Here is a 283,220-nt window from a genome sequence, read left to right on the forward strand (position 1 = left end):
AGCTGTGGTGTAGTTCGCAGATGCGGCTCAGATCTGTCGCTGCTGTGGCTGTGGCGTAGGCTGGTGGCTTTATTAGACCCCTAGCCTGGGAATCTCCATATGCCGTGAGTGCGGCCCTTAAAGAACAAAAGACAAAAAAAAAAAAGGCTTTTTTTTTAAAAGACTTTTTATAATGGCTACCTAAAAATTGTGTTAAAAAAGACAGGTGGACCTGACCCCCTTGCTGTACAGTGGGAAAATTAAAAAAAAAAAGAATGAGAAAAAAAAAAAAAAAAAAACAGGTGGGAGTTCCCATCATGGCGCAGTGGTTAACGAATCCAACTAGGAACCATGAGGTTGCCAGTTCGATCCCTGCCCTTGCTCAGTGGGCTAAGGATCTGGTGTTGCTGTGAGCTGTGGTGTAGGTCGCAGACTCGGCTCAGATCCCACATTGCTGTGGCTCTGGTGTCGGCTGGCAGCTACAGCTCCGATTAGACCCCTAGCTTGGGAACCCCCATATGCCATGGCAGCGGCCCAAGAAATGGCAAAAAGACAAAAAAAAAAAAAAAAAGACAGGTGTACTGCAGAAATTAACAGAATATTGTAAATCAATTAAAAGAATAAAATAAAATAAGAGAAATAATGAGTTCCCTGGTGGCACAGCAGGTTAAGGATCTGGTGTTGTCACTGCTGTGTCTTGGGTCACTGCTATAGCATGGATTCAATTCCTGGCCCAGGAACTTTTGCATGCCATGGGTGTTGGAAAAAAAATAGACAACAAGCCCCAAATGAAGTCACTTGTGCTAAATGCCATATCAGCAAATCAAGACTTAATACCTGGAATTCCCAGAGTAGCTCAACTAGTATCCATGAGGATGAGGGTTTGATCCCTGGCCCTGCTCAGTGGATTAAGGATCTGGCATTGCCACGAGCTGTGGTGTCTGTCAAAGATGTGGTTCAGATCTGGCATTGCTGTGATTGTGGTGTAGGCCAGGGGCTATATCTCTGATTTGACCCCTGGAAACTTCCATATGCCCTAGGCACAGCCCTTAAAAAAAAAAAAAGACTTAATATCTAACCTAACCTAATGGCACTTTCAGCCTCTCCCAGGAATGTGATCTTTAGCCAGCCAATTCGAAATTACCCAGTCAGGCTAGTGAAGCATTCTGCCTGATAGATCCCACCTTCCCCCAAAGAAAGGTGACCTTGCCTGAAACAATCCACTCTTAGCTAGAATAACTACCTTGCCCTGCCTCCTTCTTCCTATAAAGGTCTTTCCTTTTACACAGCTCTTTGTTTGCCAGATGGGTCGCTGCCCAATTCATGAATTGTTGAATAAAGCCCATTAAGTCCTTAAACTTACTCAGTTGAATTTTGCTTTTAACATAGTCATTATACACCTCTCCCTGGAGCAGGCCTCTGAAATCAGTTGGGCCTAGTTAATGTCTTGTCTTCATTTCTTTTTTTTCTTTTTTCTTTTTTGTCTTTGTGCCAGGTCTTGGGCCACTCCCATGGCATGTGGAGATTCCCCAGCTAGGGGTCAAATCAGAGCTATAGCTGCCAGTCTACACCAGAGCCACAGCAACTCAAGATCTGAGCCGAGTCTGCAACCTACACTACAGGTCAAGGCAATGCCGGATCCTTAACCCACTGAGCAAGGCCAGGGATTGAATCCGCAACCTCATGGTTCCTAGTCGGATTCATTAATCACTGAGCCATGACGGGAACTCCCTTGTCCTCATTTCTAACAAGCTGTGTAACCTTCAACAAGTTATTTAAAGACTCTGGGCTTTTGCTTTCATGGGAGTGCCCAGGTCTTGAGCTGAGTTGATTCCACAGTTGGATCTCAATTCTTAATTAATAATTGATTGATTTAGAAGCACCACATCAACTGAAACAGTGGATTGGTTAACTCTAGAACAGTCTTATTTATTCATTAAAGTCTCTGAAAAACCTGGAATAGGCTGTATTCTGTGAGTCCGCAGTTTTATTGGGTGTGACTAAGAACCATAAATCGCCATCAAATCAATGCCCTTTGGTAGTTGAATACTAAAGGCAGGGCTGGCGCCATGCAGGAGTGGCAATTGAACGACTTAATCCTATTTCTTTGTCAGATTATCAGATTATTCTTTATCTGTAGTGGTTATGAGAGGATTCCACCTTGTTTTACCTGGTTGCCTTGGAGAGAGTTGCTTGCTTTCCCTCTGGCTAGCTTTATCATCTGTAAAATGGGTAGAATTAGGTTTAATACCAGTGTCATGGTGATGTGGTGAGCGCAAGCTGAGGGAGGATGTGACAAGCGCTAAGTGATCAGTAACAAGCAGGAGGAATTCCCGTCGTGGCGCAGTGGTTAATGAATCCGACTAGGAATCATGAGGTTGCCGGTTCGATCCCTGGCCTTGCTCAGTGGGTTAAAGATCCAGCGTTGCTGTGAGCTGGGGTATAGGTCACAGACGCCGCTCGGACCCCATGTTGCTGTGTCTCTGACATAGGCCAGCGGTTATAGCTCCGATTAGACCCCTAGCCTGGGAACCTCCATATGCCACGGGAAGCGCCCTAGAAAAGGCAAAAAGACCAAAAGAGTAATGAGCACCATTATTCACACCCTTGGTGGATAGGACCCAGTGATATTTGGGCGCTCACTCCAAAAATAGACTGGGAAAACCCAAAAAGCTAGAGTGGGACTCGGGCCCTGTTTATGTGGGGCAGATAGAGAATGCCAAAACTCATGAGAAGTGGCTAAAGACAAAATTTCAGTCATCAGTTAGTTCATCCAGGGAGGTGCTGGTAAATGTTTTTTTTGTTGTTGTTGTTTTTTTTGCTATTTCTTTGGGAACTCCTAGAGCTGGTTGTTAAAAACATTTACCATGGGGTTCCCATTGTGGCACAGTGGTTAACAAATCCGACTAGGAACCATGAGGTTGCGGGTTCGGTCCCTGGCCTTGCTCAATGGGTTAAGGATCCGGCATTGCCGTGACCTGGGGTGTAGGTCGCAGACGCGGCTCAGATCTGCTGTTGCTGTGGCTCTGGCATGGCTGTGGTGTAGGCCGGCAGCTACGGCTCCAATTCGACCCCTAGCCTGGGAATTTCCATATGCCTCAGGAGCCACCCTAGATAGGACAAACAAAACAAAACAACCAGCTCTAAGAAGGATGTGTGTGTGCTGATTAGCATTTACTGATTTCTGTGGTGTACATACTTCCACCATGGCCAATTGCTTTGCTTTCTTTTTTTTTTTTTCTTTTTAGGTCTATGCCCACAGCATACAGAATTTCCCAGGCTAGAGGTCCAATCAGAGCTATAGCCGCCATCCTATACCGCAACCATAGCAACGCTGGATCCTTAATGCACTGAGTAAAGCCAGGAATCGAACTCACATCCTTATGGATACTAGTTAGGTCCATTACTGCTGAGCCACAGCAGGAACTCCAACAGTGGTCAGTTTCAGACTTCCAGTGTAATGTCATGGAACACAGAGTTGCATAGTATTTTCTTTTTATAATATTTCCACCAGATAGTTACCAAAATGTAAATATCCTTAAGAGGTGAAATCCTAGTAAAATACAGTAAAATAAATAGGAAGTAAAATAAATAGGAAGGATGAATTTTGTAATTTTTTGGGGGGGGCACATCTATGGCATGAAACAGTTCCCCAGCCAGGGCTTGGGATCAAACCTTTGCCACAGCAGCGACCCAAGCCACAGCAGTGACAAAGCCAGATCCTTAACCTGAGCCACCAGGGAACTCTGAAGTGATACATTTTGAGTCTTTTAATATGATTTAATTGTAAGTTTACATTATTTATTTATTTATTTATTTTTGTCTTTTTAGGGTCATACCTGAGGCATATAGAAGTTCGCAGGCTAGGGGTCGAATTAGAGCTGCAGCTGCCAACCTACACCACAGCCACAGCAATGCAGGATACTTAACCCAGTGAGCAAGGCCAGGGATCAAACAGGCATCCTCATGGATTACTAGCTGGGTTCTTAACACACTGAGCCATGACAGGAACTCCTAGATAACTTAATTTTTAATAGTTGCTATGTTTAATAACTGGCTTAACAAAATTCCTGAGAATTTAACAATTGGCTCTCATAAACCTGTATAAGCTGGCTGCAGCCACCACAGAATTAGCTCACGAGTCCTCATTTGGAGCCTGTGTCCTGGACAAATAGCATTTGTGTTTAAGTTCAGAACCTAGCAACCGGACAAGTGTTAAGGGCTGCTTCAATGTACTTCTTAAGAACCATTGCTCATTCCCCTGGAAACTGTATCCCTTCCCCCAGGACAGAGCCCAAAAGGTGACCTTTTCATTCCCTGGCTCTAAACTGTTTATCATTCTGATCCACAAGCACCTCCCCCAACTTCGCAGCGGGCTGTCTCAGGAATGCCCGGGACAGCACGCAAGGCGCTGTGGCCAGCCGCTTGCTGAAACCACGTCAGGTGCTCACAAGGTCATCCAGATGGCCAGAAAGAGAGCATTGGGCTTGGGAAGGAGTTGCAGGCTCCTGGGCTCGCAGCCCCAGAGCATTTGCACTGTTGGATTAGGAATGCCCTTGGCAAACAGACCTCATCAGCTCACTGCCCTCCCATGTTTCAAAACCTGGATCCAAACTACCATCTCTCAGAGTTCCAGTTGTGGCACAGTGGAAACAAATCTGACTAGTAACACTGAAGATGCAGGTTTGATCCTTGGTCTCACTCAGTAGGTTAACAATCTGGAGTTGCCATGAGCTGTGGTGTAGGTCGTAGACGCGGCTCGGATAAAGCAGCTGTAGCTCCGATTTGACCCCTAGCCTGGAAACTTCCATATGCCACAGGTTTAGCCCTAAAAAGACAAAAAAAAAAAAAAAAAAGCTAACTACCAGAGTTACTGTCATGGCTCAGCAGTTAACGAACTGGACTAAAATCCAAGAGGACCCAGGTTCGATCCCTGGCCTCGCTCAGTGGGTTAAGGATCTGGCATTGCAGATCCGGAGACTCGGATCCTGCATGGCTGTGGCTGTGGCATAGGCCAGCAGCTACAGCTCCAATTGGACCTCTAGCCTGGAAACTTCCAGATGCCGCAGGAGTGGCCCTAAAAAAAAGACCAAAAAAAAAAAAAAAAGCAGACTGCCTTCTCTCACTCAGTTTTAACCTCTTCTCTTCTCTAGCCCTTCAACAGAGACTGTCCTAATGTTGTCATAAAACCCACAGGCACTGGTGGCTTGTTCTAGAATGATCCCGCTTGAGCCTCATAACAACCCTATGAAGTAGGTGCTATTCTTATCCTAGTTCTGTGGAAGGGAAATCCAGGGCTTAGGGTGTGTGCTCATTTGCCCACAGTCATGGGGGAAGGACAAAGGGCTTTTAATTTCTTCTTCAACCCTCTTCCCTCACACAGTAGCCTCAGGGCAACTATGTGGTTGTTTTGCACACTTCAACATGTTGCTCACCACTAAATGTTCTCAGCCTAGGAGTTCCCATCGTGGCTCAGTGGCAACGAACCTAACCAGGATCCATGAGGATGCAGGTTCGACACCTGTCCTTGCTCAGTGGGTTAAGGATCCAGTGTTGCCGTGAGCTGTGGTGTAGGTCGCAGAGGCGGCTTGGATCCTGCGTTGCTGTTGCTGTGGCTATGGCTGGCAGCTGCAACTCCAATTTGACCCCTAGCCTGGGAACATCCATATGCTGCGGGTACAGCCCTAAAAAGACAAAAAAAAAAAAAAAAGATGGGAATATCTTGGAATTCCCACTGTGGCTCAGCAGAAAGGAACCTGACTAGTATCCATGAGGACGCAGGTTCGATCCCTGGCCTTGCTCAGTGGGTTAAGGATCTGGCGTTGCTGTGGCTGTGGTGTAGGCCGATAGCTGCAGCTCCAATTGGACCCCTAGCCTGGGAACTTCCATATGCTGCACCTGCAGCCCTAGGAAAAAAAAAAATGGGAATATCTTTTTACTTTTATTTTTTGGGCACGCCCTTGGCATGGGGAAGGTCCCAGGCCAGGAATCAAACCCTCACCACAGCAGTGATGACACTGGATCCTTAACTGTGAGGCCCACCAGGGAACTCCAAGCTGGGAATATCTTTAGCCTAATAAGTGCTGAAGAAGAGGGGCTGGCAGAGGTGAGGTTGAATATGCCAGTGAGAGAGGAGGGTCAAGGCCAGAGTTGGCTGAGACCACACATCCTGAGGGGTCCAAGCCCCTGACAGCAGACAGGAGAAGCTCTGCCTTCTTTCCTGGGGAGGAGGGGGCTGAAACGGTCACTGCCTGGTGGCTGCTACGTCCTTTGACAAGTGGGAGACACAGGATGAGGGGCACAAGAGTTGGGGGCACTGAGGAGGGTGGTGGAGTTTGTGAGAACCAGAGAAGGAAGTTGGCAAGAGGCGAGCTGAAGTTGTAAGTAACACACATGCGGTGGGACAGTCCTAGCAGGAATTACTGTCCAGTGGCCACCGACTTAGCCTTCTTTGTCAAGGCTGGTAGTCTGTAGCCCTTCGGTTCACTCCTTGTCATCAACTTACTTCTTTTGCCACCAGGAAGTGATACTCTCTCTCAGAATATAAGGACAGGCTCACCGTGGCTGCCCTGTACAAATGGCATGAGGCGTCTCTGGACATCCTTCCACCACGTAAGTTTCCAAGAAGAAGTCAGCTCTCTGCAACTGGGAGAAGGGCCCTCACCAGATACAGAATCAGCTAGCCCCTTGTTCTGGGACTCCCCAGTCTCCAGAATTGTTTTTTAGAGCCACACTCATGGCATATGGAAGTTCCCCGGCTAGGGGGTCCAATCAGAGCTGCAGCTGCCAGCCTACACCACAGCCACAACAAAGCAGGATACAAGCCCCATCTGCGACCTACACCACAGCTCACGGCAACAGCGAATCCTTAACCCACTGAGCGAGGTCAGGGATCAAACCATATCCTAATAGATACAAATAGGGTTCATTACCACTGAGCCATTATGGGAACTCTTTTTTTTTTTTTTTTTTAATGGCTTCACCCGTGGCATGTGGAAGTTCCTGGGCCAGGGACTGAATCCAAATTGCAGCTGCAACCTATCCAGAGCTGGGGCAATGTCGGATCCTTTAACCCACTGCGCCAGGCTGGGGAATGAACCCACACCCCTGTAGAAACCCTACCCGCCGTGGTCAGACTCTTAACCCGCTGCATCACAGTGGGAACTCCATCCTCTCATTTCATTACATAAAAATATGTCCTTGGAACCAGCCTCCTGGACTCAGTGTAGATGCAGAAATTCAAGATAAGCATTAGCCCTTTTCTTTTGAATCAGATTTACCTCTTCAGTCATTTAGACCTGAGTTTCATTAGGAGGTCATTAGGTTTCCTCTCTGATCTATTGGCAGTGGTTACACAGGTGGCTCACCTGGAAGGAGTTCTGTGCTCAATTAGTCAGGTCTGCCAAGGGCAAGGCAGCTGGAGAGTTAAGACCTAAGCTAAATATTTGCCCAAGCTGGTAAGAGGTGGAGTAGATGGTAGATGTTGGGATTAGCTTTGCAGAAAAGCTTAAAAAGGAAGGGGATTAAATATTCTACAGAAGGCTTTGCAGTCTCCATGCCGAGGATGAGTAGAGAGTGGTATGGATGCTGACTGAGAACGCCTGTGTCTATTTGGGGGCCCATCAAGGCAAGGGTATCCAGAGAAAGAAGCACCAACTGCAGCTCTTAGAGTTTGGACATCCCACGCCCTGTCCACACCCCCACCCCTACTGAACCCCAGGTACAAGGAGCAGGGCAATTACCAAGATTCTTGTGCAAGGCTTCCGTTTGGCACCCAGACCTGAAGAGATCAGGGAGGCCAAGGGTGTGTTGAAATAGCCTGGCAGGAGGAATGCTGAGCTTGTCTTCCTGCCAGAGACAGGCACAGTATGTACCAAATACAGCCTGGTCTTTTGCTCTAGGTACACATGGATCTAGATTCTGTGTGGCCTGAAGCTTACACTGTTGGGTTGGCTGGACAGGGAATCCTTTTTAAGAAAATAAGGCAAACTTGGAGTTCCTGTCGTGGTGCAGTGGTTAATGAATCCGACTAGGAACCATGAGGTTGCGGGTTCGGTTCCTGGCCTTGCTCAGGGGGTTAAAGGATCCGGCGTTGCCGTGAGCTGTGGTGTAGGTTGCAGATGCAGCTTGGATCCCAAGTTGCTGTGGCTGTGTTATAGGCTGGCGGCTACAGCTCAGATTGGACCCCTAGCCTGGGAACCTCCATATGCCACTTGAGTGGCCTCAGAAATGGCAAAAAGACAAAAAAAAAAGAAAAAAAAAGAAAAGAAAAGAAAAGAAAAGAAGGCAAACTTAGGTAGACCTTGGAAGGGAGCATGAAGTGAGTGAGGGACCCTGAAGCTGAAGCTTCAGAAAGGGGTATGTGGGGAGAAGAAAAGAAAATGGGATAAGGGAATACAGCATAAAGGAAGGAGTCTATTCTAAACTGGAGCAGGCAGGGGAAGGTTGACTTTTTTTTTCTTTTTTGTCTTTTCGTCTTTTCTAGGGACGCTTCCCGTGGCATATGGAGGTTCCCAGGCTAGGGGTCTAATTGGAGTTGTAGCCACCGGCCTACGCCAGAGCCACAGCAACGGCAGATCCGAGCCACGTCTGCAACCTACACCACAGCTCACAGCAACACTGGATCCTTAACCCACTGAGCAATGCCAGGGATCGAGCCCGCAACCTCATGGTTCCCAGTTGGATTCATTAACCACTAGGTCATGACAGGAACTTCGAGGTTGACTTTTTTCTTTTTCTTTTTTTTTTTTGTCTTTTCTAGGGCCGCACCCACAGGCTAGGGGTCTAATAGAAGCTACAGCCACCAGCCTACACCACAGTCACAGCAATGCTGGATTCTTAACCCACAGAGCAAGGCCAGGGATTGAACCTGCAACCTCATCGTTCCTAGTGGGATTCGTTAACCACTGAGCCATGATGGGAACTCCAGGGAAGCTGACTTCTGCGCTGCAAACCAGATGACAAGGATCCAGCCATGAGGCCATCTGTGTGAAGCACATTCTGCACAGAAGGAACAGCAAGTGCAAAGGTCCTGGGGCTGAAACAGCCTTGGGATGCCAGGACTGGGAGAAGATCAGTGTGCCTGGAGTATGGTGATCTGGGGGGAGGGAGGGATGGTGAGTTCAGAAGAATGGTCAGGGGATGGGCCTTGGGCCAAGGCCTGGTAGGGACACTGCTATTCCTGGCAAGGACACCATTATTCCGAGATCTGTGGGAGGCCATTGAAGGATTTTAAGTGGAGCTAAATATTAAAAGAGCATTGTGGTGGTGTGTAGAGAATGGCTTGCAGAAAATCCCAGAAAGAGGGTGGCCAGTGGAGGGTAAGGGTGTGTCAGCCACACCTGGTCCTTCTAGGTCTGACAGTCAGGGGGACAGCCACCAGACAGAGGGATGGTTCCGTCCATTTCCTCTGTGGCTCCCTCTGATGAGCCTCTCCCTGGGACTATCACTCACATTCACCCCACCAAGCACTTTGGGGACAAAAGTTGTAATCTGTACGTGTGCTGATGGACTTCATGGGTCTGGACAGCTTCTCAGGTCCTGGATCAAACCTGGGGGACATAAACCACCTCAAGCTGCCTTTTGCAAGCCCCAGGGGCCCCAGGAGCCCCAGGAGCCCCAGGAGCCCCAGGAGTGAGTGCCCCTATTTCCAGAATATCTGACAGCCACCTATGGGGTAGGAGGGAAGGATGCCCTCTGAGCGCCCTGCACCGTCTGGCTGGGACAGCAGTGGCCATGCCCTCTCCTCCACCTCCCATCTCCATGGGAACCTGGAACCCCAGAAATCCAACCCCCAAAACAAACATGCCACATACCCGAAGAGGAAGAAGGAATTGCATTGCTGCAGGTGGCTAATGAATAGGTCTGCCCCATGGTGAGGGGGGCAGGAAATGTAGGCAGGAAGAGGAGGGGCCAATGGGCCTGGAGCTCGTGGAGGCTGAGCCACGCTGTTTGGGAACCCCTGGCCTCTCTGCTAGGTTCCTCCCCTCCTCCACTGAACCAGCAAGAACCAGAGACCTCCCTGAACAAGGCCAGGACAGCATATTTGCAGGCCCTGGAATCTAAGGCCAGAAACCAATCAACATGGTACCCCAACTGTTTGGGACTTGGGAAGGGGAAAATCCAGGAGGTGAAGAGCTGGTCTCCTGGAGGTGTCTACCGGGAAGGGTTGGGTTTTAGCACTGAGCTTGAGAATTCCAAACAAAGAGCTTGGGGCCAGGGCAGACAGATTTGTAGGGGGCCAGGAGAAAAGGGTTTGCCCACAGTTCAGGTAGTGAGAGAGCGAGTTAAACTATAAAGGGGAAGGCAGAAAAATACCTCAAGGAGTTCCTGTCGTGGCTCAGCGGTAACAAATCTGACTAGTATCCATGAGGACTCAGGTTCGATCCCTGACCTTGCTCAGTGGGTTAAGGGTCCAGCTTTGCTGTGAGCTGTGTGTTAGGTTTGCTGAGGGAGGCACTTGCAAGGACAAGTTAATAAAGCAAAAGAGATTGATTACGGCATCAGAGGGGCACGGGCTGAGCTCAAGATGGCACCAGCTCTGACTGTGAGGAGGTGCTAAGCTTATAAAGGCTGTGGTGGGAATCTGTGGCTGGAGTTCATGGTGGAACATGTGGCAGGAACAACGAAGGAGGAGGAGGGGAAGGCCAGTGGAGGGGTAGGTGGGGAGGGCGGTTAATCCTTGTAGGTTGTTAATCTATGCTCCACATTCCGGGAAAGGATGTAGATCTTGTGCTGGGCTGTACCCATGTCCTCAGCAGGTCTTCAAGGTGAGCAGCCACATTTGGGTGGGGGTGGGGGTCCATCTCCATCCTCCTGGGAACCTATCACTGTGTGTACTCAGATCCTGCATGGCTGTGGCTGTGGCCGGCAGCTACCCGATTCAACTCCTAGCCTGAAAATTTCCATATGCCTTGGGCGTGGCCCTAAAAAAAGAGGAGGAGAAGGAGGAGGAGGAGGAGGAGGAGGGGGAGGAGGGGGAGGAGGAGGGGGAGGAGGGGGAGGAGGAGGGGGAGGAGGGGGAGGAGGAGGGGGAGGAGGGGGAGGAGGAGGGGGAGGAGGGGGAGGAGGAGGGGGAGGAGGGGGAGGAGGAGGGGGAGGAGGGGGAGGAGGGGGAGAAAAGAAGAAGAAGAAGAAAGAAAGAAAAACACCTTGAGAAACTTGACAAACTGGTTAACTGGTTATGGGATCCCAGCAGGCCTGCCTAAGAGGGAGCAATAGTTAGGGCGGTGCTGGGGATCCTAGTTAGAAACAAGCAGCCAACCATCAAACATGGAAACAATGAGCCTGGAAACAATGGTTGTGGCCTGAATCCTTTATACCAGTAATGACGGCAGGCCCCAGTCAGACCCTGCCCCTATTCAACAGAAAATTAAGACAGATAAAGCTATCTTTGGAGAGGTATGGCAGTGACAGTTGGGCTCAGCCATCAGTAGATGAGACCAAAAGATGGAAAAGGCTCTAATGCAGGTAAGCTGTGGGGCCCCAGGAAGATACGATTGTAAACAGGTAAAGGAAACCTCATTCCATCTCCTTTTCTTGATCAGGAGAATGCTCTTGGGATGGGGTGGGGCAGTGGATTGATGAAGAGCCAGAAGATGGCAGTGTCTACCCAGGGAGGGACAGTGGGTTGGTCCCCCTGGCTAAGGAGCTGTCCCTCACCTGACCACGGCCAGATCACCCCCAGGCATGCAGTCCCCTATGGCACCTTGCCATGATCCAAGCCTGCTAGGTCTTCCTCCTTAGCCTGGTGCCTGAGTTGGCCTGGCCCCGAGGTAGGGCCAGGCAGGTAAAAGAGCCCAGGCCAGCTGTGGACCAGTGGGGCAGCCCTGGCCTTTGAAATCTAAATGAAATCTCCTCCTGGAGTTTCCCATTGTCACTCAGTGGTGGTAAACCTGACTAGTATCCATGAAGATGCAGGTTCAATCCCTGGCCCTGCTCGGTGGGTTAAGCATCCAGCATTGTTGTGAGCTGTAGTATAGGTTGGAGATGTGGCTTGGATCTGGAGTTGCTGTGGCTGCGGTGTAGGCTGGGGTCTGCAGCTCCAATTCAACCCCTAGCCTGGGAACTTCCATATGCCGCAGGTGCAACCCTAAAAAAATGATAATAAATAAATAAAATCTCCCACTTGCATCCCACAAGAAGTGGGACCTCTAGCTTTCTCCTCACTGTTTCCAGGGTTCAAGACTCTTATCTTCCAGGCCCCCTGGCCAGAGTCCTGTACCAATGACCTCCTAAGTCCTTTCCTCTCACTTCTCTGTCTTTTGTCTTCCCTCTGCTGTGCATCCATCCAGGACTTAAGGTCAGCCTCTTGTCTGTGATTTCTCCATGGACAAGTCATAGGTTGGGGCCATAGATAAGTATACCTGGCAGGGAAACAAACAATGTAAAATGGGATATTACAGTTCTTGGGCTTAAAAGTTCTTTGGTATCAGGAGTTCCTGCTGTGGCACAGTGGGTTAATGATCAGCTTGTCTCTGTGAATGCTTTGCTTCAATCCCTGGCCCACCGAAGTGGGTTAAGGAACCAACATTGATGTATCTGTGGCATAGGTTGCAGTTCCAGCTCAGATTCGATCCCAGGCTGGGGAACTTCTGTATACTGCAGGTGTGGCTGAAAAAGAAAAAGGAAAAAAAAATTCTTCCATATCAAAATTCCAATGATTTTTTCCTGCAGAAATAGAAAAATCCATCCTAGTCCTGCAGCCATTAAACACCAGCTTTGAGAAACAATGCAAGCTTGCCTCTCCCCTGATCCTTATCTGCGGCCCTATTTTCCACTCCCAAAACTATAAAACCACCTCCTAATCTCTCCCAAGGGGAGCAGAGTCTTTAAGGAATTAGCCTGATGTGGCCTCCTTTGCCCGGCAAAGCAAAAAAGCTATCTTGTTCTCCTTTGCCCCCAAAAAGAAAGAAACAAAAGGCCATTATAAAATGTACACTGAATCTCAAAAGCCCCTGAATAGCCAACACAATCTTGAAAAATACAAAGTTGGGAGTTCCTATCTTGGCTCAGTGGTAACAAACCCAACTAGAATCCTTGAGGATGCAGGTTCGATCCCTTGCCTTGCTCAGGGGTTAAGGATCTGGCATTGCTGTGAGCTGTGGCGTAGGTCGCAGATGCAAGTTCCATATGCCATGCGAGTGGCCCTAAAAAAAAAACAAAAAAAAAAAGAAAGAAAAAGACGAAGTTGGAGGCCCCACACTCTTCCTGATTCCAAAACTTACTATAAAGCTACAGTAATCAAAACAGCGTGCTATTAGCATAATGCAGACATATAGGCCAAAGAAACAGAAAAAAGAACTCAGAAACAAACCCTCTTGTATATAGTCCAGTGATCTTCAACAGATGTGCCAAGACCAGTCGATAGGAAAAGGACGGTCTTTTCAACAGTCAGGGCTGGGAAACTAGAGGTCCACATGCCGAAGAAAGGGAAAAAAAAAGGTTGGAGGAGTTTCTGTAGTGGCTCACTGGTGAACGAATCCGACTAGGAACTATGAGGTTTTGGGTTCGATCCCTGGCCTTGCTCAGTGGGTTAAGGATACGGCGTTGCCGTGAGCTGTGGTGTAGATCAAAGACACAGTTCAGATCCCACATTGCTGTGGCTCTTTCGTAGGCTGGCAACTACAGCTCCAATTAGACCCCTAGCCTGGGAACGTCCCTATGCCGTGGGTATGGCCCTAAAAAGCCAAAAAAAAAAAAAAAAGGGTTGGACCCTTACCTAAAAATCACATACAGAAATTCACTCAAAATGGAACAAAGACCTAAACATAAGAGCTAAAACCAAAACTCTTAAAATGAAGAATTGAGGAAAGTCTCCATAACATTGGGTTTGGTAATGGTAGTCAAGAGATAACTCACATTATCCATGGTATAATTCCCTTTGGAGAACTCCTAGAGTTATTGATTAATGGGTTCTGAGTTTCAGTGTAGGAAGCTGAAAAGAATTCTGGAGATACATGCCGGTGATACTTACACAAGGCGAATGTACTTAATGCCCCTGAACTGTACACCTAGAAATGGTTAAGATAATAAGTTTTTTGTTATTTTGCTTTGTTTTTGCTTTTTCTTAGGGCCACACCAGTGGCATATGGAGGTTCCCAGGCTAAGGGTCTAATCAGAGCTACAGCCACCAGCCTCCGCCAGAGCCACAGCAATGCCAGGTCTGAGACAAATCTGTGAACTACACCACAGCTCATGGCAATGCCAGATCCTTAACTCACTGAGCAAGGCCAGGGATCGAACTCGCAATCTCATGGTTCCTAGTCGGATTCATTTCCGCTGCATCACACTAGGAACTCCGACAACACTGGATCTTTAACCAGATCCTTAACCTGCTGTGCCACAAGAGCACCTTGTATCACATCTTCTTTACCCAGTCATCTGTGCATGGACATTTAGGTTGTTTCCATGTCTTGGCTGTTGTAACTAGGGCTGCTATGAGCATAGAGGTGCATGGATCTTTCTGATTTATGATTTCCCTGGATATATGCTCAGGGGTGGGATTGCAGGATCCCATGTAGTCCTATATTTAATTTTTTAAGGAAACTCCATACTGTTCTCTATAGTGGCTGTACCAGTTTACATTCTCGCCAACAGTGTAGGAGGTTCCTTGTTTCTCCACACCTTTTCCAGCATTTATTGTTTGTATTTTTCTTTCCTTTTAGGGCCACATCTACAGCATATGGAGGTCCCCAGGCTAGGGGGCAAATAGGAGAGCTGCAGCTGCCAGCCTACGCCACAGTCATAGCAATGCCAGATCTGAGCCTCATCTGTGAACTAAGTCTCTGAGCCTCATCTGTGAACTGAGTGATGGATTCTTTACCCACTGAGGGAGGCCAGGGATCAAACTCGCATCCTCATGGATACTAGTCAGATTCTTTTTTTTTTTTTTTTTTGTAGAAAAGACAAGTTTATTGACGCAAGAGATGCTGTTAACACAGTGGGTCAACTTCCTTGATAATCAGGGAGGGCTGACTCTGGGCATGTGGTCGAGTCTGTTTTTACCCTAGTCAGATTCTTAACCCACTGAGGCACAATGGGTACTCCTAGGTTTTTTGATGGTGGCAATTCTGACTAGTGTGAAGTGATAACTCATTATAGGTTGTTTTTCTTTTTTTCTTTTGTCTTTTTAGGGCCGCACTGTGGCATATGGAACTTCCCAGGCTAGGGGTCCAATCTGAGCTGTAGCCGTCGGCCTACACCATAGCCACAGCGACGTGGGATCCAAGCCTCTTCTGCAACCTGTACCACAGCTCACAGCAACGCTGAATCCTTAACCCACTGAGCAAGAAAACCGAGATCAAAACCTCGTCCTCGTGGATACCAGTTGGGTTCCTTAACAGCTGAGCCATGATGGGAACTCCCTCATCATAGTTTTGATTTGCATTTCTCTAATAATTAGTGATATTGAGCATCTTTTCATGTGCCTGTTTCCCATAAGACAGTAATTTTTATGTTGTGTGTATTTTGCCACAATTTTAAAAAAAACTGTCCTTTGTCTCTGCCACTTTGTCCCTGCCAATGGAATTTCTCACTGGACACATACCTCCCAGCCTGAGGCTCCTGACATTTTGCTCTGGTCCCTTTTCATTTTTCTGTCCTCCTCCCCTGTCTTCTCTCCTTTTTGGGGTCCTTCTCCTGTTTCTGTTAACGACCCCTATAAAGCTGTTTAGTTCCTCATGTTTTTAACCATGTCCCTGGCACCTCCCCTTCCTCAACCAAAGTGGCTGATTGAGATATTTTCCTAAACAAAGACTGTTCTCCCCCTACTAAATGCATTGACAGCATGACATCTGGTGTATACATTGCCCTCCTGAGAACCTGAGTCATCCAAGTCCACAGCTGAGACTCCATCTTCTCTCTACCAGCTGCCAGTCTGCTGGTGGACCTCAGGGCCCCAGGAGGGCTTCTGTCAAGCGTTAAAGCCCCTCTGGGCATCCTCTTTGCAGCCTGCTGCCAGCCCCTGCAGGCAGCATTCTATCTCCTGAGCATCACATATCAAGCCTCAGCCACACAGGGCCTGCAGAGAAAGCAGAGAATGATGATAACAAAAGGGATCCCCATGCCCAGGCCAAGTGAACTCAGTTCAGGATGCAGAGACACTTGGGGGCCAGAGCTGCGGAGGAGACGGGAGGTGATGCAGTACTGGACATGGAGGAAGCTGGCACCTGCCTGATAGCCTGAGAGGTGTGTGCGCATGCGTGTGAATAGACATCCCTGGGGATATCTTGGGGATGAGAAAGATTAAAAGAAAGACAAGGAGCTCTCCAGATGGGTGAATGTGACAAGCCCCACAGGGCAACAGACAATGCAATGTGTTCCAGACATAGATTCCAAAGCAGAGGCAAGAGCTGGCCCATGAGAAATCTTTAGAACAAAAACCCATCACTTGTTAAGTGCTTCCCAAGTGCCAGGCGTTAAAAACTGCAATTACTTCTGCTACATGCCAGGCATTGTTCTAAGCCAGCTGTCTAAATAAACATACAGTGCCAGCCACCTATGGGATTTAAAATATGCTGGTAACTGCATTTTATTTTATTTACTGTTTAAGAAAGGCAAACAGAAGATTATCAACATGTATACCTAACATATGCATGGGAGATAACCAGTGGAATATTGTGCTCTGTTTTTTGTTTTTGTTTTTTTTTTTCAGGGCTGCACCCACAGCATATGGAAGTTCCCAGGCTAGGGGTCAAATTGGAGCTGCAGTTGCCAGCGTATGCAACAGCCAGAACAATGCTGGGTCCAAGCTGCATCTGCAACCTACAGCACAGCTCATGGCAATGCTGAATCCTTAACCCAATGAGCGAGGCCAGGGATCAAACCTGCATCCTCATGGATACTAGCCAGGTTTGTTACCCCAAGCCACAACAGGAACCTTTTGTGCTCTGCATTTTCAAATTTTCTTTCTTTCTTTCTTTCTTTTTTTTTTTTTTTGGCTTTTCTAGGACCACACCCACGGCATATGGAGGTTCCCAGACTAGTAGGGGTCCAATCAGAGCTGTAGCTGCCGGCCTACGCCACAGCCACGGCAACATGGGCTCCAAGCCGAGTCTGCGACCTATACCCCGGCTCATGGCAATGCCAGATCCTTAACCCACTGAGTAAGGCCAGGGATCGAACCTGCAACCTCATGGTTCCTAGTCAGATTCATTAACCACTGAGCCATGACAGGAACTCCTTTAAAGTTTCTTAAGAAGGGAAATTAATTGTAAGATATGTTCTATTTAACTTAAAAGATGCAAAATATTAATTATCAGTGAGATGTTTTACACTCTCTTATTAGGTCTCCAAAGTCTAACATGAATTTACACTTACAACATGTTTTAGTTTGAAGGAGCCACATTTCAAGTGCTCAGTGGGTACAGGTGGCTGAAGGCTACTGGGCAGAGTAGTTTAGATATATTAATTCTCAATGTAAACTCTTTGGATATATTAATGCACTTAGTCCCCTTCATCATGCTTTTGTTAGCCTCGTTTTACAGAGGGCATAGGCACTTTGCCCAAGGCCACCCAGAAGGTGCCTGAGGCAGAATCTGAGCTCAGCAAGTATGGGCTGAGGATACTTGTCTCATTTCCCTGAGGACTTATAGGAAGACCGCCTGCTCTTATTCCCTCTGCTTTACAGGGGGGGAACTGAGGATAAGAGAGACCAAAGGCTCTTGCCCTGTAGGTTGTCCAGGTGAGATCTGAGCTATGTAGGGGGAACACCTGGGAGGCATCACACTGCAGTGAGTGCCTGGGAAGGAAAGGCTGGGTGTGGCTATCTGCATCCCACACTTGAGGTTAAATCTGCATTGAGAGGGAGGAGGGAGGGAATGGGATGGGCTGGGAGTTTGGAGTTAAGAGATGGAAACTATTGCATTTAGAATGGATAGACAACAAGATCCTACTGTAGAGCACAGGGAAGTCTATCTAATCCCTTAGGATAGATCATGATGGAAAAGAATATTTAAAAAAATAATGTATATATATATATATATATGTATAACTAGTCATTTTGCTGTACAGCAGAAATTGACACAACATTGTAAATCAACTATTCTTTAGGGAGTTCCCATTGTGGCACAGTGGAAATGAACCTGACTAGTATCCATGAGGATGTGGGTTCGATCTCTGGCCTTGTTCAGTGGGTTAAGGATCTGGTGCTGCTGTAAGCTGTGGTATAGTTCGCAGACAAGGCTTGAATCCCACATTGCTCTGGTTGCGGTGCAGGCCAGCTGGCAGCTGCGGCTCCATTCAACCCCTAGCCTGGGAACTTCCATATGCCACAGGTGTGGCGCTAAAAAAGCCAAAAAAAAAATCAACTATATTTTAATTAAAAAAAATGTTTTAAAGCAGGAAAAAAAAAAGATCTGCTTTGAAAAGTTCAAAGGAGACGCTCCCTGGTGGCTCAGTGGGTTGAAGTTCCGGTGTTGTCACTACTGTGACTTGGGTCACTGCTATGACACAGGTTCAATTCCTGGCCCCCGGGAACTTCCACATACTGGAGGCCAAAAAAAAAAAAAAAGTTCAAAGGAAAAATGACCTCATGGCTTGAAGCAGGAGGGAAAAAAACTTGTTTGTACCATTTTCTTTTTTTTTTTTTTTGGTCTTTCTGCCATTTCTTGGGCTGCTCCTGCTGTATATGGAGATTCCCAAGCTAGGGGTCCAATCGGAGCTGTAGCCGCCGGCCTATGCCAGAGCCACAGCAACTCGGGATCCGAGCCGCGTCTGCAATCCACACCACAGCTCACGGCAACGCCGAATCCTTAACCCACTGAACAAGGCCAGAGATCGAACCTGCAACCCCATGGTTCCTAGTCAGATTCATTAACCACTGAGCCATGACGGGAACTCCTGTACCATTTTCTATACAATCTTTTTTTTTTTTTTGTCTTTTTGCCTTTTCTAGGGCTGCACCCATGGCATATGGAGGTTCCCAGGCCAGGAGTCTAATTGGAGCTGCAGCCACCGGCCTATGCCAGAACCACAGCAATGCCAGATCTGAGCCACGTCTCTATCCTACACCACAGCTCACAGCAACGCTGGATCCTTAACCCACTGAGCAAGGCCAGGGATCAAACCCACAACCTGGTGGTTCCTAGTCGGATTTGTTAACCACTGAGCCACAACAGGAATTCCTACACAATCATTTTCAATGGCTGCCTAACAGTCTATCAAAGAGTGCACCGTAATTTATTTCAGCAGCTGCTATTTGTGGGTGATTTTTTCGCTAATATAAATGGCCCTGCAATGAACGTTCTTATAAATTCCTTTTTGCCAATAATCCACTGTACAGGTGAAAAGTTTTGATTCTCCACTACTTCGTTGTCTGGCATTCAAGGAGGGTAGGAAGGAGCCCTGTGAACACGCAATTCTAACGTGTCTCCTTGCATAGAAGAATCCTTGAACTTGACTACTTGTAGGTTCATAATTTCACTTGCTCACCACACAGGCTGGTTTCATTTACTTTGGACATGTGGTTCCACCTACCTTCCTGCTCTTGGATGAGCTTCTGTATGAGAGGAAACATTCCTGGGCTACAGCGTGGGCCCAGGCTGCCTCACCTATGGGCACATTATGCAAAAAACGACTTTTTCAGGTCTTCTGTAAACCCTGCTTTCAAGAGGGCCATGTTAGACCCTCTTCACCTCCTGCTTCATGGAAATGTTTATACAGGTTGCTGGTTTCCTCCCAGTTCATCGACTGCCCTTTTACCCCTCAGTCTGATGTTACCTCTTATTCGGTGGGCACTTTTCATGCTGGCTGAAGCTCAATTGAAACAGTGCCGTCCATTGCTTTTCTATGTTTTTAACTAGAGTGTAGGGGTTTTTTGAGGGGAGGGGGTAAATGTTTATTTTATATTTTTTATTATTTATTTATTTTGTCTTTTTGCTTTTTAGGGCCGCACCCATGGCATATGAAGGTTCCCAGGCTAGGGGTCAAACTGGTGCTACAGCTGCCAGCCTACACCACAGCCATAGCCAGGGTGGGATCTGAGCCCCGTCTGCGACCTACACCACAGCTCCCCTGCAACAGCGGCTCCTCAACCCACTGAGCGAGGCCAGGGATCCAACCCACAGCCACTTGGTTTCTAGTCTGATTCGTTTCCTCTGTGCCAGGACAGGAGCTCCAAATGTTTATTTTATATACAAAGAACTAGCATTGTTTCTGCATAAGGTAGATGTCCTGGAGGACCCATTCAAGGAAGCTCACTTAGTCCAACCTAATGAAGCCAGGATCCTTCACATGCTGGCAGAAGCGCTGGTGGCACATATTGAGGCTGTATTTCCGGATCAGACGGTGCCAGTTTGAGCAGACGCAGCAAGAGCGAGAACCCTGGCCGAATTTTCTCGGATGACTCCAGAAGAGCTGCTAGTGACCCATCTTGCTCTCTCAGCTGCAAGGAGTAAAAGAGTAGAGTGGAAATTTTAAATTAGGGTGCTGAATTATTAGAGGGGGAAGACACAACCACCCACACACATTGAATTATGTGTATACATCTTTCTAGGCAAATCTTGCTTATTTTCATTCAATTTCCAAAAGGGTCTGAGACCCACAGGAGGGTCAGAACCAGGCTTGGAGCACGTGGGTCTGAGTGACCATCAGATTGGATTTCTCGCCCTTTGCTCTTTTGAACTTTTTCAGGCCAAGAACCACCCTTCTCCTGACTCCTCCCTTTCTCTTCTCCACCCCAGGGACAGGCTTTCTATTCCAGACCATCCATCACAAAGAGACCTGCCTTTGGGGCTCTATGAATGTGCTTTACTCTGTGTGTGTGTGTGTAGGTGGCAGCCAGTGGTACTTGTAGTAGACCTTTGCTCTAGTGGATACTCTGCTTGCTCCCTGCCCCACAGGCTGAGGTTCAAATTCTAGCCAGAAAAAAAAAAAAAAAGTTACAAATTACTTCCTGAAACTGTTGTGTTTCTCATGACCAGCAATAACCTTCAGGGTGAAAACCTGAAATGCCAAGAGCTTGTGGTATTGATTGCCTTCTCTCCCTCTTTTTTTTTTTTTTTTAAATTTTAATTTAACTTTTTTTTTGGCTACACCCATGGCATGCAGATGTTAATAGGCCAGGGATCAAATCTGTGCCACAGCAGCAACCCAAGCCACAGCAGTGACAATGCCAGGTCCTCAACCAACTGAGCAACTGGGAAACTCTGCCTTCTCTCTTTTGTTAATTACCTGGTGTGTTTGTGTGCTAGGGCTGCCATAATAAAGTACCAGATACCAGAGACTTAACAGAAATTTATTTTCTTATGGTTCTGGAGGCTAGAAATCCAAGATGAAGGAGTTGGCAGGGTTGGCTCCTTCTGAGGCTTCTTGGTTTGCAGATGGTCATTTTTTCCCTGTGTCTCTACATGGCTTTCCCTCTAAAAGCATCTGTGTCCTCATCTCCATTTCCTACAAGGACATCAGTTCTGTTGGATAAGGGCCCATCCTAATGACCTCATGTTTACTTACCTCTTTAAAGGCACTTTCTCCAAATACAGTCACCTTCTGAGGTACTGGGGGTTAGGACTTTAACATGAATTTGAAGGATACAATTCAGCCCATGATACATGTTACTTTTTTGAGGTGACAAAAGCAACATATGTTCACCATAGAAAATTTCCAGAAAAAAAGAAACTAAAGGATCTCTGAAAAAATTATTGTATTTCTTTGTTTTTTGTAAAGTATACAAAGTGAAAGCGAAAGCAGAGCTCTCTGTCTCCACTTCACGACTGTAATAACGTGGGGCATGTCTCACACCTCTTCTGAGCTTGTACAGGCTGCTTCCAGGAATGTCCTTGTCCCTGCCTCCCTACCTGGTCATGCCATGTTCTACATGTTCACATATTCCTGGAGAAAACATCTCCCATGCCAGGGTAGCTGCGGATTAACTCTGCACAAATTCACAATGACTCTAGAATTGTATTGTAGAAGGGTACGCAAGCTGTTAATAATTAGAACTCAGATTTAAAAAGAAATCATCAGAGTTCCGTCGTGGCTCAGTGGTTATCGACTCCGACTAGGAACCATGAGGTTTTGGGTTTGATCCCTGGCTTTGCTCAGTGGATTAAGGATCCGGCATTGCCGTGAGCTGTGGTGTAGGTTGCAGACGCGGCTCGGATCCCTAGTTGCTGTGGCTCTGGCGTAGGCTGGCAGCTACAGCTCCTAGCCTGGGAACCTCCATATGCCGCATGTGCAGCCCTAGAAAAGGCAAAAAGACAAAAAATAAATAAATTAATTAATTAATTAAAAAGAAATTGTAGAGGAGTTCCCACTATGGCTCAGTGGGTGACCAACCCGACTAATACCCATGAGGATGAGGGTTCAATCCCTGGCCTCGATCAGTGGGTTAAAGATCTGGCATTGCCATGAGCTTCGATGTAGGTCACAGACACAGCTCAGATCTGGTGTTGCTGTGGCTATGGCGTAGGCCGGCAGCTACAGCTCCAATTCGACCCCTAGCCTAGGAACTTCCATATGCTGCTGGTGTGGCCCTAAAAAAAAAAAAAAAGAAAGAAATTATAGAAAAAAGGCCTCTGAGTTCCCCTCATGACTCAGTGGTTAATGAACCTGACTAGCATCCATGTGGACTTGGGTTTGATCCCTGGCCTTGCTCAGTGGGTTAAGGATCTGGCGTTGCCAGTGAGCTGTGGTGTGTAGGTCGCAGACGTGGCTCAGATTACCCATTGCTGTGGCTCTGGCATAGGCCAGCAGCTACAGCTCGGATTGGACCTCTAGCCTGGGAACCTCCATATGCCTCCACTGTGGCCCTAAACAGACAAAAACAAAAAAGAAGCAAGCAAGCAAGCAAGCAGGCAGGCAGGCATAGAAGAATAAGCAAGACTTGTTGGAATAGCCTCTGTAAGGCACTGAAATGTTGACTCTGCTTGAGTTTAGGTAATGGGGGCCAGTAAATTATTTTTCCTGTATTTCCTTAAATGAGTTTATACAATGATATTAATGTATGTGTCTGTCTGTGTGTGTATTTTTGCTTTTTTTTTTTTTTTTTTTTTTTTTTTAGGGCTAAACATGAGGGATATGGAAGTTCCCAGGCTAGGGGTTGAACTGGAGCTAAAGCTGCCGGCCTACACCACAGCCACAGCGACATGGGATCTGAGCTGTGTCTGTGACCCACACCATGGCTCACGGCAACACTGGATCTTTTTTTTTTTTTTTTTTGTCTTTTTGCTATTTCTTGGGCTGCTCCCACGGCATATGGAGGTTCCCAGGCTAGGGGTCCAATCGGAGCTGTAGCCACCGGCCTAAGCCAGAGCCACAGCAACGCGGGATCCGAGCCGCGTCTGCGACCTACACCACAGCTCACGGCAACGCCAGATCGTTAACCCACTGTGCAAGGGCAGGGACCGAACCCGCAACCTCATGGTTCCCAGTCGGATTCGTTAACCACTGTGCCACGACGGGAACTCCATCACCGGATCTTTAACCCCCTGAGCGAGGCCAGAGATCAAACCTTCATCCTCATGGATACTAGTCAGGTTTGTAACCCCATGTGCCACAATGGGAACTCCTTAAAGTATAGTTGATTTACAACGTTGTGTCAATTTCTGCTGTACAGCAAAGTGACTCAGATATATATATACATATATTATTTTTTTACTATTTTTTTATGGCCACACTAATGACATATGGAAGTTCCTGGGCCAGGTATTGAATCCAAGCCCCAGTTGCAGCAGCGCCAGATCCTTTAACCCAGTGGTAAAGAGGGGCAGAGGCCGAACCCATGCCTTCCCAGAGACCTGAGCCCCTGCAGTTGGACTCTTAACTCACTGAACTACAAGGGGAACTCCCTGTATTACTTTTTATAATGGAGGAAATAAACAACTGTAATAGGATACTGCCAGAGAGGACAATCAAAAGGAACTTTTAGTTCTGTCCAGAACAAGAAGATGAAAGAGCAGGCCAGCTGAGAGTCGCTGCTGCTGAATATGCGGGAGCAAGGCTGGCAGGAGAAATTCCCATGTGAGCGGGCCTTTGCCTGTTAGGCCTGGAGGAGGAGGGCCAGCGTGCGCACGTATGTGCGTGCGTATATGTGCGTACGTACCTGTGTGCGTGCGTACGTGCGCGTGCGCATCGCCGAGGGGGAACTGGCTCTTCGCTCGTCTGCGGCAAGTTAGAGGGTTTGGTAAAGAGCTGCTGGCTCCTTGAAATAAGGTCCTTTGGCCTGGGCTAATTTTATCCCTGTCGCTGCGGAATGGGATGCTGAGTCATCGCCTGCGGCCTTTGAAAGATGACAACGGAAAATGAGCTGGAAAGTTGGAGAGGGTCAGAAGGTCGTTCCCGATTTTGAAAGGAAAGAAAGGGGAGACTTTAAACACTGAGCCAAAGGGCTGAACCCGAATAAAGAGGTAATTTGGAAAGCCCCGGAAAAGAAGCTATGATTCGTGGGAGCCAGAGTGGGTTCATCAGCCCCAGCTCCACCTCCACAGCACCCTTGGCTTGAAATGCTGGATGCAGTTATCCTGGGTTCAGCAGGTCTCCAAACAGACCTCTTGTTGTGTGTAGACTTGTAGTGGTGAGGGAGAAGTATGTGGCAGATACCAGTATAATTCGGTCAGATGGTAGCAGGTGGAATTATCATAGCCCCCAAATCAGCGAATTGATTGATGTCAAGGTTTATGTCCAAAAGTTTTGTCCTGTTCAACATTCCAGGCTAGGGGTTGAATCAGAGCAACAGCTACCAGCCTACACCACAGCCACAGCAACACCAGATCCAAGCCACAGCTCACAGCAATGCCAGCTCCCCAACCCACTGAGCATAAGACCAGGGTTCAAACTCTCATCCTCATGGATACTAGTCAGATTCGTTTCCACTGCGCCAAGACGGGAACTTCAACGCCAATATTTTTAATCTAGTGCTAGGGATTAGGGATGCAACAGAAAACAGGTAAGATATACCCGTCCTCATGGAGTTTATAAACTAGTATAATCTATTCATTTACTAAGGAAATTTGGTTTTTTGTTAAGGAAATACAACTATTCCTTTGACCTCATTGAGAGAGGTCTATATAGCTCCTGTAACTGTGCATTCATGGTTTATAGGACCTCACTGCCTGATTGGTGGGACAGGTGGCAAACCTCTGCACACAGGTGGAGCCTAGCAATGCCCTAGAGCAGCATGATTGGGCATCTGGTCCACCCAAGTGAGGCACAAGACACTCCCCAACGCATAAACTTGAGTTGATGCCACTCTCTCATTCCCTGTAGGAGACCCGGCTGACTGCCTAACCAGCAGACATTTCTCGCTTCTTCCTTTCCCAAAGGGCCACCACCCTGCCACCTCCCACCTCTTCCCTGCATCCATATGTCTCAGGGGAAGTAGACCCATACCCCTGGAGTGACCCCATTGGCCTAAGAGGGATCCTGTTCCCTTTGATTGGTTCAGGAAAGAACATGTGACCCATCTGATCAATATCCTGAGGAGAAGTCCAGGGAAAGGGTTACTTCTGGGAAGTTTTCTCCCTCCTAAAAGAAAGTCACAGTCTAGTTAGGAATGTTTTCATCACCAAGTAGCACACACACTCCTGACAAATAATAGTCTAAGAGTGAAGAGATTTAATGTGCTTCCTACAAAGTCTGGAGGTAGGTGGTTCCTGGCGTTGGTCTGGCAGCGCAAATGATGTCAGGACCCACATCTCTGTGATTGTCTTTATCTTTCATTTATGGTGTCAAGAAGACTGCCACTCCAGCCATTCTGTCCATGTTTTTTTTTTTTTTAGTCTTTCTTTTAGGAGTGCACCCGCAGCATATGGAGGTTCTCAGGCTAGGGGTCTAATCAGAGCTGTAGCTGCCAGCCCACGCCAAGAGCCACAGCAACGTGGGATCCCAGCTGCATCTGCGACCTACAGCACAACTCATGGCAATGCGGGATCCTTAACCCACTGAGCAAGGCCAGGGATTGAACCCGCAGCCTCAGGGTTCCTAGTCAGATTCATCTCCACTGCGCCATGACAGGAGCTCCTCTGTCCACGTTAAGGCAAGAATAAAGGGGCTATGCCAGAGACATCTGTCCTTTTTCTAACTTAATCCCTCCCAGAAGTTCCCTTGCACACTCCCACTCTCATCTCATTGGGCAGGGCTGTGTCACATGGCAATGCCTTGCTGCAAAGCAAACTGGGAAAGTGAGTTTTTAGCAACTCTGGTCTGAAGAGGGAAGGAGAAAGGGATAAGAGGGTTCAGAACTGGAACTGCGTTAGCTACAGACAGAAAGCGACATTCCTAATTTCCAAACACCTCAATGTCTAGAATTGCTGCTGCCATCCTGGTTCCAGCCTGAGCAGGAAGCAAGCACTGAAAGCCAGAGCAGAGTGACTGAAAAATATTTGCATCCAAGATCAACAAACCAAGTGGTAAGTGAGCAAAGTAGGTGAAGGCCAAGTTCGCAGAAAATGAAAGACAAGTAGCCCCTAATAATGCTCAGCTTCACTCATAATAAGAGCAGTTAAAATGGGAGTTCCTGTTGTGCGGTGGAAACGAATCCAACTAGGAACCATGAGGTTGCAGGTTCGATCCCTGACCTCGCTTAGTGGGTTAACGATCTGGCGTTGTCTGAGCTGTGGTATAGGTCGCAAACACGGCTTGGATCTGGTGTTGCTGTGGCTGTGGTGGTTCCCCTAGCCTGGGAACCTCCATATGCCGAGGGTGTGGCCCTATAAAGACAAAAGACAAGGAAAAAAAAACAATTAAAATGGAAATAAACTGTTATAGCACTTTTCACCTATCAGATTGGCAAGAATCCAAATGTTTGACAACTCATTTTGCGGTGAGGGTGTTGCCCTTGTGGCTTGGCAGTAATGAATCCAACTAGTATCCCAGAATGTGAGTTCGATCCCTGGCCTTGCTCAGTGGTTTAAGGATCCGGCGTTGCCATGAGCTGTGGTGTAGATCACAGGTGAGGCTCGTGTGGCTGTGTGGTTGTGGTATAGGCCAGCAGCTGCAGCTCTGATTGGACTCCTAGCCTGGGAACTTCCATATGCCACAGGTACGGCCCTAAAAAGCAAATAAATAAAGCTGTGAGGAAGCAGGCACTCTTATGCATGAGGGGCAAAATAGCACAGTCTCCTGTGGCGGGGACAGACTGAACAAAGGAATGCGTGACCTGGGGTCCTTATGTCCTCACTGAGACGCTGTATCAGCTTACCTGGGGACCATGCTCCCATGGGACTTCCTGTTAAGTCACACACACACACACACACACACACACACACACTTCCTGTTAAGTCACACACACACACTTCCTGTTAAGTCACACACACACACACACACACACACACGTACACACGTCCTCACTGATCAAGCCAGCTTGAGTAGGGTTTCTGTTACCCAGAATCCAAAATATCCCAAATGATGCCCTGCCCCCAGCCTGAGCCCAGGAGCAAAGTTATTCTGTCAAGAAGCCAGATCACAGTCTAATTGGATCATCCAGGACAGGCCAGATCCAAACATGTACAGGTCCAAAGGCTGAGATCATCGTTGACAGCACAATCCCTCACGGAGAACAGACTAGGAGCTGTTTCAAAAGCAGTGGGTGGGCAACTGCCTAGAGTAATGGCCAGTTCTTATGGTCAGAAGGGGCTGCAGCTTGAGTGGTTAAGAGGCCTGGTGGAATCTATATGTAGAGATGATCCTAAAAAGTTAGACCGTGTGCTGGTCAGGTGGTGGCTGCCTTGGTCTTTCTAAAGACCTGATGTCTTTAGCTCTTTGGTTTGTCTGATTGTCTTTAGTTGAATTTCTTATTCACTGAGCAGCTCTGTAGTTCCTAGGATTTCCAAACTGTGTGACAACCATGGTTTGCTCCCCCCACCGTAAATGAATAAATTGGCAATCTCTCTGTCTTTTGAAAAATTCTGGACTTGCTGTTGTGGCATGGTGGAAACAAATCCAACTAGTATCCATGAGGATGCGAGTTTGATCCCTGGCCTCCCTCAGTGGGTTAAGGATCCGGCATTGCCATGAGCTGTGGTGTAGGTCACAGATGCAGCTGAGATTTGGCATTGCCGTGGCTGTGGTGTAGGCTGGCAGCTGTAGCTCTGATTGGACCCCTAGCCTGCGAACTTCCATATGCCGTGAGTGTGGCCCTAAAAAAGTAAAAGAAAAATTAAGTGAGGAATGGACAGGCCCAGTAGACTCCCTCAATCCTCATGCATATCATTCCTTACTAATTACCTTCCTGGTCTGAGATATAGTTAAAACATTTGGCTCCTGCCCTCCAGCTACACCGCTTCATGTATTGCATTTCATAACCCATGACTTTTATGCTGAACCCAATGACTAGAGCAAACTTCCAGGCCATTCACAGTCAGAGTGCACAGCCACCACCTGTAGTGTCCTACAGCCCCATCCACATGTAAGACCTGCATCAGTCTTGCCCATGTGTTCTCTGCAGTGAGAGTGAGACCTGACTTCTGGGGTTGGGAGCCTTCATGGCTCTGAGGATCCATGATGGAGGCAGGACAAAGTGATAATCAGTAGAACCTCACCAAGATTTTACTGGCAAGGGGTACTGTAATGCCCTCAGGTACAGCCTTAAGTCAGGCAGTAAGAGGTGTACATGTGGGCCAGGTACCCTGGGAGTGCTTCATGTTTGATCATGTGGCAGCCCAGTGGTAGGAACAGGAGGGTGGGAAGAAGTGTGGGGTCTTTGGCAAGGGTGGAACAATGAGAGGAGGTCCCAGGTGGGCCATTGTGCCTTGGGGGCATCATGGTTGTATCTCCAAAAGTGTGTAGATGCTGCCCCCCCCCCCTTTTTGTGTGTGTGCTTTTTAGGGCTGCACCCACAGCATACAGAAGTTACCAGGCTAGGGGTCAAAGTGGAGCTACAGCTGCCAGCCTACACCACAGCCATAGCAACACCAGATCCTTGACCCACTGAGTGAGGACAGGGATCGAACCCACATCCTCATACGTATGAGTCAGGTTCATTACCATTGAGCTACAATGGGAACTCCTGGCCTCCTTCTTGACATCGCTCCAGCCCTGGAAGGCCTCAGTCCACGGGCCTGGCATTCTTCCAGACTCCTGTCAGACCGTATTTCCAGCAAGTGTTCTTCTACCCACTCTGATTACCACTCTCAACACAAGTATGTTTAGTTTATACCCTGCTGTTAATTTGTGATTGTTTGCAGGTTGTGTCATGTGTGTATATTGTGTCTAGGGTGGCTATGGGTCCCTGAGATCAAGATCAGACTTCTTTTTTTTGTTTTTTTTAATCTCCATCCTCCTCCTCCACAAACACCAACAGCAGCAATAACAATGAGCATTATGTAACATAGACAAAAATGCTTGTTAATAAGTTAACATCATCCATGCTCAGAGGTTTGCCCCCATTGCAGACAAACACCATGTAGGTGAAAAGCTGAGTTTTCAAAGCCGAGGAATGTGTAAAAAGGAGCTCTTTACTCTCACAGCTCATTTTACAGATGAGGTATCCTTTTGCCCTAACAGGGCTGTTAGAATCACAAAAGAAGTAGGAGGTGTGTTCCATCACCTCACGGAACATATTAACCTGGCAAGACTCTTATAGAGCTGGCAGATACACAAAACAACAATTTTAAGATGTCACAGCCTCCTGCCTTAGCAGATAAATGTAAAAGAAATTAGAGTCAGAAAAAAAATTGTTTTGGCTTTGGAAAATCTAAAACAGCTTTTTTCCAGAAGTCTTCACTATGAGTTCCCTTGAGATATCAACCTAATTTATGTGATCTGTGTTCTCAGCTTTTCAGAAATGTATTTCCTTTTAAAAACCCCAAAAAGTAAAGGTCCAAAATGTCCTTGTTGGGGAAGCTGGAGGTGCTTGGTGGCTCCTGGCCACAAGGGGGCGTAATCTCCCTAGTCCTGGGCTAAGGTGCTGACTCCAGCTGGGCCCAGGCTCAGCCTAGCCTGGGGTTCAGCCCCCCTCCCTGGAGCCCAGGTCAGGGGCTGGATGGACCCCAGACCTCTTCTCTTTGGGCGGCTACCGCAAGGGGTATGTCTGGAGTGCAGAATGCCACGAGCTGTCAGGATGGGAGGAGGTTACATTTAAATTACAGACTGGGCAGGAGTGCTGCGCTGGCAGCTTCACCCAGGAGCCAGCAGGGCGGTGGTGTCTGGGGCATGACCTCGGAGGGCTGGGGTGCTGGTTAGGGCGTTGGGCAGAGCCTGGCTGGTGAGGCCGGGAGATTGTGGGTGTGGCAACCACAACAGAGATGGGGGCCACCCGGGGCCTTGTGGGATCCACTTTGCTGCCCTGGCCAGCTCCTCCCAGCCCTGCTGGAATTGGGATTGTGTGGTGTGGTCCAGGAAAAGTCCATACTTTTCACCAAGGTCCTCCTTGGTCTGGCTTCAGACTCCCCTCCTCAGCATTACCTTCCGTAAAAGTAGCCCTTCTCCAGCCAGTCCGCTCTTGACCTACTCTTGCCCCAGATGACTGGCCCTTTGCTCATGTATTCATTCACTTATGTATGCCATGCAATAAACACTTATTAAGTGCCCATGGAGCGCATGTGCCGTGGAGATACAAGACAGTGTGCCTTCATGGACATGAGTCTCACGCCTCCTACACCACAGCTCATGGCAACGTCAGATCCTTAACCCACTGAGCGAGGCCAGGAATCGAACGTGCGTCCTCGCGGATACTAGTCAGGTACTTAACCCACTGAGTCACAACAGGAACTCCCTCCAAATCTTTTTTTTTTTGGTCTCCTTAGGGCCGCACTCATGGCATATGGGGTGGGGGGGTCCCAGGCTAGGGGTCAAATCTGAGCTGTAGGTGCCATCCTGCACCACAGCCACAGCACTGCACCATCCAAGCCGAGTCTGCAACCTACATTACATGAGCAATGCCGGATCCTGAACCCACTGAGTGAGGCCAGGGATCGAACCCATGTCCTCATGGATTCTAGTTGGGTTCCTTAACCACTGAGTCACAATGGGAACTCTGAGAACTTCCTCCAAATCTTTATTCATGCTTTTCTCTCCATCATTCTCTGCCTGACCAGATCTTACCACCCCTGAATGACTTCCTCAGTTGTCACCAGCTCTAGAAAGTCCTTTCTGATTACTCCAAAGTGAGGAAAAATACCTTGTCTGTCCATTCACTGTTCTGTCCTGAGTGCCTAACACTGTACCTGGCCAAGTAGGGGCTCAATAAATGTTGGTTGATTTGAAGGAATCAGGTAGTCTTATTTGTCTCTGGCTTCACAGCCCAGATTGCCTAAAACTTTCACTTGGCAGCTTGCCAGGTCCAGCCTGTGACACCTTACCTCCTGAACTGCTGTGTTTATTACCACCCATTGCTTGGAGGTTGGTGGCAGGGCAAGGGACGGGAAGGAACTTACTGGCTCCTTGAGACATACCACGAGGGGGAGGGCAGCAAGAGTTGAGCCTGCCTTAGGGACAGTCAGGGGTTATAATGTCAGGACACCTTCTGCTCATCATGGCTTCTGTCTTTGATGTCTTCATCTCCTGCTTTTGCAAACAGGCTTTCTCCACCCAGAGAATAGCTATTACCCAGTCTGGATGTGGTTTTATTTTTATTTATTTATTTATTTTATTTTTTTTGTCTTTTTGCCATTTCTAGGGCCGCTTCTGTGGCACATGGAGGTTCCCAGCTAGGAGTCTAATCGGAGCTGTAGCTGCTCGCCTACACCAGAGCCACAGCAACTCGGGATCCAGGCTGCGTCTGCAACCTACACCACAGCTCACGGCAATGCCGGATCCTTAACCCACTGAGCGAGGCCAGGGATGGAACCCACAGGCTCATGGTTCCTAGTTGGATTCGTTAACCACTGAGCCATGACAGGAACTCCTGGATGTGGTTTTATATCCTTTGAGCTCACCAATCCAAGAGGAATAGGATTTTCCTCTCTAGCTCCAATTTTGAAATCCTGGCCAAAGCTCTGAGAAGCTTGGTTTTTCTGGATGTCACACCCTTCTCTTGAACCAGTCACTGTGAGCAGAGGCTGTGATGTAGGTTGATTAGCAGCCTCTGCATGAATGTCTGAGTTGGACTAGAGAAAGAGCACTCAACCCCCAAAAATGGATGAGAGAGGAGTTCCTGTTGTGGCTCAGCGATAATGAGCCTAACTAGTATACATGAGGATGTAGGTTTGACCCCTGGCCTCAGTCAGTGGGTTAGGATCCAGCATTGCCATGAGCTGTGGTGTAGTTCCCAGATTAGGCTCAGATCCTGCGTTGCAGTGGCTGTGGTGTAGGCCAGCAGCAGCTCTGATTGGACCCCTAGCCTGGGAACCTCCATATGCCACAGGTTTGGCCCTAAAAAAAAAAGGTGGATGAGAGAAAGAGACATGGCCATTGGGAAGAGCCAGAACCACCCCCCTGAAGTGTACCTACAACAGTGGTGGTGTTTATATTTTTGTGTATATTCCGTGTTATTGGGGGCAAGAGCCGTACATGCAGTAGGGCTTTGCTGATGACAAGAACCTGATAAGGAGTTCCTGTTGTGGCTCAGCAGGTTAAGAACCTGACTAGTATCCATGAGGTTGCAGATTCGTCCCCTGGCCTCGCTCAGTGAGTGGGTTAGGGATCTGGCATTGCCGTGAGCTGTGGTGTACGTTGTAGACATGACTCAGAGTTGCTGTGTCTGTGCCATTGGCTGGCAGCTCCAGCTCCGATTCGACCCCCAGCCTGGGAACTTCCATATGCCATGGGTGTGGCCTTAGAAAAAAAAAGAACCTGATAAATATTGACTGACTTATAGGAAAGGGAGTGTAGCATTTTGTTTTGTTTTTGGCTGAAACCACTGGTGGATCTTCCCTGCATTTTGCATGAACCTACAGCTGTCCATCTTTTTTTTTTCTTTTTTTTTTTTTTGCTTTTTTGGGCAGCACCTGCGGCATATAGAAGTTCCCAGGTTAGGAGTTGAATCGGAGCCACAGCTGCCGGCTTGCACTGTAGCCACAGCAATGCAGGATCTGAGCCACGTCTGTAACCTGACCTACATCACAGTGCATGGCAACACCAGATCCTTAATCCACTGAGTGAGGCCAGGGAGCGAACCCACATCCTCATGGATCATAGTCAGATTTGTTTCGGCTGCACCACAACAGGACCTCCTCCAGGTGTCCATCTGGTCACAACTGCTGTGGGTGGGGTCATCCTTCTCTCTGGAGAAGCTAGAGAGGATCCTGGTAGCCAAGTTAGGACCTGAGCTGTCACTTCCGGTTTTCCTTCTGAGAAAATCTCAGCCCAGCAGTGTGAGTAATACTGGCTTTTTGTCTCAAGCGGAAATGGCTCTATTTGTGTTTCTCTCTTTATTTGGGTAGAAAGCAAAGATGACAGTTTTGTAAAGTGGCATCTCCCTTGGATGGGGTCTGGAGTGTGGCCATTTCAAATGATGAGGCATTACTCTCAGAATCATGTCAGGCTTTCAGCAGCCCTATTGGTTAATGTTACTGTACCTATTTTTCGTTTATTTGGTCTTTTTAGGGCCGCACCCACGGTATATGGAAGTTCCCAGGCTAGGGGTTGAACCAAAGCTACAGCTGCGGGCCTACACCACAGCCACAGCAACGCAGGATCCAAGCCACATCTTTGACCTACTCACAGCTCCTGGCAATGCGGGATCCTTAACCCATTGAGCGAGACCTCATGGATACTGGTTGGGTTCGTTAACGGCTGAGCCAGGATGGGAACCCCTCTACCCATTTCTTTGATGAGGAAACTGAGGCTCTAGGACAGTGACATGCCCAAAGGTCACAGAGCTGCATCAAGTGGTGAAGAGGACAGCCAGACCTCTCTGGATGGGGAGTCCTGTGCCAGAGGCTTTGCTTATCTCAAGTCATTGAATCCACACTGCAGTCCTCTGAGATCAGAATAAGGTGACAAGCTTGGAAAAACGTAAATGCCTGGCCAAAGGTCCTAGAGGCAAATAGGGCTGGGATTCGTTGATTCCAAAGCCCATACTGTTTTCTTTTCCTTATATCGTGTGACCTTGCCCAGGTCACTTCACCTCTGTGTGTCTCTCTTTTGTAATCCATCATGTGGGGATAATAATAGGACACGCCTCCTGAGTTTGTGGCGGGGTTAAATGAAGTGCTTCTTCCCGTAGTAAGCGCTCCATAGGTGGACACTGTTGTTATAATACCACCACAAGACCTCCCTCCAGGTCACAAGGCAGGCCACTCCCTGTTACAGAAGAACCAGATTCCGTGGGAGCCCCCTTCCTGGCCCAGGTGCTCCTGAGGCCCAGCTGCAGGTGCCTGGGAAAGTTTGCAACGGGAATAAAGGGAACAAAGGCTCCAGGTGCTCGGTTGACGCTTCTTCTGGCTGAAGGCCCATTTCCTGCTTGATCAGGTTGCTCTAGGCTGGCCGGGCTCCTGGAGCTGTCCCCTCCTCCCTGCGCCTGCCCTCCCTGAGGGCTGAGGGCTGGGCCTGGTGATGCAGGAGAAGGCCTAGTAGGGCGATGCACTTCCTTTCTGGAGCCCAGCCCTGGGATCTCACCGCTGAAGCAGGAAGCCTTGGGGCACAGGGCCCTTCTTCCAGCTCTGTGGTCTCCATGAACCGCCCCCCCTAGTCTCCACTGATGGGGTGGCCCTGGGGTGGATGATGGGACTCAAGGGCCAGAATCAGAGACCTGGGCTTGAGTGCCAGGCCGGGAAGGGAGCAGCCAGGTACCCTTAGGCAAGGGACCTTTCTCTCTGTCTCTCAGTTTTCCTAGGATATAGGTTTAGGAGATTGGGCTGGTTTCTGGAAAAGGCCTAAAAATTCCTTGGGGGATCCCAGCATGGCCTGTAGGAGATGGAACGTCCAACTCAGTGGAGGGTGATCTTAGTAGAAGACACACTAGACCTGTCTCGCTGGCCCCTCCTGAAGCCCTGCCGCCACCCGCCTGCCCTCTCCCCCTGCAACTCCAAGCCTCCAGATTCTTGACGTTCCTTGAACAGGGGCTTGTTCCCGCCTCGGGGCTTTTGCACTGGCTGTCCTTTTGCATTGGGACACTTTGTGCTCCAGGTCTTCCTTATGGCTGTCATTGCGAATGTCCTAGTTGTCACGTGTCACCTCCTCAGGGAAGCCTCCATAGTAGCCCCTGCCTTGTCCCTCCCTGTCAGCCTCACCCTGTTTTGTCTCACTCAGGGTGTCTCTCTGAAGCTGCTTTGTTTTTATGTCTTCCTTTCTATTGTCTGATTCTCCATGAAGAAAGGGCCTTGTCTCTTTCCTTCTACCGCCTCCCCAGCTCTAGGGCAGTCCTTGGCACTCAGAGGCCCTCTCTAGATTGTCCCTGTGTAAAACCCACTTCTGAACAAGGGTCTGTCTCTGTTCCCATCATGCTTCTCTGCTCTGGGCAGTAGGCTGGAGCGATGGTGAGGCAGCTTTGTGGGTGTGAAAACACTTTAGATTTCCAAAACACTTTCACATGTGGTGCCTCATTTAAACCTCATGTCACACCTGCCTGTAAGACAGGTAAGGCAAGGTCAGAAGCCCCGTTTTATAGATGAGAAAATTGAGGCACCCAGAGGCTTAAGGAACTTGCCTAAGGTCATATGCATCATAGGAGCAGAACCAGGACTAGCTCTTTCCAGGACTCCAGGCCAGACACAAGGATGCCTTAAAAGAGAAAATCCACATTCCAAACCCATTTTTCCATTGGGTCATGTTACAGAGGCACAGATATTCAGAATTTGTGCATGAGGGAGTATGCTCTGATCTCTGAGGCTCTTTTCTGTTCTGTTTTTCTAGAACTCTATATGTATTACCCTCAAGTCACAACCAGAGAACCCTCTAAAATTCTTACCCTCTGCCTTGGCTGAGAAACCCCAGTTTCTTCCCTGCTCTTCTGCCATGGAATTATAGCAATGACTCTAAATAGTATAGTATCTAGTACTTTAGTGCCTAAGTACCTAGTACTCTGCATAGTCAGATGTCACACTCAATTTCACATATGGTCAACTGCAGATGAGGCTCGGAGAGACAAAGGAACTTGCCCACCAGGAAAGTGGCAAAGGCAGGTCTAGAACTACTCATCTGTTGAACCGGCTGGTCTGACTCCGAACAGGGCATTCTTTGCACCAAGCTCATCTGCAGGTGCAGTCACTTTCAGCCACGCTGGAGACGGAGTTCTTCAAGGCGTAAATTGCTTAAATCATAATGCCATCTTTAGATGCCTTTATTAAGTTCATTAAGAACTTAGGAAGTCTTGGGAGTTCCCTTCGTGGCTCAGCAGTCAATGATCCCAACTAGGATCCCTCAGGATACATGTTCGATCCCTGGCCTCACTCAGTGGGTTAAGGATCCAGCATTGCCGTGGTTGTGGTGTAGGCCGACAGCTACAGCTCTGATTTGATCCCTGGCCTAGGAACTTCCATATGCCGAGGATGTGGCCCTAAAAAGAAAAAAAAAAGAAGAGCTCAGGAAGTCTTACCAGGACCTTCTGCTAGATCTTGCAGCAAGAGAGGGAGGAGATGAGAGGCTTTTAGCTGCACCCATACGGAAGCTCCTCCAAAGGAGGGCCGGAATCTATACTGATCGGTGGCTTGATTTTTGTGTGTCTGCATGGCCATGCAGGCGGGCATAGAGTCAATCTGGAAAGATATACTTTCAAATGTCAAGAGTGGCCTCTCTGGGGATGGCCTTCTGGGTGATTTCTGCTCTCTTTTTCCTGTCGTCTGAGCAAGCATTTATTTTTTATTTTTGCTTTTTAGGGCCTCACCTGCAGCACATGGAGGGTCCCAGACTAGGGGGTGAATAGGAACTACAGCTGCCCACCTACACCATAGCCACAGCCACTTGGGATCTGAGCCACATCTGAGACCTACATCACAGCTCACAGCAACTCTGGATCATCCCTTTAGCAAGGCCGGGGATCAAACCTGCATTTTCATGGATACTGGTTGGATTTGTTTCCACTGCACCACAACAGGAACTCCCAAGCATTTCCTTTATAATCAGAAAAAAAGCCATTTTGATCTTAAAAAGGAATTGAAAAAAGACGCCGAAGAGAAACAAAAGAATGGGAAGAAGCCTTGTTAGGCGTGTGACCAATGTTTTTGGTTGGATCTCTCTGGGATGTAATGCAGCTAAAACCTGTGTCAGCCAATAATAGACCCTCTTCTGGGGGGACACTCAAAATATGAATGTAAGGAGTTCCCATCGTGGCTCAGCAGTAAACAAATCCGACTAGTATCCATGAGGACTCGGGTTCCATCCCTGGCCTTGCTCAGTGGGTTAAGGCTCCGGCATTGCCTTGAGCTGTGGTGTAGGTCGCAGACTCAGCTCAGATCCCACGTTGGCTCTGGCGCAGGCCAGTGGCTATAGCTCTGATTTGACCCCTGCCTAGCCTGGGAACCTGTGTATGCCACAGGTGTGGCCCTAAAAAGACAAAAAAAAAAAAAAAGCTAATGTAAGAGGGAGTAATTAAACATCTTCCTATGAATGAGGCCAATAGTTATATTCCTCTTGGCACTCTATTTGAACAGCTCTCATCTTTCTAGGCTCCAAACGATTAATGTCACAGCCTTTCACAAAAATTGTGTGGTGGCCCTTGGGAGAAAACTGAGAAGTGAGATTACTGGTTTACAGGTGATCGTCAGTGAGTCAGAACTCACGCAGAGCCCTGGAGTTTCCAGGCCATTAACTTATCTGCCTGAACCTATGAGTCAGGGTCCGTCCAGCCCCTGGTTGTATGTGTACGTGCTCCCTGCCCTGCTTTTCCGGGCTGGCTCCCAGCCTTCACGCGTACACACTCACAGGGACTTGCCAGCCTCCTCATCTGTGTATCCTGGGAAGGGTGCGGGCATGCTTGGCTTATTCATCTGTAGGAGGCACCCACAGCCCTCTTGAGTGCTAAGCTCAGGCTATAAGCCAACTGCAAGATATGAACCAAAAAAAAAAGGAAAGTCAGTAGTAGTCCTTACTTTCCCATAAATGTTGTAACAGTCTAGTTGTAGCTTAGAGCATGCATTTTGTGAATAATCTGAAACATCCTATATATCTGTCAGTAGTGGTCAGTTATAAAACATTATGGTATGTTCAGAGATAGAATACTATGCAGCTGTTAAAAAGAATGAAACAGTTTGAAGAATAAGAGGGAAATTGCATAGCAGAGTATATATTATGATCCCATTTGTGCGAACGTGTATTATGACTTATTTTTTTAATTACACATGGAGGAGCTCCATGGTGGCACAACGGGATTGGCAGCATCTATGGAGCATTGGGATGCAGGTTCGATGCCCGGCCTGGCATAGTGTGTTAAGGATCTGGCATTGCTAGGGCTGGGCATAGGTCTCAACTGTGGCTCAGATCTGATCTGTGGCCTAGGAACTCCATATGCAGCCAAAAAATAAAATAAGATAAATCTTCTCAGTGTAATAGGATAAAAACTATAGGAAAATTTAATTATTTGGCCAGGCCCACAGCATGTGGAAGTTCCCAGGCTAGGGATAAAACCCTTGCCACAGCAGTGACCCAAGCCACTGCAGTGACAATACTGGGTCCTTAACCCACTGAGCCACACAGGAACTCCCAGAAAAGTTTAGACTGAGCCAGGAAACTCCCTATTGCCACTTGTAGCAGTCAGGATAGACTAGATAACAAACACCTGTAAACATCTCTGGTTTAAAATGATCAAGGTTTATTTCTTGCCCATGCTTGAATTCCCAGCATGTCTTGCATAGGCTCAGCTCTTAGTAGTCAGCACCTTAGTCATCATAGCCCCGCTGTCCTCTTTTGATTCCACCATCCCAACATGAGGCCTCAGGGTTTAGCACTGCAAGGGAAAAAAGCGTGAGAACCACACGCTCGTTCTCCAGTGCCTCCCCCAGAAGGGACATGTGCCACTTTTCCTCACATTTCACTGACCAGAGGAAGGCACATGGCTACTCCTAACTTCCAGACAGTATGGAAGTATAATCCTCCCACGGACCCAAAAGAGGAAGGGAGCTGGAAGTATTGGTGAGCCCTGGTAATGTCTGCCACCCACTCCACACCACCACATCCTGCCAGGCCTTTGTGTTTACATTGACATAGATAGTAGTTCTACAGTAATTTAAAAATAAAACACCGGTTTGGTAGTCAGCCACACCGAGGTTTGAATCCAGACTAGGTTATCTCCTTGCTGTGTTCCCTAGACAAGATCCCCAGTCTGCCCCCTCTGCCGCTTTCTCACCTGTACCTGCTTCCTGGGCCCATGGAGGGATGGAATGTGATGGTGTAAATGGAACTCTTAATAAGCAGTAGCTGGGGTTCCTGTGGTGGCTCAGCGGTAACTAACCCGACTAGTATCCACGAGGATGCAGATTTGATCCCTCGCCTCACTCAGTTCATTAAGGTTCCAGGGTTGCCACAAGCTGTGGTGTAGGTCACGGAGTTGGCTCAGATCTGTCGTTGCTATGGCTGTAGTGTAGACCAGTAGCTGCAGCTCCGATTTGACCCCAAGCCTTGGAACGTCCGTGTGCCGCACATGTGGCCTTAAAAAGCAAAAAAAAAAAAAAAAAAAACAAGGGAGTTCCCGTCGTGGTGCAGTGGTTAACGAATCCAACTAGGAACCATGAGGTTATGTGTTCGGTCCCTGCCCTTGCTCAGTGGGTTAACGATCCGGCGTTGCCGTGAGCTGTGGTGTAGGTTGCAGACGCAGCTCAGATCCCGCGTTGCTGTGGCTCTGGCGTGGGCTGGCGGTACAGCTCCGATTCGACCCCTAGCCTGGGAACCTCCATATGCCGCGGGAGCGGCCCAAGAAATAGCAAAAAGACAAAAAAAAAAAAAAAAGGTAGCAATGTGGAGTTCCCATGTGGCACAGTAAGTTAAGTATCTGGCTGGGATCGCTGCCGTGGGATGGGTTTGATCCCTGGCCCAGGAACCTCCACATGCCACAGGATCGGCCAAAAATAAATAAATAAATAAAAGTAGTGATGTCTAACTAGGAAATAAGGGGTACTTGAAGGCGGTTGTTTTGAGGGCTAGAGGTGGGATGTACAAAAAAATGGGGGAAAGAAAGCCCTTTTCCATCTCTCAGTTTTCTAGGGCAAGACCCTGACCGGTTTCTCTTGTATCCCATGGCCCCAGCTGTGCCGTGAGCTGGAAGAGAGGGGCATCTTAGTGTTTGTACAGTAGCTGCCTGGTGAGATGGAGCCGGGAGCAGGTGCAAAGCAGCTACCCTTCATCAGCGAGCCCATTCGGCCAGTCTGGGCTCTATTCCTTCCCACCCGTTCTCTTCCCAAAGCCGAGTGTGCTGTTGAAGTAAACAGCTTTCTAGTTAAAGAAGGACTATCCTGGAGTTCCCGTCGTGGCTCAGTGGTTAACGAATCCGACTAGGAACCATGAGGTTGCAGGTTCGATCCCTGGCCTTGCTCAGAGGGTTAAGGATCCACTGTTGCTGTGAGCTATGGTGTAGGTTGCAGACATGGCTCGGATCCCATGTTGCTGCGGCTGTGGTGTGGGCCGGTAGCTACAGCTCCAATCAGACCCCTAACCTGGGAATCTCCATATGCCGCAGGAGTGGCCCTAGAAAAGAAAAAAAAAAAAAAAAAAGAAGAAAGACCATCCTTCACGTCTACATATGCTGTCATATGAAATAAAAATCGTCTCAGCTTTTCTAGAGGACAGTCTGGCAGTATGTATCAGAAGCCTTAAAATACACATACCCTTTGATCCAGCGGTCCACAAAGAGGAATTTATTCTAAGAAAGATACAGAAGAAGTGAATAAGGATGGATTTTTATTGCTCATAATGAAAGCTGCAAACAACCTAAACATCTAGCTATAGGGGATTCAACAAACTGTAGAATGCTTTGTTTTTTGTTTTTTGGGTTTTTTTTTTTTTTTTGTCTTTTTGCCTTTTCTAGGGCTGCTTCCCATGGCATATGGAGATTCCCAGGCTAGGGGTTTAATCGGAGCTGTAGCCACCGGCCTACACCATAGCCACAGCAACGCGGGATCCAAGCCGAGTCTGCGACCTACACCACAGCTCATGGCAACGTCAGATCCTTAACCCACTGAGCAAGGCCAGGGATCGAACCTGCAACCTCATGGTTCCTAGTTGGATTCGTTAACCACTGCGCCATGACGGGAATTCCTAGAATGCTTTGTTTATCCAACTATATCTAGACATGAAAGGACGTCAGTTGGCCATGAAATGTTATATGGAAAAGAGCAATATGTCTGTTCAAATACATATATATAGTTGGATAATCTCGTTTTGTTGAAAAAAAATGTGTAAGTACATACCTTATAGGAGTTCCCGTCATAGCTCAGCAGAAACGACTTTGACTAGTATACACGAGGATGCAGGTTCAATCCCTGGCCTCGCTCAGTGGGTTAAGGATCCCACATTGCCAGGAGCTGTGGTGTAGGTCGCAGGCGCGGCTTGGATCTGGCTTTTCTGTGACTCTGGTGTAGGCTGGCAGTTGCAGCTCCAATTTGACCCCTAGCCTGAGAACTTACATATGCCTTGGGTGTGGCCGTAAAAAGACAAATATATATATCTCCCCCTTATATACGCTTTGACATTATTAAAGATAAATGCCAGGATATTAGCAGTCATTTACTCCAGAGCATGGGAATATGGATTTTTTTCTTGGCATTTATCAAAATTGTCTAATTTTTCTACAAAGACCATGATTAGGTAATAAAAGACAAGGTTATTTAACTGTGTCTTCAGCTACTTTTCATTATCAATCAATGCTCAAGCTAGTCTGCTTACCTCTAGAGGGGACTGGGCCCTTGGCCGGGAGTGAGGAAACTTTGGTCAGTGCTGTATGTGACCTTGAATCCTACCTGGGGTTGGAGGTATTTGTGTGAACTTTTTGCAAATAGAGGCAGACACATAGAAAGGACTCACACTGTGCCCAGGATCCCACAGCTCATGGCACCCGAGCTGGATTTTGAACTGAGATTTCCTGATCCTGGGTCAGGATTTTCGTACATTCCATCACAGCCACCCCTCTCTGAGCCTTACCTCTAAGATGACAAGGTCAGGAAGCTGCCCCCGTTCCCCACCCTGCCCTATCATTCCTGGTGCATCCCAGGCCCAGGCAGTTGGTATGCTTGCCCTATTTGTCAGATGCCAGCCTTCCCCAGGGGAAGGGACTCCAGGTTGGGGTTCGGAGAGTTCCCGCCTGTGCAGGGCCACTCAGAGCGGATGGGGGTGTGCGTGCTCTTTGGCAAGGCATCTGGCCGGGTGCCTGCAGAACCCAGCAAGAGCTGCCCATGAGGGCTGGCTGAGGGCCGGGAACTTGTTGTCTTTCCCTTTAAACAGACACAGGCTGTCTGTTGAGATTCTGGAAATATCTGACCTTTTGCAGAGCATCTCAAGAGTCAGGGAGGGCTGGAGGGAGGTTCTTTGCTTTCTGTAAATGCTTTAACCCTTTCCACACAACCCTGAACAACAATACCAACAAAAAGGAAAGGGGGGGGGGGAATCAGTCTCCAAGGAACCTGAAAGATTTGTTGGGCCTCTTTCCTTGGGGCTGTCTGGGGGAGATAAATGCTGCCTGGGGGCAAAGAGGAGACTTAGCTTAGACATCTCCTGCATCGCTTTCTCAGTTCCTGGTCCCAGGGGCCAGAGCCTGGGCTAAGGAACAGAGGGCCTAGAGGGAGGAGAGGGGCTGAAAGGAGAACAAAGCAGCCTGGGACGCTAGAGCAGAACCAGAGCTGCTCTTGGAGTGATATGCAGTGTATTCCTTCACACTTTGCACAGATGCTTGTAGGGCACCTGCAGTGTACCAAGCACCTTGTGAGGTGCCAGTGACACAATGGCAAGCAAACCCAACAGAAATGTCCCATGCCTTTATGGAAGGCTCATTTTATAGGGGAGTAGGCTGTGTTAAAATAATACAGGCACAAATATCAAGTAACAGTAGGGTTAAGTGCAGGGAAGGAGACAAGCTGTGCTGAGAGTGTCTAATGGTGAGAGTTTTTGTTTGTTTGTTTGTTTGTTTCTGCTGCACCTGCAGCATGGGGAAGTTCCCTTGCCAGGGATTGAAACTGCACCATGGGAACAACCCATGCTGCTGTAGTGACAACACTGGATCCTTAACCCACAGAGACACAAGAAAACTCTGGCAGGGATTTACTCTAGGAAGGTCAGAAAAGGCTTTCTTTTTGTCTTTTTTTTTTAGGGCCGAACTTTCGGCATGTGGAGGTTCCCAAGCTAGGGGTCTAATTGGAGCTACAGCTGCTGGCCTACAACACAGCCACATCAGTGACCCACATCACAGCTCACGGCAGCATCAGATCCTTAACCCACTGAGCGAGGCCAGGGATCAAACCCACAACCTCATGGTTCCTACTTGGATTTGTTTTTGCTGCGCCATGACAGGAACTCCAAAGAAGGCTTTCTTGAGACATTTGAGCAGGGGTCTAAAGCTTTCCTGCTTGAAGACTGAGCACATCTGCACACAGCACACAGGAGCTTATTAAAATGCAGAATAGAAAGAAGGGAGGGGGGAAGAGGGGAAGAAGGGGAGAAAGAAAGGAAGGAGGGAGTTCCCTGGTAGCTCAGCAGGCCAAGAACCTGGCATTGTCAGTGCTATAGGTAGAGCCACTGTTGTGGCGTGGGTTCCATCCCCAGCCCCTGGAACTGGAACTTCTGCATACCTCAGGTGCAGCCAAAACACACACACACACACACACACACACACACACACACACACACAGCAAATACACACACCAAAAAAACACACACAGACCTGCAGTTTTTTTTTTTTTTTTTTTTGGCAGCACCTGCAACATGTGAAAATTCCAGGGCCAGGGATAGAACCCACACCACAGCAGTGACAATGCTGATACTTAACCAGACACCAGGGAACTCCCCAGACCTGTAAAATCTAAATCTGCATTTTAACCAGATCCCCTGTGTGATCTGAGTACATATTAATGTTTGAGAAGCGGTGCTAAGGGTTGAAGTAGGAGTTAACCAGTCTAGGTATGGCTTGAAACTGGAGGAGAACCTTCCAGGTAAGAGCCCTGGGGTAGAAAGGAGAGGGCAGCATGATGTGGAAGTCAAAGACTATTTGTGTGTGTTCGCACTGCATGAATATAGAGAGGTTTGACTGTGTGTGTACAGGGGTCCTCTTACATGTGGGTTTTTTTGTCTTTTGAGGGCCACACCCATGGCATATGGAAATTCCCAGGCTAGGGGTCAAATCAGAGCTGTAGCCACTGGCTACAGCCACAGCCACAGCAATGTGAGATCCGAGCCTTGTCTTCAACCTACACCAACAGCTCAGGACAACGCTGGATCCTTAACCCACTGAGTGAGGTCAGGGATCAAACCTGTGTTCTCATGGTTACTAGTCAGATTAGTTTCCACTAAGCCACGATGGGAACTCCACATGCCGATTTTTTTCACTAAATGTGTCCTGCAAGACCTGCCGTTGGTTGAATCTGCAGGTATAGAACCATGGCTACGGAGGACCAACTCTAAAGTAATACACTGATTTTGGACTGCTAGGGTGGGCACCCTCAACCCCCATATTGTTCAATGTCAAGTGTTTCAGGAGTAAACGAGTAGAGAGTGGGAAAAAAGTACAGTGAAGGGATAGACAGGATGGGCAGAGCCTGCAGTGCAGGCTTCTCAGCCTCAGCTGCAAGCTGAAATCACCTGGGAGCTTAGAAAATACTGATGTCTGGGCCCACCCCAGAGACTCTGATTCAAATGATCTGCAGGTGGAGTTCCCATTATGGCTCAGTGGAAATGAATCTGACTAGTATCCATGAGGATGCAGGTTCAATCCCTGGCCTCCCTCAGTGGGTTAAGGATCTGGCGTTGCCATGAGCTGTGGTGTAGCTCCAGGACATGGCTTGGGTCCTGCCTTGCTGTGGCTACAGCTTCAATTCGACCCCTCTCCTGGGAACCCCCATATGCCTCAGGTATGGCCCTAAAAAAAGACAAAAAAAAAGGAAAAAGAAAAAGATCTTCAGGTGCAGCCAGCTTCCCAAAGTGACTCCAGTGTGCAGGGGCAGGGCAGAGAACCACTGCTGTGGTGGAAAAAAGGCTGAGACAGGTAGGGTGATGGGTTGGAAGTGGGTGGAGCCTATCGGAGGAGGGTCCACATTCTGGAAGGGCCTCAGCTCTAGACTTATGATGTCATTACCAAATGTACTTGGAACTACAGAGTTCCCAATGTGGTGCAGTAGGTTTAAGATTCCGCGTTGTCTCTTCAGTGGCTTGGGTCGCTGCTGAGGCTTGGGTTCAATCTGTGGCCCTGGAACTTCCACCTGTCTCGGGTGCAGCAAAAAAAAAAAAAAATTTATAGCTGTTGTATTTGTGTGGGTATATTAAAAGCACTAATTTGTTGTCTGAAAACCTTTAAAATAACTGCATTGTTTGTGACCTGGTTTGACATGATCTCTATCTAGCCTAAGACCACCCTACTTTTCATGAAAGTAGCTGGGCGGGGGTGGGGGGGGTCCTCTCTGAATGCAAATGGAAAAAACACAGGGGAGACTCATCTGATGACTTTTATTTTCCATGTGAAGTAAAGGGAGCACATTGGAAGCTTGGGGAGAGGGCAAAAGAATTGTTACAGAGAGTGGATACAGAAATGAGTGGGTCAGGGAATTCCTGTTGTGGTGCAGCAGAAACGAACCCAACTAGTATTCATGAGGATGTGGGTTCGATCCCTGGCCTCACTCAGTGGGTCAGGAATCTGGCGTTGCTGTGAGCTATGGTGTAGGTCTCAGACATAGCTCGGATGCGGTGGCTGTGGTGTATGTAGGCCAGCAGCTGTAGCTCCAATCTCACCCCTAGCCTGGGAACTTCCATATGGCCCTAAAAAGAAAAAAGAAAAAAGAAAAAAAGAAAAGAAATGAGTGGGTCAGCCAGGCAGTGTTGAGGGTCTACCAGACAACCTGGATTTGCAGTGGGACCTTCTGCCCCGAGTGACTTTCCCCAGCCACTGCTCAGGAAGAAATGCCAAGAAGGTGGATCACAGAGCTAGTCCATGGTTTCTGCCAGACAGTGAAAGTACCACAGCAACAGAATTCAGGGAATTGAGGCAGTAAGACAGTTGAAATGGTGAATCGTATACTCAAGTTGGGTAAGGAGGGGATGAAGAAAGGGGCAGGAGAGGTAGGGATGGACCAGGAGGAGGTAGAGATGCTGGTGAGATCCAAGGAAGGTCAGAGGGAGTGTGTTAAACAGAAAGCCGGAAGGAGAAGAGATTGTGCCAGAGAGAGAAAGGCCTCAACTGAGGACCTTGGCAATGAGGCTGATGACTGGTGGCGTATGGGAGTGGTGGCTGGTGGAGCGGAGAGGTCCCTGGAGACCTGAGAAACGAGATCTAGGATGTGTCTTCTGTGTGGATGCTGAAGTCATCCAAGACAGTGTCAGGGCTGTAGATGGAGAGAAAGATAGGGAACCATGTGGCAAAGTCTCCAGTGACTGTAGGTAGGTCGACAAGTTCAGGACATTTACTAGAGGATAGAAGAATGTGGTTCAGAAGAAGCATGGGATCCTAAGACCGTAAGATGTATGGATGGATCCTCATGTCCCAGGAGACCTGGGGGAGGTAGGGGAGGGGTACAGGATGGAGGAGAGCCAGGAAGTACAGGGTATTATGGGAGATGCCACTGAGGTAGAGCAAAAACTCAATGAGGTTAAAGGTTTTTAGAATATGGAAGTTGTTCTCAAAGTTTACTTTCTCCATCTGAAGAGTGGCATCACCTCATCTCTTGGAAACTTATTAGATATGTAAATTTTCAGGTCCTACTGGAATCAGCGGGGTAGGGTCCAGCAATCTCTGCTTTTAACAAGCTTTTTGGTGATTTGATCCATGTCCAAGTTTGAGATCCACAGGTATATGGTGTTGGGAAAGGAGATTCACTTTACGGAAAAAAAATGAAACTGAACCTCTGTCTTATCTTCACATGAAAAAGTGAACTCCATATGGATTAAAGACCTAAAAGTGTCCAGAAAACTATGAAGTTAGTAATGTAAAATTTTGAAGGCTATCTTTGTGACCTTGGGGCAGGAATTAAACAAAATTTCAAAAGCACAAACCATAAGGCAAAGAAGAAAATCGAGCCATTTGATTAATTATAGTGAAAGATTTCTGTCCAAGGATGGACCCGTTGCAAGGTTAACAAATGACAAGATTGAGAGGGCAAATATTTGTGATATCTAAAGCCAACAAAGGACTAATATCTAGATTCAGAATATAACCAGGAACTTTTGCAAGTCAATAAGAAAAAGATAGGACTCAAATGAGGGGGAAATGGGCAAAGATATAAATAGGTGATTTAGGGAGTTCCCGTCGTGGCTCAGCAGAAATGAATCTGACTAGTATCCATGAGGACGCAGGTTTGATCCCTGGCCTAGCTCAGTGGGTTAAGGATCCAGTGTTGCCATAAACTGTGGTGTAGGTCCCAGACACGGCTCAGATCTGGTGTTGCTGTTGCTGTGGCTGTGGTGTAGGCCAGCGGTTACAGCTCCAATTTGACCCTAGTCTGGGAATCTCCACATGCCGTGGATGAGGCTGAAAAAGACAGAAAAAAAAAAAAAAGCTGATTTACCGAAGGAGAAATTTAAAAGGTAATCAACATAGGAGATGTTAAGATATATTAGTAATCAGAGAAATATAAATTAAAACAGCAGCTGTTAGCAGCAGTTTTAGGAACAGTAGCCCCAAACTTCCCATACTGGAAACAACTCAAATGTCCATCAGCAGGTGAAACAAATAAATACTACTCAATGATCAGAAAAAAAAAATGAACTATTGCTGTATCTCACAAAAGCATTATGCTTATTGAAAGCAGCTAGATCCAACAGAGTACATACTGAACTATTCCATTTATACGGAGTTCTAGAAGAGGCAGAAAAATTTAGTGATGGAATGTGGGGGAGGGGGAGGAGAGGTTGATGGCAAAGGGCAGTGGAAACTCTTGGGGTTGATGATGGGAACATATTGTATCTTTTTTGTTTATTTGGCTGCACCGGTGGCATATGAAGTTCCCAGGCTAGGGGTTGCATGGGCGGTACGGTTGCTGGCCTACACCACAGCCACAGCATCACCAGATCCAACCCCGAGCAGTGTCTGGGACCTACACCTCAGCTCATGGCAACGCCAAATCCTTAACCCACTGAGCAAGGTGCAAGAATCAAATGCGTGTCCTCATGGATACTAGTTAGATTCTTAACCTGCTGAGAGCCACAACAAGAACACCTATATTGTATCTTGATTTGGGTTGTGTTTGCAGGTGTACATACACACTTGTCAAAATTCATTGACTTGCACATGGAAAATGTGTCAGTGCTATTGTATGTAAAGTATACCTCAGTAAACATGATTTTTTAAAAAATACAGTGTTATGACTTTATATCATTTCGACTGGAAACATTAGACAGCTGGATATTGTCAGGAGTTGACCGAGGGCAGGGGTCTACAGCTGGTGGGCATGGGGACAGGGAACCCAGTGAACCAGTGCAAGTCATATCCTTTGAATAATCTTAGAGACTCTCACAAGGCCCATAAGGTAGAGAGGCATAAAGACGTTCATAGCAGAGTTATTTATGGGGGTGGGAGGTGTAGGCAGTATGGGGGTAGATGACTAAAAGGTGGTAGAGGCACACCCTGGAGTACCCTGCAGCAGCTAGAGGTAGTAGATAAGATGTACGTATCTACCCAGCATGGATGGGTCTGTGGAATAAAAAACAAAAACCAGAATGAAGTGTATGACAAAATGCCATTTATGAACATTAAAAATACAAAGCAGTCCAACCAGGGCCAAAGACATGAACAGACATTTCACTAAAGAGGAGCTATAGTTGGCAAATAAGCACATAAAAAGATGTTCAGGAGTTCCCATAGTGGCTCAGCAGAAATGAATTCGACTAGTATCCATGAGGATGCGGGTCTGATCCCTGCCCTCGCTCGGTGGATTAAGGATCCAGTGTTGCCGTGAGCTCTGGCTTAGGTTGCAGATGCAGCTGGGATCCTGCATTGCTGTGGCTGTGGTGTAGGCCAGCAGCTGTAGCTCCAATCTGACTCCTAGCCTGGGGAACTACCATATGCAGCAGGTGCAGCCCTAAAAAGAAAAAAATTAAAATAAAAATATAAAAAGATGTTCAACATCACCAGCCATTAGGGAAATGCAAACTAAAACCACAATGAGATATCACTATACACCTATTAGAAGAACTAAAATATAAAACTGTGATAATACCAAATCCTGGCAAGGATATGGAGAAACTGATCTCTCTCTCTCTCTCTTTTTTTTTTGTCTTTTTGCCTTTTCTAGGGCCACTCCAGCAGCATATGGAGGTTCCCAGGCTAGGGGTCGAATCAGAGCTGTAGCCACCAGCCTACGCCAGAGCCACAGCAACTCGGGATGTGAGCCACGTCTGCGACCTACACCAGCTCACAGCAATGCCAGATCCTTAACCCACTGAGCAAGGCCAGGGATTGAATCCGCAACCTCATGGTTCCTAGTCTGACTTGTTAACCACTGTGCCACGACGGGAACTCGGAGAAACTGATCTCTTATACACTCCTGATGGGTATATAAAATGACATAACGAACTCTGGAGAATAGTGTGGCCATTTCTTTTCTTTTCTTTTCTATTTGTTTTTTAGGGCCACACCCGTGGCATATGGAGGTTCCCAGACTAGGGGTCAAATCAGAGCTATAGCCACTGGCCTATACCACAGCCACAGCAACACAAGGTCCGAGCTGCATCTGCGACCTACATCATAGCCCACAGCAACACCAGATCCTTAACCCACTGAGCAAGGCCAGGGATGGAACCCAAAACCTCATGGTTACTAGTTGGATTCATTTCCACTGCACCACAATGGGAACTCCATAGTGTGGCCATTTCTCATGAAACTAAGCTTACTTACCATAGGATCTAGCAATTCCAAATTTGGCTTATGTCTCAAAGAAATGAAAACTTACAGCCATGCAAAAACCTGGAGATGAATGTTTATATCAACTTTATTTGTAATAGCTCCAAACTGGAAACAACCCAAATTTCTTTTAATGGAATGTAACTCTGATACAGCCATACCATGGAATACTACTCCATAATAAAAAATAAAGAGCTACCCATACATACAACAACCCAGGTGTATCTCAAGGGCATTTTGTTAGTGAGAAGCCAGTCTCAAAAGTTTCCATTTGGAGTTCCCGTCGTGGCACAGTGGAAATGAATCTGACTGGGAACCATGAGGTTGTGGGTTCAATCCCTGGCCTCGTTCAGTGAGTCAAGGATCCAATGTTGCTGTGAGCTGTGATGTAGGTCAAAGATGCAGCATTGCTGTGGCTGTGGTGAAGGCCAGCAGCTGTGGCTCCGATTGGACCCTAGCCTGGGAACCTCCATATGCAGCGAGTGTGGCCCTAAAAAAAAAAAAAAAAAAAAAAGTTTCCATTTATGGGAGTTCCCACTGTGGCTCAGCGGTTAAGAGCCCAACTAGTATCCATGAGGATGTGAGTTCCATCCCTGGCCTCACTCAGTGGGTTAAGGATCCAGTGTTGCCGTGAGCTGTGGTGTAGGTTGCAGATACGGCTCAGATCCTGCATTGCTGTGGCTGTGGTGTGGGCCAGCAGCTGTAGCTCTGACTCAACCTCTAGCCTGGGACCTCCATATGCTGCAAGTGTGGCCCTAAAAAAAAAGTCTCCATTTATATAACAGTCTCCAAATGACAAAACCATAGAGATGGAGAAGAGCTTAGTGGTTGCCAGGGCACAAAGACCAGAGTGTTGAGAACATGACTATAAAAGGACACCACAGAGGAGATCCCCTGCGGTGATGGAACCCTTGTGTATCTGATTGTGATGGTAGTTACACTCATCTATTCATGGGGTGGAAGAGCATAGAAACACACACACACACACATACACACAGGCAAGTGAAAACTGAATAAGGTCTCTATTCTATTTAACCATATCATAACGATGTCACTTTCTTGGTTTTGCTTTTGTACTATGGTTGAGTATGTCATCCTTGGGGAAAGCTAGATAAAGTGCTCGTGGAACACTATGTCCTATTTTTTGGTAACTTTCTGTGAGTCTATAATTATTTCACACTGGAGTTTTTTATTTTTATTTTTTGTCTTTTTTTTTTAGGGCCGCACAGGCTAGGGGGTCTAATTGGCCACAGCCGCCAGCCTAAGCCACAGCCACAGCAACGCCGGATCCAAGCCACGTCTGCAACCTACACCACAGCTCACCGCAACGCCGGATCCTTAACCCATCGAGCGCAGCCAGGGATCGAGCCTGCCACTCCATGGCTCACAGTCAGATTCGTTAACCACTGAGCCACAACGGGAACTCCCACAGTAAAGTTTTTAAAAACTCCATGTATACAGTGGTACAACACATTTTGCAAGAATGCATATGAAAGTATATATTAAACACCTTAAACTGGTGGGGGGAGGGGTGGGCAGAGGAGTGGAAAGATAAAAGGAAATGAAGAGCCACATTAATCAAGTGACCCTATGCAGACTGAGGGTGATAATGTGCTGTGAACTGAGAAGGTGATTAACTCAAGCCTTTGGGCACCTGAGGTCTCACAGCCAGGAAGGGGGGCAGGGTTGGGGAGGGGGATCAATAACTTTAAAGATAAGGCCTTTTTCAGCACATTACAGATGTTTCCCTTGAAAAGGCCAGAAGAAGGTTGGAGGAGAAGCAGAAAAAGAGGGTGGGCAGAAGAGGCAGTAAAGGGGGAGGCAGAGGGCAGAAAAGAGGATGGAGAAAGAGAAGGGAGGGAGGGATGTGGACGTGGACAGCATTCTTTTTTTCCGGGGGCTCTGGGCTGGACTGGTCTGGGTCAAGGTTGCCTTAAACCCTCTGGAACTCTGAGGCCCCACAGGGAAGGCCCAGATTCCAAGAGCAGGAGCTCCTCTGAACCGTCCAGGCTCAGCAGGATACAATGTGCCCCATGTGCAGGAAACTTGGCAGTGCTGATTTTTGCATATCCTCCTGGGTCCCTTCCCCCTCCCCCCAACAGCATGTGGAAGGCAGAGCTAATGAAGCAGATGAACTATTTTTAAAGCACAAGCCAAGTGCACCATCTTCACTATAAACACAGCTACTACTAATTGGGGACTGAGTAGGAAGGAAGAATACAAGGGACAAAAGGAAATGATTGAGGAAGTATGTATCAGGAGGCTGGTCTGGACATGACTTAAGGAAATGAAGAGATAGAAACAAGTTAAAGGTCCATAGTAGAGACTGGGTTAAAAATGAATGCTACATTCATATGATAGAATACATTAAAAATGAAAATATGTGAATTTTTAATGTTACAGAAAAATGTTTGTGATATATTGCTGTCCTAGGGAAAAGTTATAAAAGGGTATGTACTGAATAATCTTTTTTTTTTTTTGTCTTTTTGCCATTTCTTGGGCCATTCCCACGGCATATGGAGATTCCCAGGCTAGGGGTCCAATTGGAGCTATAGCCGCTGGCCTACACCAGAGCCACAGCAACGTGGGATCTGAGCTGGGTCTGCGACCTACACCACAGCTCACGGCAATGCCGGATCCTTAACCCACTGAGCAAGGCCAGGGATCAAACCTGTAACCTCATGGTTCCTAGTCAGATTTGTTAACCACTGAGCCACGACAGGAACTCTAGTGAATAATCCTTTTTCTAAAAAAATGTGAATGTATTACTATGCACGGAAAAGAGACGTGAGTACATTCACCAAAATATTAGTATCTGTAGACTTAAGATTTGTGCACTTAAGTTGTGTCTTAAAGAAAAGTTTTAGAAAATATTAACGCTGATGGTCTCTGGGTAGGGTGATAGTTTCATTGTGTTTTTCTGTTTTCAAACGTTATTGTAGTAAAAACATTCACTTGTGTAGACATGACAAAATAACCACTGTGTTCTATGTGTGGGAGAGCACTCTTTGCAGCATCTGGCAGTCCCTTACCCGCCTCTGCTTAGAGAAGAGGCAGCAGAGGAACAGCTGGCACTTAAGCCTCGCCTGGCCTGGGAAGAGGCTGGCACTCTGCCTCTTGTTTCCCCAGCCCCTTGACCAGCCAGCTCTGGCCAGCTCAGCCACTTACACGCCCAGAACCGGTCCTTTTAGGAACCATCCTGAGAGCCGCTGTTGCTTTACTGGAAGATGGGAGAGACAGAAGGCAAGGGCTGAAGAGGGACAAGCCAAGGTCACTTGATAAATGCTAGATATTTATAACCATATCTCTCACCCCTCCCGGCAGATCCCATTTCCTTTCACTCCCACAAAGCAGCCCATGGCAGGTTAAGGGAAGCGGTGAGCAGCATTTACCACGGGCGGAGACGTGGGTGGTTTCCTGGCAAGTGGCTCAGCAGCTCCGCTCTCGCTTGGCTCTTGCTGTCAACAGTGCTGCCATTACTGAGAGCCGATCTTGTGCCAGGTGTGTGCCTACAAAATTGCATTTCTCACCACAACCCTGAGAGGTCCCTATTGTTCTGAGACTTCCCAGAAGAGGCTCAGAGAGGTTTAGGAACTCACCCTAAGTAACACAGCCAATTGGGCGGTAGTAGATTGGTGTCAGTAAATTGGCTTTACTTGCATGCGCAGGCAAACGGACCCATTTGTTTCAGTGAGAATCTAGGATAGCAGCCCCGGCCCGCGGGATTCCAGCTAGTGAGATTGCCCCCTGCGGGGCCCAGGGCAGGTCAGGCCGAGCCTCCGAAGGTCAGGGAGGAGACAGCGCTGTGGGCTCAACAGCCTGCTGGGGCCGCCGAGCTGTCGCCACTGGGACTGGGACTAGTAGCGAGTCTAGAGCCGCCGTCAACGCCCAGGGGCAGAGGCGGGGAACGGCTGGGCAGTGGGCGAGCCTGGGAGGGTTTCTCTGGACACTGCCCATAAACGCAGGCGGGGCGGGGCTTGGTCGCAAGCCTCGCATATCCGGGGACGACGTCCTGGACTGAGGGTGTTCGCGGGGACACCCTGGTCACCAGCGAGTGCGTCGGCCCAGCCTGGAAGCAGGAACGAGTCTAGGCACAATCTGGGAAGAAGGACTGGTCGCGCCACCGTGCATAAGTGGCCCTGTCGTGGGCAGTGGTCGCGCGCGCGCCTAAGGTAGGCGCAGGGGACAGGACGGGCGGGCGAGTGCCGCGGCCCCGCGAGGTAGAGGGGGCGGGGCTCTGAGGCAGCCGCTGTCCCCGCCCCCCACCTCCGCTGGGCCCCTCTCCCAAGAGGGCGCCACCTGCACGCTCTGATGGGCACTGGCCCCTGCCACTGGGGGAGCTTGTTGCCATGGCAGCGCAGGAGGCTGGGCCCACGTTCCCATGGCCACCCGGGGCCTCTGTGCCAAACCTGCAACTGAGAGGCAATAATCTGGGCCCCGGAGGAAGATCATTTGGAATTTGGGAAAGGCCTGGGCACCTCCGCAGAATGGTTGTGGAAATGACCTTTGAGTTAGGTTCTTTGTTATGGCTTCTACTCTCTGAGTGACAAAGTGGATGTAGGGGTAATGGGGGAAAGGAAGTTGGGGTCCTGGAAATAAAGCTTCTCTAGTGGCCTCTCTGGAGACAATCTGGTCTGGCAAAAAGATGCAGGGTAAGGTCATCAACTTCTCATATTTCTGCAATTGTTTTTGTTTATTTGGGTTTTTTTTGGGGGGGGTTTGGTTTTTCTTTTTTCTTTTTTTTTTCTTTTTAGGGCTGCACCTGCCAGATGTGGAAGTTCCTAGGCTTGGTGTGGAATGGGAGCTGCAGCTGTGGCCTAAGCCACAGCCGTAGGAACTCAGGATCCAAGACATTGGCTGTGACCTACACCATGGCTCACTGAGCAAGGCCAGGGATTGAACCCACATCCTCATGGATACTAGTCAGTATCCAGCCACAGCAGGAACTCCACATTTCCTCACTTGTAATGTGAGTACGTCATTTGGCTTATGAATCACAGGTTTCATGTAAGGGTCGAATGCCATAAGGACAGGGAAATGCACAATTAAACAAATTTTTTTTCCGTAGATACTCTAGCACTTTAGAAATCCACTGGGTCCCACTCCCTCATGTTCATAAGAGAAATGATCCAGACAAGTGAAATTACTTCCCAAGTTGACAATCAGTTGGGAAGGTCAGGATTTGAACCCAGTCTCCTGACTTCCAGGCCGTGACTTTTCCTTTGGTGATTATTCTTATGGAAGCTCACTGAAATCTGGGATATGTCTCCTTGCAACCGGGGCTCAGACTTCTGGTCCCAGGTGATCAAATGATGGAGACATTGGCAGCAGGTAAACTAAAGCTGCAGCCTTGGAGAGAACTGAAAGAGCTTCTTTTCCTCGTGCGTGGGTCCTGTGCCTTGGGGCTCTTGCTTTAATGTAGTATCTGACAGGATTGCCCTAAATAAATTCCCAGGAGCCAAGCATTCAGCAGCTCTCCAAAATACCATCTCTTCTGAAGCCAACAAGTCTGCTGAGACTGTGTGAGTGAGAAATCCTTTGACTGCCCTAAAGCAAGGAGGTGGGACTCCCCACATCAGTGAGGTGCTTTCCTTTGAAAAGGTTAAGAGGAAGGTGGTGAAGGATATCCAGGAAGGAACACTTGAATGAATCATTTGGAAATGATTTGAGACACTCAACTAGAGCAGAAAACTCATTTATTCATTTAGTAAACATTTACTGGGTGCCTATTCTTTCCAAGCTTCGCACTGAGGCTAGAGATTAAAAACCTGAGTTAGGGTGTTCCCATTATGGCGCAGCAGAAACGAATCCAACTAGTATCCATGCAGATGTGGGTTCAATCCCTGGCCTTGCTCAGTGGGTTAAGGATCCTGCCTTGTTTGAGCTGTGGTGTGGGTTGCATATACAGCTCAGATCCCAAGTTCCTGTGGTTGTGGCTTAAGCCAGCAGCTACAGCTCCATTTCAACCCCTAGCCTGGGAACTTCCATATGCTGTGGGTATGGCCCTAAAAAGAAAAAACAAACAGACAAACAAAAAAACCTGAGTTAGGCAGGCCTGGCCCCTGTACTCAGGGAGCTCTCAGAAGAAATGGAGAGAAAGGGATGTGATGTATATTTCACTGCAGCATCACAAGTGCCATAATGGAAATCTGGGCAGAGTGCACAGGGTGCTCAGAGGAGCAACCCCAGAAATCAATTGAAAACAGCACGATTCAACCTGCAAAGCCAGGAGCACTTCTGGAGCTCCGCCAGGTTGGCCCTGGCCACTACCTTTGTTGGAGACAAAGGAATAAGTGAGTGAAAGTGTCTAAAGAAATGTGGATGAGGATAGATGCTATCTGGAAAGAAGAGTGGAAGGGATCCTAATGAACTAGAAGCTCTGTGAAGACAGAACCATGTCAGTTTCCTTCGACTTCAGTAATGCTTAGAAGGCATCAGGGGAGTTCCTGTCTGGCTCAATGGAAACAAATCCGACTAGGATCCATGAGGATGCAGGTTCAATCCTTGGCCTCACTCAGTGGGTTAAGGATCTGATGTTGCTGTGAGCTGTGCTGTAGGTCGCAGATGCGGCACCAATCCTGCATTGCTGTGGCTGTGGTGTAGGCTGGCAGCTGTGGTTTCGATTCGACCCCTAGCCTGGGAACTTCCATATGCTGCAGGTGCAGCTCTAAAAAAAAAAAAAAAAAGAAAAAAGAAAAAAAGGTAGCAGGTGTTTGAAAGAAGGAAGGGAAGAAGGGAGAAAGAGAGGAAAGAACAGCTTTTTTTTTTTTTTGGTCTTTTGTCTTTTTAGGGCCGCACCCGAGGCACATGGAGGATCCTAGGCTAGGGGTTGAATTGGAGCTACAGCTGCTGGCCTACACCACAGCAACATAGGATCCGAGCTATCTCTGTGACCTACACCACAGCTCATGGCAACTTAGCCAGATACTTAACCCACTGATCGAGGCCAGGGATCGAACCTGTGTCTTCATGGATACTAGTAGGGTTCGTTAACCACTAAGCCATGCCAGGAACTCCCCTGTTGTGCGGATTAAAGAAATGACTAGGGGAGTTCCCAGCATGGCTCAGTGGTTAACGAATCTGACTAGGAACCATGAGGTTGTGGGTTTGATCCCTGGCCTTGCTCAGTGGGTTATGGATCCGGCGTTGCCGTGAGCCGTGGTGTAGGTCACATACGTGGCTCGGATCCCGTGTTGCTGTGGCTCTGGCATAGGCCAGCGGCTACAGCTCTGATTCGACCTCTAGCCTGGGAACCTCCATATGCCATGGGAGTGGCCCAAGAAATGTCAAAAAGACAAAAAAAAAAAAAGAGAGAGAGAGAGAGAAATGACTAGATGTAAAAAGTTCAGCACAGTGACTTGCTCATAGTAAATGTCTCCATCCCATCAAAGCAGTCTTTGGAGTCACAGGAAATCTGTGGAACCCATCTTTCCATCCCTCACCTCCTGGGCTCACCTGCCTGGGACCACTCTCCGCAGGCAGCACTGAAACCAAAAGCAAGGCTCTCTGTCCGAGAGAAAGAATAGTAGCCACCAGGTGACCTCAGGTGACCGAGAAACTTACAGGGGTCAGAGATCCCCTCCTGTTTGAGGTTAGTTCCTTAAGGTGGGGAAATGGCCGTAGCCCAGGTCTTCATTCCTTGCATGTAGCAATGGCTAGGGGTCCGGGGCCCAGAGTGAGATTTAAGGAGGAACAACTGGGTGGCAAATGGAGAAGTAGATTCCTGGTTTCTTGAATGGAGGGGCCTCAGGTCTGATAGGTCAAACCAGAAACCAGGTTCTCTTCTGGACCCTTAGGCCTCTTGCTCCTCACTTTTATCTTGAACGTCTGCCTTCTGTGAGTGGCTGCCGTGGTTTCAGAGGAAAGAGAGTCACTGAGCAGTAATTGTGCCCCTTGGGGGTGACAGGTGCCAAGCATCAGCCAGGCTCCCTCAGAGAGCAGGCCTGCAGGCACAGGCAGACTGCCCCTCCTGAACTTGTGTTGGGGGAAGGGCGGTGACAGTGGCAACTGCATGTTGTACCGTGTCTGGGCAGGGACAGGCTGAGCCTGGCTGGTTGCACCACAGCCCTGTGGGACAGGAGGATCCCCTCCCAGGGAGTGGCTAGCTCAGGCCCTGACAGGCCCCAGCAAGGGTGGTGCTGCGGGCGGGCGGCAGGCTCTTCACCACAGTGGGTGCACCTGGGGCCTGGGCTGGGCGGGCTGGTTCCTCCTCGCTGTGAGAGTTGCAGCCTCAGCATTGGGCTTGTAGGAGGTGGCCAAACCAGAGGGGAGGGCCCAGAAGGGGGTTCTCGGGTTGGGGATCTAAGATGGTCATGGCCACTTTCAGGTAATGATGTGACCAGATAACATAAGAAGCAAGAGGCGCTGTACAGCCACTGTCTCACCAGCTCTCCTAACAGGATGCAGTCCTGTTGGCGTCCCCATCTGACAGATGAGGAAGCTGAGGTTTGGAAGAATCATGTGGCTTGCTTTCAGTCCCCCAAATGGTGCTGAGAGTCTCCTTCTGACAGGAGAACTGGTGTGCTTCACCCCTGGATTCTAACCACTTACCAGAGCAAGAAACACAAGGGACCAGTGGAGGGGAGTGCCACTTGGGGGACAGAGATGAGGCCGTTCGCATTTATGGCCAGACCCTGGCTCCAAGCTGCCTGTGAGATGTGAAAGCACTATTGCTGCTGGTCCTGTGAATGCCCTCTGCTGCAGAAGGCACTGCCCCAGGGAGGCTCCCGGCCCCTGGGATCTGGAAGTCATTGGCCAATTTAAAAGCACACACAGGGTGTGCCAGCTGGTGTCGCTTCCTCATCAAAATGTATGGATGTTGCAGCCGAGTCGCTCCTCAGCCCCTGGGGAGGAGACACCAGCAGTGTGCCCAGCCAGGCAGGGAGGGGAGCTGCAGCTGCAAGTTGGCATGAGAGGAAGGCTCAGGGCTACGAGGGGATGGTGGCAGAGGGCCAAGGCCTGGGGAGCTGGGCTGCAGCCAGTACGTGTCTGCAAGGCCTTGCTAGGCAGCCTGCCAGTCAGAACCCAGGGACAAGAGGGGACGGGAGGAGTTTGAGTGCTACTCCAGGAGGGGGCAGGTGGGACCTTGGGTTCAAGCTCCACTACGCATGGCAGAAGGCCCCTCCTCCATGGGCTGTAAACAAAGCTATGACTCTCAGAGTACAACTGTGGTGGCTGGAGAGCCAGTTTCCCCTGGGTGGGAATGAGAGTGGGCAGGCCCAGCTGGGGGCAGCCTGGCAGGAGCCACCCGGGTCCAAAAGCTTAGGTTCACTGCCTTTTTCCTTTGTGCTGAGCAGGTTAGAGAACTAGTGGGCACATGTGTTCATTTGATTTATATATTTAGCTACACTTCCTTTTATGTTCTCTTTCTCTTATAGACTTTCTTTTTTCTTTGCTTTTTTTTTTTTTTTTTTGCTTTTAGGGCCACACCTGTGGCATGTGGAAGTTCCCAGGCAAGGGGGTTGAATCAGAGCTGCAGCTGCTGGCGTACACCACAGCCACAGCACCACCAGATTCAAGCTGCCTCTGAGACCTATACCGCTGCTTGCAGCAAGGTCAGATCCTTAACCCGCTGATTAAGGCCAGGGATTGAACCCACATCCTCATGGATCCTAGTCATATTCTTTACTGCTGAGCCATGACAAGAACTCCTTTCCGGTTTTTTTTTTTTTTTTTGTCGTTGTTGTTGTTGTTGCTATTTCTTGGGCCGCAGCCGCGGCATATGGAGGTTCCCAGGCTAGGGGTCGAATCGGAGCTGTAGCCACCGGCCTACGCCAGAGCCACAGCAACTCGGGATCCGAGCCGCGTCTGCAACCTACACCATAGCTCACGGCAACGCCGGATCGTTAACCCACTGAGCAAGGGCAGGGACCGAACCTGCAACCTCATGGTTCCAAGTCGGATTCATTAACCACTGCGCCACGACGGGAACTCCATGGTTATTTTTATCTTTTGGTGTCTTTGCTATTTTTCCCATGATACTGAGTATAAGGTATACATTTCATACAGGAAAACGCACAAATCTTATGTGCATTTAAGATTAAGATTGGCTGGCGTTGCAGTGACAGCAATGCCAGATCCTAGCTGCATCTGTGACCCACACAGAAGCTCACAGCAATGCCAGATCCTTAACCCACTGAGTGAGGCCAGGGATTGAACCTACATCCTCATGGATACTAGCTGGATTTGTTACCTCTGAGCCACACAGGAATTCCTCATTCTTGCATTTGTATCCTTCTTAGGTATGTGCTTATATGTGCAGGAAAGGGAACCTGAGAGAGAGAGAAGGAAGGTGGGTGAGGATGGGTGGGCAAGGGCTGTGTGAGGATGGAGGAGAAAGACCTGATGACTTCATCTTGCTGGCTAGGGGCGCGCAGGAAGTGTTGCTTTTCTCTTTGTCTTTTTTTATACTCTTTCCAAGCCTCCCCCTGAGCTCTTTATAAACACCGGCGTTCTGGCCAAGGAAGACTTGACTACATCCAAGAGTGGCAGAGGGGAGCAAGAGACACGGCGTTGGCTTGGGAACCACTCTTTAACCCACAGGAAGTCAGCTCAAAGGAGGTTTTTCTCTGCCAGTTGTCCTCCTGTTTTTTCCACTCTGGGGAGAACAAATTAGCACGCTAACTGGAGACAGTGGGGCCCCAAGGGCTGAGGCCGCCATGCTGGGGGCACAGGTTAGAGGGCTCATCTTCAGGCCAGCAGTTGGGTCCCTCATTTTGCCCACCCTCTGGAGTTCTGACTGAGTGCTGTGCCAGGCAGTAGGGGATCCAAAGACAGGATCTGTCACCATCCTCAAGCGGCTTGCCACCCAGTTGGCACAAGACACACTTGAAGCATTTGAGCAGCTAGGAGCAGGATATAATTAACCACCAAGTGAGCCTGCATCAGCCCCTGCCTCCTCCCCTCAGAGACAGCTCGGCAGTCGGACAGCCCATGTGTTGCCAAGCCACTAGGGCAAACCAGCCTTGATGCCGTTCGAGGAGCTACCTGATGCGGAGATTCAGGGGTTCAACAAACACTAATTAAGGCAGTGTTTTAGGTAAGAGCAGTAAGCAGGAGGTACAGGAAGTGCTGTAGCTAGTACCTTGATTCCAGTAAGATTCCTTACAATTTTTTTTGTATTACTCTTATGGATAAGATGAAGAAACATGGGCTGAATAGTGCACAGGACATCACCAGGTGTTCAACCTACAAAGGAGATTGATCAGTTTCCACCCGGATGGAGGGCTCTAGTCACAATGGACTCTGTTTTTTGGCCCTGTCTCACTCAATTTTCCCTCCCCAATTTACCAAACACTGATTAAAAGCACCCATAGCTTTACTTTTTTTTCTTTTTTTTTTTCTTTTTAGGGCTGCACCCGTGGCATATGGAAGTTCCCAGGCTAGGGGTCAAATCAGAGCTACAGCTGCCAGCCTACACCACAGCTCACGGCAACACAGGATCCAAGCCATGTCTATGACCTACACCACAGCTCATGGCAATACAAGATCCTTAACCCACTGAGCGAGGCCAGAGATTGAACCTGTGTCCTCGTGGATACTAGTCAGATTCATTTCCACTGCACCACAATGGGAACTCCTCCATAACTTCTGTATATTAACTGGTTGCGAAAACTTTGCCACGGTCTTGTTCACATCTTTCTAATAACGCACACACAGACCCCCCCCCACACTTGTTTTGGCTGAATCATTTGAAAGTTGCAGACATCATGACACTTAACATCTACAAACATCAGCAGGCATCTCCAAAGGACAATGACATTCTCCTAAGAACATAGTACCATTTTTTATACCTTAGAAAATGAACAATAATGCCATAATATCATCTGATACACAGTATATGTTACGATCTTCCTAATTGCTCTGTGGCCTTTTTTTTTTTTTTTTCCTTCAGGACTCAGTCAAGTCACATAATACATTTGATGATCCTGTCTTTTTAGCTTCTTTTTTTTTTCTTTTTTTTTGGTCTTTTGTTTTTTTGAGGGCTGTACCTGTGGCATCTGGAGATTCCCAGGCTAGGGGTCTAAATCGAGCTGTAGCTGCTGGCCTACACCACAGCCACAGCCACGCCAGGTCCAAGTTGCATCTGCGACCTACCCCACGGCTCACAGCAGCGTCGGATCCTTAACCCACTGAGCGAGGCCAGGGATCAAACCCACAACCTCATGCTTCCTAGTCAGATTCATTTCTGCTGCGCCACGACAGGAACTCCCTTTTTAGCTTCTTAACCTAAGACAGTTGCCCTGTCTGTTTTGCCTTTCATCATATTGACCTTTTTGAAGAGTCTAGGCTATTTGTCTCATGGCATGCTGGATGTATCTGACTGTGTCCTCATTATTAGAGCTGGGTAACACACTTTTGCTACAGTGGTTGATGAGTTGTGTTCTTACTGCATCCTATCAGCACGTAAATATATCAAGCAGTCCCTCTCCCAGTGATGTTACTTTCAACCACTTGATTAAGACGGTGGCCACCACGCTCTCCCTTAGAGAAATATCCTGCCATTGGTAATTAGTAAGTCATCTGTGGCTCAGACTGTGACTTTTTTTTTTTTTGTCTTTTTAGGGCCGCACCCGTGGCATATGGAGGCTCCCAGGCTAGGGGTCCAATCAGAGTCGCAGCCACCGGCCTACAGCACAGCCACAGCAACGCAGGATCCGAACCACGTCTGTGACCTACACCACAGCTCACTGCAACGCCAGATCCTTAACCCACCGAGCAAGGCCAGAGATGGAGCCCACAACCCCATGGTTCCTAGTCAGATTTGTTAACCACTGAGCCATGACAGGAACTCTGACTTTGACTTATTAATAGGCTTTTCTAACAATCTTCCACCCAATGGTTAGCATCCATTGGTTATCCTTGCTTGAATCTAGATTTTCTCATCTACCATTTCTTCAGCATTTATCAGGCAGCCCTTTTCTATGGAGAAAAGCATCCTTTCTAGCCCTTCTTTTTCTCTCTCTGCGCTTCTCTGAGTTCTACTGTGGATTAATGGATTGTTTTATTTCAATGCATTAGACTCCATTACTTCATTGTGCTTTCTGATGCTCAAATTGTCCCAGGTTTGGACATCAGGCTGGCCCTCTGTCCTTTTGACATGACCCCATTAGTCTTTAGTCACTTCCTTGCTTTCCAGCCCAACACAATGTCTCAGGCTCACTTTGTACTTTCCCTTTCATTTCTCCAAAGAGTCCTGGTACCTTTTATTGGAGAGTGGTATTTAGAAACCAAGAAGTGAGTGCTAGGTCAGCTCACCTCATATCCTTATCAGCGACTTGAATAAAGTTCAAGAATGCTTATCAAATTATAGATGACTCAAAACTAGGCGAAGCCAAATGTATAATGGAGTCAGTATTCAAAATGACATCAATGGGATGAAATCTGGGCCAGCAACAACAGATTTAAAAGAGATCTATATAGAAGTTCCTGTTGTGGCTCAGCAGAAATGAATCCTACTAGTATCCATGAGGACTCAAGTTCGATCAAGTTAAGGATCTCGCATTGCTGTGAGTTGTGATGCAGGTCACAGATGTGGCTCAGATCCCGTGTTGCTGTGGCTGTGGTGTAGGCCAGCAGCTGCAGCTCTGATTCAACCTGCAGCCTGGGAACTTCCATATGCCATGGGTGTGCAGCCCTAAAAAAAAAAAAAAAAAAAAGCAAACAAAAAACAGATCAATACAAAGTTTTGCGCTTAGGTGGAAAAAGTTAATCGCATAATTTCCAATTTGGGGGAATTCTAGACCAAAGTGGATATCAAAAAGTAGCTCTGGGGAGTTCCTGTCATGGCTCAGTGGTTAACAAACCCAACTAGTGTCCATGAGGCCTTGCTCAGTGAGTTAAGGATCTGGCGTTGCTGTGAGCTGTGGTATAGGTCGTAGACGCAGCTCAGATCCCTCGTTGCTGTGGCTGTGGTGTAGGCCAGCAACTGGAGCTCTCATTCGACCCCTAGCCTGGGAACCTCCGTATGCCCCATATGCAGCCCTGAAAAGAAGATGAAAGACAAAAAAAAAAAAGTAGCACTAGAAATTCCCATTGTGGCTCACAATGGGAGCAATGGTGCAATGGTGGTGAGGTGAGGATATCCCAGGGACTTGCAGACCATTATAAGGAGCCACTGGAGGGTTTTTTTTTTTTGGGGGGGGGGGGTTGCTTTTGTTTTTTCTTTTTATGGCCACACCTGCAGCATATAGAAGTTCCCAGGCTAGGGGTTGAATCAGAGCTGCAGCTGCCAGCCTATGCCACAGCAACAGCAACACAGGATCCAAGCCACATCTGTGACCTACACCATAGCTCAGGGCAATGCCAGATCCTGTAACCCAATGAGTAGGGCCAGGGATCGAACCCACGTCTTCATGGATATTAGATGGGTTCGTTACCGCTGAGCCACAGTGGGAACTCCCCTACTGGAGGGTTTTTGAGCAGAGGCATGCCATGACCTGACTTTGGTTTCGAAAAACTCACTCTTGCTGCTGAGTTGAGAACTGGTTGTAGGGGAGCAGGGTGGAAGCAAGGAGACCAGTTAGGAGACCCTTGCAGTATGCCGGTGAAAGAGGGTGGTTAACTGTGACCCCAGAAGGTCTGATGATGGATTTGCTAGTGGATTGGATGTGAGAAGCAAGAGAAAAGAAAGGAATCATCGTTTTTAACTTGAGCAGTTTAAAGATGGACTTGCCATTAAGTGAGATGGAGAAGTCTTACCCAGATGGAGCATTTTGAGGGGAGAGATGGGGGAGATCAGGAGTTTAGTTTGACACCATGTTGAATTTAAGATAACTGTCAGACAAGACAGCCTGGTAGGAATGTTGAGGCCATTTGGAGTTTAGGACAGAGATCCTAGCAGACAAAAGCATGGACATCATTGGCTAAAGATGGATTGACACTGTAAAGTGTCCCAGGCCTCAGCAATGCTGGAACTACAGGTAGTTGGTGGAATTCCCATGTGGAATTCTGGGAGCCCCTTTAAAAGGAGTGTTGCTAGCCTGGACTATACCTACACAAGTTAGGATGCTGGAGGTTCAGAAATCATGGAGCATGAGAGCTTGGCTTCAGGTGAGGAGACCTGGGACCATGAGAGCACTATTCCCAACCCAACAGCCACCTTTTGGGAGGCCCTGGGCATAAGGTGAGAGCAAAGGCGCTGGCTCCAAGAAGGCTAATTTTGGCTGGAAGTGATGAGGAACTTTCTAGCCATTGCAGCTAATTCCTGAAGAAACTGTCCCCACCGCCATGGAAATGATTGGCAGAGGTTTTCAAAGTCCTTTTGACTTGAACTACTGGAAGAATAACATTTTACTCTGATCCTGTGCACACTTAGGAAAAGTTGAAACAGCCTTTTTCCAACTTACTTATCCTTTCTATGATCATTGCCCTTTTGATATCTTCCATTCTGTTTTTCTTCCTTTTTTTAAAAACTGTGATAGGGATCCACTACATTGGCTTCAGGATCTTCTAAAGGGTACAGTCTGTGGTTTGAAACCCCTGGTCTCAGCAGAACTGATACCCACTCCTGGGGATTTAAGCCACAGGAGGGATTTCCCTTTGTGGCTCAGCTGTAAGGAACTGACTAGTATCCATGAGGACTTGGGTTCGATCCCTGGCCCCCCTCAGTGGGTTAAGGATCCAGCGTTGCTATGAGCTGTGGCGAAGGCCGCAGACTTGGATCGGATCCCTGCATTGCTGTGGCTGTGGTGTAGGCCAGTAGCTGCAGTAGCTGCAGCTCCAGTTGGACCCCTAGCCTGGGAACTTCCATATGCTGCAGGTGTGGCCCTAAAGAGACAAATAAATAAATAAACAAACCACAGGAGGATTGGTGGGTACCTCTGGGATTCCAGCCTTAGGGAGTGCTTTCCCCTGCCAGGCCACGTGCAGGCTGTGGAGACGGTCTCACTTCCTTGGCAGTACATTAAATCCTATTAGCCCACTTAGGCTAATCTTGCCCAGATCCCCCCACTTCACCTAGACAGAATTCCAAGCTGGGTACCTAGACTAAGTGCTGAGCTTGTAGTGAACGCCCAGCCAGGACCGAAGGTGGGCAGAAATGAGGTGCAGAAGCAACTGCTACTGCTCCGGAATTAGCAAGAGCTCGGCGGGGTGCACTTGGTTAAGGACTAGTGATCATTCGTCGGGGAGCCCAGAGGGGGTGGCGGGAGCAGGGGTAAAAGGAGAAGACACAGGCGCACAGAGGAGAGCCCCGCAGGTTTTCCCAAACGAACGCGCTCACTGAGGGTCCCAGAGGAGCCGGAAGGGGCCGCGGCGGCGGTGGGAGGGTCCGAGAGGTGGGGGCGGGGAACTAGGGGGCTGCTTCCCTCCGCGACCCTGCGCTCCCTCGGCTCAGGAGGCTATTGATCCCGGAGCTCGGCCCCCTCTGGGCACGCACCGAGCTAGGTGCACCCAGCGGGTACCCCTTAAGCCTCAGCGCCCAGGAAGGAGGAAGGGGGAAGGGGCGGGTCGGGCAAGGAGCGGAGCGGGGAGAGGCCGGACGGACCGCCCGACTTCCTCCTTGGGTCCCTCCCTCCGGCGCTCTCGGCCAAGCTCCGGCAGAGTGGGGCTGGTGTCGGACTGCAGTGTCGGGGGGCGGAGGGGCTAGCGTCCGCGGCAGCCCACGTGACCCCGTTTCCCACCCCATTCCAGCCCCCGGGTCCGAAGGCGGGGGCCCGCCGATCCACCCCGGGCGGATTAGGGGCGGGGCCGCCTCCCGCAAGTCGCGTAGAGCCACCTGAGCCGGAGCCCGGAGGACGCCGTCGCTCCCTGCTGTCCGAGTCCCGCGCGCCGCGATGGGTCGGGGGAGCCGGCCGGCCGCCCAGCTGGGTGCGCTGCTGCGCGCGTTGCTGCTGGTCGTGTTGCTGCTGCTTCTGCTACCGCCGCCTCCGACTCGGGCGCTCGCCCCTCGAATCAGCCTGCCTCTGGGTAAGTGCTGGGGCGACCCGAGGGGGGCGCGGGCTGGGGTCGGGGGGGCAGGGAGGCAGCCGAAGAGGGACCTCTCACGGAGGTTGCGGTGACAAAGGACGGAGGGAGGGAAGGGGTCTGTCGGAGGCTTGGGGTCCATTACAACCCCTCCTCCTTTACGAACGCTGCTGGGAGGGAAGGAGGGAGAGAGAACCGAGGGGAGCTGTGGGGCCGCGGTCCCCTTTCTTCTTTTCTTTTGATGGGCGGGGAGGGGGTCTCTCGCCCACTCTGCCGCTCCAGCTCGCCCCTGGGTAGGGCGTCCTTTCGGCAGTGGCGCCCCCCTTCGGTGCTGGCTGGTCCGCCGGCCCGTCTGCTAGTCTTTGATGCTGACCAGAGCTAGCCGTGGTGCCGCCCCCGCAACCCCAGGGCGGCGCGGGGTGGAGGGGGCCTTGCTCGTCGTCCCATAAACACTGGTATGGTATTATGGGGTTATGGTATTTCAGCAAGTCGCAGCAAGACTCAGGAACCACAGTGGGGCGGGTGCCCTATTCTCACTCTGCCCCTTTACTCTGATGGGTCTTCGCAGCGCCCCCCCAGACATGGTGGGGAACATTCCCCCCACCCGCCGCCCCCCGCCCCGCCACAGCCTGGGAGAGACCATTTTAAGGATGCGAGCAGCTCTGGGCTTAGAGACTTCCCTGGGAGTCACGGGGGGTACCATCCTCATGGGCCAGGTCCCTGCTGCTCTGTGCTCACATCTGCTTCTGAGGCCCCCTCCCTTCCAGCCCTTTGCTCGCCCTTCTCCTTACCCCCTTTTCATCTGGTTGCTTTTCCAAATCAGAGGAACCAATCCCATTTCGACTACTGAGCAAGTTAAGTCACCTCTCCTTGTGTCCCAGTTTGCCGATCTGTAAAATGGGCATCGTCATAGATACGTTTAAGGTTATCTTGGAATTTCATGAAACTAGGATTGTTACTAGGCAGTGTATAATTGCTCGATAGATATTATTTCTCCTGAAGCCCTTTAACTTGTTGGTTGTCACACTGAATGAGTACTCTAATGTGTACGTTAGAGGTTATAGACTAAAACTATACCAGACTTCCTTCTCTTTACAGCATTCTCACCTCTAAAAGCATTCCATTTGCAAAAGGGAAGAGTCGCAGAATAAGTACTTAAATTAAGTCAGGGCCACTAGGGAAACCCTACCTGAAACATTGCGTGATAGTACTGAGAAGATGGCCTGGGTTCAGATCCTGTCTCAGCTACTGGGTAACCATGTGACCTTGAGCAAGCTACTTTACTTCTCTGGGCCTTGATTTCCTCATCTGTAAAAATAGGGATAATAATAGCACCTACCTCAAAGTTGTGAGGATTAAATCAGTTTACGTTTGACAAGTCCTTGGGACAGGGCTTCGTGCAAAGAAACTGCTCAGTAAGTGCTAGCTCTCATTATTGCTACATGTTAAGCACAGGCTTTGTTCTGGCACATCCTGTACGGAGCTGGGGTGATGCTGCCTATCATGGGAACAGTGCTGGTGCTCTAGTTTGATCACAGCCCCTTGGGTGCTCCAGCTGGGTAAGTGAGGATAACAGGTGTTTCCAGACCCAGGCCTGCTGCCTTGCTCCTCTTTCTGTTGTGGCCACCACTCCCTTTGCCCTTAGACCCTCTCAGCTTTGCGAGCAGGTGAAGTGAGGGGTGGGGTACAGAGGCTCTGATGGATTCTGCTTCTGGCCCTGGGAAAGCTGGGCTGGCTTGTGGGGCCATGTGAAATGTAGCAAGTATTGTGTCCAACTCTAGAGCTGGTTGGAGACCACTTGGAGGGTGACTAAAAGGCAGAGGGGAGGGTTGCGAGAAGGAACCGAGACGACCTGCTTCCTGAGAGCAGCTAGAACACTTGGCTGCTACTACCCACACTGCCCCAAAGACCTGGCCCACTTCCACACATTCAGCACTGTGGCCAGGCCCTAGTCCAGGCGTCTGTCACCAGCATCCCCAGCACAGATCAGTTAGTGCTATGCTCTGGATGTCCGTGTACCCCCCACCCCAGATTTGTGTAGTTAAACCCTAACCCCCAAAAGGCCAGGACATCAAGGCTCCCTGTTAGGACTGTGCAGATGGCCCACATTTTATGCACTGATGCAAAGGTGCCCAGGTGAGGGGCTGAGAGAACCTGAAATGCAGTTCGGATTCTGCTTTCCAAGCTGTGGCTCCTATGGGGAAAGACCTTCCACTTTGTTCTTAAGGCTGGGTCTGCCCAGAGGGCACCTCTATTTCTAGTTCCTTCAGAGCCCTAGTATCACTTAGCAGCACCCCAGCACCTGGACTCTTGTGCACGTGTCCATGTGTTGCTGAGCTGAGCTGCGCTGCATCCAGAGTGCTCACTTCACTGGCCCTTGAACTTCTTCTGGGCCCTTGATCCCTGCTGTGTCCCCCTCTCACCCTCCCAGCCCCCAGTCCCCTGTACATGCAGGACCTCCCACCTGCCTGGGAGCCCCAGAGAGGATTGCCCTGGTGACTGAGTGGGTGCACCCTCCAAGTATGGCCTTAGGTGGTTTCCTGACTCCTCCCTGTGGGCTCATTAGATGTTCCTGGCAGTGCTCCCATACTGGGCAGGCCCATGGTGACCATGGGGCCGCTGGGCTTAAAGCCCCAGGGTCCCTTCCTCACAGAGCAGGGAGAGAGGCATGGAACAGAGACACCCCCCCTTCCCCCCCCCCCCGCTGCCACCACCTACCCTTCTATACTGAATTCTCATGCAAGCTCCCTATCGGCCAGATGCCTAGGGAGAATAGGCTATCTGTGGTTTAAAAGAAGACCCCTAGAAGTAGAGCATCCAGTTTGCGCCTGGGGTCCTTCCTAGGGAACCCTAATTAGTGTTGACCAGGAGCAGATTCCCAGGGCCATCAGGAGGGGGTGCCCCATTATGCTGTCACACAGTGGCCCGGTGGGCAGGGGAGGAGGGCTTGGGGCTCCAGGGTTAGCTAGGCAAGCCGAGGCCTTACGAGGAGGTTTCTTGTCTCTGTGAAAGGAACACTTCAAAGAAGTGAGTGGAAATTTGGTTGTGTTGCATTGGAGTCTGTGCAATCCGGAGTCCCAGCAGCAGGGGAGATGCAGAGTGGAAACAGTGGCCCCAGGTGTGCACCTGCACAGCTCAGTGCCTTCTAGCCTGGCCATATGGGAAGAAACAAAACCAACTTGCTCCTGTGCTGGTGAAAGGAGTAGCAGGTCCCCTTATTTGGGCAATTTAAAGGAATTGCTAATTTCTGCCTACCCCAGAAGTACCTGATGGGGGAAGCTCTGGACACACTGTTTCCAGACCAGATGGGATATAAATCTACAGGCCTGCAAATTGCAGTCAACAAAACCCCATTGAGCAGAGAGAACAGGGCACTGACCTGAATCAGCTGCTTGTCCTCTGACCCTGGAGCAGGCACCCAGGGTCATGGCTGCCCTGAGAAGGCCCATGCAAGCTGCTTTCAAAGTCTTTTCCTGGCTGTTTACTGGCCTCCCTCCGTGATGTGGCCTCTGCTTGACATGAGCACTTGTCTTTAGCTCTGTCCCATGGACTTGCATCTTCATGGCCCTTCAGCTCAGCGCTGTAGCTATGGGTGCTGACAGCAGGCTAACCGCACACCCTGGGGCAAGCACCCCCTCCTCCAAGCCTGTTTTCATGTTAGCAAGATGGGAATAACAGCAGGACCCAGCGCTTTAGGGTTCTGAGAGGATTATGTGAACTAATATATGTGAAGTGTTTGGCACAGTGCCTGGCACGTGCTACATCTCCAGTAAAAGGTAGCGACTTCTCTTCTCTGTAGTGGAAATTCCCTTGCTTGGTGAGGTTATTTGCATCAATTTGGTAAGCACTGTCTGAGCGCTGACTGTATGCAGGCCCTCTGCTAGGTGCCAAGACCTTCAGGCCAGGGAATGAAGTGGTGCAGACTCCACCCCCAACCTTGGGGTTGAAGGCCAAGCAAGTCCCCCGCTGCCCTGCCAGCAGGGCTGATTGTAGGCCATCCCCAGGGGTCTTGCTTACGTGAGTCCACTTTTCAAGTGCTCCTGATTCAGCTCTTTCAAAGTCCTGCTCTGTCCCAAGAACCTCTTCTGCCTGAGGCTGGACCACACCTCTCCCTCCTCCCTGCCCCTCGTGGTTCCACTCTGCCCTCTGCATGACCCACATTTAGCTGGGTGTTGAAATGCCTGTGTGCCGGGCCAGCAAGGCTCTTAGCTTGCACAGCTTCTGGGGCACATCTACCTACACCTGCACCTTCATCACCCAGACAAGGGAGATGGAGAGGATGGCACAGGGTCTGAAGAAGAGCCTTGGCTCAGGTCATATCCATCACTCCTTCCTGTGTCTCCTTCTTGGTGCCCTTGGCCCCACCCCCCATCTCTGGATGCTCAGGATCGGAGGAGATGCCTCTGATGTGGTCCTCCCTGGGGGCAAGAGGGAAGAAGAGCAGGGAAGCTTGAGCCCATGGTCTGGGCCTGCCCGCCCAGGTAGATGTCGTAGGACCCCACCCCATCTCCTGCCAGTGCCTGCTTCTAGCCCTGGGTGGTCTTTCTGTTCAGTCTTAGCCACTGCTGTATGACTGTCTCCACTGCAGGGCAGGAAGCAGCACTTTGCCAGCACAGCTGGCATCTTCATGTTCTGCTGTTCAGCACATAGAAGAAGGTAGAAGGTGAAGTCATAGGTCTGGGGCCACTGTAGGCACTGGGTTTTTAGTAGTCTTGTTTCTACTTACACGGTAAATGGAATTATCCTCATTTTACAGATACATTACCTGAGGTTCAGAGATGCAAAGTATTGTATCCATGTCATACAGTTCTGCCTCACAGGTCTGTGACCTGAGCTGTTCTCCATGGGACCTCCCTGGTCTGGCTGTAATCATGGGTCCATCTGAGAAGCCCATCCTGGGAATTCCTGTCGTCGCTTAGCAGTTAACAAGCCCGACTAGTATCTTTGAGGACCCGGTTCAATCCCTGGCCTCATTCAGTGGGTTCAGGATCTGTTGTTGCTGTGATCTGTGGTGTAGGTTGCAGACACGTCTCAGATCCGCATTGCTGTGGCTGTGGTGTAGGCCGGCAGCTACAGCTCTGATTAGACCCCTAGCCTGGGAACCTCCATGTGCCGCGGCTGCGGCCCTAAAAAACAAAAACAAAAACAAACAAAAAAGAAGCCTTCCTGACAGTTTAGGGGAGCTCAGAGAGGTGGGGGCCTGCGGTGAGGGGGTTTCAGTGGGGATAATAGACAGTAGACAGAAACCTTTCATTTTATCTTTAACTTGGAAGAGGAGCCAAGGGAACCAACTCGCTGCCTCTTTTTTGCTCCCCCCGCCCCTTCCCTATCCTCTGAGAGAGGTGTGACAGGAAGAGGGAAGAAAACCACCCAGGACAGAGCGCCCACTGAGTGTTGGCGCTGCTCTTGGGTATGGGTAGTATTGTTCCATCAGATGAGGGGAGCTGAGGCTCAGAGAAGCTAACTCATAGTCAGGGGTCACACACCTCGAAGGTTTGGGGCCAAGCCTTGGACCACGAGCTCTCTGCCTCAAGAATCCCATTCTTTCCATTAGAACATCTGCCTCCTGCTTCACCTGTGAAATGTACAAAAGTGGTGAAATGACCCAGCTCAGCCCCTGAATAATTGATTGGTTATGTGTTTCCATCTGGTGAAGAAGTCCACTGAGGTCACTCCTTAGAGGGGACGGGGGATCCAGCTGAGGCCCCTGATAGCACAGCCGTGGGTGGAAATAGGGCCGCCCTGGCAGGCTTGGCTGGGAATGTGATGCCCCACAGACAGGGGGCAGAGGTCCCAGATAGGTGCTTGCAAACAGGGGGCAGCAGGCCAGGGCCAGCATGGAGATATATTTTGTTCAGCATGTGTTTTAGAGAAATTTTAGTCACCAAAATTTAAAACTCAGGAAATTTTCTATAAAAATCCAGGTTTCCACCTCTTGTGAAGACTTGATGAGGCTTGGTCCTCATTCCTCTGAGTGAGTAGCAAGGGTCTGGGGCGAAGCAGCAGCTACCCCCTTCAGAGGGGCTCCCACCTGTAGGTGGCTGCACCCCCACCAGCCCTTGTCCCCCTTCTCTGCACGAGCGGGCTTCTGAGGTCGCCAGGGGGCAGGTGTTTATTCAGAGCAAGGATCGGGAGGAAAGAGGCAAGAGGAGGAGTGGGAGCATGTGGATAGGGCCGATTCTGATCGTCGGTGGCCCCTAACCTGGGAGCTTGACCCTTTCACATGCTGCATGGATTTGGTCTTCCCAGCAGCCCTGCTAGGGCTGCCTGCAGAGATGGCAGGTATCTTGTCTGACTGGTCAGGACTCACGTGCAGACCTTGTGACTTTCCGATCCCTGTAGCCTTTCCTGTCTCTGCAGCACTTTCAGATGTCACACTTCCATCTGGACCCTGGGATTCCAGGGCTGAGCTCTTGGGAGGGGACACAGCAGGGACAGTACTTCTCAGACACACTCTCGAGAGCGTGAGGCTTCAGGACCTCCAGACTGGCCCCCTTTGAGGGACTGGGATCCCTCTCTGGACTTGAGCACATTGAATTGGAACTTGGGACTCTGTCATTCGTTCCATCAACAGACATCTGTTGAACAACCCCTTGGAACACACCTGGCCAGTTGATACAAATGTGGGGCACAAATAAGACAGTTTTGTTTTGTTTTGTTTTTTTTTTGCTTTTTGGGGTCACACCCAAGGCACATGGAGGTTCCCAGGCTAGGGGTCAAATCGGAGCTGCAGCTGTCGGCCTACACCACAGCCACAGCAACACAGGATCTGAGCCGCATCTGCAGTCTATACCACGGCAATGCTGGATCCTCAACTCACTGAGTGAGGCCAGGGATCCAACCCAAATCCTCTTGGATGTGAGTTGGGTTCTTTACTGCTGAGTCATGACGGGAACTCCAAAATAAGACAGTCTTTCTTGATCCTCATCTTCCCTCTCCACTTGGTAGGGGAAGCAGGCACATCATCAGACAGCGTGGCTAGTGCACTGCGTGACGTGTGAGCAGGAAATGATGCACAGAGAATGGGCCCTCTCCCAGCTTCGGATTCAGAAAAGCCTCCTAGAGGAGGTGCAGCCCAGCCGAGTCTCAAAGGATGAGTAGGAGTTAGTCAGGAGGAACCCTTCTGGGCAGGGGGACTGCCTGGGCAAGGCCTGGGGAGGAGAAGTAGGACCTTGATTTGCAGTTCATTCCATATGGGAGGGGGTGTGGCAAGGGCTGGCGAGTTAGTGGCTTAGACAGTGAGACACAACTGAGGGTTTTCTACAGGACAGTGGCAGTTCCCAGAGAGTCCTCTGGCTGCAGCGTAGCAGCTGGGCTAGGGGCAAGGACCAGTGCTGCAGTGGCCCAGCTACGAGAGGACTGTGGCCTGGTTCGGGACTGTGGTAGCGAGGATGGTAGGGGAGTAGATTTGGACAATGTTTTTTTTTTTTCTTTCTTCTATTTATTTATTTTATTTTATTTTTTTTGCTTTTTTTAGGGCCACACCTGCGGCATATGGAGGTTCCCAGGCTAGGGGTCTAATCAGAGCTATAGCTGCTGCAACACAGGATCCGAGCTGCATCTGCAAACTACACCACAGCTCATGGCAATGCAACCTCATGGTTCCCAGTTGGATTCCTTTTCACTGCGCCACGACGGGAACTCCCTTTCTTTTTTTTAAATGATTTTTGTTTTTTCCATTATACTTGGTTTACTGATTCGGACAGTGTTGAGGAGGGAGACTTGGAAGGATTTGGTCATGGGTTGGGTATCCACGGTGAAGGAGAGGGATATAGGGAGTGTGACCTCCAAGTTTCCAGCCTGGTGAGCGGTGTCACACAGACACCACATCCCAAGCTGAGGAGTGGTCTGGAAAGGGAGGTGGAGGGGCCCATGAGGGTCTCCTGGTGGAAGGGTCTGGTGGGCACTGGATGCAGAGATTAGGGAGTTGCCAAACATTGAAGCGATAGGCATGAATGTGTGGCCCCAGGGCCGACTCCAGGGAACAAGAACATTCCAGAGCAAAGCCTGGAGAGACTGACAGTGGTTAATAACACAGACTCTGGAGCTGGTGGCCCGGCTCAGATCCCAGCTGCATCACTCTTCCCAGCTGGGTAGGCAAGAACAAGTCATTTCACTTGCACCTCGGTTCTCTTGCCTGAAAAAAAGCAGATGCTAATACGAACTTCCCAACAACCTGGCCAAGATTCCCGGCACGAACCCATTTAAAGTGCTGAGTAAGCATGGTAGCTCTTGGACGGATGGAGGCCCGGAGTGCGAGGGAGATGAGAGGTGACCCTTGAGAGCAGTGTGCAGTCCCCCAGAGGACAGGGGACCTCTGCAAGGTTGTGTGCCCATGCCTCCCTCCACCCCCCACATCAGGATTTGGCCGTGAGGGATGCCTGGGCCCCGGCTGCAGGTGAGGGGCCGGTTGAGGCCTGACTCCCAATCAGGCAGTGAGTGGGAGGGAGGTGAGGAATGGAGACTCTTCTCTTTGGGAGTTTGGCTGAGCAGGGGAGGCGGGAGGCACATTTCTAGGATAAATATTGAAGAAAATAATGCGTTCTGAGAAATAGGTTGATGGTGTGGGAACAGTTGAGGGTGTTTATGCCTGATGGCCCCAGTTGCCCCGGAAGAGAGGGGGTAGCTGTGAGAGGAGGAACGTGGACCCTTGGGTAGAGGCCTCAGGAGAGAGGGCCTGACCTTGGTCCTGGGTGGGATGGGTGGGGGGTCCAGCTCCCAAGGTGATTGCACCTCATGACAGGTGATGGATGGGTCCTGGGTTAAGACTCTGCTGGTCAGATGGACACAGGGCGGGGGGTGCCTGTGAGAGGCTGGGGGCCACCTGGCCATGGGAGCAGCCAGGTGGGAAGCAGGCTTTGCTGAGCACACCTGCCCAGGAGCCCAGAATGCTTCTAGCCTGGGTTCCCTTGACTTCCTGCCTCTTTCTTGTTTACCTTGGTCCTGGGGGAGCATTTGTGGTACCCAGCCCCTCTTTCCCCATTGAAAGTGACCCTTCCCTGGCCAGGGACCCTGCCCTGGCACTGGCCTGGTGCTGCAGAGTTTGGCCCGCTGCTTCTGACCCATCAGGCTGCCCTTCCCAGTACTTGTGAAAGGAGGACATGTGTCCAGGTCGGCAGCTGCCTTGTCCTAGTTTGCCGCTGAGTCAGCGCTTCTGCCCTAGAGGTGGCATTCCTGCTGGTATAAGTGGGTCCAAGGGTCCTGTGTGACTCCCTGTGGAAGAGATGTTCCAACAGAGCCCCTCCGGGGCTGTCAGGATCTTGTCCAGGGCCCAGCCCCCCTCTCTTGGGACTCTGTGATTCAAGCGGAGGGGGAGCCAGCTCCCTGCCCGCCCCCTGCTGGGCGCATCTTCTGGGTACTGACTCCACAGGGAAGCTGATGTTTTCTGGCCTGATCCTGCTGGGGCCTGTGGATCTGCTCTGGTGCGTGCCCGCCCGGAGCCACAGTGGAGGGAAAGGTGGGGTGGGGCTCTGAGTCACAGCCTCACTGCCACTCCTGGCTGGCCTGGGTGGGGACCGCCTGGGTGGGGACGGTGCTGAGCCCTGTTCCCGTCTCACCCCAGAGACCCCGAGCTTCCGGCTGAGTCACAGGGTCAGAGAGAAGCTCTAGAGGAGGCTGGGGGCTGAGCTGTTCTCACATCACTTCCTGCTGAGAGCTGGAGCCCTGGAGGGGTGAGGGGGTAGGGGGCTGCAGGTGACTCTGAGCAGCCCCACCCACGTGTCCTCCCCCAGGAGCCTGGGGCCCTGGACAGCCCCAGGCCAGCCCCCAGCCTGCCTTCCTGGAGCCCTGGAGAAGCCACCGGCTCAGACCTGCCCAGGCTGGACGGGAAGTTTCACCCCATCCAGGAAAACCGGCCACAGCTCCAGGCAGCCCGGCTGTCCCCGAAGCAGACCAGCCTGCTTGGTAGAGAGCGTACAGGACATCTGAGCATCACAGGCAACCCAGGAGACTGCACAAGACACTGTCATTGTCACACGGAGAACAGGGTAGAGGCTAAGACCAATCCTGCGGTGTGCCAGCACTTCCAGGGGGCTGAGTGCACAAACACCCCTCTCATGGAGTTCTTGTCATGGCTCAGTGGTTAATGAACCCAACTAGTATCCATGAGGACGTGGATTCAATCCCTGGCCACGCTCAGTGGGTTAAGGATCTGGTGTTGCTGTGAGCTGTGGTGTAGGCTAGCAGCTGCAGCTCCAATTCGACCCCTAGCCTGGGAACCTCCATATGCTGTGGGTTCAGCCCTAAAAAGACAAAAGACAAAACAAAAAAACAACAAAAAAAACACCCCTCCCAGTCACTTCTTCATAGATGGTACCTCCAAGTGAACACACAAGTGTGGACAAGCCCTGCAGTAAGTTGTACATGTACACACACACACACACACACACACACACACACACGGGCAAGCTTAGGCAGGGCTCGCACAGACGTCTAAGCAGTGACTCTGGAGGTGACCCCAAGCGGGAACCCCACTCAGAACGCCGGCGAGCAGGGGCAGGGACACAGCTCACTCTCATAAGATGTGCCCATGACCCTGGCCCGTGTCTGAGCTGATGCTCTCTGCTTGGCCACCCTTCCCTCTTGCAACCGGGTGCAGGCCTAGGTTAGAATGGCCCAGGATGAGTGTGTTAGCCGTGAGGCTCAGGGAGGCCCAGCTCTTCCAAGTGGCCCTGCTCCTCTGGCAGCGCTTGTTTGGCTGGATTTTCCTGCAGGGCTTTTGATTTTGTTTTTGATCCACTCAAGTGTTGATCGTGTGCCAGACACCATGCCAACCCTGGGTTAACGTGTGCAAAGTTGTTTTGAGTAAAGCTCTCGGTAAATGTGGGTTATTATGTATATAATTATTTACACGTATAATCTTATTTCTTCTCATAACAACCCTACGAGGTGAGGTGCTATTATCCTCATTTTATAGATAAGGAAAGTGAGGCTCCAAAATGTTAAGTGGCTTGTCCTGGTGGTAGGTAACTAGTGACAGAGGCAGGATCTGAACCCAGGTCAGTCTCTGACTCGCATCTGCACTCTCAGTCGTTCTCTCGCCAAGACTTCCACTTGGGGGGCCAGACCTTCAAGCCACTGTGGCTTTGAGCCTGAGACACTTAGGCCCAGGGACCAAGGGGGAGCCTCCCCAGTGGGAATGCATCCATTTAATCGACTGTACTCCCAGCCTGACTGGGCAAGGGGGCAGCTCTTGAGCCAGCCGCTGGCTTGTGTTTGGGGGCAGGGCTGGGCAGCTGGCGCCCTGACTGTCCCTCCAGCCTGGCTGTGTTCAATTCACATGAGTCCTGGTAGGTTCCCACTCTCTTCCAGGCCTGAGTGAGGCTGAGCTGCCACCTGGACTAATGCTTGTCTCTGACCTTTGGCACTTCCGTATCGGGCCCGATTCCAAGAGTAGCCTCCTGCTCAGACTTCCAGGACCCGCCTGGGGCAAGATGCCCCTTCTCTGTGGGCAGCAGGCGTTGGCAAGTTCCAGCCGGGCCTTGCTCTCAGGAAACTGTGGAGGGCTGCAGAAGATCAGGAGGGACCATGGTAGCTGTTTGCCCTGGTCTCAACTGACTTCTCATGAGAGAGCCGTGAGTTTTATTTGCATTGTCCCCGTGACACATATGAGAAAACTACAGCTCCATGAGATGACATCTACACAATCCTATGAAGGACCTGCCTACATGGTACTTCCTGAAGTGAGCTCCTCAGACTTTGGAATCACCTGGGAGCCCATAAAACTGCACGTCCTCAGCCTCATCCCCGGTCAGCAGTGTCAGCTGCCTCAGAATCTCCAGGGGCAGGGCCTGGATCCAGTGTTCACATCTTTTGGGTACTTCTGCTGCATCGTGCAGTTTACAGACCATGGGTACAGAGAGGAGACCCCCTGAGCCGGCCTCCCACTGCAGCTGCTTTTTTGCTGTGGGGCTTTGTGTAAGTTGCTTAACCTCTCTGAGCTTCAGTCTCTTTGTTTGTAAGTGGAGGGTGGCAGCCATTCCTACCTCACAGGGCCGTCATGGGCACCCAGGGAGTTACCATCTACAACACACTCAGATCACATCTTCCTGGGGGGCACCTGTGGTGGCCGACGGGAGAGGTCTCTTTTAGGGGCAGTTCCTCCCAGGAGCAGGATGCAAAATGGCCAAGGCTGTTTGTTCCAGAAGGCAGGCCAGCTCATCAGCACAAAGTACAAGCAGCATAATTGGGCCCCAGTGTGGGGGAGATTTTCCGGTTGGGAAAAGTAGGGAGTTAGTCCTGGAAACTTTCCTTGGGCCTCCCAGTGTGTAGAGTGCTGATAGGAAGTGGTGAGGAGCTGGGAAGTGGAAGTGAAAGACCTGGTGTTTAGTGTGATGCCAGACGTAAGAGTCCAGAGACAGGCCCTAATTCTTCTGGACCACAACTGCCCTGGGTGGTTTCAGAAGCAGAGTTCAGCCTCTGGACATTAGGCAGGACTTTGCCCTTAAGTTCCCAGTGCAGTCTCTGTTGTGACTATGATTTCAGAGCTTAAGCCTCCTAACTGCAGACTGCCACATAGATTCCTACACCGGTCACCTGTGATCCCACCCTCCCTCACCAGGCAAACTGTGAGGAACAGCCTCGGGAAAGGAATTCCATCATTCCTGCTTGCTTGTGGTATATTTGCTGGGACGTCCTACCTAAGGGCTGCCTTCATAACAAGTGGCTAGGTAAAAAGCTTAGCTTCCGGAGTTCCTGTCATGGCGTGGCGCAGTGGAAACAAGCCTGACTAGGGATTATGAGGTTGTGAGTTCGATCCCTGGCCTTGCTCAGTCGGTTAAGGATCTGGTGTTGTCATGAGCTGTGGTGTAGGTCCAGACGTGGCTTGGATCCTACGTCGCTGTGGCTGTGGTGTAGCCCGGCAGCTTAAGCTCAGTTTGACTCCTAGCCTGGGAAGGTCCATATGCCAAGTCTGCAGCCCTAAAAAGAAAAAGAAAAAAAAAATGCTTAGCTTCCCCAAAAGGGCTGGTATGTGTTCTTCTTCTTGAATAATGAAGACAAGTTAACTTGATTTTTCTCTTTGGCCACTGGGAGGCTCAGCATGTGAGGACCCTGAGGACCTGCTTTATGTGACCCTGGCCTTTGTTTCTGGTTTCAGTGTTTTCTTCAGATTTTTTTTTTTTCCCTGCACTCCTAATTTTAGTGTTTATGTTTTATTACTTCTTTTCTTGGTGTTTCCTTGCCCTTTGTGGAACCAGGCTGAGGGCGTGTAAAAACAGTCACCATGTAAACACACACGAAGCCCCTCTTCACAACTGTTTTGTTGGCATGTTGCATTTTTTGCTTCCTCTGCTTCGTGAGACTATTTGTTTGAGTGGTTGTAATTCCCTGGTCAGTTAGGAGATGACTGGGGTTGGGCAGAGTGGCTGCTCTTTGCTTGTTTTTCTTTTCTTATCAGCTGCTTAGAATTTTTTAAATAATTTCCCTCCAAATCCATTAGTCACTGAAAGCACCAGTGGCACCCTGGTGGACAGATGCATGTGTTTATCTCTTTTTTTTCTTTTTCCTCTCTTCTAATTTATTTCTTCAGCATTACACAAGTATCACCTATAGAATCAAAAAATGATTAGTGCAAAGGAAAAAAAAATCACCTGTAATCCCACCAGGGCTACCACTTGTTAGCATTTTGTGATTCATCCTTCATTCATCTTTTTTCTGTTTATATTTTTCACACACACACAAAATAGACTCTATTCATACTATTTTATGACCTTCATTTTCATTTTAATGGTAGATAATTATTACCTCTCCGTATTATTACATGTTCTACAACAAGGAAGATACTTCAAATTTATATTAAGGATAGATGCATTTTTTTTTTTTTGCATATAGAAGGACTTATTGTGAAAAGCGGTAACTACTTCCTCCTTCTCAACCCCAGTCCTGAGTAAGAGGGACAACTTCGAATCCTTTAGACTTCTTATCATACAGTGGTTTCCTCCACTTAATAAGTGAAATGCTTATTCCATTATGTATTGGCTTATCTGACTTACTGATTTGCTGGTGAGAAAAATAAAGCCTTCCACGAGTTCCCATTGTGGCTCATTGGAAATGAACCCAACTAGTATCCATGAGGATGCAGGTTTGATCCCTGGCCTCGCTGAATGGGTTAAGGATCTGGCTTTGCTGTGAGCTGTGGTGTAGGTCGCAGATGCCACTTGGATCCCCTGTTACTGTGGCTGTGGTATAGACCAGCAACTGTAGCTCCAATTCGACCCTTAGCATGGGAATTTCCATATGCCATGGTTTCGGCCCTCAAAAAAGCAAACTAGATAAATAAATAAAATACAGCTTTCCATCACCCTTCACACGTTTCCTCTAAATATTCACTGCCACTGTATTTATGATTTAAAATAATGCACCGAAGCCTCGGTTTCTTGTTCCACTAACCACTGACAGTCCCTTGTGGCCCTGTCACTCCCCTTACCCCCAGCGTCACAGTGCCTGTCTGTCATGTTCAAGTTTCTGAGGTTAAGGTTGGTAACATTTACATTCTGTTTAATACCATAAATCCTCTATGACTATGAGGTGGTGCCGAGACCTGAAGACCAGTGCCCCGTGTTTGCGCTCCTCTGCCAATGTAAACCGAGCTCACTGTAGCCACAGGAGCCGGCTGGGCTGCTCTTTGGATTTAATGCTACTCAAAGGAGAGTGTCAAATATACTCTCCTTTCTTATGTTCTCTTAGGTGCTCAGAATCCATCAGTTTATATTTTAGTGCACTTTATATTTTGACCATGCGTTTCTTATATAACTTTGCTTGTTTTTCTAGAGTTTCTAATACAACAACATTTTACCAGCTGCATAGTATTCCAGCAAATGAAGAATTAGGATTTATTTTCACCCAGTCCCCTGTGGTTGGACATTTAGTTTGTTTCAGTTTTTTTTTTTTTTTTTTTTTTTTTGCTTTATAGGGCTGCACCCTCAGCATAACGGAAGTTCCCAGGCTAGGGGTTGAATAGGAGCTGTAGCTGCCAGCCTGCACCACAGCCACAGCAATGCCAGATCCCTGACCCACTGAGCGAGGCCAGGGATTGAACCCGAATCCTCATGGATCCTAGTCAGGTTCATTTCCGCTGAGCCACAACGGGAACTCCCTGTTTCAGTTTTTCATTAATATGAATGGTTCTGTGATGAATGTTCTTCTACATTCACCATTGTGCATTTGTTTCTTAACCTAATGTTTGAGAGTCTGGGAGTGCCGCTCCCCTTTAAATCTAATCCCCGTGTCCCCAACCCCTTGCCACCCACTGCCTTGCTCATCTACCTTCAATCAGATCAGCCCATTCTAGAGGGTTAGTATCAAAGGGTTCTTGTGGGTGGTGTGGCCCCAGGTAATGTCCATCTCCTTCTCTCCAGGCTCTGAAAAGCGGCCATTTCTCAGATTTGAAGTTGAAAACATCTCCAACTACACGGCCCTTCTACTGAGCAGAGATGGCAGGACACTGTACGTGGGGGCCCGAGAGGCCCTCTTTGCCCTCAACAGCAGCGTCAGCTTCCTGCCAGGAGGGGGCTACCAGCAGGTGAGATGATGCCCAGGACTGGCTAGGCTGGGCAGAGGATGGCACTCGGGAAAACGGACAAGAAGCTGGACCTTCTGGGACCAAGGACGAGGCATACAGGAGAGGGGAAAGGAAAAGAAAGGCGTATTCTTCGTTCCTTTTGCACACTTAACCTTCCTCTTTTTCATTCCCCAGCTCCTGTGGAGCGCAGACGCGGAGAGGAAACAGCAGTGCAGCTTCAAGGGCAAGGACCCACAGGTGAGCTAGCACCTGGAGATGGCCTGGGCTAAGGAGGGATGGAGGGTGCGTAGATCTGGGCTCAGGACAGAGGCAGGAGGTGGGAGCAGATGCAGCCAGCTGTGGTGGAAAGGGCATAGGTCTCTTGAGATGGCCAGACGTGGGTTTGAGTCTCAGCCCTATACTTATTATCTCTGCGACCCGGGACAAGTAGACTTGCCTCTCGGAGCCTTAGTAAATTGGGGATGATGATGCCTATCTCGCTGGACTGACAGTGAGGATTCAGGGAGCTAATGGGTAGAAGGTGCCTGGCACCCAAGTGCCAAATAAACGTCAGCTTCCAGCACAAGCAGGGATTGGGTGTGGGTGGGAGTCTGCCTCTCTGAGGATGGTGTCTGAGTTGGCAGGTCTGACATACTCTGGTGTGGTTTTAGCCACACCACTGGGTGGGGGCTGATCCAGCCTGGGGTTCTCCTGAAGAACTCCCCACCATCCCCAGAGGCCTCCTGGTCCCCAGCGCAGCAGGGGCTGGCTAGGGTGAAGGCCAAAGAGCACGGGAACTGGGGTCAAAACATAGGTTCAAATCCTGCCCCGATTTCTTTTATTTAGCACGAATGTATGAAGCACTAGCTCTGTGCCTGGGTGATTTTAGACACCAGATATGAATCATTGTGAAAAAGAAGAAATCCATCCATTTAAAAGGTGGTCAGGTTACATTTCTTTTTTTTTCTGTCTTTTTGCCATTTCTTGGGCCGCTCCCGTGGCATATGGAGGTTTCCGGGCTAGGGGTCAAATCGGAGCTGTAGATGCCAGCCTATGCCAGAGCCACAGCAACGCAGAATCTGAGCCGCATCTGCAACCTATACCACAGTTCACGGCAACACCAGATCCTTAACCCAGTGAGCAAGGCCAGGGATTGAACCCACAACCTCATGGTTCCTAGTTGGATTCGTTAACCACTGAGCCATGACAGGAACTCCACACTTCATTTTATTTTATTTATTTATTTTGTCTTTTTGATATTTCTTGGGCCGCTCCCGCGGCATATGGAGGTTCCCAGGCTAGGTGTCCAATCGGAACTGTAGCCACCGGCCTACGCCAGAGCCACTGTAACGCGGGATCCGAGCCGCGTCTGCAACCTACACCACAGCTCACGGCAACGCTGGATCGTTAACCCACTGAGCAAGGGCAGGGATCGAACCCACAACCTCATGGTTCTTAGTCGGATTCGTTAACCACTGCGCCACGACGATAACTCCTCCACACTTCATTTTAAAAGTTGAGGGAGGAATTCGCATCGTGGCTCAGAGGAAACCAATCTGACTGGTATCCATGAGGACACAGGTTCGATCCCTGGCCTTGCTCAGTGGCTTAAGGATCCTGCGTTGCCAGGACCTGTGGTGTAGGTCGCAGACATGGCTCAGTTCTGGTGTTTCTGTGGCTGTGGTATAGGCTGGCAGCTGTAGCTCCCATTTGAGCCCTAGCCAGGGAACCTACATATGCTGCAGGTGTGGCCGTAAAAAGACATACACACACACACACACACAAAAAAAAGTTGAGGGAGTTCTCATCGTGGCTCAGCGGTAACGAACTCAACTAGTATCCAGGAGGATGTAGGGTTTTTTTGTTTTTTGTTTTTTTAATCTTTTCAGGGCCGCATCCACAGCATATGGAGGTTCCTAGGCTACGGATTGAATTAGAGCTGTTGCTGCCGGCCTACACCACAACCACAGCCACACCAGATCCAAGCCAAGTCTGCGACCTACGCCACAGCTCACGGCAACACCAGATCCTTAACCCACTGAGCAAGGCCAGGGATCAAACCTGAAGCCTCATGGTTCCTAGTCAGATTTGTTTCCACTGCGCCACGACGGGAACTCTAGATATGGGTTTGATCCCTGGTTTTGCTTAGTGGGTTAAGGATCTGGCGTTGCTGTGAGCTGTGATATAGGTCACAGACTCAGCTTGGATCCTGCATCACTATGGCTTTGGTGTAGACCAGCAGCTATAGCTCCAATTCGAACCCTAGCCTGAGAACGTCCATATGCTGTCGGTGCAGCCCTAAAAAACAAAAAAAACACAAAGTTGACATTTGAGTTAAGATTAGAAGGAGGTGAAGGAGTTCACCTGGAGAGGGAACAGAATGGTGGATTTCTCTCTGAGGAAGGTGTTTGGGGAACCAAGGGGCTGAGCAGGGAAGTAAGGTGGTCTGCCATGCCTTTTTAAGGGGCCACCCTGGGGGTCGTGGTGGAGAGCAGCCTTCAAAAGCTTAGCACAGAGGGAGGGAGACTGGTGAGGGGCGAGAAATGACAGTGGTCCAGACGAGGATGGTACCAGTAAAAGAAGTGAGAAATGACCCGTACCTGGATATATATTGAAGACGAGGTCACCGGGACTTCCTGATAGAAAAATGGGGCGTGTTGAGAGAGGAGGAATTCAGGCTGGCTGTGAGGTATGGGGCCTGAGGAACTTAGAAGACAGAGTTACCTTCTTTCTTTTGTTTGTTTTTGTTTGTTTTTTTTAGCTGCACCCACGGCATATGGAGGTTCCCAGGCTAGGGGTCGAATAAGCACTGCAGCTGCGGGTCTACGCCATAGCCACAGCCACACAGGATCCGAGCCTCACCTGTGACCTATACCACAGCTCATGGCAACACTGCATCCTTAACCCACTGAGTGAGGCCAGGGATCAAACCTGCATCCTTATGGATACTAGTCGGGTTTATTACTGCTGAGCCACGGCAAAAACTCCCCCAAAGTTGCCTTTAAATGAAAGGGGAAGGGTCTCAGAGGAGAGAGTTTGGGGGAACAATGAGAAGCTGATAGATATCTGTTAGGTACCTTTGTGGAGGTAAGCCACAAGTCTGGGGTCCAGGGTTCAAGGTGTGTGTTTCTTCTTGCTCTGGGCTTAGCTTCCTCACCAAGTGGGAACAAGGCAGCTCATCAAAAGGAAGGGATTATGGGAGCTCCCCCTGTGGTGCAACAGGATTGGCGGTGTCTTGGGAGCCCTGGGATGCAGGTTTGATCCTTGGTCTGGCACAGTGGGTTATGGATTGGTGTTGCCACTGCAGCTGCAACTTGGATCTGATCCCTAGCCGGGGAACTCCATATGCCGTGGTGCAGCCAAAAAAGGAAAAAAAAAAAAAAAGGAAGGATTCTGTGCCCTTGACTGTAGACCGAAGCAGAGTTTTCCAGACACAGAACTAGCTGAGCTCCAAGGTCCCCCTCCTGCACACACACACACTCTGTGCTCCTCCTTCTGCCCCACAAAGCTCCTAGATTTTCCATCACTCCAGGATTTGAGTGCTGGGGAGCAGAGGCCTCCAGAGGGAGCCCCTCTTGGGTCTGGTGAGGAGGGCTCAGTGGTGCCCCCTGGTGGCTGACTTGGGCCTGACAGCCTGTTCCCTCCTTCAGCGGGACTGTCAAAACTACATCAAGATCCTCCTGCCTCTCAACAGCAGCCACCTCTTCACCTGTGGCACAGCGGCCTTCAGCCCCGTGTGCACCTACATTGTGAGTACCCTCCTCATGCCAGGCTGGCCTGTGGCTGGCCTGGGAACCGCCCTTCCTTCTGACTCAGGGAGCTGGTGGTGATGGGCAGAGTTCAGCAGGAGGCTTCTTGGCACCAGTCCTGCCCCCTGCCCCCCCCCCCCGCCCCCCGAGCCCTGATGACCAGGCTGGTCTGCAGGGGACGGGAGGGTGCAGTGGGGTTCCCCGGGCACAAAGATCCTGGCCACCCCACCATCGCGCCCTCTCGCTTTCTCCAGCCCTCTCCCTTGCTCTCACTCCCTGCCAGCCCACCTTGTCTACCTTCCTCAACATGCACACACCTTCACAGAGGGTGGCATTTCGAGGCTGTGGGTTGGAGCACAGCCAGCTTGGGAGTCAGACATACCTGGATTTGAATCATGTCAATGCCTTTTCATGGCTCACATCACCCTTCTAAGCCTCCTTTCCTCTCTGCCAAGTGGGGCCACAGTGGCCACCACATAGGGTCACCTCAAGACGGAGCCAGCAACATGCCAGGGTGAAGAGGATGACTTGTTAGACCCTTCCCTTCCCAGGGTACCCTTGTAGAGCCCACTTGCTCCCTGGCCTGCCCCTGAGTTCCCTGTCTGCTCCCCTGCAGAATGTGGAGAACTTCACTCTGGCCCAGGATGAGGCAGGGAACAGCCTCCTGGAAGATGGCAAGGGCCGCTGTCCCTTTGACCCCAATTTTAAGTCCACGGCCCTGGTGGTTGGTGAGTGTTGGGGGTTAGGGGGGCAGAAAGGACTCCCTAAGGCTCCAGGTGGGAGCACTGGCAGAGGGGCAGGGTGGGCCCCAGGGCAGAGCTGGTGGGTCCACACTGCCAATCCCCAGGGAGTGCAGTGACCCCCGGCTGCCCTTGGGTTGGTTTTTCTTATTTCTCTCCCTCCTCTGTCCTTCTCAAGCACGGAGGGCAGCACTTGGGTCACTCCAGGCCCTGAGCGGGAAGGGGCCGTGCCGAGGGCCTCTTCCCATGGGAATGTTCTCTTGGCAGATAGCGAGTTGTACTCTGGAACCGTCAGCAGCTTCCAGGGGAATGACCCGGCCATCTCCCGGAGCCAAAGCCTCCGCCCCACCAAGACCGAGAGCTCCCTCAACTGGCTACAAGGTGAAGTCCTCCCCACCCCCACAGTGGGCCATCACAGGGTCCCCAGGGCAGGGGCCCTGGGCCTACCGGGCTGACTGGGCTCCCCTTGGCCCCCACAGACCCAGCATTCGTGGCCTCAGCCTATATTCCTGAGAGCCTGGGCAGCTTGCAAGGGGACGACGACAAGATCTACTTCTTCTTCAGCGAGACTGGCCAGGAGTTTGAGTTCTTTGAGAATACCATTGTGTCGCGCATCGCCCGTGTGTGCAAGGTGAGGGGGCCCAGGCACCCCGGGGGCCCCAAACACTCCAGGTTCAGGATCAGAAGGCTCCCTACCTAACAGTGGCCTTCTCCTGGCCTTCACGAGGAAATGCTTGGCCACTGGCTTTTCTCTCTCTCCTTTTGAGTTAAAATATCACTTTTTTTTTTTTTTAATATTTAAGAAATGTGAAAATAGGAGTTACCGTTGTGACTCAGTGGGTTACGAATCTGATAGTATCCGTGAGGGTGCAGGTTCAATCCCTGGCCTCACTCAGTGGGTTAAGGATCAAGCATTGCTGTGGCTGTGGCATAGGCTGGCCAGTGCAGCTCCGATTTGACCCCTAGCCCAGGAACTTCCATATGTTGCAGGTGTGGTCTTAAAAGCAAAAACAAACAAACCAACAAACAAAAACCCCATCTACAAACAAGAGTTATACTGTAATGTGATTCTTTAGCTCTCCTGTTTGCTTAGCGGTGAGCTGAGACATCTCTCCAAGTTTGGCAATATCCTCCCTGGCGCCCTTTCCTTTGCTTCCCACAGTGAGGGTGGCATGGCCATCTTTTTTCTTTCTTTTCTTCTTTGTCTTTTTAGGGCCATACCCGTGGCATACGGAGCTTCCCAGGCTAGGGGTGGAATGGAAGCTGCAGCTGCCGGCCTATGCCAGAGCCACAGCAACATGGGATCTGAGCCACGTCTGCAACCTACACCACAGCTCACGGCAATGCCAGATACTTAACCCACTGAGCAAGGCCAGGGATTGATGTTATCTGCATCTTCACGGGTATTCATCGGGTTCATTACCATTGAGCCACGACAGGAACTTGGGCACTGTCATTTTCATAGCCAGCCAGGTGAGGGCACCTGTATGCTGCCGCCTCAAATCTCGCTCTCAAGTGGAACCCAGGCCTGGCTGTGTGTCTGTCAGGCCCTTCCTGGAGTCATCTCAGCCACTGCTCAGGGGTGGGGGGGCCCGTCAAGGAGCACCAGCATCCAAGCCCCGCTGTGCCTAAGCCCAGCCTCTCCGTCCCAGGGCGACGAGGGGGGCGAGCGGGTCCTGCAGCAGCGCTGGACCTCCTTCCTGAAGGCCCAGCTGCTGTGCTCACGGCCTGACGATGGCTTCCCGTTCAATGTGCTGCAAGACGTCTTCACGCTGAGCCCCAGCCCCCAGGACTGGCAGGACACCCTCTTCTACGGGGTCTTCACATCCCAGTGGTAGGGCCCCGAGGACCCAGCTGGGAGCAGAGCGGGGGTAGGGGGGCTGGGATTGGGGACCCCTCCTCTGGGCCCCACAGGCCTTGTGGTGAGCTTCAGGGCTCCCAGTCTAACCCCTCCTCTTCCTCTCTAGGCACAGGGGGACCACAGAGGGCTCTGCCATCTGTGTCTTCACCATGAGGGATGTGCAGAGGGTCTTCAACGGGCTCTACAAGGAGGTGAACCGTGAGACGCAGCAGTGGTACACCGTGACCCACCCGGTGCCCTCGCCTCGGCCCGGCGCGGTGAGCGCTGCTCCTGGGACCTGGTCGGGGAGCCCAGATGATGGGCCCCCACGCTGGGCGGGGATCACTTGCTTTCCTCATCTTGAAAGTGCAGACAAAGCACAGGCCTGCTTTTCTTTCTGAGTTAGATGTGACCATAAATGTCACATCTAGATGATGTCAAACCTCCTTCCGGGTAGGCAAGGGTGTCCGCATCAGGGCACAGGCTACATAGCCTGTTCCCAACTCCGCTGTGAGTAACTGAGTGACTTAACAGCCAGACCACAGGGAAGTAGTTCTTTCTTCTTTCCTTCCAGTCTGACGGGCCCACAAAGCAGACCTTAAGACAAGGACGTGAGTGCCAGTAGTTTCTACAGGAGGTGATCCCAGGAGGATGGGAGGAGGGGCAGAGAGAGCTAAGAAAGGGTGTGTCACTGAGCTGCTCCCCGCTGTGGGTGCCTGGAGCTCAGTCCCTGGGAGGCTGCCTGAAGCACATCTCAGCATTGTCCCACTGGGCTGTTTGTCACCAACTCCTGTGCCTCAGCAGTTGAGGGTCACTCCAGGGTGTTGGTTCCTGGGGATCTTCCAGAGAATGCCCTGGGCAGAGAGAATGAGGAAGCAATGTGGGAACTAACTGCACAGGGGAACTCATGCCTCTGTGCTAGGAGGCCTCCGTCAGCCAGCGCTTCCTGGGAGCACTAGCAAAAGGCAGCTATAGGAGCAGGAAGTGTGGTCACGCTTCTTGAGGCCTGGGTGGGGGTGGGGAGGGTGGGCCGGAAGGAGGGGTGGTTGGTGTGCAGAGAGGGAAACGCTGGCAGCTGAGGCCTTGCAGGCCCAGTCCTGCACCCTGGGCTTCATCTTTGGGCCTCCAGAGAGGCCATGGCCTCCGCAGAACTGCAGGTGCCCTGCTTCGAAGGTTGGGACAGATGGCCCTGCTGTCCACTGGGGAGGCAGGGCCAGCAGTCCTGGCGGGATTTGCGGGGGCCCCCATCCTGCTTGCCGCCCTGAGTGCCACTTGCCTCAAGACCCCACCTTCCTCTTTAGTGTATCACCAACAGTGCCCGGGAAAGGAAGATCACCTCGTCTCTGCAGCTCCCCGACCGTGTGCTGAACTTCCTCAAGGACCACTTCCTGATGGACGGGCAGGTCCGCAGCCACCTTCTGCTCCTGCAGCCCCGGGCCCGCTACCAGCGTGTGGTCGTCCACCGCATCCCTGGCCTGCACCGCACCTATGATGTCCTCTTCCTGGGCACCAGTGAGTACCCACTGCAGGGCAGGCTCAGGGTCAAGGGAGTGTGGCTCCTGGGACGTGGGCAGCTGGCTCTGAGCAGGGCCTGAGTGCTGTGCATTGCAGGTGATGGCTGGCTGCACAAGGCGGTGAGCGTGGGCTCCAGCGTGCACATCATCGAGGAGCTGCAGATCTTCTCGCCAGGACAGCCTGTGCAGAACCTGCTCCTGGACCCTGACAGGGTGAGCAGGCCAAGGAGGAGTCCGGGCCACATGCTTGGGGTGCCTGGCCCCGACCCCAGCAGGATGGAAAGATCCAGCCCCATGCATAAGCTGTCTGGATACAGGGGTCCAGGAGCATGAGAGAAGGGCCCTTGGGGGGTGGTACTGGTGGGCACGAGAGCTGGCTGCAGCGGTGAGTGGGGGCCCTGGCTGCCTTGGCTGCCCGGGCCTGCCCCTCATCCCCCGTGTCTGTGCAGGGGCTGCTGTATGCTGCCTCGCACTCAGGCGTGGTCCAGGTGCCTGTGGCCAACTGCAGCCTGTACCAGAGCTGTGGGGACTGTCTCCTTGCCCGGGACCCATACTGCGCTTGGAGCGGCTCCAGCTGCAGCCACATCAGCCTCTACCAGCCTGAGGTGGCCTCCAGGTGAGAGCTCCTGAAGACCCCTCCCCCGGGTTCATGCCTGTGTACTCGGCCTTCCTTAGACCCTCTGTAGAATCACCACCTGGCCTCCACGGTCTGGGCCTGACAGTGAATCAGCTCCCCTTCTGACGCTCAGATGTACTGTAGTTCGGACAGTAACTTGTTTGCCTTAGCCATCCCATAAAGCAGGAATGAGATTTGGTGAAGTATGAAATGTCACAGCCATGACAAGAACTTGTGAGACACATGGATTGGCATGTGAATGTGCTTGAGTAACAAAAAATCAGGGCTACATAAGAGTCTGTTAACAAACCCATTAAAAATTGCTTTCAGAATCATTCCTTTAGGGAGTTCCTGTCGTGGCTCAGTGGGTTAAGGATCCCGCATTGTTACTGCCGTGGCTTGGGTTGTTGCTTTGATGCACATTCAATCCCTGGCCCAGAAAATTCCACATGCTGTGGGCACAGCCCCCCCACCAAAACAAAATCTTTAGATTTAAAACGTTCATATAGAAACTTTAGAAAATTGACATAAGCGCAAGCAAAATGAAAACTACCCTAATTCTACCCCTAGACAGACTTACAGTGAGATTTTGATATTTGTCCTCCTAGATTTGTCCACGATATAAAATAAAAATGTATGTACATTTCAAATAAAAATGGGGTATGTCCGGAGTTCCCGTTGTGGCACAGCGGAAACAAATCCAACTAGTATCCATGAGGATTTGGGTTTGATCCCTGGCCTTGCTCAGTGGGTTAAGGATCTGACGCTGCCGTGAGCCGTGGTGTAGGTCGCAGATGCAGCTTGGATCCCATGTTGCTGTGCCTGTGGTGTAGGCTGGCAGCTGTAGCTCTGATTCGCCCCCTAGCCTGGGAACCTCCAAATGCCGTGGGTACGACCCTAAAAAGCCAAAGAAAAAAAAAAAAGAAGAGAGAGATAGGTGTGTACCTACAGAGCCAGGAGTCCCTCCAGACCTTTTCTAAGGGCTCATAATGCTTTTATAATTCAGGGAAGCTGAACTTCCCTGTATTACAGTAACTTTTATTTGAATTAAATGATGTGTAGACAGTGGACATGCTGGCTCACACCCTGTGGGGTGGGGACTCCTCCCAGGGAAGCCATCAGCCTTTCACCCCTGCTTTGAGCCTGGTGGTCTGTGAGCTTTGCCCCAGGCTGCGTCTGCAGGGCCACGTGAGGGCCTGCACTGCAGTGAGGGTGGGGAGATGTGGGCTCACAGGGGATTCCTGACTTATCTCGGATTCTTTCGTCCTCAGGCCTTGGATCCAGGACATTGAGGGGTCCAATGCCAGGGACCTCTGCAACACTTCCTTGGTCAGAGGCCGGTCTTCTGGACCAAGAGGTAAGGCGCCATGTCAAAGGATGGGGAGAGATGGGGGCCAGGTCTGCCTAGAAGGCTCCTGCAGGCTCTGATGGGTTTACTTGTCTTTCCTCACTTCTGCATCCCTCCAGCCTTGCAGGCAGGGCCCTGGCAGGTGACAGACTCTGAAGTCTCCAGAGTTGCTGTTACAGGGGAAGTGGGTGACCCTGGGGCTGCCATGGGCGCCAGTCTCTCTCTACCCGGCCCTGTGTCTCTTCCGCTGGCAGGCGAGAAGCCATGTGAGCAGGTCCAGTTCAAGCCCAATACAGTGAACACCTTGGCCTGCCCTCTCCTCTCCAACCTGGCAACCCGGCTCTGGCTGCACAACGGGGCCCCCGTCAATGCCTCGGCCTCCTGCCGCGTGCTGTCCACGGGGGACCTGCTGCTGGTGGGCAGCCAGCAAGAGCTGGGCTTGTTCCAGTGCTGGTCGCTGGAGGAGGGCTTCCGGCAACTGGAGGCCAGCTACTGCCCGAAGGTGCTGGAGGACGTGATGGCAGACCAGGCAGACCGGAGCAGCGGCGTGCCTGTCATCATCAACACGTCGCGGGTGAGCGCGCCGGCTGGGGGCAGGGCCAGCTGGGGTGTGGACAAGACCTACTGGACCGAGTTCCTGGTGATGTGCGCACTGTTCGTGTTCGCCATGGTATTCCTCATTTTATTCTTCCTCTACCGGCACCGGGGCGGGATGAAAGTCTTCCTGAAGCAGGGCGAGTGTGCCAGCGTGCACCCCAAGGCCCGTCCTGTGGCGCTGCCACCTGAGACCCGGCCGCTCAACGGCATGGGCCCTCCTAGCACTCCACTCGACCACCGAGGCTACCAGGCCCTGTCGGACAGCTCCCCGGGACCCCGGGTCTTCACGGAGTCAGAGAAGAGGCCACTCAGCATCCAGGACAGCTTTGTGGAGGTGTCCCCAGTGTGTCCCCGGCCCCGGGTCCGCCTGGGTTCTGAGATCCGGGACTCTGTGGTGTGAGAACAGACTTCTAGAGGCGGCCTCCCTCCAGAGGCCAGGAGGGCTCAGAGGGGGCCGGCTGGGCCTCTGCTCCTCGTGGGACACAGCTGTGGTGTCCAGCTCTGGGAACCATGGAGCCAGCCAGCCTGCTGCCAAGTGGCCAGGCCCCCACGGTCCCAGATGGCCATGGTCCCACAGGTCCTGGCTGGAGATGGGAGCCTGCCCCAGCGGGCGGAACAGTGCTCCTTATGTAAACTGAGCCTTTTGTTTAAAAAGTTGAAAATGTGAAAAGAGAAGGCTACTTATGGAGCCAGCCCCGGTCATGGCTCCTCGGCCTTGTGCTGTTGGGACCATCCAAGGTGACTGTTAGAAATCCCTCCCCCACTGGCCTCTTCCACCTCCTGCCTCCCCCTGCTGCCACGGGGCTCACTGCAGAGCCGGCCATGTTGTGGCAGCCATCATCCTGTCACCTCAGGGACCGGAGGGCCACACTGGTACTGCAGCCCTCACAAGGCCCCGGCTTTGGACTCACCTCCTGGACCCTTCCGGCCTGTATCAGGCTGTGGCCACACAAGGGAGGGCTGCGTGGGCCCAGGAGAGAGTGTATGACAGTGACCACCTTCCCTTGGAAATGGAGGAGAGACTGCCAACTTCCTGTCTCCATCCCAGCCTGCAAGCCTGTGTGTCACTCCCCGCCCCCTCCCCAGCCTCATCTGCAGACCCAGCCTCTGGTTCACCCCACACCCTGCCAGCCTCCATTCTAGGTGATTTTGATACTCCCAGCACTGGGGTGCTGACTTTGTATGGGTTTTATAATTTTTTTAAATAAAATGCACTTTACTTTTTTTTTTTTTTTTAAATAAAATCTGAAGAATTTCATTTGAATTATGGCCTTTAAGGACTGTTGCCTTTTGAGGTCGGTCTAGTTCTCTGAGTGCTAGGAGGTTCTAGGCCCCCTCTTTCAGGTGCTAATGTGCCAGAGCCAATCCAGCCTGGCCTACCACACCTCCCAGGGGAGCCAGGTTCTCAAAGTGGGGAGTTGAAGAGGCTCTGATGGGGTTGCAGGGTAGGGAGGGGAGGCGTGGGATTTGTTCGCTTAACCTCAGTCCCTTTACTCTAGATCCCCAGTTCAGTTCAAGGATGGGACACAGGGGACAGGGACTTGGAGTTTTCAACTTTAAAAAAAAATTTGTTTTTAAGATGACCATACAGTAAAACTGACTTTTCTCTTTTACTGCACAGTTCTATAAATTTTAACACATGTAGAAATTCACATGGAGTTTCCGTCATGGCTCAGTGGTTAGAACCCGACTAGTATTCAGGAGGACGCAGGTTCAATCCCTGGTCTCGCTCGGTAGGTTAAGGATCTGGTGTTGCCGTGAGCTGTGGTGTATGTTGAAGTCGCAGCTCGGATCTGGCATTGCGGTGGCTGTGGTGTAGGCCGGCACCTGTAGCTCCAATTAGACCCCTAGCCTGGGAACTTCCATATGCTGTGAGTGCGGCTCTAAAAAGACCAAAAAAAAAAAAAAAAAAAGAAAAGAAAAGAAATTCATGTAACCACCACCACAGCCTTCCTGCTGCCCCTTCATACTCGCCCGTACCAGAGGGGGTGGGAGGGCAGGGGACAGTTTGACGTCCTGCTATCCCCTTCTTTAGATCCTAGTTATTCCCGATGTAACCAAAGGCCCCTAGAGGTAGGTCCACTCCTTCTTCATACCAGCTTTGCTAGTATCACACGAAGGCTCAAAAACTTCTGAATCTTTTATTATTGATTAGTAGAAACACAGAGCGATGACAATGGCAATGAGGGGAGAGGCCCTGAGGTGGAAGGCCCTCCCCTGCCCCGGGCAAGACTGCACAGTGCCAGCTCCAGGCTGGGCCAGCTTGGCCGGCCCTGGCAACACGGGTGAAACCCTGGCCACAGCTCAGCAGTGGGAAGGTTCTTCGACAGGATGCTGGGACATGCTGTGCCTCCTGTCACAGGACGATTTTAAAGGAGCTAAACAAGAGAAGGATGCATTGGGTTTTCAAGAGGAGGGTAGGGCCTAACCCCCAACTTACCACCTCTCCCACAAGACCCTTTGGAATGGGCTGTGCCCCACATCGTGAGTTTCCTTTAGAAGAGCTACCCTGAGTTCCTGTCGTGGCTCAGCGGTAATGAACCTGACTAGGATTCATGAGGATGTGGGTTCGATCCCTGGCCTCTCTCAGAGAGTTAAGAATCCTGCATCGCTATGGCTGTGGTGTAGGCTGGCAGCTACAGCTCCGATTTGATCCCTAGCCTGGGAACTTCCATATGCCATGGGTGCAGCTCTTAAAAGCAAACAGAAGAGCCACCCTAAGACGATTACAGGAGGCAGACAGCTTTCTCACCCCAGCTACCACCTCCCATAATAAGAGACCGGGGGTTCCCATTATGGCTCAGTGGTAACGAACTCAACTAGTATCCATCAGGATGTGGGTTCAATCCCTGGCCTCACTCAGTGGGTCAGGGATCCAGTGTTGCCCTGAGCTGTGGTGTAGGTTGAAGACTCAGGTTGGATCCCACGTTGCTGTGGCTGTGGCATAGGCCAGCCGCTACAGCTCCAATTCAACCCCTAGCCTGGGAACCTCCATATGCCGTGGGTGTGGCCCTAAAAAAGAAAAAGAGAGAGACCCCGTGCAGTAGATGGGAACTGTGGTCATACCTGGCAAAGTCTGGTGAGCGTGAGATGACGTGCTGGAACTCAGAGAGATTGATGGTCCCATCCCTATCGATGTCAGACTCTTCTAGGATCTGGGAAAGGGACAGCTTCAGGCTGAAGCCCAACCTTTCCCTCCTGCTCCCCAGCCAGGCTGGCCCCACTGCTCACATTGTCGATGAGCTGCTTCATCTCAGAAGCACTGAGCCGGGTATCCTCACCCTCTCCCGTGAGGCAGTTCACGAGCTGGCTCAAGTCTTCTCTGTTCAGGGTTCCATCATCATCAAAGTCTAGGGAGCAGACACAGGAAGCCAGAAAGGATGTGGTCAGGATGACCTCTAAGGCTCCATGAATGCCCCCCAACTCCCAAGCAGTGCCCCCCCACCGAGTGCACGTCGGAAGCACTGGTATCCTGCCTGGCTCCTGGTCCTTACCGAAGATGCGGAAGGCATAGTGGGACTTGATGTCTGGGGTTGCTGTGTCACTGAACACACTGAGGAGGTCTAAGAAGTCCTCAAAGCTCAGGCTGTCTCTGGTTGGTGATGTGGAGAAGACCTTGCAGATTCGTTCCTTAAAGGGGTTGGCCTAGGCAAGAAAGCCGCTTATGAACACCGCAGGCGGGACGCAGCCCAAGTCACACTCAAACCCCATCAGGAAACTGGGGGGAGCAGTTTCAGGTTCATGGAGGAGAACGATCAGCGCTTTGGGACTGCACAGAGGCCAGGAGGACCAATGGCTCAGCTGGGGAAGGGACAGGGACAGCTTCTTGGGAGTCAGAACTTAACCCAAAGGAAGGCCTGGGAGCAGAGAAGGAAGAGGACATCGTCCTAAGCAAAGGGAACAAGATGGGCTGGTTATTGTAAAACACAATCGTTTAACTGAGCACTTACTGTGTTATGGCACCAGGCCAGGCCCTTTGCATGGAAATTTTCAGAGCAGCCCTATGGAGAGGCAATCAGCCTCTAGACTAGAATTTCTCAAGCTTTAATTAGGTAATTCATCTCCTCCTAAAGGACGAAACTCTGAATGTCCAAGAGTAGGTCTGAGAACCCCAGTCTACAAAACACCCTTCTAGATAATCCCTCTGGAGGATTATGGTAGAGCCCTAGCCCCCAGAACAGAGCAAAGACTAGAATGGCTGCACAATCTCAAAAGGAATAGCAGAGGGAGGCTGAGGGGCTGGCACCTTGAGCTCTGGAAGGCTGAGGATCTGCTCCAAGGACACTCGCACCTGCAGGGACTCCTCCACACCTCGGTGCTCCTGGGGAAGCAGCTCACAAAACCGCCTGTGGGCTCTGGCAGGAGGGGAAGCCGTTGGTGTGTCTTCCTGTTTGTGTTATATCCCCACTCCTTGCTTTGCTGCCCATTATAAACCAGGTGAGGAGCTGAGCCCCATACATAGAACCTCTGAGTCTCAGGCATGATAAGCCTAAAGGAGATACATCACAAGACAGCAAAGGCTGGGAGTCCATTCTTGCAGTGGGTTTTTAACTGAGGGCCTGCTGTGTCCCAGGCACTGTGCTGGGCCCTGTTTCTAGGCTTCCTGAGGGATGGAGAGGTCAGGGAAGGAGCTAGAAGTTGGCCCTGAAGAACAAGGGAAAAAAGCTAAAGTGAAATCCCATGCTCATCTCATTTCAGGAATCTCCTGCAGCTCCTCAAAGCAGCTATCCTGAGCTATCGCCTCCTTAGGCCCCACCTCATTCCCACTGGGATTATTTTTGCGGAGAAAAACCAGGAAGCTCCTCACTCAAGTGCCCAGGTCACATAACGGTGCTCCCCCCACCCACCGCTTGGTAGGGGGCGTCTAGCCCCAGGTCAAACCCTCTTACTAAGCATAGCCTTAGGCGAGTTCCCCAAATTCTCTGAACCTGTTTCACTATCCCCATACCTCCCTTGTGAGGGTTACATTAGGTAACGTAGGCAACCTGTTAACACAGGCTGGTGCATGGTAAGTGCGTTAACGGTTACTGTATTATTGAGGTAAAGGAGGAGCCAGGCTCCCCAAAGCTTCCCTGGCTTTGCCAGTAGGCAAAGCAACCCTGAACTACAGCCCCTGCCGAACTGTGGCAGGAAATGCGCTTATGCAGAAGCCCGTGGAGCGCGGGGTCAAAGAGCGTCCAACTTTGGCTGGAGGCTGCGAGGTGGTTCCACGGCGCACCGCTGGGTCAGCCGGGGCAGGCAGGGAGGGCGTGCCGGGAAGAGGGCACAGACTAGGGCCCAGGGCCGAGTTTTCAGTTCCGGCTCAGCTGTTGACCTCAGGCAGGCCCCAGTCCCCCTATCCCCTATGGCGGGGCCTTAGTTTGCGCATATCTAAAACAGAAGCCCCACGCCCACCCGAGCCCCCGAAGCCGCCTCTAGAGGATCGCAGAAGTGAGTTTCGAGACAGCACTTACAGGAGAATCTCCTGCTTGGTCAGGAACGTCAAGTCCTGAAAGGCGAAACAAGAAACGGGGTCAGCGGGCCGCCTAGAGGCCAGAGGCCGCGTCCGATCTGCTGCCGCTCGAGGACCCGCCTCTCGAACACCGAGCCTCGCGCAAACTTCCTGGGGACCCGCGTCTTGCGCACCTGGTACTCAGCCAGCAGCTCCTTGGACAGGCGACTGCCCGAGCCCCCCATCGCCGCGCTGCGCGCAGACCTCCGCGAACTCTTCTCCGGACCCCGGCAACTTTCTCACTTCCGCCCTCCCGCAGCGTCACCGTCCGGTCCCCGCGGCAACCGCTCCAGGGGCCTCCGCCCCCGGGCCCGCCCCCACCTCGAAGCTCTCAGGCGCTCCCAGCCGCGTTCAGCCTACTGGCTCCCGGCTCCAGGCGGTTCCTGGCGAGCTGGAGGCGGGGCCCGGGGCGGGGCCGGACGCTCCGGGGCGGAGCCCAGGCCGCATGGCCCCGCCGGCGGGATGGGCGGGGCGGGCCGCGCCGCGCCGCGCCGCGCGCCTGCGTGCCGGATGCGCATGCGTTAAGGACGCCACGCCCTCGATATGCCTTTGGCGGAAGTCGCGTGGTGCAACCACCTCACCTGCAGCGGGTGGCGGCGGTGGCGGCCTTGGACGGAGTCAGGTAAGGGGCATCAGGCATGTGTCTAGAACCAGGGTGACCGAGAAACGTCGCGACTCGCTGAGTGGTCAGAGGCGTTCGGCAGCCCCTTTTCCCAGCGAGGGCTTTTTTTATTTCTCAAATGAATTTATCACATCTGTAGTTGTATAATAATCATAACAATCCAGTTTCACAGGATTTTCATCCCATAACCCAAGCACATTCCCCCCACCCCCCAAACTGTCTCCTCCGGAGACCATAAGTTTTTCTGTGTCTGTGAGTCAGCATCTGTTCTGCAAAGAAGTTCAGTCTGTTCTTTTTGCAGATTCCACATGTCAGTGAAAGCATTTGATGTTGGTGTCTCATTGTATGGCTGACTTCACTTAGCATGATAGTTCCTAGGTCCACCCGTGTTGCTAAAAATGCCAGTATTTCGTTCCTTTTAATGGCTGAGTAATATTCCATTGTGTATATGTACCACCTTTTCTTGATCCACTCCTCTGTCAATGGACATTTAGGTTGTTTCCATGTCTTGGCTATTGCAAATAGTGCTGCAGTGAACATCGGAGTACATGTGTCTTTGCGAGTCGTGGTTTTCTCTGGATAGATGCCCAGGAGTGGGGTTGCTGGATCAAATGGTAGTTCTATGTTTAGTTTTCTGAGGCATCTCCATACTGTTTTTCACAGTGGCTGCACCAATTTACATTCCCACCAACAGTGTAATAGGTTCCTTTTTCTCCACACTCTCTCCAGCACTTATTGTTTGTAGACTTTTTGATGATGGCCCTTCTGGCTGGTGTAAGGTGGTATCTCATAGTGGTTTTGATTTGCATTTCTCTAATAATGAGTGATGTTGAATATCTTTTCGGTGTGTTTCTCAGCCATCTGTAGGTCTTTGGCGAACTGTCTGTTTAGATCTTCTTCTGCCCATTTTTGGATGGGGTTGTTTGTTTTTTTTGGTATGGAGCTGCAGAAGGTGCCAGGGAGGGCTTTTGCACTCAGATGTTATCACTGAGCACCTGCTGTACGTGTCGCAGTCTCGTGCCACCTCTCCAGAAACAGCCATAATCTTGCTGTCTACTGAGGCTGTTTACTGAGGGCCCAGTGAATGCCGAGTACCTTGCATAGTTATCTTTGATTCTTAAAACAGTTCTTCAAGGTAGGTTCCCATTTTACAGGTGTGGAAATCCTGAGGCCCGGAGGGGTTCGGTGACTTGTCTAGACTCGGGCCTTTAGAAAGTGGTCGCTTCAGTCCGAGGCTCTTTTCAAGCCTCCCCACTGATGTGTTCCTCATTCCAGCCTACAGGCCGTCCTCTGACCCCACCCTGCATTCAAAACTGCGTGCTCAGAGGAGGTATGGACTGAAGCTGATTTGTTGCTCTTGTCCCCTCTCTATCCCCAGGACAGTACTTGACAGTTAATAGGTGCTCGGTATTTATTGAATATATGCATGAATAAATGAACCTATACTGTTCCAAAAGGTGAGGAATGACAAACTACGGAGTGGAGGAGATGGAGGTGAAATTAATTCTTTTTTCTTTTTTAGGGCCACACCTGTGGAATATGGAAGTTCCCAGGCTAGAGGTTGAATCGGAGCTGCAGCTGCCTGCCTACACCACAGCCATAGCAACACTGGATCTGAGCTGTATCTGCGACCTACACCATAGCTCACAGCAGTGCTGGATCCTTAACCCACTGAGCAAGGCCAGGGATCAACCTGCATCCTTATGGACACTTATGTCAGGTTCTTAAACCCACTGAGCCACACCGGCAACTCCCGAGATTGATTCTTTTTAAATGTTGTTTTCAGCTTTAATAAGGTATCATTGACAAATAACATTCTTGATTCTTTGAGTTCATTCCAGTTGCTGATCTTTGTAAAGTCGAAATGTGAGCAAGTCAGTCTCAGTTCAAAACCATTAAGAGGTTAAATACCCAAATCCTAGCTCCTCTGTAATCTGACGTCAGCCATTCTCTCTCTCTGCCATCTCCTCAAGCTTTCTGGGTTTCCACATTATGGGCTCTCAGTTCCTCTTCCATCCTATCCTCAGGGAATTCTCTCCTGATTCCCTAGACTAGATTAAGAATCCGTCTTACACTCTCAGAGGACGCAGTGCGCCTCCTTGACAGCATGTATCATGTTTGCAGTCTCTATTTACTTGGGTGATGCTTGGGTTAATGTCTGTTTCCCCTGCTAAACTGCAAGCCCCATGATGATTGATGGGAATCATTCTCTCTAGGACCTGATAAGTGGCAGTTGTAAAGTAAATGCTGGCTGGGTGGCTGGAATTTTCCCGGCCCTCAAAAATTAGGTGATCATCAAAGAGTGACTTAGTAAAAGACTCACTATGTCTACCTGTGAGTCCCAGCACTGTGGGAATATTCCATTCCAGAACGTGGAGGCTGCAGAGCACTGGGAACACCAAAACCAGTCAAAAGGACTGGCATGTAGTCTCTTGACAGTAGGCTACTTCTGTCAAGAGGGCTTGGTCTTCAGACAGTAAAAGGCAAAGAGCAGGGTTCCTCTTGTGACTCAGCGGGTTAAGAACCCTACGTCCATGAGGATTCAGGTTCAATTCCTGGCCTCTCTCAGTGGGTTAGGGATCCAGCATTGCTGTCGCAGCCGAACGCCACAGCATGTGGCTCAGAGCCATCATTGCTGTGGCTGTGGCATAGGCCGGCAGCTACAGGTCCAGTTCAAGCCCTAGCCAGGGACCTTCCATATGCCCAAGATGCTGCCTTAAAAATAAATAAATAAATAAATAAATAAGATAAAAGACAAAGAGTAAGAGGCTGTCACAGTATCTTCTGTGCTAGACTGAGGAGAGGGAGGGAGTGCCAGACAGTAAAGGCAAATCCCTGGACTTCATGGTGAGACTGTATCTCTTCATGGTGAAGATCTGGGAATTGGCTCTGGGCCATGGTGACCAGCTGTGGTCTAGATTGCCCAGCCAGGGAGTTCCTGTTGTGTCTCAGCAGGAACGAATCTGACTAGTATCCCTGAGGACGCAGGTTCGATTCCTGCCCTCTCAGTGGGTTGGGGATCTGGTGTTGCCGTGAGCGGTGGTGTAGGTCACAAACGTGGCTCAGATCGGGCATTGCTGTGGCTGTGGTTTAGGCCGGCAGCTGTAGCTCCAATTTGACCCCTAGACTGGGAACTTCCATATGCCGAGGGTGTGGCCCTAAAAAGAAAAAAAAAAAATTAGATTGCCCAGCCCTCTCACTTGACTCTGAACCCTGCTTCATGGAGTAACCTTTAGATTATGGTTTTGCTTCCTGGTAGATTTTTGTGATGGGGGAAGGACTATAGCATCCAGCCACTAAGAACATTTTTGTGTTATTTGATGTGTTTCTCATTATAAATTATTAAATAGTCACTCTGGGAGTTCTCTTGTGGCTCACCAGGTTAAGGATTCGGCATTGTCACTGCAGCAGCTTGGCTCACTGCTGTGGCCCAGGAACTTCCCCATGCCACAGGTGCAGCCAGCAAAGAAAAAAAATATATGCATTCTGAGTCATCCAGCAGTCCCTGCTGAGCGTGGTTAGGAAATTGTTATTCCCGTGCCCAATTAACCTTTGATACAGTGGAAACTGAGTGGCTGATTTAAAAACAGCTCCTAGTGAAAATTCCCGTTTTGGTGCCATTGGGTTAAGACCCCAGCTGGTATACGTGAGGCCTTGCTCAGTGGATTAAAGATCTGCCATCGCCACCAGTTGTGGTGTAGGTTGCAGACATGGCTCAGATCTGGTGTGGCTGTGGCATAGGCTGGCGGCTGCATCTCTAGTTTGACCTCCACCCCCCGGGAACTTCCATATGCCACAGGTGCAGCCCTAAAAAGAAAAAAAGTAGCTCCTAGAGCTATTTGTTGTAAAAATCATTTTGTTTCTTGACTGGGTCTTTCAAAGATTTGTTCACTGATCATGTTTTTGTCCAAGTACCAATGCTTGGATTTGTGAATCCAACTTTTTTTTTTTTCCCCCAAGACATTTTTTTCCTGGCTTGCAGTATAGTTTCCCTCTTCCTGTTTTCTTTGAGACATGAGCTAGAATGGCGACACAGGTTTGTCTGAGTTGGTGACCTTTTATCTGAGACGTGAAGGAGCCAGGCATTTGAAGAAAACTCAGAAGAAGGGTATTGTAGGCTGAAGGAACAGAAAGTGCCAAGGCCCTGAACAGGAACACACTTAGGAGGAGTGGGGAGCAGGGTAGATAGGAGAAGAGTGGTAGGAGGGGAGGAGAGAGGGGAGGCATAGCTAAGCCAGAGGCCAGAGGCCGTGGTGAGGAAATGAACTTTGTTCTAAGGGCTTAGGGTCAGATCCCTAGTGAATGGAAGAGCCAGAATTCAAACACCTTGTTAGCCTCTAAAATTGAAGCTGTCACCTTTCTCCCAAGATGCTTCCCACCACACAGGCTTGTTGTGAAGGTCACCTGGGTGGACCTGGGAAGCCCCCAGGCCATGCCAGGCACAACGTAGACATGCAACTAGTGTTCCTTTCTCCTGGTTTTCCTATACAGGTTCCGTCCAGTCACATGGTCGTATGGTTTGTCACTCTAAAGTATTTCTCTTTATTCCTAGGTCATGCTTTTGCTTCTAGTTCACTTTGAGTACAACCATACCCACTTTCTAGTGACTCTATTTGTCTTTTCTGATATTTTTAGCCTTTTGATATCATCTTGGTCCTAGCCCCTGGCTTTTAATGTAATTCCAATTTTTTTTTTTTTTTTTTTTGCTTTTTAGGGCCATACCCATGGCATATGGAGGTTCCCAAGCTAGGAGTCGAATCAGAGCTGTAGCTGCCGGCCTACACCACAGCCACAGCCACGCCAGATCTGAATTGCGTCTGCGACCTACACCACAGCTCACGGTAACGCTGGATCCTTAACCCAGTGAGCAAGGCCAGGGATTGAACTTGTGTCCTTATGGATGCTAGTCAGATTTGTTTCTGCGGAGCCACAACGGGAACTCCTGTAATTCCAAATTTGTATCTGAACCAGATTCTTAGCCTTGATCTCCAGGTTTGACTATCCATGTGTCTACACCACTTCTCTTGAATGCCCAGGCTGCATCTCAAACTCAGTAATCAAAATTGAACTCTTGGAGTTCCCTGGTGGTTAAGGATCAGGTGTTGTTACTACTGTGGCTAGGGTCACCACTGTGGTACAGGTTTGATTCTTGGCCTGCAGTGACAATGCCAGGTCCTTAACCTGCTGCACCACAAGAAAACTTCTGGTCACACTTTCTATCCCTTAAACACACCTGCCCTGCAGGACTAATGGCCTTGCACCTAGAATTTCCTTTGCCTAGAACATGCTTTACTCAGCTATTCACTGGAGGCCTATTCTCATCCTTCCTGTCTTAGCTCAGCTGTCGTCTCAGCCCCACCCTCTTACAGAAGTAGAATGCAAAAAAAAAAAAAAAAAGGGAGTTCCTATTGTGGCTCAGTGAACCCAGCTAGCATCCATGAGGACGAGAGTTCTATCCCTGGCCTCGCTCAGTGAGTTAGGATCCAGTATTGTTGTGAGCTGTGGTATAGGTTGCATTGCAGCTCAGATTTGGTGTGGCTGTGGCTGTGGTGTAGGCTGGTAACTACAGCTCCAATTCAACCCCTAGCCTGGGACCTCAGGTGTGGCCCTAAAAAAGACAAAAACAAACAAAAAGAGGTAGAATACTGTCATCCTGCCCCTTAGTCACTCTCTGTTGTATCACTTGTTTATTTCCCATTTCCCACAAAAGGCTATCACCTCGGGTAGTTAACATTTTCCTTTTGCTTATCATCTGACTCCACCCCAGGATGTTAAGTTCCATAAGGATAAGGGCTTTGTTCTCCTTATTTGCTACACTGTCCTCATACCCAGCAGTTACTTCATAAATGCTTGGATTTTGTGACTTGGCTGAACACAGAGCAGGGTACACAGAAGAGGTACCCCAGGTTGTCAACAGTGGGGATTAGGTGGGCTTTGACCCTGAATGAATGAATGCATGCTTGCATGAGAGTAAATGAATACTGTCTTCAGCTTAGCTCGACAAATTCTTTTTTCTTTTGTCTTTTTAGGGCCTCATCCATGGCATATGGAGGTTCCCAGGCTAGGGGTTGAATGGGAGCTATAGCTGCCGGCCTACGCCAGAGCCATAGCAATTTCAGATCCAAGCTATGTCTGCGACCTACACCACAGCTCAGACAACTCGGGATCCTTAACCCACTGAGTGAAGCCAGGGATCGAACCTGCGTCCTCATGGATACTAGTCAGGTTTGTTAACTGCTGAGCCACAACCAGAATTCCTGTACCACATCTTAATCCATTCATCTGTTGATGGACTTTTAAGTTGATTCCATGTCTTGGCTCTTGTGAATAGTGCTACAGTGAACATAAGGGTGCACGTATCTTTTTGAATTATAGTTTTGTCCAGATATATGCCTAGAAGTGGGATTGTGGAATTATATGGTAGTTCTCTATTTAGTTTTCTGAGGAACCTCTATACTATTTTCCATAGTGGTTGTGCCAGTTTACATTCCCACCAACAGAGTACGAGGGTTCCCTTTTATCCTCACGCTCTCCAGCATTTGTTATTTGTAGCCTCATTAATGATGGCCATTCTGACCAGTATGAGGTGGTACCTCACTGGAGTTTTGATTTGCATTTGTCTAGTGTTTAGTGGTGGTGAGCATTTCTTCATGTGCCTACTGGCCATCCGTATAGCTTCTTTGGAGAAATGTCTATTTAGGTCTTCCCATGTTTCATTTGGGTTGTTTGTGTTTTGGTTGTTGAGTTTTTTGGTTGTTAAGTTGTGTGAGTTGTTTGTATGTTTTGGAGATGAAGCCCTTGTGACTTGCATTGTTTGCAGCTATTTTCTCCTATTCTGTAGGTTGTCTTTTCGTTTTTTTCTTTATGGTTTCCTTTGCTCTGCAAGAGCTTGTCAGTTTGATTAGGTCCCATTGGCTTTTTTTTTTTGTCTTTTGTTGTTGTTGTTGTTGTTGTTGTTGCTATTTCTTGGGCCGCTCCCACGGCATATGGAGGTTCCCAGGCTAGGGGTTGAATCGGAGCTGTAGCCACCGGCCTACGCCAGAGCCACAGCAACTCGGGATCCGAGCCGCGTCTGCAACCTACACCACAGCTCACGGCAACGCCAGATCGTTAACCCACTGAGCAAGGGCAGGGACCGAACCCGCAACCTCATGGTTCCTAGATTCGTTAACCACTGCGCCACGACGGGAACTCCCCATTGGCTTATTTTTGTTTTTCTTTCTATTGCTTTGGGAGACTGACCTAAGAAAACACTTGTACGGTTGATGTCAGAGAATGTTTTGCCTAGACTCACGTTTAATAGAATAATTTAAGGAGTTCCATGGTAGCCCAGCAGGTTAAGGATCCAGCATTGTCACTACTGTGGTGCCAGTCACTGCTATGGTTTGATCCCTGGTCCAGGAACCACATGTGTGTGTGTATATATATACATATACATACATATACATAAATACACACACGCACGCACATATTTTTTTTCTTTTGCTATGCCCAGGGCATGCAAAAGTTTCTGGGCCAGGGATCGAAACTGTGCCACAGCAGTAACAGCGCTAGATCCTTAACCCAACGAGCCACCAAGGAACTCCCCCCCCCTTTTTTTTGTCCTTTTAGGGCCACACTCTCGGTATATGGAGGTTCCCAGGCCAGGAGTCAAATCAGAGCTGCAAGTTCCAGCCTAGGCCAGAGCCACAGCAACACCAGATCCGAGCCGTATCTGCAACCTACACCACAGCTCATGGCAACGCTGGATCCTTAACCTGCTGAGCAAGGCCAGGGATCCAACCCACAACCTCATGGTTCCTAGTCAGATTCATTTCCGCTGCACCGTGACAGGAACTTCCCAATTTTTATTTTTAATTCAGCAAAAAGGTATGTGAATCTGCAGATGATAAACTTATGTTTTCCGTGGTTTCAAAATATTTTACCAAAGGCATACATTACTGTTATAATCAGACCGAAGAGTAAAGTTTATTTGAAAATAAAAATAATGTGTCTGGAAATGGGATAGCATCATGTATTTTTTACCCCTCATGATCGTTTCAGGTTAGCCCCATGGCTGGTACACGTGATTCAAATGAGACTTCCTATTTGCTACCTCCAGACAGCAAGGACTGGGAAGGGCATGGCATTCCCGATTTTGTCTACAGGCAGAAGGAACTTGTACCAGAAGGGATTCAGTGGCCAAGGAATGCACCCAGCCTCCTGGACACACTGCCACTGTCTCGCTTCGACTCTGCGCTCTGCTCGGCCTGGAGGCAGCGGATGGAGCTGGGCCTGTTCCGTTACCACCTTGGGGAGCTGCAGACCCAAACCCTCCCTGGTGCTGTGGGGTTCGTTGCTCAGCTGAATGTGGAGCGAGGTGTGCAGAGAAGGCGCCCCCAAAACATCAGGAGCGTGAGGCAAGCGTTTGACCCGGAGCAGTTTAACTTCAACCATATCCGGCCAGGAGAAGTCCTCTTCCGCTTGCACCCAGCCCCGATCCCCGGTGCCCTCCAGCAAGAGGATATCCTCGTGGTGATCAACGTCAGCCCCCTGGAGTGGGGCCATGTGCTGCTGGTGCCTGAGCCGGCGCGAGGACTCCCCCAGCGCCTGCTGCCAGGGGCTCTGCGGGCCGGGGTCGAGGCTGTGCTGCTGAGCTCACACCCGGGCTTCCGCGTGGGCTTCAACAGCCTGGGCGGCTTGGCCTCAGTGAACCACCTCCACCTGCATGGCTATTACCTGGCCCACAGACTGCCCGTGGAGGGGGCCCCAAGCGAACCCCTGGACCCCAAGGGCCGACTACATCTGCTCCAGGCGCCCCCAGCTCCTGGCTTCCTCTTTTACACAAGCGGGCCAGGGCCCAGCTTGGAAGCCTTGATAAGCCGGGTATGTCGGGCCACTGACTACCTGACTGACCATGACATTGCCCATAACTTGTTTGTGACGCGGGGGAGCCCCCCTGGAAAGACATCATCTTCCTCAACCCTCACAGGGGTCCGAGTAATTCTGTGGGCCCGGAAGTCCAGCTTTGGGATAAAGGATGGTGAGGCATTCAACGTTGCCCTCTGTGAGCTGGCAGGGCACCTCCCTGTCAAAACATCCCAGGACTTCAGCAGCCTGACAGAGGCAGCGGCTCTGGCCATCATCCAAGACTGTCTGCTGCCCCCAGCTCAGGCAGAAGAGGTGCAGTCAGCACTGGTGGCCTTGACAGCCCAGGAGGAGCCATAATCCTTGCAGAAGTATTTATTTTGGTTCTTTGGGAGGGGAGCATCCTTTTTGTTAATTGTTTTGTTGGCTTGGCAGTGCCCACAACATATGGAAGTACCTGGGCTAGGTATAGAACCTGCATCACAGTGACCCAAGCCACAGCAGTGACAAACCAGATCCCTAACCCACTGAGCCATCGGGGAACTCCCCAGAAGTATTTATTTTGTTACTGATCTAAGTCTTTTTCCGGAGAGCTGTCCATCATGATCATGTGGGCACTTGTACTAATGCCTTCTCACCTGTCTTGGTTGAAGGGGAAGGATAAAGAACTGGGAAGTGGTCTCTTTAAAGAGGAGGAACATTGAGAGTTCCCGTTGTGGTGCAGTGGTTAATGAATCCTACCAGAAACCATGAGGTTGCGGTTCAATCCCTGGCCTTGCTCAGTGGGTTAAGGATCCAGCGTTGCCGTGAGCTGTGGTGTAGGTCACAGACTCGGCTCGGATCACGCGTTGCCATGGCTCTGGCGTAGGCTGGCGGCTGCAGCTCCGATTGGACCCCTAGTCCAGGAACCTCCATATGCCACGGGAGTGGCCCAAGAAATGGCAAAAAGACCACCAAAAAAAAAAAAAAGAGGAGGAACCTTGGAATAAATGAAATGAAAGAGCCCTTGTGGTTGTATCTTCTCTCTTCACCTTTATTCTTAGCCAGACCCCAGGGGTATTGAACTTATTGTTAAGAAGGGAGTGTATGCAAGAGTTGGACCTACTCCTGACTTTGTAGATGCTGACTTTTCTCTGCCTTTCCCATCAAGCCTTAGCAAAGGGATAGTGTATCATTTCCTCTGTTCTTGCCTCTCAGCTTGTTCTTTTGCCCACCACTAAGTTTTATTCCTTCATCCTGCCCTGTATTTTCCCCCTCCATCCACATGCCTTTTTTTTTTTTTTGTCTTTTTAGGGCTGCACCTGCAGCATATGAAAGTTCCCATGCTCAGAGCTGAATTGGTGCTGTAGCTGCCAGCCTACATCACAGCCACAGCAATGCCAGATCAAAGCCGAACCTGCAACCTACACCACAGCTCACAACAATGCTAGATCCTTAACACACTTAGTGAGGCCAGGGATCGAACCTGCATCCTCATGGATACTAGTAAGATTCATTTCCACTGCGCCATGATGGGAACTCCCCTACACCCTGTTTATAGCACACTTTCCACCTACCTAGCCACCTCTGACTTTTCCTCCAGCCCTAGTGCTGAGCTGAGCATTCTTCACATACATCATTTCATGTGAAAACAAGGTGTCCTCACAACTTGAAAGCTGCAGACCCTCTTAATACCTGCATTTAATAGATGAAGAGATGGAGGCTGACAGGTTTAGTAACTTGTCCAGTGTCAGATAGTTCAAAAGTGATGGAGTCAGGACTGTAGCACAGAATTCAGACATCAGAAGCTGAGCTGGGACTGTGCACGTGTCACTGCCATGTTAAAATCTCACTGAGATCAGGCAGAGTATGCATCACAACTGTCTCTTAAGAAAAAGTTTAACATTGGGAGTTCCCGTTGTGGCTCACGGGGTTCAGAGCCCCGCTTGTATCCATGGGGATGCGCTTTCAATCCCTAGCCTTGCTCAGTGTTGCCATGAGCTGCAGTGTTGCAGTGGCTGTGGTGTAGGCCAGCAGTTGTACTACCAATTCAACCCCATAGGTTGTGGGTATAGCCCTAAAAAGCAAAAAAAAAAAAGGAAGGAAGAGAAGAAAAAGTTTAACATTTAAATTTCTATTAACAGTTTTTAGTCACTTTCATGTTTTTGGCACATTGGAGTCTTTTCAGCGTGACGCCTCTTCTGTAAGCCTTTGCAAGTAGAGGCTCCCATAACATCACTTTGTCTTGCCTGATCACCCTCTGAACGGACTGCAGATGACTTATCTAGCGCAGTGGACTTCGTGTCCAAGGTGATGAGTCCAAATACCAGTATTTTCCCAGTTTTTCCTTAAGACTAATATTCTAGAGGAAAGCCTTCTCTGGCCTCAAATACTTTTTTCCACAAAAAGTTTTTTTAAAAAAAGTCTAGGAGTTTCTGTTGTGGCTCAGTGGTTAATGAATCCAACTAGGAACCACGAGGTTGTGACTTCTATCCCTGGTCTTGCTCAGTGGGTTAAGGACCTGGCATTGCCATGAGCTGTGGTGTAGGTTGCAGACGTGGCTCAGATCCAGCATTGCTGTGGCTCTGGTGTAGGCCAGCAGCTACAGCTCCGATTAGACCCCTAGCCTGGGAACCTCCATATGCCGCAGGAGCTGCCCTAGAAAATGCAAAAAGACAAAAGTCAAATTGGTTTTCTTTATGGTGGTACTTCTCAGCCATGTATATTTTTTGAATTATCAAGAAGGGGATTTATGGAAGCTTTTTCTACCCTTGAATATGGAACACTTAGGGGGACCCGTTGTACTCAGAGCTCTGGGCTTTGACCACAGTAGGGAGGTAAGAAGAGTTGATCCATCCCAGAGTCTCTTCACCTCTTTGCTTGCTTTTTTATTTATTTATTTTGCTTTTCAGGGCTGCACCTGCAGCATATGGAAGTTCCCAGGCTAGGAATCTAATCGGACCTACAGCTGCCAGCCCACCCCACAGCTCACGGCAACACCAGATCTGAGCTGCAACTGTGACCTACACCATAGCTCACGGCAATGCTGGATCCTTAACCCACTACGTGAGGCCAGGGATCAAACCCGCAACCTCATGGTTCCTAGTCAGATTTGTTTTCGCTGCGCTATGATGGGAACTCCCCTCTTTGCTTGCTTTTTGAGAGGGTCTCTTACTAAAGGGTTTTGGTCTTGATCTAATGGGAAACCTTGAAGAGTTTTTAATTGGGGTTAATAAATTTCCATTTTAGGGAGAATACTTAAGTTGCAATCAATGGATGGATGGATGAAGGAGGAAAGAAAAGAATCAGGGAATCCAATGAAGAGGTGGTTGAACAGGCAGGTTCCCTGCTGGTGGAATGGTTAAGATTAGGGACTTTCGCTGCTGTGGCCTTTCACTGGCTGGTCTGGGAACTTGAGATCCCACATCAAGCCAGCTGCATGCAGCAGACAAAAAAAAAAAAAGTTGCCGAATGGTGACAATTCAGGCAAGAAGTGATGATTCAGGTTCTAGAACAGTGCCTGGAACATTAAATATTTGTTAAAAGTGTGAGAAAAATGTGCATCCTGGAAGGAAGACAGGGAATTCCAAAGCATTTCGAGGGGATAATTTTTTTTGTTTGTTTGTTTTTTGAGGGCCACACCTGCGGCATGTGACAGTTCCCAGGTTAGGAGTTGACTCGGAGCTACAGCTGCAGGCCTACACCACAACCACAACAACTCGGGATCCAAGCCACATCTGCAACCTCCACCATAGCTCACAGCAACACCAGATCCTTAACCTACTGAGCAAGGCCAGGGATCAAACCTGCATCTTCATACACACTAGTTGGATTCTTAAACAGCTGAGCCACAAGGAGAACTCCATGTAATCTTGATGTGACAGATTGGGCCAAGTTTGCTGGAAGTGTGATGGTGGATAGTGAACGGGAAGGGGAAGCAACAGTGAAGGAGCAGTGGAGGGCATGTGTGCTAATCACGGCTGTCCTCAAGACATAGTTACTAAAAAAATAATAACAAAGAAAGAAAATAAATAAATAAAATGAAACGCAACCAAATGTTTGTCCCTAACGCTAAGTTGCCCAAATTCGAGGATTGGCCTGCGGGGGTCAAGAAATTCGAGGTTGGGGTTGGGGCTTTGCAAACGTGAGAAAGCGGAAGGACTACAAGTTCCATGATGCATCCAGAAAAAGCCTCGAGCGCCAGGGGCGTGATTGCGCTTCCACCGCCACCGCAAAGGGCAAACATTTTTGGCGACATCCCAAGATGGCCTCGGGGGCAACCCAAGTGGGTGTGGTTCTCGGGGAGGCCCCGCCCACAGAACGCTATTCCAATAGGGGCCGCCTTGGTGTCCATGGCGACGGCGGCGGTGGCTGCTGGTTTGCTTCCAGAGGCGCCGCCCGCCGCCGCCGCGGTCTCTGAGCTAGGCGCGCACCCCGTTGGCGGTGGGGAGCGGGCTCCCCCTTGCGTTCGGCGGGCACAGCCTGTCCTGTGGAGCAAGGAGGCTGTCCCGGAGGCCCAGCAACCTCGGGAAAGAGCAGGAGCCGGCCGAAGGGCGGACATGAGCGACCAGCAGAGTCCAGCACCGGGCCGATAGGGGCGAACCCAGCAGCCCCTAAGTTCTCTCCCGAACCTCAGGTGGGCAGTGTCGGCCGCGGGCTTTCCCTCCGCTATAAGAGCCCAAGTGATCTTGGCCATTAGGGCCTGGCCCCTAATGGCCCCAGTGTGTGTATATGGAGAAGCTGAAACCTTTGGCTTTCAGCTTTATTTTAAAAGTAAAAGTACCCCAGCGCCCTAGCCATCCCCCATCACATTCAAGAACCAAAAAATCTGTGCTCTTGGCTGCCAGCTCAGTTCAGCTCCTGCATGCACCCCAAAGTGTTGTATGGAGTGATCTTGGATGATTGGGGCTAGTCAGCAAATCTAACATCTCGTAGGCATCCCGCAGACCCCATTATCTACATTAGCATCCCATTCTATAGTAGACAAAAAGACAAAAAAAAAAAAAAGGCAGCCGCATCCCCTTATAACGCCATGAAGGACCTTGGGTGGATTCCTGCTGGTTTTCCTGGGCCTGGAGGGAAGTCATATACATCTCATTCCCACCCCTCTCTCCCTCAGAATCTAAGAGAATGGAACCAAATACCTGTAAGACCAGTGAGTCAGAGGAAGACTGTGTTGAAGAAGAGGAATCCGAGGAGGAGTGTGTTAAAGAGGATGTTACCGTCACTTCTAACCCTTCTCAGCAGGCACTCTCAAAGGCTGACTGTAATGCGTTTAAGAATGGAGTTCCCTTATCTATTATAGCCAAGAAAATACCAAAGGAAATCATCGCAACTGACCTAGATGACTTAGAAGTTGGAAGGAGAAAGAGAAGGCGGAAACGCAGGTGACCATTCCCTACACCCCCTCACTTGTCCAGCTCCAGAGGGTTGCCCCCTGCCCTTCAGTTGAGCTGGGGTTCAAAGTCTTCCCTTTAGCCTGGGAGGGAGGACAGGAAATACAGGAGGTTGTTAGTCAACAAAAACAAAATTCAGAACCATTTGGATGGCTTAGTTTAGAATTTTAGCACATTTACTTCGTCCTGGTCTTTCCTTTAAGTGGCTTCTAGAGGAAATGAGCTGCACTGTGAATCTGTTAGGTGTCTCTTCATCTGGGTGCCCGGCTCTGCCTGATGTGTGCTATTCCTCCATTCCAGACCCCTGGCCATCAACTTGACCAACTGCAAGTATGAGAGTGGTAAGCACCCAGCATGTCATTCACACCACTGCACACAGACGGCACCTAGGGCTTTGGCTTTCACCTCGGTTTTGGTGCCCCAGTCTGCTCCCAGCCACCGGATCTTGTTAGATTGGCCTATAACCTGGACTGCGTCCCCTGGTTTATCTACCAGCAGCTGAGACTTCTTTGTTCCAGTTATTCTCAGCAGTAGGGTGGGAATCTCCATAGTTAGCTAACAAGAAAAAAAATGACAAAGTCACCATTGTCCTACCCTTCCTGGATTTTATCAGAGATGAAATGAGACCAGGTTAAAAATGTTTTTTCATGGAGTTCTTGTTGTGGCTCAGCAGAAACAAACCCGACTAGTATTCCTGAGGATGTGGATTCAGTCCCTGGCCTCACTGGGTGGGTTAAGGAACCAGCGTTGCCGTGAGCTGTGGTGTAGGTCGCAGACAGGACTTGGATCCGGCATTGCTGTGACTGTGGTGTAGGCCGGCAGCTGTAGCTCAGATTTGACCCCTAGCCTGGGAACTTTTTTTGTTTGTTTGTTTTTTAGGGCTACATCTTGGCATGTGGAAATTCCCAGGCTAGGGGTTGAATTGGAGCTGCAGCTGCTGGTCTTCGCCACGGCCACAGCAACTCGGGATCCAAGCCATGTCTGCAACCAGCACCACAGCTCATGGCAATGCTGGATACCCAACCCACTGACCGAGGCCAGGGATTGAACCTGAATCCTCATGGATACTAGTCAGATTCATTTCCGATGCACCACGACAGAACTCCCAAGCCTGGGAACTTCTATATGTTGTGGTTGTGGCCCTGAAAAGACAAAACAAACAAAAAAACCTTAAAAAAATGTTTTTTCAAGGCAGCTTTTGAGGGGGCTTCAGCAATTAAAAAAAAATCACTAGCTAGGTCTGCCATTTCTTCCTCCCCTCTCATCCCCCTGGCATCTCTGCAAAGGGCCCCCCAAAGTGTGAGGCGCAAATGTGACCCCTTCTGAAGGTCAGCCAGAAACCATCCTAACTGAGAGAGAGGACTGACAGGAACAGAGAGCCAGGCTCTAGTTTTCTACCACAGATTTGGGAGGGGCCCTGACAGCCACATGAACTTGGAATTGTCGCAGTGGTAACCACACTGCCAAGCAGAGGTAAGAACTACCATCCTCTCCAACCCTGCTTTCTGGTCAGTTCTGTCCTGACCCAACTCAGCTGCAGTCCCAGGGCACCATTGACTTCCCTGTTCCCACAGTGCGTCGTGCAGCTCAAATGTGTGGCCTGAAGGAGGTGGGGGAGGACGAAGAATGGACTGTGTATTGGACAGACTGCTCTGTCTCATTGGAACGAGTCATGGACATGAAGAGATTTCAGGTACATCTTCTCAACCCAAGATCCTAAAGGGACTACTGTCCCAGCAGGACCCCTCCCTCCCACTCTTCTGCCCAGGCACCCAAGGCCACCATTCCTGGTGACTGTACCCCTGTGCAAAGGAGAAAAGGCAGTGGCCATAGGCTTCTGCACCAATGGAAATATTCTCCTCTGGGGTCTCTGGAACTTGTCATCTGAAGGAGGTGGCAGCTGGGCACATTCTATTTTAATACATTTGTTGCTGGCCTGGAAGCATCTGTGCTCAGCTGGCCCCCTCAGGGGGAAAGCTAGGAGGCAGCTTCAGAGCTAACAGCAGAGCCAGCGGAACCATCCAGCCCTCTAAGCAGCTTAGCTTAGCACTCCACATCCATTAAAAGTCAGTGCGGGGAGTTCCTGTCATGGCTCAGTGGGTTAAGAACCTGACTGATATCCATGAGGATGCAGGTTCAATCCCTGCCCTCGCTCAGTGGGTAAAAGGATCCAGTGATGCTGTGAGCTGTAGTGTAGGTCGCAGATGTGGCTTGAATCCTGCTTGGCTATGGCTGTGGCCTGTGCACTTTTGGTTCAACCGCAGCCCTGGAACTTCCATATGCTGAAGGTTCGGCCTTTTAAAGACAAAAAAAAAAAAAAAAAGTTAGTGTGGCATCCTTGGTAGCAGCAAGAAAGTCAGGAAAGATGAACCAGGGTCCCCAAGAACATTGCTACTTCATGGTATTTTTGTTATCCTCTAATTCGGTCTTTGTGGTGGTTAGCAATAAGATAATTTAAAAGTGCCTACAGGAGTTCCTGTTGTGGCTCATCAGTAACGCATCTGACTAGTATCCATGAGGACACGGGTTCAATCCCCGGCCTCACTCAGTGGGTCGGGAATCCAGCGTTGCCGTGAGCTGTGGTGTAGGTCGCAAACTCAGCTTGATCCCACATGGCTGTGGCTGTGGTGTAGGCCAGCAGCTGTAACTCCTATTTTACCCCTAGCCTGGGAATTTCCATATGCCTTGGGTGTGGCCCTAAAAAAAAAAAAGACAAAAAAATTTTTTTAAAAGTGCCTACAGATTTATGTTGAGGGAAAGCAAGGCAGGGAGTTGAGACTGTCACCTGTCCCATAAATCATGGGAGAAGAATGAGAGAGGGAGAAAGGGAGAGGAAGACCTGCTAGAAGTACTCAAGAAGACCAGAGAAGGGGCATGCAAGGAGCAGTTGTGAGACGAGGGTAACAGTGTTATTTATTGAGGGCTAACTACAGGTAAGACACTGCTAAGTGTTTGTACATTCTCACCTCATTAAATCCTAAAAAACAAAACAAAACACCCTTATGTTAAGAATACCAAGGCTCAGAAAAGGGGAAAGTCAGAGAGCACCAGGCCCTCCAGCACAGAGAGATGGAGCATTCACATTTCCAGCAGGCCACCAGGGCAGTGCTGTGCCCTCTGGGGTGCCAGTGTCCTCCATGCTTTGGGGCTGCTGCTTAGCTTCCTTTCTTCTTGGAGAAATGTTTTCTCATCTGCTCCGTGGTATCCCGCACCAGGTATTCCCATAGGACTAATCCCTGGTTGTGTCATGTTATAAGGTGGCTAGAAGGCCCAAAGTCATGGCTCGCCCTGCTCCCTGCCCCCTGTTTCCTAGTGCTGACTTTGCTGCATATGTGTGTTTTGGGTAGAGGCCAAGGGGTAAGGTTCTCACCTGCCTTAGGGAACCTTCCTTTTCTCCCTCAGGGTACTAGGTATAGGGCTCACCTCTCCTGTGCCTTTGACCTTGACCTCCTAGTCCTTCTCCACTGCTACCTGGGATTACCAGGCCCCATGATTCCAATATGATCAACTAATACATCTACTCTGAAAAAGCTTCTCACCCCCAACACTGTCCCTTGCATATGTTTCACCACCCATTATAACAGCAAGCACTCGGAGTTCCCGTCGTGGTGCAGTGGTTAACGAATCTGACTAGGAACCATGAGGTTGCAGGTTCAGTCCCTGCCCTTGCTCAGTGGGTTAATGATCCGGCGTTGCCGTGAGCTGTGGTGTAGGTCGCAGAAGCGGCTCGGATCCTGCGTTGCTGTGGCTCTGGCAAAGGCCGGCAGCTACAGCTCCGATTCGACCCCTAGCCTGGGAACCTCCATATGCTGCGGGAGTGGCCCAAGAAATGGCAAAAAGACTAAATAAGTAAATAAATAAATAATATAACAGCAAGCACTCCCCTAAAAACATAGAAATATGTCTGATAAAAGAGTTACTTGGATAGAGTAAATAATAGAGGTTTAAAGCCTCTTATTTTTAGAACAATAGGTCTTGAACCTACACCTAAGAATTCAAAAGTCTTCGTGCTACCACACGAAGCACATTCTATAGTAAGGTCGGCTAAATTACTCTGATGGGGGTACATACTATTACTCTGGGGGGTTGTGGAACCAACTGGCTCTGTTTCAGAAAATCAACCACTTCCCTGGCATGACAGAAATCTGCCGGAAAGATCTGCTGGCTCGGAACCTCAACCGCATGCAGAAACTCTACCCTGCTGAGTACAACATCTTCCCCCGCACCTGGTGCCTCCCAGCAGAGTGAGTGAGCCTGGCTCCCCAGGGTGAGGCACTGAGGAAGGGCAGGGTTCCCTGTGTCAGTTCCCACCAGACTCTGGCCCCAGGACCTAGAATATCTCAGGGGGATAGAAAATTTCATCTGGTTAGGAGTTCCCATCGTGGTGCAGCAGAAACAAACCCAACTAAGAACCATGAGGTTGCGGGTTCAATCGCTGGCCTCGTTCAGTGGGTTAAGGATCTGGCGTTGCCGTGATCTGTGGTGTAGGTCGAAGATGCAGCTCAGATCCCATGCTGCTGTGGCTGTGGGTGTAGGCTGGCAGCTGCAGCTCTGATTCGACTCCTAGCCTGGGAACTTCCATATGCTGTTGGTGTAGCTCTAAAAAGCCAAAATAAAATAAAATAAGCTATAAGGATATATTGTATAATACAGGGAATATAGCCAATATTTTATAATAATTGTAAATGGAAATTTACAAATTTGTGATCACTATATTGTACAGCTATAATATATAATATTGGATGTGAACGATACTACTGAAAACAAACAAGGGAGTTCCCGTCGTGGCGCAGTGGTTAACGAATCCGACTAGGAACCATGAGGTTGCGGGTTCGGTCCCTGCCCTTGCTCAGTGGGTTACTGATCCGGCGTTGCCGTGAGCTGTGGTGTAGGTTGCAGACGCGGCTCGGATCCCGCGTTGCTGTGGCTCTGGCGTAGGCCGGTGGCTACAGCTCCAATTCAACCCCTGGCCTGGGTCGGAAGCGGCCCAAGAAATAGCAACGACAACAACAACAACAACAACAACAAAAAGACAAAAAGACAAAAAAAACCCACAAAAAAAACAAACAAGGAGTTCCCACTGTGGCGCAGTGGTAACGAAACCAACTGTTATCCATGAGGATGGGGGTTCAATCCCTGGCCTTGCCCAGTGGGTTAAGGACCTGGTTTGCCATGAGCTGTGGTGTAGGTTATAGACACGGCTTGGATCCAGCGTTGCTGTGTCTGTGGCATAGGCCAGCATCTGTAGCTCTGATTCGACACCTAGCTGGGGAACTTCCATATGCCACAGGTGGGGCCATAAAAAGCAAACAAACAATGTTAAGAGTTCCTTCTGTGATGCAGTGGATTAGGAATCCAACTGTAGTGACTTGGGTCATGGTGGAGACATGGGTTCAATCCCCAGCCCAGTGCAGTGGGTTAAGGATCCTGTGTTGCTGCAGCTGTGGCATAGGTCACACCTGCAGCTCGGACTCAATCGCCCGCCCGGGAACCTCCATATGCTGCAAGTGTGGCAAAAAAAGAAAACAAAAAGAACCTGGGGAGGATAGAAAAAGTTTGTTGTGAGACTGACTACTCCAGGAGGAGCATGGACTGGATGGCAGGAAGGAATCCACAGGGTCCTGGGGCAGTCATCATGCACAGAAACGTTCTGACCAGCTCCTCTCTGCACATAGCTATGGGGACTTCCAGTCCTACGGTCGTCAGCGGAAAACCCGCACTTATATCTGCAAGCCAGACAGTGGCTGTCAGGGACGTGGCATCTTCATCACCCGAAATCCACGGGAGATCAAGCCAGGAGAGCATATGATCTGCCAGCAGTACATCTCCAAGGTGAAGAACCAGCCCTGGGGTGCCTCATCTCTCCCAAAGCCGAGGAGGAAGACAGTTTAGGCTCCTTCCCTTCCTGCTATCCCCCGTTATTGGAGGCAGCATGGAGGCATGGTTTGGAGTTAACTTGCTCTGAATCTGATATGTGATCTTGGGCCAATTTCTTATCTTTTCCATGCCTCAGTTTCCTCATTTGTTAATGAGCATTAAAACAGTAACTACTTGGGAGTTCCTGTCATGGCTCAGCCGTAACAAGCCCAATTAGTATTCATGAGGATGCGGGTTCAATCTTGGGCCTCACTCAGTGGGTTAAGGATCTGGCATTGCCATGAAATGTGGTGTAGGTCGCAGACGCAGCTTGGATCCCGTGTTGCTGTGTCTGTGGCGTAGGCCGGTGGCTGTGGCTTGGATTGGATCCCTAGCCTGGGAACCTCCATATGCTGCAGATGAAGCCCTAAAAAAAAAAAAAAAAAAAGTAACTACTTTATGTGGTTACTGTGAAAATTAAATGAGTTGTTATATATTTGAGGCACTTAACAACAGTTGACCGGACATAGTAAGTACTTCAAAAGCACAGCCCTCTGTATCCACAGATACGGAACACACCATTGTATACAGGGGCCTGTGCATCCGAGGATTTTGGTATCTATGGAGGGTCCTGGATCCAATCCCTTGCAGATACTGAGGGACCACTGTATTATTATTTTTCCCTGGTGGGTTTGCATGCTCTCAGCCCTTCCTCATTGATGGCTTCAAGTTTGATATGCGAATTTATGTCCTGATCACATCCTGTGACCCTCTTCGGATCTTCATCTATGAAGAGGGCCTGGCTCGCTTTGCCACCATGCCCTATGTGGAGCCCAGCCACAGCAACCTGGTAAGAGGCCAACTGGCAGCACTAGGGTACAGGGTGACACCCTTTTCTCTTCTACGGCCATGAGTGCTGAGGTTCTGTGGTGCTTGTCACCCATGAACCGGGAGTGAAGCCTGGAGCACCTGAGCACCTGGCTGGGAGGGGAGCACCCTGGTCGGGGAGGGGGGTGACCATGGAAAAGCTCTGCCTGCAGGAAGGGCACACTCTTTTCCCCAGGAGCTTACAGGACAGTCCTCGGCGGGGAGGGACAGGAGATGAGCCATCCTGGGGAGGGATGGTTAGGCAAAAGGCGATGAAGGGCTAGAAGAGAGCTGCAGGGAAGCAATCTGAGACCGCAGGGCAGGGCCGCTCTCTTCCCAGGATGATGTCTGCATGCACCTGACCAACTATGCCATCAACAAACACAGTGAGAACTTTGTCCGGGATGACGCCATGGGCAGTAAGAGGTATGCCCTGCTCTTTTCTCCTCTTTCTCTGCCTTTTGGTCCCACAGTCTCAGCAACCCATGAAACTGAACCAACTCTGGGAGGCTGAGCTGGCTCTGCCTTTATGGACCCCTGTCCTGGGCCTGACCACCAAGTGCATCCCCAGACCCCACCCAGTAACCAAACCCTGCTCCAAGATGGTGGCAGCCCTTTGGAGCACAGGAACCTAGGCATGGAATTAGGGTGAGTGTTGCGGAGCCTCCTGCCCACAGCCTGGTCCCACTGGTCTTCCTTTGAACACTGGGCTTCACAGGAAGCTGTCGACGCTCAATGCCTGGCTTCGAGAGCACAGCTATGATCCCCGAGAGCTGTGGGGGGACATTGAGGACATCATCATCAAAACCATCATCTCGGTACATTCTGTTCTTCGCCACAACTACCGAACCTGTTTTCCCCAATATCTGAGTGGAGGTACATGTGCCTGTTTTGAGATCCTTGGTTTTGACATCTTGCTGGACCACAAGCTGAAGCCCTGGCTGCTGGAGGTGAGGATTATTTCCTTGGCTTTGCAAAACCAAGGTCCGCCCCTGAACAGGACACCCGGAACAGGAGTGTACTCAAGTGGTGGAACAGAGAATGGGGGTTGCAGAGGCACTAGGGTGGAAAGGAACTAGCAGAGGACATGAGATATCTGTACTTTTGGGAGTCCCCACTGTGGTGCAGTGGAATTAGTGGCATCTTGGGAGTGCTGGGACTCGGGTTCGATCCCCAGCCCAGCACAGTGAGTTAAGGATCCATCATTGCTGCAGCTGCAGCTTAGGTTGCAACTACAGCTTGGATCTGATCTCTGGCCTGGGAACTCCATAAGCTGTGGGGCAGCCAAAAATGAGAGAGAGAGAAAAAAAGAGATATCTGCACTCATTTTTTTTTTTTCGTCTTTTTAGGGCTGCACCGAGGCATATGGAGGTTCCTGGACTAGGGGTCAACTCGGAGCTGCAGTTGCCAGCCACAGCAACACAGGATCCGAGCCACGTCTGTGACCTACACCACAGCTCATAAGAAATGCCAGACAGATCCTTAACCCACTGAGCAAAGCCAGGGATTGAATCTGTGTCCTCATGGATGCTAGTCGGATTTGTTACGCACTGAGCTATGACAGGAACTCCAAGATATCTGCACTGTTGACCTGCTAAATCCAATTTTGGTGGTCTCTGGCCTCCAGCATAGGAATCCAGGTTTTGGATCCCAAGCGTTCCTCATGTAAGCCTAGCCTTTAAGGACACTATAGTGAGAATCAGGCTGTCTGATTTGCTCTCACCGGCCTGTGCGTTGGAGGGATCTCTGTGACAGACTCCTGTGGCCTTGGAAGTCAGAACATCCAGCTTCCTTGGCTGAGGCCTCTGGAGCAGGATGTCCCTCCTAGACCCTCCAGCTGGGCCTGTAAGAATGGAGACCTGCTCAGGTAGTCTAGGAAGGGAATGGATAATGACAACCCCCCCACCATCACTGCCCCGGGCAGGTGAACCACTCTCCAAGCTTCACCACTGACTCACGCCTTGATAGAGAAGTGAAGGATGCACTTCTCTGTGATGCCATGACCCTTGTCAACCTCCGGGGCTGTGACAAAAGAAAGGTGATAGAGGAGGACAAGCGGCGAGTCCAGGAGCGGCTTTTCCAGGGCCATCAACAGCCACGAGAAGCCAGGTATTCCAGGGGTTTGACAGGTGTTTAGTCATGTAGCTTATCTTCTTTATTATTACCTTCCTGATACTAGCTAGAGAAGGCAGCCTGGGGCCGATTAGCTATTAAAAACATTTTTTTGGAATTCTCACTGTGGCTCAGCCGTAATGAACCTGACTAGCATCCGTGAGGATGCAGGTTCGATCCCTGGCCTTGTTCAGTGGGTCGGGGATCCAGCGGTGCCATGAGCTATGGTGTATTCACAGACATGGTTTGGGTCTGGCATTGCAGTGGCTGTGGTGTAGGCTGGCAGCTGTAGCTCTGATTTGACCCCTAGCCTGAAAACCTCCATGTGCCACTGGTGAGGCCCTAAAAAGACAAATAAATAAATAAATAAATAATTAAAAATAATTTTTTGCACAGATAACACATCACATATGTAGACTCATCTGTGATATGCGATGTATCATCTATGCAAATTCTAAAGACACACGGTGAATAGTCGCTCCCCTGCCCTCCTCCACTACTCAGTTTTCCTCACTGAGCCAATCAGTGTCCCCTGGGTCATATGTATACTTTCACAAAAATTTAATACACCCTTATATGTGTTTTATATGTTATTTTTCTCCCTTTATCTACCCAGTCTAACCAGAAAAGTGCATAACTTTCACGCTCACTGTATCCTGCTTACCAATGTGTTTTAGAACTATTTCATATTAGCACATAAGGCACTTTCTGTGGTTTGACTAGCTGTTGTTTTGTTTTTAACAGAACTCCTCTAGAAACTATTTCCTAAGAAACCTTATAAGTATGAAACACAGAAAATAGTTTAGTCACTCAATAATAGAGCATTGTTAGAGTTCCCATCATGGCTCAGTGGAAATTAATCCAACTGGTATCCATGAGGATGTGGGTTTGATCCCTGGCCTTGCCCAGTGTGTGTTAAGGATCTGGCATTGCAGTGAGCTGTGGTGTGAATTGCAGACATGCCTTAGATCTGGCATTGCTGTGGCTGTGGCGAAGTCCAGTGGCTACAGGTCCAATTGGACACCTAGCCTGGGAACTTCCATATGCCACGAGTGCAGCCCTAAAAAGCAAATAAACAAATAAATAAATAAATAAATAAAGCATTGTTTAAATCAGTATTATTTATCCATGGTTGTTTTAATTGTAAGATGGGTTACAAATATCGTAATTTGTTGCTGATACTAAATTATAATTTGTTAATTATAATAAAAAGGAGCTTAAGGAGTTCCCATTGTGGCTCAGCAGGTTAAGAACCCAACATAGTGTCTGTTGTAAGGATATGGGTTCAATCCCTGGCCCCACTCAGTGGGTTAAGGGTCTGGCATTGCTGCAACTGGTGGCATAGGCTACAGATGCTTCTTGGATCTGGCATTGCTGTGGCTGAGGCTTAGGCTGGCAGCTGCAGCTCCAATTAGACCCCTAGCCTGGGAACTTCCATATGCTGTAGGTGTGGACATAAAAGGGAAAAAAAAAAAGTCTGTGTGAATGAAGGTGCATGAAACTGTAAATACCCACAAGACTGGACTGTGCACGTGAATGTCTTTCAATGGGGGGAAAAAAAAGGTTGAAAATGACTGGATTTAATGAACAAAAGTACAATCATAGAATCACTAGAATACTAGGCAGCCATTTAAAAATGTTGTATGATCCCATTTGTGTCTAACACAAAGAAAGAATGGAAGGAAGGAATAACAAAAGAACCAGGTAGTGAGTGGCAAAGCCAGGATTCAAACTTGTAAGTCCTGCCCTAAAGTCCATGCTCATAGCCAATATGCTAATGTCACAGAAATATTGTAGGTTTTTAATCTTCTTTTTTGCTCTGCTAATTTTCGGTAATTAACATATACTACTCTATAATCAGAAATCTAAAAGATGGTGATAACTTGGAGTTCTAGTTTATAAGTGGATGCCATTGCACTTAAGATAAAAACCAGATTTCTGGGAGTTCCCGTCGTGGCGCAGTGGTTAACGAATCCGACTAGGAACCATGAGGTTGCGGGTTCGGTCCCTGCCCTTGCTCAGTGGGTTGACGATCCGGCGTTGCCGTGAGCTGTGGTGTAGGTTGCAGATGCGGCTCGGATCCCGCGTTGCTGTGGCTCTGGCGTAGGCCGGTGGCTACAGCTCCGATTCGACCCCTAGCCTGGGAACCTCCATATGCCGCGGGAGCGGCCCAAGAAATAGCAACAACAACAAAGACAAAAAAAAAAAAAAAGCAAACCAGATTTCTGAAAGCCAAGCCTTTTTTTTTTTTTTTTGCTTTTTAGGGCCACACCCACAGCATATGGAAGTTCCCAGGCTAAGGGTCAATTCAGAGCTGCAGCTGTCAGCCTATGCCACATCCACAGCAACACAGGATCTAGGCTTGTGTCTGCAACCTATACCACAGCTCATGGCAATGCTGGATCCTTAACCCATTGAGCAAGGCCAGGGATTGAACGTGCATTCTCATAGATACTAGTCAGGTTCGTTATTGCTGAGGCACAAGGGGAACTCCTTAAACCTCTTTTCATGGCTACACACAGATGGGACAGGCCACAGCTGGGCGGGAGCCAGAAAGGCCATGAATCGAGCAGGAGGTTCTCAAAGCCTTAACCAGCCTTGCTTTCCCTACTGAATATTCTTGTAGTCCTTCCTTGACTCACCCAGAGCGTGGTTTCCCCAGGCGAGAACAGACGGAGTTCTCCCATGCGGCACTGCTCGACCAGGAGCGCTATGAGGATTCCCACCTGGGGGGATACCGGCGGATCTACCCCGGGCCTGACACAGAGAAGTATGCACCCTTCTTCAGGCACAACGGCTCCCTCTTCCAGGAGACTGTGGCTTCCAAGGCCAGGGAGGAATGTGCCAGGTACTTTGCCCTGCCTTCTCCTCTCTCCACTCGCGTGTGGGCAGAACCTGAAACTGAATTTCTCCTAAGCAGGGTGGAGAGGAAGCCAGGTGCTTGAGGAAAGACAAGTGGAGTTATAAAGTCCAGCAGACTTTTTTGCGGGGTGGGGGTGGGGGGTTGTGCCTGAGGCACATGGAAGTTCTGGGCCAGGGATCGAACCTGCACCACAGCAGTGACAATACCAAGTCCTTAACCCTCTGTGCCACCAGGAAACTCATTCTATCAGACTCTTAATGACTCAGTTTAGTAGGTTTCCCCATCTCCCCCTTTCTTCCTCTCCTATCAGTCCCCCACGCAGATGAATTTCCTACTCTTTCCCTAACCCCATTTTCCCTCATTCCCTCTCTCCCTAACACCATTTCTTTAGTATCTGAAGCTGCTGTGTCTTGTCAGGCAGCAACTGGAAGAGATCCGCCTTAAGCAGGAACAGCAGGAGACCTCAGGCAATAAAAGACGAAAGGAGAACAAGGACCAGAACCAGGGTGAATCAGCAGGGGAGAAAAGCCAATCCAGGGCCCGGCTCCAGGGCTTTTCCACGCACTTGGCTTTCAGGAAACGGAACCGGGAGAAAGAGGTGTCAGAGGTTTTGCAGCTCTTGCTTTTTTGCAGGAAGGCGGGTTGGGACCTCCAGAGAAGGGTGTCTCTGCTGTCCTCTCCTCCCTGTGTATGTAACAGAGGGTTCCTAATCAGTACACTGAATCTGACCTTTCAGAACAGGAGTGAGACAGTGGACAGCAAAGGGAATCTTCCACTAAGGTCAGGGAAGGGACGGAGGCAGAGTGGGCCGGAGTCTTGCGGCCATCCTTTTGAATGACTGGGGACTCATCGTTGAAGATCCTGCATTCATCTCATGTACCTTGCAGCTGCCACCGGTATACCTGGACACTATGCAGCCGCAAGAAATTGTGGAAGAGGAGGAGCTGGAGCGGATGAAAGCCCTGCTACAGAGGGAAAATCTCATCCGAAGTCTGGGTATTGTACAGCAGCTCACTCGCGTGCTGCACCCCAGCCACCGGGGCCAGAAAAAACTTCACGAGTATCGGGTGAGGGTCCCTGTGCAGCCTCGTACAGAACAAGGGAACAAGGGCTATACCAGCACATGGTGGTGGCCACAGCCAAGGAGGCTAATGTGATGGTACCTGGCAGTGGAGCCTGGGAAAGCAGTGTGTGCTGGGCCTTGGGAGAGGGTCTGTTGGCTCCTTTTGTCTGTTCCCAAGCTCCCTTGTTTCTAAGTAATGACACCTGGCAAAGTGCAGCTCCCAACCGTCTCACTTACAAGAGACTTGTTCTCTATATTCCTGTCTTGCAATAACCCCAAACTCATGACTGACAAACAAGGCCACCACCCTCGGTGTCTTCTGTGTAATCTCTCCCTAGCACTGCCAGTGCGGTGGCTCTAATGGGAGATAAGTAAACGGTCTTAGGCCAACAAAACAGCTGCTGAATTCACTATTCCCTGGGCTGGTAGCAAACCTGTTGGGTTCTCTGTTTTTGTGGAACCCCAAAGGAATAACTGGCTAAATAGTGGCACGGCCTAGAAGAGATTTTTCAGTTATTTTCCTCCACCACTCCATCCAGCCTCACAAGAAATGTGGTAAGGGGCTGCTCTTCTCCTCTAGCCTAGATGTCACCAGGCCAGGCTGGGCACTCAAGAACTGCAATCTGTGAGTCTGGTCCCACTGGTCCTCCTGAGAAGGGCCACCAAAGAGCAGGGTTCTCATTTCCTGCATCCAGTTCGGCCCCACAGATTGATCTTAGGGCAACTGCCAAGCATGAATGCTGCAATTCCGCATCATTCCTGGTTTCATCTGCAACCCAAGAACTTCAACTGGATGAGAGATCCAGCAGCCATTGGTCCCTGTTCAGTATCAATGACGACATCTGGAAGGCATTATTTTTCCAGCACCAGAGTCAGGCTCACAAGCCGTAAGTATGCAAAACTAGCTTTGGTCACTCTGACTTGTTGAACTTCCCACTGGCAAATATTGCAGCTGGGATACTCCTGAAATAATGTATGGCACTTCCCGCAGTGTGGGGAATGGGGGAGGTAGTGGACCCATTTATTTACCTCCTCCTGTGTAGTAGACCCTGGCTATAGCAATGGCAGAAATACAGTCTCAGCACTCAACAAAACTAACGGAGATATGGACAAGTACACACACCAATTACAATGTGGTAAGGACGCTGGAGGGAACATGGGATGCCATTCCTCTGTACTGGTAACTGGGCAACAGTTGGGAAAGTGGTGAGCAAATCTCTTCTGTGAATACCAGCTCAGGGGGACCCATGTTTCTGCTGCAGAAGGCCAAGCCAGCAGACGGCTGTAAGCCATAAATCGAGCTCTGGTAGGACCAGTGCCACCCTCTTTAACCCCAAGCCAGGGCTATCTTCTGCAATGGGAAAGAGTGGTAAGTAGCTCATGAACTAAATGCACCTTGCCCTCAATGCTAGACTCTGAACACAGAGCAGCCACGGCCCAGGATCTCACCCTCTGCCCTGCCTCTGCATCCCTGCTGCAGCATACCCCCGCGCTCTTCGACATCAGGCACCACAGGTAAACGCAGGAAGCCCAGCACTGGAGCTCTCCTGGAGGAATCCCTCAGGTTTCCAAAGGGGAAAAGGGTCTTCAATCTTTGTTACACAAAGACTGCCACCAAACTTGTCTGAAAAGCGCTGGCCAGGAACCCTGTTTGCTTAATGCAAAACACAGACGCCAAGAATTCTGCAGTACCCTAGATTATTTTCGGGTCGGTAGACTAAACGATGCAGAGGAGCCCGGGCCAGCCATGGGTTCATTTCCGTCCTTCAAACATTAGCCTAGATTTACCGCTAGGTGATGGGTCTGAACCCTGGGTGCGGCCGGGAGCTGGAGAGCATCGTGGCAACAAGAAGCCCCTTTCCCAGAGGAGCTGAGTGCCCAAGACACCGGGCTGTCACCGTCAGAGGACCGCCGAGGGGTTGCCCTTTCCGTCGCCGTGGCGGAGCCAAGACGACCTGGGCAGCCGTTGGGGCAGAGGTGCAGCTCTTGACAAGTGAACTCGTCTTTTTATTAAAGTTTATGCAGTTTTGCAAGAGCGTCTTCTACTTCATTCCAGCCCTAGAATTTCAGGGAGGCCATTTCCATAATTAAACCGGGAAGGGTGAGCCGCTTAGCGGTTCTAACCCAGAAGCCGCGCCTCAGCCGGAAGCGGGAAAGACGCGAGGCCACCCCAGCTTCCGACCGCCCCCAGCCACTTCCGGTCCCGTCCGAGCCACTTCCGATCCCGCCCTGGCTTCCGGTACTGCGCCTCTGGAGTGGAGAGTTTTTCTGGCAACATGGCGGTTGCTCTGAACCTGTGGCTGGGCAGGCGTGTCTGTGCAGTGGTCGCTCGCTGTGGGTTTGCTTCCCGGGGGGTGACGACCCCGGGCTGTACCAGTCGCGAGCCGGACCCTGATTCCGACAGGGAGCCGGAGGAGCGGGAGCTGCAGGAGGTGGAGAGGTACCAGCTCCTTCCCGGGCCCTCAGCCTGAAGCAGGGCCTCGGGCCCTAGCGCCTGAGGCCGCGCCCCCTTAGCGCCTGGAGCCCTACCGCGGCGTCGGCTGCAGCGACCGTATTGGTCACCGGTTATCAGGGGCGCAGGGGCCAGTGTTAGCTCCCTTGGCACCATAGGTCCCTTCCCCAGTGACAGATTGCATTACCCGTTTAGAGCATTTGGCAACATTTATGGGCTGCTGCTGTTCTAGGTGTTAGATTTCTGGGGAGGTGTATTGAGCGCCATCTAGGTTGGCAGACATGTCCAGGTTGTCCTTGCATGAGAAGCGGTCTGGACGCTCTGAGACTTAGCCCAAGGCTCTTAAACCACCAGTCTAGCTTCCACGCATGGCTTCTGTCATTCGTTCTCTTCCCCAGCGCCCTGAAGCGACAGAAAAAAGCCATCAGGTTCCAGAAAATTCGGAGGCAAATGGAGGCGCCAGGTGCCCCGCCCAGGACCCTGACGTGGGAAGCCATGGAGCAGATTCGGTAAGCCTTGGTAACTTGGATCTGCTGTGATGAGAAGTGAAGGATAATTCTTTTTTTCCTTTTCTGTCTTGCCTTTACTTTTGACAGATGACAGAAAAATCTTACAGGTACACATGGAAAAGTAAGGACATGGTAACATTTGAAAGTGGAGACAATCTAATCAGAAAGCTTATACTCCTCTCATCTAACGTTGAAGCTGAAGGTCTGAGCGTGACATGCTAGAAAGTTGTTTTTGCACTTTTTGATTTTTATCTTTTTTTTGTCTTTTTGCTATTTCTTTGGGCCGTTCCCGCGGCATATGGAGGTTCCCAGGCTAGGGGTCGAATCGGAGCTGTAGCCACTGGCCTACGCCAGAGCCACAGCAACGCGGGATCCGAGCCGCGTCTGCATCCTTCACCACAGCTCACGGCCACGCTGGATCGTTAACCCACTGAGGAAGGGCAGGGACCGAACCCGCAACCTCATGGTTCCTAGTCGGATTCGTTAACCACTGCACCACGACGGGAACTCCTGATTTTTATCTTTTAAGATTTCTTTTTTTTAGGCAAAAAAATAGGTTTATTAAGATAAGGTGGTTGTGAGAGATGCAAGTGGGAAGGCAAGGAGGCTCTGCTTTTTTAAGTTTTTTTTTTTAAGGGCTGTACCAGCGGCATAATGGAAGTTCTCAGGCTAGGGGTCCAAAAGGAGCTGTACCTGCCAGCCTGTACCATAGCCACAGCAACGGGGGATCCTTAACCTACTGAGCAAGGCCAAGGATAGAACCTGTGTCCTCATGGATACTAGTTGGTTCATTACCGCTGAGGCACAAGGGGAATTCCTCTTTTAAGATTTCTAACAGAAGGAGTTCCTGTCGTGGCTCAGCAGTTAACAAACCTGACTAGTATCCATGAGGACTCGGGTTCGATCCCTAGCCTCACTCAGTAGGTTAAGGATCCGGCATTGCCTTGAGCTGTGGTGTAGGTTGCAGATGTAGCTCTGATCCTGCGTTGCTGTGGCTATGGTATAGGCCCGTGGCTACAGCTCCGATTGGACCCTTAGCCTGGAAACCTCATATGTCTTGGGTGCAACCCTAGAAAGACAAAAAGACAAAAGATTTCCAACAAAAGTAAAGTAGTAAAACTTCCCAAAGCCAATCATCTAGATTTAATAATTTTTAACTTTAGGACACAGTTCACTTTTTTTTTTTTTTTTTTTAAGGCTGCACCTGTGGCATATTAAGTTCTGAGGTGAGGGGTTGTTGTGGAGCTGCAGCCACCGGCCTACACAACCCAGATCCGAGCTGCATCTGTGACCTACACCACAGGTGGTGGCGGCACTAGATCTTTAACTCACCGAGCAGCAAGGCCAGGGATTGAAGAACCGGCATCCTTATGGATACTAGTTAGGTTCTTAACTTGCTGAACTACAATAGGAACTCCTTTTGATCCCTTTAGGGCCGCACTAGTGGCATATGGAGGTTCCCAGGCTAGGGGTTGAACTGAAGCTGTAGCCACTGACCTACACAGACACAGCAACGTCAGATAAGAGCCGTCTCTGTGACCTGTACCACAGCTCTCGGCAATGCCAAATACTTAAGCCACTGAGCCAGGGATTGAACCTGCGTCCTCATGGATACTAGTCAGATTCCTTTCCACTGAGCCAGGATGGGAACTCCCTGAAATTTTTAAATAGTAAATTGCAGGCATCACAATACTTGACCTTTGAATAGATCATGATCTTCTTTACCTTAAGTCCAGGGATGGAGCTTTCCTGGTTTCTCTGAAGAGAGGATTCATATCTTAGAGGTCCTTTTTTAAATTTTAAGGTTTTTTTGAGAAGATAATATGTTACATGTGGTTCAGAGTTAGAGTATGACATGGGGTATGCATTGAGCAGTTTTATTCCCACCCACTCTCCTATGGGAACTATTGTTAATAGTTTTTTGTGTCATTTTCTAAGTTTCCTTATGCAAATACAAGCAAGTATGAATATAGAATTATATTTTTACTTCCATAATCACAAACTAAGAATACTATAAATACTGTTGTACACTTTTGTTTGTTCACTTTGTATATCCTGAAGATCTTTCCACTTCTGAAGAGAGAGATCCTCATTTTTTTTATAGATGCTTGGTAAAGTGTAGCTTATTTTACTGGTCTTTTATGGTGAGCACTTGAATTGTTTCCACTCACTTACTGTAACAAATAGTGCTCCAGAGCATAACTTTGTATACACATCATTCCACATATCCGTCAGAAGTATTTGTTACATACACTGGCAGAAGTAGGGTTGCTGGGTCCAAGGGCAAGTGGATTTGCATTTTGATAAATATTACTAATTAGCTCTACATAGGTCATATTGCATTTTCCATTCCCAGCAGAATGACTCAGGAATTGAGACTTAGTATAAAGGGGATTTTATAGAGCAGATCAAGATTTTGTGTGTCTATAACAACTCTCATATCAGCTTCCTCTCCTGACTTCAAAACACCAGGCTTTTCAACCCTTCTATCTTCCTACCTGTCACCTCCACTTTTGTGATCAATAAATATCTTTTTACTTCAGAGATAAAGGAGGCCATTAAGTATGAACCATTTAAAGCTTCTTGGTCTCCTCCATACCATCATTCTCAGTCTTGTACTCTATTCACATCTCAGAGGAAGTGGTAGTCCTTCACTTGTCTAGGACTAATCTTCCAGATGCTCTAGGCCAGAATCTCTACCTAATTTCTCAGGGACCAACGTCTGTCAACTTAAGGTTGTTGATGTTGTGTGCAAGTCTTGTCCATCAATAACCAGTGTGGTGGCTGGACCAGCCCTTGTGGTTCTTAAGATTGCAAGATATAGTTCAGCAATCACTGTCAGGAAACTTTGGGGAAAAAAGGTGTGTTAGTTACAGGACCTGGAAATTATATGGCACACCTGGGGCCACACAGCAAGGTCGTGGGGAGAGAGAGAGGTTCAAGGGCTGGGGGTTCTGCTTTTATTGGGATTGAGGGTGGGGGCCTAGGGTTTTGAGGGCTCACTCCTTATTGATGAGTTTAACAGGAATTTAAAGCATGTGAAGAGAAAAAGAAGTGGCCTAAATGGTTAGTTATTGAAATCAACCATGATCTCTAAAACCAAGGTGCCTGAATGAGAGGGTAGAGGTGGGGAGGGGGAAGCCTGGCTTTTTATCCAGTTGTGTGGTTGGCAATGTGTCAGTCAAGATAGCCATCTTTGAGGTACATGCCTTGGCAAGCAAAGCTTAAGTCAGTCACTTGGATTATGGAAAAGAGGAAATCCAGCTGACAGGGCTCACTACATTCCCTCCTCCTTTAGTTCCCAGCTGGGTCCTTGGCCAACTTACCCTCATTATTATTATTATTATTATTATTTTTTTTGCTGGTTTTATCACTACAATGAAACCATTCTCCACAGATCTACCTGTGACTTCCTCAGTGCTAGACATAACTGACACTCAAGGGCTGCCTAACTTTTCTCCAGCAATTAACCTTGGCTGCATTCTTTTTTTGTTTGTTTTGTTTTTTTAATAGTTATTTCCCCAATACATTTTTTTCCCTACTGTACAGCATGGTGACCCAGTTACACATACATGTGCATATTCTATTTTCACACATTATCATGCTCCATCATAAGTGACTAGACATAGTTCCCAGTGCTACACAGCAGTACATAGTACCCAATGCTAATCCATTCCAAAGGCAATAGTTTGTATCTCTTAACCCTAAGCTCCCCAACCACCCCACTCCCTCCCCCTTCCACCTGGCAACCACAGTCTTTTCTGCAAGTCCATGATTTTCTTTTCTGTGGAAAGATTCATTTGTGCCTTATATTAGATTCCAGATATGTGATATCATATGGTATTTGTCTTTCTCTTTCTGACTGACTTCACTCAGTATGAGAGTCTCTAGTTCCATCTGTGTTGCTGCAAATGGCATTATTTTGTTCTTTTTCATGGCCTAGTAGTAGTCCATTTTGTATATATACCACATCTTTCTAATCCAGTCGTCTGTCAATGGACATTTGGGTTGTTTCCATGTCTTGGCTATTGTGAATAGAGTTGCAATGAACATGTTGGTGCATGTGTCTCTTTTAAGTAAAGTTTTGTCAGGATATGTGCCCAAGAGTGGGATTGCTGTGTCATATGGTAGTTCTATGTATAGATTTCTAAGGAACTGCCATACTTTTCTCCATAGTGGTTGTACCAGTTTACATTTCCACCAACAGTGCAGAAGGGTTCCCTTTTCGCCACACCCCCTCCAGCATTTGTTATTTGTGAACTTATTAATGATGGCCATTCTGACTGGTATGAGGTGGTATCTTGTGGTTGTTCTGATCTGCATTTCTCTAATAATCAGTGATGTTGAGCATTTTTTCATGTGCTTGTTGGCCATCTGTACATCTTCCTTGGAAAAATGTCTATTCAGGTCTTTTGCCCATTTTTCAATTTTTTTTTTTTTTTTTAAGGGCAATAGCAGTCGCATATGGAAGTTCCCAGGCTAGGGGTTGAATCAGAGCTATAGTTGCTGACCTACACCACAGCCACAGCAACGCCAGATCCTTAACCTCCTGCGCATGGCCAGGGATCAAACCCAAGTCCTCATGGATACTAGTCAGGTTTGTTACCGCTGAGCCACAATAGAACTCCTGGCCTTGTCTGCATTCTTGAAGTTCTCTTCCTTGACTACTCATCTCTATTTCTTAGAATTGGTTTTCTCTTTTCTCCATGGTCTCCTCTTCTTCCTCCTCAATCTTTTTTTTTTTTTTTTAAGGGCCACACCCATGGCATATGGACGTTCCCAAGCTAGGGGTCCAAAAGGAGCTATAGCTGCCAGCCTGTACCATAGCCACAGCAATGGGGGATCCTTAACCCACTGAACAAGGCCAGGGATCAAACCCATGTCCTCATGGATACTAGTTGGATTCATTTCTGCTGAGCCACAATAGGAACTCCACCTCTTCATTCTTAAGTATTATAGTTTTTTTAGAGTTGTGTCCTTGGTTGTTTTATCTTACTCTGCCTATGTCTCTGCTTATAATGCTAGCCACTGCATGGCTTCAGCCACCTCTGCTGTTGGCTTATGACTTCCAAATCTATCATGTCCAGTCCCCATTTTTCTTCTGAACTCTATGTAGTCAACTGTTCACTAGACATCACTGTCTAGAATATGTATTCTTTTCAGATTCTCTTCCATACGGGTTATTACAAAACATTGAGTATAGTTCCCTGTGCTATACAGTAGGTCCTTGTTGGTTATCTCTCTTTCTTTTTTGTTTTTTTTTTGGGGGGGGGAGGTTCAGGTGTGGCATATGGAAGTTCCTGGCCTACAGGTCAAATTGGAGCTGCAGCTTCAGGCCTCCACCACAGCCACCCTGGATCCAAGCCACATTTGTGACTTATACCATAGCTTGTGGCAATTGACGGATCCTTAACCCACTGAGCGAGGCCAGGGATGATCAAACCCTCATCCTCATGGATTCTAGACGGGTTTGTTACTATTGAGCCACATAGGGAACTCCAGGTTATCTCTTTTACTTACAGTAGTGTATATATGTTAATCCCAAACTCCTAATTGATCTCTCCCCACCCTTCCCTCTTTGGTAACCATAAGTTTGTTTCTATGTCTGAGGGTCTATTTCTGTTCTGTATATAAGTTCATTTATATCTTTTTTTTTCTTTTTTTAAGATTCCACATGTAGCCAGTTCAGTTAAGTATTCTGATATGAGACTTCTTCACAGATTGCAAACCTGCTTTTTTTTTCTCATAGGTATTTACATAAGGAATTTGCAGCATCTTGGTCAGTTCCCAGATTGGCTGAAGGCTTTGATGTCAGCATTGATGTGATCCGAAGGGTTTTAAAAAGCAAGTTTGTGCCCACATCGAAGCAGAAACTGAAGCAGGATCAAAAAGTTCTTAAGAATGTTGGGCTGTCCCGCTCATTCCAGCAGCTCCCAGGCTCTGGGGATGCCTGGAAACCACTCTCTGCAGGCCCTTCCATGTCAGGTTCTTCACTGATGCCAGGGGAAGAAACATCATCCAAAGGCCACAGTCAGACCACAGCTCTGAAAGTGATAGAACTGAATACTTACAGTACAGATACACCAAGGAGACAGAAGGGAAGGAATAAAGGGATCCAGGGCCTCAAGGAGGAAAAGAACTTTGTACCCGTTGCCACAGACCTGGGTCATCCGAGAGAGCTGCAGAAGTCCTCCACTAGCGATCGTGAGGGTACCAGAGGGACCCACAGAGATGGATTGCCGAATGGCAAGGAACTGAAAGAGTGGGAGGCGGAGGAGTCAGGTGACCAGAACTTCAGCAACAAAGTCGTGCAGAGGGGCCAAGAGTTCTTTGACAGCAATGGGAACTTCCTATACAGAATCTGAGCTGGGGCCTGGCCACATGAAACACAGCTGGGCGAGTGTATTTGGAGCTGCCTGGTTTTCTCTGTGTGGATTATTCACCTTGGAAGGAGGGCAAATGATGAGCCTGGAATGTGGGATGAAAGAGTTGCGTGGACTTGAATCTGACAGGACAGAGTACTTCATGGGGCAGATATGTATGGGAGCAGGGTGAATGCCTGGCTGAGGGGGGATTCACGCCATAGGGAGCACTTCAGGACTCACCCTCCTTTCTTGGGCTTTCTAAACCAGCCTGTGTTGCTTGTGTTGTTACAAGTTCCCGTGTTACTTGCAATATATGTTTGGGAGGAAACGAAAGATTTGCTTTCTCATCTCATTTCCTTCTTTTTTTTTTTGGCCGCACACATGGCCTGTGGAAGTTCTCAGGCCAAAGAATGAACCCCTACCACAGCAGTGACCTGAGCCACTGCAGTGACAATGCCAGATCCTTACTCTCTGAGCCACACAGGAACTCCTCATTTACTTCTTGATTAATGAGCACTAACAGTTCTGGAACTGCTTAGTCAGTTGACTGTCTTCATTATGTACAAAATAAAGTAAAACATAGCAGTCTTTGTTGATTGGTGCTGTCTGGGATGGGGAGGGTTTACCTGTGAAGAGAAGGAATGAAGCAAGGGGTCCCTTTTCTAAATATTGGGAGAGCGTGGAGTTCCCATCGTGGCTTAGTGGTAATGAATCTGACTGGTATCCGTGAGGATGCGGGTTTGGTCCCTGGCCTCACTCAGTGGGTAAAGGATCCAGCATTACCCTGAGCTGTGGTGTAGGTTGCAGATGCAGCTCAGATCCTGCATTGCTGTGGGTGTGGTGTAGGTCGGCAGCTGTTGATTTTATTGGACCCCCTAGACTGGGAACCTCCATATGCTACAGGTGTGGCACTAAAAGGCAAAAATAAAAAAAAATACTGGGAAAGAGATGGGGCCAGAGGAATCCCCAACAAGGGTTCTGTGCTAATCAGTGCTGTTTAGCAATGTATTTTGACAGCTAAAAACTGGATGATAGTAGTTCCTGTCATGGCTCATCGGAAACGAATCTGACTAGCATCCATGAGGATACAGGTCCGTGGGTCAGTGGGTTAAGGATCTGGCATTCACGTGAGCTGTGGTGTAGGTTCCAGACGTGGCTGGTATCCAGTGTTGCTGTGGCTGTGGTGTAGGCCAGCAGCTACAGCTCTGATTCAACCCCTAGCCTGGGAACCTCCATGCAGCCTGTGTGGCCCTAATAACACACACAAAAAACCAAACTGGACATTAGGCCTTCCTGAAGTACCTCATCTAAAGCAGCTCCTCCTTGGGAGTTCCCATTGTGAGGCAGTGTAACGAATCTGACTAGAAACCATGAGGTTGCGGATTCAATCCCTGGTCTTGCTCAGTGGGTTAAGGATCCGGCGTTGCCGTCAGCTGTGGTGTAGGTTGCAGACGTGGTTCGGATCTGGCATTGCTGTGGCTCTGGCATAGGCCGCCAGCAACAGCTCCAATTCGACCCCTAGCTTGGGAACCTCCATACGCCATGGGAGCAGCCCCAGAAAAGGAAAAAAGACAAAAAATTTAAAAATAAAAAAATAAAGCAGTTCCTCCTTTGGTTGCTAGGGCTCTGAAAAAGATTGGGGTATGGGGGTTTAACCAAAAATCACCCCCCCCAATACAAAGCAGGCAAAGGCTTTCTGGGCTCGTAACATAATCTCTATCCACTTCCAAAAACTTCAGTAGGATCTTAAAGAGTTTTTATCAGATTTTTACATGGGTGTTGTGATTTAAGCAATAATTGACAATAGAATCCCTTTTACAAATCTAATTTCAAAGGTTTTGGGCTATGCCCAAGGCCATGAAGCTTCAAGTGAGTGACAACACCGTGACTTGAGCCCAGGTCTGATTTTTTTTTCCCCCCTTCAACCACCCCAAGACATGGGGTTCCCAGGCCAGGGATCAGAATTGAGCTACAGTTGTGACCTACTGGCGGCAGCAGAACTTTAAACCCACTATGCTAGGTTGGGGATCAAACCTGCACTCTGGGGCTGCAGAGACCCTGCCAATCCCACTGTGCCACATCGTAAACTCTCCAGGTCTGAAATTTTTTTTTGTCTTTTTTTTTTTGGTCTTTTGTTGTTGTTGTTGTTGTTGTTGCTATTTCTTGGGCCGCTCCTGCGGCATATGGAGGTTCCCAGGCTAGGGGTTGAATCGGAGCTGTAGCTACCGGCCTACGCCAGAGCCACAGCAACGCGGGATCTGAGCCGCGTCTGCAACCTACACCACAGCTCACGGCAACGCCGGATCGTTAACCCAGTGAACAAGGGCAGGGACCGAACCCTCAACCTCATGGTTCCTAGTCGGATTTGTTAACCACTGCGCCACAACGGGAACTCCCAGGTCTGAAATTTTAATTCAAGGCTTCTAAAATTCCAGGAATCTATCATTGTGGCAAAATTTTCTGCTAATTTACTGATTCTTTTAGAAATACTTTATTAATATAATCACCAGAAAGTGATTATCAAAAGACACATCTATTGAGACATATATAAACGGCATGAGTCCAATGATAGTTTCCAACGATAGCTCATTTTAACAACTACCAGCCAAAACTGTCTATTCAGAATTTAAATATATGCAGGATGTTTAATGAAAACACTGACATTTCAACCCTATCATTGACAGTCTTCCTGTGTTTTGTTGCTATTTCAAATGTCATTAATAGCAATTACAATATCATGAATACTGTTAACTTGAGCATTTGTTCAGTATAAATGGGCAAGGCCCTATCATGTGCCAGTCAAGTTAGGGAATCCAGATTCTGGTAATACAACAGTGGGCAGATAAAGCCCTTATTCTCACTGCTCTTTCACTACCATGGAACTTATAATAAAAACTTTTCAGGAGTTCCCGTCGTGGCGCAGTGGTTGACGAATCTGACTAGGAACCATGAGGTTGCGGGTTCGGTCCCTGCCCTTGCTCAGTGGGTTAACGATCCGGCGTTGCCGTGAGCTGTGGTGTAGGTTGCAGACGCGGCTCGGATCCCGAGTTGCTGTGGCTCTGGCGTAGGCCGGTGGCTACAGCTCCGATTCAACCCCTAGCCTGGGAACCTCCATATGCCGTGGGAGCGGCCCAAGAAATAGCAACAACAACAAAAAGACAAAAGACAAAAAAAAAAAACCAACTTTTCAATATTTTTGTTATTTAAAAACTGGTAATTTGCCATTTAGAACCTTTTAGTCAGTTTAGAGGAGCAAGATGCGATCTGACTTAATTGTGGTTTTTTTGGTCTTTTTAGGGCCATACCCCCAGCATATGGAAGTTCCCAGGCTAGGGGTCAAATTGGAGCTGGAGCTGCTGGCTTTGTTTTTTGTTTTTTTTTTTTTTTAAGCGGATTGATATGGGACCTCCATTCCCAGATCCCAGATCAGGGATTTGAACCCAGGCTGCAGTGGCGAAAATGCCAAATCCCAACCACTAGACCACCAAAGATCTCCCTCAGAAGCTTTTATTACAAGTTTGGCTATGTTTCCATTTACTTCATTCCCTACCATTCTAAGCTCACTAAGCTTAAATCTTCTTTTTTTCCAGGAGTTCCCATTGTGGCACAGGGGAAATGAATCCGGCTAGGATCCATGAGGATGCAGGTTCCATCCCTGGCCTTCCTCAGTGGGTCAGGGATCAGACAATGTGATCTGATCAGTGAACTGTGGTGTAGGCTGGCAGCTGCGGCTCCAATTTGACACCTAGCCTGGGAACTTCCTTATGCTGCAAGTGCAGCCCTAAAAAGCAAAAAAACCCCACTTTTTTCCCATTCTTGCAAATGCTAATCTAAGTCTCAGGTACTAGTTCTTTGTCCCAAGATTTTTCACTTGGTTGGCTCCTTGTCATTGAGGCCTCAGCTTAAATGTTACTTTCTTAGGCCTTCCTTAGTCACCCTCATCCACAGCAGCTCCCTCCATGTTCTATCACCATGCCTTATGTAATTTTCCCCAGTTTTGAAGTATATTACTAATGCATTATTTGTCATCACCCACCTTGGCTCCCATTAAAAGGGAAACTCAGGAGTTCCCGTTGTGGTTCAGTGGTTAATGAATCTGACTAGGAACCATGAGGTTGTGAGTTGGATCCCTGGCCTCCCTCAGTGGGTTAAGGACCTGGCGTTGCCGTGAGCTGTGGTGTAGGTCGAAGATGTGGCTCAGATCTGGAGTTGCTGTGGCTTTGGTGTAGGCCGGCAGCTACAGCTCTGATTAGACCTCTAGCCTGGGAACCTTCATATGCCATGCAAGCGGCCCTAGAAAAGGCAAAAAGACCAATAATAATAATAATAATAATAATAATAAAGTTAAACTCAATGAGGGCTGTGTTCATTGCTTTAGTTCCACTCCCAAAATAGATTTCAATATTGGTTGAATGAATGAAGAAATGGCTGGGGAACCTTATACCAATAAGCCAGTCCACAATGGCAGAAAGCCCTGCCTTTTACCTTTGCTAGCCTGTGCATCTGGACCTCAGCCAAGAAGGCCTAAGCTTTCTGCAGGTTGACCTATTCCTACTCTATTCTGTCAGTATGTCTCAAATCCTAACCAATTGGCATTGGGGTGTTTTGGAAACTTGTTCCCCCACTGCCCCAGCACAGCTGGGAGGCTGGAAGTGGGGATGGGCACTCACCCAACCTGTGTTTCTTTGGGCAGGGGTTATAGGACTTCATAGTGCCATATCCCCAGGCAGTCCTGTTTCATGACACAACGAAGGACTTTGACACCATACTGGATGAGGAGGCAACAGATGACAAGATTCTGCCTAAGCCGGAGAGAAAGTGAGTGGAATGGGCACCTCACAACATTCTTGTGGCCATGCTCAAGAGTCTGGCAAACTGTATGACCTGGAGGGTATATATGTGTCACTCATCTGCCAAGGGCAGCTTCTACCTCTGTGCAGCTGAGATTCTGATCTAACTAAGGGGAAGGGCTGGGAGGAAGCTCAATAAATACTAGATGAGCTCTATTAAAATTTTTTTTTTAATTTTAATGGCCCCACTTGTGCCATATGGAACTTCCCCAACACTGGATCCTTTTAACCCACTGCTCCAGCCCAGAAATCAAACCCGAGCTTCTGCAGTGACCAGAGCCTCTGCAGTCCAATTCTTAACCTACTGCACCAGAGTGGGAACTCCTGATGTCTTTTATCATGTTCCTACTAACCTCTGTTTCCTATGAGCTGGTAGTTAGATCCTGAGGCTTGATCAGTTTTGGCTTTTGGCAACAGGTGATGCTTTCTATTTCCTATGTATCTCACCAGGAGATGATGATGTGATGTTACAGCTGACTAGTAAGTACAAGTATTGTCAGCCAGATCTGTCCATTATAATATCTCTTGTAAGTTTAGTTTTTTTTTTAAGAAGGTAAATATACATATAGAGATTTACCATCACTCCTGAAAATTCCCTAATTTTCTTCCCAATTTTTGTAGCTTTTCTGAAATTTTTTTTCGCTATAGTGTTTCGTGTTCAAGAACCTGATATAGAAGTTGCCATTATGGCTTAGTGGTTAAGAACCCAACTAGTATCCATGAGGATACTGGTTCAATCCTTGGCCTGCGCAGTGGGTTAAGGATCCCGCGTTGCGGTAAGCTGCGGTGTAGGTCGCCAATGCGAGTCGGATATGGCTGTGGTATAAGCGGGCAGCTGCAGCCCCAATTATACCCTAGCCTGGGCACTTCCATTTGCTGCGGTGCAGCCCTAAAAAGACAAAAACCCCACCCTGATATAAACGGCATACAGATGCCACTCTGAGTCTGGCTACTTTCACTTAGTTATTTTTGTATGAATATACCACCGTTTTATCCATTTTCCCACGAAGGGCATTAATAAGTCAAAACTCCGGTATTGAAGGGTCACAGCTGGCGAGACAGCTTCCATTGGCTCCAAAAGCGTTTCTCTTCTCTCCCCTCACACCCGCCCGCAATTTCCACGCCTCTCACCTGTAGCGGTTTGGAAGAAAGGAGACCGCCCAGCTCTCAGCTAAATTTGTGTTGTAGATTTGATTGACAGCCAAAATCCCCAGGGCTCACAGTGCCCTTCGGATTCCGAGTTGGTTTCGCCCATTTCACGAAATTCTGAAAATCGAGCAAGTGCCCAACGTCTGCTTGAGTGAGCCGGGAGAACTGGATGTACCCTTAGAAGTTAGTATACTCCTTTTATCGCCTCTGGTCAGGAATTGGACAGCCACATGGACGCGTTGCGCTCGTTTTCAAATGTCCCTCCTAGGATGCCGTCCGTTCTGAATAAACTAAGCGACAGGCGGGCGCTCGGGACTTCCGGGACGGCCAGGAAGTCGCCTCTCTCGCTCTCTCCGGTAGGAGGCGGGTAGCTTTGCGGGTGTAGCCCCGAATGCTGCTGAGCCAGGTGGACCGGGAGGGGCGGGGCGGAACACTTTGGCTACGGGCCTGAGACTAGGTCCCCTGAGGCTGCCGCTGCCTGGGCAAGAGGTCGCCATTCATTCCCCACGTGTGGTTGAAGAGCGAGGGCCCCATCAGGGGCCCTTTGGAAGTCCGTGCTGGTCCCTACAGAAGAGGCGTCCTGCGTGGACCCTGGGCTGCTGCCGGCCTTCTCAGATCGGAGGTCCTCCTCCTCCTCCTTCCACCTGCAGCTCAGGTGACCGGCGCCATGGCTTTTCCCCATCGGCCGGACGCGCCAGAGCTGCCTGACTTCTCCATGCTCAAGAGACTGGCCCGAGACCAGCTCATCTATCTGCTGGAGCAGGTCAGTGCCCGCCACTCCGGGGCCTTTACTGTATCAGCAGGTTAGCACTCAATGGGTGCATAGTTCTTTCTTAACTGAGTTCCTTTGAGCGTGCTCTTGTCCCTTGGTATTGTCCTTGGAGCTTCTGGAGTAGGTCCAAAATGAAGCACCAGGAGAAAAATAAGGGGAGTGAGAGCTCCGTGGGGTGACCTAGCCAGCCTTCCCCCCCACCCACCCAAACAGGCAAGGGGTACGCCACTAGTACCAGGCATCAATGGGAATGGAAAGATGGTTATGACATCTCTGTCCTTAGGGATCTTACACTTCAGTGGGAGCATATGACACAAAATACCACATAGAGAATATGTGTGGTAAATGAGTGCTAGCTAGGGTGCCTGAAACAATCATTTCTAGCTAGAGTGATCTAGGAATTTCAAAGAGCTGGAGTGTGAAGATAAGCGTATTTTCCTTGGAGATGGGAGAGGATGTTCCAGGCAGAAGGACCTGCAGGAAAGTTGAGGAACCAGGGAAGGATAAGTCCTGCAGGACAGGTAAGAGGGTGATCAGAAGTTACACAGTAGGTATTAGGCAGCCATTAAAGAGTTTTCCTCCCAGGCATTCCCTTTGTGGCTCAGTGGTAACAAATCCGACTAGACTAGTATCCCTGAGGACGCAGGTTCGATCTCTGGCCTCGCTCGGTGGGTTAAGGATCTGGCATTGCTGTGAGCTGTGATGTAGGTCACACACCTGGCTTGGATCCCAAGTTTCTGTGGCTGTGGTGTCAGCTGGTGGGCATCTGTAGCTCCAGTTTGATCCCTATCCTGGGAACTTCCTTATGCTGCACATTTGGCCCTAAAAGCAAAAAACAAAAACAAAAAAATTTTCTTACTCCCATATGTGGCATGAAACAATACTTGAAGATGTTTCTAACAGCCATGTGTGAAGTTGAGTAAATAAGAAACAAGAAGACCAGTTAGGAGAACATAGATCAGATTGAAGTAATAAAGGTGCACACAAAATTGATGGCAGTGAAAGTGAAAGAAAGTTGATAGATTTTTAAGTCATGGTGAAAGAAGACTCAAAGACTTATCAATTAGTTGTAAAAGAATCAGGAAGAAGCAAAACTGAGTTTGAGATTTTTAACTTGAGTTAATAGGAAAATAATGCTGTTACTGTAATTGTAATGGATGACATATATAGTCATTTGTTTAATGTTTGTATTTTCTGCTAGATTGGAAGGTCCTTGAGGACAGGGATATACCTATTTTGTCCAACACCGTATACCCAGTGAGTACCTAACTTAGAGACAGACACTAAGCATGTGCTTAATAAATATTTATCACATGGAGTTCCCATCATGGCTCAGTGGTTAACGAATCCTACTAGGAACCATGAGGTTGTGAGTTCAATCCCTGGCATTGCTCAGTGGGTTAAGGATCTGGCATTGCACATGGATCCTGTGGATCCCGTGTTGCTGTGGCTGTGGTGTAGGTCAGCGGCTACAGCTCTGATTTGACCCCTAGCCTAGGAACCTCCCTGTGCCACGGGTGTGGCCCTAGGGGAAAAAAAAAAAATTATCGTATAACCATTGAATGGAAATGAGAAAAAAAATTAGAAAGAGGAATGGCTTTGGTGGGGGAAGTTGATGTGTTCGAGTTTGGGTAGCTTGAGGTTAAGATACTAGTAGGAAATCCTGCTTGTAATATCCCGCAGATACAAGTGTAGGGTGAGCTCCTGCTGTGGCTCAGTGGGTTAAGAACCCAACTAGCATCCAAGAGGATGCGGGTTTCATCCCTGGCCTTGCTCAGTGGGTTAAGGATCCAGCATTGCTGCAAGCTGTGGCATAGGTCTTTCGAACGAGGCTTGGACCTGGCTTTGCTGTGGCTGTGGTGTAGGCTGGCAGCTATAGCTCCAGTTCAGTCCCTAGCCTGGGAACTTACATATGCTTCGGGTGCATCCCTAAAAAGACAAAAAAACCCACACACACAAAAAAGAAAAGACATGTAGGGTTGCAGTGGGGTGAAGAACCTCAGAGAACCTCGGTGGCGGGGGAGGGGGGAGGAGGTGCGTATTTTATTTCTCTGTTATGTGTCCTGTAGTGGTAGCACAATGATTGGCACATTAAAGACCCCAATGGTCTGAGGAATTGAAAGGAGATGCTGGTTAGAGTCACTAGTTCAGGTGAGATCCTCATGAAAGAGACTAAATGAGAACAAGGGTAGAAACTTGTAAATGGAGTGTCCTGAGGAAGAGCTGTCCACAAGGGTGATCAGCATGGTCAAAGCAGATTTCTGTGCAGTAATATCTTTGAACTAACATCCTCTGACTTAATTCTTCTTAGGGCTGTGCTAGTCAGGCTTGAAAACCTTAGAATCATTTTGACTCTCCTTCCCCATCTCACACCTAAATAAACCAGCTGCTGAGTCCGTGGATATTTCCTTACATCTGACATTTATTGTATTTTGTTTTATTTAGGGCTGAATGTATGGTACATGGAAGTTCCCAGGCTAGGGGTCTAATTGGAGATGCAGCTGCCGGCCTATACCACAGCCACAGCAATGCTAGATCCTAGCCACATCTGTGACCTGCACCACAGCTCACAGCAATGCTGGATCCTTAACCCACTGTGTGGGGCCAGGGATCAAACCCAAATCCTCTTGGATACTAGTCGGGTTTGTAACTTGCTGAGCCACAGCAGGAACTCCACACCTGACTTTTTCTTTTTCTTTTTTTTTTTGCTTTTTAGGGCCGCACCCTCCCATATAGAGGTTCCCAGGCTAGGGGTTGAATTGGAGCTACAGCTGCTGGCCTACACTACAGCCACAGCAACGCAGGATCCGACATGCATCTGCGATCTACACCATAGATTCACAGCAATGCCAGATCTTTAACCCACTGAGTGAGGCCAGGGATCAAACCCAATACCTCATGGTTCCTAGTCAAGGATTCATTTCAGCTGCGCCATGTTGGGAACTCCCACATCTGACTTTTTAAATGGTAATTATAAAATACCACACATTCTAGAGGTTTCTGCTGTGTCACACTGGGTTAAGAATCTGACTGTAGGGCCTTGGGTGACTGCAGAGCTGTGGGTTTGATCCCTTCCTGGCACAGTAGGTTAAAGGATCTGGCAGCAGCTGTGGCTCAGTCACTCCCTGGCCTGGGAACTTCCATGTGCTGCAGGTGTGGCCATTAAAAAACAAACCTAAACAAAACAACCGTCTTCCCTAACACACATATTCAAGAAAATACAGAAGATAAAGTGTAAAGAAAAAAAAATCATTTATCACCCTATTCAAGTATTTAATTTTTTTTTTGCAAATTCCATGTATCTCTCTCTCTCTCTTTTTTTTTTTTTGCTTTTTTTAAGAGCCGAACCCATGGCATGTGGACATTCCCAGGCTAGGGGCTGAATCAGAGCTGCAGTTGCCGACCTACGCCAAAGCTTAGGCAACGCCAGAATCTTAACCCACTGAACCAGGCCAGGGATTGAACCCACATTCTCATGGATGCTAGTTGGATTCGTTTCCGCTTCACCACAATGGCAACTCCCACGTATCTCTTAAATAACCTATTTTTGTTCACATCACCACCAGCCTAAAACAGGTCATCCAAGCTTGGGCTGTTTGGACTGTTGCATTAACCATATAAATGGACTCCTTGCCTCCAGTTTCTCCATGTCTTCCATCCATTTTACCCATAGTTGCTGCGTTACCTAACTAAAACTCCAGCTGACTGGATGCTTCAGTGCACAAAAGCTTTCTGCTTTTCCTTGTTCCTAGAAGATCAACTCCAAACTCTCTAACTTGGCATTTAGAACCCTTCATTCTCCAAGTCTAGTCCAGTGTTTCATTCTTGTTTCCCAAGATTCTCCTACATCAAGATTTCTTAGCGTTCCCATTGTGGCTCAGTGGTAATGAACCCAACTAGTATTTGTGAGGACACGGGTTTGATCCCTGGCCTCACGCAGTGGGCTAAGGATCTGGTGTTGCTGTGGCTGTGGTGTAGGCCAGCAGCTACAGCTCCAATTGGACCCCTAGCCTGGGAAGGTCCATATACCTTGGGTGCGGCCCTAAAAAGACAAAAAGAAAAAAGAAGGAAAATCTTTTTCAGTCTTGGTGCTTTTGACATTTGGAGCTGGTTAATTCTTTGCTGTGGGACTGACTGTGCTGTGCATTGGTAGCAGCATCCCTAACCTCTACCCACTGGATGCCAGTAACACCCCCTGAACTGAATGGCTTTTCCTGCCCTTGGCATTCAGCCTGTTTGCTTTCCCTGGCCTTTGCTGGACTGCCACCTTAGTCTCTCACTACCAACACCTTACCCCTTTATCAGGGCCTGGTTGTGATGAAACTTTCAATAACTTCCCACTCTCTGCTGCTCACTATGACCTCCCCTTCCTTCAGGCAGATGAGAGAGCGGCGTCAGGAATGGTGAAGTGGAAACTAGATGACATGGGGTTGGGGGTAAGGGCTGTCCTGGGTAAGTTTTCTGACTTGAACATACTTTTTTTTTTGTTTTTGTCTTTTTGGGGCTGCACTTGTGGCATATGGAGGTTCCCAGGCTTGGGGTCGAATTGGAGCTGTAGCTGCAGGCCTACACCACAGCCACAGCAACGTCAGATCCAAGCCGCATCTGTGACCTACACCACAGCTCCCAGCAACGCTGGATCCTTAACCCAGTGATTGAGGCCAGGAATCAAACCCATGTCCCCATGGGTACTAGTTAGGTTTTTTTTTTTTTTTTGTCTTTTTGCTATTTCTTTGGGCCGCTCCCACGGCATATGGAGGTTCCCCGGCTAGGGGTTGAATCGGAGCTGTAGCCACCGGCCTGCACCAGAGCCACAGCAACGCAGGATCCGAGCCGTGTCTGCAACCTACACCACAGCTCACGGCAACGCCGGATCCTTTAACCCACTGAGCAAGGGCAGGGACCAAACCCGCAACCTCATGGTTCCTAGTCAGATTCGTTAACCACTGCGCCACGACGGGAACTCCTAGTTAGGTTCTTTACTGCTGAGCCTTGATGGGAACACCCATATGTTATTTTTATAATTAGAAGGAAAATGCTATTTAAAGAGATATTTGGCAGTTAGTTGAGGGGTTGCAGGATACGAGGTAAGATTTGGTTTTGTTTGACTTTGTTCAGCAGGAGATGGGGTTACTGGGATGCAGACTGGAGGAGGAAGTGGGACAGCAGAAGAGCAATGATGCAGAACAAGGTCACAGGGGAACAGGAGGGTCAAGGGGCAAGGACTTGACCTTAGAAGGAAGGTGAAGTGGAGTTTCCTGTCGTGGCTCAGTGGAAACGAATCTGAGTAGTATCCATGATGAATTGGGTTTGATCCCTGGCCTCGCTCAGTGAATTAAGGATCCGGTGCTGCCATGAGCTGTGGTGTAGGTCGCAGACACGGCTCAGATCCCGTGTTGCTATGGCTGTGGCATAGGCCAGAGGCTATAAGCTCCAATTCAGCCCCTAGCCTGGGAACCTCCGTGTGCGGCAGGTGTGGCCCTCAAAAAAAGAAAAGAAATAAAGGGAAAGAAGATGAAGTATCTTTCCACTGATAGGGAAAATGAGAAGACAGACCAGGTGAGTATATGGAGACTCGTGGATATAGACAGTAAATAAGGTGCTGAAGTAGGTGAGGGTCAGTGCCCTTCCAACTCAGAGACTATGCTCCTGGTAAGTGGAAGGCTGGGTGAACTCTCAGCTGAGGAAGCTTGTGTGAGCTGTGAGTGACCTAGATACTGTGTCTCCAGCTTCCAGGAAAAAAGGACTTGTTCATCGAGGCAGATCTCATGAGCCCTTTGGATCGAATTGCTAATGTCTCCATCCTGAAGGTACCTGCCCCTTCTCCCCAGTGGACTCGGGTCCCTCTGTCCTTGGTCAGCAGTTTTGCTTGTGATGAACAGTACCAATTACTAAAGAGAGACTATAGGCTGAATATAGGTTAGGAGTGTTGAGTGGACAAAGGGGGGTTGATACTGTTTGTATTTTTTGTTTGTTTGTTTGTTTTGTTTTCTGTTAGCAGTTTGAAGAAGGTTCAGTGGGATGGTTGTCACGGTGGTACTTCAAATCCTAGAATTAGTTTAAATAGGAGGGAGCCTTTCCAGAAGACCCCTGTCTTTGAATCACACTTTGGGTTTCCAGGCATTCTTATGGATATTGTTTTGTTGGATTTTCTCTGCAGCAACACGAAGTAGACAAGCTGTACAAAGTGGAGAACAAACCAGCCTTCAGCTCCAGTGAACAGTGAGTGTCTGGGAGGGTCTGTCTTGGCTCTAAGCTGGAGGAGGTACCTGCACATTTGCCTTTGATTGGTCCTTGGCTGAGATGTGACGCTGTGGTGTTTGTGATATGGTTCACTTCTCTGCACTTTTACAGTTTCATTCTTTGGTTATGCTTTAGCCTTTTTTTTTTTTTTTTTAACTTTTTAGGGCTGCACCCAAGGCATATGGAAGTTCCCAGGCTAGGGATTGAATGGGAGTTTCAGCTGCTGGCCTATACCACAGCCACAGCAACTCCAGATCCCAGCCGCATCTTCGATCTACCCCATAGCTCACTGCAATGCCGATCCTTAACCCACTGAGCGAGGCCAGGGATTGAACCCGCAACCTCATGGTTCCCAGTCAGATTCGTTTCCGCTGCGCCACGATGGGAACTCCTGTTTTTATTTTTAATATTTCTTAACTTAAGGGAGTTCTCATTGTGGCTCAGCAGATTAAGGACCCAGTGTTGTCTTTTGTGAAGATGCATATTCGATCTCTGACCTCATTCAGTGTGTTAGAGATTTGCTGTTGTTGCAAGGTGTGGCATAGGTTGCAGATTTGACTTGGATCTGGTGTTACCGGGGCTGTGGTGCAGGCCACAGCTGCAGCTCGGATTCCACCCCTAGTCCAGGAATTTCCATATGCTACAGGTGCGGCTATTAGAAGAAAAAAGTAGTTCCTTTCCTGGCTCAGCCATAACTAGGATCCATCAGGATGTGGGTTTGATCCCTGGCTTCACTCAGTGGGTTAAAGATCCTGCGTTGCTGTGGCTGTGGTGTAGGCCAGCAGCTGTAGCTCCAATTTGACCCTTAGCCTAGGAACTTCCATATGCCGCACTGTGGCCTGAAAAAAAAGGAAAAAAAAAACAGCAAAAAAATTCTCAACCTAAATAATGTACACCCTCCCACAGAGGAAAAAATTCTCACATATGGAGAACATGAACATCAGTTGGAAAAACATTATTTTATATACTTTCTTTTTTTTTGGCCACACCTGTAGCATGTGGAAGTTCTCAGGCCAGGCATTAAACCTGCACCAAAGCAGTGACAATGCTGGATCCTTAACCTGCTAGGCCACCAGGGAATTCCTTTTGTATTTTTTTAACAGTTAATTTTTTTTTTTGTCTTTTTGCCTTTTCTAGGGCTGCTCCTGCGGCATATGGAGGTTCCCAGGCTAGGGGTCTAATTGGAGCTGTAGCCACCGGCCTGTGCCAGAGCCATAGCAGCGTAGGGTCCGAGCCGTGTCTTTGACCTACACTGCAGCTCATGACAACGCCAGATCATTAGCCCACTGAGCGAGGCCAGGGATCGAACCCACAACCTCATGGTTCCTAGTCGGATTCGTTAACCACTGAGACACGACGGGAACTCCACGTGTACCTGTTTTATAGAGAGGAGTCATGGTTGGCATGTTGGCGGCCAAGAGAGCTGGCATAGCTTTGGCTGGGGTGAGAACTGTAGCAAATAGTGAAACACATGGTGTTGTGTTTCCTCTAAGCCGCTGTCACCAACCTTATGTTTCTGCATTGAGGTTTTCTTCCCCCTTCTCTCCCATAGATTGTGCTTCTTGGTCAGACCCCGCATCAAGAACATGCGGTACATTGCCAGTGAGTATGTCACGTTGTTCTATGTAACTGAGGCCTTGGAAAGGGTGGGAGGGTCTAAGGGCCTTGGCCATAAGAACTCGTTAATAAGAAAAGAGGGAATTCCCGTTGTGGCGCGGCAGAAATGAATCTGACTAGTATCCATGAGGATGCGGGATTTGATCCCTGGCCTTGCTTAATCGGCCAGGGATCCAGCATTGCTGTGGCTGTGTTGCACTGCAGCTGCAGGTTGGATTCGACCCTAGTTTGGGAACTTCCATATGCCTCAAGAGCGGCCCTAAAAAGCAAAAAAAAAAAAAAAAAAGAAAGAAAGAAAAGAAAAGGATTGTTCCTATCTACAAAACAGAATAGACTCACGGATATAGAGAACAGACTTGTGGTTGCTGAGGGGGAATGGGGAAGGAAGCATTGGGAGTTTGGGGTTAAGCAGACACATGCTATTATATGTAGGATGGATAAACAACAGGGTCCCCACCGTACAGCACAGGAAGCTGTATTTAGTGTTGTGTGGTAAACCATCATAGAAAAGAATATGAAAAAGAATGTAATATATATATGTATATATAATTGAATCACTCTTGTATAGCAGAAATTAGCACAATATTGTCAATGAACTATACTTCAATAAAATTTTAAAAAAGAAGGAAAATAATTCAGGTTGGCCATACCATTGCCAGGCTCTCTGCTTCCTTGATTCTAGCCTAACAAATGACCCGTGGCTTTCTGGGTCGCATCCCTTCTGTCTCTAGATCTTGTCAATGCTGACAAATTGGCTGGCCGAACTCGAAAATACAAAGTGATCTTCAGCCCTCAGAAGGTGAGTTTGGACCCTGGTGGAAGTGGGGTAAAGGACAACAAGATTGGGGACTGGAAAGAAGCCAGGGCCTGACGGCCATGTTGCTCTCAAAGCAAGTGATGTATAGCTGTCATCGTCTTTTTAGAGCCACACCTGCATCATGTGGAAGTTCCCAGGCAAGGGGGCGACTCGGAGCTACAGCTGCCCGTCTGCGCCATAGCAGTGAGGGATCTGAGCCAAGTCTGCGTGACCTACCCCACAGCTCACGGCAACTCCAGGTCCCCGACTCACTGAACGAGGGCAGGGATTGAACCCATGTGCTCATGGATACTAGTCAGATTCATTTTTGCTGCACCACACTGGCAACTCCCTGTCATTGTCTTTTCATTAATGCAGCAAGGAGTTTGTCATCAAACAGCCCCAAATATGGATTATACAGTTGTGAGAGGTGGCCTCTACACAGACTTCTTTATTTGTTATTTTGTGTGTGTGTGTGTGTGTGTGTGTGTGTGGCTACACTCTTGGCATGAGGAAGTTCCTGGGCCAGAGATTGAACCTGCAGGTTCACAGCAGTGACAGCAGCCACATCACTGACAACACCAGATCCTTAATCTGCTGAGCCACTAGGGAACTCCCACATAGATTTCTTTAAATGAAAAGATTGATACTTTTGAAATAGAAACTATGTATCCCTTCTAACACAAATTCCTATATAGTAATGGTGCACGATGTTACGGCTTTTCAGTGACCGTCTTCCTAAACCCTTTAATAGTAAACACAATATGCCTTCACTCCCCATGCTCATCCAGGGCCTGTGGCTGGACTGCCCTTGGGTTATTGGAGCCATACTTTTGTACTTTGAAAAAGCCTTTTCTTACACAGGAAAGGAACCTTAGAGACTATTTTATACTACACCCCAGCTTGGAACAGCTGACAGAACTAAAGCCCACAGTCACATAGTGAGTTAGCATAGCCATCCTAGGTTTCTTTCATCTTTACCTCAATAATTGCAGTGCTTGGTGACCTGTCATAGTGTGTCCATTTCTCTATTCCATCACACTACCCCCCTGCCCCTGCTGTCATTCCCATATCAGCAGGGTGCATTGTGGGTACATCCTCAGTGTGATGAATTTTTTGGGAAGAATGATGTTCCAGATCTGTACATTGCCCACCACAGGCCTATAAAGTTATACCAAGTAGTGCATGCGACACTTAGAGCAGGTAGAAATTAAAGTTGAAAAGACAGGGATTTATTCCTTTGCAATTTTCCCCGAAAAATTCTAGAGAAAATAGAAGCAGGAGGTAAGACCAAAGATGCAGAAGCCAAACAGTCTAGGTGGGAATCCTTGCTTTAGCACCTATTACCTGTGTGACCTTGGATAAATTACTTAACTGCTCTGTGTCTCAGTTTGCTTATTTATAAAATGGAGTTGCTAATAGTACTTATTTCTCGAAGGAGATGACTTTTACTTTCTGTTAAGTCTAGTGGAGGAGTTCCTATTGTGGTGCGGTGGAAATGAATCCAACTAGGAACCATAAGGTTGCAGGTTCAATCCCTGGCCTCGCTCAGTGGGTTAAGGATCCGGCATTGTTGTGAGCTGTGGTGTAGGTCACAGTCTTGGCTCAAATCTGATGTTGCTGTGTCTGTGGTGTAGGCTGACAGCAGTAGCTCCGATTAGACCCCTAGCCTGGGAATCTCCATATGCAGCAGGTGAGGCCCTAAAAAGCAAAAAAAAAAAAAAAAAGTCTAGTGGAATCATAGGCTTATATTGTCTTGTCATGTAAAAGGAGTAAGAAGAAAGAACCAATGAGCTTCCTTTGAAGATTGATTACACAATCTTATAGCTATTTATCCTCTTTAGGAATATACATATTTCAAGTATGACATTATTACTAGGGCAGGAAAATTATTACCTAAAAAAACCAATCAGGAGTTCTCATTGTGGCTCAGAGGTAACGAACATGACTAGTAACCATGAGGACACGGTTTTGATCCCTGGCCTTGCTCAGTGGGTTAAGTATCTGGCATTGCTGTGGCTGTGGTGTAGGCCAGCAGCTGCAGCTCTGATTTGCACCCCTATTCTGTATGCCACATGTGCAGCCCTAAAAAGCAAAAAAAAAAAAAAAAAACCCAAAAAACAAACAAATGAAAACAAAAAAGCAGTCAGAATTACAGGTTGCTAGAGTTCCCTTGTGGCTCAGTGGGTTGAAGATCTGACATCACTGCTGCGGCTTGGGTTGCTGCTGTGGCATGGGTTCAGTCCTTGGCCCCAGGAACTTCCACATGCCATGAGTGCAGCCGAAAAGAAAAAAAAAGAATTGCAGGTGACTTTTGCATGTTATTAAAGGAGCCATAGCAGTGATTTCTAGTTTTTGGAGTCTTACAAAGCCCTTTTTTTTTCAAATTGCACTTCCAAGGACAGATTTGTTTAAACAGGGAATAGAACAAGTTGGTAACAGTTTCGAATAATCCTACAAGCCTCCATATCACACAGAAAAACAAAGTGGATATTTTTATGATTTTTTTCTAAATCCTATCTAGTCAAATTCTTTGACCTCTTTTTCCATCCCAGGACCATCTCTTCCATAGTAGCTGTATGGGAGAGGGAATCTGTGTCTTCTTGAGACTCCCTTTTTTAACTATGAAGATTGGCAGTTTTCAAACTAGATTATGCGAGTCCATTAGTTAGCATTAAAAGTAAGCCTACAGGATTTCAGTTTTACTGACACAAATGAATGATGGATGACTAGGACTCATCTGTGTAAATGTGAAATAAAGAGCATAAAGCAGGAATCTTCCACACCCCACACAGTTATTATGAAGCTCAAGGGAAGTGATCCTTCTTTTTTTTTTTTGTCTTTTTGCCATTTCTTGGGCCACTCTTGCGATACATGGAGGTTCCCAGGCTAGGGGTCGAATCTGAGCCATAGCTGCCGGCCTACGCCAGAGCCACAGCAGTGAAGGATCCGAGCCGCATCTGCAACCTACACCACAGCTCACAGCAACACTGGATCCTTAACCCACTGAGCAAGGCCAGGAATCAAACCCTCAACCTCATAGTTCCTAGTCGGATTCGTTAACCACTGAACCACGACAGGAACTCCCTGAAGTGATCCTTCCAAAACACTGCCTAGTACCTATGAAATGTATAATACACATCCACTCTAATTGTCATTGTCATTATCAAACAGAAGTGTCCTCAGTTTTCCTCCTCATTTCCCATCCAAGGTCAGCGACTCACCTGTGTTCGTGGCCCCATCCCTGCTTTCCTTCCCAGCTCTCTTGCTTCATCACGTAGACTCTTTTATATCTTCAGCCATCTATCCATTCTAAACAATTCTCGCTCCATCTTTTGTCTCTATCAGGGACTTTTCATTTATGGCCAGACTTCTATGAAGAACTGTCAGCTACCACTGCTTCAGCTTCCTCATCTCCACCATATTTTATCGTATTTTTTAATTGATTCCTATTTATTTTTAGGGCTGCACCCGAAGCATATGGAAGTTCCCAGGCTATGGGTCAAATTGGAACTGTAGCTGCTGGCCTATACCACACCCATAGCAACGCGGGATCTGAGCCATATCTGCGACCTACACCATGGCTCCCTCCTTCCACTCTCTCTTAATCTAGTCCCCTAAGATCTCTTGTCAAAGCCAGTGGTGTATTTCATATTTATCCTACTTAACTTCTCTGCATTTGAGACTGTTGCCCATTCTTCCTGGAAACTCTGCCTTTAGATGTATTCTTCCTCAGTCTTCTCTGCCAGGTTTTGGACTGTGTGCTCTTTTAATTTTGGTTCCCTAGTGTCCCGTCCTTAGCCCTCTTCTCCCTCTGTGTCTTTTTGGACAGACTACCCACCTTCATGGTGACGTATGTGCCTTGACCCCCAAGGCTGTATGTCCATATCTCCTTGAGTGTCTCCAGAGGTCCCATGGACACGCTGTAGCCACAACATCCTCCCCCTCTTCACACCACACCACTGCTTTTTAACTCCACCTGCTCCTCCTCCTCCGTGTGGCACTGCTGTGCTCTTCTTCCCATCTCTGCCTGCAGGACCCACCCTTTCGTGACAGCTCAATGCCTTGTCCTGTGTAAAGCTTTTCTAGTCACTCAGGGAAAAAAAGAAATTGCCTTCAAAAGTGAATGAAAAGGAAACAAAGTCTTGGGCCAGGTGATTCCAGTGGTCCTGTCTAGATCACACAGTCTGGGTTCTGTGGTCTTTGTCACTGAGTTCAATAAGTGTGGCCCTCATCCGTGACCACAGAGGGCCATAGTTACTGAGCTTCCCTTTCTCTTTCAGTTTTACGCATGTGAGATGGTGCTTGAGGAAGAGGGCATCTATGGAGGTGAGGAGATGAATGCAGGGGAACGTGGAGGTCGGGTGGGAGAAGGCTGCTCCCCTGCCCCCTCTCCTCCTTTTCCCTGTCTCATTCCTGGTGACCCAGCAGGAGGAGAGGGTCCTGAGAATGGGAAGCCAGACCCCACATCCGAACACCAGTGGGATGATGAGGAGGTGCCCGGGTGAGAGCTGCAGATCACTGGCTGCAGTCTCCTTACCTTCCAAGACTTCCACGGGGAAAACCTCTGCCTTCCCTCCTCTGTGTTTTCCTTGCTCCGTCCTCTGTGACACAGAACGGATCACAGTACCCTCTGCCGGAAGTGCTGCAGGGGCTCAGAATAGAGCCCAGGATCCGCAGCCTGGCCTCCTGCGCCTCTGCAGTCTGGCCCCTTCCTGGCCCTTTAGCCTCATCGTGTGTGACTCCTTTCTCCTGACCCACTGCCTTCCCGCCACAGGGACTTGATACATCTGTTCATGCTGCCTGGACTGTTCCTCCCCCTACGGCTTTTGGCCTACCCAAATCATACTCCCATTCTAGGCCTAAATGTCACTTCCTTAAGAAAGTCTTTCCCATACCCCTAGTTGAAATTAGATCCCCCGAAATACTTGTGTGCTCCTCGGTTGCTCTTTTACTTCTCTGGAATATGTAACTAATTGAATTGGTCTGGTGTGTTCTGGTAAGCTCTAGAAGTCAGGAGCGTGTCCATTTTGTTGACCCCTGTGTTCCCAGTGTTTAACCTAGTGCCTGTACATATAGAGCTTTCAGTCAGTATTTTTCAGATGATGAACAAATGAATGAAGGCTGTGTCTCCACTTTGATCGACATGCTAGTGAAGAAAGACACACCACTTAGGACGTAGTAGTACAGACTGTTACGTACATGTCTCCTTTCCCTACCAGCCTGTGAGCCCCTTCCGGGCAGAGACTTCATCTTCATCTTCATCTCTGAGCATCCTGTGCTCAGTGCGGTACTTGGCTTGGGGCAGGCACTCGGGAATTTTTGCACAAGTGGAGTGGACCTTCCCTCTTAATGTGGAGCCTCATGAGGGAGGCAGGGCAGGTTCACGCCCTTCAGTAGGGAGACTGATGTTCTTTGTACCCCTAGATGTGAGCTGTGACGAATGGGCTTTCTCTTTGTTGCCTCTTGATGTGGACCTGTTGAGCATGGAACTACCAGAATTTTTCAGGGACTATTTCCTGGTAAGAGCAGGGTCCTTGGGTGTTGGCACTGAGGAGTGGGGACAAACACAGGGTCCTATGGCTTAGAAATAGGTGTTTGACCTTCCCCCAACTCATGTCATTTATTACGAGGGATAGTGATTCCTAGGTTGAATGCTGCTGATTGATGTCCATGGGGCTTCCTTTGGGGCCAGTGGGGATGAACTCTTCCAAGCCCTGCCCACACCCTGCCTTTCTGCTCCAGGGCTTCTAGGCACAGCCCCTTTCCAGATGGATCTGCTGGGTTGACTGTATCTTCCTGGCCTATGTGGTCCCTGCAGGAAGGAGATCAGCGTTGGATCAACACTGTGGCCCAGGCCTTGCACCTCCTCAGCACCCTCTATGGACCTTTCCCTAACTGCTATGGGATTGGCAGGTATGCCAAGGTAAGCAGTTCTGTTGTTCTGAGAGCCCCCGTATCACCTGTTTGCTACCCACCAAGGATTATCCGCAGGCATCTTTGATGTGAGGTATGTTCATCTTGCTGTCACGGCTCTGGCTTCGGAGGAGGTCCCCAGAGAGGAGAGCTGATGTGGCTAATGGATCGCAGGAGCCCGGCCCCCTGGGTAGCATCCCTTCTTCTCAGGGGTGGAGATACTCCTTGGCTGGGACAGGGAAGGGAGGGGAGGGTTAGGAACAGATGGGAGTACTGTGGGTGAGAGTGTTGATAATTAGCTGCCCTCTTGGCGTCAAGAACGAGTATCACAGGGAAAGGGGTTGGGTTCTCTAGGCGTGGGGCTGCAGCGGGGACCTGGCCATAAGGTTGAGAGTGTCTTGGGCCCTGGCAGATGTCACATGAATTGTGGAGGAAGCTGGAGGAGGAAGAGGATGGTGAAACCAAGGGCCGAAGGCCAGAAATTGGACACATCTTTCTCCTGGACAGAGGTAGTCTGTGCCCGGCACTCCTCTCACCTGAGGACCCTGGAAGACAGGGACGTATGGCAGACACAGGGGCATGGTTGGGATCCTCACGTTGGGGCTGTGAATGCCAGCCTTGATGGGGGACAGGGATATCTGGCCACTGTGAAAAGCCTTTGAACTGACACTGAGCAAACTGGGTGGCACGCTGCTTCAGGGTGGACCCTCATGTTCGGGAATCTCGGTTTCAGATGTGGACTTTGTGACAGCACTTTGCTCCCAGGTGGTTTACGAGGGCCTGGTGGATGACACCTTCCGCATCAAGTGTGGTAAGTGGCTTCTTGGCAAGATGGAGGGGTCCGCAGCTCCGGGGGCCTCCCGTGGTGGGGCAGGGCCTGTGGGAGAGACCCAGACTCTGAGTGAACTGCTGGCTCCCTGACAGTTTGGGGACCTTTAATGGCAGTTCAGGAAGGGGGCAAGGAGAGGAAGGCCTCATCAGACATCCCCATAGCTTTCCCCCGCTCTGCTCTCAAAGGCAGTGTCGACTTTGGCCCAGAAGTCACGTCATCTGACAAGAGCCTGAAGGTGCTGCTCAATGCCGAGGACAAGGTGAGCACGTGGGTGTCAGCAGTGGATTTCCCTGGGGCCACCTGCTTCCACGGGGGTGTGGGCCCTGGCTCTGGGATGGAGGCTGAGTCCCCGAGGAGAGGGACACACCCCAGAGCACGTGGCAGGCCATTGACCCTGATGCCAGCTCAGATGTCTCTGTACTTTTGCTAGAACAGCTGAGCACGCTTCCTGTGCTGTCATTGCCCTGAGGAGGCAGGAAGGAGCAAGGTACGGGTCTGCCCAGTAGGTTTTTCCTGTCACGTGTCCCCCTTGCAGGTGTTTCATGAGATTCGTAATGAACACTTCTCCAACGTCTTCAGCTTCTTGAGCCAGAAGGCCCGGAACTTGCAGGCCCAGTATGACGTGAGGCTCCCAGCCCGGGTCTCCTGTCTGTTCCCCTCAGTGACTCCCCAAGTCTGCTGCCCTGTGGCTCCTCTTCTGACTCCGCAGTGGGTGGGAGCTGCGGGAAGGGCGGTGGTCACACCTCTCTGAGAGCAGGGAGGTGGACCTCATGGGGCGTCCCCACAGCGTCGGAGAGGCATGGACATCAAGCAGATGAAGAACTTCGTGTCCCAGGAGCTCAAGGGACTGAAACAGGAGCACCGGCTGCTGAGTCTCCGTAGGTTCTCACTCAAGGGCTGCTGCGAAGGCCATGGGCCTCAGGGCAGGGGTCCCGGTTCATCCTGGTAGACAGTGCTCTTATTTGGTCTAAAGTGGGAAGTATCAGAGTTCCCGCTGTGGCTCAGTGGTTAATGAATCCGACTAGGAACCATGAGGTTTTGGGTTTGATCCCTGGCCTCGCTCAGTGGTTTAAGGATACAGCGTTGCCGTGAGCTGTGGAGTAGATCACAGATGTGGCTCAGATCCCCCGTTGCTGTGGCTCTGGCATAGGCCAGCGGCTACAGCTCCGATTCCACCCCTAGCCTGGGAACCTCTATATGCTGCAGGAGTGGCGCAAGAAATGGCAAAAAGACAAAAAAAAAAAAATAAAGTGGGAAGTAGCACTCCTGCACTTTGCCCTACAAGGTTTTTATTCTTCTGGACAATAAAGAGATATCCCTCTAGAACAAGGAATATGCCAGCTCCCCTTTTGTCCTGTCTGCAGATATTGGGGCCTGTGAATGCATCATGAAGAAGAAAACCAAGCAAGACTTCCAGGAGCTCATCAAGACTGAGCATGGTGACTCAGCTCCTTATCCCACTTCTGCTTCCCTGCCTCCCAGCCCCAGCCCACCCTGAAAAGATGCTTTCTGGCTCTTTCCAGCTGACATAGGCTGTGTGGAATGCTGGTTCCTATCAGGAGTCCTGGGGGCCCCTTACCCCACCCCAGGGATGGAGAAAGAGGGTGATAGACACCCGTTAGCATCGATGGCAACAGCTGAGCCGCTCCTACAGTAACAGTCTCTCCTCTGATTTCTTGCAGCACTGCTAGAGGGCTTCAACATCCGGGAGAGCACCAGCTACATCGAAGAGCACATAGATCGGCAGGTGAGGCAGGGTGGAGGCAGGGAGAGGGTCTGGGGAAGACTTTGGGTGCTGCATCCAGCGCTGCAGGGCAACGGGAGATCCTGGAAGAGAGCCAGCGAGGCATAACAGCACACACAAGACTCTTAAATCTAGCAAGTGGGGGACCAGGAGGCAGAGGTCGCCAGAACAAAGGCACCTAGGCTTTAACCCACATGGCTTTTCTTAGGGAAGGTGACATAGATTCATAAGCAAAATCAGGTGCAGGCAATGGTAAAGCTCTTTGTGGTTGTGCTTTTGCCCATGCGCTAGATTTGTTTCCTGCAGAATTCAGCAGTTTCAGTCTCCAAAAGTTGGGAACCATGTTTAGAGATGAGGCTCAAGCAAAAGGAAGAAAAGAGAAGAACATGTGTTATAAAACTTGAATTCTTGGAGTTCCCATTCTGGCTCAGTGGTAACGAACCCGACTAGTATCCATGAGGATGTGGGTTCGATCCCTGGCCTCGCTTAGTGGGTTAAGGATCTGGAGTTGCCGTGAGCTGTGGTGTAGGCCGGCAGACATGGCTCAGATCTGGCATGGCTGTGGCTGTGGTGTAGGCCGGCAGCTGTAGCTCTGATTCAGCCCCTAGCCTGGGAACGTACATATGCCACAGGTGTGGCCCTAAAAAGACAAAAAGAAAAAACACACACAAAAAAACCCCCAAAACGAAACTTTGCATTCTCCTCGACTCTTTCTTCCCATGCAGGTGTCACCCATCGAAAGCCTTCGCCTCATGTGCCTTTTGTCCATCACTGAGAATGGTGAGACCTAGGGACCAAAGATGCCAGATTGAAAAGCTTTACCTTAAGGATAAAGAAATCATTTTGAAAGTGAGAGAAATGTCCTACCAGACAACGTTTCCCTGTCATCTTACGGATTCTTTCCTCTGTAAAATCAGTTTTGTTTGGGGTGAAACATCCTCAGGTCATAGGGTAATTTATTGTCCAGCCCTAAGCAGGACCACATCCAGGCCCCCCAGAACAAGTCCTGTCCCATCGTCCCATCACAGGACTGCAGAGGGGCAGAGCTGAGTGGCATTTCTATCGTTATTCTATCTGGCTTCCTACTCTCAACAAGATGTCATCATCAAGGTACAGTCCAGGAGTTCCCTGGTGGCCTAGTGGTTAAGGATCCAGCATTGTCACTGCTCTGGCTTGGGTAACTGCTGTGGTGCAGGTTTGATCCTAGGCTGAGGAATTTCTGAATGCTGAGGGCTTGGCAAAAAAAAAAAAAAAAAAAAAGGATGGAGTCCAAGAAAAATAAATTTGATAAACAGATTCTGCAGCCTTTCATGGCAACTTGTTTTGACTGTTGAAGACTTCCAGTTCGTGAATTTTCTTTTCTATTCTTTTCTTTTTTATCTTTTTAGGGCTGCACCCACAGCATATGGAGGTTCCCAGGCTAGTGGTCGAATTGGAGTTAAAGCCACTGGCCTATGCTACAGCCGCAGCAATGCCAGATCTGAGCTGTGTCTGACCTACACCACAGCACACGGCAATGCCGGATCCTTAACCCACTGAGCGAGGCCAGGGATTAAAGCTGCATCCTCATGGATGCTAGTCAGATTTGATTCTGCTGAGCCATGATGGGAACTCCACCAGTTGGCAAATACTCTTTAAAGTTGCTTCCTACCTAGAGAAGTAGTTTGCTTATTCTAAGTCCCCTTGGAGTTCCCTTGTGGTGGTGCAGGTTAAGGCCTGGGTCTCTGCTGTGGTGTGGGTATGATCCCAGGAACTTCTGTGTGTCACAGGCAAAACCAAAACAAAAAAACAAAAAAACAAAAAAACAAAAAAAAAAAAGAAAGAAAAGAAAGACCAGGAATTCCTGTTGTGGCTCAGTGGAAACTAACCTGACTAGTATCCATGAGGGTACGGGTTTGATCCCTGGCCTCACTCAGTGAGTTAAGGATCCAGTGTTGCTGTGAGCTGTGGTGTAGGTCACAGATGTGGCTCAGATTCCGAGTTGCTGTGGCTGTGGTGTAGGCCAGCAGCTGTAGTTCGGATTTGACTCCTAGCCTGGGAACTTCCGTATGTGGCAGGTGTGGCCCTAAAAAGACACAAGAAAGGAAACACTAAATCCCCTTTATTATAGTTGGAAGCCCATTTCCTTTTTTTTTTGTTTTGTTTTGTTTGTTTGCTTGTCTTTTTGCCATCTCTAGGGCCGCTCCCGCAACATATGGGGGTTCCCAGCTAGGGGTCGAATCGGAGCTGTAGCTGCTGGCCTATGCCAGAGCCACAGCAATGTGGGATCCGAGCCACGTCTGCAACCTACACCACAGCTCACGGCAACACCTGATCCTTAACCCACTGAGCAAGGCCAGGGATCAAACCTGTAACCTCATGGTTCCTAGTTGGATTTGTTAACCACTGAGCCACGGCGGAAACTCCTAGGAAGCCTGTTTCTTCTTACCTATATGGAGAAAACCATCTAGGACTCTATTCTGGGGACTCATGTGACCAATTTTCCTATTCCTCAGTAGCTGTTGAGCAGTTCCCAAGAGAACCAGCCAGAGAGAAATACACAGGAAGGCCCTTTTTCCTCCTGTCATGTCCCACCCCACACCCCACTACAGATTAAGTCAGCATTTGTTTCAAAATTCCTCAGGGCTCTTCCTTGGAACTCTCAGATCCAGGCTTTATATTTCAGTAAGCACGTTTAAATTTAGGAGTTAACTTAGCATGAACTGCATAGGATGCAAGGTTCACATCATTTACTGACTCCTTCCTTCTGGTTAGGGTTGTTTTTTGTTGTGTTTTGTTTTGTTTTTTTTTTGCGGGGACGAGGGTTTATTGGTTGGTTTGTTTGGCTGTACACTCTAGGATACCCCAACTGCCTTATGAACCTGTTCTCATGACCCTTTATCTTCCTTACCTTCAGGTTTGATCCCAAAAGATTACCGATCCCTGAAAACCCAGTATCTGCAGGTAAGGCCAGGAGAATGTGTTCTTGAGAAAACATGCTGGAGGGAGGTCATTGGACTTTTTTGAAATGTCTGGGCTCCTAACGGAAAGAAGGAGCTCCCTGGTGGCTCAGTGGGTTAAGGACCTGGAATTGTCACTGCTATGGCACGGGTTTGATCCCCGGCCTGTGAACTTCTACATGTCAGCCAAAAAAAGAATGAAAATCTACCCCACAAATAAGCATGGGCCCTTCAGGACACAGACTGCATGATCCTCCTCTCCCTCACCTCCATATCACCTCACAGAGTTAGATCCTTGGTGGATGCTCAGTAGGTAGCTGCACTGCATTTTCTTCAGAGCTATGGCCCTGAGCACCTGCTAACCTTCTCCAATCTGCGGCGAGCTGGGCTCCTAACAGAGCAGGCACCAGGGGACACCCTCACAGCTGTAGAGAGTAAAGTGAGCAAGCTGGTGACGGACAAGGCTGCAGGTGAGCAAGAAACTCAGGTAACCCCTTCCGCTCTCCTCGGCCATTGTTCCCTCTTCTTTCAACAGAGAGGAGTTTCCTGCTGTGGCACAGTGGAAACGAAAGAATTTCTACTAGTAACCATGAGGTTGTGGGTTTGATCTCTGGCCTTGCTCAATGAGTTAAGGATCCGGCATTGCCATGAGCTGTGGTGTAGTTTGCAGACACAGTCCAAATCCTGTGTTGCTGTGGCTGTGGTGTAGGCTGGCAGCTGTAGGTCTGACTCAACCCCTAACCTGGGAACCTCCATATGCCACAGCTGTGGCCCTAAAAAGCAAAAACAAAACCGAAATACAACAACATAAAAACCAGGCTGGGCACCCTGGGAGGGAGAGAGTGAGTTGGGGGAGGAGAAAGTGATTCCTTACTGTCACTGTCCTTACTGCCCCTGCTTCTGCAAGAAGAGCAGTTTGCAGTGAGCACTTATGTCCTGGGCCCTTTAGATGCAGTTTTCAGGTGGTAAGTTTTATAATCACCATTTTATAGATGAGGCAACTGAGGCTTAGGGAAAGTGAATGACTTTTTCAGGGTCCCTCAGTAAGTCAGATCTGAACCCACATGGGTTGGACTCCAAAGGCCATGTACTTAAGCAATAAACTAGGGTCACCTGGTAGATTGCTTAGTAGAGATCTGGTACCCTGGCGGAGGAGGAAGACTGTGGGTGGGGAGAAGGGTAGTGAATGTCTTGATCAATTCCAGGCAACTGGAGGTGAATGGCTTTGATGCTGTTTGACATGAGGTGGTCCTGTCATTTGCTGATCGGTATCTTCTATGCCAGCATTATTAATCCATAAACCTTAGATGAAACCCAGTGCCCGTTTCTTTCCCAGGAAAGATTACTGATGCCTTCAGTTCTTTGGCCAAGAGGAGCAATTTTCGTGCCATCAGCAAGAAGCTGAATTTGGTATGTAGAACGGGTGGATGGGGAGGTGGTGGGTTCAGCCCTTTATGGAGAACTTTGAACCCACAAAAACCCTTCTATCATCTTATTTTTATAAAGGTCCTTTTGTTTGGTAGCATTATAGCCGGAACCTAACTTAATAGTGAGACAAAATCCAAAGATTCATTCATTTAATAAACATAAACAAGTACCTACCAGTGTCAGAAAATATGCAAAGTGCTGCTTCCGTGACAGATATGTCCCATGTCACCGAGGGTCAGAAAGGGGCTCTCTTCCCTCCAGCCCTTCCTGGGGAGCATGGGCACTCATTCAAGAAAGTCACATGAAGTTCCCGTCCTGGCGCAGTGGGAATGCATCTGACTAGGAATCATGAGGTTGTGGGTTCGATCCCTGGCCTCGCTCAGTGGGTTAAGGATCTGGCATTGCCTTGAGCTGTGGTGTAGGTTGCAGATGTGGCTCGGAACTGGCGTTGCTGTGGCTGTGGCACAGGCTGGCAACTACAGCTCCTATTCGACCCATAGCCTGGGAACCTCCATATGCGGTGGATGCAGCCCTAAAAAGACCAAAAAAAAAAAAAAATGAACAGCTTTCATATTTGGGTCATGGATTCTTTTTTTTTTTCCCCAAAGAAGTTGCTGGTTCTGCCTTTTGCTGAAGTTAAGAACTCTTAGGGATAAGCCACTTTTTCTGGCCCTAGAAAGGACAGGAGGGCTGAGTTGTCACTTGCCTCATGCAGTCCCCTTTGCCCTCTAGATCCCACGTGTGGACGGCGAGTATGATCTGAAAGTGCCACGCGACATGGCCTACGTGTTCAGTGGTGCTTATGTGCCCCTAAGCTGCCGAATCATCGAGCAGGTGAGAACAAGTGGCTTGCTCCCACTTCACCTGCTTTCTCCCAGTCCGTGGCTTGGTCCAATTCTTAACTGCCCCAGTGACTAGCAGGAAACAGGACAGTCTGGCTGCTGCTGGACTTGAAACTAGCTCTTGTGCCCCCTGCCTCCTCCAGGTGCTGGAGCGGCGAGGCTGGCAGGGCCTGGACGAAGTGGTGCGGCTGCTCAACTGCAGTGAGTTGGCGTTCACAGGTGTGTGGCCTTGCCCAGCGGGACGGGGTGGCACAAGAGGAGGGCGGGGTGCACACAGCACGAGTGGGTGGTTGAAGAGCTGAGTCTGGTCTGGTCTTGGCAGACAGGAGCAAGGAAGACAAGGCTTCCAGTGAGTCCCTGCGCCTCATCTTGGTGGTGTTCTTGGGTGGTTGCACATTCTCTGAGATCTCAGCCCTGCGGTTCCTGGGTAGAGAGAAAGGTGAGAATAGGCTTCTGTGGGGTGTGGGGGACCAAAGGGAAGCACTCAGAAAGCCTTCCTTTTTTTTTTTTTTTAATCCTGTGGCATATGGAGGTTCCCGGCCTAGGGATCCAATCGGAGCTTTATCTGCCAGCCTACGCCACAGCCACGGCAGTGCAGGATCCAAGCTCCACTTATGACCTACGCCACAGCTCACGGCAACACCGGATCCCTAACCCCCTGAGCGAGGCCAGGGATAGAACCCGCATCCTCATGGATGCTAGTAGGGTTCACTAACCGCTGAGCCATGCCGGGAACTCCAGAGAGTCTTCTTTACTGGCTTCTGGGTACCACTTGCCGCTGTTGTGCTGTGGGCTGAATAGCAGGGACCCTGGCTCCACCAGGCACGGCAAGTTTCTGTGCCCAAGAGCATGGCACTGATGCATCCGTGTCTGTAACCTGGTGCTGTGACCTGGCCAGGGCTGTGGACTGCAGGGGCCTGAGCTTAGATCTGCTTTGGCTCATGTGCAATGGTGCTTTTGACTCCTTAGGGTACAGATTCATTTTTCTGACGACTGCAGTCACCAACAGTGCTCGCCTTATGGAGGCCATGAGTGAAGTGAAAGCCTGAAGTTTTCCCTGCCACAATTGAAGTCTCATGTTCCTCAGTGGGATGCAGGCATTTGACTCCCGGCGGCAAATAAAATCTCTACTAATGCCCCTTCTAAGAGCTAAGGAGCAGGGAACTTTTTTGGGACTTAGAGAACATATCTGAGGAGAGAGTTCACATCCTACCCCCAGGATATTTCTTTTTTGTTTAAGGAGTCCAGCCGATGCCGACAAAATAAGGTAGAGAAAGATCTTTTGCTAAATCCTCTTTTAGGATCATTGTAAATAAAATCTTTACTCTTAGTGTCATCTGTGCTGTTCTGGACAGGTACTTCCATCTTTATTGGTGAAACAGACAGGGCTTTACGTAGGGGTTTTGTGTGCTCTGTGGCCTGGACTGGTTCTTCCTTGAAACTTGCCCTGTACTGGACTTTCTTAAACCATAAAATGAGGGGGATGAGTTAGGTAGATGATCAATAAGCACCCTTCCAATTCTAAAGTTTTGTGATTTATTACACTCTAGAAGAACTGAGGTTTTGGGGTTGGGGGCGGGGGTTTTGGCCATTGTGTGCAGTGGCTTGAAGTGGGATCTCAGTTCCCAGACCAGGGATTGAATCCAGGCCGCAGCAGTGAAAGCACCAAGTCCTAACCACTAGACTGCCAGGGAATTGCCTGTTACTGTTCTAACTTTAGGAGCACTTGAATTTTAAGCTTTTTGTTTGTTTCTATTTCTTTTCTTTTTTTAATGGCCACACCCGCAAAGTTCCCATTGTGGCGCAGCAGAAATGAATCCCACTAGGAACCATGAGGTTTCGGGTTCAATCCCTGGCCTCGCTCAGTGGGTTAAGGATCCAGTGTTGCCATGAGCTGTGGTGTAGGTTGCAGATGTGGCTTGGATCTGGCGTGGCTGTGGCATAGGCCAGCAGCTGTAGCTCTAATTAGACCCCTAGCCTGGGAACTTCCATATGCTGGGGGAGCAACCCTAAGCAAAAAAAAAAAAAAAAAAAAAAAAAAAGCCCTCACCTGCAGTATGTGGAAGTTCCTGGGCCAACGATTAAATCCGAGCCACAACTGTGGCAACACCAGATCCTTTAACCCACTGCTCTGGGTCAGGGATTGAACCTGAGCCTCTGTGGTGACCTGAGCTGCTTAGCCACAGCAGGAGCTCCAAGTTTTTTGTTTCTTATTGCAGAATGAAAGATTGTGCCCCCCGTTAGAGCAGTTTCAGGCATTGGCAAACTGTGCTCCTCTAAAGGTCACTGGTGCCCTCCTAAGTGTTGATTCTAGTGGCCTTCCTTCCCCTTTAGCTCTTAAACACTGTGAACTCTGACCCCGTCTATTAGTGGTCTCTAACTTGATCTCACTGATGATCTCCCTTTCCTTCTCGAAATTCTTGTATTTGGCTTCCATGATACTCTTGTTTGTCCTTGTGCTGTCCCTAGGCTGCACTTCCGTCTCCCTTGTTCCCCTCTCTGTGTACCCCCCTTTGCTGCCATCTCCTCTATCTGTCCTTTTGTTATCCACCTGCACATCCCAAGCTTTCATCTCACTGCTGAGCTTCACGCCATTATTTCCAAACCGGTCACTCCACGGGCACTTCAGCCTCAACATGTCTAAAATAAACTATCAAACTGAACCTCCTGTCCTCATTTGGAATCCCTAAATCTACTCCTCTTCCTGTGTTTCCATAATCGACATTCTCATCACCGACCCAAGTTTGTCCATGGAAGAAATTATATCCTTGACCTCAAAATTTTTTTTTTTTTTTTTTTTGTCTTTTGAGGGCCGTGCCCCTGGCACATGGAGGTTCCTAGGCTAGGGGTCAAATTGGAGCTGTGGCACAGCCACAGCAACGCGTGATCTGAGCTGGGTCTTCCACCTGCACAATAGCTCACGGCAACACCGGATCCTTAAGCCACTGTGCAAGGCCAAGGATCAAACCTGTGTCCTCATGGATACTAGTCAGATTCATTTCCACTGAGCAGGTTTTTATTTTGTTTTTATTTTTTTGTCTTTTTTTCTCTTCTAGGGCTGCACCTGTGGCATATGGAGGTTCCCAGGCTAGGGGTATAATTGGACCTGTAGCCGCCAACCTACACCACAGCCACAGCAACATGGGATCCTTAACCTACTGAGCAAGGCCAGGGATTGAACCTGCAACTTCATGGTTCCTAGTCGGATTCGTTAACCACTGAGCCATGACGGGAACTCCCTACTGAGCAGATTTTTAATTTTTACCCCCCACATAGAGCTGGTTCTTCTCCCCATGATTTCTAAGAGCTTCTGGTTCATTTTCTCCTCACCACCCCCATGGCAGAGGTACTAGTTTTTGGCCTGGGCTTTTGCAAAACTGTCCCTCCCAGTTGCACTACTTCCTATTTGATCCCTAATCCACAGCACAGCCACTTACAAAAGGAAGATCCAAACCTATGTTGCTGGATCATCAAAAGTCTTCTTTCCAGAGAAGAATGATAATGGGGTATGAGTGCAAATTCCAAGGAAGATGCATCTCTCAAGTATCTTGCTAGAATCTTGACAGTGCTATATCAAACTAGTGCGCAAGATCAAAGACACTGCTGACAGGGCTGTCAGCTTATAGCAAGAATATGTGGCAGTCGGAAAAAGATTCTATGGCCAGGTGAGTCAACAGTGGCAGTGCATTGAACTTACATTCTGAAACAGCACTGTTCACTAGAAATCTAATCTGACCCTTTTTAGTACAGTGTTTCCATGCTGAGTATGTGCTCTGAACTGATATCTCCCAACGCTTCTATGACTGTTAGCTTCAGAACTACAGTGTGAAGGGCATGATAAGAAAATTGTCTTAATTCTGGATACTTAAAACGCTGGCCCTGAGAACCTATCCTAAGATCATGAGTTTTTGAAGCTTTCTGGAAAGCTCTCAAGCTAGTCAACAAAGAGTGCAAGTAAATTTATTTTTTTTACAAGAATATACTTTATTATTATTAATTTTCTTTCGGTAGCTTATGGAAGTTCCCAGCCTAGGGGACCAATTGGAGCTACAGCTGCCAGCCTACTGCCACAAGCCACACAGGATCTGAGCCACATCTGCAACCTACACCACAGCTCATGGCAACACCAGATCCTCAACACAATGAGAAGCCAGGCATCAAACCTGGATCCTCGTGGATACCAATCAGATTCCTTAATGCTCAGCCACAAAGGGAACCCTGCAAGTAAATGTAAAAAGTGGTGTCCAGGAGTTTCTGTTGTGGCTCAGTGTTAATGAACTGGATGGAGTAGGATTCATGAGGACACAGGTTTGATCCCTGGCCTTGCCGTGAGTTAAGGATCTGGCTTTGCCGTGAGCTGTGGTGTAGCTCACAGATGCGGCTCAGATCCCGTGTTGCTGTGGCAGTGGCATAGGCCAGCAGCTGTAGGTCTGATTGGACCCCTAGCCTGGGAGTCTTCATATGCCTTGGTTGCGGCCCTAAAAAGACAAAATAAATAAATAAAAATGAAAAAGTGGCGTCTGTAGGCCATATACTAGTGGCGTGAATGTTTGGTACACTGATGACAAGTTAAAGGAGATCGAAAGCATCGATGAAATCCTTCCAAAAGCTAAAAAACATGGTCCTGAAGGTGACCCCAAACCAGCATCCTTTACTTTTCCTTCATGAAGAACGCAAATGAAGAGAATGCACAGAAGTTGGCCAATACACATGAGGAAAATGTACAATTTCAGTTATAATCAAGCAAGTATGAATCAAAGGAAATGCCACTTTGCCTAGCAAAGACATTTAAAAGATAGTGCCCTACACTGCCGAGGTAAGGGGAAGGTACTCTTCCATGAGGCTTCCTTGGTGGGAGGGCAAAGGAATAAATACAGACAGTGGAGAGGGATTGTTCAGTAATTACATTTCTAGGAACCAACTCTAAGATAATGCAAGGTGCAAAGATTTAGGTATGAAGACATATTTGTACAAATTACAATCTAAATATCAATAGCAAAGCAGTTGAATTTTGAATCTACACGCCAAGATATTATGCAACCATGAAAAAATGAAAAAGTGACATGCATTTAGGCATGGAGCAAGAATACAAAAGTATTTTGTTGATTTTGAGTTCTTAAATTTTCATATAACCATTATATAAACCCACAGAATTTGAAAGAAAGCCACGATCCGGGTTGTCTCCATTTCTTAGGCAAGTCATTGGAACCTTTTTGAGAGAGTTCCCTCTAGAAAATGGTGATAAAAGCTAAGCAGGATGGTTGTGAAGATTAAATGGGAATCACTTGTCTAGAAAGTTACTAGGCCAGTGAGTAGAGTTCAGTGCCCCTTGCCTTTTAGGGCACAGCTTCCTACATGGGGGAAACTGCCATCAAAACTCAGTCCTCAGGCTTGCTATCTGAATGAGCAAGGAACCCAACTAAGGAGCCAGGGTTTCCTGTTAATCTTGCTCCAGCCCCTCCGCTGGCTGAAGGCAGCCAGGCCATCTACGCGCTACGCTGGGGAGACAGGGAGACCTGGCAGCCTCTGGCAGAGAGACGCACTTCGAATCCAAACAGCGCTGGGGCAGGGAGCGGCTGCAACTTGGCCTGCTCCCAAAGATGGGACAGCTCCTCCCGGGTTACAGCAGAGCCAGGAAAAAGAGCTCGCGCACGCGCGGACGGCGCCCGCCAGGGCCCGCCTTCTCGGGAGCCCTCCCAGGCCCAGGGCGTGAATCCCCGCCCCAAACGGCGGCGCGCCTGGAGGCGGGGCTTCCCGAGGAGCCGCGAGACGTAGCACCAATCGCTGGGCTCCTCCGCCTCTGGGTTCGGTTTGAAATTCTGCAGAAGCATAACCGCTCGCGGAGCGCCGAGGGGAGTGAGGTTGAGGGTACTTGCTCCCGGTATCTGCGCTCGGGCCTACGCGGAGAAGGTCGGGGGTCAGGACGCCCGCCTGCTTGGACCTTCCGCCATGAGGAGAAGGTGCGGGTTGCGGGGAAATCGAGGGGGCGCGGGAGGGAGCGACGTCCCTATAGGGTGCGGGCCGGTGCGGGGTCCGAGAGGCCGCCCTTGGCCTGGGGGTGGGGCGGTACGTCAGCTGGGGCAGCGCGCGCGAGAAGCTGGGGAGCGACAGGGCAGGGATGGGAAGAGGGGAGCTGCGCAAGGACCACGGGGCCTCCGCCTGGCGGAGGCCAGACCTGACGCCCACCTTCCCCAGGCGGCCGCTCCCTCCGGTTCCCGCGGGGCACAGGTGCCTGGGAGACGCGGCAGGGCGGGGAGGCCGGTCGGGCTCTGACGCCCAGGTGCGGGTGGTCAAGGCTGCGTCCGGGAGCCCCACCCTCTCCGGCCCGCAAAGCGGCTCAGGTATTGCTTCTTGGCACCAACAGCTCCTTCTGAGTCTTTTCTGCTCAGGGTTTCTCATTTTTCTTAAAAAAAAAAAGCCGTGAAATTTTGATTTATCGTTGTTCTTCGATGTTTCTGGGTTGCTGGGTTGACTTCGATTGGAAAAATAGCTTGGTTTTCTTGCAAATCGAGAAATTCTGATTAAAGAATTCTTTTGCAGCCGTTTTAACAACTTCGCAGGCAGTACTGGGAAAGGAGTGTCGGACTTGAGATCAGGACCAGACTCCTCACACTTAACAGCTTTGTAGCTGTGGGCAAAGAGATTGAATGCCAGTTTGTTCATCTCTAAAATAATAATGCCAGTGCATAGGACTTTTGTGTTAAAAGCCATAGAAATGTTAACCTTATTTTTTCAAAGCAGTGGGTGAAGCATTGTGATGATTCATTATGTAATGATTTGTAGTTATTGGTCAAACTGATTAGTGTGTGGCTTTGGAAGTTTCTTCCTTCTGTGATTACTAATTACAGCCGTTCTTTTCAAATGCTTGCCCTGGTGGGAATAGGTCACTGGCACTATTGGAAAAACAGATAAAAAGGTTGTGGATTACAAACATGTTATTATCTAAAAGCGCGTTCAAGCTGCTGTGATGCATTCTGAGGACTAGTACAATTTTTATTTTTATTTTATTTTATTTTATTTTATTTTTTTAGGGCTGAACCTTCGGCATATGGAGGTTCCCAGGCTGGGGATGGAATCAGAGCTACAGCTGCTGGCTTACACCACAGCCACAGCAACCGGGATCTGAGCTGCTTCTTCGACCTACACCACAGCTCACGGCAACACCCAGGGATTGAACCCGCATCCCCATGGATCCCACTCGAGTTTGTTAACCAATGAGCCCTGAAGGGAACTCCCAGACTAGTACAATTTTAAATAACCTTTCACAGGAAACCCTTACTTCAAGTCCATTAACAATTTTGGATTGTTTGGGCATCTGCTGCTTTCAAGAAAGTAAGTCAAGGGGGAGGAAAAGTTATCAATTAACTTTGGTTCCAGGCTGACAGGTATCATTAGGCTTTTTTATTTATTTATTTATTTTGGTCTTTTGTCTTTTTAGGGCCACACCCACGGCATATGGAGATTCCCAGACTATGGGTCTAATCAGAGCTGCAGCTTCCCGCCTACACCACAGCCACAGCAATGCCAGATCCGAGCTGTGTCTGAGACCTATACCACAGCTCAAGGCAATGCTGGATCCTTAACCACTGATCAAGGCCAAGGATCAAACCCGAAGTCTCACGGTTCCTAGTCGGATTTGTTTCCGCTGCGCCATGGTGGGAACTCCTCATTAGGCTTTTTTAAAACAGCAGCTGGGAAATTCCCTTGTGGTACAGTGGGTTAAGCATCCATTGTTGTCAGTGCAGCAGCTTGGGCTGCTGCTGTGGCGTGGGTTCAGTTCCTGGCCTGGCCTCAATCCCTGGCCAGGGAAACTTCCACATGCTGGTGCAGCACCCCCCCCCCCCCCCCAAAAAAAAAAGAGTAACTAGAATTATTCTACTAACAAAATCAGACTTTTGGGTCATCTTATTTCAGGTGTTCATATTTAGAGAGGACTGTCAGAAATTTGCCTGAGAAACATAATGGTTATCAGATTTTCACTGACTTGACTCTTGGTTATCGATTTCTGAAGTGGGTTGAACAGCGGGACTTAACAAGCCTCTCTGGAGGGCTATTTAAGGACAAGGACAGTGGGTCAGTGGAATGCAGGAAATCATCTAGAGGACCTTTTGAGTTATCTTCCAGTCTAGTGACTTAGGTTCAGGACACTGGAAATTTGGCCCTTTTTACAACCTCTAATTTTGGATTGTGTTCTTGTAAGCACTCTCAGTTTTTCAGTGATGCGTTGTAAAAAAAAAAATCTCAAATTTGCATCTTTTGGGAAATGACCTGAAACCATTTAGCAAGGTAGTACGTAATTGTACGATGATAATTATTTTTCACAGTGATTGTGCTGAGGCAGTATAAGATCATACAGCTTGTTTGAAACATCGAGTTACTCATTCAGATATGCTTCTTGAATATTCATTATAATAAGGTGCCATTCTAAGTGTTGAGGATTCCAACAAGTGAACACAACTGACTTCTCTGCCCTTTTACAGTTTACATGACAATAGAAAAAAAAGGTAATAAATCTTACATTAAGTGGTAATAAGTGCTATGGAGAGACGTCAAACGGAGAAAAGGGATAAGAAGTACTGAAGGTGTGGGAAAGGGGACTTGCAGTGATGAGATTGGTCAGGAAAGGCTTCCCTGAGAAGGTGATCTCTAAGAAATGACCTAAAGGCAGTAAGAGGCAAGCCATGGGACATGGAGGGGAAGACAGTCTAGGTCGAGGGCGTAGTAAGTGCCAGTGCCTGCAGTAGGATGGGGCCTGGTGGTTCCTAAAAGAGCAAGGAATCCAGTGTGACTGGTTGAAAGGGCTCTGGAGGCCTTTGTTAAAAGACTGGGGCAAGAGATCATGGTGGCCACCTGAACCAGGGAGGTAGCAGAAAAGGTGAGAGGGAGTGAGATTTTGGCTATCTTTTAAAAGTAAGGCTAGGAGTTCCCTGGTCACCTAGCAATGAAAGATTTGGTGTTGTCATTGCTGAGGTTCCAGTTCAGTTCCTGGCCCAGAAACTTTCACATACTGTAGGTGTGGCCAAAAATAAACAAACATCTCTCTTAAAAAGAAGCTAAGGCTAGGAGTTCCCATTGTGGCTCAGTAGGGTAAGAACTGGACTATATCCATGAGGATGAGCATTCAGTCCTTGGCCTTACTCAGTGTGCTAACAGTCTGGCGTTGCTATGAGCTGGGTGTAGGTCGTAGACATGGCTCAGATCTGGCATTGCTGTGGCTGTGGTGTAGGCTGGCAGCTATAGCTCCGATGTGACCCCTAGCCTGGGAACCTCCATATGCTACAGTGTGGCCTTAAAAAAAAAAAAAGGAAAGAGAAAATAAGGCTAATGACAGGGATGTAAAAAGAGGTGTCAGCAGGATGATATAAGAATTAAGTTCTTATAATTGGAATGTTGGGAAGAGTCTTTTTTTAATTCTTTGAAAATTGTATTGTCAGAACTATTTCTAGAATATTTGGTAATTTCAAACACCCATTTTCCAACCAAATCAAATTTGTTGAAGTAATTTTTAGTTTAGGCTCATCTGCTGGAGTTTAGCAGTCCATTTGTTGTATAGGTGTTTGTCTTGATTTTAATTGACTTGAGGTCTACAAATTTTATCCCAGTTTCATGACATTTTATTTTGTAAAAGTAATTTGTTTGACTAAATGAATTAGCAATCATATCTAAGGTTTTCAATTAAGTCACAAATTTTAAAACTTCAGGAGTTCCTGTCATGGCTCAGCAGTAATGAACCTGACTAGTATCCATGAGAACATGGTTTGGATCCCTGCCCTTGCTAAGTGAGTTAAGGATCTGGTGTTGCCTTGAACTGTGGTATAGGTCACAGATGCAGTTTGGATGCCACATGGCTGTGGCATAGGCTGGTGGCTATGGCTCTGATTCAACCCCTTGCTTGGGAACCTCCATATGCCATGTGTTGGGCCCTAAAAAGACAAAAAATAAAAAACAGATTGTGTGCCAGATTTTTTAAAATAATGGCTTTATTGAGAGAAAATCCTCATAGCATATAATTCACCTACTTAAAGTGTACAGTTGAATTATTTTTAGTGTATTCATAGAGTTGTGATGCTATTATGGCAATCAGTTTACATTTTTATCATCCCTTTATAATTTTTTTTGGCCATGCCTGAGGCATGTGGAAGTTCCCAGATCAGGGATCTAACACACACTCTAGTAACGACCCAGTCACTGCAGTGATGCCAGATCCTTAACCCACTGCGCCACAAGAGAACTCCCTTTATCATTTCTTTAAACTCCTACCAATTAGCCCTCAGTCCCCTTTTCCCACGGATCTCCCTCCCCTGAATCCCAGCCCTAGGCACCTACCAGCCTGCTCTCTCTGTAGATTTGCCTATTCTGGATATTTCAAATACATGAAGTCATAGCTATGTCCCCTTTTGTGATTGGCCTCTTTCACTTGGCATACGTTTTCAAGGTTTATTGTCAAATACTATCCCATTGTATAGGTATATTTTACCTGTTCATTAGTTGATGGCCATTTGGGTTGTTTCTGTTTTTTGGCTATTAATGATGTTGCCATAAACATTTTTCTTTTTTTTATGTTTTTGGCCACCCCTAGGCATATATAGTTCCCAGGCCAGCGATCAAACACAAGCCACAGCTGTGGCAATGCTAGATCCTTAACCCACTGTGTCAGGCTGGGGATGGGACCCTCGTCCCAGCAGCACCCCAAGATGTTGCCAATCCCATTGCACCATTCGGGAACTCCTTTTTTTCCCTTCTTTTGCCATAAGAAGCAGATCCGTAACATGCTGCATCACAAGGAACCCTCTGACTGGGTTTTGTTTTCATGAGAACTTAGCTGTCTTGTGGAGATTGACTGGGATGGAGTGGGCCATTCAGACTGGAGAGCACTCTGTAGTGCCCCTCAGATCAGTGTCCCAGGCTGGTCTGGCTCAGCTCTCAGGTTTTGCATTCAGCCTTAATACTGACCACAGACTTTGTAGGTTATTTTATTTATTTTTTGATTGCTGTACCTGTGGCATACAGAAGTTCCCAGGCCAGGATTGCATCCAAGCTTCACCTGCAGCCTGTGCCACAACTGTGGTAATGCCAGATCCTTTAGCCCACTGCACCAGGCCAGGGATTGAATCCACAGCGACTTAGGCCACTGTAGTTGGGTTCTTAACCCACTGTGGCTCAGCAGGAGCTCTTGTAGGTTATTTTAAATAAAATGACAAAATTAGATTTTTGACTTATGCATTTTTTTGTCTTAAAAATGAAGTGCAGGAGTTCTTGTGGCTCAGCAGAAACAAGCCTGAGTAGTATCCATGAGGATGCTCCCTGACCTTGCTTAGTGGATTAAGGATCTGGTGTGGCCGTGAGTTGTGGTGTAGGTCTCAGACACTGCTTGGATCCCTTGTTGCAGATGTGTAGGCTGGCAGCTGCAGCTCCAGTTTGATCCTTAGCCTGGGAACCTCCATATGCCGTGGGTGCAGACCTTTAAAAAAAGAATAAAAGGGGGTGAAGTAAAAAGAATTTGATCCCCTGAGGAAGCACTTTAGTTAGGCTTGTCTTAATGTTATATTGAATGAGTTAAATACTCCTTAACATTTCTAAAATGGAGTACCGTAAATTCTTTTAATCCCTATTCATTATGTGGATATTGATCTTGGCCATCTGGTGTAGGCAGCTGATATTTATGCAAAAGTTTTTCTTCAACTAGGACAGGCAACCTTTAAATTGGGATTTCTTGGCTAGAGAAATGTCTTGGATGTGACCATACTAAAACCTATGGAGAAACGGATGTTCTTGGAAATCTAGCCTGGTGATTCAGAACCCTTGAATAGGCCGTGACAGAAAGGGGGCCAGTGAGAGCCTCTAGTCTTATTTGTTTGCACCCAAAAAGCTTCAGTGACTTGTTCCAGGTCTCCTAACTGACCGGTAGGTAGCAAAGCACATCCAGAGTCTAGTTTCTCTGGTGCCAGAGCAGTCTCTTTGTTTTCCATTTGTACCAAGAAAGAGAAAATCTCACATGCTAAGCACACTAAAGTTTATCATTTTTAAAATAAAAGATTTTTTTTAAAGATAAAAACATGGAGTTCCCATCATGGCTCAGTGGTTAACATACCGGACTAGTATCCATGAGGATGGGGGTTCGATTCCTGGCCTTTCTCAGTGGGTTACAGATCTGGCGTTGCTGTGAGCTGTAGTGTAGGTTGCAGACGTGGCTCAGATCCCGTGTTGCTGTGGTGTAGGCCGGCGGCTACAGCTCTGATTAGATCCCTAGCATGGGAACCTCCATATGCTACGGGTGCAGCCCTTAAAAAAAAAAAAGGTTAAAAACCCAAGTTACCCAATTAAATTTGTATTTCAGATGAACAATGAATAATTTTCTTAAATAAACTCTTTGTAATTGAAGAATAACATACATTCAAAAATGTACACAAATCAAGTGCAGACTCCATGAATTTTTCCAAAATCAGCACACAATGTGTAACCAGCCCTCCTTGTGCCACCTTCTCGAAGTCACCACTTCCCAGGACAATGACAACCACTATCCTGACTTTTCAAAACAAAGCTTAGGTCTGTCTCTTTTTGAACTTTGTAGAAATGGAATCCCATGGTGATAGATGTGTGCTTATCTTATTTCTTGTGCTCAGACTCTTTTCCTGTTCCCCACCTTTTTGTTTTGTTTTTCCACATTACATTACTTTTACTTCCTTTTTTTTTTTTTTTTTTAAGATTTGAGGTATGATTTACATACAGTAAACTCATTTTACATGTAGGTTTTGGATTCTGGTCACTGTGTTGTTGTGTGATCACCATCAAAATCTAGAATCATTACATCACCCTAAAAAAAGTTTGAATCCTTTTGCGTTTGATCCCCTGCCCCAATTCCAGGCAGTCAGTTTGCTTTCTTTCACTTTTTAAAAAATTTAAAAATTTTTAAAAATTTCATAAGGCGGAATCATACAGTATGTAGCCTTTTTGTGTTTGACGTCTTTCATTTAGCATAGTTCAACATAATGTTTCTGACATTTGTCCATGTTTTGTATTCGTTGCTGTACTATTCCACTGTAGGAATGTACTGTTTCTCCATTCTGTTGATAGACATCTAGGTTGTTTCTACCTTTATGCTATTATGAGGTAGTGCTGCTTTGACTATTCTAATTTGTACCAGATGGCACATATGTGTGCATTTCTGCTGGGTATGTATGGAGACGGAACTGCTGGGTTCAGCTTTAGTGGATACTGCCAACAGCTTTTAAAGCGGTTATACCAGTTCATGCTCCAACCAATTTGTGTATGAAAAGTTCTGGCTTTCCTACATCTTCACCAACACTTGATGATTATCTTTTCATTTTAGCCATTCTGTAAATTAATAGTTTAGAACAAGGCCACTTACTGAATGAGAGAAGATACTCGAAAACAGTGTATGTGACAAGGTTTTAATACCCAAAATATACAAAGAGCTTACATAACTAAACATTAAAAAAAAAAAAAACAACCTGATTAAAAAATGGGCAGAGGATCTGTTTTTATTTTATTTTTTTTGTATTTTTGCCATTTCTTGGGCCGCACCCGAGGCACATGGAGGTTCTCAGGCTAGGGGTCTTATCGGAGCTGTAGCTGCCAAGCCTTTGCCAGAGCCACAGCAACACAGGATCCGAGCCACGTCTGCAACCTACACCACAGCTCACGGCAACACCAGGTCCTTAACCCACTGAGCAAGGCCAGGGATCGAACCCGCAACCTCATGGTTCTTAGTTGGATTCGTTAACCACTGAGCCATGATGGGAACTCTGTAATGGGCAGAGGATCTGAATAGACACTTTTTCCAAGGACTACATACAGATGGTCAACAGACACATGAAAAGAAGTTCCACATCACTAATCATGAGCGAAGTGCAAATCCAAACCACAGTGAGGAATTTCCCTGGTGGCACAGCAGGTTAGCCATGGCGCAGGCCACAGTTGCAGTGCAGGTTCTGTCCCTGGCCCAGGAACTTAGGCATGCTGCAAGAGTGGCCGGGGGAAAAAAAAAAAAAATGCCCACAATGAGATACCACCTTACATCTGTCAGGATGGCAATCATTATTATTTTGGCCGCATCCAAGGCATATGGAAGTTCCTGGGCCAAGGGTCAAACCCCAGCCACAGCTGTGGCCTATGCTACAGCTGTGGCTATTCCAGATTCTTAACATGCTGCACCACAGCAGGAACTCTTAAATTGCTGTTACTATTTTTTTTAGGGCTGCGCCTGCAGCATATGGAAGTTCCCAGGCTAGGGGTTGAGTCAGAGCTGCCAGCCTATGCCACAGCAACACCAGGTCCCAGCCTCAATTATGACCTATACCACAGCTTGTGGCACTGTGTCCCAACGGCAACAAGGGGAACTCCTGAGTGGCTGTTATTAAAGACAACAAATAAATGTTGGTGAGAATAAGGAGAAAAGGATAAACTTATGAAGTGTTGGTGGGGTGTAAATTGGAGTAGCCACTGTGGAAAACTATGGAAATTCCTCAAAAAGTTAAAAACAGGGGGAGTTTCTATAGAGGCTTAGTGGTTAATGAACCTGACTATATCCATGAGGATGCCAGATTGATCCCTGCCCTTGCTCAGTGGGTTAAGGATCTGGCATTGGTGTGAGCTGTGGTGTGGGTCGCAGATACAGCTTGGATCTGGCATTGCTGTGGCTGTGGTGTAGGCCAGCAGCTACAGCTCTGATTCAACCCCTAGCCTGGGAACCTCCATGTATTGTGGGTGAGGCCCTAAAAAGACAAAAGACAAAAAAAAAAATTAAAAATAGGAAGTTCCCTGGTGGTCTAGTGGTTAGACTTTGGCACTGTCACTCTGCAGCCAGGTTCAGTCACTGGCCTAGAAACTGAGATCCCACATCAAGCCACTGCACGACACGGCCAAAAAATTAAACATACAACTGCTGTATGATCCAGCAGTTCTGCTCCTTGGGTATTTACTCAAAGAAAACAAAAGCTTTAATTAGAAAAGATGTGTGTACCCCTTTGTTTACTGCAGCTTTGTTTATAATAGCCAAGATAGGGAAGAAACCTAAGTGCCCATCAGTAGATGAATGAATAAAGAAGTTGTGATGTGGTGTGGTGTGAGTGTGCGTGTGATAACAACAAACTCATAGAAAAAGAGATTAGGGGTAGAGGCTTAGGTAACCAGAGGCTGGGGGAAGGGGAATTGGATGAGGGCAGTCAGAAGGTCATAAGATAATCAGTTTTAAGAAAGGATAATATGATAAATAAATATAACTAGCACCACTGTGTTATTTATGAATGTTGTTAGAGTAAATCCTAAGAGTTATCATCATTAGAAAAATAGTTTTTTCTGTTTTTTTTTTTGTCTTTTGTCTTTGTTGTTGTTGTTGTTGTTGCTATTTCTTGGGCCGCTCCTGTGGCATATGGAGGTTCCCAGGCTAGGGGTTGAATCGGAGCTGTAGCCACTGGCCTACGCCAGAGCCACAGCAACGCGGGATCCGAGCCATGTCTGCAACCTACCCCACAGCTCACGGCAATGCCGGATCGTTAACCCACTGAGCAAGGGCAGGGACCGAACCCGCAACCTCATGGTTCCTAGTCGGATTTGTTAACCACTGCGCCACGACGGGAACTCCTGTTTAATTTTTTTTACCTGTATGTGAGATGATGAATGCTTATTAAACGTATTGTGTTAATCATTTCATGATGTATATAAATCAAATAATTATGCAGTATGCCTTAAACTTAATCAGTGCTGTATGTCAATTATAGTTTAGTAAAACAGGAAGGGAAAAAAAGAATGAAAAAATTAACAATAAATGTCCAGCTATTTTTTAGGCATTTTTTACAAGCAAACTCTGGCATTAGGTGGGAGTTTTATATTGCTGACATTTTGGTCTGATTTTTCCTTAATAAAAGCCATTAAAATTCTGTATTATGCTGCCATAGGTAGAACCATTCATCGAAGTCTAGATTCTGAGTATTATTTAGAAGATTGAATTTCCACAATGTAATATGATACTAGATTTTCCTTTGCCAGTGTTGTGTTTGGAGAGGGGAAAATGGGGAAGTGGTTAAAGGCGAGTTAAGCTGAATGCTTAGTTTACATTTGTTTTGCGTTGAACCCACTGAGAAACTAGTTTGTTTAGCTCCTGTAAATACTGCTTTTAGTCTGGAGGTGATGGCTCATGGAGCCGGCTTCTCTCTTGATTTTTAGCGAGGTGCTGGCAGAAGAGTCCATAATATGTCTCCAGAAAGCCCTGAATCACCTTCGAGAAATATGGGAATCAATTGGGATTCCAGAGGACCAGCGGTTGCAAAGAACAGAGGTTGTAAAGAAGCATATCAAGGTGAGTTGAGTAGTACTGGTCTTTTTGCAGTGGGTCAGAGGGAAGGATGTTGGTGTCTCATCCAAGATCACACACAGAAGTGACACAGGCTATTCCTGGTTTTGTTTGTTCTTAAGTCCTTAAAAATTTGAAATTATGAGGGTTTTAGTGTTTTTTGTTGTGTGAGGCTGATGGGGAGAAAAAGCAGAACTTTTATGGGACTGTTTTCTCCCTTATAGGACCTCCTGGATATGATGATTGCTGAAGAGGAAGGCCTGAAAGAAAGGCTCATCAAAAGCATAGCCATCTGTCAAAAAGAGCTGAACACTCTGTGCAGTGAATTACATGTCGAGCCATTTCAGGTACGTGGCAGGGTGTCGCTGGATCCTGCTGGGTCTGAACACAAGGGAAGAACTTTGATTTGGGGCTACACGTGGAAGGTTTCCTTGTAGGACTGATATGGGACATGAGGAATGGGGAAAACACACAGCTATTTACTTGGTTCCAGCAAAGTAATTTTCCCATGTTGCCTTGTTGAAAGGTGAAGCAGCTGATAAGTGTTGCAATGTTTTAATCAAAAAACAAGCTTCTGGAGTTCCCGTTGTGGCTCAGTGGTTAACGAATCTGACTAGGAACCATGAGGTTTCGGGTTCGATCCCTGGCCTTGCTCAGTGGGTTAAGAATCCGGTGTTGCCATGAGCTGTGGTGTAGGTTGCAGACGCGGCTCGGATCCTGCGTTGCTGTGGCTCTGGCGTAGGCTGGCAGCTACAGCTCCAATTCCACCCCTAGCTTGGGAACCTTCATATGCCACTGGAGTGGCCCAAGAAATGACAAAAAGACAAAAAAAAAAAAAAGAACAAGCTTCCTCGGAGTTCCCATCGTGGTGTAGCGGAAATGAATCCAACTAGGAACCATGAGGTTGTGGGTTTGATCCCTGGCCTCACTCAGTGGGTTAAGGATCTGGTGTTGCCGTGAGCTGTGGTGTAGGTGGCAGATGTGGCTCAGATCTGGCTGTGGCTGTGGTTGTGGCCGGCAGTTGTAGCTCCAATTTGACCCCTAGCCTGGGAACCTGCATATGCTGTGGGTATGCCCCTAAAAAGAAAAAGAGAAAAAACATCAAACTTCCTTTTACTATCAATTTGTAGGACATAAAATTTTTTTAAACCTGGAGCTATGCATAATTGATATCATTCCATTCTTTCTTTGAAAAAAAAAACGGGGAGTTCCCGTTGTGGCGCAGTGGTTAATGAATCCGACTAGGAACCATGAGGTTGCGGGTTCGATCCCTGCCCTTGCTCAGTGGGTTAATGATCCGGCATTGCCGTGGGCTGTGGTGTAGGTTGCAGATGCGACTTGAATCCCGTGTTGCTGTGGCTCTGGCGTAGGCTGGCGGCTATAGCTCCGATTCGACCCCTAGCCTGGGAACCTCCCATATGCCAAGGGAGCGGTGCAAGAAATGGCAAAAAAGACAAAAAAAAGAAGAAAAAAAAATGAAAAGAGCTACTTAGGAAACAAAAGTGTCTAGTGATATAAGGGACAGTTAACCCCAAAACCTACCTTTGTGAGTTTTCATATCTGAAAGTTGTGTATCACTGAATCAGCCAGAATGGACACTTAAGAAATGTCTCTGCTGCTAGAGTATCAAGAGAGCATAATCAAACTCAGGACCTGCTCTGCTTTTCTGTCCTGTGGTCCAGCATCAGTCAGGCTTATCATACCAGCAAGCATGACATAAATGACAGAGGGACCCCAAAACATATCCCGATTAGAACCAGTAAAAATAGTATATCCAGATCATAAAAATGAAGATAAATGTGGAGCTTGGGAAGGTAATTAGAACAGATGTGAATGCAGGGACAGTACACAATGGCTAATGTGGTACCAGTAAGGTCTCAAGTCCTTCTCCCTATTGTGGGAAGAACTGCCTGGGTATCTTGATAGAGCTAGCCTAGGAGGGGGAGACTGCATTTACTGGATTGAAGATATTTCATAAGTGGTAGCCAAGAGCAATCGGAGACTGTGTGTCATCAGTACAGTTTTTTTGTTTCTTGTCTTTTTAGGGCAGAACCCACGGCATATGGAGATTCCCAGGCTAGGGGCTGAATTGGAGCTGTAGCCACAACCACAGCAATGCCAGATCCAAGCCGAGTCTGTGACCTACACCACAGCTCACAGCAATGCTGGATCCTTAACCCACTGAGCAAGGCTAGGGATTGAACCTTTGTTCTCGTGGATGCTAGTCAGATTCGTTTGTGCTGAGCCAGGACGGGAACTCCAATTTTTTTTTTTTTTTTTCTTTTTTGACCACACTTGAGGGATATGGAAGTTCCTGGGCCAGGAATCAAACTTGAGCCACAGCTATGGCCGCCACAGAGACAAGCTGGATCGTTAACCCACTGCCTCACCTTCAGCATATGGATGTTCCCAGGCTAGGGGTCTAATTAGAGCTATAGCTGCCACAGCAATGCCAGATCCGAGCTGTGCCTGTGACCTACACCACAGCTCATGGCAACGCTGGATCCTTAACCCACTGAGTGAGTCCAGGGATTGAATCTGCAACATCATATTTCCTAGTCAGATTCATTTCTGCTGCGCCATGATGGGAACTCCCCAGAATAGTTTCTTTCTTTAGTCTCTTTCTCTCTTTTGTGCCTGTGTCTGTAGCATGTGGAAGTTCCCAAGGCCAGGGGTCCAACCTGGGCCACAGCAATAACCAGAGCCATAGTAGCAATGGTGGATTCTTAACTTGCTGAGCCACCAGGGAACTTCTCGGGAGTGGCCCTAGGGAAAGCCAAAAAAAAAGTGCCCTGGTACCTTACCATATTGGAGACCTTTGTCAGGTGACCCTCTTTGTGCCATATTCTGTTAACTATGAGTTAACTTATTTGTAAGTCTAACTAATATCTGTTATCCTAGTCCTCTTTCAATTTTTTTTTTAAATTTTTTTATTTTTAAGGCTGTACCTGTGGTATATGGAAGTTCCCAGGCTAGGGGTCAAATGGAGCTATAGCCACCGGCCTACACCACAGCTCACAGCAATGCCGGATCCTAAATCCACTGAGTGAGGCCAGGGATCAAACTTGCGTGCTCATGGATCCTAGTCAGATTTGTTTCCGCTGATCCACGGTGGGAACTCCCCTAGTTCTCTTTCATTGTCCTCTTCCTTTGAAGAAATCCACCTGAAACCTTCACAGGAGTACATTGTCTCACACAGGAAGAAGGAGAGACAACCATCTTGCAACTAGAAAAGGATTTGCGCACTCAGGTAGAACTGATGCGAAAACAGAAAAAGGAGAGAAAACAAGAACTGAAACTACTTCAAGAACAAGACCAAGAACTGTGTGAAATTCTTTGCATGCCCCACTATGAGATTGACAGCACCTCAGTTCCCAGCTTAGAAGAGCTAAACCAGTTCCGACAGCACGTGGCAACTTTGAGGGAAACAAAGGTATGCTCACATTCATACTTCTGAAAAATCATGTGACTTTCCTCTAGGTATCTTGTAATCATTTTCTTTTATAGGCATCTAGACGTGAGGAGTTTGTTGACATAAAAAGACAGATCATACTGTGTATGGAAGAATTAGATCACACCCCAGACACAAGCTTTGAAAGAGATGTGGTGTGTGAAGATGAAGATGCCTTCTGTTTATCCCTGGAAAATATTGCAACACTACAGAAGTTGCTACGGCAGGTAATGTCTACTCAGATTATGGCCTGGGATCTCCATGGTATCTGGCTATTTGAGAAAACTGACAGTTTTTTTCCTTCGTTAATATAATGAGATAGTATTGCATGAAATACAACCTTAATTTTTTCCCCCTCTTTTTTTTTTTTTTTTTGGAAGGGCGGTACCCTTAGCATATGGAAGTTTCCAGGGGGGCTAGAGGTCCAATCAGAGCTACAGATGCCGGCCTCCGCCACAGCCACAGCAACACAGGATCTGAACCTCATCTGTGAGCTACACCACAGCTCACAGCAACGCCAGATCCTTAACCCACTGAGCGAGGCCAGGAATCAAACCCAAAACCTTATGGTTCCTAGTTGGATTCGTTAACCACTGAGCCATGACGGGAACTCCCCCCCCAAATTTTTTTAATTGAAAATTTGAACCCTAATTCTTGAGGTCTTGAGATCTTACTTTAATAACAGTCTTACAGGAGTTCCCGTCGTGGTGCAGTGGTTAACGAATCTGACTAGGACCATAAGGTTGCGGGTTCGGTCCCTGCCCTTGCTCAGTGGGTTAAGGATCCGGCGTTGCCGTGAGCTGTGGTGTAGGTTGCAGACGCGGCCCGGATCCCGTGTTGCTATGGCTCTGGTGTAGGCCGGTGGCTACAGCTCCAATTAGACCCCTAGCCTGGAAATCTCCATATGCCTCGGGAGTGGCCGAAGAAATAGCAAAAAAACAAACAAAAAAAAACCAGTCTTACAGTTTTTGCTTTCAGAAGTCATGAAGACAGATCTCTTTTTTTTTGAATGTTACACTCAATGAATTTTATTATATTTGTAGTTGTAGAACCATCATCACAACCCAGTTTTACAGCCTTTGCATCCCAAACCCCTAGTCCATCCCTCCCCACTCAAGCCTGTCTCCTTTGGTAACCATAAGTTTCTCAAAGTCAATGAGTCAGTTTCTTGAAAACACATCTCTTTACCGTCTTGTAAAAGTGCTGCTTCTCTATGTGAGTACAGATGTTTCTTTGTGGGAGGTCAGAGTGCCAGTCTTCTGTGCTCCTGTCTTTGCTATAACCACTGGCTTTCCTTGTTGCAGCTGGAAATTCGAAAATCACAAAACGAAGCAGCATGTGAGGCACTCCGTGCTCAGATACGAGAGCTCTGGGATAGGTTGCAAATACCTGCAGAAGAGAGAGAAGCTGTGGCCACAGTTATGACTGGGTCAAAGGCCAAGGTCAAGAAAGCGGTAAGAAACCCAAAAAGCGCTGGGTCAGAATTTTGGTGTCAAGTCTGCTGTCTGTACCAGCTTCTGCCTTGAGTGAGCCTGATTTTAAGATAAGCATCAGAAAAGGGTGGCAGTAGCTGGCTCATCTTTTATCTTTTCTGTTATTTCTTAGCTTATTAGATTTCTGGCTCCTATGATGTCATTGTTGTTTGTCTTTTTAGGGCCACACCTGTGGCATATGGAGTTCCCAGGCTAGGGGTTGAATCCAAGCTATAGCTGCTGGCCTATACCACAGCCACAGCAATGCCATATCTGAACCGTGTTTGTGACCTGCACCACAGCTCACAGCAATGCCGGATCCTTAACCTGCTGAACAAAGCCAGGGATCAAACCCATATCCTCATGGATTCTAGTTAGATTTGTTACCACTGCACCACAATGGGAACTCCTATGATACCATTGTTATAAAGAGTGTTGATTTACCTCTGTGGTTTTGTATTATAATTTTATTAAAAATGGGGACACTTTTTTGCAAACTTACATGAATGTACAATTGTGTATGACAAGCACCTTTAACGGGTCTCTGTTTCAGTTGCAATTAGAGGTGGATCGGTTGGAAGAACTGAAAATGCAGAACATGAAGAAAGTGATCGAGGCAATACGAGTGGAGCTGGCCCAGTACTGGGACCAGTGTTTTTATAGCCAGGAGCAGAGACAAGCCTTTGCTCCTTACTATACTGGTTAGTACAGAAGTGTTGTTCCTCATGTGGCCTGCTCGCTTGCCTTTTACAAGTGCAGATATTCATTCACTCGAAAGTGTTTACTCTATTGAACAGATACGGTTAACTGTCCAAGCCATTCAGCATAAACTGCTATTCCTGTTTAGATAGGCGTTTGGAGATGTTATTGGGAAATAAGGGATCTCTTGGTTTCTGAGGCAGGCCAGGGATTAACCCCGCATCCTCATGGATACTAGTTGGGTTTGTTACCACTGAGCCACGATGGGAACTCCGAGAATCTTAGTTGTTTTAATCTACACTCTAGTCCCTTAGTCTCTAGTGTGATCAGGCTGTTGGTGACAAACCCGGGGTTTATTATCCACAAAATACACTTATTTGTGTATCATTTTTACTATTAGGAAGAAAAATCTACTTCCATTTTAGGGGATGAGCGATTAGTAAACTGGGATACTAAACACTAGGGGAATTTTTTTTTTTTTGCCCTTTTTGACTGCCCCTGCAGCATATAGAAGTTCCCGGACCAGAGATCAAATCTGAACTGGAGCTGTGACCTGTGCCACAAACAGCAACTCCAGGTCCTTAACCCACTGCACCAGGCCAGGGATTGAACTCATGCTTCCACAGAGACAAGCCGGATCATTATCCCATTGCACCACAGCGGGAACTCCCTAGGGGAATTATTTTTTTAACCTGTGGGCCTATATCTTGTAGAGGACTACACAGAAGATGTGCTTCAGCTCCATGATGCCGAGATTGTGAAGTTAAGAAACTACTACGAGGTTCACAAAGAACTCTTTGAAGGTGTCCGGAAGTGGGAAGAAAGCTGGAGGCTTTTCCTAGAGTTTGAGGTACTGCCCTAGTTTTTGTCTGTTTTTCTTAGAGTACAGTGAAGTCAGAGACCTGTTTCCTTTGCCCTTTACCGGGCTTCTAATACCGTGTCTTTCTCATTAAGTCTGTGAATTACTGTTAACCCATTTGTGTTTGTCAAGCTTATATGCTGAAACATATAAAAGAAAATCCCCAAATTCATGCCTTCAGTAAGTTGAAGTTTCTCACATAAGGGAAGTCTAGAGGTCGGCAGCACAGGGCAGGTATGTCCAGTCCATGGTCCACAGGTTTCCTCAGCTTAAACTCCTCTACCCCAGTGGATGGGTCTTAGCCTCAGGTCCAGGGTGGTTCTAGAACTCCCTCCACAGTGATTCAGGCAGTATGGTGGAGGAGGAAACACAGACAGCATTGCCCCATCCCACCCCCTCAAAGGGCTTTTCCCAGGCTCTCTTCATAGCACCTGTTTAAATGCCACACCAACTGCTGGGAAAATTGCTCCCACAGATAAATTCAGATTATGTTACTGAGGAAGGAGAGAAGAAAGGATGTTGGGGAAGGCAACTCACATTCTGTATTATTCCAACTCTGATGTGGTTTTTGAAAATACTTGGGTTTGGGGGCACATGTTTGTACTCCAAGTTCCTTTTTTTCTGATGGACTTAATTCAAATAAATTCCCTTACAGCATTTTAGAGCTCAGAGCCGGGACTAGGATGAGGCATGTGAGTCACTTTGGACACGAAATTCAAAGAGACTCATTCTCAGGTTCACACTGGCCCTGTTAGAGCTTGAACAGGCCTTTAGAGAATCCTAAGTTTAACTCCTTCAAGTTTATATATGAGAAACTAGGACTCAGAAGTGGAGAGAACTGTGTGAGAGCTCACAGCTGTTTAAGAACAGGTTTTCTTGTCCTCAGTTACTGCCTGCTTCTGGTTGAAAACAAGGAGGAGTGGGAAAAATAAAGAGCTCAACCATTAAAAAAAAAAAAAAAAGAAATTTTTGCTTTTTGGAACATGGATGGACCCAAAGGGTATTATGCTAAGTCAGACAGAGGAAGACAACTACTGTATAATATCACTTACATGTGGAATTGAGAAAATAAACTAGTGAATATAACAAAAAGAAAGACTCTGAGAACAAACTAGTGGTAACCAGTGAGGAGAGGGGAGGGGTAGTAAAGGGGTTGGGATGAAGGAGTACAAACTATTATGTGTAAGATAAATAAGCTGGAGGTCCCATTGTGGCACAGCGGAAATGAATCTGACTAGGAGCCATGAGGTTTTGGGTTCGAACCCTGGCCTTGCTCGGTGGGTTAAGGATCTGGCATTGTCGTGAGCTGTCATGTAGCTCACAGATGCAGCTCGGATCTGGTGTGGCTATGATGTGGTGTAGGCTGGCATCTGTAGCTTTGTATCAACCCCTAGCCTGGGAATCTCCATATGCCACAGGTGCGGCCCTAAAAAAAGCAAAACAAATAAAAAGAAAATAAATAAGCTGCAAGGTTATATTGTATAGCACAGAGAATATAGGCAGGTTTTTTTTTTTTTTTTTTGTCTTTTTGCCATTTCTTGGGCCGCTCCCGTGGCATATGGAGGTTCCCAGGCTAGGGGTCTAATCGGAGTTGTAGCTGCTGGCCTACACCAGAGCCACAGCAACGTGGGATCTGAGCCGTGTCTGCGACCTACACCACAGCTCACGGCAACGCCGGATCCTTAACCCACTGAGCAAGGGCAGGGATTGAACCTGCAACCTCATGGTTCCTAGTCGGATTTGTTAACCACTGCGCCACAATGGGAACTCCAATAGGCAGTATTTTATAATAACTACAAAAGGAATATAACTTTGAAAAATTGTGAATCACTGTTGTACACCTGAAACATATAATATTGTAAATCAACTATACCTCAGTTTAAATATCTATATACACAAAGAGCCAAATAAGCAACTCTTATTTACATGCCAGTATTTAACTAAAAATAAGAAAATAATTACCATTCCCTTTCATTATTGCTTATAGGCAGTTACTAATCAAACAGTCTGGAAGGGAAACAGAATTCATTTATCAGTTTGGCCCCCAAATTGTCAAGATTATTTCTAAGCCTTTGATTACCTACCTCATTTTTGAGTGTATTCGTCTAATACATATTTACAAATTATATACTTATATTACTGTTCTGATATGCTACTGCACACAGTGTAGATTAACAAAAACCAGCAAAATTCAAAAGAATAAGAAGTCTAACATCTTCTATTTTTTTGTCCATTTTGTGAGGGTTGATTTCATAAAAACCAGATTGGTCTATAAACCATGTAACTGAGCACATTTAAGCTGCATTGGGTCAATATGCAGGAAGAGTGTGGGCAAGTGGGAATGCCACCACTGAGCCCTCCTGGGTGTAGACCTACCCCCTTGTCCCTCCATATATCCCATTTCCTACTGGGGACCTCTGAACCAAGGAAGGGAGCCAGTGACATTGTACAGTAAGTATTAAATCCTGTTTTACTTTTTATTCTTTCTTTTTATAGCTGCACCTGCAGCTTATGGAAGTTCCCAGGCTAGGGGTTGAAACAGAGCTGCAGCTGAAGGTCTTCACCACAGCCACAGCAACATAGGATCCAAGTCACAGCTTGCACCAATGTTGAGTCTAAACCCATTGATTGAGGCCAGGGATCAAACCCCTGAGACAATGCTGGGTTCTTAACCCACTGAGCCACAGTGGGCACTCCCTGTCTTACTTTCTAGATTAAAAAAGAAACAGTTTTCAAGCATCCCAGTATTTGATCTTTCATAGATTTGGGAGGGTTCACATGTCACTCCCTTGCCTTAGAAAGCCACCATTTCTCACTTTACTAAGAGTGGAAAGGAATGCAGAACTCTCAGGTCTCTTTAAAAATATGTATCCATTTCTGAGAGTGAGGATTTTTTTTTTTTTTAATTTGTTTTTGGTCTTTTTAGGGTCACACCTAAGGCATATGGAGGTTCACAGGCCGGGGGCGGGGGGGGGTGAATCGGAGCTATAGCTACTGGCCTATGCCACAGCTACAACAATGCGGGATCCAAGGTGCATCTGTGACCTATACCACAGCTCAGAGCCACGCCAGCTCCCTAACCCACTGAGCAAGGCCAGGGATTGAACCTGTTTCCTCGTGGATGCTAGTCAGATTTGTTTCTGCTGAGCCATTTGGGGAACTCCAATAGTGAGGATTCTTAGCAGAAGTGACTAGTCTGTCTGGGATTTACTCTAATTAAAATGTATTTTTCACAGAGAAAAGTTTCAGATCCAAGTCGATTTAGAAATCGTGGAGGAAATCTTCTAAAAGAAGAAAAGCAGCGGGCCAAGCTCCAAAAAACACTCCCAAAGGTAATATTGTTGCTTAAATAGTTTTTGGTGCTTGGATACAGAATATCTCACTTTTTGTCTATCCTTTGCATTGAATCATTTTACTCCCTGTCTCCTCTTCCAAAGCTTAGGCTGGGATAATAACTATATATTGGTCCCTCCTAGTATAAGTAACCCGTTCTCAAGTTTCATTAGCTTTTCGGGGTTACCATATCAAAGTAATAGAGACTAGGTGGCTTTAACAACAGAAATGTATTTTCTCACCATTCTGGAGGCTAGAGGTCTGATGAGATCAAGGTGTCAGCAGGGTCAGTTTCATCTGAGGCCTCTCTCTTGGCTGTAGCTAGTTGTCTTCTCCCTGTATCTTCACGTGATTTCCTTCTGTATGTGTCTCTGTCCAAATTTTCTTTTCTCATAACAGCCACTAGTCATGTTGGATTAGGACTCACCCTGAGGACCTCATTTTCACTTAATTACCTCCGTGTCCAAACAAAGCCACATTCTGAGATGTTGGGGATTAGGACTCCAAATATGAGTTAATATGAATTTGGCAAGGGATATAATTCAGCCTATAACACAAAGTAACCTTTTGAGAAAATGTTTGGACTTCATTACTATGTTTTATTTAAATTTTTTTTTTTTTTTTTTGGGGCCATCCCACAGCATATGGAGTTCTCAGACCAGGGATCCGATCAGAGCCACAGTTGTGACCTACACCACAGCTGTGGCAACTCTGGATCCTTAACCCACTGTGCCAGGCTGGGGATCAAACCTGCATCCCAGTGTGGCAGGGACGCTGCTGATGCTGCTGCGCTACAGCAGGAGCTCCACCGTTCTCTATTTTAATGATAATAATAGTTAGCATTTATTGAATGAATAGTTACTATTTCGAAGTACTTTCTTTCTTTTTTTTTTTTTTGTCTTTTCTAGGGCTGTACCCGTGGCATATGGAGGTTCCCAGGCTAGGGGTCTAATCAGAGCTGTAGCTGTCGGCCTACACCACAGCCACAGCAACGTGGGATCTGAGCTTCATCTGCAACCTACACCACAGCTCAAGGCAACGCCAGATCCTTAACCCATTGAGTGAGGCTAGGAATCGAACCTGCAACCTCATGGTTCCTAGTCAGATTCGTTAACCACTGAGCCACGATGGGAACTCCAGTACTTTCCATTTATTAATTTATTTAATCATCACAACATCTTTATGAGATTGAGATTGTTATTTCCAATTTTACAGATGAGGAAACTGAGGCACTGAGAACTTAAGTAACTTGCCCACCTTTTCATAGCCAGTAAGAGGTAGATTCCAGATTTGGAGCCCAGAGAGTGCTATTCTTAGTGTACACTGCCTACTTAACATTGCCGGTCTCCCCCAGTGCCACCTCCAACTTCAGGCTCCAGAACTTCGTGGTCAGGCTCTGGGTTCTTACCTTTTCTGATCTTCAGGTGTATTACGAATGAACCATCCTAAGACTTTGATTTCTGGCCACTCCAACCTATTCCCATGTGGGTGCAGCTCCTGAAGCCAGGCTAATGATACTCTGGAGAGGGAGAATCATTTCACACCAAAGATTTGAAGTAATTAGTATGTCCTTGTTTCTGGTCTCAGCTGGAAGAAGAGTTGAAAACACAAATTGAAATGTGGGAACAGGAGCATGCAAAGGCATTTGTGGTGAATGGACAAAACTTCATGGAGTATGTAACAGAACAGTGGGAGCTGCATCGATTGGAGAAAGAGAAAGCCAAGCAGGAGAGAGTAAGTGAACCCTATTTGGGAAGAGGGAAGATAGTCATGTGTGAGCAGTCAAGTTGCCTCCAGGGCCTTGGGTTGGCTGCAGAAGTGGTAGCTCATGGCAGCTCTTTTTAGCTGTGGGTATAGAGATTTGCATGAGATTTCTGGCCCTGCCTCTCCTATCCCAGACTGTTTTCCTGCTGGGATTTATCACTGTTGCTTCTGACTTTCACACAGCAACTGAAGAACAAGAAGCAAACAGAGACAGAGATGCTGTACGGCAGCACTCCCCGGACACCCAGCAAGCGGCGAGGACTGGCACCCAGCACTCCGGGCAAAGTGCGCAAGGTAAACACGAGGCTTTGTGAACTGCAGTGTACAAGGCGTTTCTTTGTGAGGCTGGGGCTCTTGGCCATCTCTTTCCTTCTATCGTGCAGAGATGGGAAAGGCTTTTTCTAGCCTTCCAGGTGGAGTCCACATGCGTGTGTGAGTGGAAGACAAGTTTAATCCTGAGTGGCAACTTGACTCTTGACAGTCAAGGAGTAGAACTAGTTTTGATGTGTGGCAGATGTGTGAAAAAAGACTTTCATGCTTAGCAAATGGAATACCTAATACTCCTTAGTCTCTAAAGCAGGAAAGCAGGGAGTTCTTCCTTCCTCCTTTCCTTTTTTTCTAAACCTTTTCTTTGATAAATGAAGTGTAGCATTATTTTCCTTTTCCTTCCTTAACTCATACTTTATAAACATATAGAATATTTTTTTAAAAATCACCTGTAATGTAACTCCAAGAGAACCAGTGAGAATATTTGGTGTTTTTCCTGCTTTTGTAAAAAGCTTTTCAAAATAGTGTATTTTTAAAAAATACGGATCACATATAATTTTGATTTCTCCTTTTTCCCTACTTGATATTGGTTGTGACTTTTTTTTTCCATAGCATCAAACTTTCTTCAAACTTTCTTCATTATTAACTATATATTCTGTTCTTTTTTTATTACTCAATGAATTTATCACATCTGTAGTTCTATAATGATCCATCACAATCCAATTTCACAGGATTTCCATCTCGCAACCCAAGCACATTCCCCTACCCCCCAATATATTCTATTCTTTTGACATACTCTCATTTATTAAACTAGATCCCTATAGTTTGATATTAAGTAGTTTATTTTTTATTAGGAAAGTAATAATATGATTTTTTTTTTTTTTTTTAGGGCCACACTCGAGGCATATGGAAGTTTCCAGGCTAGGGGCTCAAATGAGGAAATTTTAAAAACATAAAATTCAATTCTAAAAAGGTTTGTTTACATTAAAAGTTTGAGAATCTCTTTATTAGACTCTGAGAATACAAAGATTAAGTGAGATGGCTTGATCTTAAGAGTGCTGCATTTAAACTTTTCTAAGTCCTGACTGCACTAATCATTCAGTCTGTGACACCAAAGTGATTATAAGAATTTATGCTTCTAGGAGTTCCCATTGTGGCTCAGAAATAATGAACCTGACTAGTATCCATGAAGATGTGGGTTTGATCCCTGGCCTGACTCAATAGGTTAAGGATCCAGCATTGCCGTGAGCTGTGGTGTAGATTGCAGATGCGGCTCGGATTCCCAGTTGCTGTGGCTGTGGTGTAGGCCAGCAGCTGTAGCTCTAATTTGACCCCTATCCTGGGAACTTCCATATGCCACACATGGGGCCCTCAAAAGACCAAAAAAAGAAAAAAATTTATGTTTCCAGTGTGGCAGTGCCTAGGTGTTGTGGTGGCTCCAATCTGCCAACATGTGATTTTCAGACTAAAATTTTTCCCCATTGAATAGGTATGAAGTAAAGCTCATTATGATTTTAGTTTTCATTTCCATTTTTACTAGTGAAGTGGAACCTTTTGCCATATTCATTAGCCTTCTGGATTTCTTTTTCTGAGAAGGCTTTCAATAGTTTTTCTGTTGGAACATTTCTCTCTTTCTTAGAAATTTTATAGGAATTCTTTGTATGTTCTGGATGCTACTCCCTTGTCAGTTGTGTTTCCCGGCATCTGTGTATATCTTCTGTAGCTTGACTTTGCTGTTTATGGTGTGTTGTTGACAAACAAAAAAAAAAGGCTCTTAATTTTAAAATAGTAAAAATGTTTTCAATCTATTATCTTAATGGTTATACTTCTTGTACCTTGCAAATAATCTATCCATGACCTGAGGCCACACAGGTATTTTCCTATGTTATATTTCCTAGTTGATGTCTTGTATTTGGATAGTTTTGCTATCCCAGTTAAGGTTTTTAATCCACCTAGCGTTTTTCTAATTAAAAAAAAAAACTTACAGCTTTACTGAATAAAATTGACACATAATTTTTTTTTTTTTTTGTCTTTTTGCTATTTCTTGGGCCGCTCCCGCGGCATATGGAGGTTCCCAGGCTAGGGGTCGAATTGGAGCTGTAGCCACCGGCCTACGCCAGAGCCACAGCAACGCGGGATGACACATAATATTTTAAATGTACACATTAATAAGCTGTGACATAAACATACACCAGAAACCATCACCATCACACTCGAGGTTTTCCTTTTGCCATGTCGTATCCTTGCTTTCTTTAACCACTCCCACCCTTTCCTCACCCAGCTCCTGGCAACTGCAGCTTTGCTCTGTTGCTGTTGATTAGTTTGCATTTTCTAATAATTTATATTAATAGGATCATACAGCATGTATACTTTTGAGTCTGGCTTTTTTCATCCATGTTGTTGTATGCATCAGTAGGTTATTCCTTTTTATTGTTGAACAGCATTCCATTAGATGTATATACCACAACTTGCTTGTCTAGTTGCCTGTATTTTCTTTTGGTCTTCTTAGGGCCACACCTGCAGCAAAAGGAAGTTCCCAGGCTAGGAGATGAATTGGAGCTACAGCTGCTGGCCTTCAGCACAGCCACAGCAACATGGGATCTGAGCCGCATCTGTGACCTACATCACAGCTCACGGTAACACCAGATCCTTAGTCCACTGAGTGAGGCCAGGGATCAAATCTGCATCCTCATGGATCCTAGTCTGGTTTGTTACCTGCTGAGCCATAATGGGAACTCCCTAGTTGCCTGTATTGATGGACATTTGGCTTATTTCTAGTTTTCTGGCGACTGCACATAAATATTTATGTGAAAGTCTGTGTGGATATATGCTTTCATTTCTTTTGGGTAAATACCCAAGAGTGATATGGCTGGGTCATATGTTAGGGGTCTGTTTAACTTTTAGAAACAAGGTCGTTGTCCCATTTTACAATTCCATCTGTTGGATGGACCTCTGAACACTTGTCACAGGTGTCCTTAGAGCTCTTCACCACAAAGACCATCAGACGGCTTCCTGTCCTCCCTTCTCTCTAGTGTAGGGATGGCTTGCTAAGCATTGTTGTCTCATATCAGTAATCTCTGTTCTCCTCCTTAGCTGAACACTACCACTGTGTCCAATGCTACAGCCAACAGTAGCATTCGGCCTCTTTTTGGTGGGACGGTCTACCGCTCCCCTGTGTCCCGACTTCCACCTTCTGGCAGCAAGGTTAGTATGTTCTCTGTACAATCATATCCCCAACACTGTCCCAACCTATGTACCCTGGGGCCTGCTGGGAGGCAGGAATGTTGAATAATATCCTCTGGACTGAGAAGGAACTTGGAGACCAAAAAATGAAGTAGGCAACTTTGTAAAGTGCACTTATGAAGCTTATTGTGGGTTATTCATATACAGGCATGATCAGGCAGACAATGATCCAGAGGCATTGGTAGCTGCCCTCAGTGACAAAAGGGCTATAGGGGGATTTAAAGGGGCCAAAGCTAAAACCAGAATCTGACCACTAGGGAGAAGCATGACTACTGATAGGAACTGGGTGGTTTTCCTCCCCCCAGGGTCTCAAGATCATTAATCATCTGCGTCAGCAAAAGGCATTCTTCCAGTTTTCATATCAGATGAAAGCTCGGGTCAAAGTTAATAGGGAGTTCATCTGGCTTGGGCACATTCCTCATGAGTAGGCTGAGGCTCAGTCATGCAGGAGGGGGAGGGCTGAGGCTGCAAGCCTAGGATGGGGCTGTCAGTATGGTCCAGCCACACAGCTGAACAAGCCACACCTACTTGTTACAGTTTCTAAGCTCCCTGGATTCCATTATCATTGAGATGCTAAGAGTGGACAGATGTAAAGTGTCAAAAGCTAAATGAGAAAAAGAAGAGAATGGTCATTCTGAGCCCCAACTAATATCATGGGACGCCCTGGGATGTGACTGGGAAACTAGAGTCACCGAAGGCTCAGTTCAAAGCCTGGTCTTCAGTTGCTGCTGAGCAAAGTCCCTGCATGTGGCTTCCAGCCTGTTGACACTGGATCACTAAACACAAATAGGTACTCTCTCCCAAGGAGACTGGTGGGGAGTGTTTGGTAAAATGTGTTCAGGCTCAAGTATTTTACAGACTATGCTCAAGATAAGGGTTTTGCAAATCATTAAGGGTTTGTGTTTTTAAACCAGAAATATAGGATTATAGACACGAATAATATAAAGGTGGTACCAGCCTTTGATAATTTGTGTGTGTGTGGTCATTGTAAGGATGATACATTGATATTTTTTTTTCCCTCTATAGCCTGTCATCACTTCCACCTGTTCGGGGAGAAAAACACCCCGTAGTGTCAAGCATGGAGCCAATGAGGAGAACCTGGAGCTCAATGGCAGCATCCTCAGTGGTGGGTACCCTGACTCGGCCCCCCCACGGCGCAACTTCAGCATTAATTCTGTTGCCAGCACCTATTCTGAGTTTGCGGTAATTCACCTTTTCTAATATCTACCAGTCCCTGGGGAGCACACAGTTGGGGCAGAGTGGGTATCTTCCCAAGGACGCCCAAGCTATTAGTTAGGACAGTACTTTGGAGGCTGAGAATCCCTTTCCTGCCTTGACCATGATATGAGGTGTGGTAATTTAAGGGAGGTATATAGGAAGGAAGATGGTAGCAGCAACCAGACATTTAACCTGGGTCCTTCTGCTTAAGAAATACCATTCCCTGGCTGTAGGAGGTAACCCTGCTAATCACTGCCCTGGTGCTCTCTTGGTGGAGTTCTTGGTAATTGTCTTAATTCTTTGTTCTTAGAAGGATCCGTCCCTTTCTGACAGCTCCACTGTTGGGCTTCAGGTCTGTATGGCAACCCCTGCATGTCCCATGTCCCCTTTTCAAACTGATCTGTCATCTGCTGGCTTCATTACCATCTGGGCACAGGGCTACACTAACCAATCTCAGCTGTACAAGCTCATAAAAACTTTTTTTTTTTTTTTTTTTAACAAAGGAAGCAGAAATTCCTAACATAGATTTCAAAAGTAATAACTATCTGGTTTAAATTCCCAACAGACTGCCTAACCTGCTGATTAACTTGTTCAGACTTGAATTGGATTCTCAGCCCATCTAAAGTCAGGCAAAGTTGTTTTCTTTTAATTTAATCATGGTATTTCACGTCAGAAAACCTTCACCCTCCCCAGTTGTGACATTAAAGGCCTCCAATGTGTTGGAGATGATAGAGGCCCCATCACATGGGGAGGGGAGTCCCAGCTGTGTGCTGCCTATGAGGTTCTTGGCCTGCGTGCTGATTATGTCCTGGAGTATATGTCTTACTAACCCCTCAGAGCTGAATTGCCAACTTTCTGTCTGCTCTGAGCTAGCCAATGCTCATTTCTTTGCCTTTGCCTGTTTCTGCCGCATTGAGCTGCTAAAGCATATGTGAAGCACTGGAAGAAAGTAATTTTTCCCATAATGCTCTTCGGCTCCTAGTAACTTACTCATTTACCAGCACTTAACTGCAATGCCCTTTACTTAACATTGGATGTTCTCTTTTCCCTCAGTATTTTCCTATTGAGAGGTGAGGCTGCCCCTCACCCTTGGGAGCAGGGAATACTGAATTAAAGCCTAGGGCATCAACCTTCCTGCTGCGAGGATGGAGAATGTGACAGCTGCCCAAGGCTATAGCTCATTTTGAGCACTGAAGCTAGCTTTATATTCTGCTGCTTTTGTCAAGTTACTTGACTGGTGGTTCTACCCATAGAATTGAGTACTTGTCACTCCAGCTAGCTGACTGATGGACAAGGAGCCCAGCTGTCTCTTTTCTGTTTGCTGAGCCAAGCCCCACTTAATCCTCTTGGCATTTACATGTATCTCTTTATCTCTGTCTAGGCTGAGGGAGATTCTTCTGGTTTTGGGTGTTATGGCTGGTAGAATCCACCAGGCAGCACTGAAGCACAGTAGACTAACCTCTACTATTGTCTGTCTTTCTCGCTGGTCATTCATGCTTTATCTTCTGCTTCTATACCATGTGCTCCAGCATGAGATCAAATCACCAGCAGGTTACAAGGCCCTCAGCCCCAGGGATTGGTAGATATATTTTCTGGCCCATTGTTTTGTAAAGGGCTCAAAAGACCAAAGCTTGTTGCCTACCTAGCTTGACAACTTAGATTACTTTGTCAAGTGGAAGGGATTTCTCTCCTGTGAGGTTTTAACAGAATGGACTGGCTGAGGAAAGGGATCAAGGGCACATGTGCACTTGCTTAATCTGTAACTAAGATGCTCAGAGTCCCTTACCTTTGGTTCCTAACACAGCCTGTGCTGGGCTAGGGACCACCATCTTGAAGAACCAGCCCGCAGAGGGCCTTGTATCTCATGCTTACAAGGGCGGGGTGTCCATGAGAGGGGGTAGTGCTGCCACTGATGTTATTTATTTTTCAACAGCGAGAACTTTCAAAGGCTTCCAAATCTGATGCTACTCGAATCCTCAATTCGACCAACATCCAGTCCTGAGAAGCCCTGATCAGTCAGCCACCTGAGGCTTCCTGTGCCCCTGTGCCTAATTATACAGGGGCGGCTTTAATGTTTCGTCAGTTTATGCATGCTTGAAAACCTGGACAGGTTCCATTACCATGGGCCTAACTTATACAAGTGAATGAGTTTCAGATGAAAATCCATCATAGGATTAGTGGGTCCTTAGACACTTGGTTTTATTTTGACTCAAGAAATACATTAAAACTTAGTTCATAGCAATAAGTGTAAATTTTAGCACATGGAACCTAATTTCTTTCCCTGCCCTGTAACTGTACTTGCAGAAGCACAGTCAAGGGCTTGTTGTTGGCTTCACCATTGCGCAGCAAAATGATTGTGCTCATCCTTGAGGTATGGGACATGAAGCAGTTTTTGGTTTGTACACTTATGATTAGCAATTAATATCTTTTTTGTTTAGGGATGTTGAAATAATGCAGTAGCTTCCAAAGCTTTGCTCTCACCTAAAGCTTGTCCCCACCACTCAGGGGACAGCCTTCCTCCTGATGAAGATGTCTGGGTGTCAGAAGTTGCGATGGCCTGACTCACTGCCCAAGAGGTGACAGGGAGGCTGGGAGCACCTTTGTTAAACTGTGTACAGTTCTGTTTTGTAGGGCAGGGCCCTTTGTAGGGTGTGTGTATAAACACACATGCTTGTCTGAACTCTATGTCAGTTTTTCTCCGAGTCCAGTTCCTCCACCCTCTTCGCTTGCCAACTAAGTGGGAGGCTGTTTGGATGGGTTGGGCCGTTTCCATCGTGGAGACATGGAACTTTGCACATGTCAGTACTGGGGAGTTGTTCCTGCTGTAGTGTCCACGATGAGGCTCCTTACTTACCTACCCTATTGATCACTACTGTGCTCCCCAAAGCACTATTATTTATTCTTCCTCTGTCTGCCTGCGCCAGTACTACTGTCAGCACATTAAATGGTTCTCAGACGCTTACCAGTGTGGACCTGGTCTGTGTCAGCCATACTGTTTTTTAGTCATATGTATACATGTTCTGATTTTAAAATATAAATATATTCTCAAAATAAATTAAAATTTGTATAATGGCATTTCAAAAATATATATTATGGTGTGTGTTTTCATTGTTCCTCAAGTCAATTTTTGGTTGGTTTTGTCTGTGGAAAACAGAAAAGACTAAAAGAAAATATGGGAAATTTTTAGTTGTGGGAATTCCCATTCTGCTGAGCAGTAATGTACCCAACTAGTGTCCATGAGTATGCGGGTTCAATCCCTGCCCTCGCTTAGTGGGTTAAGGATCCGGCGTTGCCATGAGCTGTGGTGTAGGTCACAGATGGAGTTCGGATCTGGCATCCCTGTGGCTGTAGTGTAGGCTGACAGCTGCAGCTCTGATTTGATCCCTAGCTTGGGAACTTCCATATGCTGCAGGTGCGGCCCTAAAAAGCAAAAAAGAAGAAAAAATTTTAGTTGGAAGTGTAATTTTCACATTTTGCCTGTTTTTAAATTAACATTTCTTGTTCTCAGATAAAAAGTTTTTTGAGCAGAATAAAAAGCCTTACTTGTAATGGATAAAGGGGCTGAGCTACTATTAGGAAACTTCTGGTTTTGTTGCTATGTGCAAGTCTTTGTATGCAGATATATTTTCTTTTGGGTAAATGCTAGGAGTGGAATGGCTGGATCATACATATGGCAGGTGTATGTTTAACTTTTTAAAAACCTCTCAAACTTTTCCAAAGTGGTTGCACTATTATGTATGAAGGTTCCATTTTCTTCATATCTTCTCCAGTGCTTGGTGTGGTGAGGCTTTATAATCTGAACTGTTTTAGTAACTGTTAAATGGTTTCTCATTTTGGTTGTAACCTGCACTTCCCTAATGACTGATGATGTTGGACCTTGTTTCCTGTGCTTCATTGTCATCATTCTTATCTTTGGTGAAGTACCTGTTTACTAGTTTTGCCCATCTAAAAAACTGGGTTAGTTATTTATTTATTTTTTGCTTTTGTCTTTTTAGGGCTGCACCTATGGCACATGATGTTCCCAGGCTAGGGGTCAAATCGGAGCTGTAGCTGCTTGCCTATGCCAGGGCCACAGCAACGCCAGATCTGAGCTGCGTCTGCAACCTACACCACAGCCCACGGCAATGCTGGATCCTTAACCCACTGAGTGAGGCTGGGGATCAAACCCGCAACCTCATGGTTCCTAGTCAGATTTGTTTCTGCTGCGCCATGACGGGAACTCTGGGTTGTTGTCTTTTAATGTTGAGTTTCAAGAGCTCTCTCATCAGATGTATGTTTTGGAAAGATCTTGTCTCCGTCTGTGGCTGCTTTCATGCATTTAAAAAAAAATTTTTTTTTTGTAATTGATTTACAATGTTCTGTCAATTGCTGCTGTATAGCAGAGTGACCCGTTATATATACATTTTTTTTCACATTATCCTCCGTCATGTTCCATCACAAGGGATCAAATAGAGTTCCCTGTGCTATGCAGCAGAATCTCATTGTTTATCCATTCCAAATGCAGTAGTTTGCACCTACTAACCCCAAACTCCCAGTCCGTCCTCCTCCCTCCCCCTCCCTCTTGGCAACCACAAGTCTGTTCTCCATGTCCATGAAGTTTGTTTCTTTTCTGTAAGTAGGTTCATTTGTGCCGTATATTAGATTCCAGATATAAGTGATACCATATGGTGTTTGTCTTTCTCCTTCTGACTTACTTCACTTAGTATCAGTCTATATATAGTTCCATCCATGTTGCTGCAAATGCCATTATTTTGTTCTTTTTTATGGCTGAGTAGTATTCCATTTTGTGTGTGTGTGTGTGTGTGTGTGTGTATACCGCATCTTCTTAATCCATTTATCTGTCAATGGACATTTACATTTCCATGTCTTGGCTATTGTGAATTGTGCTACATAGGGGTGCATATACCTTTTTCAATTATAGTTTTGTTTCGATACATGCCTAGAAGTGGGATTTTTGGGTCACGTGGTAGTTCTTTTTTGCTTTTAGGGCTGTACCCATGGCATACAGAGGTTCCGAGGCTGGGGGTCCAATTGGAGCTACAGCAACATCAGATCTGAGCCTCACCTGCAACCTACACCACAGCTCACAGCAACACTGGATCCTTAACCCACTGAGCAAGGCCAGGGATTGAACCCACAATCTCATGGTTCCTACTCAGATTCGTTTCCATTGCGCCACAACGGAAACTCCAGTCATATGGTAGTTCTATATTTAGTTTTCTGAGGTGCCTCCATACTGTTTTCCATAGTGGTTGCACCAATTTATATTCCCACCAACAGTGCAGGAGGGTTCCCTTTACTCTCTCTCCAGTGTTTGTCATTTGTAGCCTTTTTTTTTTTTTTTTTTTTGCCTTTTAGGGCCACACTCACAGCATATGGAGGTTCCCAGGCTAGGGGTTGAATCAGAGCTACAGCTCCTACCCTATACCACAGCCATAGCACGTAGGATCTGAGCTGAGTCTGCGACCTACACCACATCTTATGACAATGCTGAATCCCTGACCCACTGAACAAGGCCAGGGATCGAACTGGCATCCTTATGGATACTAGTTGGATTCCTTTCCACTGCACCATGACAGGAACTCCTTTTATTTTTAGTTTTATTAATGATAGCCATTCTGACTAGTGTGAGGTGGTACCTCAGTGTAGTTTTGATTTGCATTTCTCTAATAATCAGTGATGTTGAGTTTTTCATGTGCTTGTTTGCCATCCCTATGTCTTCTTTGGAGAAATGTCTGTTTAGGTCTTCTTCCCAGTTTTCAATTGGGTTGTTTCTTTTTTTGCTTTAAAGTTGTATGAGTTATTTGTATATTTTTAGAGATTAAGCCTTTGTCAGTTGCTTCATTTGCAACTATTTTCTCCCATTTTGTAGGCTGTCTTTTGTTTGTTTGTTTGTTTCTAGCTGTGGCCTTCTCTTTTCTGCCTAGAGTTTCCTTTCGTATTTGTTGTAAAGCTGGTTTGGTTTAGTGTTACTGAATTCTCTTAGCTTTTGCTTGTCTGTAAAGCTTTTGATTTCTCCTTCAAATCTAAATGAGAGCCTTGCTGGGTAAAGTAATCTTGGTTGGAGAGTTTTTTCCTTTCATCATGTTAAGTATATCATTCCACTCCCTTCTGGGCTGCAGAATTTCTGCTGAAAAATCTGCTGATAACCTGATCGGGGTTCCCTTGTATGTTATTTGTTTCTTTTCCCTAACTGCTTTCAGTGTTTTCTCTTTGTCTTTAATTTTGGTCAGTTTGATTAATATGCGTCTCAGGGTGTTCCTCCTTGGGTTTATTTTATATGGTAGTCATTGCACTTCCTGGATTTAAGTGAGTGGTTCCTTTCCAATGTTAGGGATGTTTTCGGCTATTATCTCTTCAAATATTTTTCTGTCTCTCTCTCTTCTCCTTCTGGCACCCCTATAATATAGATGTTGGTGTGTTTAACATTGTCCCAGAGTTCTCTGAGACTCTCTTCATTTGTTTTCAATCTTTTTTCTCTTTTCTGTTCTGCATTAGTGGTTTCTACTGGTCTGTCCTCCACCTCACTTATTTGTTCTTCTGCCTCCTGTGTTCTACTGTTGGCTGCTTCTAATGAATTTTTTATTTCAGTTATTGTATTTTGCATCTCTTCTTAAGTTTTTTATCTTGTATCTCTTTGCTCAGTGTTTCCTGTAAATTACCCATCTTTGCCTCCAGCTTATTTCCAATGATTTGCATCATCTTCAGCATCAACAGTCTAAAGTCTTTTTCCTGGAGGCTGAGAATCTCCTGATCACTTAGCTGTTTTTCTGGGTTTTTTCCTTTCTCCCTTATCTGAGTTACAGTTCTCTGTCTTTTCATTTTTATAGGTTTTTGTCATGGTGACCTTTTTTGCAGAGTTGTAGCCTCTTACCTCTGGTGTCTGCCCCCCCTTGTAGCTGAAGTTGGTACGGGGGCTGCTGTAGGTTTCCTGATGGGAGGGACTGGTGCCTGCCCACTGGTAGGTGGGGCCGATTCCCATCCCTCTGGTGGGTGGGCCTTAGTCTCTAGGTGAGATTGGAGGGCTGTGTGCCTGGGGGGTCTTTAGGCAGTGTGTTTGCTGATGGGTGGGGCTGTGATCCCACCTAGATTGTTGTTTGGCCTGGGGCTTCTTGTCACTGATGGGTGGGGCCAGATATTCCCAAAATGGCCACCTTCAGAGAAATGCATGCTGATGAATATTCCCAGAAGCTTTGCCTCCAATGCCCTCCCCCAACAACAAGCCACAGTCACCCCCGTTTTCTCAGAAGATCCACCAAGAATTGCAGTCAGGTCCAGCCCAGATATCTAGGGAACCTCTGCTTTGCCCTGGGACCCAGTGCACTTGAAAGTCTATGTGCACCTTTCAAGAATGGGGTCTCCATTTCCCCCAGCCCTCTCCATTTCCCCCAGAGTTCCTGCAGACAAGCCCCACTGGCCTTCAATGCCAGATGCTCAGGGGGCTCTTTCTCCCAGTGCCAGATCCCCAGGCGTGGGGACTTGATGTGGGGCTCAGAACTCTCACTCCTATAGGTGAGTCTCTGTGATACAGTTACTTTCCAGTCTGTGGGGCTTCCCACCTGGGAGGTATGGGGTTGCTTATGTCATGTAATAGTCCTACTACTTCTTGATGTGGCCACCTTTTTGTCTTCTGGAGTAGGATATCTTTTTGAAAGTTTCTAGTCCATTTGGTTGAAGGTTGCTCAGCGTTTGGTTATAATTTTGTTGTTTTTAGGAGAGAGATTGAGCTCCAGTTCTTCTATTCTATTCTGCCATCTTAATCCCATCTCCGGTTGTCTTTTTTTTTTTTTTTTTTAATGGTTTCCTTTTCTGCGCAAAAGCTTGTCAGTTTGATTAGGTCCCATTCATTTATTTTTGTTTTTATTTCTATTGCTTTGGGAGACCTGAGAAAGGCTGATGGTCAGAGAATGCTTTGCCCATGTTCTCTTATAGGAGTTTTATGGCATCTTGTCCTATGTTTAAGTCTTTGAGCCATTTTGAGTTCATTTTTGTGCATGGTGTGAGAGTGTGTTCTATTTTCATTGATTTGCATGCAGCTGTCCAGGTTTCCCAGCACTACTTGCTGAAGAGACTGTCTTTCCCATTTTACGTTCTTGGCTCCTTTGTCGAAGACTAATTGATGGTAGGTGTCTGGATTTATTTCTGGGTTCTCTGTTATGTCCTATTGGTCTGTATGTCTGTTTTGGTACTGGTACCACACTGTCTTGATTACTGTGGCTTGGTAATATTGCCTGAAGTCTGGGAGAGTTATGCCTCCTGCTTGGTTTTTGTTCCTCAGGATTGCTGTGGCAATTCTAGGCCTTTTATGGTTCTGAGTAAATTTTTAGATCATTTGTTCTAGTTCTGTGAAAAATGTCATGTGTGATTTGATAGAGATCACGTTGAATCTGTAGATTGCTTTGTGTGGTATGGCCATTTGAACAATATGAATTCTTCTAATCCAGGAACATGGAATATTTTTCCATTTCTTTGAATCTTCTTCATTTTCTTTGATTAATGTTTTATAGTTCTCAGCATATAAATCTTTCAGCTCCTTAGCCAGGTTTATTCCTAGGTATTTATTTTTTGGGGTTGCTTTTTAAAAGGTACTGTATTGGAGTTCCCGTCGTAGCTCAGTGGTTAACGAATCTGACTAGGAACCGTGGGGTTGAGGGTTCGATCCCTGGCCTTGCTCAGCGGGTTAAGGATCTAGTGTTGCCGTGAGCTGTGGTGTAGGTTGCAGACACGGCTTGGATCCCATGTTGCTGTGGCTCTGGCGTAGTGATTTGTTAACCACTGAGCCATGACGGGAACTCCATAGTCTGCTTTCATTTTAACAGTGTCTTCGATGAGCAGAGATTTAATTTAATGAAATCTAGTTAGTCTTTGGATTGTGCTATTGCTGCTCTAAGACATCTTAATCTAACCCAAAATGATAAAGGTTTTCTCCTGCGAGATTAAAGCTCTAGGTTTTATATTACATCTGATCTATTTTGGATCTGTGTGTATCTATATGGTCCCATACCTTTAAGTTCTTTTTTTTTGCATATAACTATCCTGTTGTTGAGCACCATTAGCTGAAAAGCTAAACTTTCTCTGCTTCAGTGCCTTTGTACTTTTGTCAAAAATCGATTGATCACAGCTTTGTCACTGCAGTGGCCCAAGTTCAACCCTGGCCCAGGAACTTTTGCATGCCTTTGGTGCAGCCTTTGGGAGTGCTCCTTCTTCTTTAGCCTTTTCCAAAAAACAAAAAACAAACAAAAAAAACCCCAAAAAAGTCAGTTGGTTATATATATCCATTCCATTAATCTGTTTGGTGCCATGGTCTCCCAAAGTCTCCTCTTACTTTTTTTAGAGCCACACTGTGGCATATGGAAGTTCCCAGTCTAGGAGTCGAATTGGAACTGGAGGTGATGGCCTACACCACAGCCATAGCAACTTGGGATCCGAGTCAAGTCTGTAACCTACATCGCAACTGTGGCAATCCTGGATCCTTAACCCACTGAGTGAGGCCAAGGATCAAACCTGCTTCCTCATGGATACTAGTTGGGTTCTTAACCTGCTGAACTACAAAGGGAACTCTTTTTTTTTTTTTTTTTTGTCTTTTTGCCTATTTTCTAGGGATGCTTTCCACGGCATATGGAGATTCCCAGGCTAGGGGTCTAATCAGAGCTATAGCTGCCAGCCTACACCAGAGCCACAGCACAACGGGATCTGAGCCGTGTCTGCAACCCACACCACAGCTCACAGCAATGCTGGATCCTTAACCCACTGAGCAAGGGCAGGGATCGAACCCGCAACCTCATGGTTCCTAGTCGGATTCATTAACCACTGCGCCTCGACAGGAACTCCAACAAAGGGAACTTTTAAATGGAATTTTCTTAATTAGAATTTCTAGTTTGTTGCTTGGCTAAATACGGATATACAAATGATTTTTGTATATTGTGCTTGTAACCTGCAGCCTTGCTGAACTCATTATTAAAAGGTAAATGAAGGGAAAAAACCTTATGTTCTTTATAGATTGGCTTTGTGTTAGTGCTTATCTTTAATGCTTAGCCATACAACTCTGCCTTCATCTTGAGTTCTTGCTTGTGCAGTGCCTGAATGCTAAGCAAAAGTGAAAAAATGTTTAGTGTTTTCCTAGACATTTCTCAGCAAAGATCCAGTCCTGGGCATGTGTTATGCTTTGATTTGCCAGTATACTGTGGGAGCTTTTAAAAGGCCTTTCTGGAGTTCCCATGGGTTAAGAATCTTGTGTCATCACTGTTTTGGTTCAGGTTGCAGCTGTGGCATGGGTTCAATACCTGCCCCAGGAACTTCTGCATGTCGTGGGCACCCCCCCCACAAAATAAATAAAAGGCCTTTCTCCCTACATATTTCCTTTTGCAACCTCTTTCTTCCCAGGCTTTTTATATGTCTGTTGTTTGTCCCAGCTCTTCCTTGCCCAGGCTGCTGCAGCTAATACTTGTGCCTTTAAATACTTTAAATACTTGCAGCAAAAGTCCTGGGAACACTAAGTCTGGCAAAATAAAGGTGAGTTCTTGCATTGGTCCTTCAGGGAGCTGCCAGATAAGTTGTAACCCAAAACCACCATCCTCTTTTCCCTCCCTCTGGTTATAGCAACCTGTACCAGAAAGGCAAGCTCTCATCCTCACCACTGCCAGTGTAGGATGTGGGTGTATTAGGCGGGCACAGCACTCTTAACCACCAAACAGCAGCTTATTCCTTCACCAAGGTTTCATCATCTGGTTGTTTTAAGTTTTTGACAAGATTTCTAGAGTTGTCAGAGTTGATTGTAACAGATTTTGGAAGCTCATTAGTTGCTTTTGTGGAGAGACAGAACTCTGGTGAGAGTGTTACACCACATTCAGTAACATCCCATTTAAAAAAATTTTTTTTAGGGCCACACCCATGGCATATGGAGCTTCACAGGCTAGGGGCTGAATTGGAGCTGTAGCTGCCAGTCTACACCGCAGCCACAGCAACATGGGATCTGAACCGTATCTGCAACCTACACCACAGCTCACAGCAACGCTAGATCCTTAACCCACTGAGTGAGGCCAGGGATCAAACCTGCAACCTCATGGTTCCTAGTCGGATTTTCCTCTGTGCCACGATGGGAACTCCCTAATTCTACATGTTTATGCACCCAAAAAACAGCTTCAAAATACACAAAGACAAAACTGATGGAACTGAAAAGAGAAATGGACAAATCCACAATTAGAGTTGGAGAACTTCAGCAACCAGGCAAAACATAAAGAAGGCTAGAGAAGAAACGCACCCCACCTTTACTCAGCTATCCTAGTTGCAGAACATACCACCAGTGATGGCAGAGTACATATTCTTCACAAGCACATGTGGAATAGCCCTCAAAATAGTCCAGGAGAGCTGTTGTGGCTCAGTGGGTGTTCATGAGAATGCAGGTTCCACACCTGGCCTTGCTCAGTGGGTTAGGACCCAGTGTTGCTGTGAGCTGTGGCAGAGGTTGAGGATGTGGGTTGGATCTGGTGTGGTCCTGGCTGTGGTGTAGGCCAGCAGCTGCAGCTCCAATTCTACTTCTAGCCTGGGAACTTGCATATGCCACAGGTACAGTCACAAAAAGAAAGGGAAGACAAAAGAACTAAACACAAGAGTAGGAAGCAGTGAAAGTGAAATGACAAAAACAATAGAGAAAATCAGTGAAACCCAAAACTTGTTCTATAACAAAGAAAATCTGTAAAACTGATAAACCTCCAGCCAGACCAATTAAAATAAAGAGATATTAACAGAATTAATACCAGGAATGAAAGATGAGCTATCATTGTAAACCCCACAAACTTGGAAAGAACAGTAGGTTAATACTACAGACTATGCACAGAAATGTGACAAATGGACAAATTCCTTGAAAGACAAATTGCCTAAACTCATCCAAAAAGAAAGAATCTGAAAAGTCCTATAGCAATTAAAGAAATTGAATCAATCATTGCAAGCCCTCTGAAAATGAAAACTATTGGCCCTGATGTTATTAATGCTGGATTCTACTATACATTTAAAGGAGAAAAATAATGCCCATTCTATACAATTTCAGAAGACAGATGGGACACTTTTCAACTCATTTTATGAGGCCAGAAGGATTCTACCAAAACCACAGAAAGAAAACAAGAAAACTATAGACTCATATACTTCATGAACACAGACACAAAAGTCCTTAACAAAATATTAGCAAATTGAATAAAAATTTTTTTAGCATACATGATGAAATGGGGTTGATCCTGGCAATGCAAGGCTGGCTCTACCTTGCTGGTAGGAATGTAAAATTGTACAGTTGTTTTGGGAAATAGGCTGGCATTTCCTCAAAAAGTTCAATTACTATAGAGCCCAATAATCCAACTCCTAGGTATACCAATTGAAAACATGTTTACACGAAAATATGTACAAGAATCTTTACAACACTATTCTTAACAGCCAAAAACTGGAAATAATTCAGAAGTCCATCAATTCATGGATAAGCAAAATGAGGTATATCGATACAGAATTTGAAACAGGCATAAAAAGGAATGAAATACTGATAATGCATGCTACACCATGGATGAACCTTGAAAACAATACCAAATGAAAGAAAGAACCCAGACACAAAGGCCAGATATTATCTGGATTCTATTTATATGAAGCATCCTAACTAGGCAAATCCATAGAGATAGAAATTAGATTAGTGGTTGCCAGGGGAAATGGGGTAAATGAACAGTGACTACTAACTGATGGGTTTCTTTGGGGAATTAAGAAAGTGTTCTGAAATTAGATTGTGGTGATGGTTGCAAAATACTGTGACTAATACTAAATGCTACTGAATTGTGTACTTTAAGTGGGTTATTTTATAGTATGGATTATAATTTTTTTAAAAAAATCTGTATGGAGTTCTTGGAGTTCCCATCGTGGCACAGTGGTTAACGAATCCAACTAGGAACGATGAGGTTGTGGCTTTGATCCCTGGCCTTGCTCAGTGGGTTGAGGATCCGGCATTGCTGTTAGCTGTGGTGTAGATTGCAGATACAGCTCTGATCCTGCATTGCTGTGGCTCTGGCGTAGGCCAGTGGCTATGGCTCTGATTAGACCCCTAGCCTGGGAATTTCCATATGCTGTGGGAGTGGCACTAGAAAAGGCAGAAAGACAAAAAAAAAAAAAATCAGTGTATGGAGTTCTTGTTGTGGCTCAGTGAGTTAAGAACCTGGCACAGGGTCTGTGAGGATGCGGGTTTAATCCTTGGCCTCCTGCAGTGGGTTAAGGATCCTGCATTGCTGCAAGCTGTGGCATAGGTCTCGGATACAGCTCAGATGCTTACATAGGCTGGCATCTGCAGCTCCAATTCAACCACTAGCCTGGGAACTTCCATATGCCACAGGTGCAGCTGTAAAAAAAAAAAAAAAATCGGTGTAATCCACCATATTAAAAGAACAAAGGGAAAAAAAACCCTATATGATCATTATTAGCAATTGATGCAAAAAATGCATTTGACAAAATTCAATATCCATTCATGATAAAAATGACTTCCAGAAAACCAGGAATAAAAGGGAGCTTTCTTAACCTGATAAAGGCATCTACCAAAGTGAACTTAGAGGCAATGTCATACATAGCATGCTTTCCACATAATATCATAGTACGAGGATGTCCACTCTGGAATTCCTAACTAGTGCAATAAGGCAACAAGAAAGAAATGATACAGGAGTTCCCGTCGTGGCGCAGTGGTTAACGAATCTGACTAGGAACCATGAGGTTGCGGGTTCGATCCCTGCCCTTCCTTGCTCAGTGGGTTAACGATCCGGTGTTGCCGTGAGCTGTGGTGTAGGTTGCAGACGAGGCTCGGATCCCGCGTTGCTGTGGCTGTGGCGTAGACCGGTGGCTGCAACTCCGATTCGACCCCTAGCCTGGGAACCTCCCTATGCCGCAGGAGCAGCCCAATAAAAGCTAAAAAAAACCAAAAAAAAAAAAAAGAAAGAAATGATACAGATTGGAAAGAAATTAAAACATCTTTATTCATAAACAACATGACGGTATACATTCCAAGGAAATTACAATAAAATGCTCCAACTAATGGTTTATAGCAAGGACACAGAATACAGAGTAACATACAAGATCAACTATATTTCTCCATACTAGCAAGTATAAAGTAAACAAAACGTGTAGTATCTGTAGGCTGGAAACTACAAAATGCTGATGAAAGAAAGAAAGCATAAATAAATAGATGTACTGTGTTCTTGGATTGGAAAACAACACAGTAAACTGTCAGGGCTCTCCAAAATGATCTATATGGATCTAATGAAATTCCAATAAAAATCTCAGAATTACTTTTTTTTTTGGAGATGGAGGCAAGCTGACACTAAAATTTATATGGAAACTAAACAGAATAGCCAATTTTTTTTTCAAAGGTGGCACCTGTGGCATACGAAACTTCCCATACCAGGGATTGAATCTGAGCCATAGCTCTGACCTATGTCACAGCTGTGGTAATGCCAGATCTTTTAACCCATTGTGCTGAGGCAGGGATCGAATTCGTGCCTCTGCAGCAACCTAAGCCTCTGCAGACAGATTCTTTCTTTCTTTATCTATTTACTTTGATTTTTAGGGCCACACCCCAGGGCATATGGAGGTTCCTCGGCTAGAGTTCAAATCAGAGCTATAGGTGCCGGCCTATGCCACAGCCACAGCAATGCGAGATCCAAGCCATCTGCGACCTACACCACAGCCTACGTCAACGCTGGATCTTTAACCCACTGAGCGAGGCCAGGGATCAAACCCACAATCTCATTGTTCCTACTCAGATTTGTTTCTGCTCTGCCACAACAGGAACTTCTGCAGACAGATTCTTAACCTGCTGTGCTACCATGGGAACACCACCAAACAAAAATGCAAACGGCCATCTCAGAATCCAGAAGTGGGTGCAGCTCACTATCACTGAGGGTGCCCTGACCAAGCACTGCCTGCTGTCCCAGACATCCAGACATCACTGCTCTGCAGCCTGCAGCCCCCACCTCTCCATGGGTTGCTACCATTGCCAAGGGCCCAGCAACTAGGCACCACCTGCAGGAGCCACCTATTGCCACCACCTCCCTGGCAGCACAGGTGGACCATGAACCAGCACACCCCTATTGAGAAGATAACAGCCTGCGCACATTGAGGAAAGAGACAGGAAGCATCCAAACCAAAAGCAGCCCCCCCCCCAAAAAAAAAAGAGGGGAGATCCCTTCATGGCTCAGTGGTTAACAAACTCAATTCAATGAAATAGACTTCTTCAGTCTAACAGACACTGAGTTCAAAAAGGAAATAGGAATTCCCACTGTGGCACAGCAGTTATGAGCCCATCTAGTATCCATGAAGATGCAGGTTTGATCCCTGGCCTCACTCAGTGGGTTAAGTATCTGGTGTTGCCATGAGCTATGGTATAGGTTGCAGACACAAGCCTAGATACTGTGTTGCTGTGGATATGGAATAGGCTGACAGCTGCAGCTCTGAATTGACCCTTAGCCTGGGAGCTTCCATATACCACATTTATGGCCCTAAAAAAAAAAAAAAAGAGGTAATGAAAATACTGAAGGAATTAAGAATGGTATTGACAGTAATGCAGATTTCTTTAAAAATGAACAAGAATGTATAATGAGGAGCCAAGAAAAATTAGAAAATTTATTTGCCAAGACAAAAGCTGAGATAAAACCATTGAACAGCAGAGTGAATAATGCAGAGGAACAAATAAGTGACTTGGAAGATAGAATAATGGAACCAATTGGGACAGCAGACAGAAAGCCAAAAAAGAAAATGAAAGCAATATAAGAGGTCTATGGGATAACATAAAGCATGCTAATTTACCCATAATAGGGATCCCAGAAAGAGAAGAGCAGATTGAAAACGTATTTGAAGAAATTATGGCTGAAGACTTCCCACAGCTGAAGAAGGAAATTGATATTCAGATACAGAAAGCACAGAGGGTTCCAAAAGATGAACGAAAAGAGACCTAAAACAAGACATAGGAGAGAATTCTAAAGGCAGCAAGAGAAAAAGCGTAATTTACAAGGGAACTCCCATAAGGCTATCAGCTGATTTCTCCACAGAAATGCTACAGGCCAGAGGGGAGTAGCCAGAATGGATATAGTCAAAGTTCCAAAAGGAAAAAATCTGCAGCCTACAATAATATACAGAGCAAGAATATCATTTAAAATAGAAGGAGAATTAAAGAATTTCTCCAACAAACAAAAACTAAAAGAATACAGCAATACTAAACCTATCCTAAAAGAAATACTGCAAAGTCTCTAAATAGGAAAGAAGTAAGAAGATATAGAATGGAGGAAATCACAATGGGAAGATAATCACTTAAACAAGTCAGTATACAGATCTAAAAGGAAAAAAACCAAACCAAACAAACCCTATTTGTAAAAGTGATAATAGGCACAAGGAACAACAAAAGGACAAAAACGAAGATGTTAAAAAAGGATATCAAAATCATAAAAAGTGGGGAAGGAAAGTAAGAAAATCTAGACTTTTTTTTTCTTGTTTTTAAATGTTTGAGCCTATATGACTAACTCTTGGGCTAAAACAAGCATATATAGGAAGGGGTTAACATACTTGAAAAACAGGGCAACAACAAATCAAAACCAAACAATACAATTACAGAAACTAAAAAGAAGAGGACACAAGCATAAAACAAAACCATCCAACCAAAGAAAGGAACAAAGGAGAAACATAAAACCAACTGGAAAACAAAGTTTAAAATAGCAATAAATACATATTTATCAATATGTATCATATTACCTTAAATGTCAGTGGACTGAATGTTCCAATCAAAAGATATAGAGTGGCAGATTGGGTTAAAAAACAAGAGCCTACAATATACTGCCTATAAGAGACCCAACGTTAGCACAAAGGACACATATACATTGAAAGTGAAGGGGTGGAAAAAGATATTTCATGCCAATGGACAAGACAGGAAAGCAGGAGTTGCAATAATCATATCAGACAAAATGACTTTAAAACAAAGCCCAAAAAGAAAGACAAAGAAGGGCACTATTTAATGGTTAAAGGATCCATTCAAGAAGAGGATATTACAATCGTCAATATATATGCCCCTAATATAGGAGCATCCAGGTACCTATGACAAATACTAACAGACATAAAAGGAGAAATTGAAGGGAATACAATCATAGAAGGAGATTTTAACACCCCAGTCACATCAATGGACAGATCCTCTAGGCAGAAAATCAGTAAGGCAACAGAGATCCTAAATGACACAATAGAAAAGTTAGACGTAATTGATATCTTCAGGACATTACAGCCAAAAAAAATCAGAATATACATTCTTCTCAAGTGCACATGGAACATTCTCAAGAATTGATCACATACTGGGGCACAAAGCTAACCTCAACAAATTTAAGAGTATAGATATTATTTCAAGTATCTTCTCTGACCACAATGGTATGAAACTAGAAATCAACCACAGGAAAAGAAATGAGAAAAAACTGATTACATGGAGACTAAACAACATGCTACTAAAAAAACCCATAGGTCAATGAGGAAATCAAGAAGGACATTAAAAAATCCATCAAGACAAATGATAATGAAGACACAAAAACAGTGCTCAGAGGGAAATCATAGCAATACAGGCCTTCCTCAAAGAAGAAGGAAAATCTCAAATCGACAACCTAACCCACCACCTAAATGAATTAGAAAAAGAAGAACAAACAAAACCTAAAGTCAGCAGAAGGAAGGAAATCATAAAGATCAGAGGGAAATCAATAAAATAGAGATTTAAAAAACAATAGAAAAAACCAATAAAACCAAGAGCTGGTTCTTTGACAAGGTAAACAAAATTGACAAACCTCTGGCTAGACTCACCAAGAAGAGGAGAGAAAAAACCCAAATAAAGAAAATAACAGATGAAAAAGGGGAAGTCAAAACGGATACTACAGAAATACCAAAAAACCCATAAGAGAATAATATGAACAATTGTATGCTAACAAATTTGACAACCTAGAAGAAAAGAATAACTTTCTAGAGACTTACAGCCTGCCAAAACTGAATCAAGGGGAAAAAGATCAACTGACCAGAATGATCACTAGAAATGAAATTGAATATGTCATAAAAACATTCCCTACAAATAAAAGTCCAGGACCAGATGGCTTCACAGGCAAATTCTACCAAACATAAAAAGGAAATTTTACCCATCCTCCTTAAACTTTTTCAAAAGTTTGAAGAAACACTCCCAAAGACATTCCGTGATGCCACCACCATCACCCTAATTCCAAAACCAAAGATACCACCCAAAAAGAAAACTATAGGCCAATATCTTTGATGAATACAGACACAAAAATTCTCAACAAAACTTTAGCCAACCGAATCCAACAACATATAAAAAAGATCATACACCACGACCAGGTGGGATCCATCCCAGGTTCACAAGAGTGGTTCAACATATGCAAATCAATCAACATCATACACCACATTAACAAAAGAAAAGTCAAAAACCACATGATCATCTCAATAGATGCAGAGAAAGCATTTGACAAAGTCCAATATCCATTCATGATCAAAACTCTTACCAAAGTGAGTATAGAGGGAACATACCTTAATATAATAAAAGCCATTTATGACAAAACCACAGCAAATATAATACTCAATGGGGAAAAGCTGAAAGCCTTTCCAGTAAAATCTGGATCGAGACAGGGATGCCCACTCTCAACACTGTTATTCAACATAGTACTGGAAGTCTTAGCCACAGCAGTCAGACAAACAAAAGAAATAAAAGGCATCCAAATAGGAAGAGAAGAGGTAAAACTGTCACTGTATGCAGATGACATGATACTATATATAGAAAAACTTAAGGACTCAACCCCAAAACTACTTGAACTGACCAACAAATTCAGCGAAGTAGCAGGATATAAGATTAACATTCAGAAATCAGTCGCATTTCTGGATACTGACAATGGAATATTAGAAAAGGAATAAAAAAATACAATACCTTTTAAAATTGCACCCCAAAAATCAAATAACTGGGAATATACCTGACCAAGCTGGTAAAAGACTTACATGCTGAGAACTATAAAACATTAATCAAGGCAATTAAAGAAGATGAAAAGAAATGGAAAGATATCCATGCTCCTGGGGTGGAAAAATTAATATTGTAAAAATGGCCACACTACTCAAAGCAATCTGCACATTCAATGCAATCTCTATCAAATTACCCATGACATTTTTCACAGAACTAGAACAAACAATCCAAAAATTTATATGGAACCACAACAGACCCAGAATTGCCAAAGCAATTCTGAGGAATAAAAACCAAGCAGAAAGCATAACTCTCTGAGATTTCAGCCAATATTACAAAGCCACAGTAATCAAGATGGTGTGGTACTGGTTATCAAAACAGACAGACCAACCGACCAATGGAACTGAATAGAGAACCCAGAAATAAACCCAGACACCTGCAGTCAATTAATCTTCAACAAAGGAGGCAAGAACATAAAATGGGAAAAAGACAGTCTTTTCAGCAAGTATTGCTGGGAAACCTGGACAGCTGCATGCAAATCAATGAAACTAGAACACGCCCTCACACCATGCATGAAAATAAACTCAAAATGGCTCAAAGACTTAAATATAAAACAAGATACCATCAAACTCCTGGAAGAGAACATAGGAAAAATATTCTCTGAAATCAACCTTACAAATGTTTTCTCAGGTCAGTCTCCCGAAGCAACAAAAATAAAAGCAAAAATAAACCGATGGGACCTAATCAAACTGACAAGCTTTTGCACAGCAAAAGAAACCAAAAAGATAACTTACAGAATGGGAGGACATAATTTCAAATGATGCAACTGACAAAGGCTTAATCTCTAAAATATGCAAACAACTTGTACAACTCAACAGCAAAAAGCCAACAACCCAATGGAAAAATGGGCAAAAGACCCGAATAGACATTTCTCCAAAGAAGATATACAGATGGCCAACAAGCACATGAAAAAATGCTCAACATCGCTGATTATAAGAGAAATGTAAATAAAAACTACCATGAGGTGCCACCTCACACCAGTCAGAATGACCATCATTAATTAAGTCCACAAATAACAAGTGCTGGAGAGGTTGTGGAGAAAAGGGAACCCTCCTGCAATCTTGGTGGGAATGTAAGCTGGTACAACCACCGTGGAGAACAGTAGAGAGGTACCAGATAAAACTATACATAGAACTACCATATGACCCAGCAATCCCACTCTTGGGTATATATCCAGACAAAACTTTCCTTGAAAAAGACACATGCAAACGGCATGTTCATTGCAGCACTATTCACAATATCCAAGACTTGGAAACAACCTAAATGTCCATTGACAGATAATTGGATTAGGAAGATGTGGTATATATACACAATGGAATACTACTCAGCCATAAAAAAGAATGACATGATACCATCTATAGCAACATGGATGGAACTAGAGACTCTCATACTGAGTGAAATAAGTCAGAAAGAGAAAGACAAATACCATATGATATCACTTATAACTGGAATCTAATATACAGCACAAATGAACATCTCCACAGAAGAGAAAATCATGGACCAGGAGAATAGACTTGTGGCCGCCCAGGGGGAGAGGGAGGGTGTGGGAGGGATCATGAGCTTGGGGTTATCGGATACAACTTGGAATGGATTTACAATGAGGTCTTGCTGAGTAGCATTGAGAACTATGTCTAAATACTTATATGTAACAGAACAAAGGGTGGAAAAAAAATGTATGCATGTAAGTGCATCTTGGCCCCCATGCTGTACATAGAAAAATAAATTAATTAATTAAAAGAAAGAAAAGGCAAAAAGACAAAAAACAAACAACCCCCTCCCCAAAACAAAAACAAAAACAAAAAGGTAAAAGGAACTCTGCAATTACAAACCCTGACTCTTTATAAGAAACATTGCCTCTAGCACTTCTGGTATTAGAGGTTCTTCCCACACGGTGACATCCGTTTAATGGTCACTATATCCTGAGTGTGGAAAAGTGGCATAGTCATTCATTCTCTAAATAGGGACTGTGTGACTGGTTACTTGCGGGTTTTACTATCTTTTTTTTAAAATTTAATTTTAGGACTGCACCCAGAGCATGTGGAAGTTCAGAGGCTAGGGGTCAACTCAGAGCTGCAGCGGAAGGCCTACACCACAGCCACAGCAACACAGGATCCAAGCCACATTTGTGACCTACATTACAGCTCATGGCAACACTGGATCCTTGACCCATTAAGCAAGGCCAGGGATCGAAACCATATCCTCATGGATCCTAGTCAGGCTCATTAACCAGGGAACCACAAAGGGAACTCCCTGTATCTTTTAATTAGGTGGGAATACTTTGAGAAGACCCTATGGAGCTTTAATTAATTAATCAAAAAATCAGTAACTGAACCTTCAGGGATAACATAGTTCTTAACAATTTTGGTTCGGATTCCCTTGGAGAATAAAACTGTTCTCGGGGAGACAGCAGTGAGCAATGGCTTGAAATGAAATCTTAATTTCCTGCTCAGTAATTGAACTTGGGCAGCCTGCTTGAAAACCAGGAATCCTAGCCACTAGACCATCAGGGGCTAGAGGCTTAATGCAGAGCAGCCCTGACTCTTGCCCCCAATGAAACAGAGTGTTTCAAGGAGGCAAAAACTGTAAAAACAGGCACCAAGTTTATTGTTATAAGCACAGAACATGTGGAAGAACAGACAGGGAAGTGTTTGGAAGCACAAGAGCACATCTCTCAGGTCTTTGTTTTCCTCTGGCTAGTCATTTGCTTTATTTCTTTTTCTCTTTTTAAATTTATTTTTATTTTTAATTCATGTATATTTGATTTACAATGTTAATTTCTGCACCAGAATTTTTTTTTTCATTACATTAGGCTGGGAAGAAAGAAGTCAGGTTCTAACTCTCTCCTCTGTTCTAACTAATGGGATTTAGCTGTTCTCCAACCAATTCAGTGGCACCAACTGATTCAGTGGCAGAAAAGTTTGACCGCTGTGGCTGGGGACTGAGGTTTGGGGGGAGATAAGAAAGAGGTAGGAAAGAGCCATGGACTTGACTGTGGAAGGTTTATGTGCCAAGGCTCCCATCTGTCATTTGCTTTATTTCTCACACTTGATTGAACCCAGGGCCCTCCTCGGTATGTGTATCTTTTAGCCAAGACAGATTCTGGCATAGGGGTTTATGGGAAGACTGACAGCATAAATTATGGGGTAGTACCCCTCCCTTTTTAATCCTAAGGGTCTTTCTGCACATGTGTAGTTGGGGTCTCCCTGACCCCCAGGATGGGAAGTATGTGACCTCTTGATCCCAAGCAGGGCTTAGCCCCTCTCTTGCCCTGCTATAACCATTATTTTAAAGTGTCCGCAGAAGAAAATGTCCAGCTATTTATCCTATTCCTGTTATTTTCTCTTGAAGTATAAACAGGAGGCTATTTGTAAATATCTAACCTGGAGCCTATCTATCTTCTGCCTTAAAACAACCTCTGAGTGATGAAAATTTAGACGAACTAAACAAAATGCCTTATCACCTACTGATCTAAAGCATTGATCATTGGAACAAGTTGCCTTAGGGAGAAGAGCATAATCCTAATTCTAGATTTCAACAGTAGGGTTACAACCTCACTGCTGGATCAGAACATCCCAACGGTATAACTGCTATGAAGGGTCTGTTTGTCCAATAATGAAAGTCCTACATGACTTGAGTTCAGACTGGAGTAGTCCTGGTCACTTTCTATCTGTTATAGGTTTCTCCCAGTAAGAAAGCACAAGAGAAATAAGACCTAATTTTCAAAATGTCTTCAAACTAAATGATGATATAGTCTACATTCAATTACTTTATACATCACTACTGTAGAACAGGGTTTGTTAGGGGTTTTAGAGCCCAGCAATTGCATAACCCTTGAACTGTTACCCACGGTGGTTCAAGTATGCTTATAATAAGCATTCTTTCCCTATTACCCAATTTTACCTGCTATAGCATTCCTTATATGAGGTGAATTAAAAATCCTAGGCTATCCACAAATCCAGAAAGCATCAAAAACTGTCAGCCCCTATGGATTATTATAACCCATTACTGATGCAGTCAAGTTATTTATTAAAGAGCCGCTATGGGATTTCCCACTGTGGCACAGCAGAAATGAATCTTACTAGTAACCATGAGGTGGCAGGTTTGATGCCTCACCCTGCTCACTGGGTTAAGGATCTGGTGTTGCTCTGAGATGTGGTGTAGGTCGCAGACATGGCTCGTGTCCTGCATTTCTGTGGCTGTGGTATAGGATGGCAGGTGTAGCTCCGATTCAACTCCTAACCTGGGAACCTCCATATGCCTTAGGTGTGGCCCTACAAACTAAAAGGGGGAAAAAAAAAAACAACGCTATGACCAACACCATCATCAATTTGTATATTATGGCAGCATGAACACTGGCTGTCACATTATGAATTCCTCCCCCATGTCCTATCCACACATTGACATAAACCCTGGTGTACTGTTTATATTAGTTACATGAGGCTTAGCCATTTATTCCATCCCCTGACCTGGATGAGCTTCAGATTCAATATACACACTAACTGCAGCTCTTTGTGGGCAGCAGCACAGCCAATCTCATGTAAAGTAACATTCGTGATTATTCTCTTATCAGTCCAACAGAGAAATGGACCATTTACACTTTCACCAGTAATTATTACCCAAGAAGACCTCGGAGTCATTTTCCCACCTTGACCCCTACCCAGAACTTGATTGTTCTAGCAGAAGTCCAATGGAGCCCCGTGTAATTTAACAGAAGTTGAATTAAAACCTGTGTTTGACTTCAATGTAGAAAGTGCAGCAGCCCATTCACCTTGTTCCTCCTAGATACAATGTCAATATCATTTTAATAAATTTTTCACAGCAATCCTACTTTTAGAAGCATTTTACAACCCCTACAGACCAGAATTACATACAGCCAATGTCATAATTAAAACACCCCTAGCAACCTCCTTTCTATCAATTTGAGCACCTTACACACATCTTTTATATGATCCACCTACACTTCTACTATTTTTTTTTTACCATTAGCCCCCCTGTATATGAGAGGTTTCACTACATGTCTGCACATCAGATATCCCACCACAAACTTAGTATGTCTGACAAAAAGTTACTTAGAGTAAATACCAAGGGTCTAAACCCTCTTATTAGAATCATAGGAATTGAGCCCACCGTTAACACTTTTACATGCTCCAGGCTGCCATAGTACGCCACATGCTATATTAAGGTTCACATAGTGAGCTATCAGGCCTATCTCCCCAAGATGATGTTGAGATCCTTCCTGTACTAATGAACCCTATTGTTTTTACTGCCATTCTACTGACCATTATCGCAGAAAGCATAGTTGTGATAATAGGTGCACAATGATAAACGTTTTCTCCATTCTAGAAAAAAAATAACCCATAAGCTATAGAAGCATCGACATATCAGTCCTACTTATGATAGCTGTTATTGTTAATCTAATACACTCTGGTCAGGTAACAGAATAAATTACAAAAATCTTTAGTCCAGCAGCACCCACCATCATAGCACCAGCTTGGTCATAAAATTGGAACACTCCCCAATTCATTTCTGAGTGCCTGAAGCAACACAAGACCTCCATGAACAGCAGGCCCAATGCTATGATGTGACAGACCTGCACCCCTAGCAGTTTTATACCAAATCTTACCATCCCTCTGATCTCAGAGAGACAGCAGTGAGTGATGACTTGGAGCAAGATCTTAATTCTCTGCTCAGAAACTGAACCTGGGCAGCTTGGGTGGAAACTGGAAACCACGACTACTAGAGTAGCTAGAGGGTAGAAGCAGAATCCCCTGATTCTCTGTGGTTCCTGTTGTGGTGCAGGGGAAACTAATCCAACTAGTATCCATGAGAGTGTGGGGTCAATCCCTGGCCTTGCTCAGTGAGTCAGAGATCTGGCACTCCCTTGAGCTATGGTGTGGGTTGCAGATACCCCTTGGATCCTGCATTGCTGTGGCTGTGGTATAGACCAGTGGCTACAGCTCTGATTTGACCCCTAGCCTGGGAACTTTCATATGCCATGGGTGTAGCCCTAAAAAGCAAAAGAATCCCCTGATTCTTGCCCCCTGTTGAAAGCAAGAACATTTCAAGGAGGCAAAGACTGTCAGAAGAGGTATAAAGTTTATTGTTAGAGACAAACTCCAACATGTGGGAGAGCACAGAGAGAAGGAGTCTATCTATGGCAGAAGCAAAGCAGTAGTACACAGCCAAAGGAGGAGTACAGACTCAGGCATCCCCCTGAATGAGGAACTGCCAGAGAGGTGATTTCAATCAATTACATAGGATGGTTCTTCTGGTTGTTTTCATTTGACCAATTATCTTGTTTTATCTTTCACACCTGACTAGGCCCAGGGCCCTCCCCAATCTGCATGCGCATCTTTTGGCCAAGATGGATTCCAAAGCAAGGCCTTGTTGGAAGGTTATCTAGGATTATGATGGCCTGTCATCTCCTCCCTTTTTGATCCAGAGGGGTCTTTCTGAGTATGTGTAGTTGGGGTCTCCCTGACCCTGAGGATGGGAAGTATGCGACCTCTTGGTCTTTTGACCAAGCAGGGCTTAGCCCCTCTTTTGATTCTGTCATTATCATTGTTTAACAATTTCACAGAAGACAAGGACCAAGTACTTGCCTTGTGCCCATTGTTAGTTCTATCCTGAAGTACAGACAGGTGGTTGCTTATAAATATTTACCCCAGGAATTCCCATCGTGGCTCAGTGGTTAACAAATCCGACTAGGAACCATGAGGTTGTGGATTCGATCCCTGGCCTTGCTCAGTGGGTTAGGGATCCGGTGTTGCCGTGAGTTATGGTGTAGGTTGCAGATGCGTCTTGGATCCTGCGTTGCTGTGGCTCTGGTGTAGGCTGGTGACTACAGCTCTGATTTGACCCCTAGCCTAGGAACCTCCACATGCTGCAGGAGCAGCCCAGGAAATGGCAAAAAGACCAAAAAAAAAAAAAAAAAAATTTATCCTACAGCCCACGTATCCTGCCTCAGAAAATGAAAACAAGAGGCTAGTTATATGTATCTCCTGCCTCAAGAAGTGTCAATAAGAGGTTAGTTGTAGATGTCTACCCTGAAGCCTATCTGTCTCCTGCCTCGCATCGACCTAAACATACTATCAGTCAGCTTACCATGAATCACAACTGGAGGCTGCAGGGGATTCAACCAGGATCAAGGACAGAAATTAGTGCCTGCTCGTCAAGTGCCTATATAGGATGAATTACAGCTATTACATTACACAGTCCAGCCATAACAATCCTAAATGCACTGACTGATACCGTAATAACACTGTCTTCTTACTACTGATGCCCAGCTCAGGTACCACAACAGTATCATCCTCACACATGGAAGACCACACACCTCCCATTGCAAACTTTATCCTCACCACTAGAGCATCATTAGGTGTCCCACCACTATCAGGGTTTTTACCCAAGTGAATTATTATACGAGATAACAAAAATGATAACATCATCCTATTTACATCATTCCTTTATCATCATTCTATTAGCCATCAACCTCTAGTCAGCATATGTTTCTACTAGTGGTCATCATTCTCCGCATGACTATCAATATTCTCTTCAATAAACAAAGATAAAATGACAATGTGAATATACAAAACAAATAACTTTCCTTGCATAATATACTCTATTACTACAATTATTTCATGTATGTATGTATTTTTTTAGGGCCACACCTGTGGCATATAGAAGTTCCCAGTTTGGGGGTTGTATCAGAGCTGTAGCTGCCAGCATATACCATAGCCCCAGCAACACCAGATTAAAGATGCATCTGCGACCTATACCACAGCTCATAGCAATGCCAGATCCTTAATCCGCTGAGCAAGGCCAGAGATAGAACCTGCATACTTCTGGATATTAGCTGGATCTTTAATCTTGAGAGCCAAAATGGGAACTACCTCTATTACTACAATTAACACCCATTCTGTAAGTGCTGGACTGGGAATTTTGGTTCATTTTGACCAAGTTTTCAAAACCCTAAGCAAATACAATTTATCTAAATCCTGAAAATAAGGATTGGAAGATTCTAGCCTACATCAATTGAATGTAAATCAAATTCTTTAAGATGGGCTTCTGCCCCAGGGAATTTTAGCTTAACAGGTTTAAGTACTCCAGTCAATTGGCTATAATCTACTTCTCTCACCTTCAAGAGAAATAAAAGTCTGGAAAAGCAGCTGCAAATTGAAACTGCTTCTTTGAATTTGCAATTCAATTTGTTGATTCATCACAGGGTTTGGTAAAAAGAGGGCTCAATCTCTTTAGATTTATACTCTAATGCTTGCTCAGCCATTTTACCTGTGTCCACAAACTGCTGATTATTTTCAGCACATCACAAAGATATTGGCACCTTGTATTTGCTATTTGTTGCCTGAACAGGAACAGTAGGCAACACCTAAATTCTGTTAATCCATTCTGAGCTGTGCTGATCTGGAGCCTACATGAAGATGAGCAAATTTGTAATGTAGTCATGGCAGTCCATGCATTTGTAATAATTTTCTTTATCGTTTTGTCCACTATGACTGGAAAGTTTGGAAACTGTCTTTTTCCACTAATAACTGGGGCACTTGATGTGGCATTTCCCCAAACACATAATATAAGCTTTGACTACTTCCCCCCCTCATTTTTACTCCTCCTTGTATCATCAATAGTAGAGCTGGTTCTGGTACCAGTTGAAGCATACATCCACCTCTAGCCAGCAATCTGGCACATGCAGGACCCTCTGTTGAACTAACCATTTTCTCCTTAATTTTAGCAGGTTATTACCTCAAAACTTGGTGGATGAAATACTCAGTCATACTTTTATGACTACAGTCTGTAATGTAAAACCACCAGCCATTGTTCCAATACCAAACATCATTATTTGTTTGATTGGCCCCAGTTGTAGCCATATTACTGTAATTAGCACTCTCAGTCCTAGTGTAACCAAGATAGTGTCCTGTGGGGCTCCTAGGCACACACACAAGCTTTTTTGCTTGCTTTTAGGGAATAAACTTCAGCCTCCATGACTTTCCCTGAGTTCCAAAGGGCAGGTTCAAACAGCTAATAATCAGGAAAGGGAGGGGATGCAGAAACTGGAGAGGAGCGATCAAGAAGCAATAGTGCAGATTGGAGGGAAGGGGTCTTGGTCCCAGTTCCTCCTCCAGGAATATAGATAACAATATCTTTGAGTTCTTCTGCAGAACTAGAAGCCCCAACAAATGGAAGGTGTTAATGAAGCATTCTTCATTCCGGAAAGGCCACTAGACCACTGAACACCAGCTTTGAAAACAACACAAGCTTCCTTCTCCCCTGATCCTTATCTGCAGCCCTATTGTTCACTCTTAAAGGTATAAAACTACTTCCCAATCTCTCCTAATGGGGCACATTCTTTAGGAGGTTAACCTGCCACGACCCTCCTTTTCCTGGCAAAGCAATAAAGCTATTTTTTTCTCCTTCACCCCCAAACTCTGTCTCTGCATTTCTATTCAGCTCTGGTGAGCAGAGGATGAGTTCTGGTAACAGTGGCAGCCAGAATTATTCTACTGTTAACAGATCAAAATTTAAGTACTACTTTTTTTGACCCTGCAGGAGGAGACACAATTCTATACCAACACCTAATTTGATTCTTTGGTCACACTGAAGTCTGTACTCATAGCCTACCTGGGTTTATAATAGTCTCACATATTATTACATACTATTTAGGACAAAGAGTGCTTTTCAGATACATGGGAATGGTATGAATCATGCCCACTGGCTTTTCAGGCTCTATCTTGTGGGGCCATAATTATCGCTATTCTTCCAGGAGTAATAGTATTTAGCTGATCAGCAACTCTTCAAAGAGGTAGTGTAACATGCTCTCCCACCTATTGTGAGTTTTAGGCTTTCTTCTTTTTACAACCAGTGGTTTGACTGGAAGCACCTTATGCAGTGCATCCCTGGACACTGTCCCCCACGGTACATACTCTGTAGCAGAGCACTTCCATTATGTAATGTCAACGGGAGCAGCCTGCACTGTTATAGGAAGGAAGTTTTGTACACTGATTTCCACTATTCTCACATTTACACTTAATGTGAGCAAAAATTCACTTCACAATTATATTTGCAAGAGTAAATATGACCTTCTTCCCACAGCATTTTCTTTGTTTTTAGGGATGTCACATTCCTCCTACTACCCTGATGCACACACAACATGAAGTAGTTCATCTATAAGCTCATTCACTCAGTAACAGCAGTGATGCTAATTATCTTCATCATCTCAGAAGCATTTGCATCCAAACAAGAAATCTCAGCAGCAGAAACTACCACTACTAACCGAGAATGGTTACTAACCTATGATGCATCCTACATTTGCAGAGCCTACCCATAAACATTAAATTTTTTTTTTGTCTTTTTGCTATTTCTTTGGGCCGCTCCCGCGGCATATGGAGGTTCCCAGGCTAGGGGTCGAATCGGAGCTGTAGCCACAGGCCTACGCCAGAGCCACAGCAACGCGGGATCCGAGCCGCGTCTGCAACCTACACCACAGCTCACGGCAACGCCGGATCGTTAACCCACTGAGCAAGGGCAGGGACCGAACCCGCAACCTCATGGTTCCTAGTCGGATTCGTTAACCACTGCGCCACGACGGGAACTCCCTCATGAACATTTAAAATAAGGAAGGAATCCAATCCTTGTCAACTGGTGTCAAGCCAACAACAATAACCATTATGTCTTTCTCAATAAATGAGCTAATAGGTACAAATTATGTCACTTTGTCAAAGTCAAATCATAGGCAAAAATCCTGTATATCACTAGGCATATCCATTTCAGGTAGGCTCTTCAGAGGCAGTATCACCTGCCATGGAAGAACTTCTACATTTTCATGATCACACATTAATAACCATTGCTGGATAAGTTCCCCAGTCTTCTATATTATTTTACTAATATTGACAACTAAACTTATTCATACATGCACACTAGATGCATAAGCAGGACAATTTGAACCATTTACCAGCCACCGTTCTAAACTTTTTTTTTTTAATTACATAAAGTCTAAACCCATGTCTGAGTCACATTATATCTCATGACCTCATTTTACATGATTTTCTAGTAGCTATCTTCCATTCAAGTCAAGGCAGAATTTTTACATTTCTCAAATACATCATGATTGTGCCTATGTCTGCCCCTCAAGTAAATCTAATTATGTGTATCTGGCTCTTAAATACCTTACTGGCTTTGCTAGGGATGGAGTAGGCACAGGTAGTTGTAGAAGTCCCAATAAGGGATCATAGATAAAGGGGGAAACTTTAAGTTAATACATTGGGAGATCTCTGTAAGTTAATAAATTGTTCAAAAGAGCCATCAGAGCAAGGCAGCCTGGATTGACTAGTGGAGGTGTAAGAATTGCCTCAGATCATTGGGTGGGGAATGGGATGAGGTCTGTACTCAGGTTCAGACCAAGGGCAGGAGTCTGAGGACCGCCCTTTTGCTGATTTGAATACACACCTTACTGGACACCAAGGAGGAGCTACTGCAACTTCCAAAAAGGAAAAGGCGGGCTTTTCAGACCCCCACTCCCCTTGAATGATAAAACTGTAGCCCACTGGATCCTCAGGGCAGAGCTTCCATGACTGCCTGCTTGCATCTCTCACAAGAGTCCAATCTTAATAAATCTGTTTCTTGCCTATCACTTTGTCTCTCGCTGAATTCCTTCTGTGCAGAGGCATGAAGAACCTGAAGCTCAGTGAGTCCAGATACAGGGTGAGTGATTCTAATTTAAAACCATGGGTTCAAGTCCCAGTCTGGGTTTAGGCTGGGTTCGAGTTCCGGCACATGGGTTCAAGTCCCAGTCTGTGTTCTGCTTAGATTCGGGCCATGTTAGTGTTGTCAGTTTCAGCTTCCCATTTCAATGAAGGAAATACCTGACATGTTTTATGGCCAACAGAATCTACCATGATCTGCCCCCACCCCCCTTTTCACTTCTTCTTTTGGCCACACTGAAGCATATTAATTTCCCAGGCAAGGGATCAGATCTGAGCCGCAGATTCAACCTATGCTGTAGCTCTGGCAACGCTGGGCACTTAACTCACTGTTCCAGGCTGGGAATGGAATCTGCTTCCCACTGCTCCAGAGATGCTGCCAATCCCCGTTGTATCATAAAGGGAACACTCACAATTCTAATCTTACCTCTGTGGGCCCCATGCTCTTGGGATTACATCCCACACTCTGTGGTCCCCCCCTGCAGGGTCCTTCCTGCCACAGGAGCAGAGACCACCCAGTAAGCAGCCCCTCTACCCCCTCAGCCTGCAGGGAGAGGGGAGGCAAGCAGGGACACCAGAGCAAGCTAACTCAGAAACCAGCATCCCCAGAGCATCAGTGGGGAAAGTGCTGACACAGATGAGGCTCAGCCTGAGAGATGGGACCAGAGGGACCCACATAGCCAGTCAGATCATGGCTCATCTGGGCCCCAGACACATTGTCCCTCACATGCCATCTCCCTAAATGCAGGGTCTTGACAGGCAAACAGGCTGAGCATCAGACAAAGTCAACATTTCCAAATGGACCCCTCAGCAAACACTGCAGGAATCCACTCAAATGGGGGCCTGAAGTTGACAACTCACAGACCGAAGACCCAGGGCTGCAGGGAGCAGGGGAGTGAGACTTCCACCCCAACTCCCCAGACTCCCCACCTGGGTACCACATCCACACTCAGTGATCCCAGCTCCCCAGACCCTGTGTGTGGGCTCACATCCCCTTGGTTGATACCAGGGCTATGCTGGGTGGGCCCCCAGTGTGAGCTGGGTCCCTGGGACCTGCTAGGATTGTACAAAGAAATGCAGGGTCCATCTCCTCCCCCAACACTTGTCCCAGAGAAATCAGTCCCTTCCTCTTTTCACTTGGTTCTGGGTTATCTTCATTGTTCTTAAAGCTTTCATGATAAAGGTGAACACATTACCTTGGCTCTTTCCTGTCTCACTGAGGTGATGAGAAAACTCACAGGACAGCAGAGCTGAAAGAGGAGGTGCAGGTCTGGGCTTGGCTGAGTGGAAAGGAGACTCTAAAGACGAGCTCACCTGCTGCCTTTTGGCCTTAAACTGAGATCCATGAGCCCAGCAATCAGTTCACCAGGGAAACCTGCCCCCTCCTTGCCCTGTGCATGCTGGTGAATTGGAGAAATTATGAGGTAGCCCAGGTGAGGGGTCTGCACCAGCACCGGAGAAGGTGACCTTTGAGGGGTCTGCACCAGCACCGGGGAAGGTAGGACACTGGCCCTCCCATGGCACTGACCCCTGGGAGGCCATGTCACCATACTCAGAGCAGATACTGTGAACAGACAAGCCTGCACAGCTCTAGAGCCAACACTTAAGCACTGACATTCAGACAGAGGCACAGAGCCTCCCAGGACAGAGGTTGGGTTTTCCTCAGGTCCCCATGTCCCCTTGAAGCTCCAGGACCGAGGCTGAGTTTCCCCCAGGTCTCCATGTCCTCCCTTGCAGCTCCAGGACAGAGGCCAGACCTCCACCCAAGTCCCCATGTCCCCCAGAAGCCCCAGGACTGAGGCCAGGTCTCCAGCCAGGTCCTCACATCCTACTGTGCACAGAACCTGTCAGGTCTAAATATTCTCACTGTAGACAGTACATGGTCAGGTCTAAATACACTCACTGTGGACAGCACGTGGTCGGGTCTAAACACTCTCAGTGTAGACAGCACAGTAAATATACCATGTAGACAGAACTTGGTCAGGTTTAAACTAGCTTAGGGCTGCTCCCCTGGGAGGCACAGGTCACTCACATGGGGTCTCTCATCTCTGGACAGGGGCTCAGCTTCCTGTGGTAAGTAGGATGTCCATTTCTTGGTGAATAAATCCACATTGGGCTCCACACTTCATCCACATCAGGAAACGGCACAGTCTTTCTGTCATTAAACATTGCACCATGCAAAACAAAAATGTTCCCAATTTCTCTGGCCACATGATAGTCGGGACCCAGGTGTCAGCCAGGAACTTCTCATATTGCAGCCTAGGCTCCTGCAAGGACAGACCAGATATGACCTGATTCCAGCATCCTCGTCCCCACAGGAGTGGCTGCCCTGGAATCCGGGGCAGGACGGTCCCACACAGTCCAGGTGGAGGGTGTTCAGGATACTGAGAGCCTGGCCTCCAGGTCCTCCCATGTGCAGGAAGGGGGTGCAGGGATCACAGGGAGAGGTTGGGGCACAGAAGCCGCTCAAGCAGAGAAACCATTGGCCAAGCTCCTTGGGCACCTGCCTGTTCGCACCTGCCCCCTTCCCCGGCTCGCATACACACCCCACATGCCCACTGCCTGCTCTTTCAAAAGTACAGGGTCTCACACCTGTTGAGGCTATCAACACCCCATTCCTAATGCTGAGTTTGGGGAGAATGAACCCCCTTGACTGGGTTTTGGGACCCTCCAAGGAAGGAGGCTACGTGGCCCCATCCCAGTCAGGGCTGTGCTGAGTGATGGGGGCACAGGGTCTGGAAGCCAGGTCCACAAGAGTGGGGTCCACAGCCCTGGCCAGGCTCTCCAACCATGACAATGTGGCTTCATGCAGATCCAGGACAGATGGCAGAATGTAATGGGGGCCTAAGTGGAAACCTGGATGAGGCTTAGAGAAGGCGTGAAGGATATTACTTAGACAGTTACCTACCATGTGGGGAGACGGACTCTGTTAGGACATCCTGCTCCATACACTTAAATGCTTGAGATCTGTGACCTCACATGGCAATGCAGGATCTCCTGAGCAGGATGTGCTGATGCATCCATGGCCCAACTCAGTCTGCAACCAACTTGCAGGTGGTTCCAGTCAACACACAGGTATGCGAACACACATGTGCAGCACACACTCTAACATATGCACAAACATACACACACCAGGACATGAATATGCATGCACACAATGCATAGCACACATATCCCTTGTATACACCATGTGTTCCTACACACACCAGTGCACACACACAGCACATGTATGCACACAGTCTATGCACACGATTTGCACACAGGGAATAGTGACTATTGTAAAGCATTAATTTCTTTTTCTTTTCTTTTTTCCTTTGTCTTTTTGCCTTTTCTAGGGCCACTTCCTGTGGCATGTGGAGGTTCCCAGGCTAGGGGTCCAATCGGAGCTGTAGCCACTGGCCTACACCACAGCCACAGCAATGCGGGATCCGAGCCGTGTCTGCAACCTACACCACAGCTCACGGCAACGCCGGATCCTTAACCCACTGAGCAAGGCCAGGGATGGAACCCACAACCTCATGGTTCCTAGTCGGATTCGTTAACCACTGTGCCATGACGGGAACTCCTGTAAAGCGTTAATTTCTGAACACAAGTGAAGTTCGTATGTATGCTTCCCTTTTTTCATCTTAATGTTTTACAAAATAAAAAGTTCAGGTAAAAAGTTGCTAGTAAATGACTTTTGATTCGTAGCACTTTCTGAGGTTATTCCACAATATTATGACATGAGAATTTAATGTAGATATTACACGTGCCCATTGATGGCTGAATAGAGAAGCAGCACATTGTCCATCCACACAATGGAATGTTTTTCAGCCTAAAAATGAATTCTGACACAAGTTATAGCATGAATGAACCTCAAGGGTATTATGTTCCGTGATGTAAGCCAAGCACAAAAGGCCCCTCAAGCAGTCTGATCCATAGAGACAGAAAGTAGGATGTGGGCTGGGGGTGGAGGGAGGGAGGTTTGGGAATTAGTGTTTAATGGGGACAGTTTCAGTTTTGTAAGATGAAAAAGTTCTGGAGATGGATGTTTGCACAACAGTGTGAGTTGCTTCATGACCCTGAAATGTGCACCTAAAAATGGATGGAGTTCCCATCATGGCGCAGTGGTTAATGAATCCGACTAGGAACCATGAGGTTGCGGGTTCCATCCCTGGCCTCGCTCTGTGAGTTAAGGAGCTGGTGTTGCTGTGGCTGTGGCATCGACTGGCGGCTCCACCTCGGATTGGACCCCAAGCCTGGGAACTTCCATATGCCAAAGGTTCGGCCCTAAAAAGACGAAAAGACAAAACAAGGGGGGGGGGATCCCCAACAAAAGTACAAGGAGAGAGCAAGGGAGGACAGTTTCTCCCAATGAAATCTCGATGCCACAGCTGCTTCAACCTTCAAGCCTGACAGCAACACCCATGAGTGGAGCACCGGGTGAAGACATGACATTCAGGAGGCTTTACGACCTCAATCCTGGGTCCCTGCCTCCACAGAGCCCGCCCCACTGCGTCTGACTTCTCAGTCACTCTGTGCTTGGTGCTCTTGCCTGGGTGGCTCTGGCACAGGTCAGCTGTTGCCATCACTGGGAGAGAAGAAATGTGAAGACATAGGTTCCAGCTGACCCACTTTCTCCTACGGAGGTGATGCCACTGTCCCCGAGAGGATGGCAAGGCCATGGAATCCAGCCTCGCTGCCAAAGGCCTGACCACACTAGGGCCCACGTGTCTGATGCCATGGAGAGCCTTTCCTGAGGTGCTGCAGACTGCCTGGCTGTACACGATGGGGCTTTTAGACATGCAGGTCCTGCCCCACCCCACACCTCAGGGGTCAGGTCCTGGAGGGAGCACTGGATGCCTCTAGGTCTTCACTTTTGATCAAATGTCATTGAGATTTAATTCCCATACTACACCATTCACCCATTTTAAGTATAAAGCTCAGTGGTGTTTTGTATATTCACAGAGATGTTTAGCCATCAGCATAATCCATTTTATTTATTTATTTATTTATTTATTTATTTTGGTCTTTTTGCCTTTTCTAGGGCCACACCCACGGCATATGGAGGTTCCCAGGCTAGGGGGCTGAGCAAGGGCAGGGATCGAACCCGCAACCTCATGATTCCTACTCGGATTCGTTAACCACTGAGCCACGACGGGAACTCCAGCACAATCCATTTTAGAACACTTCCATCACCTCCCCTAAACCCTCACCTTCAGAGCCCACCCCCCTCATTTCCCATGGCCCCAGCACCACTATCCCCTCTCCATCTCCATGCATCTGCCTGATCTGGACGTTGCACATAAGTATAATCACACTCTACTTGTCCTTTTGCGTCTGGCTTCTTTCTCTGAGTATCGTTTCCACACTGTGGCCTGTGTCAGTGCTTCACTTGTTTTCATGGCTAACAGTCACCCCCTCTGTTTTTAACTCTGTAATTTATCGATTCCCTGTCCCCAGCTGCACTGGAATGGTGAGAAATTCACACTCCATCATTCTCGAGGTGGAACCTACATTGTAACCAACACCCAGGGGTCCTGTGCACAGGCACCCTGTGTGACCAGAGCCCCCTGGAGGGAAAGTGAGATGGGCCTGCATGTTTAGAGGACACACACCCTACAGTCTCACCTGAAACCAACTCGCTGGTCAGTGTCCTGTGAGAGCCAACCTCAGGGCACCACACAGGGGAACACAGAACAGTCAGGGGCCACAGGGCTACCTTCAGTTCAGGCCTTCCCATGGCCGCTGTCTACCTGGAAAGTGCTAAGGCTCTGGGGGGTGGGGGGGTCCTTCCTGTCTCTTCTAGCTTCTGTGGGGCTCCAGATGTCTCAGGACTTGTGGCTGCCTCCCTCCCATGTCTGCCTTCCTCTTCACATGTCTTCTCCTCCGTGTCTATGCCTCCCTGCATCTTATTATTTGTTTAGTCTTTTTAGGGCCGCTTATGGGGCATATGGAGGTTCTCAGGCTAGGGTTAGAATTGGAGCTACAGCTGCATGCCTACCCCACAGCTGCAGCAATGTGGGATCTAAGCTGCGTCTGTGACCTACACCACAGCTCATGGCAACTCCAGACCCATGAGGCCAGGGATCGAAACTGCAACCTCATGGATACTAGCCAGATTTGTTTCTGGAACTCCCTCCCCTTGTCTTATTAGGACACAGTCACACAGGATTAGGTCCACCCTAATGCCCCTGTCTCACCTACTTACAGGACCAGGTCCTGCTTCCAAATAGTTCATGCCTTGAGACCATGGGGTCAGGATGCAGATGTCTCTCTCCTTGGGAGGGGGGCACAATCCCCTCCCCTCTGAGATAACAGATCCCATAGGATAGGTGTCCTTACAGGAAGAGGGGATCAGGACACAGGGACACCAGGCACATATCCAGGACCACAGGAGGTAATCAGGACTCTCTTCAACCATGACTCACCCAAGACCATCCTTGGCCTGTCCTTGCTGGGCCTGTCCAGCCCCATCTCAGCAAGAATCCTGCTAAGTCAGTGCGGAAAGGCGGGCACCAGAACACGCCACCCCAGAATGCGCCTCTTTGGCATATGGGTCACTTTGAGCTAAAGGCCACCCAGAATGAGCAGATGCAAGGAAAGCTCTAGAACAGGGCACAGACATTCCTACTGCAAAGGAAATTCACGTTTACAGAGGAGATGCCACTGAACAAACTGCACTAAACACACTTGTTTTTTTTTGTTTGTTTGTTTGTTTTGTCTTTTTGCCTTTTCTAGGGCTGCTCCGGCGGAATATGGAGATTCCCAGGCTAGGGGTCTAATCAGAGCCGTAGCCACCGGCCTACGCCAGAGCCATAGCAACATGGGATCCAAGCCACGTCTGCAACCTACACCACAGTTCACAGCAACACCAGATCCTCAACCCACTGAGCAAGGCCAGGGATCAAACCCACAACCTCATGGTTCCTAGTCGGATTTGTTTCCAGTGTGCCATGATGGGAATTCCAACACCCTTGCTATCTGTAGTTTCCCAGCTGCCTTCCCATAACTTACTGCCCCCCTAAGAAGCCCACACCCCCTTCCTCTGTCCAGCCCGAAGTGGGTGACCAGCCCAAGTTTCAGTCTGGGGTGATCATCACCAGGTGCCCCATGTCTACGAGTGCTTCTGTGAGCTAACATTACCTAATGAACGTGTGGGTGCCTTTCTCTTTTTGGCCAGCCTTGTATGTGGGGCCCCAGCCGGGGGACCCAGATGGACAGAGGGCAGGAGGGACCCAGATGGACAGAGGGCAGGAAGTTCTTTCCTCCTCTGCAGAGACATTCCCTTGATATGTGGTCACCACAGATAGCTGGGCACCCCAGATGTCTGGTCACCCTGGATACCTTGTCAATCTGGATACCTGGTCACCCTGGAAATCTGATCACCCTGGATACCTGGTCACCCTGGGGTCCTGGTCACCCTGGATATCTGGTCACCCCAAGTACCTGGTTACTCTGGATACCTGGTCACCCCAGATACCTAGTCACCCTGGAAACCTGATCACCCTGGATACCGGATTGATTCTCATCCTCCACCTCCCACAGGTGATGTCTGATTGCAAGGATCCTCGTAGGTCAGTGTAGCCAGAATCCCCGCCGACCCCTGATGTCTCTCTTAGCAAGTGTCCATCACGGCCCCTCATCCTGCTGGTTGGCTGTAAACCCCTGGCCCACTCTGAATTCAGGATGGAGCCTGGTTCCATACCCCCACTGCAGTATCTCCTGAATAAAATCTGTTTTGCTGCTTTCATCACCATCTTGCTCTGGAAAGGACGGCTGTCTACATGCCAAAGAGGGAGGCCATAGGAGAAACCAAGCTGCCCACACCTTGAACTCGGAGTGTCATCCTCTGGAACCCAGGAGACATTAAGGGACTGCTGTTTAAGCCCCGAGTCTGTGGTGTTAGTTATGGAGGCCCCAGGAAGCATAGACACCATCCGCTATGGAGGGGTGGCCAAGAGCTGCCTTTGCACCTGAGCTCCACCACAAAGGAGCCATCCTTGGACCAGTTACCCTGCCATCCATGCCTCAGTTTTTCACCTGTAAGATGGGATTGGAAACAGTGTCAATCCCATAGGGTCACAGGGTGGATTCCGTGAGCTAAAGCACATGAGGCATTAGAACTGGGGCCCCCATGCAGAGTGCTGGCCACAACCTGCACATTCTGGACTCTATCCACTAAGGGGAGGAGTTCCCTCTAGTCTGGAGGAGGCCTATCCACCGGCACCACCTCCAGCTGTGGGAAACTTTTTATTATAGTCGATTTACAATGTTCTGTCCATTTCTGCTGTACAGCAAAGTGACCCAGGCATACATATACATACATTACTTTTTTTCATACCACCTTCCATCATGTTCTATCATAAGTGATTGGCTATAGTTCCCTGTGCTACGCAGCAGGACCTCATTGCTTATCCACCCCAAATGCAATAGTTTGCATCTACTAACCCTAAATGCCCAGTCAGGAAACTCTCTATACAGCTGGGGCAGGGGGGAGGTGGGCAGTCAGGATTTTTCACCCAAATATGCCACTTTGGCTATATGAGGGCTACTTTGAGTGGAGGTGACAAAGAAGCAGTGGGAAGGAAAACTCTGCCCTCCACCTGCCTGACCCCTTTGTGAGGATGGCCCCTCCCTCTCCTGCACTAGGAAGGGGAGAAAGAACTTTATCACCTGAGAAGGTACCGACTTCAGTCTGCTTAACAAACCTCACTGAAACTGGCTCCATCTTCCATTATTTTCCCCCACACATTTCCCCTCCCACAACTTCCTAGCCCTGGAAGCTGAAACCTGTTTTCCTTTGTCTTGTCACTTAGGCACTTAAGTCCTTAGGTCTGGCTCTTTGCATCTCCACTTCTTTTCTGTGAAGGGCTCTGTACACAGACACAATAAACCTTAGCTCCTGTTAATTTGCTGTTTGTTAGTTTAATTGGCAGACCCATGGTACAGAGCATAAGAGGGTAGAGGAAAAGTTTTCCTCCCCTACGCAGCATTGAGGTCACCAACAGCCAACACCTCTTGGTCTTTGTTCTGCTTCAGCGGCAACAGAGACCCGCCCTCTCCCCGTCTGTGAGACACTAGATGGCACCCCTGGCTCCATCTTCTCCCACAGGCTGTCCCCTGGCCCTCTCAGCTCTTGCCCTGTCTCATAAATATCCCCTCAGGCATGAGTGCAGGACCCCAGGCCACCTGGAGGGCATGTGACATTCAGGCAGCATGTGTCCATGTGGCTGGGTCTGGAGTCTAACGCACAGGACACACGAGAGCAACTCCATCCTCGGGCCATCCAGCTATAATGGCCCGCACACCTCCCCCACAGGTTCCTGAAATGCTGGATCAGGGCCAGGGATGGGACCCCAAACCTTACCCACAGGGGTCTGTACTGTGGTCCACAGGGACCCCAAGTGGGAGGGGGTGACATAGGGACACACACCTCTGCTGTCCTTATTAGAACAGGGGTGGGTCTGCGCCTCTTCCGGCCACCCTCCCCACTGGGCCCCCCTCACACCCAAGTGAAGGGTTGACAGGAATCCACCCCCTCCTGGTACCTGTCCCTGCTGGGCCAGGTCTCAATAATCCCAGACTGAGGGGCTCAGGTGAAACCCGGGATCTCATGGGGATTTCCCAGTTTACTTTTAAGGGAAAACCACCGCGTTTCATCAGCCCAAACATGTTCATTCGGCATAAGGATTATTCTGCGCAGAAGGCCGCTGAGAACCAGCAGACTCGGGAAACACTGTGGGAACAGGGCACACACTTTCCTTCTATAAAGGAAATGCCCAGTTGTAGTGACCTCGCCTTCTCTCACGCCTAGAAGAGGCTGCTTAACTACTCTCATCAATAAAAAAGGCACCCACTTGAGTCTGCATCATAAACTCCACTAATCACCCTTCTTCACGGGGCTTTCCTGGCTGCCTTGTCCTGATGCTCCCTCCAAACCCACTCCTTTGTTCAGCCCAGGGGTATTTAAGTCCCCTTCTCACTGCCTCCTTAAGTAACATTTCTTTTTTTTTTTTTTTGGTCTTTTTGCCTTTTCTAGGGCCACTCATGGAGGTTCCCAGGGGACATGGAGGTTCCCAGGCTAGGGGTCTAATCGGAGCTGTAGCCACCGGCCTACACCAGAGCCACAGCAACACGGGATCCGAGCCTCGTCTGCGACCTACACCACAGCTCACGGCAATGCCAGATCCTCAACCCACTGAGCAAGGGCAGGGACCGAACCCACAACCTCATGGTTCCTAGTCGGATTCGTTAACCACTGCGCCACGATGGGAACTCCTTGAGTAACATTTCTTTATAAACTCACACACGTACACATGCCAGTCAATCTTCTCTTGTTAGTCTGTCTTTTCTCAGTTTAACTTCTGGGTTCCAGGCATGGAACCTGGAAGGGGAGAGGATGCTGGAGCCACTGGCATCCATCGTGAAAGCCGTATTGCAATCTGCAGGAATGGTGTGTGTGTCGGTTGTTAAACACAGCTAGTGTTAGGAGCTAACGAACAGCCTCACATAGAATAAACTATATTAAGAATAAAGGCAGCACATCCTAAAAACTGCTCCCTATAACTGTAGACTCACTGGTTATTGTACTGCATTCACTACCTGCTCTGCTCGCTCTCACCCCTCTCCTACCCACACTGTGCATGGTGGAAACGCTCTCTGGGCTTCCCCTGGACTCTGTGTCCAGGAACCTCTCACTGGACACTTGAAATGGGTTACCATGGGAATATCTATACCACAGAAATGGCAAAGTCCACAGCCTGACCATGGTTGATTGTGCTGGTGATGGGCTAGACTTAGAAAGGGACAGGTATGTGTCTACGGGGCTGCATCGTAGGGACTGAGAGAACACGCATCCGGAACCCAGGATATGGCTCAGCAGAGGCTGCTGACATCAATGAGGAAGAAGCGAGGTTCTACACATGCAGAGTTCAGTCTTGCTCCTTAATTACAAGAAAATCAGAGCAATGTCTGAACCACTCTCATATGTCAACTACGGGACCACTGGTGGTAGGGGAACAGGAACTGGGCCAACATCTGCAAAAGGATCCTGTGAGGCCCTGGGCTCTCTGGAATTTACAGCAGAGTCCTGTCCACTAGTATTTTTTTTAAACTTTGGGCTACATATCCCGTGTATCCGTTTAGCTAATAAATATGTGCTCATATATGCACCTTTGGGAGAGATCATTGACCATAGAGGACTGTGTGTTATCTGTTAACACATGTCACATATTATCATCTTTGTCATCTGTGCACCTCCATCCTTCAATGACCTTACATCATGACCTGCGCACACACGCTGGATCTTCTTTCCCTGGAGAGTGGGGTCAGCACACTCCTGCCCACTGGCCAGCACGCTCCTGCCCATGACCCTGTCACCTACCCCCTGAAAAACTCAGACCCTGAAACATTAGCTGGACTCATGCCCAAAACCTAGGTGTCCAGGGGTAAGGATTTTCCAGACTTTCACCTCAATTCCACAGCTTGCCTAATTGGATAAATACCACCACTCTGCACACACGGATGTCAGCGAGGGCAGTGGGCAGAGTTCTTATGAGACGGAGCAGGAAGATCATGGTGTGTCTGACCAGCAAGGCTCAGCTCCGGTGAAGCCAGGTGCCCTCACAGGAGAAGAAGGACTGATGCTGTTGCTGCAGGACGTTTGCATCCAGCAGCCATCACCACGGGGGAGGTCACACCAACAAACCTCAGCCTCACCCAGGCCTGAGTGAAAGAAAGAATGCATAAAGGAAGGAATGGAAGGTGACCCAGCAGGGCCTCCAGAGGGACCCCAGAGAAATCCCAAAGGAAAACAAACAAATGGGACCTAATCAAACTTACAAGCTTTTGCACAGCAAAGGGAACCATAAAAAAATAGAAAAGACAATGTACAGAATGAGAGAAAATATTGAAAACGATGCAACCAACAAGGGCTTCATCTCGTAAATACGCAAAGAACTCTCACAACTCAACAACAAAAAGCAAACAATCCAATCAAAAAATGATCAGAAGATCTAAATGGACATTTCTCCAGTGAAGATGTACAGATGGCCAATAGGCATATGAAAGGCGTTCAACATCACCAATCATTAAAGAAATACACATCAAAACTACAGTGAGGTACCACATTAGACCAACCAGAATGGTATCATCAAAAGATCTACAAACAGTAAATACTGGAGAGGGGGTGGAGAAAAGGAAACCCTCCTACACTGCTGGTGGGAATGTAAATTTCCATACAATAGCTATGGAAAACAGTATGGAGGTTCTGCAAAAAACTTAAAACAAAACTACTATAGGATCCAACAATCCCACCCCTGGGGATATACCCAGACAAAACTATAATTCGAGAAGTATACATGCAGCCTTATGTTCATGGAAGCACAATTCCCAAGAGCCAAGACATGGAAACAAGCTAAATGTCCATCAACAGAGGAATGATTAAGATGATCTGGTACATATACACAATGGAATACTACTCAACCATAAACAAGAATGAAATAATGCCATTTGCAGCAACATGGATGCAACCAGAGATTATCATACTTAGTGACATAGGTCAGAAAGAGAAAGACAAATGCCGTATGATATCACTTGTAATGTGGAATCTAAAATACGGCACAAATAAACCTATCTACAAAACAGAGACAAACTCATAGAGAACAGACTTGTGGTTGCCAAGGGAGAAGTGGGCGTGGGGAGGGAGTGGAATGGACTGGGAGTTTAGGGTTAGTAGATGCAAACTATTACATTTAGAATGAATAAACAACAAGGTCCTACTGTATAGCACAGGGAGCTATATTCAATCTCCATGATGGAAAACAATGTAAAAAGTGGGTATGTGTATATATGTGTACATATATATATATATATATATATATAAAACTGAGTTGCCATGCTGTACAGCAGAAATTGGCACAACATTGTAAACCAACTATAATTTTTTTAAAAAAAACTTCCTAATTTCAAAAAAAAATTGATTTCCCTCATCAGGACTGTAATAGCGATGATGTTCACTGAGCAATACATGCTAGACACTGAATTCCCTCATTTTTTTTTTTTTTTTTGTCTTTTTGCCATTTCTTGGGCTGCTCCCGCAACATATGGAGGTTTCCAGGTTAGGTCCAATTGGAGCTGTAGGCACCGGCCTACGCCAGAGCCACAGCAACGTGGGTTCCGAGCTGCATCTGCAAGCTACACCACAGCTCACGGCAACGCCAGATCCTTAACCCACTGAGCAAGGGTAGGGCTCGAACCCGCAACCTCATGGTTCCTAGTCGGATTTGTTAACCACTGAGCCACGATGGGAACTCCTCTTTTTGCCTTTTCTAAGGGCTGTTCTTGCAGCATATGGAGGTTCCCAGGCTAGGGGTCTACTCAGAACTGTAGCTGACAGCCTACACCACAGCCACAGCAATGCCAGATCCAGGGATGTCTGTGAACCACACTGCAGCTCGAGGCAACTCCGGATCCTTAACCCACTGAGCGAGGCCATGGATTGAACCCGTATCCTCACAGAGACAACGTCAGGTCCTTAAGGCGCTGAGCCATGGCAGAAACTCCCTGCGTTTTTAATCCCAGGCCACCTGACCCCAGAATTCTTGGATGAACCTTTGAAACTGTCATCAGTTTTACAAAATAAAATGTATTAAAGTTGCACCTGAACCAAACAGCTGTTATGGAGAAGGAAACATCCAACTCCCAGTTCCTGGGAGGAAAACCTGACTCCGGTATCTGGTCTGACTCAAAACTCAAACCTGCCTCCACCATGAAGAAAATGTGACTCTTTATCTGGAAGCCTAGATGGAGCAGGTGGTCTCCACTCAGCTGCACAAAGGGTGACACTCTTCCATCTCTGCAGCCTCTCAATAGGTCCCACTGATGCCACTTGTGATGCATGTCAACTGCTGTTTCATGCTGTTTCCAGAATAAGTGGTGTTTTCTCTTCAATGTTTGTGGAATGTCCTCTCCCTCCTGTCACAGCCCAGGTCTGAGAGTAGCCCCCCTTCATGTCACAGCTCAGGCCTGAGTGCCCCCCCCTTCATGTCACAGCCCAGGTCTGAGTGTCCCTTCCTCCTGTCACAGCCCAGGCCTGAGTGTCCCCACCTCCTGTCACAGCTCAAGTCTCAGTGTCCCTTCCTCCTGTCACAGCCCAGGTCTGAGTGTCCCCTCCTCCTGTCACAGCCCAGGCCTGAGGGTCCCTACCTGTCACAGCCCAGGTCTGTGTGTCCCTTCCTCTTGTCACAGCCCAGGTCTGAATGTCTCCTCCTTCTGTCACAGCCCACTGCCTTTCCACAATGGTGAAGGTGACCTGAAGGACCAGAAACCCCTCCCCTCTGTGTCTGGAAAGGCCTTCCCACAAAGACCTGGCTGAGACTCAGGACCCCCTTTCTGACCAGGCCACACAGACCCAGTCCCTCCAGGCTCCTCAGCCAGGAGGTGACCCACTCCTTCCTAAGACTGGTTGGATCAAGGCTGGTTACCCGCCTGTCCCCCTCCTCCCCACCTACCTGCATCCCCTGCCCTCCACCTGGGCAGAAGCCCCTCTCTGGCACCTCCTGAGTCGGGGCCTCTGATCCATGTGCCTTCAGGTCTCCTTCATGCCAGGCCCACACTTGGGCCCCTATACTCGTGTTTACTCCTCTCCAAGGAGAAACTCTTTTGCTCCAAGTCTCCAGATGCCTGCAGACCTTGTCAGGTGTTACCTCTATTGTCACAGTCAAGAGCCCTCCTCTGTTGTCATATTACCCCTAGAGTAACAGTCTCCCCTTTACAGCAATAGTCCTCCTCTATTGTTCTATCCTGCCTCCAGAGTAACAGCCCCATCCACAAAATAATAGCCATCTAGTCCCCACTCTATAGTGACATCCCCCCTCTGTAATAGTAGTCCCCCATCTCTGGCAACAGACCACCCTCTATTGGAATAGCCTCACCTATACTATAACAGTCCCCTTTCAATGATAACGGTTCCCCCTCTATGATAAAAGTACCTCTACAGAAAGAGCGCTGCCTCTACTGTCATCGTTACTCTCTACAGAATGGGCCTCCTCTAGTCTCGTTTACTATAGCAGCCCCCTCTATTGTCACAGTCCCTTCTCTTTTGCAACACCCCCACATTATCATAGTCCCATTGTAACTTTCCCCCTACAGCAATCATCCCCCCACTACAGCAGTAGTCCTCCTTTTAAGAGTCCCTTCACTACAGTATTATCCCTCCACCCTGTCTTAGCCCCAACTTACTGTCATATCCCCATCACATTTGTCACCTCTGTACATGAGTCACCTTCCTAGTGCTCCTTGTAGAGATACAGTCCTTCCTCTACAGTAACCATCTCCCCTCTATTGTAATGGTCCCTCCATTAGTACCCTCATCCCCTGTAACAGTCCCCCTTCCTCCTCACAATAATTCTCTTGAAATAAAAGTTTCCTTTCTAACTGGATTTGAATTTCACAGGCCTCAAAGGACTGCAAGAGTGACACACAGCAAATCACACATTGCAGGGCCCAGGCATGGGCAGTATGAGGCACCTGTGGAGGCATGTCCCCCATCAGGTAGGGTACCTATTGGTGGGCCCTGTGTCACCATCATGGGGGCACCTCTGTGTCTGTCACCATCTTGGGGACCCCTGTGTGTCTGTCACTATTGTGGGGACACCTATGTGTGTCTGCTTCTCCACTGCAAAGGGCACATCTCCCCAAACACAAGTCACATGACACTTAGAGTGTCCTGTCTACTCTGGTCCCCATGTTCCCAGGCCTCTTCCCATGACTCAGGTCATCTGATTACTGGGTTTCCTGTTCTCTCCTGTCCCCATGTCCATGGGCCTCTTTTCATCAGAATCTGGGCCACTTTGTATTAAGTCCCTCATCCTCCCATTTGCCCCCCCCCACCTGAGAAGGTAATGAGTTTGTCCATAATGGGAGGAAAATTGTCCCATCCCCATGGACACCAATCCTGTGCTTGCCAGGCACTCACCTCCTCCCAGGTGCACAGATGTGGGTCGCCCGTCCTCTCCCTTGCTGCAGACCCCAGCTCTCTGGTTTCCAAGTACAGATTCAGGTGTGCTCAGCACTGGTGCCCAGAACCACCCAGGTGACCCCACTCTCCAGCCTTGAGCCCTTGGGCAGCACCCCCAGGAGTCAGCTGGGTGCACCTGTGCATCCTGCTGCCTTCTCCACCGAGCAGTTCCTCAGCTGTATCCACTCCACCCTCTGCCTTCTCAGTTTACACGGGACTCAGTGAGCACGAGAGGCTTTCACAAATGTATGGGGGGGGGGTCCTCTTGCCCATTTTTCCATTGGGTTGTTGGCTTTTTTGCTGTTGAGTTGTACAAGTTGTTTGTATATTTTAGAGATTAAGTACTAGTCAGTCGCATCATTTGAAACTATGTTCTCCCATTCTGTAAGTTGTCTTTTTGTTTTCTTTTTGGTTTCCTTTGCTGTGCAAAATCTTGTCAGTTTGATTAGGTCCCATTGGTTTATTTTTGCTTTTATTTTGGATGCTTTGGGAGACTGACCTGAGAAAACATTTGTAAGGTTTATGTCAGAGAATGTTTTGCCTATGTTCTCTTCTAGGAATTTGATGGTGTCTTGTCTTATATTTAAGTCTTTAAGTCATTTTGAGTTTATTTTCATGCATAGTGTGACGGTGTGTTCTAGTTTCACTGATTTGCGTGCAGCTGTCCAGGTTTCCCAGCAATACTTGCTGAAAAGACTGTCTTTTTCCCATTTTATGTTCTTGCCTCCTTTGTCAAAGATTAATTGACCTGGGTTTATTTCCAAAAGACCTGAACAGACATTTTTCCAAGATATACAGATGGCCAACAAGCACAATGAAAAAAATGCTCAACATCCCTGATTATTAGAGAAATGCAAATCAAAACTACCATGAGGTACCACCTCACACCAATCAGAATGGCCATCATTAATAAGTCCACAAATAACAAATGCTGGAGAGGGTATGGAGAAAAGGGAACACTCCTGCACTGTTGGTGGGAATGTAAGTTAGTACAAACACCATGGAGAATAGTAGGGAGATAGATATCTTAGAAAACTACACATAGAACTACTATATGATCCAGCAATCCCACTCTTGAGCATATATCCAGACAAAACTTTCCTTGAAAAAGACACATGCAAATGGCATGTTCATTGCAGCACTGTTCACAACAGCCAAGACATGGAAACAACCTAAATGTCCATCGACAGATGATTGGATTAAGAAGATGTGGTATATATACACAATGCACTACTACTCAGTCATAAAAAAAGAATAGAATAATTCCATTTGCAGCAACATGGATGGAACTAGAGACTCTCACACTAAGTGAAATAAGTCAGAAAGAGAAAAACAAATACCATATGACATCACTTACATATGGAATCTAATATATGGCATAAATGAACCTTTCCACAGAAAAGAAAATCATGGACTTGGAGAACAGACTTGTGGTTGCCGAGGGGGAGGGGGAGGGAGAGAGGGAGTGGGGTGGATGGGGAACTTGGGGTTAATAGATGCAGACTATTGCCTTTGGAATGTATAGGCAAGGAGATCCTGCTGTGTAGCACTGGGATCTATATCTAGTCACTTATGATGGAGCATGATAATGTAAGAAAAAAGATTGTATACTGGTATGTATTACTGGGTCACCGTGCTGTACAGTAGAAAATCCACAGAACGCTGTAAACCAGATATAATATTAAAAAAAAAAAGAAGAAAAGAAACACAAATGCATGGGGGCAAGATGAGTTAAGCACGGTCAGGTGAGACATTTGAGCCACCCACCTACTCAGGAAGGCTCTTTCTGTCCCCATGCGCATGTGCCGGTGGTGACTTGCACAGAGTAAACACACAGAAAATACTTCTCGGCTGAAGAAACGTATGGAAGTGCATACGGATGGAAAAACCCACCCAAAGCTCGCGTCCTCCTCCCCACCGGGGCCCCCCGAACGATCAGCGGGCTCCCGCAACGCTCACTGATTCCCCAACTGCTTGCCAGACCCCTCTGAATGGTCAACAGGCTCCCCCCAAATGTTCATCAGCCCCACCGAACGCTCACCAGACCTCCTGAATGCTTCCTGGGCTTCCCCAAAGCTCCGCGGGCTCCACGAATACTCACTGTGCCCCCTAAAAGCTCACTGGATGTCCTGAACACTCCGCGGTCTCGCCAAGTGCTCACCCACACCGACTGGCCCAGACGGCCCTGTCCCCATGGCATGAGGATGACAGGAGACCTCTGGCAACAGCTTTTCCCTGACCCCGACCTGTCCTACCGACTCTGTGAGCAAGCAGCACAGGAGAGGGTGGGCTTGTCACAGCCCCCATGAGCTGCAGTTCACCGGTCCTGCGGACTCAGCGGCTCCGACCCCGGGAGGGGCCCCGCCCTCCACGCTGGGAACACCAAGCCTGTGAGCAGACGCTTTCCCCGGGGCCCCTGGTCCTGCAGCTTCTCCCGCTGCCTCTCCAGTCCCCGGGTTCCAGAAAGGAAGGAAGAGCAGGGGGTCTGATGAGAGGGAACCACACTCGACCCCACCCCATCTCAAGCCGAAATTCAGTTGGGCGGTGTTTCCAGCCTCAGCTCCGCCTCCTCTCGCATCTCTCCTTTGGGAGGGAGCCTCGGCACAACCAACACACTGGGCAGTGATTGGATGGAAACACCCAGGGATGTGGGCGGAGCTACCTCCCAGAGCTGCAGAGAAGCAGCAAATGGGTCTCATGGATAAAGACCCTGACATCATCCAAGGTGACAGGCTCTGCGATTTCCCAAGCCTGGACAGTGGGCAAATTTTCTGTAAAATCTTGGTGTGGGTTTTATGGAATTCTCGTTGTGGCTCAGTGGAAGTGAACCTGACATAGTCTCCATGAAGATGCAGGTTCCATCCCTGGTCTTGCTCAGTGGGTTAAGGATCCAGCATTGTTGTGGCTGTGGTTTAGGCTGGCCCTCTAGCCTGGGAGCTTCCATGTGCCGCAGATGTGGCCTTAAAAAGCAAAAAACAAAAACAACCCAAAACCTTGGTGTGGGTTTTTTATTGTTAAAAATTGTTTTGTGTTAAAGAGAACAATTTGGGGGCATTTAGCACAATCCCAATGTTGTGCCAGCAGCGCAGGACTGACTCTACCAGGGGCGTGGCCAGCTTTATCTTCGCGCTGTGACCAGCCCCATGGGGTGGGGGCCCTGCACAGGCTGACTGATCTGACTGTGGCCCTGGATGCTGGGGTCTGCGTCCTGATTCCTTTCACCTGGAGGCTGGGACCTGCCAGGTGAAGAAGTTGGCCCTGCAGTCAGTCCATGGGAGCTGCGGGAACACAGGCGTGGCTGCAGAGTAGGGCTGGAACACCTCCTGTTACTTGAAAACACACATGGTAGAAACATAATTTTTACCATAACACACTGGAGCCATGGAAGGAATTTTCTGAGGTGAGCTGATAACACTGCCCATCTATGAAGACACCCCCGCCCTCTTACCCTCCCTCGGTGGGTGGAGTCAAGCCCTCCCCCCCAGAAGTGGCCTCCAAGCTCTCCTGGGAGTCCTCCCTGCACCCTGGGGATGTGACCTGCCTAAGACCCTGGACAGGATGCTCCAGCTCAGGCCAGCCTGCAGAGGTCATGCAGAGGTCCTATGGAGGTCGTGCAGAGGTCTGAGCAGTCCAGCCCCAAAGCAGCAGCACGTGGCCCGGGACACAGGTATGTGCCCTGTGCACAGCTGGGTCCCTACCAGCAAGTGTGAGGTCACCTTCTTAGGGCCATGTCCCCAGTCCTGCTCGAGGAGCAAGGCCTGCCCCATTCCCTGGCCTGCGTCTCTTTTGCTGTGGCACCTGAGGGACTCACACCTACATCTCCTGCAGCCCTTTCTCCCTCCTGTGCGGCCGTCAGCATAACTGATGCATCCTGGGCCCCTCCAGCTCCTCCTGTCCTTGCACTGGTCCTGCTCAGGACTGTGCTGTGTGGTCAACTTCTTCTCTGTCCTCAAGGCCCTTCTAGTTAATAGACTGTTTAATAGTTATTAGCGAGGGGGCCTCTATGCTGTGAGTCCCCAAACAGTCAACACCATTGTGTTCCTGGGGCCCATGAGCCTGGTTCCCTATTCATGAACTGTGATCCAGGAATGCATGTTTCTGTTTGCAAATACTGCCCCCCCCATGTTAACTATGAACTGTTCCCATGACCCCTCAGCCATGCAGGTCAAAGCAGCAGATGTTTCCAATCATCCATCTGTTCCTGCTCTCACCCTGTAAGTTACCTGATAAGAAGTCAGGCCAGGGATTCCCTCGGCAGCCACGTTCTCACTCTTTGGGCCCTTTCTCACCCGGCCTGACCTTGGCCAGAATTTGTTCCCACCCCCTGTTGTCCCCTCATTGGCCTCGCTCTTGTGAGCAAAGCAGGACAGAGAGCTGAAGCAACGCTGAGCTAAAACCAAGAGGAATTGCTAGAGATAGAGTAGGCACAGGGGGTTGAGAAGTCCCAGTAGGGGATCATAGATCATAGGGAAACTGGGGGATTCTGGGAGACCACTGTAAGTTCAAGAAAGCCTTGCTTGACTAGTGGAAGTGTGAGAATTGCCTCAGGTCATTGGATGGGGGATGAGATGAGGTATGCATTCAGAGTCAGACCCAGGGCAAAAGTTTGAGGCCTGCCCTTCAGCTGATTTGAATACCACCTTACCGGATACTAAGGAGGAGCTTAAATTCCCAGAAAGGAAGACATGGGCCTTTCCAACCCCCACTTGCCTTGGAAGATAAAACTGTGGACCACTGGATCCTTGGAGCAGAGCTTTCTTGCCTTCCTGCTTGCATCTCTCAAAAACATCCTATTGTTACAGCAGCTGCCCAGCAGCCCCGCAGTGACAGTGTATCAGCTCTAGTGACAGCTCCTGTGGCTCTAGTGTACCAGCTCCAGCAGCTCTGTGGCTGCTCTTTTTACTCAGTGGGAAACCAAGCTAGCACTCGGAGAGTTGGAGAACTCAGGTTTATTATGCCGGCCGGCTCAGAGGAGATCACTCTCTGGAATCTGAGCCCCAAGAAGGGTTTCACAAGGCTTTTATGGGCTACCTCTTCCCAGTCCATGCTTGGTGGATTGGACTGAGGTCAGGCAAGGTAGTAGGTGTGGAAGCAAGCTTACAGAAGCAGATTCATGGGGGCGGGGTGGCTGGGGCATTTTGCTGGACTTTGCTCAGTCATCATGGCGGGGGTCTCTCCTTTCTACCTTTTTATCAGGACACTTTCTCCTACACTATCATAATAACTGTTTCTTTTTTTTTTTTTTTGCTATTTCTTGGGCCGCTCCCAGGGCATATGGGAGTCTAATCGGAGCTGTAGCCACAGCAACGTGGGATCCGAGCCGCGTCTGCAATGTACACCACAGCTCACGGCAACACCATATCGTTAACCCACTGAGCAAGGGCAGGGACCAAACCCGAAACCGCATGGTTCCTAGTCGGATTCGTTAACCACTGCGTAACGACGGGAACTCCAGTAACTCTGTTTCTTGCCTATCACTTTGTTTCTTGCTGAATTCCTTCTGAGCAGAAGCATAAAGAACCTGAACCTCAGTGAGTCCAGGCACAGGGTGAGTAATTCTAATTTAAAACTATGAGTTTGGAGTTCCTATTGTGGTACAGTGGTTAACGAATCTGACTAGGAACCATGAGGTTGCAGGTTTGATCCCTGGCCTTGCTCAGTAGGCTAAGGATCCAACGTTGCCGTGTGCTGTGGTGTGGGTTGCAGATAGTTCTCAGATCCTGTGTTGCTGTGGCTGTGGTATAGGCTGGCGGCTACAGCTCTGATTTGACCCCTGGCCTGGGAACCTCCATATGCCATGGGAAGTGGCCCTAGAAAAGGCAAAAAGACAAACAGACAAACAAAAAACTAAAAAACAAAAACCAAAAAACAAAACAAACAAAAAAACCGAAAACTGTGGGTTTAAGTCCCAGCACATGGGTTCAAGTCCTAATATGGATTTTGGCTGGGTTTAAGTCCCAGTCTGGGTTTGGGCTGGGTTTGAGTTCAAGCACATGGGTTCAAATCCCAATCTGTGTTCTAGGTTCAGGCCATTAGTGCTGGCGGTTTCAGAATGAAGCTCTCAAGCAGCACAATGGCTCACCACACAATGTCGTTAGTAAACTTTATTGCTGACAAATTCAACTTTAAAATGGGAAACGGAGTTTCTTTTCTTTTCTTTTCTTTTTTAGGGAAACGGAGTTTCAAGCAGAAAAATGAGAAGCATTAGAAAGCCAGCCTCCAACTAACACCTCAGCCAGATTTACGTATGTACGTACAAAACTTATACTTGCAAGTATCTACTTAATAAAGTATTAAAGGAAAAATTTTGCCCTAAGAATTAGTCAAAATGGGCTCTTTTACTGCATATGCAGTTATTAGAGAAAGCTAGTGAGGAAAAAAAATCTTTTCGGAATTCGCGACACTGGTGGATGTCCCTTCTTTGCCTTGACTGACACCCCGACCGCTCGGGATACTTGAGGACCAGCTCGCCCGCTGATGGACCAGACCCAGTGGCCACAACCGGGACCCTTTGGTCCCTGGTCTTCTCCTTATGTGGATGACTAGAGGGCCCCCACCAGGTAAGGGACAAGAGATTTTTTGACCTTTCCCACTTCCCTTCTCATGAGCTGCCCCCTTTTCCTCCCTTTGAGACCTTTGAACGCCCAAGAATTTCCATTTTCTCTGTTTATTAGTGTTGGAAATTACAATAACTCTGGCTCTGGCTCGGGTCGTCAGTGTCAGAAAGTGAGACACACGGACAAGGAGAAATCTTGACAAGGCTCTTTACTTCTGCAGAAGGGCACAGGCACTCCAAAAAGTGTGCAGCGCCAAAGAACCCTCCCCTATTTATCCCTAACGCAGGTGATTTACCTGTCCCCTTCCCATTGGTCAGGTCAGGGCGCACACTCTTCCCCATTGGCTAATTTGAAACACATTGTTACTGGGAGAAGAGGGAAAGGGGAGGGGTGGGGGTCACAGGAAAGCATTTCAGCAAAATGGAGTAACCACGATTTCCTTTGATAGAAGAGACATTATGTTACTTCCCACATTAGTACTCGGATCTGAAGGTTCTCCGTCTCTGTATGTGATGGAGAAGACCATGCTTGTGTGATTTGTACTTTATGTTCTGTGTTGTCATTATGATGGCCATCCTGCCATGTGAAAGAGGAAGGTCTGGTTCTGTTCCACCGCAGAGCCCTCTTGGCAAATTCTATCTGGCTGGAAAGAGACTAAGAAGAAGAAAAAAAATTTTAACTGTATGGCCACAATATTGTTTAGAGTCCAGAGAAAGTTGGTTTTTGCATGTACAATTAAAACAATCAAGCTTGAGAAAACCTCTTTTCAGAATTCTGAACTTGAAGGAATAAGTCCTTCGAGGAGAACCTGCTTTTTTTGTGTTTGCCTTGAACTTGACTCTCAGGAACACTTATCTAGACCACCTCTAATTCCTGAAACTGAAAAGAAAAAATTGGGAAAATATGTTTCTACAATATTTTCTTAGCCTCTTTGCTGAAAACTCCATCTTGTCCTGCTTTACTTTACCTCATCTTCCTGGTTGAAAAACAGTCGCAGTGCTGGTGAATGACTTAAGCTTAAGAACAGAGACCTAAAGGCATAAGTTATTCATGTGGTCAGCTGAATCAGGACATAACGCAGATCAGCATGCTGTTTGCACAGCATGATACGTCCTCTTAAGAATAAGAGGAAGATGAGCCTCCTGGCCCCAAGAGGTTTATGAGGGATCGTTTGCAGGATATGCATTACCAAGGAGAACTGAGGTGCAAACCTAGGCACAGGGGTTGCTGCAGATAGGCATGCCCTCTGCAGAATCACAGTGGTGATTCTCTAGAATGCTATGCGTAGATAGCTGACACCAAGCTTCCTCAATGCTAATGATTGTTAAATGCCTAAAAGTCAGAATAAAAGCTTAATCAGCAACTGGCTATGTGACTTTTAAAATATCCTAAAAAAACCTATATCCTGCACCTACAACCCCCTCCTCTCGAGGTAATCCTCAAGAGCACAATAAAAGCAGTGTGGTTTCTTGAGGTGGCACTCTTGGTCCTTGAGACCTTGAGTCCTCTGGTTCCCACCTTTACTTAAGATAAATGTCTCTGTGTCTTGTATTATGTTAACTTTTTCCCTTAAGTTTCACAGCACCCGTTGTGCAACCCCATCCTGCTGAGCTGGTCTCGGTAGGAAAAGTCTTCAAAACTCTTTTTTTTGGCTTTTTTTTTTTAAATGGGGGAGGTGCTTTTCAGGGCTGCATCTGAGGCATATGGAGGTTCCCAGGCTAGGGGTCTAATCGGAGCTGTAGCTGCCAGCCTATGCCACAGCCACAGCAACGCAGGATCTAAGAACCATCTGCGACCTACACCACAGCTCATGGCAAAGCTGGTTCCTTAACCCACTGAACAAGGCCAGGGATCAGACCTGTAACCTCATGGTCCCTAGTCAGATTTGTTTCCACTGCACCACAGTGGGAACTCCATTCAAAACTTATTTTTTAACTATTGAGTTTTATTTGTAATATCTGACTCATGACTAAGCTTAGAAAATGAAGCTATGAGATCTCTATGTATGTGCATCATATGTCTTAAATTTAGGATGATATCATCAAAAATTAAATGTAAATGAGCCCTACTTAATTGGCTTAAAGGAAATTAAGCACTTATATAATTCTCAAATAAAGGAGGTAACTGGCCAGAATTACTTTTAGGTTCACATGAATTGAGAAACATTCAGTATTAAATTAATATCTAGCATTAAAGCTAAAGTTTGTTAATCTAATTAATATAAACATGTCTTTAGAGTTATCAACATTAGGTAGAATACCTTATTGTACCCAGGTTTAATAGAAGTCAAATGAAATACTGAGACATCAATTACAAACAGAAACTGAAGGTATTTAGGACTATTACTCTGTTCAGTGTCACCCTGAGATGTTCTTTATAAGGAAAACATGTTTTTAGAAATTATAAGAGACAGTCCATCATTGCTTTAGAAAAGTAGGATGTGTTTTCATTGAAGAAGGAATGAGGAAGGGAATTGTGTTTGATCAACGGAAAAGGAACTTGTCTTGTAGCTTGTTGCTCTAGATGGAAAAATAAGGGACAGACCAATATAGATAGACAAAGTGATGCAGGATATGTGGGAAGTGGACACTGAGAAAAGAGTTTTGTGCATGGTTGGGACTGACAAAGTTTAGACTAAATTTAAGTGTAAATTAATTTTAAAAGCAAGCTGGTGCAAAACTTGAATTTGGCTTTTCTCTCTCTGCTAAGAGAACAAAGTCATCTTGGAATGCTCCTTTTGACAACCGATTATGTGAAGTTCTTTGCCTTTAAGTGATCTGTCTTTTGAGATCTCTTGTAACTTTGGGAAAAGTATTATCCCCAATGACCTATTAATAATGCTTTAAAGGAGCCAGGCCATAATGTCTTCTTTTCTCTTAATACTATTATACAATCTAATATGATGTCTACCTAAAATTTAGAAGCAAAGGGACCAAAATTTGTACAGAACCCCCACTGTGCCTTAGAGGGATTCAACCAGGTGTGGGATGGCCTTTCCTGGCTCACTCCAGAATTTGGGAGATTAAGTGACAAGGCACCCCTAAATTGGGAACAGAGAAACCATACTCTCCATAATTGGACAAATTCTACCCATTTCCTCAGATGGACACCCCGGGAACAATGTCTCCATCTAATTATGATTAAAAAATAGTGACTTTTTTTTCCACTTAGTGAGTAGGAAGACCCGAAGTCTATTGGAGGGCCCCTAATGGGACCCACTGGAGTTGTGGAACTAACTTGTGACCCTGGCTCCCTCCAGAGTGGGTCGGCAGGTGCACCCTGGGTTTCCCTTGGGCCCAAGGACATAAAAACTCTGCAATTTGCTGAATGGCCAACCTACCACATCTCTATACCAGACAGACTCGGTCAGTTTTCAGATAGTACGATTGCTTGATCAATTTCTTTGTTGCCAACATAGGCCTGGAGAGTGTCACTCTCTATTGAGAAGCTCTGGCTAAGCTCACCCCACAAGCCTTAAAAGATAGCCGGAGAAGCATTGCTTTGTTAAATACTGAGGTCTCCCTGATGAGAAAGACAATCCTACAAAATAGAATGTCCCTAGATGTCCTCATTGCCTCTCAAGGAGGAACCTGCACATCATTCACTGAGAATGCTGTGATTTTATACTGTGTGCTCTGGAGACATCAGGACTTTGCTTAATCAGATGAAAACCCAAATACAGAAAGTAAATGAAGGAGTTCCCGTCGTGGCGCAGTGGTTAATGAATCCGACTAGGAACCATGAAGTTTCGGATTTGATCCCTGTCCTTGCTCAGTTAAGGATCTGGTGTTGCCGTGAGTTGTGGTGTAGGTTGCAGACATGGCTCGGATCCTGCATTGCTGTGGCTCTGGTGTAGGCCGGTGGCGACGGCTCTGAGTAGACCCCTAGCTGGGAATCTCCATATGCTGTGGGAAGCGGCCGTAGAAAAGGCAAAAAGACAAAAAACAAAACAAAACAAAACAAAACCAAAAACCAAAAAAAAAAAACGGAAAAGAAAGTAAATGAGGAAAATGCTTATGTCTCTGAAGCAGTGACTAAAGTTTCAGACTGGTTTTCTGATATGCTAGTTTGGATGGTATTATCCAAATTAATTTTTCAATGAGCTTCACTTGATTGGCTTAAAAATTAAGTGCTTATATATAAATTCTCAAAACTGATGATAACAGGCCAGAATTAATTTTAGGTTCATGTGAACTGGGAAATGTTCGGTATTTAATATCTGCTATTAAAATTTGTTGGTATAATTAATATATACATGTCTTTAAAGCCATCAATATTAAGTACACTTCTTTTTTGCGGGGGGGGTGGTGCTGCAGGTGTGGCACATGGAAATTCCCAGGCCAGGGGTCAAATTGGAGCTACAGCTGCCAGCCTACACCACAGTCACAGCAACGCTGAGTCCTTAACCCACTGAGCAAGGCCAGGGATGGAACCTGTATCCTCATGGATACTGGTCAGGTTCTTAACCCACTGAGCTATAGAGGGCACGCCAACATTAAATATAATATTTATTGTACCTAGGCTTTATAGAAGTTAAATAAGATCTTGTTACATTGTTGTAAATTTATTATCAAGAAAAATAAGTTTGTATGAAGAAATTTTTTTTACAGTTGCATTTCTGGCATATGGAAGTTCCCAGGCTAGGGGCTGAATCAGAGATGCAGCTGCTGGCCTGTGTCACAGCCATAGCAACACCAAGTTCGAGCTGCATCTGTAACCTACGCCACAGCTTACGTCAATGCTGGATACTTGACTCACTGAGTGAGGCCAGGGATTGAACCTGCATCCTCTCAGACACTATGTCTGGTTTAGCTGAATATCCAATTCAACCCCTAGCCAAAGAACATACAAATGACACAGCTGTGGCCTTAAAAAAAAAAAAGAGCCATAGGAACTCAAGGGAAACTGTCACAGTAGCTCCACATCCAGATGATGGCAGTGGGAGGCTTACAGGCAAGACCAACTTAAAACAAAAATCTGGAGTTCCCGTCGTGGCGCAGTGGTTAACGAATCCAACTAGGAACCATGAGGTTGCGGGTTCGGTCCCTGCCCTTGCTCAGTGGGTTAACGATCCGGCATTGCCGTGAGCTGTGGTGTAGGTTGCAGACGCGGCTCGGATCCCGCGTTGCTGTGGCTCTGGCGTAGGCTGGTGGCTGCAGCTCCGATTCGACCCCTAGCCTGGGAACCTCCATATGCCGCGGGAGCGGCCCAAGGAAATAGCAAAAAGACAAAAAAAAAAAAAATCTGTCTTGCTCCTAGGGCACTACCTCTAGGAGCTTCTAGGGCACTACCTCTAGGAGCTTCTAGGGCACTCAGGCATCCAGAGGTTTTACTGCCAAACAGGAGGGTTGACACACCTGATTTCACAGAGTGGGTTGTCATCAGAAAGGGTAGGTGCCCAGGCCAAATCTGAAATAGTCAGACCCCAGCCTGTTTGGATTTCATGCCCTGAGAAGGAGAGGCGTATGAAAATCATGGCTGCCCATCATGCATTTCAGGGCACAGTGAGGGAGAGGAGTCAGGAAATCACGCTTACAGGTGCACAAGACCTGTGCCAAAAAGGGTCCTGCTGTGGGAGGCAGAGAAGAGCGGAGGGTTGCTGTTAGGGCAAATGTCCGCCAGATGGCGCCAAAGTACCAGCAGAGCCGCTCCCTCCCTCTGCATCTCCTCTCCTGCGTCTCCAGGCTTCAGATACATGGCAGGAGATGGATGGATGGAAACTCAAGGAGGTGTCCAGAGCCTTGTGTTTGTGTACATGGCGCCTCTGACCCTGTGGCCCAATTTGCCTCACCTCAGTGAGGGGACATAAGTCTACCATCACATGTTTAATTCAATTCCTGTCTGGTCAGGTGGCCCAAAGATCCGAGAGCTTGACAGGCTCTCTGGGGTCTAAATGTCCTTTCCTTCTTTGGAGGCAGATCTCTGGACCTAGAAACACTAGGCTTGAATGTGGGATGTGAAGTTTTCCAGAATCAGCCTGGCAGAGAGTTTGGCTTCTGGAAAGCCGGGCTTTGGGTGGTGAATGCGGTGTGTCCATGTGGCCGGGCTGTGCTCATTGCTGTGCTTTCACTCCAGAGATCTCCACAGCTTCCTGTTTCCTGTTACACCTGAGCGTCTTCCTCCTCTGCTGAAGTTTCCAAGGAACTTACCCAAATCCAGGTAAAAGTGAATAACACCTGGGAGGTCCTAGCTCTAAAGCCAGGTGCTAGGGCGGGAGGGTGATTGATTGACAACTGACTGTGCTGACTTAACAAGCAGGGTGTCTGTTTTCAGGGAGTGGGATGGTGTCCTCTGGGATGAGTGCCCCGGTCGACTTTGAGATAGTTACACCCCCTCCCATCATGCATTTCAGTGCCCTGCCAGGCAGAGGAGTCAGGAAATCATGCTGGCCAATGCCCCAGGCCAGTGCAGACCAGGCTTCTGGGGTGGGAGGCAGAGGAAGGGCTGAGGGTTGCTGTTAGAAGGCATGTCCGCCAGAGGGCACCAGAGAGACAGCTGAGCCACACCCCCTGCATCTCCCTGGCTGCCTCGCCAGGCTCAGAAAGTGATTGGAGGTGGATGGATGGAACCTCAAGGAGGTACCCAGAGCCTTGTGTTTGTGTACGTGGTGCCTCTGACCCTGTGGCCCAGTTTTGCCTCAACTCAGTGAGGGCAAAAGTCCTCATGTGGGGACAACCAGGTCTTATGTGGGGGAGAGTCAGGGCCTTTAAGGTAATTAGCAGAGGTCTTAGTTGGAGAGAGCTTAGGGCTTTAGATAAGGATAAGGCCAGGTCTAAATTAGGTCAACAGACAGGGCCTTGATTAGAGACAGCTCAGAGCATGAGTTAGGGTTAGTGTAGGGCCTTGGGGAGGGACATGTCAGGACCTTATTTAGGGACAGTATAGAGCCTTAGGCAGGCAAACAGGGCCTTATTTGGAGGGAGCTCAGGTTGATAACAAAAGGTAAGTTCTTACTTAGAGACAGTCTAGGGCTTATATAGGGACAGCCCAGGGCCTAAGTCAGGCACCCTGTCAGGGCCTTAGTTGGAGACTGACTAGGGACTAAGGAGGGGACAGTGCATGGCCTCTTTAGGGATAGCCCAGGGCCTTATTTAGGGACATAACAGGGTCTTAGTTCTGGGGAGAGTCAAGGATTTAGTTAGAAGAAGCACAGATGTTAGTTAGGGAGAGCCCGGTGCCCTAGTTACAGGAAGAGTATGGATTTTAGTTGGGGAAGGCTCAGGGTTACGGTGAAGGACAGTGTACGGTCTTGGTTAAGGACAAGCAGGGCCTTCGTTAGGCGTGGTGTTGGGGACTTAGATGAGGACAGCTTAGTGACTTCAGTAGGGACATTGTCAGGGCCTCATTTAGGGATGGGCCAGGGCCTTAGTTAGGGACAATTCAGAGCCTTAGGGAGCGTGCAGGGCCTATGTTAGGGACAACTTTAGAGCTTTACTTAGAGACAGAGTCAGGGCCATAGTTGGTGATAACTCAGTTCCTTAGGTGGAGAAAATCTCGGTCTTCATTAAGGACACATAAAGGTCTTATGGACAGTGCATGGCCACAGTTAGGGACAATGCAGGGACTGAGTCAGGCACAGTGTCAGAGCCTTAGGTATGGACAGCACGGGCCTTAGTTGGGGACATAACTGGGCATTTGGAAGAGTGCAGGGTCTGGTGGAGGACAACACGAAGACTTTTCTTAGGGACAGACTTGGACATAGCACAGTGCTTTAGTTAGAGCCTTAGCCAGGGACCTAACTGAGCCTTTGTTAAGGACAGTGCATGAGTTTAGGAACAACACAGGGTCTACGTTCATGACAGCACTAGGACTTTTCTTAGGGACAAAGTCAAGCCCATGGCTTGACATAGCACAGGGTCTTCAGTACAGATAACTCAGGGCCTTCGTGAAGGACACATGATAGTCTTAAATAAGGGCAGTGCAGGGCTTTAGTCAGGAACAGTGCCTGGCACAGGCCAGAACTATGTTTAGGGGCAGTGTAGGACCTTCGTTAAGGACAGTGCCAGTGTCTTTGTTGGGGACAGCCCCGGGCCTTTGTCAGGCACACTGCCAGGGCCTTGGGCTTGGACAGCCATGGCCTTAGTTACGGACATAATTGGGCCTTAGTTAAGCATGGTGTGCAACCTTAGGAACCGTGCAGTGCCTCAGATAAGGACGGTAGTAGGACTTATCATAGGAACACCGTCAAGACCAAGTTGGACATGGCACAGGGTCTTAGGGGTAGGATCTGGGCCTTACTTGAATATGATCAAGGCCTTAGTTAAGGACATATAAGGGTATTAGGTAAGGACACTTAAGAGTCTTAGTTGCAGAAGCTCAGGGCCTTCATTAGGGACAACCTGGCCTAAGCTAAATAGTGTCAGAGGCTTAGGTTTGGACGGCCCTTAGCTAGGGACATAACTAGGCCTTAGTTACGGACAGTGCGTGACCTTAACAACAGTGCAGTCTCTAAGAGGAGGACAGCATTAGGACAGCATAGGGACAGCATAGGGACAGCATAGGGACAGAGTCAGGGCCATTGTTGGACATAGCACAGGGCCTTAGGGGCAGGATCTGGGCCTTAATTGGAGATAACCAGAGCCTTAATTAAGGTCCTATAAGGTTATTAGGGACAGCATGGCCCCTAAGTTAGGTTTTCCTGCAGGGCCTTAGCTGGAGATAGAATAGGGTCTTAGGGGCAGTGTCAGGAGCTCAGTTAGGAGTCGTCCAGGGCCTTAGTTAGGGATAGAGCAGGGCCTTAGGAACAGTGCAGGGTCTAAGTTGAGGATAGCAATAGGACTTTACTTAAGGACAGATTTAGGGCCATAGTTGGAGGTAATTTAGGGCCTCAGTAAAGAAGGATATGAGTCTAGTATAAGGACACATAAGATCCTTAGTTAGGGAAAGCAGGGCCTAATGCCCAGTGTCAGGGTTTTAGTTGTGACAGCAAAAACATCAGTTAGGGACATAACTTTGCCAGAGGTAAGGACAGTGCACGACCTTAGTAACAGTGCAGCATCTAAGTTGAGGACAGCATCAGGAATGTTCTTTGTCCATAGTTGGACATAGCATAGGTCCTTAGTTAGGATCAGTCTAATTAGTGACAGCCCGGGGCTTTAGACAGAGACAGCTCAGGCCTCAGTTGTGGACAGTACAAGGCCGTCATTGGGATCAGCTCAGGGCTTTAGTTAGAGGCAGTCCAGGGACTTATTAAGAAAGAGTAGGGAGTTTGGAGTTGCCGTCATGGCGCAGTGGTTAATGAATCTGACTAGGAACCATGAGGTTGCGGGTTCGATCCCTGGACTTGCTCAGTAGGTTAAGGCTCTGGCATTGCCGTGAGCTATGGTGTAGGTCGCAGACATGACTTGGATCTCTCGTTGCTGTGGCTGTGGTGTAGGCCGGCAGCTACAGCTCCGATTGGACCCCTAGTCTGGGAACCTCCATATGCAGCGGGAGCAGCCGTAGAAAAGGCAAAAAGGAAAAAAAAAGAAAAAAGGAAAGAAAGAGTAGGGAGTTAGAGACAGCTCAGGGGTTTAGTTAGGGAGAATTTAGGTTTAGTAAGGGCCAAAGCATGGACTTAATCAGGGACAGCTCAGGGCTTTTTTAGTTAGATGAGAAAGAGCAGAGCAGAAACTGTGTGGGGCCTAAGTTAGGGACACAGCAGTGCCTTAGTAAGGAACAGTGCAGGAACTTTTTTAGAGCTAGCTCAGAGACTTATTTAGGTACAGCTCAGGGACTTACTAGGAAACCAAGCAGGGCCTTTATTAGGGACGGTGCAGGGCCTTAGTGAGTGGCAGAGCAGGCCTTTCGTTTGAAACAGCTCAGTTAGGGACAGTGCAGGTCTTTAGGTAGAAACAGCTCAGGGCCACTGATATCTATGTGTTGATTTTGTAAATTTACTGAATTCATGTATTAGTTCTAATAGTTTTTTGGCAGAATGGTGTGAAAAATTGGAATTTAAAAATCCACTGCTTCTGCCACATCCATGTCATTCACAACACAGAAGAAAGCGGCTCCTAGTATAATTTCCCCCAGTGTCTCTAAATTACACATGGACTTTGGGTCAACTGACTCTGGTAAGACTTGGCCTCCATATGGAAGTTTGATGTATTCCCTGCTCTTCTGGCATGGTATTGACATGGTGTTTTCAAGAATAATTTATTTTCCAGTAATTTTGAACATACAGACAACTTGACAAACATAAAAACATGTCTTATCTCTGGAGTAAATATATTCCTACATAGTAATGTTGACAGTATTTTAAATGGAATTGTTTTCATAGACTCTTTTTCAGATTATTTATTGCTGGTGTATACATATGCGTTTTTGTGAATTGATATTTTGTCCTATAACGTTGCTGAATTCGTTTACTGGGGCCAATAATTTTTTATTGATATAGAAAGTTTTGCGTATAAGATGATGTTATCTGTGTTCTGTGAATAGGCACAGTTTTTTTTTTTTTTTTTTGTCTTTTTGCCGTTTCTTGGGCCGCTCCCACGGCATATGGAGGTTCCCAGGCTAGGGGTCAAATCGGAGCTGGAGCTGCCGGCCTACGCCAGAGCCACAGCAACGCGGGATCTGAGCCGCGTCTGCAACCTACACCACAGCTCACGGCAACGCTGGATCGTTAACCCACTGAGCAAGGGCAGGGAACGAACCTGCAACCTCATGGTTCCTAGTCAGATTCGTTAACCACTGCACCACGACAGGAACTCCCAATAGGCGCAGTTTTAATTTGTCCATCCACACGTGGGTGCCCTTTATTTCCTTCCTGAAGACCTCAGGTAGAACTTCTAGTGCACTATTGAGTAACGGTGGTGAAGGCCGGCTTCCTGGCCTTGTTTCTGATTTCAGGAGTAAATGTTTCTGTCTATACCTTTGAGCATGAAGTTTGCTGTGGCTTTGCATACTGCTTTTTTCCATATTGAACAAACTTTATTCTTACATTCTTGAGTGTTTGTGACATGAAATAGCACTAGAGTTTGATGATAGCCTTTTCTGCAATAATTGATATCTTCATGTGTTTTTACCTCATCTTTATTGTGGTCTAATACATTGATTAGTTTGAGTATGTTGACCAACCTGAAATTTCTTTTGTAGATACACTTGCTTGTGAACAATCTGGAATTTCTGTTGGAGATAACACTTGCTTTTTATATTATCCATTTAATGTTCTGCTAGTTTCATGGTGCTCTTATTTAGTGGAGGATTTTTACACTCCTATTCGTAAGGTGTATTTGGCTTGGTGCTACTCGTTTGAAGGGTTAGCGTTAGGGCTGGGACTTGTGTGGGGGTTGGGGCTGGCTTATGTTTACCATTATGGTTTAAGTTTTCTGGTGGTGATTTATGGTGATGATTTATTTATGTGTATGCATAATTAATACATTTTATGCTTTATGGTTATGATTTTGGTTAGGATTATGGTTTTGTTTATTGTTTAAAGTTTATGGGTCAGGTCTCAGGGTGTTAGGGTTAGAATTAGGCTATGGGTATGAGTATGGGTTAGGTAAGGTACAGGTTTAGGGTAAGGGCTAGGGCTAACATTAGGTCAAGGTTTAGGGTCAGGGTCAGAGTGTAGGGTTAGGATCAGTGTCAGCATTAGGCTCAAGGTTGAGCTAGGCCCTTCTTTTTCTGCTCCTCCCACCCTGGCTCTGACAGAAGATGAATGACATGTCTGCTCTGGTCATTCACTGTTTCACATTAAACCCAACCTTAGTCAAGTGTTCTTGGGCCCTCAGAGATCACACAGGGTTTTATTCTGCCCTCCTACTTGGAAGGTGGATGAAGGCCCCACTCTATCTGGGCAGTCCCAGTGGTAACAGTAGGGTACGTACATTCCCAGGAAGGTGGGTGCAATGGCAGTGCTCAGTTGCATGGTCCTCTGCAGTGGCAACCTCTAGGGTGACTGGGGCAGTAGGCAGTGCCTGGTCATGGGACCCTCAGTGCTGGCGGACTGTGCCCACCTCTGGAGTCAGAGTTGGCTGCGGAGGTTTGCACCTGCCCCCAGAGCCCATGAAAGAGGCACCCTGCTGCCTGAGAGTCTGTGTGCATAAAGAAAGAAGTTCCTGTGGTGGTCCTGCTTCCTTCCTCTCACCCTCCCCAGCAAAGGTGCCTTGCTTCTCTGGTGGTCCCAGGCCTCCTCCCACACTCCCGTGGTTATGGGGCACCACTCCCTAGCACCCTGCCCCCCATGCTGTTTTCATACAGCCAACCCTAGGTTTTCCCTGGCATTGACTTCCAAAGCCTGAACCTCAGCACCCAGGCCCTGCCTGAGTGTCTCAGCTGTGGTCTGCTGGGCAGTGGTTCTGATCATCTGTGCGGCTCTCTGCTTTTCCCTCCTTAGACTGGTTGCTGTGCTTTTCTCTGAGGCTTTGAGGCTTCTCCTCCATCCCAGCTGATTTCCCTGCTGGTCAGGGGCCACCCAGGGTGCAGATTCCTTTCCTCTTGTACAGCTGCTTCTCAGAAGTGTTGGTCCCATCCTGAATTCTTTTTTTCCCCCTCTTCTCTCTTTCTCTCTTTCCTTTTGTTCTACCCAGTCATGTGGTGGGGTTTTTTTTGCCCTTTTTGGAAGTCTGAGGTCTTCTAGCATTCAGTAGATATGAGAATCTACTGATGAGATTCATTTTAAGAATCTCATCTGATGAGATTCATTTTAAGAGTAGATTTAAAAAAAATGTTTGTAGGCAAAGGGGAGCTCCACATCATACCCCACCATTTGATCCTGGATACCCATCTACAGTCTTTATAGTTTTACATTTTAAATTTTGCCTATGGACAATTTTGAGTAAATTTTGGTGTAAGTTGTAATGTTTGTATCTACATTCTCTTGATTGCATATGGTTTTCAATTAATTATTCTATAACCATTTTGGAAGAATGCATGGGATATTTGGCTCTCTTTCAGTTTGAATTTCCAAATTTAGTGGATTCTGCAGAATTGCCTTCTCAGAGCATGGTCTCTATTGAAGTGAGAGGTTGTGGCCTGCACTTCCCAGCTGGTCAGCAAGGGGCACCAATCTCGCCTCTCTTACCCTTGAGGTGCATGTGTATTTCACTGGTGGACCTGGCTCCTCATGCTGCTGAGAGAAGCTCAGTCTCTTCAGGGGTTTCCATGTTTTCAGCTTTGGGACACCACTCAGGCAGGAAACCGATGTCTTCATAATCTACCAGGAGGCACCACCTTGGGAGGAAAAGGAGAGGCTGGAAGATTTCTCTGTGTGGCTTAGTGTTATGGGAGGGGGGTCTATTTTCAGAGGATCCAGCAGAGGAAGGCCTTGGTGTGAAAAACTGTGGATTTTCATTAGTTTTCTGTGTGGTGCTATGGTGTCCAGGGTTCTTTGGTGTGTGGTGTTCTGGCACCATTTATTGAGAGGACTGTCCTTTCCCTGTTTTGTGTTTTTCGCTCCTTTATTATGAGTTAACTGATGACATACAAATGGATTTATTTCTGTGCTCTCTATTCTGTTCCTCTTGTCTATGTGCCTGTTCCTGTGCCAATACCACACTGTTTTGGTGACAATAACTTCATAATGTACCGTAAAGTCAGGGAGGGAGACGCCTCCAGCTGTGTTCTTGTTTTTTAGGCTCACTTAAGCTATTCAGTATTCTTTAGTGTTGTATACAAATATTAGGATTTTTTGTTCTGTTTCTGTGAAAAATGCCCTTTGAATATTGGAGGGAAAGCATTGAATGTACATACTGCTTCTGTGGCCAAATTAAGTTACATGGGCTCCTCCTTGGAGGTCCGCATGACTTAAATCTGTAACAAAATTTGGTGAGCCAGCTAGGAGGCTGGCCTTTGCTCTGCTGTTCCATCCAGTAACTCAGCCAGTACTTGCGTACTGACCTGGAATCAACAAAGCTTGTTAAATAATGGCAGTTTTCCCCAGTCCTGGACCTCTGGGCCATTGAGGGCTACTGAATTCAGCTTAAGATCAAAAAGCAGCCAAGGGCTAGTTGAAATGCTCCCTAGGTAAAGACTCTTCCTCCACCCTGGCGTATTTAAAACAAGGATGCATGCTCTAGATTGGGTTTGTGTTGAGGAACCAAATTACATGGGGTGCTGACGCCACTCAAGCCAACAAAGCCAAGTTTGGTTATAAGGGTCAACTGATGAAGGGAAAGGAATCTGACCATCGGGTTGGAGTGAGACCTCTATTGAGAGGACAGGACTGAGTGGTTGGTATTTTGAATCAAGCTGATCCTCTGATAGTGGGTGAGATAAAGAATTGACCATTAGGTTGGACAAGTTCCTGGCAAGGGGATTGGACGTGATGGTAAGTCATCTAGAGATCAACATATGGTAAGAAATTTCCTTGGTGTTCTGTGTGTTTCAAAAGTCCTAGTCTCGGAGTTCCCGTCATGGCTCAGTGGTTAACGAATCTGACTAGGAACCATGAGGTTGTGGGTTCGATCCCTGGCCTTGCTCATTGGGTTAAGGATCCGGCATTGTGGTGTAGGTCGCAGACGTGGCTCGGATCCTGCGTTGCTGTGGCTCTGGTGTAGGCTGGTGGCTACAGCTCCGATTCAACCCCTAGCCTGGGAACATCCATATGCCGTGGGAGAGGCCCTAGAAAAGGAAAAAACAAACAAACAAACAAACAGCAAACCCCCAAAACCTCCTAGACTCTGTTCTGGATGAGAGTGACACTTCAATCTCTGTTCTATTCTCTGTGGTCTTAGGGTTGGGGTTGGTTATGGTCTATGGGTTAGGGGTGACAGGTTAGGAGTTAGGATTTGGGTTAGGGTTCAAGTTCTGGTTTCAGATGCAGGGATCCAGTTAGGTTTTGCATTAAGGTAAGGATTAAGGTTAGGGTTAGGGAACGGGTTGGGAATGGGTTAGGGTTACAGAACGGGTTAGGGTTAGGGAACAGGTTAGAGTAAGGCTTAATGTATGGGTTACGGATCAGGAGGGGATGGTTTAGGTTATGGGTTAAGGTTAGCATAAAAATAGAGGGTAGGTTTAGTGTATGGGTTAAAATGACAGTTAGTGCAGGGCCCTAGTTCAGGACAGTACAGGGTTAGAGTTAGGAATAGCCAAGAGCCCTATTTAGAGAAAGATCAGGAATATAGTGAGGTACAATGTAGGGCTGTAGAGGTGTCACAGGGCTCCAGTTAGGGAAAGCAGAGGGCTTTATGTAGGGAGAGGAGGGCTCTAGATAGAGACGGTGACTGGCCCTGGTTTGGAAGAATGCATGGCTCTAGTCAGAGAAGCATAGGGCCCTATATGGGGAGAGAACAGGGCCCTACTTAGGGATAGCACAGGGCCATAGTTAGGGTTAGGATATGGGTTAGGATACGGATTAGGGTTAGAGAAGGGGATAGGTTAGGGAAAGGGGTAGGGTTAGGGTTACGGAATGGGTTAGGGTTAGGGAACGGGTTAGGGAATGTGTTATAGTTAGGGGTTAGGGTTAGTGATCGGGTTTAGGATTAAGGTTAGGGAACAGGTTTGGGTTACAGGTTAGGGTTAGGATTACAGAATGGGATAGGAAAAGATTAGGGAATGCTTTTGCGTTAGCAGTTAGGGGTTTGGGAACGTGTTAGGGAATGGGTTTAGGATTAGAGAACGAGTTAACGTTTAGGGGTTATGGTTGGGATTGTGGTTGTGGTTGTGGTTAGGGGTTAGTGTTAGGGTTTGGTTATGGTTAGGGAACACAGGGTTAGGGAAGAGGTTAGGGATTGGGATAGGATTAGAGACCGGGTTAGGGCTTGGTTTAGGGATCGGATTAGGGTTAGGAAACGGGTTAGGGTTAAGAAATGTTTGGGAATGTGTTAGAGAACAGGTTAGGGTTAGGGGTTAGGGTAAGGGATCTAGTTTAGGGTTAGGGAACGGGCTAGGGAATAGGTTAAGGAAATATTTAGGGTTAGGGGACGGGTTTAGCGTTAGGGCTTGGGGTCAGGGGTTAGGTTTAGGGTTTGGGTTGGGGTAGGGGTAGGGTTACGGGTCAGGTACGGGTAGGGTTAGGGTTCAAATTAGGATTTTGTTAGGTTTCATTTTATTTTAGGGCTTAGTGTTCGTGTTATGTTTCGTGTTGGTGTTTGGGTTCTTGTTAGTGTTAGGTTAAGTTTTAGGTTGAGTGTTTCTGTTAGGGTAAGGTTTCAGTTAGGCTTAGGTTTAGGGTTAGGGTTCGGTTAAGAGTTAGGAGTAGGTTTCTGATTGGTTTAGTGCTTGGGTGAGTGTTAGGTTTCTTGTTCTGGTTTGGGTTATGTTTAAGTTTAGGGAGTTAGGGTTAGTGTTATGATAGGGTTTGGTTAGGTTTTTATTAGGGATCTGTTATGGGACAGATCACTTTATGGTTTACAATTTAAGGGTAGTGTTAGGTTCATGTAGGTTTTTGGGTTATGGTTAGATTTAGGGTTCGTTTTAGGGGTAGTGTTTCAATTAGATGTAGTGTAGGGTTAGGATTAGGGTTAGGGTTAGGGTTAGGTTTCGTGTTAGGTTTAGGCTTAGGTTTCAGTTCAGTTTAGGGGTTACATTTAGTGTTAGGGTTCATTTTGGTGCTCAGCTTCAGGTGAGGGTAGGTTTTGTTTTAGGTTGAGGGTTTCTGTTAGGGCAAGTGTTCCAGTTATGACCTAGTTTAATGTTACGTTTCATTTTAGGGTAAGTATTTGGCCTCAGTTCGTTTTAGGTATTAGGGTTTGTGTTAAGTTTCATGTTGGGGTTCGGGTTCGGTTTAGGTTTAGTGCTCATTTTAGCGTTAGGGTTCCATTTGTTCAGGGTTAGGGTTAGTGCTAGGGTTCATGTTAGGTTTAGAGTTCGGGTATATTTCACTTTAGGAGTTATGTTTAATGTTATGGTACATGTTGGGGTTTGGGTTCTGTTTGGGGTTAGGGTTATATCAAGGTTTTGGTTTTCGTTTAGGGTTAGGGTTAGGTTCTGGGTTTCAGTTAGAGTTAGGGTTAGAGTTAGGTTTTAGTTTGCTTTAGGTTTAGGGTTAGTTTTAGGGTTCATGTTGGGTATCAAGTTTGGGTTAAGGTTACCATTCCTTTTTGGGTTACGGTTTAATTTAGGGTTAGGCTTCTCATTCTGCTTAGGGTTAAGTTTAGTTTTGGGGTTTGGGTTAGGGTATGGGTTACGGTTAGGGTCAGATTCAGTTTAGGGGTTGGGGTAGTGTTAGAGTTCATGTAGTCCTTTGGTTTCTGGTTAGGGTTAGTGTTTGTTTTAGGGTTAGGGTTTAGGGTTAGGGATAGTGTTCCATTTAGGGTTAGGGTAAGTGTTAGGGTTCGAATTGGTTTTAGGCTTATGGTTCGCTTTCATTTAGGTGTTAGAGTTAGTGTAAGGGTTCATGTTGGGGCTCTTGTTCAAGTTAGTTTTAGTGCTCATTTTATGGTTATGTTTTTGGGAAGTGTTAGGTTGCCAGTTAGGGTTAGGGTGAGGGTTAGTGTGAGTGGTAGTGTTAGGGTTAGGGTTATATTTTGAATTAGGTTTTAGGTGTAGGGTTCGGTTCAGTTTAGGATTTAGCGTTAGGGTTCAGGTTGGTGTTTTTCTTAGGGTAAGTTTTCTGTTTAGGCTTAATTTTAGGGTTAGGGTTAGGGTTCATGTATGGGTTAGGGTTATGTTTCTTATTGGTTTAGTGTTTAGGGTGAGTGGTAGGGTTCAAGTTGTGGTTCGGGTTCAGGTTAAGTTTAGTGATTGTTTTAGGTTTAGGGTTTCATTAATGTTTCAGTTTCCCCTATGGTAAGGGATAGCATTAGGGTTCGTGTTCAGTTTAGGTTTAGGGTTAGGTTTTAGGTTCATGTAGGTTTTTGGGTTCTGGTTAGTTTTAGGGTTCCAGTTAGGGGTAGTGTTCCTTTTATTGTTAGGGTTCAGGTGAGTTTTAGGGTTCAAGTTAGGTTTAGCTTATGGTTCAGTTTTGTTTAGTGTTAGGGTTCATGTTGGGGCTCAGGTTCAGGTTAGGTTTAAGGTTCTTTTTAGGGTTAGCATTAGGGTTCAGTTCGGTTTAGGGGTTAGTGTTAGGGATTGTGTTGGTGTTTGGGTTTAGGTTTGGGTTAGGTTTATTTTTTATTTTTTTATTACTCAATGAATTTATTACATTTGTAGTTGTACAATGATCATCACAAACCAATTATATAGGATTTCCATCCCACAACCCAAGCACATTCCCCCATCTCCCAAACTGTCTCCTTTGGAGACCATAAGTTTTTCAAAGTCTATGAGTCAGCATCTGTTCTGCAAAGAAGTTCATTGTGTCCTTTTTTCAGATTCCACATGTCAGTGAAACCATTTGATGTTGATATCTCATTGTATGGCTGACTTCACTTAGCATGATAATTTCTAGGTCCATCCATGTTGCTAAAAATGCCGGTATTTAGTTCCTTTTAATGGCTGAGTAATATTCCATTGTGTGTATGTACCACATCTTCTTGATCCACTCCTCTGTCAATGGACATTTAGGTTGTTTCCATGTCTTGGCTATTGAAAACAGTGCTGCAATGAACACTGGAGTACATGAGTCTTTGCGAGTCATGGTTTTCTTTGGATAGATGCCCAGGAGTGGGATTGCTGGATCAAATGGTAGTTCTATGTTTAGTTTTCTGAGAAATCTCCATACTGCTTTCCACAGTGGTTGCACCAATTTACAATCCCACCAACAGTGTACTAGTGTTCCTTTTTCTCCACACCCTCTCCAGCACTTATTGTTTGTAGACTTTTGGATGATGGCCCTTTCTGGCTGGTGTAAGGTGGTACCTCAGAGTGGTTTTGATTTGCATCTCTCTAATAATGAGTGATGTTGAACATCTTTTATTGTGTTTTTTGGCCATCTGTATGTCTTCTTTGGAGAACTGTCTGTTTAGATCTTCTGCCCATTTTTTGATGGGTTATTTGTTTCTTTGGTATTGAGAGGTAGGAAGTGTTTATAAATTTTGGAGATGAATCCCTTGTCAGTCGATTCACATGCAAATATTTTCTCCCATTCTCTGGGTTGTCTTTTCGTTTTGTTTAGAGTTTCCTTTGCTGTGAAGAAACTTTTAAGTTTGATTAGGTCCCATTTGTTTATTTTTGTTTTTATTGTCAATACTCTAAGAGGTGGATCTGAGAGGATGTTGCTGCCTGTCGTTTATGTCAGAGAATGTTTGGCCTGTGTTTTCCTCTAAGAGTTTTATAGTGTCTGGTCTTAATATCTAGGTCTTTAATCCATTTGGAGTTTATTTTTGTGTATGGTGTTAGGGAATGTTCTAATTTCATTCTTTTCCATGTGGCTGTCCAGTTTTCCCAGCACCACTTACTGAACAAGCTGTAGTTTCTCCATTGTATATTTTTGCCTCCTTTGTCATAGATGAGTTGGCTGTAGGTGCATGGGTTTAATTCTGGGCTTTCTATCCTGTTCCACTGATCTATATTTCTGTCTTTGTGCCAGTACCATATGATTTCGATGGTTGTTGCTCTGTAGTATAGTCTGAAGTCCGGGAGCCTGATTCCTCCAGTTCCATTTTTCTTTTTCAGGATATCTTTGGCTATTCTGGGTCTTTCGTGTTTCCAAACAAACTTTAAAATATTTTGTTTGAGTTCTGTGAAAAATGTCCTTGGTAATTTGATAGGGATTGCATTGAATCTGTGGATTGTCATAGGTAGTATAGTCATTTTGATAATATTGACTCTTCCAATCCAAGAGCATGGTATGTCTTTCCATCTGTTTGTGTCATCTTTGATTTTTTTCATCAGTGGCTTGTAGTTTTCAGAGTACAGGTCTTTTGTCTCTTTAGGTAGATTTACTTCTAGGTATTTTATTCTTTTGGATGCGATGGTAAATGGGATTGCTTCCCTAATTTCTTTCTGCTCTTTCATTGTTGATGTATAGAAATGCAGGTGATTTCTGTGTATTAATTTTGTATCCTGTGGCTTTGTCAAATTCATGGATGAGCTCTAACAGTTTTCTGGTAGAGTCTTTAGGATTCTCTAGGTATAGTACCAGGTCATCTGCAAATAGTGGCAGTTTTACTTCTTTCCGATTTGGATTCCTTTTATCTCTTTTACTTCTCTGATTGTCATGGCTAGGACTTCCAAAACTATGTTGAAGAGTAGTGGCGAGAGTGGACATCCTTGTCTTGTTCCTGATCTCAGCAGGAATTCTTTCAGCTTTTCACCATTGAGAATGATGTTAGCTCTGTGTTTGTCGTATATGGCCTTGATTATGTTGAGGTAGGTTCTTTCTATACCCACTTTCTGAAGAGTTTTTTTTTTTTTATCAGAAATGGGTGTTGGATTTTGTCAAAGGCTTTTTCTGTGTCTACTGAGAGGATCATATGGTTTTTATTCTTCAGTTTGTTAGTGTGGTGCATCACACTGATTGATTTGTGGATATTGAAGAACCCTTGCATCCCTGGCATAAATCCCACTTGATCATGATGTACAATCCTTCTAATGTATTGTTGGATTAGGTTTGCAAATACTAATAATACTAACAAAATACTAATTTTGTTGAGGATTTTTGCATCGATGTTCATCAGTGAAATTGGCCCATAGTTTTTTTTTGTGTGTGTGTGGTATCTTTGTATGGTTTTGGTATCAGGGTGATGGTGGCCTCATAGAGTGAGTTTGAGCATATCTCTTCCTCTGCAATTTTTGGAAATAGTTTCAGAAGGATAGGTGTTAGCTCTTCTCTAAATTTTTGGTAGAATTTGCCTGTGAAGCCATCTGGTCCTGGGCTTTTGCTTGCTGGAAGTTTTTAAATCACAGTTTCTTTCTTTTTTTTGTCTTTTCACCATTTCTTGGGCTGCTCCTGCGGCATATGGAGGTTCCCAGGCTGGGGGTCCAATTGGAGCTGCAGCTGCCAGCCTATGCCAGAGCCACAGCAACGCGGGATCCGAGCCGCGGCTGCAACCTACACCACAGCTCACAGCAACGCCGGATCATTAACCCACTGAGCAAGGCCAGGGATCGAACCCACAACCTCATGGTTCCTAGTCGGATTCATTAACCACGGCGCCACGACAGGAACTCCATTAATCACAGTTTCAATTTCAGTTTTTGTGATGGGTCCATTCATCTTTTCTATTTCATCTTGGTTTAATCTTGGAAGATTGTACCTTTCTAAGAATTTGTCCATTTCTTCTAGGTTTTCCGTTTTATTGGTGTATAGTTGCATATAGTATTCTCTTATGATCTTTTGTATTTCTGTGATGTCTGTTGTTACTTCTCCTTTTTCATTTCTAATTTTATTGATTTGAGTCCTCTCTCTTTTTTCTTGATAAGTCTGGCTAGGGGTTTATCAATTTTGTTGATATTTTCAAAGAACCAGCTTCTCATTTCATTGATCTTTTCTACGGTTTCCTTTGTTTCTATTTCAATGATTTCTGCTCTCATCTTTATGATTTCTTTCCTTCTACTAGCTTTAGGTCTTGTCTGTTCTTCTCTTTCAAGCTGCTTTAGATGTAAAGTTAACTTGTTTATTTGAGCTTTTTCTTGTTTCCTGAGGTGGCCTTGTATTGCTATAAACTTTCCTCTTAGAATAGCTTTTGCTGCATTCCATAGGTTTTGGAGTGTCATGTCTTTGTTGTCATTTGCTTCTAGGTATTTTTAAATTTTCTCTTTGATTTCTTCAGTGATCCATTGGTTGTTTAGTAGTATGTTGTTTAGTCTCCTTGTGTTTGTGGTTTTTTTGCATATTTTTTCTTGTTGTTGATTTCTAGTCATATAGCATTGTGGTTGGAAAAGATGCTGATATGATTTCAGCTTTCTTAAAGTTATCGAGGTTTGATTTGTAGCCCAGGATGTGATCAATCTTAGAGAATGTTCCATGTGCACTTTAGAAGAATGTGTATTCTGCAGCTTTTGGATGGAATGTCCATCTGATTTAATGCTTCATTCAGGGTCTGTGTTTCCTTATTGATTTTCTGTCTGGATTATCTGTCCATTGTTGTAAGTGGTGTGTTACAGTCCCCCACTATTATTATGTTATTGTTGATTCATCCTTTTATGGTTGTTAGCAGCTGCCTTTATATATTGTGGTGAACCTATGTTGGGTGCATAGATATTTAAAATTGTTATATCTTCTTCTTGGATTGATCCTTTGATCATTATGTAACGTCCTCCTCTGTCCCTTAAAATATTCTTCATTTTAAAGTCTATTTTATCTTATATGAGTATTGCTACTTCAGCTTTCTTTTGATCCCTGTTTGCATGAAATATTTTCTTCCATCCTCTCACTTTCAATTTGTATGTGTCCCTAGAAGTGAAGTGGGTCTCTTAAAGACAGCATATGTATGGATCTTGTTTAGGGGTGTTTAGTCCATTAACATTTAAGATAATTATTGATACCTATGTTCTTATTTCCATTTTATTAATTGCTTTGGATTTGTTTTTGTTTCTGTGTTTTCTTCCCTTATCTTGTTCTCTCCTCTTCTGGTTTAATGACTATCTTTAGTGTTGTATTTGAGGTTGATTTTTCTTATTCGTTTGTGTGTCAATTGTAGATTTTTGGTTTGCAGTTATTCTGAAGTTCTGATATAAGAGTCTACATATATATGAGATTGTTTTAAGTTGTTGGTCTCTTAATTGCAAGTTCATCTCCAGTGTCCTGCATTTGTACCCCCCTCTTCTCATGATTTCTGATTTTGGTGGCATAATTGTGCATGGGTGATTTTGTATCTTTACTGTATATATACCTTTACTGGTGAGCCTTGTCATTTGTGGTATTTTTGTTTCCTGTGACTATCTTTTCTTTTCTGCCTAGAGAAGCTCCTTTAGTATTTGTTGTAAGGCTGGTTTAGTGTTGCTGAATTCTCTTAGGTTTTTCTTATCTGAGAAGGTTTTGACTTCTTCAAATCTGAATGAGAGCCTTGCTGGGTAAAGTAATCTTGGTTGGAGGTTTTTTCCTTTCATCACATCAAGTATATCATCCCACTCCCTTCTGGCCTGCAGAGTTTCTGCTGAAAAATCTGCTGATAACCTGATTGGGTTCCCTTGTGTGTTATTTGTCTCTTTTCCCTAGCTGCTTTCAAGATTTTCTCTTTGTCTTTAATTTTGGTCCGTTTGATTAATATGTGTCTCAGTGTATTCCTCCTTGGGTTTATTTTAAATGGTACTCGTTGTGCTTCCTGGATTTAAGTGAGTGGTCCCTTTCCCATGTTAGGGACATTTTCAGCTATTATCTCTTGGAATATTTTTTCTGTCCCCTTCTCTCTCTCTTCTCCTCCTGGCACCCCTATAATACAGATGTTGGTGTGTTTAATGTTGTCCCAGAGTTCTCTGAGACTCTCTTCATTTGTTTTCAATCTTTTTTCTCTTTTCTGTTCTGCATCTGTAATTTCTTCTAATCTGTCCTCCACCTCACTTATTTGTTCTTCTGCCTCCTGTATTCTTCTGTTAGCTGCTTCTAGTGAATTTTTTATTTCCGTTATTGTGTTTTGCATCTCTTCTTGTTTAAGTTTTATATATTGTATCTCTTTGGTCAGTGTTTCCTGTAAGTTATCCATCTTTGTCTCCAGTTTATTTCCAAAGTCTTGCATCATCTTCAGCATCAACAGTCTAAAGTCTTTTTCCTGGAGGCTGAGACTCTCCTCATTACTTAGCTGATTTTCTGGGTTTTTTTCTTTCTCCCTCATCTGAGTTATAGTTCTCTGTCTTTTCATTTTTATAGGTTTTTAGTGGGATGACCTTTTTATAGATAATAGAGTTGTAGCCTCTCTTCCTTCTGGTGTCTGCCCCCCTTGTGGCTGAAGTCGGCATGGGGCTTGCTGTAGGCTTCCTGATGGGAGGGGCTGATGCCTGCCCACTGGTAGGTGGACCTGATTCTTATCCCTCTGGTGGGTGGGGCTTTGTCTCTGGATGGGATTAGAGGTGGCTCTGTGCCTGGGGGGTCTTTAGGCAGCCTGTTTACTGAGGGGCGGTGCTGTGATTCCACCTGGTTTGTTGTTTGCCCTGTGGCTTCTCAGCACTGATGGGTGGGCCCAGATTTTCTCAAAATGGCCACCTCCAGAGAAAGGCAGCTGCTGAATATTCCCGAGAGCTTTGCTTCCAATATCCTTCCCTCACAATAGACCACATTCACCCCTCTTTTCCTAGGAGGTCCTCCAAGAACTGCAGTCAGGTTTGGCCCAGATTCCTATGGAGACTTTGCTTTGCCCTGGGACCCAGTGCACGTGAAAGTTTATGTGTGCCTTTTAAGAAAGATGTGTCCATTTCCCCCAGTCCCATGGAGCTCCTGCGTACAAGCCCCACTGGCCTTCAATGCCAGATGCTCTGGGGCCTCTTTCTCCCAGAGCCAGATCCCCACACGTGCGAGTTTGATGTGGGGCTCAGAACTCTTACTCCTGCATGTGAGTCTCTGTGAACCAGTTAGTTTCCAGTCTGTGGGGCTTCCCTCCAGGGAGGTATGGGGTTGCTTATATTGCATAATCGCCCCTCCTACATCTTGATGTGGACTCCTCTTTGTCTTCTGGAGCAGGATATCTTTTTTAAGGTTTCCAGTCCATTTGGTTGAGGATTTCTCAGCCTTTAGTTGTGAATTTTGTTCTTTTTAGGAGAGAATTTGAGCTCCAGTCCTTCTATTCAGCCATCTTAATCCCCTTTCATACAATGTCCATTCTGTCCAGTGGCAGAGGGTGGCCTGCAGTGGCCTGGCTGTTGGGTGGCTGGGATGGGGCTGGGGGTGGTGACAGCGATTTGGCTGCGATGGAGCCTGAGGCCACGGAGCCTGAGGTGACTGAGGTTATTGAGCTGGGTTAGGTTTAGAATTTTTTTAGATTGAGGGTTTCTCTTAGGGTAAGGTTTCTGGTTAGGCTTAGGTTAGGGTTAGTGTTAGGGTTCGATTAAGCCTTAGGGTTAGGTTTCTGATCAGTTTAGTGTTTGGGTGAGTGTTAGGGATTCAGGTTAATTTTAGGGTTCGTCTTAGGTTTAAGGTTTCCTTTAGGATTAGGGTTCCATTTACAGTTAGTGATAGGGTTAGGGTTCGGGTTAGGTTTAGGGTTAGGATTACAGTTAGTGTACAATTCACTTTAGGAGTTAAGGGTTGTGTTAGGTTCATGTAGGTATTTGGGTTTTTGTTAGGGTTTGGGTTTGTTTTAGGGATAGGGTTTTTCTTAGGGGTTGTGTTCCCTTTAGTGTTAGGGTTAGAGTTAGAGTTCAAGTTAGGTTTAGGCTTAGGTTTCATTTCTGTTTAGAGAATAGGGTTAGTGTTAGGGTTCATGTTGATGTTCAGCTTCGGGTGAGGGATCGGTTTTGTTTTAGGTTCAGGGTTTCTGTTAGGGTAAGCCTTCCAGTTATGGCTACATTTAGTGATAGGTGTTTGGTTTAGTGAAGCATTCTGCTTCAGTTTGTTTTAGGTATTAGGGTTAGAGTTAGGGTTCTTGTTTGGGTGTGGGTTTGGGTTCAGGTTTGGCTCGTTTTAGGGTTAGAGTTGTATTTGGGGTTAAGGTTCCTGTTGTGTAGGCTTAGGGTTAGTGTTAGAGTTCATGTTATGTTTGGAGTTTGGGTATGGTTCGCTTTAGGAATAAGGTCTAGTGTTATGGTTCAGGTTGGGTTCAGGTTCTGTTTAGGGTTAGGGTTATATTTAGGTTTTGGTTTTTGCTTAGGGTTAGGGTTATATTTATGTTTTGGTTTTTGTTTAGGGTTAGGGTTAGGTTTTAGGTTTTGGTTGGGGTTAGGGCTAGGGCTAGGGTTAGTTAGGTTTTGGTTCTCTTTATGGTTTAGGGTTAACGTTAGGGCTCATGTTGAGTTTTAATTTCAGGTTAAGGTTACCGTTCATTTTAGGGTTAGGTTTTAATTTAGGGTTTTTCTTCCCATTCCAGTTAGTGTTAGGTTTAGGTTTTGGGTTTGGGTTAGATTTAAGGTTACGGTTAGGTTTCAGTTCAATTTAGGGGTTAGGGGTAGTGTTAGAGTTCATGTAGGTGTTTTGGTTCTGATTAGGCCTAGGGTCCATTTTAGGGTCAGGGTTTCGGTTAGGTGTAAGTGTTCCATTTAGGTTTAGGGTTAGGGTTAGTGTTAGGGTTAGGCTTAGGTTTTGGTTTTGTTTAGGTGTTAGGGTTAGTGTTCATGTTGGGGCTCGGATTTGGGTTAGGTTTAGGGTTCATTTTAGGATTAGGGTTTTGCTTAGGGTTAGGTTGCAAATTAGTTTTAGTGTTAGGGTTTGTGTTAAGTTTCGAATTAGGGTTAGTGTTAGGATTTTGTTTGGTTTAAGTGTTAGTGTTAGGGTTCATTTTGGTGTTTGTTAGGTTTAGGTTTTGTTTAGCTTGAAGCTTTCTGTTAGATTACAGGTTCTGGTTCTGGTTTGGGTTAGGTTTAGGGTTCGGTTTCTGTTTGGCTCAGTGCTTAATGTTAATGTTATGGTTCATATTGGGGTTTGGGTTCAGGTTAAGGATACCATTCATTTTAAGTTTAGGGTTTCTTTTAGGGATAGGTTCTAGTTTCAGTTAGGGTTAGGGTTCAGCTTAGGTTGAGGGATAGGTGTATGGTTAGGGTTCAGTTCACTTTAAGGGTAAGGGTTGTGTTAGTGTTCATGTAGGTATTTGGGTTCTGTTTAGGGTTAGGTTTTTTTTCAGGGTTAGGTTTTCGGTTGGGGTAGTGTTCAGTTTATGGTTAGGGTTAGTGTTAGGGTTCAAGTTAAGTTTAGGCTAAGGGTTTGGTTTCATTTAGGTGTTAGTGTTAATGTTAGGGTTCATGTTGTGCTTGGTTTCGGGTTAGGTTCAGGGATTGTTTTATCAGTTACATTTTCATTTAGGTTTAGTTTGCCAGTTAAGATTAGGGTTAGGGTGAGTGTTAGGGTTAGGGTTAGGATTAATTTTAGGGTTCAAATTAGGGTTAGGTTTAGGGGTCATTTTGGTTTAGGGGTTAGTGTTAGTGTTAGGGTTCATGTTGTTTTACATGTTCTTGTTAGCATTATGTGAAATTTTAGGTTGAGGTTTTTCTCTTAGGGTAAGGATTCTGATTAGGCTTGGGTTTAGGGTTAGTGTTAGGGTTTGCATAAGTGTTAGGGTTATGTTTATGATCGGTTTACTGTTTAAAGTCTGTGTTAAGGTTCAAGTTGGTCTTTCGGTTCAGGTTAAGGTTAGGGTTCATTTTAGGTTTAGGGTTTCATTTAAGGTTAGGTTTCCATGTATTTATGTCTGTCTGACTGTCTGTCTGACTGTCTTTTTTTTTAGGGCCTCACCTGCAGCATATGGAGGTTCCCAGGTTAGGGGTCTAATCAGAGCTACAGCTGCCAGCCTGTGCCGGAGCCACAGCAACGCAGGATCCAAGCTGCATCTGTGACCTACACTGCAGCTCATGGCAATGCCGGATCCTTAACCAACTTTAGGTTTAGTTTTCGGGTTAGGGTTATGGTAGGTTTAGGTTCACTTTAGGGGTTAAGATTAGTGTTAGGTTTCTTATAGGTGTTTGGGTTCTGGTTAGGGTTAGGTTTCTTTAGGAATAGGTTTTGGTTAGGGGTAGTTTTACTTTTAGGTTTAGGTTTAGGGTAAGTGTTATTGTTTGAGTTGGGTTTACATTTAGGTTTCAGTTCAGTTTAGGGATTAGTGTTAGTGTTAGGGTTCATGTTGGTGTTCAGCTTTGGGATAGGTTTTATTTTAGGTTGAGGTTTCTGTTAGGGTAAGCATTCCAATTACGGTTAGGTTTAGTGTTAGGTTTAGGTTAGGGTAATTATTCAGTTTCAGTTGGTTTTAGGTATTAGGGTTAGTGTTAGGGTTCTTGTTGGGGTTCAGGTTCAGATTAGGGTTAGTATTATATTGAGGTTTTGGTTTTCATTTAGTGTTAGGTTTATGTTCTCTGTTTTGGTTAGGGTTATGGCTATTTTTAGGTTTAGGTTTACGCTTAGGGTTAGGTTTAGTGTTCAGGTTAGGTTTAGGTTTCAGGTTAGGTTTACATTTCTGTTAAGTTAAGGGTTTAGGGTTAGTGTTAGGTTTCACAATTGGGTTTGGGTTTGGGTTAAGGATAGAGTTAATTTTAGGTTTAGGGTTTCATTCAGTGTTAGGTTTCTGATTCAGGATAGGGTTAGTGTTAGAGATAGGTTTAGGGTTTGGATTAGGGTTAGGGTTAGGGTTAAGTTCTGGGTTCTGGTCAGGGATAAGTTTTAATTTAGAGATTATATACCCAACAGTGGTTTGCCTGGTAGTACTCTAATTCTTTATTTATTTTTCAGATTTACAGTGATCTTCTTGTTTTAGTGGTTTTACCAATTTACATACCCAACCATCCTGTAGGGAAGGCATCCTCTTCTCAACACCCATTCCAGTATTTCTTATTTGTTTATGTACTAATAATGGCCATTAGGTCAGATGTGAAGTGGTACCTCATAGTGCAACCTCAGAGTAGTGTTGATTTGCATTTCTCTCCTCATGCTTAAGGATGATCATTTTTTTCCAGTGCTTGTTGCTCTCTCTATATCTGGTTTAGGGAAATGTCTGGTCAGGGCTTTCCCCCATTTTTCAATTGTGTTGTTGGGTTTGTTTTGCTGTTGGTTGGTATTGGTAGTTGAGCTTGTACTTTAGAAACTTCAGGGAGTTCCCATCGTGGTGCAGTGGTTAACGAATCCGACTAGGAACCATGAGGTTTCGGGTTTGATCCCTGCCCTTGCTCAGTGGGTTAAGGATCCGGCGTTGCCATGAGCTGTGGTGTAGGTTGCAGACATGACTCGGATCCCGCGTTGCTGTGGCTCTGGCATAGGCTGGCAGCTACAGCTCCGATTGGACCCCTAGCCTGGGAACCTCCCATGTGCCTCGGGAGTGGCCCAAGAAGTGGCAAAAAAGACAAAAAAAAAAAAGAAACTTTAGCCTGACCTGGCTTTGGGATCCAGATCAAGTACCTGCAGGTTGTGCATGGAAGGTGGTAAAAATATGCCTTTTTTTTTGGGGGGGGGGAGAAGCTTCTCATTCCCTGTGCTTTTTCTCTTGAGAGGTCTCCTGAAACTCTGTCCTTTTTTTGCCATGTGAACCTCTTTAGTTCTCACTGTACACATGGTATGAAGACCTGATCTAAAGCCATATTGGATGAATTAATGCCGGGTAGATGGATGTAAAGTAAGCTCTCTCAGAGATCCCTCCTGGATTCCTGGGTACAAGATTTGTCTCCATTGCTGTGGTGGGTTTGGAAACCTCTGAGGCTTGAAAACCATCAATGGGCAGACAACTCACACATGCTTCAGATGCCGTCCATAAAGTAAGAAAGAGGGAAAAAAAGAAACAGAACAAAAGAATGAAGGAGAGAGGCAAGATTTTATTGTACGGATGAAGGAATAACAGTTGGCAAATTAAGAAAAAAAATCAATCCTGACATATATACACCGCTATCTTCATAAATACATATGTGCAGGAATAGATTTCAAAGGAAGACGGCTGACCTGACATGACAGGTCGGGTTAGGGTTCGTGTTCGGGATCTGGTTCGGATTAGAGTTAGGATTAGGTTCAGGTGAGAGGTAGGGATAGGATTTATGTTCGGGTTCCAGTGGGGCTTCATGTTAGTTTTTGCATTAGGGTTCAGGTTAGAGTTTGGGTCAGGGTTCGGTTTTGGTTTTAGATTGAGTTAGGTTTAAGTTCGGGTGCTGGTTAGGGTTAGTTTTCATTTTTGGGTTAAGGTTGTGTTAGGTTTAGGATTTAGGTTAGAGTTAGGGTTCCTTTTAGGATTTGGGTTAGGTATAGCATCCTGGAACTTTTAGGGTTAGGGTTAGTGTTGGGATTTGGGTTAGGGTTATGTTTATGGTTAGGTTTTTGTTAGTTTTAAGGTTTAGGATTAGTGTTAGGGTTCATGTGGTGTTTCGAGTTCAGGTTAAGGTTACGGTTCGTTTTAGGTTTAGCGTTTTATTTAACTTTAGGCTTCCTTTTCCAGTTAGGGTTAGGTTTAGTTTTCGGGTTTGGGTTAGGGTTACGGTTATGGTTAAGTTTTGGTTCAGTTTAGGGGTTGGGGTAGTGTTAGAGTTCATGTGGGTGTTTGGATTATGGTTAGGTTTAGAGTTCGTTTTAGGGTTATGTTTTTGGTTAGGGGTAGTGTTCCCTTTAGGGTTATGATTAGGGTTAGAGTTCTAGTTAGGGTTAGACTTAGGTTTTGGTTTTGTTTAGGTGTTTGTCTTAGTGTTAGGGTTCATGTTGGTGCTCAGATTTGGGTTAGGTTTAGAGCTTGTTTTAGGGTAGTTTCTCTTGCCAGTTAGCATTACATTTAATGTTAGTGTTAGGGTTCTGTTCGGTTTAAGGTTTAGTGTTAGTGTTAGGGTTCATGTTGTTGTTTGGGTTCTTGTTAGGTTTAGGTTTTAAGTTGAGGTTTTCTGTTAGGGTAAGCGTTCTGGTTAGGGTTAGGGTTAGGGTTAGTTTTCTGTTCAGCTTAGGGTTTAGGGTTAATGTTAGGGTTCATGTTGGGGTTTCAGGTTAAGGATAGGGTTTGTTTTAGGGTTAGGTTTTCAGTTAGTGTTAGGTTCCCAGTTCTGTTTCCGGTTAGGGTTAGGGTTTGGATTAGGTTTAGGATTTGGTTCACTTTAGGGGTTAAGGATAGTGTTAGGGTTCATTTAGGTATTTGGGCTCTATTTAGGGTCAGGGTTCCTCTTAGGTTTCGGGTTTTGTTTAGAGGTAGTGTTCCTTTTAGTGTTAAGGGTTCAGGTTAGTGTTAAGTTTCTGTTTGCTTAAGGTTTTAAGATTAGTGTTTGGTTTCAGGTTAAGGTTAAGGATAGGGTTTGTTTTAGGGTAAGGGTTTTGTTTTAGGGTTAGGGTTTCATTTAGGGTTATAGGGTTTCATTTAGGGTTAGGGTACTGGTTCAAGATAGGGTTAGGGTTAGTGCTAGGGTTGGGTTTATATTTCAGGTTAGGTTTAGGTTTAGGGTTACGGTTAGGGCTTGGTTCACTTTAGGAGTTATGGGTAGTGTTAGGGTTCATGTAGTTTTTTCGGTTCTGTTAGGGTTAGGATTCGTTTTAGGGTTAGGGTTTCTGTTAGGGGTACTTTTCTGTTAGCGTTAGGGTTCATGTTGGGGCTCTTTTTCGGATTTGGTTTAGGGTTTGTAATCAGGCAGGGTTCTGGTAAGTGTTAGGGTTAGGTATTCAGTTGGGTTAGTGTTCGGTTTTGGTTTCAGGTTCAGGTTAGGGTTAGCTTTCAAGTTATGTTTAGGCTTAGTGTTCAGTTACATTCAGGTGTTAGGGTTAGGGTTAGGGTTCATGTTGGGATTCGGGTTCAGGTTAGGTTAAGGTTCATTTTAGGGTTAGTGTTAGGTTGGCATTTAGTTTTAGGTTTAGGGTAATTTTTCTGGTTCGAATTACATTTAGTGTTGGGGTTCAGTTTGGTTTAGGGTTTAGTGTTACTCTTAGGGTTCAGGTTCGTGTTCAGGTTTGAGTTAGGGTTAGGATTTTTTTGAGATGATGGTGTCTGTTAGGGTAAATCTTCCAGTTAGGGGTAGTGTTATGTTTCTGGTTAGGGTTAGCATTATGGCTTGGTTTTGGTTCAGCTTAGTGGTTAGAGGTAGTGTTAGGGTTCATGTAGATGTTTGTGTGCTGTTTACAGTTAGGATTCATTTTAGGGTTAGGTTTTTGGTTAGGGGTAATATTCTGTTTAGGGTTAGAGTTCAAGTATGTGGTAGGTATTGAGTAAGGTTTAGGCTTACAGTTCATTTTGGTTTAGGTGTTAGGGTTAATGTGAATGTTCATGTTAAGGCTTAGGTTTGGCTTAGGTTTAGGGTTTTGTTTTTTTTGTTCTTTTTGTCTTTTTGCCTTTTCTAGTGCCGCTCCCATGGCATATGGAGGTTCCCAGGCTAGGGGTCTAATTGGAGCTGTCGCTGTCAGCCTACACCAGAGCCACAGCAATGCAGGATCCGAGCCACGTCTGTGACCTACACCACAGCTCATGGCAACGCCGGATCCTTAACCCACTGAGCAAGGGCAGGGATCGAAGCCGCAACCTCATGGTTCCTAGTCAGATTCGTTAACCACTGCGCCATGACGGGAACTCCTAGGGTTTGTTTTTGGATTAGGGTTTTGGTTAGGTTTAGGTTGCCAGTTAGGGTTAGTGTTAGGGTTAGAATTACTGTTAGGGTTAGGGTTAGTTTTCTGTTCAGCTTAGGGTTTAGGTTTAGTGTTAGGGCTCATGTTGGTGTTTGTGTTCAGTTTAAGGACAGGGTTCATTTTAGGTTTAGGGTTTCATTTAGCCTTAGGTCCCAGTTCTATTTCTGGTTAGGGTTAGGGTTCAGCTTAGGTTTAGGGATCAGTGTATGGTTAGGGTTTGCTTCATTTTAGGGGTTAAGGGTAGTGTTAGGGTTCACATAGTTTTTTGGGTTCTGGTTGGGTTTTAGGTTGGTTTTAGGGTTAGGGTTTTGGTTAGGAGTATTTTTCCATTTAGGATTAGGGTCAGGGTTAGTGTTCGGGTTCATGTTGGGGCTCAGGTTCAGATTAGGTTTAGGCTTTGTATTCGAGTAGGGTTTTGGTTAGGGTTAGGTTGCCAGTTAGGGTTAGGTTTAGGGTTAGTGTCAGTGTTCAAATTAGGGTTAGGTTTAGGGTTTGGTTCAGTTTAGGGGTTAGTGTTAATTTTAGGGTTCATGTTGGTGTTTGGTTTTGGATTAGGGTTAGGTTTTGTTTTAGATTGAGGGTTTTTGTTAGGGTAAGTTTTCTGGTTAATGTTAGGATTAGGTTTAGTTTTCCAGTTAGGATTCAGTTTACAGTTTGCGTTCTGTTCATCTTAGTATTTAGGGGTAGTGTTAGGGTTCATGTAGGTGTTGCGTTCTGTTTAGGGTTAGGGTTCATTTTAGGGTTAGGGTTTCGATTAAGGGTAGTGTTCCTCTTAGGGTTAGGGTTCAGGTTAGTGTTAGGTTTCGAGTTATGTTTAGGCTTAGCGTTCGGTTTAATTTAGGTGTTAGGGTCGTATTGGGGCTCTGGTTCAGGGCTAGGTTAATGTTCATTTTAGGTTTAGTGGGGTTTTTTTGGGTTAGGGTTAGGTTTTCATTTAGATTTAGGTTTAGGGTGAGTGTTATGGTTCGAATTCATGTTAGGGTTAGGATTTTGAGGGTAGTGTTAGTGTTAGGGTTCACTTTGATTTTCAGGTTTAGGTTAGGGTTAGGATTTTTTAGATTGATGGTTTCTTTTAGGATAAAGCTTCCAGTTAGGTTTAGGGTTAGGGTTAGGTTTAGGGTTAAAGTTAGGTTTCTGGTTAGTGTCAGGTTTGTGGTTTGTGTTTGGTTCAGCTTAATGGTTAGGGGTATTGTTAAGGTTCATGTATGCATTTGGGTTCTGATTAAGGTTAGGATACCTTTTAGGGTTAGTTTTTTGGTTAGAGGTAGTGTTCCGTTTAGTGTTAGGGTTTGGGTT

General features: G+C 47.2%; 7 protein-coding genes, 2 long non-coding RNA genes and 1 pseudogene across 25 annotated transcripts; 7 read left to right on the forward strand and 3 right to left on the reverse strand.

The window, feature by feature from the left end:
* Positions 1 to 5,128: 5,128 nt before the first annotated feature.
* Positions 5,129 to 8,771, forward strand: LOC125136025 (uncharacterized). Its single transcript, XR_007137093.1, has 3 exons — positions 5,129 to 5,231; positions 6,500 to 6,591; positions 8,741 to 8,771. It is a non-coding gene; the product is annotated as an uncharacterized LOC125136025 (long non-coding RNA).
* An 11,325-nt stretch (positions 8,772 to 20,096) lies between these two features.
* On the reverse strand, positions 20,097 to 20,358 carry LOC125135817 (40S ribosomal protein S29-like; annotated as a pseudogene).
* Positions 20,359 to 53,745: 33,387 nt separating this feature from the next.
* SEMA4B (semaphorin 4B) lies at positions 53,746 to 93,794 on the forward strand. 2 transcript variants are annotated; one of them, XM_047795078.1, is made up of 15 exons: positions 53,746 to 53,925; positions 66,386 to 66,661; positions 82,015 to 82,178; positions 82,353 to 82,415; positions 85,808 to 85,906; positions 86,523 to 86,634; positions 86,914 to 87,027; positions 87,126 to 87,277; positions 88,299 to 88,480; positions 88,614 to 88,764; positions 89,788 to 89,998; positions 90,098 to 90,213; positions 90,450 to 90,616; positions 91,888 to 91,973; positions 92,219 to 93,794. In XM_047795078.1, the coding sequence occupies exons 2-15, from the start codon at positions 66,529 to 66,531 to the stop codon at positions 92,959 to 92,961; spliced, it is 2,493 nt and encodes an 830-aa protein (XP_047651034.1). In that variant the 5' UTR covers positions 53,746 to 53,925; positions 66,386 to 66,528; the 3' UTR covers positions 92,962 to 93,794. The 2 variants fall into 2 exon arrangements, with proteins under 2 accessions (XP_047651034.1, XP_047651033.1); XM_047795077.1 differs by lacking the exon at positions 53,746 to 53,925 and having other exon boundaries at positions 66,256 to 66,661.
* An 894-nt stretch (positions 93,795 to 94,688) lies between these two features.
* On the reverse strand, positions 94,689 to 98,432 carry CIB1 (calcium and integrin binding 1). Its single transcript, XM_047796590.1, has 7 exons — positions 98,187 to 98,432; positions 98,015 to 98,049; positions 96,808 to 96,916; positions 96,056 to 96,206; positions 95,793 to 95,911; positions 95,628 to 95,716; positions 94,689 to 94,939 (listed from the first exon to the last, which is right to left on the reverse strand). The coding sequence occupies exons 1-7, from the start codon at positions 98,235 to 98,237 to the stop codon at positions 94,918 to 94,920; spliced, it is 576 nt and encodes a 191-aa protein (XP_047652546.1). The 5' UTR covers positions 98,238 to 98,432; the 3' UTR covers positions 94,689 to 94,917.
* A 138-nt stretch (positions 98,433 to 98,570) lies between these two features.
* Positions 98,571 to 108,525, forward strand: GDPGP1 (GDP-D-glucose phosphorylase 1). The gene is made up of 2 exons (XM_047795105.1): positions 98,571 to 98,674; positions 106,718 to 108,525. The coding sequence occupies exon 2, from the start codon at positions 106,727 to 106,729 to the stop codon at positions 107,879 to 107,881; it is 1,155 nt and encodes a 384-aa protein (XP_047651061.1). The 5' UTR covers positions 98,571 to 98,674; positions 106,718 to 106,726; the 3' UTR covers positions 107,882 to 108,525.
* A 3,453-nt stretch (positions 108,526 to 111,978) lies between these two features.
* Positions 111,979 to 125,751, forward strand: TTLL13 (tubulin tyrosine ligase like 13). Of its 4 annotated transcripts, none has more exons than XM_047795101.1 (13): positions 111,979 to 112,136; positions 112,620 to 112,887; positions 113,197 to 113,237; positions 114,471 to 114,589; positions 117,010 to 117,140; positions 118,572 to 118,728; positions 119,459 to 119,602; positions 119,960 to 120,045; positions 120,338 to 120,569; positions 121,544 to 121,728; positions 124,394 to 124,579; positions 125,012 to 125,201; positions 125,482 to 125,751. In XM_047795101.1, exons 2-13 carry the CDS (start codon positions 112,631 to 112,633, stop codon positions 125,749 to 125,751), a joined length of 1,998 nt encoding a protein of 665 aa, XP_047651057.1. In that variant the 5' UTR covers positions 111,979 to 112,136; positions 112,620 to 112,630. The 4 variants fall into 4 exon arrangements, with proteins under 4 accessions (XP_047651057.1, XP_047651060.1, XP_047651058.1 ...); XM_047795102.1 differs by having other exon boundaries at positions 111,980 to 112,136; positions 125,012 to 125,192; XM_047795104.1 differs by lacking the exon at positions 125,482 to 125,751 and having other exon boundaries at positions 124,986 to 125,127.
* A 621-nt stretch (positions 125,752 to 126,372) lies between these two features.
* On the forward strand, positions 126,373 to 135,316 carry NGRN (neugrin, neurite outgrowth associated). 6 transcript variants are annotated; one of them, XM_047795108.1, is made up of 6 exons: positions 126,530 to 126,544; positions 126,701 to 126,793; positions 127,070 to 127,172; positions 127,523 to 127,634; positions 128,508 to 128,618; positions 134,368 to 135,316. In XM_047795108.1, exons 2-6 carry the CDS (start codon positions 126,719 to 126,721, stop codon positions 134,981 to 134,983), a joined length of 1,017 nt encoding a protein of 338 aa, XP_047651064.1. In that variant the 5' UTR covers positions 126,530 to 126,544; positions 126,701 to 126,718; the 3' UTR covers positions 134,984 to 135,316. The 6 variants fall into 6 exon arrangements, with proteins under 6 accessions (XP_047651062.1, XP_047651065.1, XP_047651063.1 ...); XM_047795106.1 differs by lacking the exon at positions 127,523 to 127,634 and having other exon boundaries at positions 126,373 to 126,544; XM_047795107.1 differs by having other exon boundaries at positions 126,410 to 126,793.
* A 5,949-nt stretch (positions 135,317 to 141,265) lies between these two features.
* Positions 141,266 to 165,447, forward strand: VPS33B (VPS33B late endosome and lysosome associated). Of its 3 annotated transcripts, none has more exons than XM_047795529.1 (24): positions 141,266 to 141,338; positions 141,633 to 141,745; positions 147,484 to 147,564; positions 147,915 to 147,976; positions 149,550 to 149,599; positions 150,346 to 150,413; positions 154,694 to 154,739; positions 155,838 to 155,932; positions 156,232 to 156,336; positions 156,739 to 156,835; positions 157,060 to 157,137; positions 157,344 to 157,417; positions 157,694 to 157,780; positions 157,946 to 158,036; positions 158,523 to 158,597; positions 158,841 to 158,905; positions 159,628 to 159,682; positions 161,799 to 161,845; positions 162,179 to 162,311; positions 163,178 to 163,251; positions 164,002 to 164,103; positions 164,255 to 164,330; positions 164,434 to 164,550; positions 165,081 to 165,447. In XM_047795529.1, exons 2-24 carry the CDS (start codon positions 141,650 to 141,652, stop codon positions 165,158 to 165,160), a joined length of 1,854 nt encoding a protein of 617 aa, XP_047651485.1. In that variant the 5' UTR covers positions 141,266 to 141,338; positions 141,633 to 141,649; the 3' UTR covers positions 165,161 to 165,447. The 3 variants fall into 3 exon arrangements, with proteins under 3 accessions (XP_047651485.1, XP_047651486.1, XP_047651487.1); XM_047795531.1 differs by adding an exon at positions 142,956 to 143,011 and having other exon boundaries at positions 141,294 to 141,745; XM_047795530.1 differs by lacking the exon at positions 164,434 to 164,550 and having other exon boundaries at positions 141,292 to 141,745.
* Positions 165,448 to 169,865: 4,418 nt separating this feature from the next.
* On the forward strand, positions 169,866 to 199,815 carry PRC1 (protein regulator of cytokinesis 1). Of its 6 annotated transcripts, none has more exons than XM_047796353.1 (15): positions 169,866 to 170,071; positions 180,297 to 180,429; positions 180,648 to 180,770; positions 183,623 to 183,856; positions 183,931 to 184,101; positions 185,179 to 185,328; positions 185,900 to 186,047; positions 186,759 to 186,895; positions 190,141 to 190,236; positions 191,825 to 191,971; positions 192,185 to 192,295; positions 195,362 to 195,472; positions 196,538 to 196,714; positions 197,040 to 197,081; positions 198,663 to 199,815. In XM_047796353.1, the coding sequence occupies exons 1-15, from the start codon at positions 170,061 to 170,063 to the stop codon at positions 198,729 to 198,731; spliced, it is 1,860 nt and encodes a 619-aa protein (XP_047652309.1). In that variant the 5' UTR covers positions 169,866 to 170,060; the 3' UTR covers positions 198,732 to 199,815. The 6 variants fall into 6 exon arrangements, with proteins under 6 accessions (XP_047652309.1, XP_047652314.1, XP_047652311.1 ...); XM_047796358.1 differs by having other exon boundaries at positions 196,538 to 196,637; positions 198,663 to 198,730; XM_047796355.1 differs by lacking the exon at positions 197,040 to 197,081.
* LOC125135872 (uncharacterized) lies at positions 179,473 to 204,576 on the reverse strand. The gene is made up of 2 exons (XR_007137068.1): positions 203,815 to 204,576; positions 179,473 to 179,714 (listed from the first exon to the last, which is right to left on the reverse strand). It is a non-coding gene; the product is annotated as an uncharacterized LOC125135872 (long non-coding RNA).
* Positions 204,577 to 283,220: the final 78,644 nt, after the last annotated feature.

Source organism: Phacochoerus africanus, chromosome 9 (genome assembly GCF_016906955.1).
Source record: "Phacochoerus africanus isolate WHEZ1 chromosome 9, ROS_Pafr_v1, whole genome shotgun sequence".
NCBI classification, from domain to species: domain Eukaryota; kingdom Metazoa; phylum Chordata; class Mammalia; order Artiodactyla; family Suidae; genus Phacochoerus; species Phacochoerus africanus.

Coding starts and splice junctions, on each gene's coding strand:
- SEMA4B (XM_047795078.1), top strand. CDS start 66,529: ATGGGTCGGGGGAGCCGGCCGGCCGCCCAGCTGGGTGCGCTGCTGCGC. Junction 82,416..85,807: donor TCAAGGGCAAGGACCCACAG/GTGAGCTAGCAC, acceptor TCCCTCCTTCAG/CGGGACTGTCAAAACTACAT. Junction 88,765..89,787: donor CCTCGCCTCGGCCCGGCGCG/GTGAGCGCTGCT, acceptor CTTCCTCTTTAG/TGTATCACCAACAGTGCCCG.
- CIB1 (XM_047796590.1), bottom strand. CDS start 98,237: ATGGGGGGCTCGGGCAGTCGCCTGTCCAAGGAGCTGCTGGCTGAGTAC. Junction 96,917..98,014: donor ACCAAGCAGGAGATTCTCCT/GTAAGTGCTGTC, acceptor CCCTCCTGCCAG/AGCCCACAGGCGGTTTTGTG. Junction 96,207..96,807: donor TCAGCCTTCCAGAGCTCAAG/GTGCCAGCCCCT, acceptor TTTCTTGCCTAG/GCCAACCCCTTTAAGGAACG.
- GDPGP1 (XM_047795105.1), top strand. CDS start 106,727: ATGGCTGGTACACGTGATTCAAATGAGACTTCCTATTTGCTACCTCCA.
- TTLL13 (XM_047795101.1), top strand. CDS start 112,631: ATGGAACCAAATACCTGTAAGACCAGTGAGTCAGAGGAAGACTGTGTT. Junction 117,141..118,571: donor ACCTGGTGCCTCCCAGCAGA/GTGAGTGAGCCT, acceptor CTCTGCACATAG/CTATGGGGACTTCCAGTCCT. Junction 118,729..119,458: donor GCCAGCAGTACATCTCCAAG/GTGAAGAACCAG, acceptor GCATGCTCTCAG/CCCTTCCTCATTGATGGCTT.
- NGRN (XM_047795106.1), top strand. CDS start 126,391: ATGAATGCTGCAATTCCGCATCATTCCTGGTTTCATCTGCAACCCAAG. Junction 126,545..126,700: donor CAGAGTCAGGCTCACAAGCC/GTAAGTATGCAA, acceptor CCTCCTGTGTAG/TAGACCCTGGCTATAGCAAT. Junction 126,794..127,069: donor CACACACCAATTACAATGTG/GTAAGGACGCTG, acceptor CCTCAATGCTAG/ACTCTGAACACAGAGCAGCC.
- VPS33B (XM_047795529.1), top strand. CDS start 141,650: ATGGCTTTTCCCCATCGGCCGGACGCGCCAGAGCTGCCTGACTTCTCC. Junction 141,746..147,483: donor TCATCTATCTGCTGGAGCAG/GTCAGTGCCCGC, acceptor CTGTGTCTCCAG/CTTCCAGGAAAAAAGGACTT. Junction 157,138..157,343: donor CACCTTCCGCATCAAGTGTG/GTAAGTGGCTTC, acceptor CTGCTCTCAAAG/GCAGTGTCGACTTTGGCCCA.
- PRC1 (XM_047796353.1), top strand. Junction 183,857..183,930: donor CAACTTTGAGGGAAACAAAG/GTATGCTCACAT, acceptor TTTCTTTTATAG/GCATCTAGACGTGAGGAGTT. Junction 191,972..192,184: donor AGAAAGCCAAGCAGGAGAGA/GTAAGTGAACCC, acceptor ACTTTCACACAG/CAACTGAAGAACAAGAAGCA.